The sequence below is a fragment of the Acinonyx jubatus genome, chromosome B3 (assembly GCF_027475565.1).
Source record: "Acinonyx jubatus isolate Ajub_Pintada_27869175 chromosome B3, VMU_Ajub_asm_v1.0, whole genome shotgun sequence".
Lineage (NCBI taxonomy): Eukaryota > Metazoa > Chordata > Mammalia > Carnivora > Felidae > Acinonyx > Acinonyx jubatus.
This window is the reverse complement of record NC_069386.1, coordinates 135,205,533-135,437,821: the sequence shown is the minus strand read 5'-3', so window position 1 is coordinate 135,437,821 and position 232,289 is coordinate 135,205,533. Positions and strand designations below refer to the sequence as shown.

At 49.9% G+C, this 232,289-nt stretch overlaps 2 protein-coding genes and 1 long non-coding RNA gene across 16 annotated transcripts; 2 read left to right on the top strand and 1 right to left on the bottom strand.

The window, feature by feature from the left end:
- Positions 1 to 4,620: 4,620 nt before the first annotated feature.
- Positions 4,621 to 8,266, bottom strand: LOC113601585 (uncharacterized). 3 transcript variants are annotated; one of them, XR_008299813.1, is made up of 5 exons: positions 8,117 to 8,266; positions 7,395 to 8,011; positions 7,000 to 7,097; positions 6,691 to 6,916; positions 4,621 to 5,331 (listed from the first exon to the last, which is right to left on the bottom strand). It is a non-coding gene; the product is annotated as an uncharacterized LOC113601585 (long non-coding RNA). The 3 variants fall into 3 exon arrangements; XR_008299812.1 differs by having other exon boundaries at positions 7,395 to 8,266; XR_003422879.2 differs by having other exon boundaries at positions 7,861 to 8,266.
- A 406-nt stretch (positions 8,267 to 8,672) lies between these two features.
- CLMN (calmin) lies at positions 8,673 to 122,217 on the top strand. Of its 4 annotated transcripts, none has more exons than XM_027066545.2 (14): positions 8,673 to 8,830; positions 83,675 to 83,736; positions 88,833 to 88,928; positions 91,909 to 91,992; positions 97,040 to 97,132; positions 98,975 to 99,165; positions 101,078 to 101,271; positions 102,915 to 102,997; positions 107,728 to 109,389; positions 112,623 to 112,819; positions 117,071 to 117,131; positions 117,763 to 117,833; positions 118,215 to 118,311; positions 119,748 to 122,217. In XM_027066545.2, exons 1-14 carry the CDS (start codon positions 8,749 to 8,751, stop codon positions 119,910 to 119,912), a joined length of 3,138 nt encoding a protein of 1,045 aa, XP_026922346.1. In that variant the 5' UTR covers positions 8,673 to 8,748; the 3' UTR covers positions 119,913 to 122,217. The 4 variants fall into 4 exon arrangements, with proteins under 4 accessions (XP_026922346.1, XP_053080879.1, XP_026922348.1 ...); XM_053224904.1 differs by having other exon boundaries at positions 119,744 to 122,217; XM_027066547.2 differs by lacking the exon at positions 118,215 to 118,311 and having other exon boundaries at positions 119,744 to 122,217.
- A 36,504-nt stretch (positions 122,218 to 158,721) lies between these two features.
- Positions 158,722 to 227,159, top strand: DICER1 (dicer 1, ribonuclease III). 9 transcript variants are annotated; one of them, XM_027066542.2, is made up of 29 exons: positions 158,722 to 158,797; positions 179,464 to 179,527; positions 180,444 to 180,544; positions 183,914 to 184,100; positions 184,739 to 184,901; positions 186,095 to 186,225; positions 187,205 to 187,339; positions 187,785 to 187,945; positions 190,183 to 190,351; positions 191,816 to 192,288; positions 199,386 to 199,518; positions 200,842 to 201,084; positions 201,677 to 201,831; positions 204,680 to 204,812; positions 205,792 to 205,867; positions 206,675 to 206,814; positions 208,797 to 208,976; positions 209,181 to 209,394; positions 209,597 to 209,750; positions 211,164 to 211,346; positions 211,628 to 211,733; positions 212,141 to 212,316; positions 213,276 to 214,059; positions 217,470 to 217,625; positions 220,703 to 221,591; positions 223,437 to 223,705; positions 226,115 to 226,277; positions 226,370 to 226,445; positions 226,821 to 227,159. In XM_027066542.2, the coding sequence occupies exons 4-29, from the start codon at positions 183,954 to 183,956 to the stop codon at positions 226,984 to 226,986; spliced, it is 5,775 nt and encodes a 1,924-aa protein (XP_026922343.1). In that variant the 5' UTR covers positions 158,722 to 158,797; positions 179,464 to 179,527; positions 180,444 to 180,544; positions 183,914 to 183,953; the 3' UTR covers positions 226,987 to 227,159. The 9 variants fall into 9 exon arrangements, with proteins under 9 accessions (XP_026922343.1, XP_053080873.1, XP_026922342.1 ...); XM_053224898.1 differs by lacking the exon at positions 158,722 to 158,797 and adding an exon at positions 158,832 to 158,952 and having other exon boundaries at positions 180,449 to 180,544; XM_027066541.2 differs by lacking the exon at positions 158,722 to 158,797 and adding an exon at positions 158,832 to 158,952.
- Positions 227,160 to 232,289: the final 5,130 nt, after the last annotated feature.

Genomic DNA, 232,289 nt, shown 5'->3' with positions numbered 1-232,289 from the left:
TTCGTGGTACCCATCACATCCCGGCCACCGTTCTGGGCATGAGCTGCACGTGAGTCGCAGGAAAGCGAGGGACGAAGATAATGAACATCCCGCTCCGCAGATAGATAGCGGGTTACAGGGGGTGGGGGGTGCCATACAGGGAAGTGTCTGGGGGTGCTAACAGGGAAGCAGTTCTCTGGGAGGGGTGGAGGAGGGCAGCACTGGTGGATCGTTTGGAAGCCATACCCATAATAATGCCCCCTATCCAGAGGTGGAGTTTATTTCTTTCACTCCTGAATCTGAGCTTGGCTCTGTACTTGCTTTGGCCAGTGGACAGTAGCAAGTGTGACACAAGCAGAGGCTTAAGAGGAACTTATGCATCGGGGTGGCCCTTGGAATCCTGAGACCGTGATGTGACAAGCCCAGCCAGCCTGCTGGAGAGGCCACACTGAGGAGGACTGAGGCGCCCCCACCAAGAGTGTGCCAGCTGCCACACACGTGAGCCCATCCCAGAGCTTCCCGCCCAGCCAAGGTGCAGATACAGGAGTCCAGGTGAGACCAGCACCAGACCCACCCCGACTGGCGACCATAGAGTCACGAGCTAATTCGTGACTATTGCTAGAAGTCGCTACATTTTCGAGTGGTTTGTTACGCAGCCAAGACTGACTGATACAACCGGAAAAGGATTCCCCAGTGAAGGAAGATCTGAGCTACATCTGAACAACAGGCAGGAATTCACCAGGGAGAGGCGAAGGGAGGGTAGAGAATTCCAGGTGGAGCCAAGAGGGTGTGCTGTTTGGCAGGAGGCAGAGCTGCACGTTTATTTTTTAACAGTTTGTTGAACATACGCAGGAAAATGCACCAGTTGGTAAAGTATCACGTAATGCATAAACACAGGGTAACCAGACCCATATAAGAAACAAAACATGCCCTGCACCCCAGAGGGCCCCCTTACGCCCTTTGCCCGCACCACCTCCCTCCCAGCTGACCACTACCCTGACTTCTATCAACGGAGAGGGAAGTGGTTTTGAACTTCTTACTGGGTTCTTAACTTTTTTTTTCTTTAATTTTGTAGTGTTATATTTTTGAGAGAGAGAGACACAGGCAGAGCACGAGCAGGGGAGGGGCAGAGAGAGGGAGACAGAATCCAAAGCAGGCTCCAGGCTCCAAGCTGTCAGCACAGAGCCCGACACGGGGCTCGGGCTCACGGACCGTGAGATCATGACCTGAGCCGAAGTCGGCCACTTAATTGACTGAGCCACCCAGGCACCCTCTGTTTTTTAACTCTTGACCAGTGGTATCCTACAGCGGTGCCTTCTTCTGTGCCCGGCTTCTGCTCCACATCACGATTTTCGAGACTCATCTGTGTTGCTCTCTCATCTTCGTTGATGAATTCCATTATCCATCTACTCTTCTCCTGGTGGACATTTGGGTTATTGCAGCTAGTAAGAGTAAAGGTGCTGTGAATATTTTGAACACACATTTTGAGGAATATGTATGCATTTGTGCTCGGTATAGAACAGCAATGGAATGGCTTGCCTAGTAGAGCAATTCTTTTGAGTAACTGAAGGGAGCAGGTGGACTGAACGGGGCTCGGGGTGTTTTAGGGGAAAAGTGAGACCCTGCAGAGCGCCGTGGACATAGGAAAGTTAACATTTGACGCTAGCTACCAAGGATGGACTTGGGGAGATCGCATGAACTTGACAGGACTTGCTGCTGGCTTGGATACAGACTTTTGCCCCTTCTCCTTGGACTCTGCGTGTAAAAATCCATTTGCACAGCACGAAATACATGTTTTTCTAGCAGAGCCATGCTGAGGGTTCTTTACAAAGAGAAGTTGCCATTTGAGATGTACAGGGGTCAGCCGTGGAAATGCCTGCCAGCATTTCACATAAACCTAAGAAATGTCCCCACAGAGGGCAATGGAGCGAGTATTTTTGTTCCTGACCTATTAGGGGACAGGTGCCTCCGGTCATCTTGTTTCCATAAGGCTAACAGTTGGCTGGATTTATTTTCCAGTGACTCCCTAATATGAATGGTTCCACTTAGTTGCCTGGGCAGGTTCCAAAAGGGTACAGAGCAGAAAGATCAGACTCGGTTTCTGCATAATATTTGAGGTCAAGTCTCGTCTCTGTTAACCTACGACCTGTGTGACCTTGGGGATGCTACCGAACTTCTTTTGGTCCTTAGTTTCCATCAATAAAATCAAGACGGCAATAGTACCTCCTTCAAAGGATTAAATGAGATAATGCAAAGCACTGGACTCAATGTTTGGCAAATAGTGAGCTCTTAGTAGCTGTTAGCTGCACAGCAGACAAGAGATACACAGTAACTTTGTTGAAATGGGCTTGCCTGTGCTGGCGGCGACGGCCGGAGGGGCTGGCCCAGGGATTCTATTCGCACCAAGTTTGGGCTTTTAAAATCACCCTTCTTGGGATTATCATCAACAAAGTTTGCTTTAGATTCCAACATGTTAAAAAATTATATATATATATATATTTCTGCAATGTTGTTGCAAACAACAATAGAGGGTGTTTTTGCTGGGTCCACAGCATCCTGTCTCTCCCCACCTCTCGATATTGCCAACATCTCCCACATCGCCGGTGAAAAGGTTTTCATCATTTGCTTTACTGGAAAATATACTCTCCTTAAATAGTGTTCTAATGTCTGCAAAAAAAAAGAAAAAAAAATTAGCAGCACTGTCTCTAGGGAAGCAGCCTTTGACTATTCAAACCTGGAAGAAATGAAGGGTTTTATTTGTGGAAATTGGGACATCCGGTGCTGTCTACTTAGGGAAGCAGATTTTTTTTTTAAACCACCCATCAACACCTACACATACCAGAAAAAAATTAATAAAATCCCAGAGAACACATTAATATTTTACATTATAGGTAATCTTCCAAGTTGAGGGACAATTTTTCTTCTGAGTGTGGTTCATTTTATGCCATAGAAATGATCTGAATCTTGCTGAAGTCTCACTGGAGAATCTCTTCTCTATATATGTGTCTTTGATCTCACAGCCACCCTGCCAGGCAGGAACTCTTTTATCTTACAGATAAAAGCACAGAGGCCCAGAGAGGTTAAGAACGTGCCTGAGGTCACACAGCTCAGACCATTACCATCTGCCCACTGTCCACCACACCACGTATCTTCCGTCCTTTCTGCTCCAGCCTGATTCCTTCTGCTTCTCAGCATCTCTCTCTGTCACCAGCCTTTGCATCATGTCCTATGGGATTCTTGGAGGCAGACAGAAAACATTGGGAAACAGTCAGCAGGAAAAAAAAATTGGCAGAGAGCTGGCGCTCCTAAGGCATGGAGGAGACCCTGACTCTTCTGAGGAGCCCGGGGCTCAAAGAGTTTTAATAATTACTGGTTGGTGGGGCGCTTGGGTGGCTCTGTCGGTTGAGCATCCGACTTGGGCTCAGGTCACGATCTCATGGTTTGTGAGTTCAAGCCCCGCGTCGGGCTCTGTGCTAACAGCTCAGAGCTTGGAGCTTGTTTTGGATTCTGTGTCTCCCCCTCTCTCTGCCCCTCCCCTACTTGTGCTCTCTCTCTCTCAAAAATAAATAAATGTAAAAAAAAATTTTTTTTAAATAATAAAAAAAATAATTACTGGTGGGTGAAGTTTAAATAGAACATGTTGAGTCACACACACCACTAATACTGAGGACCGTCCAGCACCATGTTGGGCCCTGGAAACACAAAGATGAACTGGGCGGCCCTGCTTACAAGGCCTTCCTGAGGAATTTGCACAATGTAGGTGTAACAGACATGCGCAAATACTAGAAGCAGATGCCACAATATTCCTAAGCCAGCCACAGGTACGGTCAACTCCACCGTCTTGAACAGCGGAGAATCTGTCTCTACAGCCACTGCACCCCTGTGGGTTACTGCCATCTTACCCCCGTGTCCCTGAGACCAACAGGGTCCCGAGCTCCTAGCCTCCACCTCCGACTCTTCCTCCACACCACAACTAAAGGGCCAATCTGACCCAGTTTTGTCCTCCAAAGGCTCCTCTCTGCCCTGACGACAAAGTCCAAACCCCTGAGCAGGGATTCACAGGCAGATTCTGGGGTTTGTCCACTGTTGGGTCCTAGTATGGGGCCAGGGCATGGGTAGTCATTCAACCAGTGTTTGTTCAATGAATAAATGAGGCTGCGGGGGCCGGGGCGGGGGGGGGGCCGGGGGGGGCCGGGGGCGGTCTTCATGCTACAGGGAAGCCTTGTGACATCATAATGCAGACCCTCTGCCCAGGAAGTATTCTTGGGCTTTTTGAAGAATCACCATTGGTTAATCTATCTAGGACCCACTATAGCCTCTTAACTGGACTTACTTGAAATTAACTTGAAATTCCCAACAGGTTTCCTACGACGGCGAAATCTTTTCAAAAATGTCACGTAAACACGACAATACCTAAGTATACATGACTAATACCAAATTGCTAAGTGTTCGTCTGGTCCACAGCCCAAGTCCAGTCGCATGTGGGTGATGTGGGCAGGCCGTGAGAAGTATAGTTCAAAGTGTGCTTTTGCCCTACCCTGTGACCTTGGGATGGCATCTGGGCCACTTTAAGTACCACCTAAAAATGACCCTGCTCGGTTGGCCTCAGGAGGTCACTGTGGAGACCAGCTGAGCCCTGGCCGCAGAGGGGCCATCCAAACCCACAGTGCTGTGCACGTGTAACGGGTCACGACCATGACCAGAGAAGGCAGCTTCCCACCGGCTGGAGCCCCATCACACTCCTCTCCTGCAAGTGGCTGGGGGTGGGGGGGTACACTGCGGTTATCTTTGTCGTTCTTAATCCTTCCCAAAGGGGGTGTGAGATGTGGATGCGCAAACCCTCTGTCCAGATTATCTGCCAGAAGTTATCCATCGCCATTAACAGAAGCAGGAAGATCCCTGGGCCAGATGTTTTAGAGGTCCTGGGGGCGCCTGGGCGGCTCAGTCGGCTAAGCATCCAACTTAGCTCAGGTCATGATCTCACAGTTTGTGAGTTTGAGCTCCTCGTCGGGCTCTGTGCTGACAGCTCAGAGCCTGGAGCCTGCTTGGGATTCTGTGTCTCCCTCTCTCTGCCCCTCCCCCACTCACGTTCTGCCTCTCTCTCTCTCCCCCCCAAAAATAAATAATTACAAAAATAAAAAATAAAAAAAAGTCCTTACAGAGGGAGGGAGGTTGGACTTGATCTCTGAGGTCCTATCCAGGGATTCTTTGCGATTCTCTGACTCCACGTCCTTTCCCTTGGCAGAAGTCAGTTTTAAACAATGGCATAGATTCTAGCAGCATTGGGCAATTTCTAGAAAATCAGTTTCTGGAAACTCCCGGGAAGCCAGGCCTTCAGGCAGAGTACTTTTCCTTCCCCAAAATAAAAAGGCGAAAGAAAAATAGAACTGTTAATTCAGGTAAGAGGCAAATAACGTCAATGCCCATGGATGTCACATGACCTTCTCTCCCAGCTGGTGCTCCAGATACAGGAAGTTGTACACACCCAAGGAAGGTACAGTGTGGTATTTGCCTGGGGCCCGAGAATGTGTGCTTTACCAACTGACGGTATGTGAATATTTTTTTTTTACTGCCTCTGCAGAAGTTGACTTGAGCCCAGGACATGGGGATCAACTATTTGTCATTTGGTCCTTGCTTTGTGACTTCAGGCCTATACTGGATCATCCATCCATCCATCCACTCAACATGAGACCTCATTTGGTGCCAGGCAGTGTGCTAAGTGCTCAGACAGAGAAATTAATGAGACTGAGCCCCTGCTCTCAACGACACAGCTTACGTGGGGAAACCACCAAGTAAACATAATCATGATGTGACATCTTAAGATAGGGGTTCATAGGATATTATGAGATTGTGCTGAATATTATGGGAATTGTAGGAGGTGGGCACTCAGCTGGGCTTTGGGGGTTTGGAGGAGGTTCTCTTGAGATGAACATGAGTTAGCAGCGGTGTGCTAGGTAAAGCAGGAGTACAGAGCAGGGGAGGGCAAGGGCATTTCAAAGGGAACAGAGTGAGCCAACGCCTGCAGGTGACTGGGGTGTGGCCAGACCCTGCAATCCCACCTCCTGGGTAGAAAAGTGCAAAACCAGGATTGATGGGCACGAAGGCGGCACAGGGACCCATCAGGGAGGGCCAGGGTCCAGAGAGAATGAAGGAAAGAGGGGTGATATTGACACACAAGCTCAGTGAATATTCAAGCACCTGTTGGGGGCCAGCCCCGAGCTTAGTGCCGGTTAGTGCGCTTAGACGGGTCCTAGTCCGTCTTGAAAACCACCTAAAATTCTCTGCACCTTGGTACAAAGAATTTCTCTGCACCGACATCTAGTACACAGTTGGTGCTCAATCAGTGGCGATCACGGCCCCTCCCTGCCAGGGAGTTGTTATTGCCTGCACAGTGTGCCTCACACAAATGCTCCTCGACGATGCATACTTCCATTCACATCTTTGTGTCGTGACAAGTGGCCCATCCCTGCAGCTAAAGGTCCCCACCTCGTTGTTTAAAGCCTTCTGTTCCCTGAGACCCGCCTCTGGATGGAGAGAGTCTGATTCCCTTGGCTCTTTGCTTTGTAAAGAAAACGATTTTCAGCCGAACTCCCCCCTCCATAGCAATTATGGAAAATAAATTGAAGTGTAAAAACGGGAGGTAGCTAGCAGATGGGGCAAAATTAAGTGCCTGGCTACTAGCACCCAGCTCCGGAGGACACAGAAGCAGACCTTGCTCCCTGGAGTGTGAAATGAACACAGGCTCTCAAACCCGGTCGGGGAGAAGGCAGCTCCAGCCTCGAATCCGGGAGGCATGCGCCCAGGCACCCGTGAGTGTCCATTGGCTCCGTGGGCCTCCACTGGGCTTCCAGAGCCGCAGATGAGGAGAGCTGGGACAGGCTGGGGACTCTTGGAAAGGGTCTTGAGAGGTTAAAAAAAGAATTTGCTGGTCTTCTGCCTGATGATAAAAAATATGTGCTCATGGTGAGAAACTTGGCAGATAGAACAAGAAGAAAGAAAAATCATTCTAGAGCTTCTCACCTTGACATTGCATTTTGGTGCATCCTCTGGTTAAACATCCCCCCTGTCTGGTCAGCTCATCTGGCTTTGACGTTGGGTCCTCGATGGGGCCCTGGCACCTGAAGAGGGCAGCACACAGGAAGCCACTGGGGCCTGTGCCCACTGGCTCTGCCCAAGTTGCTTGCCCAGTGGTGGCTCCCCTCATCCTTCTGGTCTAGCTGTAAAGTCAGCCCCACCCAGAGATCTCTCCAGACCATTCCCTATCCCAACTACTCCCTCCAGTGGATTTTCTCCCTTCTGGAAGTTACCTCCATCTGTATTTTTGTTTCTTGGTTGTTGGCTGTCCACTCCACTGCCTACCCCCCACCCACCCCAACCCCACTCAGGAGTCTGAGTCAGAGAGTGGATTCACTCACCTTAAGGCCCTGCCTCAAGGACACAGGGTCTGTGTACCAGTGGGGGCTGCATAGTTATTTGTTAATTAGGAAATAGCCCAACCATCTGGGTTCCTAGTAGTTCAGTAGCATGAACTTGGCAATGATGAACACAACCTATGTTTATGCCCATTTTTTTTCTCTTATAATACCCCATATATAAGCCATTCTCTGTCTCTGTGTGTGCGCCCACGTGCCTTCCACAGGTCTCAGGAGAGGGTCCAAGTAGTGAGCTAGGAGCTTGGACCTCATACCCCTAGATCATTCTTCAGCCTCGGGTAAATTCCAAGACTCCGGGACCTCACTTTTTCCATGTTTGTGAAAGCAGCTAGGAACTCTGCCTGAAAGTATGGGTTGTGAGCCCCAAACAAGATAAGATCCTGGAACTCTCAAGAGGTAAAAGAAACGGTAACAAACACTCCCCCACCTCCACCCGGAAGGCCCTTACTCATTTTCAGTAAAGCCCCAGAGAGGGTGCCCCCCCCCCCCCCGGCTGCACGGGGTGGTGGCGATGGGGGTGTCTGGCTTCTCCCTGCTTCCCAGAATCTGGGGTCATCTCTGGACGGGATCCGCAGGGAGAAGGTTTCCAATAGCCAAACCTAAGAAAGAAGTCCTTCTCGCTGCGGCTCCCCAATCTGGAGGCGGAGGAGAGGCTCCCCCTTAACTCCATCTCTGCATTCGTTCGCCCCTACCCGGGTTCTCACCGTTCCCCCCAGGTGCCCGCGGGGGCGCACGGCCTCGCACGGCCCTCCCCTCCGCAGAGGTGGCCTCTGAATTGTGCGGAGGCCGGGGACCTGGGGTGGAGGGCTGTCTGCCTGGCCATCCCCGGGACAGGCGTGCGCGGAGGGGCCGGGGCCGGGTGGCAGAGGGCGGACCCTCCCGCGGACCAGGCGCTGGGACCCGCGGGCTCACCCCGCCCCCCCGCTTCGCGGCGTCGCCCCGCCCCCTGAGACATCACAATCTGGGGGCCGGGACCCCGTATCTCATCACCGCCCGTTTGCGACCAAACAATCCAAGCAACAAACACCCCCGGGGTGGGGGGGGAAAGAAACCGGCCCGAGCCCAGCCTCCCTCCCCCGCCCCGCCCCGCCCCTCGCCCCCCCCCCGGGGCCCCCGCCCCCGGACCGGGGAGTGAGCGCCAGCCGGGCGCCCCGCACCCGCCGCCCCGCGCCCGCCCGCTGCCCGCCCGCGGCGGGGGCGGCCCGACCGCGCGCCCGCCCCGCCCGCCGCCCGCCGCCCGCCGCCGCTGCTCCGGCTCCGCGGCGCCCTCGCCCGCCAGGCTCTCCGCCCGCCGCCCGCGCCCGGCCCCGGCGCCCCGGCCCGCCGCCCGCGCTTCATGGCTGCGCACGAATGGGACTGGTTCCAGCGCGAGGAGCTCATCGGGCAGATCAGCGACATCCGCGTCCAGAACCTGCAAGGTAAGGCGCCCCGGGCCCCCCCCACCCCCGCCCCGACTCCCGCCCCCCACCCCCGGGGAGCGACGCCGGGTCGGGTGGCCCCTCGCCCGGCCGACCCCGCTCGTGTCACTTGCTGGGGGAGGGGGCCGAGACAGCCGCCCCGGAGCCCCCGCGGGGCCGCCCCGGCTAGATTTGCTGTCGCCCAGGGGGTGGGGCGGCACACGTGCGTGTGTGTGTGTGTGTGTGTGTGTGTTGGGGGTCCCGCTTTCTTTGGGGGGACGTCACGGCTCCCCTGAAGCCCCTGCTGCGAGTTTGGCCAAGTTTGAACCTGTGGGCTCTTGGGGGCGGTGGCCCAGGTCAGGGAGGGAGGAGAAAGTGCGACTGACTGTGTGTGTGTGTGCGTGTGTGTGTGTGTGCGCGCGCGCGCGCGGGCGCGTGCGTGTGTGTGTGTGTGTGTGTGTGTGTGTGAGCTTGCACACCTCCCAAGTACCTCTGAGGCTCAGGGAACGGGCTGGGGGGCGGCGCTTGAGGGGGTGGGCCGGGGACCCGGGGCCAGGGGCACGGATGGGTGGGGGGGGGGTCGGCAGGCTCCCAGCCCATTCGGGCCACTTTGCGGCAGGGAGCGGCCCCTCCCTGGGCCGAGGCTCCACTGGGGAGTGGGCGACAGGCCCCGCCCGCCGGCCCGGGACGCTGGGACCCGCGGCTACCTTGTCACAAGGTGAAAGAGAAACTTGGGAGGTCACGGAGTCCCAAGGGCTAGGGGTGGCTCCCGCCACACGTGAAGTGTATTAAGAGTTTATTCATTGTGGAAACTTCGAAAGCACGACAATAGTTAAAGGGAAAAAGTCACCCACAGTCGCCCGGTAACCCGTTCACCCACCCACCCGCCCAAAGAAAGCGGCTTTTCCTGGAGGTGTGGTTCCAGCCTCTCTCTCTTTTCATACGTGGGCTTTGCTGAACTAGAGTTCCACTTCCGGCCTCTCTTCAGACACATAGACCTGGCTGGGCCGGGGAACTTTCTTTAGCAGTTTCCTGGGCTGACCTGGGCTTCTAGAGATTCCAAGGTTGGGGGCGCTGCAGAGAGAAGCTGGGAAACCTGGACAGAGAGATGATAGGACTGTGGGTGTCGTCCTTCCCCGCCCCCGCCAGCAGGTGCCTGCCTTTACTGCTGGAGGGTAGGGAGCCCCAGCAGGCAGGGTGCAGTCGGGGGGTGGCGGGGTAGTCAGTCGAGTTTAAACATTACACCTGATGGAATGTTCCCTGGGAGTCCATTTAGACCGGCTCCACCCCTAGGCTGTGCAAGGACAGTGCAAGCAAAGGTGACCCGAAATAGGGTGGTGGGGGGGGGGAGCTAGTACAGTAGACACTGGACCCTGAGTTTGCTCTGGGTTCCCCTGATCTCTTCTGGCTGTGATTTGTGTGAAAGAAGGAGGATCAGGCTGGATCCCTTTAGATAATAAGCCTCACATCTGGATCCTGTTGCCCCAGAACTGACATCCTATTTGGGCGTGGGAATTAGTGTCTTTTGCTAAAATGGCATGTGGTTTGGGCCGTCGTGGTGTGTTTATGCGTGTGTCTGCGTGCATTAAGCAGTCCGTGGGTGTTTCATAAACACATGCTAACCAATTCTTAATGCAACAACTTCCTGCGTTGCTCTAAGATCAGCTCCCAGCATGCAGGGGATCGGGGATCGACTTTTGTGAAGGGATGCTCAGCAGTTTGAGCAGTTATACCTAGAATGATGAGAGAAGGCTTCACTGAATGGGGACAATTTGAGATGGGTTCTGAAGGTTAGGTAGGAGTTCACTGAATGGCCTCTTCTCTCAGCTCCCAGGGAACTGTCCTCACTTTTAGGCAATGCCAGTTATAATTTGAGCATCCAAATGGCTTTGCTATTTTAAAAGGTAAACTGTTAAATGTGTGTACATGTATTATGTATACATCTTCTACGTGGCTATGTGTGTGTATAAAATGTGCATTAATCTTTAGTGCGAGCCCAGCAAATTTTTGCCTCCGGATAACCTGTGGTAACCACCATCCAGATCAAGATGTTAATGATTTCCAGTACCCTGGATGGGTGCCTCATCGCTCTTCCCAGTAGGTGACACACGCACACAGGGCTACTACTATTCTGATCTTTATTAGTATAGTTTTGCCTCTAGAACGTCACGTAAAACAGAAGAGTACAATCCATACTCTTTTGAACTGGCCCTTTTTACTCCACGGGATGTTGGTGCAATTCATCCACGTCCTGGCCTGTATTTCTTCAGTTTTTGTAGACTATTAAGGTACGATTCACATATCATAAAATTCACCTGTTTTAAGTTTACCATTCAGTAGTTTTTTGTAAGTCTCTAGAGTTGGGCAGACATCCCAACAATCCAGTCTTGGAACATTGTCACGGCTTGAAACAGCTCCCTGGTTGTCCGCGTGTGCATCTGTTAGCTCCCAGCCCCGGACCCAGGCAACACGTAGTTCCTTGTCATTGGACTCTTCTGTCACCTGGAAGCACCCCACTTTGTTGGTCTGCTCACCGCCGAGGGACATTTGGGTTGTTTGCGGTGTGGGGCTCTTGTGAAACTGTTCGTCCCCTGGGGGGATGCTTGCGCTGTGGAGGCGCTGGCCTGCTGGCCCGTGGCTTTGCTGCTGTGGGACAGGAGGTGGGGCCCGGGGTGCATCCTCTCTCTCCAATGTTCCCTTGGCTCCCCTGTCTTTTGACTGGATGCTTAGCAGATAGTTTCTCTCCTTGTCTCCGTGGTACTCAAGAAGTCTCGACCAAAGGGCCACGTCCAGAAGGCCCCGCTCGCTGTGCTTCGAGCCTCTGCCCAAAGCAGCTGGTGGGTGTCGCCGGGCCCGGATATGTCTGGCTCACCAGCTATGCGGGCCATGGGCGGGGTGGGGGTGGGGGGGCTCATTCATCTGAACGCCGTGTGGGTGGCAGTCAAGGGAGGGCAGGAGGAGCCCAGGCAGAAGGGTGGTTTGCTTAAAGCTGTGCGTTCACTTACAGCACAGGTAGTCAAGAGCTGTTGTGGCGATGGCCGTGGGCATTTCACGAGTCTGTAATCGGAGGGACCAAGGAGGATGTCCAGCCTCCTTTCGCCCATGGCAGCTGTTGTATGGTCAGGCAGTCCTATTCTTCGTACAAAGCTTTGACGCCTGTGGTCCTGGGGCCAGGTGCATTCCTCCAAAATGTCAGTCTTGAGGATGCTGCATTTCAGGGAGGATTGGTTCCCTAGGACAGCCCTGCGTGTACATCTCTCTATGGATCTACATAGTGAAATTGACTCAGAGGCATCTCGACCTCTGCGCGTTTGCTCCTCGAACCCTTCGTCTATGTCCCTGAACTGGAGATCAGGTGTCCAAGCAGGGAGGATTGTGATGTCACCAGATCATCTCCCACAGAGCCCTGGAACGAACACTTCCTGACCTGTCTTTGGAGGTCAGGGTGAGCTGGATAGAGAGCATGGTCTCTCCCAAGAGGCCTGTCACTCAACTTGCTGTCCCTGACACAGGGGCAGATGAAGCCCTCGTTGACGGCGATGGCTCATAATAAGTGTTTGCAGATCAAGGACTCGGTGGTGGAGAGCACAGGGGGGTGTCCCTCTGGGCAAAGGCTGCCTGTGACCCCCTCACAGGGTCCCTTTCAAGGAAACGGAGGTGGCCCAAGCCGTTGACCTTTCCAGGGAGGAGAAAATAGACTTGTAGGATGCTAGCAGCTTCCTCCTGGTGGCCCCACTTCCTTGGGGCCTTGAGGGGTAGAACTGAGGTTAGAGGTGGCCGGTTAACCATCCTGTGCCTTAGCTCGTGGCCTGGCCGTGGGTGGTGAGGGTTCTGGTGCTCTCGTAATGACAAGGCGACTCTGGCTGCCCCCTTTCCCCCTTTGACCCGACCTCAGGGTCCAGCTGATGTCCCACCAGGTCTGACCATTGCTCAAAGATGGGGGGGGGGGTGTTGGGCCAAGATTCGGAGGATGCTCCTGTTCCGGTAGGAAGCCTCTGCCACCCTCAGAATTCCCAGCACGTTTCTGTTCTGTTCAGCAAACGTGTGCCCAGCACTGAGCAGTGTGCAGGCAGCGAGAAATTCAGTTGGTTCTCGTCCCTGCCTTTGAGGAGCCTGAAGCCAGACGGGGTCCCACCTGTCCTGCTTCCGGCTGTCTCCCGTTGCTCTGGCGCCTGTTGGGTCTGATGCTTTGAACCTTGACCCCGGCAATGCAGAACAGCTTGGTTAAGACCTGTTACCCGGAGCTGGGGGGTGCATGGAGTCAGGTGGGCCTGGGCGGACAGAAGTCTCTCCCCACTGCTGCTCTGGGGGAACGTAGGGGCGATGCCTCCCCCTCCCCCCCACCCCCCTGCCAGCTGGGCCCTGCTGGCTAGTAGCCCCGGAGCAGTGTCCCCACCCCTGCCTCCGTGTCTCCCTCAGTCCCAATCGGTCGGGAAGCCGTCCCGCCCGGGCTTGGCAAACAGGACCTGCGATTTGGGGCACTTGGAACTGACCGCCAGACAGAAGTGGTAGCAGTCTGACGGTTCGGTCCCTTGACAGAGCCGCCTGGGTGCCAGGCACGGTCCTAACTGCCACCTGTAATGTCTTCCGCCGGCCTTTGAGGTGGGTGCTGGTTTTCGGAAGTGGAGAGGTCAAATGACGTGCCTGAGGTCGCAGGCTTGTAAGTGGGGCTGGGATGTGAACCCAGGTCAGACGGAGCCCGCGCACGTCCTGTGGCACCAGCTCTGTGAGTCATGTGCACTGGGCACCCAGGGAGGAGCTGGTAGCCTCAGGGCGGGGAGCTGGGAAGGCCCGTCCGAGGAGGGGCGTTGGCAGTCAGGCCTTGAGTGCCGAGCAGGAGGAAGCCTGACTGCACAGAGTCTCCGGGGCACAGTGCAGGAAGGAAAGTCGGAAGAGCCTGAAGGCAGGCTCTGGGCAGGACGGTGCCTGTGTGGTGAGAAAGATCGGCCCCTCCCGGGTCGTCCACCCCCGGCCTGTGATTGCGATGGCTCCGGCCCAGGAGCAGGCCCTCCCCATGCTTGCCTCTTTACGGTGACCTCTTTATGGCTCTGGGCCCTGTGTCACCTCCTCCAGCCTACCCAGCACCCAGCCACCCGGCGCACGTCCCCGCTAATCCCTTCGGCGGGTCTCCAGGGCCAAACTGTGGGCCGAGGGCAGCACCCCGGTCCATCCCAGGATAATAGCATCAGTTTCCGTGGACACGGTGATGTGAAAAATGCTGGGCCACACTGGCTCACGCGGTCAAGTCCAAGCCCCTTAGCCTGGCACGCGGGACCCTCTGTGGTCTGGGGTGGGATGCCAACCAGTCTCCTCTCCCTCGGCCACCCACTGGCTCCGAGCCCCCTGGCATCCTGCCCTCCTGGCTCTTCTCTCCATACCTGTAGACCTCCTGTGCCTACCGCAGGGGGATCAGGGATGTCACTCGGGTCAGAGTTACCCAGCACCCAGGGAAGAGAAGGCACCGAGGAGGAATCGTTCCTGCCCCCGCCTCCCCCCAGCTCTTGGAGGACGCAGCAAATATGCCAGAGGTTTCTGTATGAGTACAAAATCAAATGCACAACCCGCTGCCTATAAGGACCCCAGTCCTGATCTGTGTGCTTTCTTCTAAAGAATAAATCCTCATGTAGAACATTTTGGCGGGGGTGGGAGGGTGCTCCCTGCTGGAGTCAGGCCACAGGCTTTGAGTTAACTGTGGATTTTGCCTCCCAAAGACCACGTTCCAGACCTGGCTCCACCCCTAACTCGGGGTGTGGACTCTTCTCCAGGGGGGCCTTTCCAGGCGAAGCGTGCTGTGCAGCTCTGGGAAGCCCTAGCCAGGAGCTGGAGGCTGAAGGCCTGGCTCTGGGTCCTGGCACATGTCTTCCCATGGCTGTGCCTCAGTTTCCTCATTGCAAGACGAGAGGGCTGGGCTTGGACGGGCCCCTTGGAAGGTGGTTTGAGGAGTGACGCGGCCTGAATGGAGCATGTGCCCGCGTAAAGGCACCCAAGTTCCAGCCCCTGGCACAGGTGGGCAGCCGGCATGTGATGGTGGGCGAAGCTGAGCACGGCCGGTCGCACCGCTGGGTTCTTTTCACTGTCAGGTGCTAGGGACTCCCCTCCCCCGTTCCCCGCCACCAAGGGTCCGCCGGAGAAAAGGTTGCAGTTGATAAGTTTGTTATAGAAGCACCCCTCAGTAAATGACGTGCCTTCTTGGTTTAGTCTTGGCTGCTCAATTACGGCTCCTGTGACAAGCCCGGGGAAGGGCTGGGACACCTCTGAACGAGCGGGGCAGAGTGCCCAGGAGGGTGTGGTGACCCGCCCACGGTCAGGGCAAAGTAGGGACCCCCGCCGTCCCCCACGTTTGTACTGAGGAACAAGAGCGTTCAGGAGCCATCCTGTAAAAGGTTTGTCGGTAGCGAGAGGGGGCCTCGGTCAGTTGGCAGCGGGCCTGGGAAGAGGTTTTGCCGCAGGGACGCTTATTAGTGGCCGTGGCCTTGACGCCATTGGGGCCCCCCAGAGCTGCCTGGGGTGGGCAGCCTCGTGAGAGAGGCCGAGCTCCTGCCTCGATTCAGCGCCCTGGGGACGCGGCCCCTTGCCCAAGAGGCCCAGATTACATTAACGGCCCTCCCTGACCCATGGAACACTCTGGCATTTAACTTTTGACTGGAACAGCTGAGGCACTGGGCACGGTCCTGCCCGAGCAGCCTGAGGTCACGCCTGCCCTCTTCAGAGGGGAAGTGAGAAAAAGAAAGTAATTGTCTTTTTAGTGATGGAACCGTTCAAAGTGAACTCCCTGTTCCCATAGAAACCTTTTCTTACTTCTCCCACCCCCTCCCTGCACATCTTTTTTTTTTTTTTTTTTTACAGTGGTAGACTGTGTCACAGAAGCAATTAGAGGCGGCATCGCAAATCACAAATGTGGCTTTAAAGAATCTTTGGTGGGTTTTTTTCCCCCCTCACCGGACTGCCTCCTTTTCTCTCATGAATTGTATCCGAGCAGGGGGCGTGGCACTCTATGGTTTGCAGGCCGAATCTGGCCCTCGGGCTGCTTTGGTGAATAAAGCTTTATTGGAACACAGCTGTGCTCGTTTGTTTGCATACTGTCCAGGGCTGCTTTTGCACTACGACGCTCACTACATCGTCGTGACGGGGAAGCACCCACAAGACCGAAAAGGCTGGGGCGCCTGGGTGGCTCAGTTGGTTGAACGTCCGTCTCTCGGTCGCGGGTCAGGTCGTGATCTCACGGTTTGTGGGTTTGAGCCCCGCGCCGGGCGAGCCTGCTTGGGACTCTCTGTCTCCCTCTCTCTCGGCCCCTCCCCTGCTCGTGCTCCCTTTCTCTCTCTCAAAATAAATAAACTTTAAAAGAGAACCAAAAACATTTACGATTTGGTTATTTAATCTTTGGACCGTGGGAAACCAGAGAGCTTCCAGTGGGATGGCAGGGACCTTTCTTCTAAACCCAGACTTGGCACAGGACAGGTAGGGGATGCTTGGGATGACATCAGCAGGGGATGCCTGTTGCCTGTACAACGGCCCAGGCTTGTTTCCTGGAGGGTAGGTTCGTGCCTGGGGCGGGTTCTGGCCCTGCCTTAGTAAAGGACTTGCCCTTGAAGCCTGGCCATTCAGCCAAAGAGCAGTTACTGAGTCCTCCCGAAATCCGGGGAGCTGGCACAGAGGGGTGAAGGGGCCACTGCAGGAGTCCCCAGTGCACATCACGAGGCTGAGATAAGCGAGTTAGGACTGAGGGTGCTTAAGGGGGTTGCTGCAGGCGTCTGGGGGTGAGGCGAGGCCCAATCCAGGGGGGACGCTGGGGGCGGGGAAACTCTGTAATTGCAAATCTGCAGAGAGCAACCAGGGAGCAGGGGGGTGTATGCCGGTGGGTGGGGTGTCGGCTCTTCATTAGGATCGTGGCCGGGGTGGGGGTCGGGGGGAGCACAGGGAAGCGGTCTCGGAGGTAGCCCGTGCAGCTGACCTTTTCCTCTTCTTCTTCCCCTTCCCGAGCCCTCTGAGACACTGCTTCCGGGAGATTATAGTCCAAAGTCCCCCGAGGACGAGGACAGGCCCGGGAGGGTCTGGGGGACCTACAGAAGCCCTGCAGTCATGTTGCTGTGCAGACCTGGGGGGCCCGATTGGAAGGACCTTTAGGGCTCTGACGACGTCATGCCCCACTCCTGCTTCTCTCTCCTGGGGGGCTCTCCATGTAGGCAGGAACCTCAGCGATATTTATATCCCTCTCCTCTTTTAAACTATTTTTAATCCTCGATGGTATGACATACTTAAAAAGCAGGGTTCTGAGGCCTTGTAGCTGGGAACTGGGGCGGGGGGTGGGGAGGGGCCCGGAGATGACCCTGCCGGTTGGGTGGTGAAGTCACTGAGCCCTCACATTTGCATCCTCCGCTCGCCCTCCCCTCCCGCGTCAGCCCTGGTCCTCTCGCCTTTCCCTTCACACCTGCCTTTGCCAACATCCTCCTCCTCAACTGCCAGGACCACTGCCCAGCTGCCTCCAGCACCTCTAATCCCAGTTCATCCGGGCGGCCCGAGATCCTTCCCTGGTTCAGTCTTCTTTGCCCTCAGGAAGGAGCCCTGCTGTGTGCTCTCCCCCCCACCCCCCACCCTTCTCCCGTCCTTCCTGGAATGAACCAGACCCCGCTGCACTCCCCCCCACCCCCACCCCAGGCCCGCCCGTCCTTGTCCCTGTACGTTTGTCCGCATGACTCCTGCAGAGAATGACCACGACCTGGCCTAGAGCAGCCTCCCGGAACCTCGCCTGCACCTGCCTGGGCAGAAATCACAGCCTCTTCCTCTGGACACGGGAGAGCCCCCTGAGTGGGTTCCTGAGTGGCTCATCCTGTGAGCCCCTACTATGGATTAGGTCTTTGGAACTGTTTGCTGTGTTGCTGTAGGCTGAGCCCCGTGCCCTCAAAGACAGTCACATCCTAATCTCCGGAACCTGGGGTTACGTTACCTCACTTGGTAAAGCGACTCTGCAGATGCGATTAAGTGAATGTCGATGTTGAGATGGGGAGATTATCCTGGATTATCCAGCTGGGCCCAGTGAATCCCAAGCATCCTTAGGGAGGCAGGAGGGCCAGAGGGGAAGAGAAAGAGAGGGGGAGGGGGGCAGATGACTGGAAGCAGGTCATAGTGATGCCATTGTAGGAAGGGGCCGTGAGCTGAAGCAGCAGCTTCTAGAAGCTGGAAGAGAGAAGAAATGGAGTCCTCCCTAAGAGTTCCCCAGAAGGAGTGCAGTTCCGCTGAGAACTTTGATTTTAGTCCGTCAAACCCATCGCGGGCTTCTGACCTACAAAAATGTTAGATAATAAATTGGTGTCGTTTGAAGCCACTCAGCATGTGGTAATTTGTCACAGCAACAACAGGAAACTAACGCGCGAATGAATTGCAAATGGCGGCTATCAAGCCTGGCCGACACCCAGGCGGTGGCATCGAGCCGAGCTGGGAGTGTAGAGACCGGGGCTCTGGCCACAGGGCTGCCACCAGCTGACTGTGGGACTTGGGGAGGCTGCCTGGCCGAGGGCAGGAGAACAGGGTTTGAGGGGACAGGAGAGGGGGCTGGCCTGAGCCTGCAGACTATCCAGGCGTCCACAGGCAGTGCAATCTCCGCGTGATCTGAGATACACGCAGGGCTGTGCACAACCAGGGGACGATGTCACGGAGCCCATCCTCTGCTCTGTGGCCCCGGGCGGTGTGGATGGCTGTGGCAGTGAGAGGGTGACATCCCGGCAACTTCTAGGCACGAACCCTGTTCCTGGGATTCAACACACTCTGGCAGCTGTAGTCTCCGTTCTAATCTCCATGTTCCGGTCGGGTTGAGACACACGAGCGAGCGCAGTCCAGGCCATTTGAAACGGTCTTCTACTTCGCGTGACATATCGACGCCTGCTGAGAACCCGAGAGCACAGCATTCGGGAACCGGCTGGTTGGCAGTTCCCAACTTTGGGTAACATTCCGTCAGGGGTTAAAAGCCGCAGGCTGGACTCACGTTGACCTGGCACCCGGGAAGGAAGCTGGACCAGGCTCAAGGATGTTGGGCAGGAATCGGCCAGCTTTGGGGATTGAGCCTTCCCCGAGGGGACTCAGCGACTCAGCCGTCTATGGTCACGTACCTACCAGGTTCTTCACACTGTGACACAATCGAGTCCAAATTCCTAACTGACGGTTCCTGATTAGTGATTCCCGGGAGCAGAGCTGAGAAGAGCGGGTGCAGGGGTCCCCTTGTGAGAGGCTGACAGAATGAAATCCTTGTAACCTTGAATTATGGCAGGACTGACTGGAGGCAGCCACGGGAAACCAGCCTGTTATCTTCGTCATGGGTTGTGATAAGGGCAGTGGCAGATTATAAAGCAAGGTCACCTTCACCATAGCCTTTAATTCCACCATAACCCCTGAGGTTGTATCCCCTCTACAGAGGCAGACGCCGAGGCCCAGAGGAGGTCAGAAACTTGACCCTGTCCTACAGCCAGACAGCAGCATGTCTGGGGTTTCATTTCACATTGTGCCATCTGAGACCGACCGTGGCCCTCCACCCTCCACCCCCACCGGCACTTGCTGGGGGCCAGTCTGTCCGAGGTATTCACTTCCCTTTCAGGCCCACAAGGGACTGTGGAACTCTTCCTTGGAGAGCTGGTCTGGCCTTTGAGCTTGACTCTGATCTAAAACAAAACAAAACAGTGATACCTTGAAAATCAAAGCTTGGAAGCCTTGGGCCCCAGTAGCAAAGGTGTTGGCAGGCCCGATGATGGCCTGTCCAGTTCCCAGAATTGCTGTGGGCAAGTGCCATGAAATGGCATGTGATGGCTTACCTGTAGGGGGATGGGGGGGGGCGTAGGGACCAGGTGCCATGATGCCTCGGACTGATGATGGGCTAGCAGAGGGGGAGGCCGGGAATCAGTCAAGTGTTACCCTTGATAGACTCTGCTTGCCCAGGGTGGGCACTGCTGTACTGGGATTTGTTATTAGTGACGGCTCGTTGACTGCTGGTTAGCCCTGGTAGACCAGAAAACTCATTGGGTTGGGCACTGGGGCCCATCCTGCCCACCACTGTGTCCCAGGGTCTGTCTTCCTGTTCCAGGCTCAGCGTGTGCTCAGCTCGGTTTACGTTTGTTGAATATGTGAATGCAGACTCAAAGGGAAAGTGTAGGCTCCAGGGTCTGGCAGAGCAGGGTTTTTAGTTTCAGACTCTCTAGTAATGACTAGCTGTGGATGTCAGAGGCTTACAGCATCTTTTTGGTGACAAAGAATATTCGGTGGCATCACGCCTCCTTCAACGTGTTTCCCTGTACCTTGCCTTTTCTAAATCACACATGACTCTAGTTTTCCAAGGTTTGCATAAAAAGTAGTGGTTCCCCCATGTTGTGCCTTTTCCCAGAGGCAATCAACTTCCAGAGTTTTTAGCTGATGATTTTGGTATTTTCCTCTTGGTCTCTGAATAACATACCTGTATTCCTTTGTCTTGAGTTTTTGTTTGTTTGTTTTGGTTTGGTTCAGGGCTCTGATTTCTGACCGTGGAAGGTAAGGATACAGATCTCCTCTTTACCTCTTTCAACTTCCGATCTTTCCTGTCCTCCCAGCTGCCTGGTATGTTTTCATCGTAATTTTGGTAAGATTAGTGACTGGAGTTTACAGTGCGACTACTAGGCGGGCACTATTCGGAGCTGAGGCACGTAGTAACTTACGATCGCTCTCCCTTTCCTGTTCTACTTTTGGTTTCCTTGGAGTTCAAAACTGTTAGAATTGGCATATGTGCTCATTGATTCATCCCCCCAACTCTGTTGGTGTTCTGGATATCCCCTCAAGTTGTTTGGCTGCATCAGGAAAATTCTCTCGGTTTCCTCTTCTTGAGCACATCAGGGTCCTTTGGTCTCCTCCAGTAGATCTGGAGTCTGGCTGTCACCTGGGTGCTCTATCACTGTCACCTGTGGCCCCCTTACCTCTCTCCTGGGTTAGCTCTCCCATTTCCTGCCTTCCTCTTCTGGCTTAGTCTGTTGAATCCAGGGGCATATCCTTCTTGAGAATGGGCGCCTGAGTGGTCAGTTTCCTGAGAACTTGCACATGGGAAAATGAATTTATTCTCCTCTGATTCTTGATTGCTAGTTTAGCTGGGCATCAAATTCATGGTTGGAAATCATTTTCCCTTGGAGCATAAAAGCCTTGTTCCACTGTCTTCTAGCCTGCGGGGTTGCAGTTGAGAAGGGTGAAGTCATTCCCTATCTTTTCTGTGACCTGTTTCATTCTCTCTTTTTGTCCCCAGCACCTCGAAACTCCAGGGTGACCTGCCTGGGTGTGGTCTCTTTTCATGCATTGTACTGATCACTGAGTGTAACATTTCCATCTGGAACTGTGTCCTTCTGTCTGGGAAATTGTCTTGGATTTTCTTTTTTTGGGGGGGGGGTGGGTCATGATTTCTGCTCTTTGTTTTTCTCTAATCTTCTAGAACTCCTTTTATTTGGACATTGGTCCTTTTGGACTAATCCTCTAATTTTCTTATCTTTTCTATTTTCCATCCCCTTTGGTTTTTGCTCTACTTTCTGGGAGATTTCATCAGTTTTTATATTCCATATTTTAACCTACCACGTTTTTACTTTGCAAGAGCTCTTTCTTATTCTTTAGAGAAGCCTTATTTCAGGAATGCAATACCTGCTCTCACACACTGGGAATAGTCACGATGGACCGTGATGGCCGAGGCCTGGAGCCAAATAGCCTGGTTCGAATCCCAGCACTGCCACTCCCTTGCTTTGTGACCTGGGGCAAGTTATTTAACCTCGTTCTGCTCCAAGCCCCTCATCTGTGAAATGAAAGTAATAATATTGAGCTCTGCCTCAAAGGTCGTGCTGATGACACGAGTGGTTGGAGGCAAAGGGCATAGAGCCGTGCTGGTGCCCTTCGGATGTGCTGCATGTGAATGTTACATCTACCCTTCTCTTTGCTTATGTGGGTTTGTTTGGTCTGGAGATTTCATGTTAAAGGCTTCTTTGTTTAGCTGGCTCACAGCCCTTGATTGTTTTCTCATATTTAAGAGTTGGGGACTGGGGCACCTGGGTGGCTCAGTCAGTTAAGCGGCCAACTCTTGATTTCCGTTCAGGTTATGATCTCACAGTCGTGGGACTGAGTCCCGCATCAGGCTCCACAAGGAGCCTCCTTGGGATTCTCTCTGGCCCCCTCTCTCTGCCCCTCCCCTACTGCGCTTTCTCTCTCTCCAAATAAATAAACGTTAAAAGAAATAGAGCTGGGGACTGAAAAGCGAGAGCTCAGTGCCCAGGGGGTGGGGTTTCTTGGTCAGAGCCTCTCTCAAGGGTGCCCCGCTGGGTTGTGTCATGGGGAGCCCCTATGTCCGTATCTTTAGAGCTTCCCTCCTGGCTGGTCAGACTGAGTCTTGCAGTCTTCCGTCCGGAGGGTCCAGGCCAGGGTGCTGGGGTGGGGGGTGGGGGGTCTGGGAGCTGGGAGAAGAAAGAGGGCGGGGGGCAGGGGGCTCCTCTGCTTCCAGTGTGCAGAAGTCACTCACCGTGCCGTCCTCAGCTCAAGTCATACTCAGAATTTCTGTTTTATCCTCTTTGAAGAACAGACTTCCAGTCTTGTGCCTGATGGAGGATGGGACTGACACCTGCCAGGAGGACATGGGGGAGGGGATGAAGGGACCCGTCTTCTTATTGCATTCCCCCCCCCCCGCCCCAACCCCATTTCCAAAGGTACCTGTCACCGCTAATTCCCGAAACTTCGAGACCTCTGGGTTGTAAACTGGGCTGTTTTTGTCCTTGCTGGGTGCCACATTAAAGTGTGGACGTCTTGAGATGCTAATCGGTCACCACGGGTCTCCCTTCTCTCCACCCTTTGGGATTTTGTTGTTGTCCCTCCTTCCCTTCTCCCCGTCCTTGCGGGTTTACACTCTAAATACATAGTGCATGTAACAGACTCCTCCTCCGTGTGGAGTGGAGGCCCGAGTCCTCTGCAGGAAGGCGCCCCCTCGCCTCTCCAAGCATCTCAGAACGGCCGGGGAGGAAACTGGAAGGTGCGGCATTCACCCCAGCCTTGAAGGCTTGAAGGGTGAGGATACTTGCTTGGCTCCGTTCCCTTCCATTTTGACTGTTCCCCAGAGACTGCTGCTGAGCCCTGTTTACCGGGAGAGATCAGGGAAATTCCAGAGGGGTCTGGTCATACCTGGTGGCTGTTTTCCCAGCCGCACACTCTGGTTACCTAGAGTTTCGAGGCCTGGGGGGTTCTGGGGTCCAGGGGGGGTGCCGCTGTAGGGATGGAGGGATCTCTTCCAACCAACTTGCCGCGGACCTCCTCCCGGGTCTCAAATCCCCAGCCAGCAGGCTAAATCCCCTCTCAGCCTCGCAGGTGGGGTTTTAACTGGACCCCCCCCCCAACCCCCCGGGAATCATCATGCTCTTGCTGTTGTACAGATTTCAGAACCGGAGCCTGTGCTTGCCCACGGGGTGTACTGGCTCCTCGGGAGAGAGAAACCAGCAACGGGTTGTTTGGTCTCTACATCGTTCGATGTTGGAGCCCTGCCTGCTTTTATAAAACATCCCGAGCCCACGGCCACAGGCTACCTGGGGGAGAACTGGCGGGTGGCAAGCTTTGAAAGTTAAGCCATTCTTCGTGGCGAGATTAAAGATTATCCTGCCTGAGCCTCCATCAGACACTGCTAGACCGACTACCTTTGACCTTGTAGAGTTCGGAGTGGGTTGGATTACCCAGGAGGAGGGGCACTGTGGAAGCACCTTGGAGATACCGGGAAAGACGGAGTCAATACGTGACCCTCCAGGCCCCGTGAAATGATGCCTTTTTTTTTGTTGTTTTGTTTTAATCCTGCAGCTCTTATCGAGTAAACATAGTTGTTGAATAAGAACAAAACCAGAGAAAGGAGAGCTTGCCTGGTCTCCAGTGGAAAGAGGTGTTTGAAGCCAGGTGTGAACTTGAATTTTAGCTCCTTCGCTTTGTGGCTGCGAAACTTTAGCCACATCGTGTGTCCCTGTGGAGTTTCGACCTTTTCTACCTGTGCTGTGACTTTAAGGATAGTAGTGCCCTCCCAGGGTTTTTTTTTGGAGGATTCAGTGAAGTCATGAATGCTGAGTGCCCAACCCTCATCAGGACTTTTTATTTTTATTTTTATTTAAAATAATTTTTTTTTAACGTTTATTTATTTTTGAGACAGAGAGAGACAGAGCATGAACAGGGGAGGGGCAGAGAGAGAGGGAGACACAGAATCGGAAGCAGGCTCCGGGCTCTGAGCTGTCAGCACAGAGCCCGACGCGGGGCTCGAACCCACAGACCGCGAGATCGTGACCTGAGTTGAAGTCGGACGCTTAACCGACTGAGCCACCCAGGTGCCCCTCATCAGGACTTTTTAAAGAAATGTGTTCTTTCTTTTACAGAGCAATTTGGCGGGGTGGGGGGGGGGGTGTGCTGGCGGATATTTTGCTACGGGGTTCCACTGAATGATGGGAATGGATTGATCACTTAGTCCACATTTCAAGCTCGGATTTGGTGTCTATACTTGGGATCGGTGAAGAGCCACAGGGCAGTGGTTGACAGGCACTCAGTGAGTTTTCTAGTTGGAGGCCTGGGATCTTTTGGAGATGGGAGACGTGATCGGGGCTGAGCCATTCAGCAAGGTGCCTAGGGCAGCCTCTTGTGTTGGGAAGGGATTTAGAGGTCAGTGGAGATGAGCAGAGATGACCTCTGGGTGGGTGAGGAAGTTGGTATGAGCCGAGGTGCAGAGGCAGGAACGTGCCAGAGCGTTCAGAAGGTGACTGGTCCGGCCTGGGTAAGAAAAGGGCCGAGTGGGGCAGTGCTCGTGGGTGCTCATTAGTAATCAAGCGACCTTTCTGACTCATTTCCCTCGCTTACTGTTTCTCCCGGGGGACATGGCCACCTAGGGTGGCTTGGGACCAGCATTCCTCAGTGAGTGAGTACCGGGGGGACACTATTGGCTTTTGGCTGGGATGCTCTATATGTTGCAGGTGGTTTCACGTCCTTGACTGAGCCCACGAAACGCTGCTCATGGGACCGGCAAAATCTTCCTCCACGTTTCTACCCGGGAGTGGTAACCACCCATCTGAGACTAACAGGGTGACGTGTCTGCAAATGACAGGGGGAAGCCGTGCTTCCCCCGAGCTGTCTCCACTTGTGGACACAGAAGAGTCGCGGTGACGACCCGTGCCCCTCACTCAAAAGACTCTTTGATGTGAGGCTCCAGCTTTGAGGCTCTCGGAAAATCAATAGTTGACGTAACAGTCGTTCCGTGAATCATGTCCATTCTGACCCGAGCTCTCTCCAGCTGTTGGAAGAATCCAGCAAAGTGATCCAATACCCCATGACCCTTTTGGATAATTCCGTGGAAAATTACGTATGGCATCGGGCACCGGTGCTGCGACTTGTATTTCTGTTTTCTAAAATACTGCCCATCTTCTCTCCGCGTCAAACCAACTGGCGCTCTACTGGTTCCTGAGTTAACTTCATGCCAGGAGAGCGCCCAGAAGATATTCATTGAGTGTCTGCTCGATGTGAGGCACTCTCCTGGGCACCAGGGAGGTACAGACTTACCCCTGTCCCGTGGCAGGGAGTCGATTCCCATGGTCCCATTGGGGTATGACGACGGGAGATTATTCTAAGCGTCAACAAGGGAACCCCGTAGAGATGCCATGAGGGACTTTCAGACGAAGTGACATTTTAAGTTGAAATGGGAATTAGCCAGATGGAAGCGGGGAGAGGAACATTCTGTGCGGAGGGGACAAGTAATCCAGAGGCTGGGGTGGTGGGAGCATGGCTCACAGACACAGCTCTGCCGATGAGACAGAGATGGCCTTAGGTGCTGTGTTGGCCCTGGGGCTTCTGGATCTTTTCCATTCGGCACAGCTGATGGGGCTTTGGGCCGTCATCTGAGGGATCAAAAGGTCTTCGATTCACTTCCTTTCAAGCAGGCTCAGCTCCAAAGACCAGCTCCCCACTACTGATGGTACACAGATCGGTCCTGGTGCCGGGCCATGGAGCTGGGGTGGCCTTTGTCTTACTCTTCTGTGTGCTTTGGGGCGCAGCAAGCACTGAGACTCTGGTGCCTTGTGGGGTGTGTTCTCTCCTCTCCCCTTGTCCATCTCGTTTCCTTCTCCTGCCCCTGTCCCAGGCCAGGCAGAGCCACCAGGAGGGGCTGCTCCGTTCAAGCGCCGTTTTTCTGCGTCGGGAGGGATTACGGCGTAGATGACGAGGCCGAGGGTGGTGGTAATATATTCACCACCTGCATCCCCGTTGTGTCCCCGGATTAATTACCTAACACGTGCCAAGAACTCCGTTGGGTATTTTATGTTTCATTCACACGTAAGCCGGACGAGGAGGAGAACCACTCATTTTCCGTATAGGGCGCCGAGGCTCGGAGAGGTCGAGTGCCAGGCTCGTGGTCACGCAGCTCGTTATGGTGGCAGGATATTTCTTGCTCCCAAACCTGTGCCCCTCCCACTAAGCCACACCAGTCGCCTGCCAAAGTTGGGTTCGGCGATGCGGTTCACAAGCATGGTGGCTCTGGCCCCGTTTGGTCTCTTCTTTTGACCTCAGTATCCGCGCGGTGTCCCCCGAGGGCCTGGATATGTGCCGTCCCCCGTGGTAGCCACCAGTCCTGTGACTACCGGGGACTTATGTCTGGTCCAGATGGACGTGTGTAACATGCACAAAGTGTGAAGGCCCACTATGAGAAAAGGGATGTAAAACGTCTCATTAACGGTTTTCAAATATACGTCACACGTCGGAAATACTTTGGCTACAGTAGGTTAAATGAAGCACACCGTTAAAATGAATTTTACCTGCGTTGTCTGACTTTCTGTAACACGGCTGCTCGAGGTGACAACGTAATTTGTGTGGCCTGCATTCTATTTTGACTCGGCAGGACGAAGGCAGACTGTGATTTCTAAGGACCTTTTAATGCTTCAGTTTGCAATCTTGGTGCCTCCGTTTTTCCCTCCCTGCGCCGTGTCGCGGAGCCCCAGGCCCCCTTCTGAATCACCTGCCCCACGTTTGTCCCTGAGACCCTCGGGTGGAACTCCTACCCTGCCTGACCTCTGACCCCATCACAGGAAGTGCCGTCCCAGCATCGCCTGCCACCCGGACAAGTTATTCCACTGTTCTGAGTCTCAAATGCCTCATCTATAGAAGGGAAGGGAATCTTGCCCCCCCCCCCCCCACCTCGTGGGGTTGTTCAGGTAAGAGGATATCTATCTGTAAAGCCTCCACACCTGGCAGGGGCTTTCGGTTGCTGACGTTTGTCACCCTCGTGACGGACGGCAGTTGTTATTGGCGTTGTCCCTGCTGTTGGCGGTGGTCATTTCTTTAGCAAAGTTTGTCGGTGATGGAATGCTGCAAGTCAAATGAGCCACCCGAGTCCGCTGGGGTGGAGCTGTCCCAGGACGTGGGGGGGGGGGGGAGGGGGGGCTAGATTTGACTTTGTACACCTGGCTCAGGGAAATCAGAGCCCTCTGAGCAAATGGGTCAAGTCCGCAGCCGCAACCCTGTCTCCAGTGGCCCCAGATGGCTCACTGGGGATCTGTTTCCTCGGATCTAGAGACCCTGGGGTCAAAGCGTGAAAATGGCGGTTGAAGGTACTGGTGGGGCCGTTGTGGCTGGTGGTGGTGGTGAGGGGACAGGTGTAGAGCAGAAGGCAGGGCAGGAGAGAGGGAAGTTGTCAGCGCTGTCCTGAGAGTATTCTGTCTGAAAACAGAGCCTTCCTAGGCCATGAAAGGTGTGGATTCCAGGGCGAGCCCACTGACCCCCCACCCCCCACCCCACCCCGCCGTCCCGTGTCCTCATCTGTACTCGGAAGAAATCCGTTCCTGCCCTGTAGACAAGGTTTGTGAAGGCCTTGACACAACACGGCGGTGTGGTCCGCAGCGGGCACCCCTGGGGTAATCAGTCATCTGTGGTAACTGCCTTTTTGTGTCCACGTGGTTATGGAAGTTACAGAACCACTTTTTGGGGCCCCCACCCTCTTCTTCTGCCACTGTGACTTCCGTGTCATGCCTGTGGTCTTTTCCACGAATTCGTATTTTCCACGCTTGTGCTCATTACCCGTTTGAGCCCTGCTTTCCACTCTTTCGCATCCTGTCTCATCCAGTGCCTTCTTCCACGCTGTTGGGCGGCCGTCCTGGAGCCCCGCGCTGCGTGAAGCCCCTCTCTGTCCTTGTTGTTGTGTCTCAGTTCTTGTCACTTCAGTGTCACACTGCTGTGATTTGTGACGTGAGCCCTTTGCAGGAGGGTCTGGTCTGGGCCCCCTCGGTGGGCCTGGCCTAGAGATGGCCCAGAGGTGCCCATAGAATGGACATGCCACGACCCACTCAGTGCCCTGGCTGGACTTTTCTAAACCAGCTCCCCACGCCCGACCCACCCCCAGAGAGCTTCCCACAAAACACGCCTCCTGGAGCATCTCACTCTGCACAACCATCTTGACTTTGGGGTGATGTTTCCCGAGTCCCTGAAAAATGGTGACCAGGTCAAACCTTTTAGGACTCTCGATCACCATTTGTGGTGAGATTTTTAAACTTGGGGCTGCCCCCCGCCCTTCTTTTTGGGAGTGGGGCTCCGGGTCCCCTCATACTCCCTTTGCCGGACACTCACGCAGAAAAAATGAATTGTTAAGCCGATTCTAATGGGAGCAGGTGGGAGCCAAGAATAAAGGGGAAACAGAACAGTCTAACTTGGGCTCTCCCCTTGGGCCCTCCCCAGCTGGCACAGGTCAAGGGGAGACCATTTATGGTGGCCCCGGGAGAGCCAGGCATGAAAGCAAGTCCCCCAGGGTGGTCCAAGTGAACAGAGCCTCATGGGTCAGCTTTCCAAGGAAGGGGACTGTACCGAGAGGTGTAGCTGGGGAGGGAAGGAAGGGAGACAGCCGGGAGGGGCAGGCAGGGCTGTGGGATAAGGGTCACAGAGCCTGAGGGCCTGGGCTGAACCCCGGCTCTGCCTCTTAGGAGCCAGATGTCTTTGAACCTTGAAGCCCCTGTTTCCTTGTCACTAAAACAGTGCCTTGCTCCCTTAGGAGCATCTAGCTGGTAACTCCAGCCCTGCAGGTTACTGTCATTAAACACAGTTCCCCTGTAAGATCCTCGAGGGAGGGAGTCGGCTTCGTGCCCCGTAGAGCGGTGGTTCTCAAAGTTTGGGTCAGTTTTCCTCAACGCAGGGTGATTTTGCCCCCCCGCCCGCCGGGGACATCTGACAAGGTGTGGAGCCATTTCTGGTGGTCACAGCTGCGAGGATGCTCCTGGCTTCTGGTGGGCGTCGCCCAAGGATGCTGTCCACCTCCTACAATGCACAGGTCGGCCCCCACCCCAGGGAATGGTCCAGCCCCGAGTGTCCGCCCTGCTGAGGCTGTGGGACCCTTGCCGTGGATGGGTCGGAATCGCCTGCGGGGCTTGCTGGACCCCGACCGGCAGACCCCACCCCAGTAGGTCCGGTTGGGGCCGAGATTTCGCATGTCTAACCGGTCCCCGGGTGCCCCAGGTCCCTTGAGATTGACCCCTGACCCTGGCACACATTCACCACCCTGCTCCTGGCTAACTAAGGCTCTCTTGAGCACTTATGAGAGCTTGCCAGGCGCTTTGTGAACGGATTACCTGTGTTTCACAGCCATCCTCTGAGACAGCAACTTCTGTCAACTCCCCCATTTTCCAGAGGAGGAAACCGAGGCTCACAAAATGCGATCCACACTGAATACCTGCATGCCCCAACCCCCGGCAGAGGGGTGAGCTCTCGCTCTGGAAGGACCTGCCCAGAGTGGGTGGTCCAGCAGCTGCCAGGAGACGGGGTCTGCCTGCTTCTCCTCCTTCTTCCCTTCCAAGTTCAAGTTCTGCTCATCAGCTTCAAGGGGTGGGAGGGAAGGGTCCCTGCACGTTGGTCCTGTGTCCTGGAGAAGAGTGGGCAAGGGGAAGCCGCGCGTGACCACCAGCTCTGGCGACCTGTCTTCCGTCCAGAAGTGGCCAGGCAAGACCCTGGGACTCAGGTGGGGGCGTTCAGCCCCTTCAAGCCCCCTTGTGCCTGTGGGATTCGGTGTTGGGAGCTGCAGCCTGACGGGCCATCCCAAAGAGGGCAGGGGGACAGGTATAGGGGGTGGCCGTGCTGGGCACTGGGCCGCAACACTCATGCAGCTGGGACTTAACACCTTGGTTCCTCCTCTGACTTTGCACAAGGCACTTTTTCACGACAAACGGGGGGAAATTCTCATAGCCCCCCCAGAACGGTGGTGCGGATTAGCTGATGCTCCCCACGTGTGTAATACAGCAGCCCCTCCAGAACCAGCAGCCACTGATTCTTGGCTAGAGCCACGGGACCCTACCTGGCCGCGTGGTCCCAATCTCCTCACCCAAGAAGGTGGTTTGAAATGGCCGGCCTGTCTTCCTCACAGAGTGGCCCAGAGGGGTCCGACGAAGCCCGGGTGAGGCATGCCCCTCCCTCCATTCCCCATCTGTTGATCTTGCCGTTCACCACCTCCAGGCAGCCCTCCTTGATTCCCCAACCCCTATTTCCATACCCCGGCACTCAAGCCACTTCCCCCCCCAGGGAGCGTTGACAGCTGTCCTCTGTGAGTTGTGAGTCCTCCTGGGCACGGGCTCTGCTGTGGTCCCTTGGGTCCTCCCCAGCGCCTGGTGCAGAGTGGGTGGTCAGCAAACACCGGAACTAACGCATGGGATGGCTGTGTGCTCGTGGAGCACTCTCGTGCCTGCTTGCAGAGCATCTCCTCTTGTGATGTGGCTCTCAGTGGGGGCTGGGCAGCAAGGAACCCAGAATATTCTCTGTGGGCTCTGGCTTTCCCTGGCTGCTCACTCCTGACTTGGGCAAGCCTCTTTGGGCTGGGGGAGGGCCTGGGGGAACCACGGGGAGGACCCCGGGCAGCCCAAGCCTGGTCCATTCATGGATGTGTCCCAAAGGTCTGGAATGGTGTCTGACACATAGAGGGCACTCAGTAAGCATTTGCATGAACGAACGAATGAATTCTAAAAGTTTCTGGAAGGCTTTCTGTGAGGCGTTAAGATAGCTGGAACCCGTGGTTTAACATAGGAGCTTTAAAAAGACTTTTTTTAATGTTTGTTTACTTTTGAAGGAGAGAGAAACAGAGGGTGAGTGGGGGCAGGGCAGAGACAGAGGGAGACACAGAATCGGAAGCAGGCTCCAGGCTTCGAGCCGTCAGCCCAGAGCCCGACGCGGGGCTCGAACCCACGAACCGTGAGATCATAGCCTGAGCCGAAGTCGGACGCTTCACCGACTGAGCCACCCAGGCGCCCTGGTAGTTTCTTATAAAATGACACCTACACTACCATTCGCCTCAGTAATTTCCCCCCCGGATATTTCCCAAGAGAAATGGAAACATGTCCATGCACACAACTCTCTCTCTCTCTACCTCTCTCTCTATGTAGTCCCACGTCATTGTGTGTCCTGTCTTCACAGAAGCCAAAAAGTGGGAACAATCCAAATGTCCCTGAGCTGGTGAATGGATACCCGGAGCATAGTGCCTCTTACAGAGCTGCCTTGCTCAGTGGTGAGAAGGGAAGAAAGACCTTGCACGTGACCCAGGTGGATTGCCCACGCATGCAAAGCGAGGGAAACCAGATGCTGTAGGCTCCCCGCGTGGTTCCTTTATATGACGTTCTGGAAAAGCCGGAATCCTAGAACAGGAAAATGGGTCCGTGGTTGTCAGGGGCCGAGGATTGAGCGCAGTGAGGCCCAAAGGAACTTGTTGGGGGTGATAGAATATTCTGTATGGCGGTTACACAACTTGACTCATCAGGGCTCGTGGAACTGTATGCACGAAAGGGTGCATTTTGCTATGTGTAAGCTATGTCTTAATAAACCTGACTTGTAATGGGGGGGAGGGAGAGAGAGAGAGACCATTAACAAGCTGAGAGTCTCCTTATCGTAGGTGTTTTCATGATGCTGGCGTGTCCGTTTAAACGGGACGCTGCACAAAAGTGGCCTTTCTTGGTTCTGTGACCATTGATGTAGGTAAGCGCTTTCTAAACTGATCTTTGAAATCTCTTCCTCATAAAAGCCACAGGAACCCCGTGGAGCCCCAGGCATAGATTTACCTTGTAAATGAGACTTTACAGAGTTCTTTCAAGCCTAGGAAAGTGAGACCTGCAGAGAGAGGCACAGGTAGGAATCTGGCAGCCTCCCTTTCACTCTGGCCCCCAGCAGGCACCAAGCCCAGAGCCCTCCCTGGAAGCACACTGGCTGGCCTGCTTTTGTCTTCTCCACCCCCGAGAGAGATGGACTTAGGGGTGATTCTGGAACAGTCGTGATTAGGTTTGGCCGTGGGTTACAGAAAGCCCCAAGTAACGGTGTCGCAAACAGGTGCGCATGTCTGCAGGGACGGTCCAAAGCTGGTATGGCAGCTGTGCGCCACAAAATCTGAGGGACCCGGGCTTCCTCTAGCTCATCGCACTGCCTTCTCCTGGTATGGCTCTTGACCTCATGATCCGATATGGCTGCTAGAGCTCCAGCCATTACCATTAGTGTCTCAGGCAGCGGGATGGAAGAAGGGACAATAAATCAGGGTCAAGCAAGGGATGAATGCTGTTTGGGGTGACCCCTCTGAGCTCTGCCACGGTTTTGCTGTGGGGCCCGGGACCAGCGTCTGACCTCTTTAGGTCTTAGTTTTTCTGTCCGTAAAGTGCGCACAGTAACTCCTTCTGTTCTTGCTTGTTACGGGAATTAAATAAGATGATGTGTATATCATCCCTGGGGCACTCCGTTTCCCCATGGTAACCATTATTACTCCTGCGTTTTCTCGAAGTGGCCTCTGGTCCTTAAGGGGGCACTTCAGGGAATGCCATAAAAAGAACGCGCACTTTGAAGATACCCAGGATCCAGCCCTCCAGCCGTGTTTACGCAGCAGTTAACTCTGATAGACCCACAGGATCAAGCGGCTAGCTTCCTGGTATCGCCCTGGTATCGCCCCGAGCTTGCTCTATGGCAGGCACGGAGCTCGGTGCCTCTCTGCGCCCTGAAGTGATGCTGTTGTCATCCCTGTTTGGCCTGAGGCACCGAGGGGATCAGAGACTTGCCCAAGGTTGGCATGATCAGCGAGAGGCGGGCTGGGGTTTGAGCCCAGGGAGCGTGGGGCAGGGTGTGGGCTCCCTCGGTGTACCGCAGGTGCCCACGGCCTGGTGCAGGGACAGACAGTGCGCACGGCAGGGCAGGGCAAGGGGACACAGGTGGAGGCCGAGGCCCGTGCCAGGCGGAGGGAGATGATGGCGAAGGTGGAGAGCGGGCCGTGCCCCCCGGGAATGACCTAGATGAGGTCATGGCAGTTTATTCCGTTTGCCATTGAACTGTTGGTTTTCTGAATAAGTAGCACAGCTGCAGGGAGGGCGCCGGGCGGTCGCTGACACTGACTTTGCAGGGTGATGCAAACCCCAGCCCTGCCACTCGCCAGCCGTGAGACCTCTCTGAGCTTCTGCTTTGTTTTTCCTCCCGTCGTGGGCCTGATGCCAGGCCTGGTTGAGAAGACTGGACATACCCACTCCAGAAAGCGCCTGGCACCTATTAGTGGCCGGACCCATCGTGACCGTGGCCCTCACAGGCTCTGTGACCTCCGCGCACCCAGGCTGAGGGTCTGCTCTGCAGACCGGCCTCCTTCAATGTCAGGACCCCCTGTGTTCTTTGCTTTGGGAGTAGAGCAAGACCTCTGTCCTCCCTCTGAACCAGGCTGCCATGTTTGAGTGGTCAGCACCCAGGTGGGTGGTCAGCGCCCAGGTGCTCAGGGTGGGAGGAGGGGCTGAGCCCCTCACTGTCACATCTGATTGCCACGGGCACCTTTTGTCGGTGATTCCTGCCCTCAGGAGAGGGGAGGGGAGCAGGTCCCTGCATTTAAAAGCCCCCTGGATGGACCCCAGGCTGCTGGCAGTGGCTCTCTCCCGGTGGTAGAGACACCAGTGGGCGCCTGCTGTTTTCCTCTTTCCGCTTCGTGTGTTCCCTAATTTTTCTATAAACAGTATGTTGAGTTTTACTAATAAGAAAAAATGGTTTTCCAAGAATGAGCTTCCAGCATTCTGCCGGTGCAGGGGCGGCTCTCAGACGTTCTTTCCAGCCCTGCCCCCAGCCCTGCCTTCCCCGCAGACACATCCACCCAACTAGAGTTGTCTTTGTCTCCGTTTCAACCTACTAGATGCAAATGCAGCTTCTTAAAACTCATGAATAATTCACATTACAAAAAGAGTGTTGGCTTGATGGCGATCTGCTTTTGGAGTTCGAGGTCCTTGTTTGACAGAGGCTGCCTGAGAAACCTAAAAAGTTAGCCAGCCAGAGGCTGGAGCCGCCCGCTCTGTGGGTCTTCAGCAGGTGTCCCTGGAGACCTTCCCTGGAGAAGTGGAGGGTTGGATTTTGCTGCTGACTCCCATCTACGGGTTGTGACTGCCTAGGTAAGGGGCGGGGCCCTCTGGGCTCAGTGGGATGGTGTGCGGGGTTTGATTAGCAATGTCTGCCATGGTGCTGGATGGGGAGTATTTCACACAGAGTGGAGGAGTTACTGTGCCAGGGCTAGATCATCTCAGTCATCTCTGTGACAGTCTATCTATGACCCGTACCCGGGGCTGGCCACCTAACTGGTAGAGTCCGGTGCAGAATGATAATTGTGTCCTGGCTGAGAGTCGGAAGTGAGTCTCTCCTTCCCGGGAGCTCCCTGCCCCAAGCCCTCAGACAGGAGCTCCCTGAAGCCCAGGAGAGGACTGGCCCTGGGCCCTGCTTCCTGCTTGCTTAGGGTCATCCCTTGGGTGCCTACAGATGCCTGGGCCCCAGCCTTGTAATGCCCTCTCCCCCCACTCTCCTTCTGCCATCTTGCCCTTGGTGCCCATCCATTGTGTCTGGGTCGAGCTGTTTTTCACCCAGCTGGCTCCTTGTCTGCTGGCTCTCAGCTGGGCTGGCTCCTCCCTCTGTCTAATGATCCCTGACTGTGAACCCTCCTCCCTCGGCCCAGAGCCTGACTGTTCTAGGATGCCAACTTTGGTAACTTTAGGAGGAGGTTGGATTCAGTGACAATGGCCCACCTGAGGCAAGACCCAGGTGACGTTCAGGCTTTTCAGAACTGCTACTTCCCAGGACAGAAAGGAGGGTGTGGGGGGAGGGGGAGGTGGCGGGGGGGTGGGGGGGGACCTTGCCAAGGCTTGACTGGCGGCTCTCGTTTGCCTGCCCTCCATCCCTTCCAGCGCCCCTTTATTGAGCATATACTACGTACCAGATGGCGTTCTAGGTGCTGGGAACACAAGGTGGGCAAGACCGATAAGACCCCCCCCCCCCCCCCCCCCCCCCCCCCCCCGTCTGGAGCTTTGTGTCCTCGTGGGCGAGATAAGCCATCAACGAGTGCATGAGTAATCCGAACCTGGGTGTTCAAAGTGCTTGGAGGAAAATCAGGGGCGGGGGGAAGGGAAGAGAAAGTGGTGGGCGAGGGTAAGGGGAGTGTGGTAGTCGGTGGAGCGGCCCTCCAAACATGTCCACATTCTCAGGCCTAGAAGCTGCAAGGGTGGCTTTCCCGGGCACAGAGGCCTCTGCAGACGCGATTAAGTTAAGAACCTTAAATGGGGAGATTAGCCTGTATCATCCGGGTGGGCCGATGAGGCCCCGAGGGTGCTTCCAAGTGAAGGAGGCCAGAGCCGGGGACATAGCCTGAGAAAGCCTCAACCCACTGTTGCCGGCTTTACAGCTGGAAGGAGCCCGTGAGCCGAAGGATGTGGGTGGCCCCTACGAGCCGGAAAAGGGAAATGCATTTTTCCCAGAACATCCAAAAAAGAATAGAGCCCTTGGTTTTGGCCCAGTAGGACTCGTTTCAGACTTCTGACCTCTGGAACTGGGAGAACTTGTGTTGCCGTCAGCCACGACGCTTGGTGCTTTGTTACCGCAGCAACAGGAAACTCATCCAGGGAGCTATTCACCATCAGGGGAAGCCTCTGAGGTGGACAACGAGCAGGAGCCACTGTACAAAGGTTTTCAGAGAAAAGTGCTTTGGAAAGAGGAAACGGCAAGTGCAAAGGTCCTGAGGCAAGGGTATGTTCGTGGGTTGCTCTTCGGTTGTGGCCAGCCGTCGCTTTAAATGACGCGGTCCTTTGGACGGCATGAGAAGGCTGACTTTTGCCCCACCAGGCCTCTCCCCTCCTTGTCTGTGCTCATGTTTGTCCCTCTGCCCTGAGCGCTCTTTAGCCCAGCAAACTCTCCTACGCGTTCGGAGAGGCTCTTCTTCGGAGAAGCCTCTCCTGACCACCACCGCTATGCGGACTAACAGCTTCCGCCCCCCTTGCAGTTCCGGGCTCTTATCGCACTGAGCCCATCGTGCAACAGTTACTGGTTTACAGGCTTGTGTCGCCTCTGCAGGGCTGTTTCTCAGGAGTAGAGGCTCTTAGCCACCCACCCGGTGCAGTGCCTGGCCTACAGGACGTACGGGGTTTGCGGAGATCGCTCTGACCTCAGGACCGATTGTGGCCTCCGTTTACCCTTTCTAGCTAGCAACTCCTTAGATTAGACTGAACTATCCAGCTTGGAAGCGTTGCAGCCCGAACACGTTTTCCCTGGGGGGGGGGGGGGGATGGATGTCCTCCACCCTGCCATCATGACCCAAAGGATTGAGCTTGTCACAGGGGCTTGATCAGTCAAGAACCCAGCAGGGGACTCAGGGAGGTGAGTGCAGGGTGGGAGGAGGGCTGTTCCAGAGGCGGGGGCAGGAGAAAGGCCCCCCCAGCAGGGAATGTGCAGCACTCAGGGGGCTCACATCAGTGGGGGGGCTGTTGTGGGCACGGAGAAGGCGGGGAGCTGGAGGAACCCCAGAAAGCCATTGCCTGGTGAGGGGTCCCCCCAGCAGGAGCCGTGGGCCGAGGTGGATGAATGCAGCCCTGGGCAAAACCAATGGGATCAATCATCTGACCCCGTCCCCCAGTGGTCCTGCCGGTATCTCCCATCGGAAGAACCTAGCAGGTGGCCAGAGGACAAGGATGCCCAGGGATGCAGCCTGTGGAGCGATCAGCCTCCTGCACCGAGGATGAATTGGTGGGAGGGGAGGTACAAGTGGAGACGGAGCCATGCAGGGACTTACATTCTACTCCTCGACAGGGCACTTTGAAATAAGTGTTCTTTCTGCATGTTTTTATAGACCATGGAGTAACTTACAAGCTCACACGGCTTAGAAGGCGAGGGAGAGGGAGAGGGAGCTGGGGTGTGGACACGGGTCTGCCTCCAAGGTCAGACCCTTCCACCCAAAAGCTGGTGGCCTTGGGTCAACTTCCCGTAGGTCCCTGAGCACCGGCTGTGTGCAAGGCCTGCCCCATGCGTGCCAGACAAGCACCTCGGCCCTTCTCCTTCCAGAGGTATCCTGGGGTTTGATCTCCAAGAGCCAAGCTTTCTTCTCCTTTATTGCAGCCATCACAGTTGGTAATTCTGTGGTTGTTTCTTTTTTTTTTTTTTTTTTTTTTAGAGAAAGACAGAGTACAAGTGGGGGAGGGGCAGACACACACACACACACACAGAAACCAAAGCAGGCTCCGGGCTCTGAGCTGTCAGCACAGAGCCTGACGCGGGGCTCGAACTCACGAACCACGAGATCGTGACCTGAGCCGAAGTCGGACGCTTAACCGACCGAGCCACCCGGGCGCCCCTACGGTTGTGTTTCTTGATTAACACCTGCTTCCCCATGGCAAGCAGGGGCCATGCATCTGGCCTGTCATTGTAGCCTCCTCCAGTGCCTGGAACATAGCAAGTGCTTGGCAAATACCTCTAGAAATAGGGAGGTGTTTATGGACTCCCACCTGTTCATTTTAGATTCCTCAGCAGGCAGGCTGCTACTCTCCTGGAGGTTTGGGGAGGGGGTTGCCTGGGGAGTTACCCACCCCCCCCCCCCCAGCATCTCATGGATCTATTCCCAAGGAGGCTATGGACAGCACCTGCTCCCTCTGTGTGCAGCCCATGCCCACCCTCCAGCCAGGCTGGGTCGGGCTCCCTCCCTGCTGGCGTTCTGCAAGCCTTTAGCTGCAGCGTTAGATGAGAGACCGAGGAAGGAGTGGGCTTTTTCTTTCCTTTCTTTGTGCTGCCTCCTTTCTTACCGTTTCGAACACCAGGCCCGGTTTCAGGAGAGAACGGTACGTTTGTCTGATGGCCCCAAGGAGGGAGGGAGGCACCTGGAGCCCACTCTCAGCCTCACCGGAAAAGCTCAGCCACGGGATTTGTTGCTGCCACAGATTCAGTTTTTCATTTCACGAACCAGACGGGGCCACGTCGAGGGCCGTGCACCTGCTTGGCTCTGCCCCTTCGGCGCTGGCTTACTCCTGCCTGTGAGGTCAGGCACTCCGAGTCAGCTGGAAACCGCTCCTGGCCTTGGGTCCAGAAAGGACAGAGAAGAGACCGGAGCCTGGCAGACTTCCCATGCAAACATGTATGTTTGTCTGATTTGATTTCAAAACAATTGAGAGCAAACTTGGGAGTAGAGAAAGAAAGGTGTTTTCAAGCCCATTCCTTCTGACATAATCATTGCTGTCTTATGTATTTTAATGATCTCTCAGATACATTTATGTTTGTTCTCACAGCCACGAAAGGCTACGTGCAAAACTGCCTTCTCCTCAGTGTCACCTGCCTACCTCTTTTTCCTGCTGCCTGCTTGCCTCTGATCACGTTCGATGGCTGGTTGGGGGCGCTGGGTTGAATTAGCCATGTCCTTGGAGGTGCACAGACTCGGGGCCTCCTGTCCCCACGCCCCCACCAGCATCCCGTGTGTCCTCCCGAGCTTGTTTGGGTTAATCCTTGATGATGTGTCTCTAGCTCCCAGCAAATCCTGGCTCCCGGGAGAGCTGGTGTTTTTAGTAGGGGGCCAAGCTCAGTGACCGCCCCCCTGCCCCCCCTCCCGCCGCTGCCCTGCCGCCAGCCTGGGAATCCAGGGAGCAGGTGCAGAGGGTGCCGCCTGCCCCCTGAGAGCGCGGAAGGGGAGAGCTGTTCTCAGGCTTCTTGACCTGAAGCTATTTAAAGTCAAGGGCATGGTCTCCCAGGAAGGAAAATCAATGTGTAAGACAGTACAGCTTTTGCTCACACCGCCCGGGCTGTGGGGTCGGGGGAGTCCTGGGAGGGCAGATCTCCTCACATTACTGGTCTTTGTTTGTGGTGTTGTTATTTAAACCATCTAGGGAAGGTTATGAAATCTCTGGAGCCTTTTAAAAATAGCCTGGTTTCTGGCTTTAAAATAGCCCATGTCCACTGGATAAAATATGGAAAATACCCAAAATATAAAGAAGAAAATAAAAATCATCCCCCCCCCCCCCCCACGGCACCGCCGGGAAATGACTCCTATTAACGTTTTGATACATTTGCTCTTTCGGCTTTTGTTTCCTGAAAGGTGCTGATGGTTTTAACCTAAATGGCTTCACACGCTGTATTCTGGACCTGCATTCCGGTCCCAATGTCACGGCTTAGTGATCTTGGCGCCTAGCCATGTGGAGCTAATGACTTAGTCTCTCTGTGCCTCGACCCCTTCATCTGTGAAATGGGCCTGAAGTCGGGCCTTCCTCACAGGCTCGCTGCAAGGCTGAATGAGGTCATGTGAATACACGTCCAGCCTAGCCCAGGCACCCAGTGAGCTCGTGATAAACTCTCGTAGTCACCATTAGTGATTTCGGTCCATCAGATAATACAGTTTGGGGCCCTACTCGTACTCATTTCGTATTATGCTCCCAGAATTTTCCCGGGTCTGAAATGTGGGGTCAACATCACTCTGTAGCCATGTGAGAATTCTTGTGCTGTCTTTAGCCTCCGTTTACAGTTCATCTCTCTGCGTTTTCACCCTTTTCCGTACCCCCTGTGATGGTGGATTCCCTTGCACGCTGATTCCCATCCCCGGTTCCGATGATCTTTTAGGACAGACCCCGAGAGGCAGACGTATCGGGTCACAGGCTAGGGGAATTTATTTCGGAGGCTCAGGACAGAGACCAGATTGCTTTTCCGAAGGACGACGACACTTCGCGTCCCCCAGCCGGAGCTGCTGGGGCCACCTCCCCCTCCCTCTCCCCCCCTCACCGGCGTTCTGGTTGGGTCGATGTTTATTTGCCAGAGTGATCAATCCCGGCCATGCCTGTAACCAGGAGCCTCTGGGGATGAGAGGCGGCTACTCTGGCCAGTGACATTTCCATAGAGGGTGTGGGTGGCCGGGTTTTGTGTTTTTGGCGTGGGCAGCACCCAGTCCCGGTTGTCAGGCAGCTCTGAGAAGGGCAGGAGCCGGAGGACGCAGATTGGCGTGGGCGGGAGGAGGAATCTGTTTACAGAGCCATCGCTAGGCTGCCGGGCACCCAGTTAGCAGGGGCGCGGCAGCAGGTGGTTTCCTGGACGGCGAGCTGAGCCCCCGACAGACAGGAAGCGCTCGCCTCCCGCTCAACTTGGGACTGTTTCATCGGTAACCAGGGACACCAGCTCCTGGGCTCTGCAGCCCGCTAAAGCCTGTTGCAAGGCGGTGTCTCTTTTAATTACTCTCATTCTTTGGGGGAGGATGAAATGCGCATCTGGACGCAAGAGCTTGGTCAGGTTGGAGCCTAGCAGGTGGCTGGGAGGACGTTAAGCCCGGCTGGGGACTACAGCCTCGGTAGCTGGGGGTTCAGAGGTAGTTTGCCGCACCCAGCCGCTGTCCCCGCCTTGTTTCTGGGCACCGCTGTTCCTGAGTTTTTCTTTATTTGGAAAAGGAGAGGGGCGCCTGGGTGGCTCAGTCGGTTGCGCATCCAACTTCAGCTCAGGTCACGATCTCACGGTCCGTGAGTTCGAGCCCCGCGTCGGGCTCTGGGCTGATGGCTCAGAGCCTGGAGCCTGCTTCTGATTCTGTGTCTCCCTCTCTCTCTTCCCCTCCCCCATTCATGCTCTGTCTCTGTCTCAAAAATAAATAAACGTTAAAAAAAATTTTTAAAAAGAAAAGGAGCATGGCGGGTGGGGCGGGGAGCCTTGTTTTCATGAATTGCATAAAATCAGCCACTTTAAAGTGTACAAGCCAGGGGCGTTTAACACACTGATGGTGTGTCCAGCCATCACCTAGTTCCAAAACGTTTTCATCACCCTAAGAGGAGAGCCCCACGCCCCTTAGCAGTTCCTCCCTGTGACTCCCCCCCACCCCAATCCTCGTGACCCCTAAAATCTGTTCTCCGTCTCTAGGGAATTACCTGCTCTGGATGTTAAATATAAATGGAATCGTATGATACGTGGCCTCAGTGTCTGGCTGTTTTCGTTTTGCACGATGTGGTCTGGGTTCATCCATGCTGTAGTATGGGTCAGGGCTTCATTCCTCTTTTATGGACAAATAATGTTCTGCGGTATGGCTATTACATTCCCCCTCCCCCATTCTCCTGCCTCACTATCTGGGACTTAGTATTTTAAAGTAAATGTCAGGGGCTAAGCATCTGACTCTTGATTTCAGCTCAGGTCATGAGCCTGAGGGGCTCAGGGTCGTAGGACGGAGCCCTGCGTCGGGATCCACGCCGAGCATGGTGATTCTCTCTCTTTCTCTTTCCCTTTGCCCCTCTCCCCGGCTCATGCTCTCTCTCTCTCTCTAAAATAAAAATAAATACATTTCAGACATTGCACCCATCCATCCACAGATATTTTAGTATGTTTCTTTAAAAGATAAGGACTCTTTAGAAAGCGTGGCCGCACGTAAACCAATGAATGATGGGTTCAGAATATCACCAAATGGCCAAAGGTTTTTGCAGCCTGGCACTTGACACTCAAGCCTTCTTCATCCTCTCTCCTCCTCCTCCTCCCACAGATGGGAGATCTTGTGTAGACTTTATCACGTGGTCCCCTGTGGCTCGATTGTCAGTGGCTGTCTGGAGTGCTCCACACAAAAGGATCTTGAAGTCAAGCCTGGGATCAGTGGGAAAGAGTGCTGTGGTTGATTAGCGATGCCTGCCATGGGCATGGGTGGAGCCTGCCCCTTGGCCACAGATCCCAGAGACTGTCTGCCTTTATTCAGGAGTCCAGTCACCTGTACACTTTCTGTGACATTCCACCTGCTCCCCCCCTTACCCCCCTGCCCCAGATCTTTCCCTGTTTAATACCCAACTCAGATGTATGCTCTTCTAAAAGGACCTGATAAGTTCAACCACTCATCGTTAATCTTTTCTTCTGTTGGACTTCGTGGGTCTTGTCATTGGTCTCCAGAGGAGAAAGACATGGTCTACAAGTCACACAGTGTTTACCAAGCACGGTGTCAACAGAACAGAAGAAGCTGCGTTGTTTCCCAGAAGCCCCAGCATCCAGACGTGGGCCCTGCCTTCCTGGGCTGATTCATTCTGTCTCTGTCTCTGTCTCTCTGTGTCTCTGTGCCTCTCTGTCTCTCTGTCTCTGTCTCTCTCTGTCTCTGTCTCTCTCTCTCTCTCTCTCTCTCTCTCTCTCACACACACACACACACACACACACACACCTGAATTTTATGCTCTCGTTTCCTGGAGAGAATTCAGTGACCCAAAGGAATGAGTCTAATGGGTATAATTTTAGGCACCACTTAAGGACTGGTGGTTTAGGGTTTAAGTTTCCATCCAGTTCAAAATCAAACTCTGAGGCTATAGCATCCTGTGACAGAAAACAGCCCTGGAACTGAAGCCTCGAGGATGGGTCCCCCTCAGCTCCCCTCTGTGACCTCAGATGGGTCACTTTCCCTCCCCCAGTCCTGTGCTGCCCTGTGTACAAAAAGGGCGTGGGCTCCGTGCGACGCGATCCCTCTGCCAGCTCAGCCTCTGATGGCTCTGCTCCTGCTCCAGCAACGCACAGGCTGGGCCTGCTGAAGAGAGGACTTTAATAAGCAAAGAGAAAGCAGGGGGGTGGTTAGAAATGGCCACTGTTGTTCCTTTCAGGGCCCCCGTCTGGTCTTCTTGGTGGCTGGCTGTCCTCGATTGGGAGGAATGTAAAATTTCCAATGCCAAGGCGGGAAATGCCTTGGAAATTGGGTCTCTTCACTCTGCCCTGGGGTGGGATTCCCGCCCGGTGCCTGCCTGCATCCTGGACACAGCTACCCGTTTAAGCCTGCAACACCTCACCCCGCGCTGCCTCACGGTCAACCCTGAACGAATCATTGGTCTTTCCTCAGATCTGACCCTTCCCGCCTCACCCCCAGCCCCTGCTCTTTCAAGACCCCATCAGTCGTGTCTCGTTTCACGTTGATTCCTAAACGGCTACTCGTTGCCCGTGTTCCAGTCTCCTCTCCATATGCCACCAGGGTAATGTTCATGAGAATGAAGTCTTGGCCATTCCCCATGGGGGAATTCCCCATGGGGGGGGAGGGGCGAGGGGTGGAGCACCTACCTGCCCGCTTCTCTCTCCCCCTTCATCTGCCATTGTTGGAGTAGCTCACCTCCGTGCAAGGACAGCACACTGTCACACAGGCTCATGGGAGGTGGCAAGTCAGAACTCCTCCAACTTGTCTTCCAAGGTCTCATGCGTAGAAAGATCTGTAACTAAGAATGCAATCGAATGGGACTACCTTCATCTCAAGGCAAGAACTGTGGCCTTAGCAGATGACAAGGAGTGTCAGAACCGTTTCCCACACTTGACTCTGGTCCCGTGTCCTGGTGGATTGCACCTGTGGAGCATGAAATACCTGTCACCTTATTTCCCCCCACCCCCCCCCCCACCCCCAGGGCCCCTCTGAGTAGGGAGAACACTTTGCCTTTGCTTGGCTGAGGGATTCCTGTGTCCACGGCTCTCCTACTGATGTCACACTGCCCCCGAGCACTGCCCTGGGGAGCATGTATGCGTCCCCAGCTCCGCCAGGCATCACCTCCTCAGGGAACCTTCCCTGATACCCCCAATCAAGGGGGTGAGGAGCTTCCTGCCACCAGAGTTGGTAGCTGGAGCTTATCCGCCTCCAGTCCGTGAACCTCCTGGAGTGTGGGGAGGGTGTGTTTGCATCCATTCTTTCCCGTGTCTAACACACTGCTGGGCACAGAGCTAGAGCTCGGAGTTTGTTTACTGACCGATCATCCTGGACTAAGGGGAAATCGCCTCGCTGTCCCCTCCCACCCCCCTCCCCCAGCCCACCCCTGTTTCGCTGGGTTTTGCCCTCATTTCCCTATTTCCGGGGTTAACTTCCGGTTCCTTCTCTTCGTGAGCCTCACCTTCTCTCAGCACAGCCCTGAGCTGTTGCACCGGAGTGACGGCCACTTTAAACCGGAAACATCAGAAGGGAACTAAGCGTGTTTACAAAGGTTGCCATCAGAAGAAGTTTGTTTGGATCACTAGGAGATGCAGCCTTGGTTATCTTGAACCTTCTCTGTCCCAGTGGCCGCCTACATGAAGTGCCGTTTCCTCGAGATGATTCAGAGGCGGCGCAGGTAGGACGTGAACTTGCACCTAAGCGTCCTGACGCCCTCGCGTTGCCAGAATGTCAGTCAATCGAGAGTCTGACTTCTAGGCTTGGTTGTTCTTCTTCGGCCAGGCCTGGGTCCCCGGTCTGTGAGATGCTCACCGTGGCAGGGGACCGGGAGAGCTTCCTGGGTGCTTGGCGAAGCATCCCGGCACAAACTCTATTTTATTGTGGGGCCACCTTGAGATGGCCTGCCCAAAAGGCCAGCCTCCGGCTAAGGCTTTGCTCAGCCGGGAAGGCAACAGAGTTGTCCCAGCAACAGGGGCCTCAGCGCTGAGACGAGCCACTCCCTCCCGTGTCCCTGTAGTTCTGGCACCAGAAGGACCGGTTTGGGACCCCAGAGGAGAGATCCCCCCCGCTTCTGCCTGCCGGGAGGGGATGAGAAAATTGACCCCCAAGAACTTTTCTTAGAGCTCCTGCATAGCTTAATCCCTATTAATTCTAGAAACACGATTCTGGAATATCTCAAGTATTCCCCAACATAGAACAGGACAGTGACGTCCCTGCGTCCTTCACGCTTGAGCGGTAACGGAGCTGTGACCACTCCTGTGCCGCCGGTGACCCTCCTGCCTGCCCTGGTTATGTGGAAGCTGATCTCAGACATTATATCATTTTATCCACAGACCTTTGAGCGCAAAGTCTAAAGGAGGAACGCTTTTGAAACTTAACTGCCACAACATCATTACACCTGAAAACCAAACAGAAACCCTTTAATATCACCCAAACCCAGCAGCATTTCGATTCACCCCCCTCTGCCTCAGGATTGGGTTTTGGTTTTGTTTCTTGCCTTTGTTGTTTACGTGGGGATCCAGATAAGGGCTGCACATTGTACTTGGTTCCTCGGTCTCCCAGGTCGTAAGTTAGAAGTGCTTCGGGGGGCAGGGAGGGGCTTGGAAATTCTCAGAGGGTCTAGAGGGACGGGGTCCCTGCCCTGCCCCGCCCAAGCTCCTGGACCTCCTGCTTCTGTGTCCTTCTGCCTTACATGACAAGCGCCTCCTTACTCCTGTGTTTGCTCTATTGCATACTTTTTTATTAAATAATTTTTTTTAATGTTTATTTATTTTTGAGAGCGAGATCGTGGGAGCGGGAGAGGGGCAGAGAGAGAGGGAGACACAGAATCCGAAGCTGGCTCCAGGCTCTGAGCGGTCAGCCCAGAGCCCGACGCGGGGCTCGAACCCACGACCTGTGAGATCTTGACCTGAGATGAAGTCGGACGCTTAACCGGCAGAGCCACCCACACGCCCCGATTTTATTGTATCCTGACTGTGCCCCCAGCATGTGTGGTCTGAGCTAGACACAAAGATGTAGAACTGAGTCTCACAAAAAACACATAGGTGAGGTGCCTGATGCCTGTCAGAATCTGTTCACCTGTATGTACGTGTGTGAGCTTACACACGAGTGTGTGCGCGTGTGTGATCATGAAAATCTGGTACGTGCTCCTTGTTTCCCTTGAGTCTTTACCCAAATGCCACCTTTTCAGTAAAGCCCTCCCTAGCTGCTGTATGTGTGTATTATATATGTAGTTTCTGAGAGAGAGAGAGAGAGAAAGACAGAGAGGGAGAGAGAGCACGCAAGGGAGGGGCAGAAGGAGAGAGAATCCCGAGCAGGCTCTACACCCGGTGCAGAGCCCAACTCGGGGCTCGATCTCAGCACCGTGAGATCACGACCTGAGTCAAAATCAAGAATGGGATGCTTACATGCCTGAGCCACCCAGGCACCTCAATAGCCACCGTATTTAAATCAGGGTTTCTTGACCTCAGTGCTGTGGTCATGTTTGCTGGATAATTCCACGTCATTGGGGGGGGGAGGGCGGGGCTGCCCTGTGCAATGTGGGATGTTTAGCAACAACTAGAGGCCAGTAACGACCCTCCCCTCAATTGTGACAATCAGCAACAGGTCTAGGACTTGCCAAATGTTCCCTGCGGGCAAAATCGGCTCAGATTGAGAACCAATTTAAATACGAATTGGGGAAAAGAAAAATCACCACTTTCCACCCATTGCCGGCTCCATACTTAATCTCTGTCCCCTTTCCTTTTTGTTTAAAATTGTTCTCTTTAGCCCTTATCCCCGGCTAACAGAGTAGACGTTTTACATCCTTATGCAATGGATCATTGGCTTCTCCATCCTAGACCGTAAGTGCCATGCATCTGGGACTTTTGTCCGTGTCGTCTGTCCGATACTCATCTTTGCGTCTCCCCCGTCACCGGCTGGGCCATAGGAGGGATCGTAAGGGCTGAATGAACAAGGGACTGTTCAGTGGCACTGCAGGACACATGTGGAAGGAAGAAGGTCAGAGTCTCCCCTGTGAGGAGGCTTGGAGACTTCCTTCCGAGGCCACGCGCTGAATGGGACCGGCTCCCTGGGGGCTCTGGACGGTGGCCGCGGCCATGTGCCCAGGTAGGAAGCGGACAGGAAATGCACCCGGGAGCCACCCCTGGGGAGGGGTGAGTGTGCCACTGACCACATGGTGACACGATGACGGCTAATCTCGAGGCCATGATAACAAGGTTTGGGCAGGGGTGGCAGTTAAAGTGTCGCCTGACTTCGTGGTCCTGGGTGCCACGTAGCCCTGGAAAGTTGACGAGGTCGCTGAGTTCAGAGCGAGCCGGTGTCGTGAGACTCTGAGTGCAGACGTGGGTCTGGTGGCAGGTCTTTGAGAGGTTCGGGAGGGTCACTCACATGGTCCTTTCATCGTAGGACGGGCTGTGGCAAATAGTGAGGACTCGAGCGATCGTAGCTGTTATCACTGCCGTTGACCTAAGGTGCGTAGTCAGAGTGGAGATGAGGTAGGTGAGGGCAGAGGAGGTACGTGCAGAATCACAGATCAAATGCACATGCACATACACCTGCCCTCCCTTCTCCACCTCCCCCAGCGGCAGGCTGAGACCTTCAAGGTTATGACCTTCCCGAGATGCAGCCAGGGGCGTGGGGAGTGCAGGACGAGGGTGATTGTTATTGATCTGTCGCAAAGACCACTGAGCCTTTCGGGGCTGTTCCTGAACGCGCCTCATTGCATTGGGAGTATTATTTATTTAGGGGTGAGCCAACCTCAGGTTGACAGAGTGGGCCACGGGCAGCTCCTGGTTATAAGTGAACTATAGTGTCATAAATGCCGCCTCCTTCTCCTCGCTGATAAGCACACAGCCCAATCAATACCAGATGATGAACCCTCCCAAGCAGGGGTGAGTAACGGATAAGCTCACCCAGACGTCCGCAGGGTCTGAATGTCCTCTGGGGCTTTCCACCCGCTGGTCCCTCTTTCTGGAATGTTCTTCCCACTGCCCTCTGCAGGAATGATTCCTCCTCCCCCTTCAGGGTCGAGTCCTTCCTTTAGAGTATGCTAAATTGAGGGGTAGGGAGGGTGGGTGTGTGTATATATGCATTTGTTTATAAAAGCCAAAAATATTTCTGGAAGAGATCATACAAACCACAGCGAAACGGTTTGCTTTGGGGAAAGGAAATTGGCTGGAGAGAGGGAGCTCGCTTTTATTGTTTTATTATTATTTATTATTTTTTTATTCACTGTGGTTATGCATTTTGGATTTTGAACCGTGTGAATGTTTATTCAGATTTACATTAACATCAATGACGGAAGATTTTCGATAATTTGGCCCCAGAGGGTTTTACCTCTGGAGCCATATGAACAACTTACAATTATTTTATTGTTCAACTTGAGTTTGGCTTTTCATCTGTCCCTCTAGAATATGAACCCCACACAGGCAGGGCTGTGTCAACCTGGTTCTTTAGAATCAGCCACAGGGCTGGGCACACAGCCTGACTTAACTGTTTGGTAAACTAAGAAAGAGTGAACTGGAGCTTCTGGGTGGCTTAGTCGGTTCAGCACTGACTTTTTTTTCTTTTTAATGTTTATTTATTTTTGAGAGGGAGAGAGACAGACACAGAGTATGAGCAGGGGAGGGACAGAGAGAGAGAAGGAGACACAGAATCCGAAGCAGGCTCCAGGCTCCAAGCTGTCAGCCCAGAGCCCGATGCGGGGCTCGAACCCACGAACCGTGGGATCGTGACCTGAGGAGATCATGACCGAAGTCGGACGCTCAACTGACGGAGCCACCCAGGTGTCCCTCGACTCTTGATTTCAGCTCAGGTCATGACCTCACGGACTGTGAGATCGAGCCCCACGTTGGACTGTGCACCAACACCACGGAGGCTGCTTGGGATTCTCGGTCTCTGTCTCTGTGCTGCTCCCCTGCTTGCTCTCTCTCTCTCTCTCTCAAAATCTCAAAATAAATAAACATAAAAAACTTAAAAAAGGAAGGAAGAATGAACTGACTCAGGACATAGGGCTGATGATCGTAGTAGTGAACTTGAATTTGTGCTCACCAAACTCCACACTCTGAATGCTGCCCCAGGTGTGGAGGAACACGCGGAGTCTGATGAGTTTACTCCTGCCTGGCACGTAGTAGGTGGGCAGGAGAGATCTGTTGGGTGGTGCACGGATGGCTGACTGCTGTCCCCGGGCCCCACTGAGGCTGGGGCTTCTGTGTTACAGCAGCTAGCGATACTTTAATGACTCCCCCTCTTCCGGGGCGCCTGGGTGGCTCAGTCGGTTAAGCGTCCTGCTCGCGGTTTCGGCTCAGGTCATGATCTCACAGTTTGTGGGTTCGAGCCCCAAGTCGGGCTCTGCGCTGAGAGTGAGAGCCCGCTTGGGATTCTCTCTCTCCCTCTCTCTCTGCCCCTCCTCCACTTTCTCTCTCTCTCTCTCTCTCTCTCTCTCTTGAAATAAATAAACATTAAAAAAAATACCTCCCCCTCTGCCTAGGGTGCCCTCCCCCTCCCCTGCCACCAGCCACCTGTCACCTGGCAGACCCTCCCCCGTCACAGCCCATGCTTCCTCCTTCCTGCCATGCCACTATCCACGAAAATATTCATATTTTTCTTTAAAAGAAGGCAGGATTAGTGTCTATCCCCAGGAGAACGGATAAACACATTGGGCAATAGTTATACGACGGAAGGATGTACAGCAATAATAATTTTTAAAAGACCACAGTATCGGTTCACGTAATAACCTGGATGACTGTAGAAAACATTCACGGAACAACAACAACAAAAGAGATAGAGATCATATACTGTGCGATTCTATGTACACGAAGTTGGAGAATAAGCAAATTTAATCCAGGGTGATAAACGTCCAAAGAATCCATACCTTTGGCCTGGGCCAGGTGCAGAGGGACTGGGAAGGGACACAGGAGATCTTACTGGGTAATGAAAATATTGTGTATTCTTGATCTGGGTCACGGTTGCACAGATACATACGTGTGTGAAATTTCGTGCGCTATCTACACGTAACTTTTGCATGTGTTATTATACCAAGTTACACCTCCGTTGGGGGAAATCAAGAAGAGCCTGTGTTTTACAGCCGCTCTGCTCCCTGATGCTTGCACTGCATTTTTGGAACGTTCTGCCATGCTGTAGACCTGCATCGCGATTCTTGTGGCTGCGTAGCATTCCATTACGTGCGTGTCATTTGTACCCTCAGACCACCTTTGTTCCCAGTAGAACATCCATTTTGAAATGATGTAAGAGGAGAGGGGGCGCCCAATATCCGGGAGGTCGTCTTTGTGCTTTTAGAGGATGTGGCCTCGGCAGACAGGGCAGGACTGTCCCTTATTGTTTGGGGATTGAATTGTTCCGAAGAATTTAGTTCATCAGGAATAACGTATGAAATGAAACGGGCACCGGGGGGGTGGGCGGCTCAGTTGGTTCAGCGTCTGACCCTGGATTTCGGCTCAGGTTGTGATCTCGCGGTTCGAGGGTTCGAGCCCTGTGTCGGCTCTGCGCCGACGGCATGAAGACCATTGGGATTCTCTGTCTCCCTCTCTTTGCCCTTTCCCACCCCCCCGCCCCGCCTTGAAAATAAGTAAACATATTTTTAAAAATGAAACAGGTGTCATCAAAATTAAACACTTTTGTGCTCCAAGGGACACTATCAAGAGAGTGAAAACGACTCAGAATGGAGAAGATATTTGCAAATCATATATCTGAAAAGGGACTTGCATCCAGAATGTATAAAGAACTCTTGGGGCGCCTGGGTGGCGCAGTCGGTTACGCGTCCGACTTCAGCCAGGTCACGATCTCGCGGTCCGTGAGTTCGAGCCCTGCGTCAGGCTCTGGGCTGATGGCTCAGAGCCTGGAGCCTGTTTCCGATTCTGTGTCTCCCTCTCTCTCTGCCCCTTCCCCGTTCATGCTCTGTCTCTCTCTGTCCCAAAAATAAATAAACGTTGAAAAAAAAATTAAAAAAAAAAAAAAAAAAGAACTCTTGTAACTCAATAGTAAAAAAAAAACCCAAACAACACAATTTCACAAATGGGGAAAAGTTTTATCTGAATAGATATTTCTCTAAAGGAGGTGTACAAATAGCCAATAAGCACGTGAAAAGATGCTCACTATCATTAGTTATTAGGGAAATGAAATAGAAACCACAGTGAAATACCACATCACACCCACTAGACGGCTAAAATCAAAAAGACAAAATAACAAGTTTTGGCAAGAATGCGGAGAAAATGGAGCCCTCATGCACTGCTGGTGGGAACGTGGGGTGGTGTGGCTGCTTTAGAAAACCATCTAGCCGGGGCTCCTGGGTGGTTCAGTGGGTTGACTGAGCATCTGACCCTTGATCTCGGCTCAGGTCGCTATCTCACAGTTCGTGAGTTTGAGCCCCACCTCGGGCTCCGTGTTCATGGAGTGGAGCCTGCTTGGGATTCCGTCTCTCCTTCTCTCTTCCCCTCACGCACTTGTGCGCGTGCTTGTGTGCTCTCTCTCTCTCTCAAAATAAACTTAAAAAAAAGGACTGAAGCACTGATTTATGCTACAACGGGGATGCATCTTGAAAACGTTACGCTGAATGAAAAAGCAAGTCACAAAAGGCCACATATCATGACTCCATTTAAATGAAACGTCCTAAATCAAGGGAGAGAGTATAATAGTGTCTCACTGGGGCTGGGGAGGGGATGGGGATTGGGGAATGACTGCTAATGGGCATGAGAGTTCTTTTGTTGAGTATTCTAAAATTAGATTGTAGTCATGTTTGTAGGACTCCATGTATATACTAAAGACCACTGAGCTGTGTTTTCGATAGGGAATCGCATGTGAATTATATTTTTAAAAAATGAATAAGGCACTTTGCAGACATAACGGGAACTAATTATTTTTCATCAAAAACACTGAATTAGGTGATGAGGGGGGTCAATAAAGATAGTGCTCACTGGACCATGTGGCTTGCCAAAGAGATGTGGCATGTCACGTAGGTGGGGGTCCCACGGATGACCTACGTCCGGGGCTTCCCTCCCCCTCGCTGGCTGTTTGACCCTGGCCCAGCCATCCTACCTCCTTGGGTTTTGTCTACTTATTCGCCAAATGGGAACCTGTGTTAGGGGAACGGTAGCTGCCGTAACCGAGAAACCTACACATCACGGTGGTTTAATACAGCAAAAGTTAACACTTAGGGTTTTTATTATTATTATTATTATTATTATTGAAGTATAATCGACGTTCAATGTGAAATTAGTTTCGGGTGTACAACATAGCGTGGTCCGACAGTTCTGGGCACCACTCAGGGCTCACCGTGGCAGGTGCAGCTACCGCCTGTCCCCGCACGACATTATCACGTTATCGACAATCTTCCCTGTGCTGTACTTTTCATCCCCATGACTTATTTACTTTATAACTGGAAAGCTGTCAATCTTAATCCCTTTTGTCTGTTTCTCCCATCCCCCCCATCCACTTCCCCTGGGGGCAACCACCCGTCTTCTGAATGGAAGACTCTGTTTCTGTTTGCTTCGTGTTTTAGCTTCCACACATGAGTGAAATCATACGGTGTTTGTCTTTCTCTGTCTGACTTACGTCACTTAGCCTAATACTCTCTAGGTCCATCCATGTTGTTACAAATGGCAGATCCCATGTTTTTTTTATGGCTGATTAATATTCCACTGGGTATATATACCATATCCTCTTTATCCATTTACGTATGGATGGACACGGGTTGCTTCCGTATCTTGGCTATTTATTGTAAATACTGCCTCAGTAAACATAGGAGCCCATTTGTCTTTTCGAATTAGTATTTTTGTTTTCTTTGGGTAAACACCGGCAGTGGAATTACTAGATCATGTGGTGGTTCTATTTTTAACTTTTTGAGGAACCTCCCTCCTGTCTTCCACAGTGGCTGCACCAGTTTGCATTCCCACCAACAGTGTGCGAGGCTTCCTTTTTTCCCACCTCCCTGCCCACACCGGTTATTCCTTGGCTTTTTGATATTGGCCATTGTGACAAGTGTGGTATCTCACGGTGGTTTTGAGTTGCATCTCCCTGATGATTAGTGATGCGGAATGTCTTTTCGTGTGTCTGCTGGCCATCTGGACGTCTTTGGACAAACGTCTGTTCAGGTCTTCTGCCCACCGTTAATCAGATTATCTATTTTGTTTGGCGCTTAGTTCTTTACGTATTTTGGATACTAATCCCTGGTCAGCCACGTCATTTGCGAACATCGTCTTCCGTTCAGCAGTCTGCCTTGGCAGAAGTTCATTTCTTACTCATGCAAAGTCCACCTTCCAGCCAGGATATGAGATGGGAGAGCACACGGTAGGGGGTGTCATGGCCGGGCTGGGAGTGACACACATCCTTCCATCCCATTCCATTGATCAGAACTGTGTCACGTGACCCAGCTAGCTAGAGCGGCCAGGGATATACTTGCCTCCTGCGGATGTCTCCACGCTTTGGAGGGGAAGCGTGAACTTTTATGGGCAGGCAGCCAGGTTTATGGATCCAGGTGGGGAGGCTGGCAGGGGGTCAGGTCCACAGAGCCTTTGGGCCAGTCAGGAGGCCACGTTACTGTCCAGCTGGACCATGGGAATAAGCCCTTTGATGAATTGGAAAGCAAGATAAGAACACAAAGCACTGTAACCTTAACCGTGGGTCGTGAGCTAGGATAACGTCTTTTGGGTTCTGACTTGGGTCAGACCGTCTGTCCACCTTTCAGGTCTGCCAATCAGAGGGGAAGCATGTTTTTACATGAACACCTATCAGGTGCCTAACCCAAGGCTTGTGGAAGCTGGCCTGTCCCCCCTCCGTGCTGGTCTACAGCTGAGACCTGGATGTGGCCGTCCCGTTCCGGGGTCTGGTGTCTCAGGTGCTGGTGGCAGCTTCTCTTGTGGCCTGCGTGTGATGTGTTTCACCAGGAGATGGCCGCTTGTTGCTTGCGGCCCCCGGAAGGCTTGTGTTCTGGGGCTGTTGCTATAGAGAAAATCTGATTATATTCAAAGTCAAATTCATTAAATCAGCATGTTCTTTTTCCTCGGGGCTGGAGAATATCACAGGGAGGCCCTTCCTCCTTCCTGCCTCCCCCAGGCTATTGGAAGGTGTAGGTTCAACAGAGCTGTGTCGGAGCTTGGAAAGAATGCTCTGTTCCTTCTGATCCCAGCTAGCCGCTTGAAATACGATTCACCGAGACGTGGAAATGAGACATGAGGGTTGCAAACTATTGCAGATAGGAGGTCTGAAACCCAGGTAGTGCCTTTCCCCACCCCTTTCCTGCCACTCATACGTGCCATAGTTCCTACCTGGGTGCGTTAGGGTTCTCCAGAGCAAAAGAACCAATTAGGCATATATAGAGAGAGAGATTTATTTTAAGGAATTGGCTCATACAATTATGGAGGCAGGTGAATCCAAACTCTGCAGAGCCATCTGGCAGCCTGGGGACCCGGAAAGAGCTGCAGGTCAAGTCCAGAGGCCGTCAGCTGGCACGGGCCCTTCTTGCTCAGATGAGTGCAGTGTTTGTTCCGTTGAGGCCTTCAGCTGATTGGGCGAGGCCCACCCGCATCGTGAAGAGTAATCTGCCTTCCTCAGAGCCTGCGAATTTAAATGTTAATCTCATTCAGAAAGCACCTTCGCAGAAAAGAATCCAGAATAACCTTTGACTAGATACCAGGGGGCATGGTCTGGTCGAGTCAGGGCATGAAATTAACCATCACACTGTGCTTAATCCACCCGTGTTCACAGAAGCAGCAAACTGACTTGCAAAGTGCACGGATGATGGGAAGCCGGGCTGTGAACCTCTCCGCTTGAATTTTCTTTCTAGGGACGTGACTTTGACCTCTCTGATCCTCGGCGGCTTTGTGAACATGCTGGCCGTGGGTGGAGCCCGAGTGTGGCGGATTTGTGATTCTTCCCCGGTTTAAAGGCAGAGGGCATCTTAAGGGACCGTCCCGGCCGTTGTATTGCTCAGAGTGGAAGAGTGGGGTGTGGAAGCCAGGTCTGGCCCAGAGGTCACCGTCTTCCCGCCGATACGCACCAGGCTGGGTGAGGATTAGTTCAATCAGATGCGAGTGTGTGCCTAGACTACCAAGCACAAGGCTGGCACCTGCCTGGCGCTATCAGGAATAGGTTTCTTTTCCAAAAGGCCCCATCGGGAATGGTGGACTTGAAAGGCCACGTGATGATGGTGACGATGACAACGGCGACCAACGTTCCCCGGGCGTTTGTCGTGGTGGCCGTTTGTGCAAGGTCTCACAGGCACTGACCCAAGTGGTTTTCCTGGCAGCCCCACGAGGTGGGTGCAGCGATGACCCTCATCTTCCAGGGAATTGAGGCTCAGCTTATGTGACTTACTTGAAGTCTCCGTCTTCGCCCGGCACGGCCACCTCCTCACCTGTGGCCGTGCCGGGCTCTGCAAAGCCTGCCTGTCTCGGGCTGTAACGCAGTGCCACGGATGGGGTGGCTTGCAAACAACAGAAATGCATGTCTCATAGTCCTAGAGGCTGGAAGTCTGTGATCCAAGTGGCTGGTGAGGGCTCACTCGTGGCTCCTAGATGGCGTCTTGTCACCGTGTCCTCACAAGGAAGCTCTCCGAGGTCCCTTTTATAAGGGCATTACTCCCATTCGTGAGGGCTCCACCCGCACGTGACCTACTCACCCCCCAAAGGCCCCGCCTCCTAACACCATCCCACTAGGGGGAAGGTTTCAACGTGTGAATTCTGGGACATTCAGTCCTTAACTTTGCCGCCCCCCCCCCCCCCCCCCCCCCCCGCCATCCAACTCTAATATGCAATTATTCTAAACGTGTGATCACCTCGCAAGTAAAAAATGTTACGGCTTCATCACTGAAATTCTGCACTTGGGGTGAAGTGAGCAGACCTTCCATCCACACCAGAGCCCTTGTTCTGGATGTGTGTGGCTGCACCGTTCTCCCGTCGGTATCCGGGTCACTCGGGCCTGCAGGGTGCCTGGCTCCAACGAGCCACGTGTCCACAGGGCTGCTGATTTAGCCACCACAAGCCGAGCGGGAGTGGCACCCACTGCATGATTGTTAAGGGCCGGACTCGGGGACCCAGCCCTGGCTTTGCATCCCTTGTCCCAGAAGAGCAAGCTGTGTGGCCTGGGGCCCGTCCCCAGACTCTCTAGGCCCAAACTCCCCATCCAGAAAAGGAAGAAAAGAGGATCACCCACCTCGAACTTAGCAAGGTCAGACAAAGTAATGTCCCTAAAGCACGTAGGACAGCGCCTGCGTGCACGCAGCAAGCCCTCAAGAAATGGTATCTATTTTTATTAGGCATTTAATACATACCTCTTGGCCGACCCTCTGCTTGTTCTAGATTATTTTTCAGGCCATAGCTTGCTGAGCTGTCCTCTGGTCACTGGAATGTATTGTTTGTCTTTTGCGGAGGGAGGTGGGGCTGGCCTTCTGGGGAGCTGAACAGCTGGAGAAAAGCTACATGTTCACTAGCCAGGCCAAAAACTGGGTTAACCGCGGGCCAGGTACAGGGCCCCGACCAATGTCGACTTCCGGAGAGTCCCCCAGAGCCCGACTCTGAGAACAGGCGATGACACTTGATCGTGGACGCCCCGCGCGTCTCAGGGAACACGTGGAGAGTTCACTGTGATCCTCTGGGGTGTTTGGGAATGCAGACACTGACCCGGATTCGGCACCTGTCACCCAGGGTTTGGATGCTAGCCCTCCTGAGCCACGGGCTGACCTGTTGCCCGGAGGAGAAAGTCCCAGAAAAGGCATCCGGGACAGGGAGTTACCTGCAGGTGGTCAGGATTCGTTCCTTCTCAGAATGAAGCTGATGTTTGCCTTCCTTCGGAGGCCAGGGCAGAGGGGGTGGGGGGACGGCTTCCAGGTCCTGGCGGTAGGTGGACAGGCCTTGGTGGGGGGGGGTGGGGAGGGGTGTGGGAGGAGCCAGCACACCTGTGGGCGGCCACGGACAGCCACTGTGTGCTTCGCTGGGTCCCGGTGCAGAGACGTGGGTCTCTGAGACCTTGGTGACCAAGGTCAGGGGGATGCCGTTAATTCCGGGAGACGCTCATTATTCGCTCATTCCATGTTTGCCGTTCGCTCCCTCGCTAACATTATTGGTAACCCTAAGATCAATAGTCGTGGTGCTGTCTTGGCCATTCACAGGCGGGCACGGTGGCAAAACGTTTGAGTCATCTAACGCACGTGGCCCCAGCCGAGTCAGAACAAAGCGACAATCCGTCTTTTGTTTCAGCCCTCAGCCCGTAAACAAGTGTCTCTTTCGAGGTCTAGTTAGTGTCACATTTTTAGCATTTTTGTGCTTTTTGTTGGCGATTTTGCTGTTGACAACGTCCCTCCCACCCCGCACACAGCGCTAAAGTGCAAGAAGGCAATGACATACCTTATGGAAAAAATACTTGCGTTATGTAAGCTTCGTTCAGGCTGCGGTTATAACACTGTTGGCCACGGGTTCAATGTTAATAAGTGAACAATATACAGTTCACCCTCGAACAACACAGGAGTCGAGGGGCTGGCGCCTCGCGCAGTCAGAATTTACGTATGAGTTTCGACCACCCCCCAACTTAACTGCTAATAGCCCACTGTTGACCGGAAGTCTTACCCAATAACATAAACAGTTACTTAACACATGTTTTGTATGTTATGTGTATTATATACCGTAATCTTTTAAAAAAATTTTTTTTAACGTTTATTTATTTTTGAGACAGAGACAGAGCATGAACGGGGGAGGGGCAGAGAGAGAGGGAGACACAGAATCGGAAACAGGCTCCAGGCTCTGAGCGGTCAGCACAGAGCCCGACGCGGGGCTCGAACTCACAGACCGCGAGATCGTGACCTGAGCCGAAGCCGGCCGCTCAACCGACTGAGCCCCCCGGGCGCCCCTATACCGTAATCTTAAAATAAAGTAAACTAGAGAAAAGAAATTTGTAACTAAGAAAATTGTAAGGAAGAGAAACTACGTTTTCAGTGCTCTGCTGGATTTATTGGCAAAAAATCTGTGTACAAATGGATCCCTGCGGTTCAAACCCATGTTACATATTGATCGGTTGGCAAAAATGTTGTGACTAGATGTTTGCAGGAGCCCAACGCTGTATTTCTCCCGGAGCAAGCGTTCGGTATTTGCTAATTCAGTGTTCGGGGCGGCTTTCTGGAGCATCACTACTGTGAATAATGAGACTCAACTGTATTATCTTTAGTCAAAAGGGATAAACTGGGTCACGTAGTCACTCAAGACCTGACGGAAAGCCACCTCCTCCGGGAAGCCTCCCATGGTCTCTCCAGCCTCCAAAGATCTTTCCCCAAACCTGTCTCACCCCACCACATGTTTATCATTGATTCAGCACATGACATAGACTGCATGATATTAGTCATTATCCCCATACATTTATTTCTCCTATTGTGTGACAGTAGCATGCCTTCCCTGAAGGAGAATGTGGAACGTGGCCTTTATAATTCTTTGGACCCTACTCGTAGCAGGCACTAGAATCATTTGATTCTTTCTGCGAATATTGGATTCATCAGTTTGAGTTGCAAGTTCAATTCCTCTTAACGAAGGACTACATGCGGGACCGACTGAACGAAGGAGGGAAGGAATGATGTGCTCCCTGAATGCCTGGTACCCATTATACCCAGAATCTTGGGTGCTGCCGGGAGTGGAGAGCAGAGAGGAGGCGCTCTCCCACCTAAGGACGGGCACAGAAGGCATCCTGGGAAATCGGACTGGCGGGTGGAGAAGTGTGGGGAGCGCGTGCCAAGCAGCATGAGCAAGCACGTGCAAAGGCCCAGAGGCATGACCGGCAGATGGTGAGGGGCCCTCAGAGGTGCGCAGCAGCAAAGGGGATGAGGTCCGGGGGTGGGAGTGGGGAGGGGAAAGGGTGACGCAGTTGCACAAGCAGCGGGGCCGGGCCCCAGGGGCCGAGTGTTTGCACGGGAGTGTGTCCTGAGTTAGCAAGAGCCTTTGAGGGGTTTAAGCGCTCAGTGGTTTGCGGTTGGACACGGTACTTTTATCCTTAATTAGCTCAGCAGCACATGTGCGCAATGCGGAGCAGGTATCTGTGCCGTGCTGGCCGGTGGGAGGGCCCACGGGCACACGGCATCCTGGTCCTCCTCCCGGACCCCCTCCCGGAGCTCACACCCAGGAGAGGGCCAGCCGCAAACTTCCCTCCCAGCCCAGCCAGCAAGGCCTAAAAACAGGATCCCCGAACAGATCAACATCTTGTTTTTCCGGCCCTTTCCCAGCGGCTCTGTGGGAACCGCCGCCATCTCGCTTCCTCTCAAATGTTCCTTGAAACCCCAGGAGGGCCCTGGCCGGGGGAGGGGGGGGGGGTGTCTTTCCGTGTCCTTGTGAAGCACTCCGTTCTGGCACCTGCTGGGCTTTTCCATGCAGCACTTACCCCCTGCGCCGTGCCTGGGAACAGGCCTGGGGTGGGGGGAGCCGGTGGATGACGGGGGGGGGGGGGGGGCCCAGCCAGACGTTGAGCTCTCCAGATTTGGCCTGTGTCACAGCCAAGGGGACACGCATCATGTCCAGCCCTCATTGTTCCCGTGTCTGGCCCATAACAGCCCCTGAACGCGCGTGCGCAAACACACACACACACACACACACACACACACACACACACACGAGATGCAGTGTTACCCGAGGCCACAGTGCCAACGCCCACCTGCTCCCTATTTCCTCAGAGATATTTCCTGTCAGCGCTTTCTTTCCCCACTCTCTTTAGAGGGGGCGCCTAAAGATTCTGGCCGGTACCTGTTGCTGTCCGCCACGTGGATGCCCCCCTTGGGTTTGAGGTCACCCCTCCCCTCCACGCCAGGCTCTTTGGGGGCAGCCAGTGAACCACGCACCCTTCCGTTCCCTCTTCTCTTGGGATGAGCCAACACCTGGCAGCGTTTCCGTCCCTCGTACGCAGAGACCCAGGTGGCTCTACCAAGAGCCCTTCGGACCCGAGCAGTCTCTTCAGGAGAGAGGGACCGGTGTCACCTCCTGAGACCTTGCTACCAAGGAAGCAACGGGATTCCTAGAAGGACTAGCAAAGGGCAGAGAAACGTCTGCGGCCCATTGGGCAGCGTCGTTAGAACGTAAACAGCCACCGCCGACGGCACGCCGATGCTACCGTTGCCTTGACGTCTGCTTTTTAATTCTTCCCACGACACCCCCTGCACCACGGGGCCACACGTATTGCTTTTGTGATCCCGCGGGTAGAAAGGATGGCATCTCCGAGAGCCTAGTAGTCACAGAGCGCCTCGTGCTTTCACAGGAGACATTTATTTTCTCACGGATCTGGAGGTCCCGTCGGGGTTGGTTCCTTCTGAGGGTCGGGAGGCCTGAATCCGTTCCAGGCCTCTCTCCTTGGATTGTAGACGGCTGTCTTCTCCCTGTGTCTCCACAGGCTCTTCCTTGTGTGCGTGTTTAAGGACACCAGTCATCTTGGATGAGGGCCCCCCGTAAGTGACCTCATTTTAAACCTAATTCCCGCTGGAAAGACCATATCTCCAGGGCGGTCAGTTCTGAGGTGCTAGGGGTTAAGACTTCAGCATATGAATTTTTGAGGGGACGTAATTCAGCCTGTCGTAGAGAGTTTGCCCTTGACCACAGAGCTGGGCAGCGGGGCTGGGAGAAGACGAGCTTCTGCCAGACCTCAAAGGCCGTGTAGGGCCAGAGCAACACTCAACAGCGGCCATCTCGGCAAGGGCTTTGGGGGAGTGGTTGGGGTTGGGGGCACTTTTTAAAAATGTTTATTTGTGAGGGAGAGAATGCAAGCAGGGGAGAGGCGGAGAGAGAAGGGGACAGAGAATCTGAAGAGGGCTCCATGGTGACAGCAGAAAGCCCGACGCGGGGCTCCAACCCATGAACCGTGAGATCGTGGCCTGAGCTGAAGTCGGACACTTAACCGGCTGAGCCACCCAGGCTCCCCGGGTGGTTGGGGGGGGGGGGACTTGATGGGAAAGGATGGAGCTGAAGCCTCCCATCCCCGCCTTTAGTTCCTTGACTCCGGGGATCCCCCCCTTCCAACCAGAATGACCCCTGGTGTCAGTCATGGAGACTATTCTCACTGTTGGATGTAACCAAAGGTATGTTGAAAAATGAAAGAGATTCAGGGTCAGATTCCGGTTCTGAAACTTTCTAGCAGCAAGGGCTTGGGCAAGCATCCCAAGCCTCGTTTCTTCCCTGGTGAGATGGTGATAATTAATGATACCTGCCCGTTAGGATTCTTGATGTGAAGTGACAGAAACCTAACCGGAATTCACCTAAGCACAGAAGGGAGTAAGTCTGGTTATGGATTTCAAGGAGGAGATACTGAATGGGCCACTAGCAAGCCAGGGATGTAGCTGGGCCCCAGGGGTAAAGGAAACCAGGACTCCGACATCGACAGCTGTTCCCTCCTCGCCGCATTTGGTCAAATTCCCTCTTATTCTCCAGACTGGCTTTTGCCACCAAGTGGGAAATATGGCCGCCATTAAGCCCCAAGTTCACATCACAGCCCCAGTCATGGGAGACATCTCTCGTGGTCTCCGTAGTCCCAAGTCCTAAGCTCCCAGGACAGTAGTTGGTTGGCTCAGCTGGGGTCCTGTGTCCTCCAAGGCACTCTGTGACCAAGAGGGACTGGGTTCTGACATAGGGCAGGGTCATGGCCTAGGATGTGAGGTCCCCTTAAAACATGGAAGCTCCTTGGGGCGCCTGGGTGGCTCAGTTGGTTAAGCGTCCGATGTTTGCCCAGGTCACGATCCTGCGCTTTGTGGGTTCGAGCCCCGTGTCGGGCTCTGTGCTGACAGCTCAGAGCCTGGAGCCCGCTTCGGATTCTGTGTCTCTCAGCCTCTCTGCCCCTCCCCCGCTTGCACTCTGTCTCCCCAAAATAAATAAATGTTCAGAAAAAATTCAAACATGGTAGCTCCGTATTCCTCAGAGCCACACGGAGGTGGCCTGAAAGAGGGAGCTCGCTCACCCAGCACTGCAAGAATGAAATGAATGGTGTTCAGGGGCACCCTTAGCCCCCTGCCTGCCTCTGGAAATGTCGGCTCCTTTCTCCCCTACCCACCCCTAATGGAATGCGAGTGAATTGAAGGAGATTAATTTGAATTAATGAGGTGCCGTTGAAATCATTTCGACATCAAAACATATAGCTATTCTATTAACACAATATTTTCAATGGCCGGTGCTGGGTCTCTGTCGGTGAATAGACACCTTCATGTACGGGTGGCGTCCTTCACATCCCAGAGAATGACTTAACACCCATTCTTGGTAGAGGATGGAGACAGAAAATGAATAAAACCAGGAGCAAATCGCTCCTCGTCTAGACGCAGCTGGCAGCGGGTACTCGACAATTGTTTAATTGGATGAACGATGTATAAATCGTCTAATTGACTCTTGCCTCTTTTGCCTTTGGCGTACTTCTCAAATTCTAACTAGCGTGATCTGCAACCCAGAATGAAAGGTCACACATTCTGATTTAAGGAACCCAGATAAAGAATGGCCTCATTGTATATTTGGTCCGAAGGAACCCCTTGGGTGGCATTCAAGGCTCTCCCCCAGCGTCCCTCCTCCCCTACCTGCCACGGAGCTGGGCTTAGTGAGTCTCAGAACCCATCGTTCAGTGTTTATGTCATTACTGTTACCCCACTTCCCCATCTGCTGAGGGCCCCCAGCACCTCCAAGTCCATGCTCCAAATTCACTTTCCACCTGGGACGTTCCTGAGGCCGGTGGCCCCATCCCCCGGCGGAGCCCTTCTTCTGCTGTCCACAGTTTACCAGTGTCCCTGCCCTGAAGGGTGGGGACTGGGACCCAGCATGTGGCAATTATTCTCCCGGACCAGCAAACAATGCATGTTTGGGTCCAGGCCCTTGTCCAGTTTCATCTTTAAGTAAATAAACTAAGGGACATCTAGCCCCAAGCCACCCGCTGTTCTCTGGTCATTTAAGAGTCTTGAGTGAGTGTTTAAGAGATGGTTGAGGAGAGAGGTGTGGAGCCCTCGGGGAGCACAGGGCAAACGCCCTCCCCTGGCCACAGCAGGTGCGGCGTGCTCCCCATGGTGGCCTCTTCTCAGGGAGCAAAACTGTGTTCATAAAGACAGTGCTTTCTACGGGGTAAACCCTGCCATTGGCCTGCAGGTCGCCGCCTTCTCGCTGTGTCCTCACACGGTCTTACATTCACCTGCCCTGGTGTCTGTGTGGCCGGATTGCCTCTTCGTATAAGGACACCAGGGCCCATCCTAACGGCCCCATTTTAATTAAACCGCTTCTTTTAAAGACTCCTATCTCCAAGGCGCCCGGGTAGCTCAGTCGGTTAAGCATCCAACTCTCGATTTCGGCTCAGGTCATGATCTCACAGTTCGTGAGTTCGAGCCCCGCGGCAGGCTTTGCACTGACAGGGCGGAGCCTGCCTGGGATTCTCTCTCCTCCTCTCTCTCTCTCTGCCCCTTCCCCACCCCCACTCTCAAAATAAATAAATAAACTTAAAGAAAAAAAAAGACTCCCGTTTCCAAATACAGCCACACGCCGAGGGCCTGGGGGTGAGGACTCCAGCAGAGGAATTTGGGGAGGACACTAGGCAGCCCGTAGCAACTTGTAACATTAGATGTGGATGTGTGCGGCTCATAGCACAGGCAGTGAAAAAGGTAGCTGGTAGATGTTTGAGGTGTGCACACATGAGCGCGCGCGCGCGCGCGCGTGTGTGTGTTGTGTATTCCCACGTGGCTCTATTTAACCGATCGGAGCTAAATAGAGCCACATAGGAACGCAGAACACACACACGTTTGCATCAGCAAATGCAAAATTCGTGTCATCCTTAAACTGTTCCCTAACATACCCATCGCGCTGGCAGGAATTCGCCTTTTTAGCGAGCGTCATATGGCGACTGGCCATGCCCCCTGTCCTGCACGGCAAGTGCTATGTGCTGCTGCTGTTTGGGACTGACCGTGGCTCCTGGCCACGGTGCTGGCCGGGCCCGAGCGTCTCATCCTCGCTGCTGTAGGACAAGGGAGAACGAGCAGCCATAACTCCCACCCCCATTTGCGTAGAGGGGGAAACAGAGGCCCAGGACCTGAGGCCTGCCCAACAGTTGTGCTGTCGGGGGTTTGCGGGGGACCCAGGCCCCTCTGATCGTGACAGCACTTCTTAAATCTGCCCCTGCAAGAGACCCAGCCCACAGGGGATATTAAACCTGCAGATTTCCCAGGCTCCTCTGTTGCCGTTTGGCTCCTGTCAGGGCCTGGGCCTGGGAAGCCCCCAGGTGACTGTCAGGACACGACCAGGCAGTGTTAGGGGACGCTGTCCTACGTCTCCCAGCGTGGAGGTGACTCTTGGCCCATACTCGCAATCGTGATGATTCAGGTGTACGAGCCGAGCCGGCATTTTCCATGCGAGTGAGACCTGCTCCTGAGGGTGGGCCTGTCTCGCCCCCGAGCTGACCTCAGCCAGCAGAGGTGATTAAAGCTAAGTGCTCCGGCCGTCGAGGTGAATCATGTGCTTTGCCCCCTAGCTGTGGGCCCTCAGGCCTGGAGACGTGAGCAGCCTGGAGAGGTGGGCGCGGTGGGTCCCGTGTTACAGATGCGTAGACTGAGGCACCCATGAGTTGGCCTCTGGAGAGCGCTTCACTTAGCGCCGGCATGAGCTCCTTCGGCAACCCCCCCCAGCCCCATCCTTCCCAGTTTGGGTGGTTGGGAGTGACAGCGGGCATGGAACTCAGGAGGCTTGTGTTGTAGAAGATTCCCGGGGTCGGCGGACTGCTGAGGTTGAGGGAGCGGTCTCCCCATAAGACTGCCCTCATTCCCGACACCAATCGCAAGTTCAAGGGGTTCCGAGAACCAGCCTCCGCTGTTAGAACAGCACTCGCTGAAAGCTCCCGCATTCACGTTACCCTCTGACACCGATGTGTGACCGACACGCGGAGCATTGCCCGTTAGGGAAGCTCGCCGAGCTGTGGTGCCCAGGCTCTTGATCGAGGCACGACTGATTGATTGATTGATTGATTGACTGACTGATCGCCCTCATTGGTGAACTCAGTGTCCAGGCCAGCCGATACCGTGTGACCCCCCTCTGTCCCACGGTTGGTCTTTCTGGCACGGCCAGCCCCACACTGGGATCCGGTGTGGTCAGCCCCTGCCCTAGCCAGACACACTCCTGTCACACACACCTCCCAGAAGCCCAGGGTGCACGCCAGACCTCTCTTTGGCCAAGGCCAAATCCTGTGCTGTTCAGCAGCGTCCTGGTGGGAACCGGCTTTGGCTGGTTTGCTGAATGTAAGTGCGGAGGGCTGGGGCCAAACCGTCCGTGGTCACTGCCATGTGGCAGTTCTCGGCCCTCGGCAATCATTTCATCCTCCACGCCAGCGGCACGGGGCCGTAGACGAGTCCCCTCCACACACACCCGCTACAGATGGGGTCAGCGAGGGGAGGGAGGCGCCTTGCCCCCCATCGCAGAACTAGCCAGAATGCTTTGACCCCTTCCAGTTGGCTATTAGTTTTAAAACTTTAAAAAACATTAATAAGCTGCTGGCCTCCTTCAGATGGCCTGTTCAGCACCCCCTGGCGTTCCTTGGGTAATTTCCGGCCCCTTGGAGAGGGAAGGACCACCCTGAGTCCTCCAGTCTTGGGGCCAGACTCAGCGAGAGCTGGAAGAGGTGCAAAGCCATAAAGCAGCCTGGAGGGAAGTTATTTTTCAATCAAGTTGGGCTTTGCTGCGCTAATCCTTCCCTTCTGCGGGGGCCAAGGGCAGAAAACTCTTCTCTGCGTGAAGAGACCCCAGGCCTGGCTCGGGCCCTCGGACCCGCGTGTGGAACAAGGGCCTGCAGCTCTGAGAACAGCGGCAGTGCAGGAATGCATCTCAGAAGACCACCAGGCCGGAGGAGCCCCAGCTGCTCCTTCTGGAAGAAAAGATTGAATGCGGGAGGAGGGGCTGTTTTCCCACGAAGGCCCCACCAACCACTCTCCGCGATTCCACTGCTGTGGAATCAGAGCGAATTTGCTCCCCACATTGAGAATTTCCCTTCCTCCCTCTGTGACCCTGAGCCCTACCTTCCCTGACCTGGCTAAGCCTCGGTTTCCTCCTCTGCAAAATGGAGAAAACAACACCCACCTGACGAGTACCCAGCACAGTGCATGCACCTTAATAAACTGAGGTTTCTGGTTTCCACGACGGAGGGGAACAGATGATGCTTGTGATCTCGACGCCAGGCCCTCCTCGTTCTGTGGCACATCAGTTGTGTTTCTAAAACTGAAGACGTTCAGAATGGCGCAGGTAGGGAAGCGAGGCGGCTGAAAGACGCAAAGACCCCTCGACTGGGAGATGAGTCCCTGGTTTTATGGGGTCAGTTCCTGAGGATACGGGGTGCACCTTCCAGCCAGGGTGACTGGATCGCGTTCGCAAAACGAACATCAGCTGCACCAGGATGCAAGACGGCGGGTGGCGGTCCTGTGGTCACCGTCGAAGAACCAAGAAGGTGGACGTTGCCTCTGGCTCTTCAACACCCCCCCCCACCACCGGTCCCCTTCCCCCCACACACGTGGGATCACTTCGTGCAGACGCCGAGCGCATATACCACATGGGAAATAAAAAGTGCACGCGGGAAACCCAGAGGTTAGAGGGGGTGATGTTTGGTTCCAGGTGGTCCCCCGACCAGATTTCCTGTATTGTCGTTAAAAGCCTAATGCCTTTTCAAGATCTCGCGGTCTTTGCCACCTTCTCTAATACTTGTCCTTCCCAATTTCCCCCCTACTCCGCCCGCTCACCCCTCAACACGCAGAACCAATTGGCTCATCAGCTCCGAGGCTTTTGTCCAGGCCCCCCACCCCACCCCCCACCCTGCCCCGTGTTGTGCAGAGGCCCGAGGCAATATACAGTCCTTTTGAATCCTTCCTTATGTCTCAAGCTCTTGCATTCATTCATTCGTTCTTTGCACCCTGTGGAGAGACACAGGCTTCCTGGCTTCTCGGGCCGACCTCTCGTAGGGCCAATCCACAGGGGTTCAAACCTAGACGACGCGTCCCCAGCTCTTCACCGTCTGTAACTGTTTCTCGTGTCTCGCGTGGACGCGTGGAAGTTGGATGGGTTTTTGAGCACAACTCGGATGTGCGGGGGGCGGAGGGGGGGCGACATCAAGGAGAGAAAAGACATCGTGGGGAACCCGCTGCCTGTCATCTGGTCGCTGAGCCATTCTGTCCTGAATCATCTTCCCCTGGCTTCCCCACCGAGGACGGGGTACGTGTGTAAGAGTTTTGCAGGCCCGTAGAAGCGTGTAAGGGCCCACGAGTGCTTATTCCTGAGGGTTAGTTTTTAGCAGCCCAAGACAGTGCGACTGGCCTCCCTGCCAACGAGAGGGGCGCGGGTGAGTCAGCCCTGATGGGTTTCCGATGGGCTCGCGAAAGCGAGAGAACGCGTATTGCGCCAGTTCGGGCCGTGTTGGGCCACAAGTGGCAAAAACCCAACGTGCGGCGACTTCATCCAAGAGGATCTGTCTATCTTGTGCAAGAGGAAGCCCAGAGACACCAGCCTACCACCCAGCAGGTCCACGTCTGGCCGCTGCTTCACCAAGAGCTCTGGCTCTTGTGTTTCTAGCTCCGTGGCTCTGTGACGGGAAGCCAGAGGGTTAGGAAAGAGGCAAAGAGGGCACACTCCAGTGTCCTGCGCTGACCTTCTGTCGGGCACTCCTGGAAACCCCAGCCTAACCTCCACTTCCGCTTTGTTGGCCAGGCCTTGTCCCAGGACGACCCCTGACCAGGGAGGTGGGGAAATGATCGTTTTTAAACTAGGCAGGGACAGGTGCCTGGGCGGCTCAGTCGGTTGAGCGTCCGGCTTCGGCTCAGGTTCGTGGGTTCGAGCCCCGCGTCGGGCTCTGTGCTGACGGCTCGGAGCCCGGAGCCTGCTTTGGATTCTGTGTCTCCCTCTCTCTCTGGCCCTCCCCTGCTCATGCTCTGTCCCTCTCTGTCTCTCAAAAAATAAAATAAAATGTTAACAAAATTTTTTTAAACTAGGCAGACTGCTGGCTCAGAGTTAGGATCCTGTTGGTTGAGAAGAGAAAATGGTTACTGGGGAGGCACCTAATAGTGTTTGCTGTAGCCCTCCCTAAGCTGCCCATCATCCGTACACAGCTTCTCGCCCCGTCAGAACTCATTCACCTTCCTCCAAGGGGAGAGCCACAAAGTTTCATCCTGCTGTTGCAGTCAGGGGTCAAGATCCAGGATCGGGAAGAGCTGTGGCAATTTCCACGCCAGGTTTGAACGCATCTGGTTCCTTGTGCCTATAAGCGAAAAGACAGGTTATCGGTCTGCTTCCCCTAACGCAGCCAGTGGACAGTGATGGAGAGAAGGAGCAGGATAAATAATAGCGGCAACAATGAGTACCATTCAGGGAAGGTGAGAAGAGATACTGGCGAGGCCACACACAATACCACGCTGCAGGCGTGATATGGACGAAATTATGTTCAAACAAGCAAGCGAAAATAAAAACCCCGTAGAAGGAAAAATGGAAGGATACAAGCGGTCTCGGAATAATTCATGTTATTGACTTTTCCGGTTTTTGTCTGTTACGGGTATTTATGTTATGAACAGAAAATCCTTCTGTCGAATATCACATCCGTAAACGTTTCACCCCGGTGGTATTGAGAACAGAAGACTAGGACGTCGTGCTACGCACGGAGTTGAGTACATAGCAGTTTTTTTAAAGTAAAACATAACATTTCTGTATTCTTTTTTTATTGTGTTTATTCTCAGAGAGAGAGAGAGAGAGCAGGGGAGGGGCAGAGAGAGGGAGAGAAGAATCCCAAGCAGGGACTGTGACATCATGACTTGAGCCGAAATCGAGAGTCAGGCAGATGCTTAACTGCCTAAGCCACCCAGGCGCCCCAAACTTAAAATTTCCACCAGACGGAGGCATGTGGTTAAAAAGCTGAAATATACAGATGAGCTTATAATGACGGGAAGCCCTTTTACAGCTCTTAGACTTTTAAGATAGGGTTTGGGGCGCCTGGGTGGCTCAGTCGGCGAAGTGTCTGACTTTGGCTCAGGTCACGATCTCGCGGTCCGTGAGTTCGAGCCCCGCATCCGGCTCTGTGCTGACAGCTCGGAGCCTGGAGCCTGCTTTGGATTCTGTGTCGCCCTCTCTGCCCCTCCCCCGCTCATGCTGTGTCTCTGTCTCAAAAATAAACAAACATTAAAAATATGGGGCGCCTCGGTGGCTCACTCGGTTGGGCGGCCAACTTCGGCTCAGGTCATGATCTCGCGGTCCGTGGGTTCGAGCCCCGCGTCGGGCTCTGTGCTGACAGCTCGGAGCCTGGAGCCTGCTTCGGGTTCTGTGTCTCCCCCTCTCTCCGCCCTTCCCCCACTCACGCTCATGCTCTCTCTCCCTCCCTCTCTCTCTCTCTCTCTCTCTCTCGAAAACAAACGTGTTTAAAAAATTTGAGATAGGGTTCTTCTCTTGCCCAGGTTGTGGTTCTGTGTGGAAGAACTGAGTAAAATATGTGAACTTGCTCATAGCAACACCCCGCCCCCCCGCAAATACGCATCCATCCGCAGAGGGACCTGCCAAGGTGGCGGGCAGTGTGACAGGAGGCGGTGACCTAAATTGCAAGGACTTGGAATAGTTTCGTTAATGATTTCTGTCCCGGTTTACGGGGAAGTCTGAGTCGGTCATGGGCAAGGTCAGGAGGCAGTGTCATAGTTAGGACCACAGGCTTTGGGGCCAGGCCTGGGTGTGAAACCTGGCTCCATATTTTTTTTTTTTTTTTTTTTTTTTTTACCAGATGGGGTGACCCAACCTGTCTCTGCCTTGGTTCGTGCATCTGTCAAATGGGAATCAGGGATGTTCACAGCTAAGACTCTTTGTTGTGGTTGTTGTTTCAGCATCTGTTGATTTAGGTAAATTCCCTATGTCTTCTTGCCCTCATTTTGACATTCTGTGTTTTTCCAGGAATTTATTTTAGTTATGTTTTTGAACTTTGAAAACACAATTATTTTGTTTTGTTTTTAAACGTTTGTTTGAATCGGGATCCACATAAGGGGCCAAACATTGCATTTGGCTGGTGTCTCTTAAGCCTTTAAGCCTTTCTTAATCCATAGGTGTTCCCTCATCTCTTCTTTGTAGTTTGCTTGTTGAAGAAATGAGTGAGGATGCTTTTAACTGTAGCCAACGGAAACCCATGAGAGCATGAGAGCTAAGAAAAATTGCCTTTAAGAGAAAGGCAGAGGTCCACCGAATCCAAAGGCCAGGATGTAGCAGAGCCTGAGGAAGAAGCCAGAACAGAACCGTCCTTTGCACACTTTGCCCCACTCTCTCTTTCTCCTGACTGTTCTTTTTGCCCTCCAGTCTGTGTGGCAGCAAATGGCTTCCATACCCCTGGTCCATTCAGGGGACCAGCCAGACAGAGGCTGGCTTCAACCCCAGTCTGGATTCCCAAGAAGGTGCTTTGATCCAGTGGCCGTGTCATTGGCCTCCAACCTTCCACTGCCCTTAGCCCCTGAATCGACGGCAGAGCACTCAGGGTCTACACAGCACAATGATCGTACCTGTCTCGTGGGGCCACTGGGTCAGAGAAAAGAGACGAGACATGCACGGTGTGGGGCACTTAGTGAGCCCAGAATACACGGCACCGTTAGCCATGAAAAACCAGACCACCAAAACCTCTCAAGAGTCATGAAGTTCACTTCAAGGGCAAGGGTGCTACGTGGCCCGGCGCCCTACTTCCTGAGAGCCAGTCAGACGCAGCTTCTTAATTGGCCATTCAGTTAAGCCAAGTGCCCAGCGCTAACGTGGGCCAGTCGTGGCCCTTGGCCGCTGTGCGGGTGGGTGTTAGGCAGTCAGGCTCATCCTCTTGGTTCTTGAATGGGTGTGCAAAACATGCCGGCCTGGGAGAAGTCCCTTCGTGGCAGCTCGGTGTCTCCAACAACCCCGTGGACTTAGACTCCAGCTCAGGCTCCCATTGGTAGAGCCTTAGTGACCTACCCTTCCAGGGCCAGCACACCGCAGGGCTGGCCTCCTCACTGATTCCTGGGTATCCTCACCCGGGCTTTCTTGGTTCCGGCCCGTTGGGTCCACCTGAGGCTCTGGCTCACAGGAATGGCCTGAACAGTGCTGGGAGCTGGGAGCTGCAGGGAGCAGGTGCAAACAGGGCGAAGACCCAGATTTTGTTCCTAGAGCCACGCAGGTGAGGGTAGATGGACAGATTTGAGGTCAAGGTTGCAGCTGGAACGTGAGTGATCCAAGCTGTATCAGAACGGGTGTGGTGGTTTTGGAGGCCAAGTGCAATGAGCAGACTGGTAGATGGGTTTTCCACTCATTGAACAACATCTATACTCATGTGCCAGGCACTGGGGCGTGGCGGAGTAGGGGGCAGGGGCAACAGTAATGTACGAGAATCTTTCTATTAACGGATTTACTCATTCACGTGTTCATTCATTGAGTGTACCCTACCTTCTTTTTTAAAAAAATTTTTTAACGTTTACTTATTATTGAGAGACAGAGCATAAGCAGGGGAGGGGCAGAGAGAGAGGGAGACACAGAATCGGAAGCAGGCTCCAGGCTACGAGCTGTCCGCACAGAGCCTGACGCGGGGCTCGAACCCACAAACCGCGAGATCATGACCTGAGCCGAAGTAGGACGCTTAACCGACTGAGCCACCCAGGCACCCCGACCCTACCTTCTTGAACAAAAACATGTAAGGTGGCTTACCTGATCCATAAAACGAAAGGAAAATCGACAAGGGGCGCGTGGTTGGCTCAGTCAGTTAAGGGTCCGACTCTTGGTTTGGGTTCAGGTCGTGATCTCGTGGTTTTGTGAGTTCGAGCCCTACGTTGGGCTCTGCGCTGACAATGCAGAGCCTGCTTGGGATTCTCTGTCTCCCTCTCTCTCTCTGCCCCTCCTCCATTTGCATTCGCTCACGCTCTCTCAAAATAAATAAAATTAAAAAAAAAAAAAAAAGAATCTCTTAACAGCAAAGCAAATAAAAGGAAATAAACCTGGCTGTGAGATTTTGGTTGCCCCCAACGAGGAAAACCTGAATATTTGCAGCAACCTCTGCACCTTGGATGAGAAGCTGTTCCAGGAGCCGTTGGCGATAGGACCTGTCCCTTCTTTTGGTGGATTCCTGTGTTTTCGTCTGCTGCGAAAATGCACAGCTTCACTTTCAAAGAAAAATTTGCCCCTGAGAATCCGGTGGCAAGAAACCTGCGACCAACCTGTGCCCCCTAAGAAATCCTCCCTGTCTGGATGGAGGAATCGTAATCGTTTTCAGAAGCAGCAAAACCTTGTCAACCTCGTCGCTCACTAGGTGTTTCAGCAGCCTGAAAACCATCTACCAGGCTTTCTATCCAATCAGCTGCTATAGAGTATCTGTGAGTTTTTAGTTTCTTTCTAAAATGCTAAGATTTGAAAGACTGGAGGGGCACCTGGGTGGCTCGGTAGGTTGGGCATCTGACTTCAGCTCAGCTGGGAGCCCTTGGAGTTCGTGAGTTCGTGAGTTCGTGAGTTCGAGCCCCGCAACAGGCTCACCGCTGTCAGCCTGTCAGCACAGAGCCCTTCGGATGCTCTGTCCCCCTCCCCCCTCTCCATCCCTCCCCGGCTTGTGCCCTCCCCAAAATAAATAAATAATAGTAATAAAAGAAAGCCTGGAAACGTTTGGCCTCTGCTGGTGGTCCTTGCACTGTTGGTCACCTCCGATGGCCTGCCTTCCTGATGTCAAACTGAAGGCTGTCTATTTTGTTCTCTGTTTCCTCACTGTTGTACCTGCTGGATTTGCCCCTTTTCCAAAAGATAGCTTTGAGCTCGTGGAAGCCTGCTTTTGGAGAGGTGCTGAGCACCTCGTCCTGAGAGGCATTCCAGTACACTCTGGATGACAGCCTTAACGACAGGGTTGGATGAGAGGCAACCTTCAGTAAGCTTATTTAAGGACCTCTCCAACCGGAACACTAGACTGCCCTGAGGAACGGAGTAACCCTGGATTCCTCGTGGTGCTCAGAACATGGGAGAGGAGATTACGGTCCTTGAACAAAACTTTATCTACTGAGAAACTTTACCTACAAGGTGGAGGTAGCCTATTTGATTAACTTCTTTTTTGTTTGTTTTTACCTGTTTCCATTTAAACTTTACAGAAGAGAAGGGGAAAAAAATCAGCAATGATTTTTTGGGGCCGTTTTTCTTCTTGCTTCCTTGGGTTCCTCAGACAAAGGAGGCCTTCAGTAGGGGTGAGGGAAGGGAGGAGCAGCCGCTATGATGGTCTTGGAGGAGGCTGGTTGTTGAAGAAGGAAAGCAAAGGCAAGAGGCACGTCCAAGTCTGGTTGCCCAAATGTTCTTTTTCTTTTTTCTTTTTTCTTTTTTTTAACTTTTTAACGTTTCTTTATTTTTGAGAGACAGAGCGTGAGCAGGGGAGGGGCAGAGGGAGAGGGAGACACGGAATCCGAAGCAGGCTCCAGGCTCTGAGCTGTCAGCACAGAGCCCGACACGGGGCTCGAACTCACGAACCATGAGAACATGACCTGAGCCAAAGTTGATGCTTAACACACTCAACTTGTCTGCTTCTTTCATTTCCCACATGCCTGCCACCCCCCACCCCCACCCCACCACGGCTCTGGAAGCCCCAAAGTGAATTTTAAAAGTTGGGCTGTGAGGTCCGGCCACCAGGAAGTCGTAGGACGGCCGCTTAAATCGGGCGGTGGAGCCTGTGCAGTCTAGAGCAGGGCTTGGCCGACCGCAGCCCACTGCCTGTTCATATAAATAAAGTTTTATTGGAACACAGCCATGCCCATTTACGTATTGTCTTGGCTGCTTTCCCACCAGGAGCGCAGAGTTGACAAGTCGCTGGAGACCATGTGGCCTGCGAAGTCTAAAACGTTTACCGTCTGGCTCTTGATGGGAAAAATTGCCAATTCCTGGTCAAGAGCGGTGACTCTCGGCCCTGGCTCAGTGTCAGCATCACCTGGGGAGCTTTAAAAAATGCAGATGCCTGGGCCCCGCCCCCAGGGGTTTGGATTCAATTAGTCTGGAGTGGAGCCCAGGCATCCCTACATTTTAGTTTCCCCAGGTGACTGTCCTTTGCAGCCAAAGTTGAGAATCACGTGTTTAGTCTCAGTGGGTTTTTGTTTTTTGTTTTTTTGTTTTTTTTGTTTTTAAGATTATAGAACTGGAATTTGCCATTCTCCAGGATTTCTACCCAAGGACAATGATCCAACCTTGACCTCGATGTCAGAGTGCAGCCCTTACTTAGGTCTGAGCCACCTGTCTATTGCCTGAGGGAGACCTCTGATGATAAAATCCCTACAGTGACCCCGGGGACTAAATGTGCCTGAAGAGGGTTGGAGGTGAGCCGCGTTACCGTGAGGGGCCGAGTCTGTCCACATGCACGCCTGCACGCACACGGGGACACGCATCAGGGTGGCTCGTGTAGGTAGGTAACTGTTGTCCGTTTTCGAACGAACGCGTCTCGAGAAGGAACCCGTGTTGGGGCGCCTGGCTGGCTCGGTACGCTAAGCGTTTGACTCCTGGTTTCGGCTCAGGTCACGATCTCATGGTTGGTAGGTTTGAGCCCTGCGTCGGGCGCTTACGCTGACAGTGCGGAACCTGCTTGGGATTCTCTCTCTCTCCCTCCCTCTCTCTTCTACCCCTTCCTCACTTGCTCTCTCTCTCTCTCTCTTTCCAAAATAAATAAGTAAACTTTAAAAAAATAAAAGGAACCAGCGTTTCGTGACAGCGTTCATAATTGTCACCTCGGCACAGCTCCGTCCCAGGGCCCCAGCCCAGGCAGCTGGTCCTCTCTCCTGCTAATTAACGTGAAATGTTGGTGACACTTCCAGCTGGAGGAGAACCTGACACCTCTTGCCTTCCCCCATCGCAGGTTTCCAGCCCTACGTCTCTTGCTCAGGGTAGGAATTTAAAGTCGCACTGGTGTCACTTTTTGTTGGCAGGCGAGAGTTGTAAATGGGAATTTCACAGTTTGCTTTATCCCTCGCATTTAAAGCAAATATTAACCACCTTGCCTTCCACAGTCTGTGTCTCCCATGTGGAGCCCAGTGCCTTCTGCCCTCCCGGCCGCTGTCCCCTTGGGGCCTGCTCTTTCTGGAGGCAGAACCGTGTCCACCAGCCAGAATAACCAACTCGTCCCGGTTTGCCAGGGCCTTTCCCTAGTTTTTAGCACTGAACGCACCGCGTCCCAGGACCCCCTCAGTCTCCGTCGGCGAAACGGGACAGCTGGTCACCCTGATACTTGGGATTCTCGCAATGGGTTTGCCTTTGTTCGTACTTGAAAACGTTGGTATGTCAGGTCAGGTGTGGGGTTTGTTGAAGACAGATGTGCTTAAAAATGCAAATTAAGGGACACCCGAGTGGCTCAGTCCGCTGAGGGTCCGACTTCTGCTTAGGCCGTGATCTCACGGTCTGTGGGTTCGATCCTCATGTAGGGCTCTGTGCTGACAGCTCAGAGCCGGGAGCCTGCTTCGGATTCTGTGTTTGCCCCTCCCTCACTCTCTCTCTGGCTTAAAAATATATAAACGTTAAAAAATATTTTAAAAATGCAAATTAAAATCATTTGTGTGAAGTTTTTTTAAGAATACGTAGCTGAACCCAGAGGTTGAGCTGATTCTTATGAGGCCTGTTTTGTGGCTAAAACACCAGGTCAGCCTTTATCCTTCAGTTGGACAACCTGGGCATGAAACAGAATCTTCATGAAGGTCCTTCAGTAAGATGTTAGCTCTGAAGGGGTTCGACCAGCCCGGTGCCACGGGGAGAGTTTTGGCTTACGGTGACCGGGCTAGGGTCTTCTCCCAGCTGTACCGCCAAGGCTGGGGCAAGTCACGTGTCCTGGCTGAGGCTCGGCGCCCTCGGCCACCTCCGCAGGTGGCCGGGAGAATTCAACGGCGGACATCTGGTGATTCTCACTGTGTCAGGAAGAAGGGACTTCTTCCCTTCCTTCCTGGGGAGCCTGGTTCTCACTCAAGACAGACGTTAGGGGCACCTGGGTGACTCAGTCGGTTAAGCATCCACCTCTCGGTTTCGGCTCATGTCATGACCTCATGGTGTGTGGGTTCGAGCCCCACATCGGGCTCTGCGCTGACAGTGCAGAGGCTGCTTGGGTTTCTCTCTCTCCCTGTCTCTCTGCCTCTCCCCCACTCACACCGTCTCCATCTGTCTCAAAATAAATAGATAGAACATAAAAAAATGTCAAAAAGGCAAGCATCCACTAGGGTAGGCAGCTGCCCCAGCAACAACCCCAAGATGCCTGTGTCTTCACTCAGTGACCACGTATTTCTGACTCACTGGGGTCCAACAGTGATATTCATCATCGGGCGCCGCTGCTGGGTGATCCTTGCCCAAAGGGGAGGCTCAGGAGTCCAGTCTCCTTCCCTCTTGTGACTCCGTCATCCTCTGTGTCCTTGGAACTGTCCCCGTGGGGGGTGGGCACAAAGCACCGAGGATCGTACAGGCCTCGTCTGAAAGTGGCGTACCTCAGACCCACTTACCTTCCGTCGGCCGGGACTCCGTGGTGAGGCCCCCACCACCTGCCAGGGGGGCTGGGAAATGTAGTTTGGCTGTGTGCCCAAGAGGAGAAGGAAACAGGGTTTGGCAAACACATGATAGCCTCTGTCACAGGACGTGTAGCCGCCTAATTCATTGGCCATCAGGACCCGGTGGAGACATCCCCCGTTAATGAACATCTCTGTGTTTCCAAAGTAGGCTCCTACAGGAAGTCGTGGTTAATTTTACACAGGAAAGGGGTCTGGCTTCCAGTGATCTTCAAAATAAAGGAATCTCTTTATTGCAGGACTTATCAGGGCTTTTACTATACCGCTATTTCTCAGACTTATTGGACTCCTCTTTGGAGAGAGGCCTTTGAGAACTAGCAGTCTACAGAATGTGCTCCAGAAAACACTGCTTTAGAAGTTACTCAGAATTCAGAAGGCAGAACACTTTCACGAAAACACTGGTGTAAAAAAACATCCCCAACATTTGTGGTCCGTGATGGAGAGTTCAGTCCCGCAAGGATCTCGGTGTCAAGGGTCCATGCGGTGAGCCTCCGCGGTAGGTGAAGAGAATGCTTTTCGGCCTTTCCTTCCTTCTTCTTTTCTTCCCTCCCTCCTCCTCTCCCTCTCTCCATCCTTCCTTGTGGGACCTGTCAGGACAGGGGTCCACGTCTTATTATCCGTGGCTGAGCATCGTCATCATTATCGCCTCCCTGGATGGGTATGGGAATGATCTGTCCCGTGCCACTTAAATCCCCATCTCGATTTCAGCTGGACACGTCGGGGCAGCCGACCCGGTCTTCCCATCTGGGTGGATGTTAAAAATCCCTTTTCCTAAGCTTGGGTTTTTATGGCCGGCTGGCGTCATCCGTCATCATAAAAGTGGACTGAGATTTAGCACTGAGGTTAGACAGAATCACACAGAAAAAACTACAGCGGGTTTATTTTTTTTTTATTTCTGTTACAGGCACCAGCCTAAATATATATATATATATATATGTATATATATAGCTTAAAACGTAATTTGCTGTGTAATTGGGACTAGCTCTTTGGAGCCCTGGGTTATGGGTTTTGGAGCAGCCGAGAAGCAAGGGCACGGCGGGGCAGGACGTGCTATGTTAATTGGTGGCCTCTGGGACCCGTGAGAGAATTGGATTTAAGTCCCCAGTTAGAATGCACTTGGCAGCTTTCTTGGAGTCTCCCTGGGTACATACTGGGGAGACCACCAGTCTGCACCGGCGGCTCAAGCAGGTACCCGGGCTCCATCCCGATGCCCCCGGGCGCATCTGCGACGTGCACGAGGGACGGAGGAGAGCAGGCGGCACGGGAGTGACAGAGAGGGTGACAGAGCTCTGGTGGCTCTGGCCTGCCGCTTCTCTGTACGCTTGTCTGTAGTAAGTCTCGCGCCGCTCGGCCTCCGGTCCCGGCGAGGGTTTTGCATTTTATTACCAGAGTCTTGATAAAAGGGACGCAGGTCAGAGCAAACATGCGGGGAGGAAAAACAGAGGAAATTAAACGCAGAATCGCTGCTGGTGCAAACCACATGGAGGCCTTGGCTTTAATACCACCAGAGCCGGTGGGGGGAAGTGGCCCCCAGGAGTCGGAACCAAAGGGACGTTGGCCTGGTATTCCTGAAGCCTGGCCCCTCTCCTGTTTAAAAAGAAATTGCCGTTTAATTTGTTTCTGAGTTTTATGTCTCAAGTGAACCAGCATGGGGCCACGTAATGAGGTTGTGTTTCTGGGAGGTGTTGAAAGACGGGAAAAAAGCAAACACGGCGTCCAGACGGGGTGGCCGAGGGCTCCCGGGGGGGTCCAGCAGCCCCGGGGCCGGAGGGGCCGGTGGGGGCTTCCCCGGGCGCTGGCCTCCCTGGGTGCCGGCTTCTGTGGGGCCAGAGGTGCCCTCGCGTGGTCTGGTGGCCGTCCACCTGGCGACCAGCCGGAGGGAGCGGCCTCTCCATCTCTGTCTAGAGACCCCCGGGGCCAGCCCCAGCCGATGCAGGAGGGTGGCCTGGCTGAAGGGGGCCGAGGAGGACTCGTCGAATGAGAGAGAGTCTGAGCCACGGAGAAGAAGAGCGTTTGGCAAGAGTGGGAGAGTCTCTGTGAGCATCTCAGGGGGCCGCTGACGTAAGGTTGGGCAAGAGCTTGCCAGAGGAGGAACCCCTTAGAGATCGGCACAGGCGGGGGCTGTGGCTGTCCCCCGGGGTGAGATGGCCTCCGTATAGTGCCACGCTTCACGGCAAACAGTGCCTGGGGGCTGGGAGCGGGTGCAGGCCGGGGCCTTGCCCCTGCACAAAACAGAAGCAGAGGTGGGAAGGTGTCCGGCCTCCCACCACCCTGCCTGCCCCCACCCTCCCTCCTAGACGGAGGCGGGTGGGTGGAGCCTTGGCCCTCAGCGCCCCTCCCACTGGGGACGGGCAGAACCCACCAGCCGTAGCCCCTGCCCCAGATGACCTCGCCGTCCCAGTCCTGTGTGCGTGACCCCCGCCCCCCTTTCCTTGCTGCTGCCTCCCGAGCACCGACCCGCCCGAAAGGAGCCCGGCCCCGTGAGGAGTTAAGGAAAGCCATCTGCAGGGCCATGCCTGTGCCCGTGACAGGCCACGCACTGTGAGGACAGGTAGGTCTGGCTCCTGAGCCGCGACACACACCTGTCGCGCTGCCGGGTGACCTGCCGGATAACTTTAGCGCATGGTGCCCTCCCCGCACCGCGGGGAGGCCCTTCGGTGGCGGGGTCAGGCCAGCTCAGGTGCATCTGACCCTCACGACCCCATGATGCGGGGACTATGACCCACTGTGTAGATGGGTAAACGGAGGCACTCGGGGACGATACTGGCAGACCTCTCGTTTGCTGAAGCTTTTCCCCGTATTCTGCGGCAGGGAAGGCTGACACTGGAGCAGCCTGGGTGGTCCCTTAGGCCCTCCAGGGCTTCTCACCCTTGGTGCCGCTGACACCCTGGGCCGGAAAAGTCTGTTTTGTGGTAGGGGGCCGTTCAACAGCATCCCTGGCCTCAACCCACCTAGATGCCGGTCCGAACCCTCCCGCTTGGTCGTGACAGTCAAAAATTCTCCAGATGCCACCAGATGTCCCCAGGGGCCGAGGCACCTCTGCTTGAGCACCGCTGGGGACACTCCAGCCTTTCCAGGGCGCTCCCAACATGGCGAGTGGGGCGAGGGCAGCTGGAAAGCCGGAGGACTTCCTGGAGGTGGCTTTGGGGCACTGAGACCACCAGCCTGGCCGAGGAGGAGAGCGGTGAGGCCACAGCCCGTCCATCTGCCTCCCGCCTCTCGCCAGGCTGGGTGACTGAAGCTGGAAAGAGCTGCTCCCAGCTGGCCTGCCTGAATGGACGTCCCAGAATGAGCGTCCCCTGCGGGAATTCTGGTCTGCAGTCCTCCTCGTCAGTTCTGGTTCATCTCGCAGGGGAGTCAGAGACCCCCCCCCCCCAAACTGTATGAATTCAGTGACTAAAGGCCACTATCGGGAAGAGCCCTTTGGACGACGAAGGAAAAAGAAATGACGTTTGTCTTGCCCGTTGCCGGTAGGCAAGCCCGGGAGACATATGTGTGTCCCCCTTTTTTCGTCTGCGGTGGGGCTTATGTACCTGGCTCCAGGCCGCCTGCTCCTTCCACGCCAGGTGGCACGCCAGTCGCATCCTCCACCCTGCCTGAAGATGGCCAAGAAATTGTGCCACTTGTCTCTTCCCAGTAAGACCAGGTTTTCAAAGTGTGCAGTATCTCGCCCACAAGCTGGTTGAATGCAGGTTCTCAGGCCTTGGGGCCAGAGAGCGTGAGTCAGCAGGTCTTGGATAGGGTCCAGGGATTAGCATTTTAACTGTCACCCCAGAACCTCTTGATGTTAGCGATCCGTGGACCAGACTTTGAAAAATGCCGCGGCATTAGCTGATCACACTGAATTGTGTACATGAATATCTTGGTGCTTTAGCTGTGTGTGTGTGTGTGTGTGTGTGTGTGTTTCTGAAAGGAATCAATAAAATATCAATAGTGGTGATCTGTGAGTGTAATGTGATTTCAACAGATTTTAGATACATCTCTCTATCCTGTCTTGTTTTAATTTTTTATCATGAGCATATGTTTATAAACAGATAAGCCATCAAGCCTTTCTCGTGGGTGGGGAAGGGCAGAAATATTATAAAGGAAATATTACCTAGGAAAGAGGTTTAGCAGAAATGTGGACATAGGGAAAAAAAGGTCACAGTGTCAATGAATCTGTTTTAACTCCCAAGTCAGCGTCTCCCACTCCGTGGCTCCCAAGTCCTGAGCTGGCCACCAGTGGTGGCCTGGAGAATGGAGGAAGGTCACATTTTGAAATTATCTGTTCTTGGTAAAGCAGGGGCCCGAGTCACACGAGGGGATTTGGGACGGTGGCCTTGAGCCAGAAGGCTGTGCCTCCCTCTCTGTCTCTGTCTCTCGGGGCCCCTGTCCAGCCAGCTCCTCCCGTTCCACGCTGCCCGGGCACTTGGACGCGCCCCGGCCAGCCAGGCAGACCCGGTGATGGCGATTTTACAACCCTGTTACTGCCCCGCCGTTGCCCAGCAAACCCGCACCGGGCCCCACAAACACTCCGTGAGAAGGCCAGACCCTTCCAGAAAAATGGTTCCCTACACCTTTACAACGTGATAGGTGCGGCGGAAAGAAAGGGGCCACTGGATTTATGGAAACTATATAAAGTTTACGGAGTCTTGGCAGGCCAGAAGTAGAAAGAGCCTGCAGGATGGGGGTGGGCATTTCGAAATGGAGAAGGTCACGATCAGACCTTTGTGGTGAGACACCGAACAAAATACTGTGATTCCAGGGCTTGCTGTGTGGCTGTGAGGTCAACCACCGGGGCTGCCTTTTGGGGTTATGCCCTGGAATCTTCACCGCATGCCCGTGAGGAAGGCACAGCTTTCCCCCTTCGGTAGAGGGGAGACTGAGGCAAAGGGATTTTGAAAGTCAGGAACTTGCCCAAGGTCGCACAGCTAGTGGTGTGTGTGGCTCTCAGCTGGGTGTTCTGAGGCAACCCAAATTCTCACCGTCTCTCTCTCCTCTGTGTATTGAGCGATGTGTCCCAGTTTCAGGTTCAGAAATTATGGTCTCCATTCCCTATTTCAGTTTGGGACTCATCTGTTATTTGTGATTTAGTTTCACGGTCCCCTGGTATCTTCAGTCATCACGTTCCCCTCCCGTGGGTCAGCTTTGCTGTCGAAGCTAATCTGTGCTCAGATTCCCGCTCCCCCGCCCCCCAGGCCGTGGCTGGAATGGAAATGAGGCCTCCCACAGGTTGACTGTGGACTAGGGTGGGGCTGGGACACTGCCCTTGCCTACAGGAGCCCCTCTGTGTCCCACTTCTACTGTGAGATCCTCATAGGGCCCCCGGAGGAGTACCCCCTGGGGTCTGAAATCACCTCCCCTCCTCCCCATCAGCCCTGGAAATTTCTTATTTCTCCTTGCATATGTGCCCTGTAGCATCCATGTTTTCTCTCCTACTTGGCTGTGAATTCTTGGAGTATAGATTCCAAGCATTTTTTTTTTTTTTATTCTCTGATTTTGCCCACAGGGTCTGGTGTAGTTCCTGGCATGTAATGGTTATGGACTAAGTATCAGCTGGGAGAATGGAAGGAAGGAAGGATGGATGGATGGATGGATGGATGGGTTGAAGGAAGGAAGGAAGGAAGGAAGGAAGGAAGGAAGGGAGGAAGGATACATGGTTGGATGGATAGATGGATGGATGGATGGATGGATGAATGGATTGAAGGAAGGAAGAAAAAGAAGGAAGGAAGGAAGGAAGGAAGGAAGGAAGGAAGGAAGGAAGAAAAGAAAGAAGGAACGTTGGATGGGTACATGGTTGGCTGGCTGGCTGGATGGATACATGGAAGGAAGGAAGGAAGGAAGGAAGGAAGGAAGGAAGGATACATGGTTGGATGGATGATGGATGGATGGATGGATGGATGGATGAATGGACTGAAGGAAGGAAGAAAAAGAAGGAAGGAAGGAAGGAAGGAAGGAAGGAAGGAAGGAAGGAAAGAAAGAAAGAAGGAATGTTGGATGGGTACATGGTTGGCTGGATGGATGGATGGATACATGGAAGGAAGGAAGGAAGGAAGGAAGGAAGGAAGGAAGGAAGGATGGAAGGAAGGAAGGAAGGAAGGAAGGATACATGGTTGGATGGATGGATGGACAGACAGATGGGGTGGGTCTTCCACACAGTTCCACACTTCCTTCCACACAGTTAAACCAGCCGTCCAAACGAGGTTCTCTCAGGCTTTCACTGAATGCACTTCTGTTTCAGGGGACGTCCTTCACTCTCCCTGAAGCCATATGGAGAAACCAGCCTGAGTGTTTGAATGTGTGTGTAAATACTTTACAATCCCATAAACTTGTTTAAAGACAGGTGGGGGTGAAAGTATACACCGGGGCAGCCTTTGGGGAGGGCAATTTGGAAGTAGCTATTAAAATTGTAAATGTGCCCACCACTAAGACCCTGCAGCCCCGCTTCTAGCTGTCAGGCCTGAGACAGATTCGTCTGCTTGTGCACAAAGAACCAGGCAGCAGGGCACTCGTGCAATCGTGCTGGCTGCAACACGGCCCGTAACAGTGAGAAAGTGGGAAGAGCTAAGTGCCATCAACCGAGGGACGGCGGCTAAGCTCTGGAACACCCACGCCATAGCCAATGATACACAGGCAGAAAGGTCTCAAGTGGGGCTGGGGGCAGGGCACTCTCCAGTCTTCTGGAAAGTTCCGAGACTCTGTAGCTCATGGCCCTCAGCAAATGCTCCCCCCCCCCCCCGCAACCCCGTTTCTACCCACCTCTTTTCCCTTCTTCCTCTTCTACCTACAAAACACAGTTTACTGGGATTAGCTCTTGAGTTCTTACACCGACTTGCTAAGTGACCTTTTCTTACAGCAAAGGAGGAAAAACGAGAGAAAAGCAGTTACGTGCCTAAGTACTGTCTGCCGGATCTTCAATTAAAAAGATTGAAAGCCACAATATTAAAATTTGATTTATGGGTACCGCTATCTACCTAATAATGAGGCCGAGAGGAAAAAAGAACCATAGCCATTACAGAAAACCGTAGCCCCTTTTCTCCCCTGGGAGATAAATTGCCTCCCATTTTCTTATTGCTAAAGAAACGTGAAATGGTTTTAAGCACGTGCGACGCGTTCTTCCAAAATGTTGAAATCCAGAGCTGAGTGATTCAGGAGTCATCTGGCTCAGACATTTCAAGGAAGCTTCCAGAGCGGCCTAGCAGCCTGGGCTGCGGAGGCTGCTTCTGTGTCCGGCCGAGCACCCAGACCTAGGCGCTAGCCCCCTTACCCAGGGTCCGGGTCCTGGGCAGCCAGCCGGCCAATGCCACACACAGGATCCAGGTCCAGGTCCCAACTTGGCTGTATTTAAGCTATTTAATCCTCCGTTTCTTAATCTGTAAAATGCGAGTAACCTTACTAATTGTGTGACAGTTTTGTTCCGCGTGCCTGAATTCATGGCTATTTAAAAACCATTGTTTGAATGTTTATTTTTGAGAGACAGACAGACAGAACAGACGGAATGTGAGCAGGGAAGGGGCAGAGAGAGAGAGAGAGAGAGGGAGCCACAGAATCCGAAGAAGCAGGCTCCAGGCTCTGAGCCATCAGCACAGAGCCCAAGGCGGGGCTCGAACTCACAAACCGTGAGATCGAGACCTGAGCCGAAGTCAGATGATTGACTGAGCCACCCAGGTGCCCCTGAATTCATGGTTATTTATTCTAGTGAAGATGCTGTGGGCTTGGGCTGGGGATGAGCAGGGTTTCAAGCGTTTTGCACACAGTTCTTTATACCCAGCTAATGGCTTTTCTTTGTTTTCAGTTGAGAGGGAAAATGTGCAGAAGAGAACCTTTACTCGATGGGTAAATCTCCATCTAGAGAAGGTAAGCGGGGCGCGTGGGTTTTTGTTAAGTGACAGATTCATCCGCGACCGAGCTCACAGCCCCGTAGTGCGGGGAGGGGGGGGAAAGGGTGGCTCTGTATTTCCCGCTGTCGTTTTCTGCGCCCGTTCGTTGAACCATCTGCTTGAGTACCTTTAACCACCAAGTGTCAAGCTCAGTGCTGGGAACGTGGTTCTGCCATCATGGGGTTGTCAGTCCAGTTGGAGACGGAGAGGGTCTCTCTTTAAATAGGAATCAATGAACAAATGTTAGAAGACATTTATTACTGAACACCCCAAGGGCTTTCCTGGACACAGGGACTGGGGTGGGGACAGGGCTGGGCTTCCCGTACTGGGAGGATGGCAGGGGATTCTCAGCCAGAGCCATTTGTAGGTATCCGGATTGATGTATGCAAGGACTCGACACCTTGTAACAAAGCCAGATCCCCTGGTTAATCACATAATGTTGCTTTCGATCAACAGTGTGACCTGCCCCGTTTGGTGCATCAGGCACCCTGCTTAGTGCAGCACACATCTCCTTCTATCCCCATGACAACCCTCATCCCCCGGCTGGGGAAGGAGAGATTCTTTTTCTCTTCGTAAGACAGCTGATTTATCAGGATTCATTTCACTCCTGTCATTTCTTCTTAAATTCCACGATCTGCTTCTCCAAATAGACGCAGCCCCGTCGCCTCATCTCCTTGTAGAGCTGGTAGCGTTCTCAGTGAGGTTAGGCATATGGATTTTCTTCTCTCCACCCGAAAGGTACGAGAGCAAGTATTGACTGCCCGTGAAGTTAACCCCAAAGAAAAGTTCATGGAGGAAATCGCTGAAATGATTAGATCCCCGAGAAAAGAACGGTGGTTTTTCGGAAGCGCGGCGCTTGACCAAAATTCTAATTCGTGTAGTTTACCTTTAGACCTGTAATATTTCCCGAGCAGCCCTTGACCACCCACACCTCTACTCGGCACCTAGACGATGGGTTCCCCTTGACCCAGGAGGACTCCCGACCTCCTTGGGATGAAGCACCGTAAATCATTTGCCAGTTGTTTTGACTATTGGTACATTTTCGGCAGTGCTCATAAAGCGAAATGTTATTTTTGGAAAAAAAGGAAAACCGTTCCCCCGATCTGAGTTTGCCGAACTCCTAAATTAATGCCTGATGTGCGTCAGGATAGCTGGAAATTCCTCCTGGCGGGTGGGGTGTGGCTATGGCATATTTCTTTTTCTTTCTCTCTTTCTTTCTTTCTTTCTTCCTTTCTTTCTTTCTCTTTTTCTTTCTTTCTTTCTTTCTCTTTTTCTTTCTTTCTTTTTTCTTTCTTTCTCTCTTTCTTTTTCTTTCTTTCTCTTTTTCTTTTTTTCTTTCTTTCTTTCTTTTTCTTTCTTTCTCTCTTTCTTTCTTTCTTTTTCTCTTTCTTTCTTTCTTTCCTTCTCTTTTTCTTTCTCTCTTTCTTTCTTTTTTTCTCTCTTTCTTTCTTTCTTATTGAAAAATAAATACAGAAAAGGACAGCGGGTAAGGCCCCAAATACCCACGCACTCACTCACCGCCCTCGGCGAGCCTCTGTGAGCATCCTCCTATTGGGGATTGCCTCCGTGGCCACGCTCCTGTCCCTTTTCCGGGGCAGGTGGGTAGCCCCGCTCTGAGGATAAATCAGATAGCACCTGAAACCGATGCCTAATAAACAGGGCAAAATTAACAGCCATGTTTCCAACCTTGAGACTTTCAAGGCCAACCTTTCATGTAAAGGAAACCCGGGAACCCCTCGGGGACTTGGGTTTCACTGCAATTTGAAGGCCGTTAGAAATATTTACTGAGTCTCGGGCTTCTGGAAAAATTCCTTAATTTACCGAAGGAGTTAGATCATGAAGAAAGCCCTGGGGGTGCTGTTTACTCGGCCATACCGATCTCATGAAGCCTGTGGAACGTTTGGGGCCCGAGCAGTGTTTTCGCTGGAACAGATTCAATTTCTCCTTCTGCCATCTCGCAGGATGGACTCTGGCCAAGGCCCCATTTGCTGCCGCCGAGGCTCTTACAGACACTGTCAGTGGAAATTACCCTCCAGATTCAACTCAAAAGCAAGGCTTGGCCACGGCCGGGGCTGGTAACTGGAAATTCTGTTAGTCCATCTATCAGGGGGTGTTCTGTTCGGGCGTCACGTTTTCTGCCTTGCATTAGCAGGAATAACATTTCTGTGAGAGTCTCCGTAACCCGACGCCGTCATGTTCCGTGTGGAATGTGCCCCAGGACCTGTGGGAGTTTGCAAAGAAAATAATTTGCCTCTTGGTTCAAAGTCGCTGTTGCCCTTGAAGCAAATCCCTCTTCTGTGCACCTGTGGGAGGAATCGCCCTGTATTTGGACAAACTGGGGGGTCAAGGGGCTCATATAAGGGGTAAGGAAATGCCACCTTCCTTAATAAAAAATTTTTTTTAATTTAAAATAAAAAAACAAAAAACAAAAAACAAAAACAGGAATTCGCCAAAGCTGTCACGGGAAGGAGGCCTTCCCGGAGGGAAAAGGTGCCCAGACCAAAACTCCTCCATGTTTCTGAGACTTCCCTCACCCCTGGGTCTCTGGCCGGTTACAGAGATCGTGTCTCCTGTGTGAACACCTCATTCATGTACCCAGGAGCGCAGAGAGCGCCCTGCCCAGCTGTTCTAATGTTGCCAAAAACCCCACTACCAAAAGGGAAACAGAGAATCATGCTGGGGGTGGGGCTTATTAAAAATACACATTTCTGGGGCGCCTGGGTGGCTCAGTCGGTTGAGCGTCCGACTTCGGCTCAGGTCATGATCTCGTGGTTCGTGAGTTCGAGCCCTGTGTCGGGCTCTGTGCTGGCAGCTCAGAGCCTGGAGCCTGCTTCGGATTCTGGGTCTCCCTCTCTCTCTTCCCCTCTCCTGCTCTCGCTCTCTCTCTCTCTCTCTCTCAAAAATTAAATAAACATTAAAAAAATACACATTTCTGGAACCCCCGTTCCCTGAGATTCTGTACAGTAAGTTCTAATCATACTGCCTTAAAGGAAGTATTATCAAGCTGGTTCAGTCAACAGAAACCTTTCTTCAAGCAAAGTGTTACTCGGAACCCTAAAGAAAGGCCAGTAAGAATGGGGCCTCTCTGATCGAAGGGGGTGCAGCGGGTCAGACTCTTTCTCGGCACCCCTCGGTCCCCACAGGGGACCCTGAAGCTGCTCCAGTAAAGTCTAGGGTTCCAGGAAACACATTTGCAAATCCCGGTGCTGGAGCATCTGACCGGCAAGTTCCAGACAGCCCCGGGAGCTCCAGGCCACACGTCCAGCCAGACTCTTGGTGGACACAGCATGGTGCCAGTTCCCCTAGACAGTGGACCTCTCCGGCTTTTCCCACCCAGGCCCCCTTCACGCTCCAGTTCATGTGAGCACAGTTGCCTCTGCCCCCAGCGAGAGGCCGGAACTTGGGCGAACCCGGTAAACCCAGAAAGAGAAGCCAGTGGGGCGGAGAGAGGGAGATTCAGGGCCATTCCCTGTGGAGAGGTTCCAGCCAAGGATCATCTCCTTTTTCCCACTTATAGCCATGAGACATGCACCCCCTGGATGAAATGCCTCACTGCAGAGAACACCCCGAGCCTCTGCGGGAAAGAAGCCACTTAACAAGCTGGTTCTCCTGACTCGTTCATCTGGGAAGGCAGGAGTTGTGCCAGGCACTGTCCCTACAGGATCTCGTTTCGTTTTAGCCCCTGTGCTCTGAGATCTTGCAGAACAGGCCTCTAAGGCCCAGGGAGGGTCAGGAAGATGCCCGAGTCCCTGTTGAGGGTAGATCCTGGACTTGAACTCAGGTGTGTCTGACTCCCTTGCTTCTCAGTGGAGCAGGTAAGAAGTTCGTCCTGAGATAACATTGGTTTATTTAAGAAGCCAGTTTTGTGGAGGAACAGAGACAGTGGCATTCAGAATGCTGATGAACTTTTTAAGGGGCTCCTGGGTGGCTCAGTCGATTGAGCGTCCCACTCTTGATTTCAGCTCAGGTCATGATCCCAGGGTCATGGGCTCGAGCCCCAAGTCTGGCTCCATGCTGACTGTGGAGCCTGCTTAAGATTCTCTCTCTCTCTCTCTCTCTCTCTCTCTCTCTCTCTCTCTTCTGACCCTCTCCCCCCACCTCTATCTCTAAAATTTAAAAAAAAATGCTGATTAACTTTTTAGTATGATTTTAGTTAGTTTGATCGGTAAGAATGTATTTTTTTGTATCTAAACATATAAAGAGACAAGAACATCTACAGATAAATCAGCCTCCCAACCTTTGACTTCTGAACAGGCCTACACATTTGGTGGGGACGAAGGGTCCCCCCCCCCCAACCGTCCAGCCACTCGGGAGACCAGCAGTCTGTCAACCCGGCCCCCACTGCCCCCAGCTGAGTCACACACGCTAGCGACCTTCCTGGCTTCCTCTGCCGAGGGTCCCACCACCTCTGGAGTTAGACTGAATCTTGACGCGTCAGCTGGCACCTCAGGAAGATGCACATACAGAGACGAAGCAGTATCGGAGATGGGGGGGGGGCGTGGGAGGGGGAGCCCTGCTGATGTCTGTACCGAGGCCCAGAGGGTCACTGACCCAGGGTCATGCCATCGTGGTGGGGATCTGGGCACCGCCTGTCCGCAGCCAGTGAGTCCCGATGAAGAAACAGGACTGACTGTACAAAGAGCCGATTTGACCAAACACTGGGCATGTCACCTAGCCTCTTTGAGCCTCAGTGTCCCCAAATCTAAAGCGAAGGGCTTACACCAGGTAATTTCACGCGAGTCTTACTGGCATTATTTTATTCTTTGGAGGCCTGTCATCAAGACATGCCATTTCTTTCTCCCCTTAAAGAGAAGCGTGGATACAATGGCCCTTGCGGGGGGGTCTCAGATCTCAGGGTCCCAACGCCCTCCAGGTCACTTGTTTGAGCTGCGCGCTGGTGCTGAGTCTCCTCCTTGATTTGCCGGCACCCTCTCGCCCCCAGGCAGAGGGGGCGCTGCCCGCAGACAGATCTGGAGGTCTGGATGTCTTCCCTTGGGGGAGAATTAAAGCTTGGGAACAGTTTTGGGGATTATACGGGTCACTAATCAGCTTCCTCCCCCCCTTCTTCCACAGTGCGACCCACCCCTAGAAGTTAAAGATTTATTCATTGATATCCAAGATGGCAAAATCCTAATGGCTTTGTTAGAAGTCCTGTCTGGGCGGAATCTGGTACGTATGTCACGAAAGGGTCAGGGAGAAATAAAAGGTGAAGGCAAACACTGATCAAGGTTTCTTTAAAGCACAGAACTGTACGTAGGTGCACCCACCTGGCCATGCGTGGTCCTGTGACAAGAAACTTAGGAAGGGTGACATTCCTTTCCCAGTGACCAAGAGTGATACAATCATGTGTAACGAAGCAGTGTCCTCCTTTTTTTTTTTAAGTAAATATACTTTAGTAAGTAAATAAATAAATGCCCAGTGTTTTTTGTAAGTCTTTGAAGGGTAAAGATTGGAACTAGATCTTAGTTAAACTTTAGCTCTTCAGCCATTGTATTAACATGAAGGATAGGAAGGATCCGGAAGATTGAGGAGAAAGTCGTCGTACCAACTGAATTCCATTACAACTGCTGGCTTCTAGAACCTTCTCAGTAGTATAATCATTCCCCCCTTATCTGCGGAAGATACATTCCACAACCCCCAGTGGATGCCTGAAACTGCGGACAGTACTAAGCCCCATATGTACTGTTTTTTCCTATACATACATCCCTCTGATTAAGTTCAATTTATAAATTAGGCACATTAAGAAGCACCTGGGGGACTCAGTTGGTTAAGTGGCAGACTTCGGCTCAGGTCATGATCTCGCGGTCCGTGGGTTCGAGCCCTGCGTCGGGCTCTGTGCTGACAGCTCGGAGCCTGGAGCCTGCTTCAGATTCTGTGTCTGCCTCTCTCTCTGCCCCTCCCCTGCTTACACTGTCTCTCTCTCTCTCTCAAAAATAAATAAGCATTGAAAAAAATTAAATTAGGCACATGAAGAGATTAACAATAATAAATTAGAAGAATTACACCAATTCACTGTAATAAAAGCTATCTGAATATGGTCTCTCTCAACATACTGTACTCGCCCTTCTTGTGACAATGGGAGGTGATAAAAGGCCCATGTGATGAGGTAAAGTGAGGTGAGTGACGTGGGCTCTGTGACGTAGCATGAAGCCACTGTTGTCCCTCTGACCACTCGTCGGAAGGAGGATCATCTGCTTCCGGGCCGCAGTTGACCGCGGGTGACAGACTGGTGAAAGTGAAAGCACGAGTAAGGAGGGGCCGCTGTATAAGCCACATTGAATTGAACCAGCCCGTCTTGAGGTTCATTGCACTTGGGACCCTCACCATACATGTCCGTGTCGCTTATGTCTGCTGTGTGTGGGTTGGTTATCTCTCTCCCATTCCCCGAGTGGGGGTGCTCAGCCTCAATGCTGTGACATTTTGGGTCCGACATTTGCAGTCCTGGGCACTGCATTCATGGTCTCTACCCCCTGGGTGCCAGGAGCACCCCCAGGTGTGACAGCCAAAAATGTCACTAGATACTACTGCCAGATGTCCACGGAGAAGGCACGATGACCCGGCCCAAATGCCAGTGGTGGTGACGTCGAGAAACCCTTCTGTAGAGTCTCGCGTTTGACGTGGCATCCGTGAGCTAATTGTGGCTAATGCGGGTCCCAACTCTACCAGCCCGCTGCCCAGATCCAGTTCCAGCTACAGGCTTGAAGTCAAGAGCCCCTCCTGTTTTCAGATCTAATGTAGCTAGACTCTCATCCCACCCCTTAACTCTTCCTGTCTTCACCCTCCCAAAAGCAAAACGGGAGACACCTGTTAGCAGCTCCGGGGCGCTGTGCAGAGTCACGTCGTGAACTCTCACGAAGGGCAGACTCATGGAGGTAAAAACAGTGTTGGTGTCTCAGCAGGTCCCGCAATGAGCCAACAGCACAGTCCCCACAGAGCTCCCTGAGAAAGCGTATCCAGTTCCTTGCTCTGTGTTCCCAGCAACACAAGCTCCCATTTTGCTGCCGGGCCACTGGCTGATAGATGCCATGTCCTTGCTGGGCCTGTGTTGGGGGCCTTCGGTTCTGGAGCCTGGCTGAGAATAGGCCTCTGCTTACCCATGAGCTTGGCTGGCAGCTCACGGCTGGTGCAGCTGGTCCCCGCTGGTTTGCCTTGTAATGTCGGCCGCCGGTCTGGAGGTGCTTCGGTGAGCTTCAGGGTGGGAGAGTTCCCTTGGGATATTCAGCTGCTGTTGTTAAAATTTTAGCTTCTGCAAACGCCTCTCTTCCTCTTTGTATTTGCCTCCTAGCTCTCTGTCTCTTTCTGTCTTTCTGTTTCTGTCTATAGTTCTCTCTCCTCTATCTCTCTCTGCCTGCCTGTCTCTCTCTCTGTCTCTCTTGTCTGTCTCTCTCTCTCTCCACCCCTCTGTTTCTGTCTGCATTTCTCTCTCCTCTCTCTCTGCCTGTCTGTCTCTCTCTGTCTCATCTGTCTCTCTCTCCACCTGTTGCTGTATTTCTCTCTCTTCTCTCTGTCTCTGCCTGCCTGGCTTTCTGTCTCTGTGTGTGTCTGCCTCTTGTCTCTCTCCATCTCTCTGTTTCTGTCTGCATTTTTCCCCTCTCTCTGTCTCTCTCTCTCTCTGCGTCTCCATCTCTGTTTCTCTGTCTCAGTATCTCTGCCTGTCTGTCTGTCTCTGCCTGGCTGTCTCTGTCTGTCTGTTTCTCTCTCTGACCTGGGATAAGTGTCCACAAAGCTCTCGGCCGGAAAACTGAAACATCTGCCACCTCTAGTAGGGACCTGCCGAGTGATTTAGCAGCTGCGGGGACGCCCCGGCCGATGCTCCCTGCCTGACAAAACCGTCAGAGCAGCGAGGAGAACACATCCCTGGAGGTCTCCGGAGAAGGAGGAATGTCAAAGCCAGGAGCCGGGTCAGAGAGAAAAATTTGACAAATGTGTCCCCTGTTTAACCTGCCTGGGCACCCCCTTCCCGCACAGACTCAAGTGAGTTAAGTCCCCAGAACCATAAATAAGCTGGATTTCAGCTGCGAGCCCTGTATCTTGAGATTAATGCGAACACGGTAAAGACAAAGAAAGGCACACCGCCACCCCCCCAGCACCACCGGGCATCGAGAGTCTCATTGGGCTCACTTCTCCTTTGCTCTGTTCTGTGTTGCAGCTGCATGAGTACAAGTCCTCATCCCACCGTATTTTCCGGTTGAACAACATAGCGAAAGCACTTAAGTTTTTGGAAGATAGCAATGTAAGTATTTGAAACACACGTGCTTTTCTTGGGACGAAAGGGACATAATTTGAAGTTCAGTGCTGGTCGCGGGAGAAAGCGTGAAAGGGGGACCCTGCGAAAATGGCAGAATGAAACTAAGTTGCAACCTGATGGGACTCACTCAGGTAATCCTTCAGCTGGAGAGATGGGCCCGGGCTCCCTGCCCGCCCCTCTCTGATCACCTAGACGCCGACTCTCACGGACGCCCAGCCTGGAAAGGGCGGCCCAGGGCACTGACTGGCTCACTGGCCCTTAGCAGCCGACGTTTGCTTCTTTATCCCTTTGAATAGTAGGACCGTGGGCACGCCACCTTGGGCGACTCTCTCTTAGAACACAGACTATCTGAGAAGCAGGAGCAAAGCGGGGCTAAAGGAAATGGGGGGGAGAATCCCAACATTTCTTCTCTCTTGGATAGAACTCTCTAGATTTAAATTGGTTCTCTCTGTGCTTTCGGCTCTGTTTCGTGTCCTTCACAAACGAGCAGGGATGGTCTAGAGGGGAGAAATTTCCAGAACTCCTCTTTCGTTAAGTTTCACCTGTTAACCCGGGTAAAAGGCCCTCTCGGCTTGCCCGATGCATCGGCACGTGCAGTAAGACTTCAGCAGGCGTGATCCACTTGGGGTTCCTGATGGTGAGCAACAGCAGCTGACCTTGGCTGACGTCAGCAGAAAAGGAATTTGTTAAAAAGCTGCCCAGTAGTGCACAGAATGCCCTAGTAGACTGCGGAGTCGGGGAGGGGGCCCAGGAATTCACGGTGCCAGGGCCACTGCAGACCCGCCTCCCCCCAGCGCACAGCCACCGCCGTTGTCCCCGCTGCCTCTGGGAGAAGAACGTCACTGCCCCCGCCCGGGAAGGAGCTCTCAGCGTCACACATTCAGATTCGAAGGCCTGGGCTGCCGTGCCTGGATCCCACGCACGCCCCCGCTGCTGCCATGGGGGAGAGGAAGCACTTCCGGCTTTTGAAGAAGGAGGTGGGCACCGTCTCCCGTACTGTGGGGAAAGCCCCAGACACAGGAGGGCGTTCCGATGGTGGCAGCCAAAGAGCATAGTGCCGTTCGTAGCAGCGTCGTTCACGGTAGCCAAAAGGTGGAGGCAACCCAGGGGTCCATCGGTGGATGAGTGGGTGAACCATATGGCATCTGTCCACGCCGTGGAATATTACTCAGCCGTGAAAAAGGATGGGGTACTGACACGGGCTCCTGCATGGCTGAATCTTGAAAATGTTACGTCGAGTGAAGGAAGCCAGACACAAAAGACCACTTATTCTTTGATTCCATTCCTGTGAGGAGTCCGACACTGGGAAATCTGGACTCAGAAAATAGAGTTGTGCCTGCTTAGGGACTGGAGGGGTGATAGTTAAAGGTAGGGGGTCTCTTATGGAGGTGATGATGAAGATTTCTGAAATTGTGGCAGTGGGCGCGTACCTCTGTGAATATGCTGAAAACTATTGACTGCTGTATCTTAAATGCGTGAAGGGAACGTGAGTTACAGCTCAATAAAGCTGTTGCAAAGAAAAAAAAAAAAAAAGCACGTCACATATTTGTGAAAACGGCTGGCCTGTCTGTGGAATTGGCCTCACCTTGGCCTCCTCCGAGCTCATGGGGCTGCTACTTCCAACCTGGGAGAATTCGGCAGACTCCCCGAGCCTTGGTTCCCTCATTTGTAAAATGGAAGTGAGAAACCACAGCGCGCCTCCGAGCGTCGTTGAGGGTTGAGGGTGTCCGGCCGGGTCGCCTCCAGCCAAGCGCCTCGGCCCGGGACGAGGGCTCTGTTAGCACCTGCTCTGACCGCCTCCCTGCCCCCTGCACCTCTGCTGTGGGGAGGGGGCTCTGGGCATAGCTCTTCTAAGCAGCGCCTCCCCTCCATCCCAAGGAGCTTTGTTTCTGTGACAACGTAGGGCCTTGGAACAGCTGCCGGGGGTGGTCCTCGCTCTTCCGGCTGGTCAACCCCTAAGGGCTTCCCTGCCCTATCAGCCGCCTCGTCTTGATGGGCCTAGAATGTAGGCAGCACTCTCCCACTGCGTCTGTCAGAACCACCCGTGTAGATGGTGGGCTTGCTTCCAACGGCCCTTCAGGACACATTGAGCAAGTGTCTTCTGCGGGGCCAGGGGTGTGCTCCGTGTTGGGGACACATAACTGCGTTAGAAGCACATCTGCACATTTAAGGAGCTTTGAGCCTGGTGGAAGAGGCCTCCCGTGGACAGGATGCTGCGTGTGCTGTCACACCAGGGGCACACAGGGCAGCAGTGAGCCCTTAGGGGTGGAAACCGGTGGCCGGCAGGTGAGGACGGCGGGCAGCGGGGGCAGGACTGGCCCCCGCCCGGGTGTGGCCCTGGGGAAGCCCACAGCTAGCTCAGGAAAGCCTGGCCTCTGCCACCCGCCGGGGGCTGGCCCACCGTCCTACTCAGTGCCTCCCTACACGGCACCTCTGTCATTTCCTCACTTCGGAACGTTTCCCCCGAAGCTCAGCTCCGAGGGCCACGCGTGGCTTCCTCCCGGTAGGAGCGAAGTCCGGGACGATCACGTCGAGCGCTTTGATCGCCCCGCATTGGAAGAGTGCAGTGAGCCACCGAATGGAGGGCGCTGTCAGAGCCTGGGGGTCAGGAGACAGCAGGCCGCGTATGAGTCATCACATGGGACAGTGACCTTCACGTGGGACACCTCTGACGTGTGCGGAGGAAACGCTGGACCTGAATTTGATCAGCCGTGTTATTCGCGATATTGACAACTCGCCCTGGCCTGCCGGTGATGAATTCCCGCTGCCTGAGTTATAAACTCTCTGCGAGACAGACCTCAGCCAGGGAGCTCGGGAGTCTCTCCCCACTGCCTAGGAAAGCCCAGCCCTGCTGATCACGGTTGTCAGAAGTCCCTGGCGAGCTGATAGGTTCTGAGAGCGGTGTGGAACGTTTGTAAAAGGCCCGAGGGAAAGGGAGAAAGGAGTGTTTGTGCGAGACGCTGTCCCCGTGCTTGCTTCCCGGAGTCTGCTGGCAGAATTTCGCAGGGTGGGTTTGAGAGCAAACCCTGACTTACTCTGAATTCTCCTCTCTCCCCACCAAAGAATGGTTTCTCGCTTTTGTGAAGGACTTGTGCAGGAAGAAGCAGCGAGCGTGATAAAGGCTGCGGTGGCCCGCGAGCTCTTAAGTGTGTGTTCCCCAGCCCTTTACAGAAGAAGTGTGCACACGCCTGATCTGTGTACTCAGATTCTGTTTGCAGGAGAAAATGATGACGTGGCCAGAGGCCCTTGAACCTGAGTGTGCATATCAGAATCAGGGTCTTTTGTGGTTCCATACAAACTTTAGGATTGCTTGTTCTAGCTTCGAGAAGAATGCTGGTGCAATTTTGATTGGGATTGCATTGAATGTGTAGATAGCTTTGGGTAGCATTGCCATTTTAACAATATTTATTCTTCCGATCCACAAGCACGGCATGTTTTTCCATTTCTTTGTGTCTTCTTCAATTTCCTTCATAAGCTTTCTATTGTTTTCAGCATATAGATCTTTTACATCTTTGGTTAGGTTTATTCCTAGGTATTTTATGATTCTTGGTGCAATGGTGAATGCAATAAATTATGGGAAGAGCCTAAATGTCCATCCACGGATGAATGGATAAGGAATGTGGTTTATATATACAATGGAATACTACTTGGCAACGAGGAAGACTGAAATATGGCCTCTTGTAGCAACATGGATGGAAGTGGAGAGCGTGATGCTGAGTGAAATAAGTCATACAGAGAACGACAGACACCATATGTTTTCACTCTTATGCAGATCCTGAGAAACTTAACAGAAGATCATGGGGGAGGGGAAGGAAAAAAAAAAAAGGTTAGAGAGGGAGGGAGCCAAACCATAAGAGACTCTTAAAAACTGAGAATAAACTGAGGGTGGATGGGGGGTGGGAGGGAGGGGAGGGTGGGTGATGGGCATGGAGGAGGGCACCTGTTGGGATGAGCACGGAGTGTCGTATGGAAACAAATTGGACAATAAATTTCATACTAAAAAAAAAAAATCAAATGCAGGTTCAAATGCAGGTGCCTGGGCCCTACTCTGGGACTTCCTGATTCAGTAGGACTAGGAGAGAATTTGCCGTCTAACCAAATCCCAGGCAGTGCTGTTACCCCTGGCCCAGGGAGCATAGTTTGAGAACCAGCGCCTTCGGGATTCACCAAAGCATCATCCCATGGTCAGGACGTAGTTAAATAAATAGGTAATCCCCTGAGGGTTTCTATAATAGATGCATTTTTTTTAAATGTTTTTATTTATTTTTGAAGGAGAGAGAGACCGAGCGTGAGCAGGGGAGGAGCGGAGAGAGAGGGAGACATAGAATTTGAAGCAGGCTCCAGGCTCCGAGCTGTCAGCCCGGAGCCCGACGCGGGGCTCGAACTCACGAACTGGGAGATCATGACCTGAGCCGAAGTCGGACGCTCAGCTGACTGAGCCACCCAGGCGCCCCTATAATAGATGCATTTTAACCGGGATATTTTGGAATGATGCAGAAGTTCGGGGTAGAAGCCTTATCCCAATACGCTATTTGTAATGAGCAATGGAGAATTATCCATCGCGGTCCACGATTGCTGATGTTGGTGTTGTGCGTTTGTCCAAAAATGCATTGAATGTGGAGGTTTGGTGTTGTTAGGGTAGCATACAGACAGACCCGGTGGACACGTGCCCAGCCCTCCCTGAAAAGAGTGACTCAGACCTTTCCTGGCTGTGTGTCCCAGCCATATTACACGTGGCCTCTGTGAAACTTCCTCCCCTGAGATGGAAGGATAATAGAAGCACCTGCGTTGTGGGCTTCTTGTGGGTCGAACCGGGTTCATCCTTACAAGGAGCTGAGGCTAGGGTCTGCGCGTGGTAAACGCAATACACGTGTTTATTAAATACAATCACGTTCGCTTTGCACGCTGGGGTCCCAGAGGTGGCCTCGGGCAGCACTGAACGATACAGAGGAGAAGGAGAAACAGGTCCACGAGGGCATCAGAAAACAACAGGTTACACCCCGTGTTAAGCTCATAAATTGCTTCTCCCCAGGTCAAACTGGTTAGCATCGACGCAGCGGAGATAGCAGACGGCAACCCCTCTTTGGTTCTTGGGCTGATATGGAACATAATTCTCTTCTTCCAGGTAAAGTAATTTCCTCTCCGTAACGCGCGGTAATGATCTCCTTGAGCCCGCTTAGTGCCAACAGAACAGAGCGGGGCCAGATCGAGGGAGACTGGGAGATCCTGCTTCTGATATATTTTGACTTCTCCGTTTCTTGAGAAAGAACCAGAGAAACCCAGCTGCCAGAGTCCCTGTGATTTTAATAGTGATGCGAGCTCTGTTCTCCAGAAGAGTCTAGCCATCCTCTTGGGACTTAAAGAGTTAAATATTTGCTTCAGAAAATAATTTTGTTCTGAAGTGTCACAAAAACTGGGAAATGCTTGTGATCAAAAATCGAACTTGGAGTTACTTTCCTAAAACGACGCGTGCGCGACAGATGTAATTAAAGAGCCGGAGTGAAAGCAGGAGGAAGAGGCGTCTGTGGTGTGCTCTCTGTCCTTGGCCAACTCCAGCCTCTGTTTGGAGACGCAGACTCTATAGGGAAGCACAGGATCTGTGGCTGGAGTTTGAAGGTGGCGTTTAAAACTGCTCAAGTCTCAGGGCGCCTGGGTGGCTCAGTCAGTTGAGGGTCAGACTTTGGCTCAGGTCGTGATCTTGCGGTCTGTGAGTCCGAGCCCCGCGTCGGGCTCTGTGCTGACGAGTTTTTATCCCGGAATAGGAGAGAGTAAGCTGATGTTTCAGCTTCTAAAATGCCCTCTTCTGAAATAGAAAATCATGGCTCCTTATTTAGCTGCCCTCCTAAGAGTAAAAATGACCTGCGGGAAGGTGATTTGCTTGAGCTTTGGTCTCCTTGCTTGTGTTGCTGAGGGGAATGTGTGCAAACAAGGTTCAGGGACAACAGACTCAGTTCTATGGGAGCCTTGAACTTAACACGCCAAAGGCTGTCTCTCCGAGCCTCAGTTTCCATATCTGTGAAATGGGAGCAGTGGTCAGCTCTGTGGGAAAGCCCTCCGTCAACCGTACCGTGTTATACACAGGCTTCAGCGACCAATGTTTGTTATTAAACTCTTGTATAGATTCTGGAAACATGCTGTGTGAAAAGGCAAGGCCTTAAATCCGGCCCAGATATCCATCCATCCATGCATTCGGTAAATGTCTGTTGAGTTTCTCCTATGTGTCAGGCTCTGCACACACAAAGTCCTGCCCTCCTGACTCTCTGGGATCACAGAGGGCAGTCCCATAGCATAGAACCCTGTGGTGCAGGTTGTGATCAAGCTATGAGCAGAGTGCTGTAAGAATGTTCAGCGGGGGCAACTGCCCCAGAGTAGGGAGGGGAGTGAGGAGGACTTCCTGGAGGAAGTGACATCAGAGCCGGGTTTTGAAGGATGAGTAGGAGTGCGTTAGACCTGTTCGCGGACTTTGCTGTGCATACGGATTCCTTGGGAGTAGTGCTGAAATGCAGCTTCTGATGCTGTGGGGCAGGGGCAGGGCCTGGGACTCCGCATTTCTCACAAGAGCCACATGTTAGGAGCTACGTTTTGAGTAGCCGGGGATTTGGTGATGGAGGGAAGGGACATCCAGACAGCGGGACCAGGATGCACATAGGCATGGGCCTTGAAGCAGCACCATGCATTCTGAGACCGATAGGCAGGAGAGGAAAGGGGTAGGTGGAATCTGGTCAGGAAGACTGGCGTGTGTGCGTGGCCAAAGCACCAAAGAGAGAGATTCCAGAAAGAGGTGAGCTTTCCTATGAGGTGTCGGTAGGCACCACGAGTCACATAAAACCGGAAGCATCTTCTGCCCACGCGGAGACCCAGCTGCACGTGCGCTGGTCCCTCCAGCCAGGCTCCCCGTGGCCCGGGGTCAGACGAGGATTTGCGCTAAGTCTGTCTCGGGGGGTCTGAAATGCCATTTTCTTTCCAGATTAAGGAGCTCACGGGCAATCTCAGCAGAGACTCGCCGTCTTCCAGCCTGTCACCTGGCTCGGGGGGCACAGACTCAGACTCTTCCTTCCCACCCACGCCCACCGCGGAGAGGAGTGTGGCCATATCTGTGAAAGATCAGAGGAAGGCTATCAGGACCCTGCTGGCGTGGGTGCAGAGGAAGACGAGGAAGTAAGCCGTCACTCCCTCCCCCCTCCATGCTGTTGTCAGGCAGAGGGAGGGGGGTCCCCCTGGGAGAGGGCAGAGGTTGGGGGCACTAGCATGTATTAGGTTATGTGCCTGTCACTTCATACAGACTCCGAGAGCCGGGAGCGCTGTGCATTTTCAGTTTCTGCACGCCCAGAGCTGTCTTCGCAGAACGTTTGGTTTGCAGAAAAGTGACAGGGGGATTTGAACACGAGATCGAAAGGGCTTTGCCCCCATTTAATCCCAAAGTGGGAAGGGCTCTTGGATCCTTATAACACGTACATATTCGTTGTTAAGCTTCGGGGTGACTTTCAGAGACTGTACCTACTAAACTCTAATAACAGTGAAGGCTGTGACGTGCTGTGACCCCCGCACCAGCAGGCCAGGGCTCTCAGCAGTGCTGTATCAGGGTCTTATGCAGCCAGTCGACAGCCCCTGGGACCCTGGGACCCTGGGCCGTGGCGGGGACAGCTGGAAAGCTAGGCCACGCGCGGGGAGAGCCACACCCGACCTGGGGCCACCCGGCTCTGCCACGCACAGACCGGGGGCCTTCCTGGTGCATCACAGCCACGTCTGCAAGATGGTCACTCATCACTGCCTGCCTTGCAGGACAGTTAGGACGACGCGGAGGCAGCTCGCGAAAGCGCCTTGCGCTTTACCAGCACTTAATAAGCACTCCCTCACGCGTCGGGTCCTCTCTCCCGGGTGTATACGGAAATAAACCATGAAAGAAAAAAGAAAAAGAAGAGAGTTGGATCCCTGGGTTTTGACTGAGGGGTCAAGCATGGAAGGGTTGATTAACGTAAACATCTGTTAGATGTGGCTTAAAAATAAATCAACCCGAAGAGGGCTCGTTGCCAGGAGGTAGGGTGACCGTCAAGGAGAGGACGTGTTCCGTGGGGGTGATGGAGCAGTCCTGGATCTCCGTCGTGGCGGTGGCGGCCACAGGGTCTGTCCTTGACAAAGTGGCCTGGGTTATATACCACCCCCGTGGGAGTGACGCTGGACCGATCCAGACAAGGCCTGTGGCTCAGTGGCTCGTGGCACCGTCAGCGTCCCACCTTTGATGTTGCACTTGGTGATGTGAGGTGCCCCGAGGGAGGCCAGATGGACGGTAGAGGAGAGCTCTGTACCGCTCTTACAGCTTCTTAGGAATCCCAGATGATTGCTAAATACACATATTTTTTCTAAGAGAGTTCAGTGGCCACCGTTGGAAGACGGACGGGGTCTCAGGATAGATTCAAAGGAAGTTGGCGCCCGGCAGGATTGTCTCTCTTTGTCCCTCACTTTTAAGTTGTTGACGTTATTTCTGTGAAATGGGATCGTTGGCGGCTTCCGTGTGCTACCCCGCGTCACACGTGAGGTTGGCCTCGTGCCATGGCCGTTCTGACGGGTAAGATCTAACGCTTTGCCACAACAGCTGCCAAGCGGTCGCAGCCAGACGGGGTCCCCGTGTTACAACGGAGGAGGAGTCTGAGGGCCAGAGCGATGTGACTGGCCCGAGGCCATCGCGCTGGGAACACGCGGGGCGGGGGCGGGACGGCCGGGAGGTGAACTTGGGCCTTTCCGGCTCCAATTTTATCGCACACCCTTATTTGCTGGTTTGCCTGCCACCGAAGAGTGAGCAGCGTGTGGAATTGCTCCTTACGTGTCTGGGAATCTGGGAACACAAGGTCCCGTTTTGCTGGTGTGGGTAACGTACACCTTTCTGTTCTGTGTCTCCGGGAACGGAGGGGGAGTGCTGTGTACAGCTGTCCCGGGACTCAGGGCCTGAGGCGCCCCTGGCGAGCCCGCAGCTCCTGGCCCCGCTCGGAGGACCCTCGAGGCTGCCACGTGTGACTCTCAGGGGATTCACCTCCTGACCTGTGTCGCGGCCACCGCGGCCCCTCTCCTTCAGGTATGGCGTGGCGGTGCAGGACTTCGCGGGCAGCTGGAGAAGCGGGATGGCTTTCCTGGCCGTGATCAAGGCCATCGACCCCAGCCTGGTTGACATGAAGCAGGCTCTGGAAGACTCCATGCGGGAAAACCTGGAGAAGGCCTTCCGCGTGGCGCACGAGGCCCTTCACATTCCCAGGCTCCTGGAGCCAGAAGGTGACTCTGGTTCCCTCCCTTTCTCTTTCTGTCTTTTGAATTACTTGTATTACAGCTGCAACACACGCCGTCCGCGGAGAAAAACTGGGAAAAGACAGGAAAATCGAATGAAGACATTGTTATGTTTCCTGTACTTCCACCCCTTAGTATTTTTCGATGCATCTCGTTATAGTCTTTTTTACAGAATTAAGATCGTTCAGTATATGTATATAGTTGACCCTTAAACGACACGGGTGTTAGGGGTGCTGACTGCCCCCTGCCCACAGTTTAACATGCATGTATAGGGGACTTGGGTAGTTCAGTCGATGGAGCCTCTGACTCCAGCTCAGGTCATGATCTCGCAGATCGTGAGTTCAAGCCCCCCGTCAGCCTCGCTGCTGTCAGCACAGAGCCCGCCTCGAATCCTCTGTCTCTGTCTCTCTTCCCCTCCCCCACTCACACGTGCTCTCTCTCTCTCTCTCAAAAATAAATAAACATTAAAAAAAAGAAAATCCACGTATAACATCTGGCCCCCCAGAAATTTAGTTTCTAATAGCCTACTGTTGACTGGAAGGAGTACCAATAGCATGAACAGTTAACTAACACATGTTCTGTATGTGATACGTGTTATACACATAAGCTAGAGAAAAGGAAACGTTACTAAGAAAATCATAAGGAGGAGAAAATACATTTACGGGACTGTACTGAACTGATCCCAAAAAATGCACGTAAGCGGACCCACACAATTCAAACCCGTGCTGCTCAAGAGTCAGCTGTAGTTGTGCATCTACGACTTTTTATTAAATTTTTAAAATTTTAATTCCAGTAGAGTTAACACACGGTGTTATATTAGTTTTAGGAGTGCCGTATAGGGGTTCCACAACTCTATACCTTGCTCCGTGGTCACCATGATAAGTGTACTCGTCATCCCCATCACGTATTTGTAGCTTACTTGTTTCTACTCACCATTGAGTAAATTGATTAATTAATGAATGAAGTCGTTAATGATGACATAAGCCCTTTGCCCGTTGCTATCGTGTCTTTGTTATGTATTTTTAATGGCTGCACAACGGTCCATCTAGTGGGCGTCCCCAAATTTACTTAGGTCTACCACTGGTAGACATTGAGGTTGTTTCGAAAAGAGTCACGTTTCTATACAACATGCGGCAGACCTCTTACTGAATAGAGCTCAGTGTGCATCTCAAGATTATTTCCTTCGGGCCCAGATCCCATCCGCGGAATACCAGAGTTGGAAAGTACATGCCTTTTCAAGGCGCTTGGGTGTCTGTCAGATTGGTTTCCACATGAGTTGGGCTGATTTGGGACTCCCTGCAGCAGTGAGTAAGGGTCATGGCTCACCAGACTCGCTGATGGGGCCAGCTGAGAGTTGGCTGCTCCCGCTGGGGGAATTCAGCCCGCAGGGAATAATGGACAGCCTTGGGAATGAGGAATCCTGGGTTCCACATCCCGCCCCTTCTCTTCATCAGCCGGATGTGAGACTTTAGCCAAATGATTCACCCTCCCTGGGCGTAAATTTCTCAAGCATAAAATAAAGAGGAAAAAACCTCAATGGTCTGCAGGACTCTTCAGCGACAAGTGGCCCTCGATCCTGTTTAAAAATCACGTGTTGATCGTCCTACTAACTCCTGCGTCTCTCTTAACAGACATCATGGTTGACACGCCAGACGAGCAGTCCATCGTGACTTACGTGGCACAGTTTCTGGAACATTTCCCGGAGCTGGAAGCTGTATGTTTGTTTCCTTACCTTTAATTCAGAAACAATTCCCACCCGCCGGCCGTCAGACAAAGCGCTGATGAAATGAGCAGTAATAATCAAAACTGGGTCTCAAGTCCCTCAAGTGTTGCCTTGGCACATTTTAATTTCAGAATCATGGATAAGATGCTTTACATTTATTTTTTTTATTAGTTTTAAAGGTTTATTTTATTTTTGAGAGAGAGAGAGAGAGCACATGTGAGCAGGGGAGGGGCAGAGAGAGAGGGAGACAGAGAATCCCAAGCAGGTTCCACACCGCACACCATCAGCACAGAGTCCAACTCGGGGCTTGAACCCACAAACCGTGAGATCGCGACCTGAGCTGAAATCCGGAGTCAGCTGCTTACCTGACTACAAATCACTGTGTAAATGATTTACATTTAGAAGCAGGATGGGAAGTTGGGCAGCCATCCCTCTTGCCAACGTCTTCCCAAACCAAACTTTGCTAAGACTGTAAAAGATGTTCCCTTGTGATGTGGGTTGGCCACCTGATACTTTAGCCATCAGATGGAACATTCTAGCAGTTTACCAGATTTCATCCGAGTGTGAAAAAATATGGAGGACGATGACATTTCAAAAGCATGTCTTCTTTAAAAAAAAAAAAAAAAAGCATGCCTTCTTATTTTCAGAATCCCAGACTGTACTTGGAACAGAATCAGACCTTTCAGAAGTTATCGTGGCTCCATTGAACCTCCACCCACCCCGTGCCCAACCTTGAGATGGTAATAGTGACAGCAACAATGTGTTGATAGACCTTTATTGAAATCCTTGGTAATTTACTGGGCTCGCTCAGGGTGACTCAGCAGTAAGCTGGATGGATGAGGTCCCTGACCTCGTATGGCTTCGCTCTCAGAGCCCAAAGAGTCGACAAGTGAGCAAACACAGAATTTTGGGTAATGGGAGGTACTAGCCAGAACCAAATTAGCATGAAGAGCCAATCCAGGCGGGGACAGGGCTGCACTTTGAGCTGGAGGCTGGTCAGGTAAGCGCCCTGCATGTATCTGGGCTGACTGCCCCCTACGTCCAGACGTGGCTTTGTGTCACGATCCTCGTGTTGTAGATGAGAATACAGATGGTCGAAGAAGCCTACGGGCCTCCCCAGGATCACGGCTACCAAGTAGAAAGCTGGGGTCAAACCACAGCTCTCTGTGACTCCACGCTTCTGGCTCTTGGGTCCCTTACAACCACTGGCTGGAACCGAGGCCCCATTTTGTGCAGCTCCAAAGAGCTGGTCCGAGGCCACGCCTTTGGTTCCATTCCCTTTCTGTGTGCGTATGTCCTGTCTGTCCCTGCACCACAGATCACTTCCCAGGGTGCTTTAGAAGCAGGAATTCCATGGGCTGGAAACGGCAGTTCTGCCTCTTGAAGCTGTGTGACCTTAAGCTGCTTACTCAATGTCTCTGATACACGTCTGTGAGAGGTGTCCGCAGTGAAATGAAAATCTTACCCACACTTCAGAGTTGTGTCAAGAGTAAATAGACGATGTGGAGTATGAAGTCTTCTGCCTGCGACAACAGTCAACGCTCAGCAAATGGTGGTGACTGTCACCGTTTTTGTAATTCAGTTTTCCTAGGCCCTCGCGAAATTTGGAAATACTAGACGCCGGGGCTTTTATTAGCCCCGAGCTCTTAAGCTGTAGGCAGAGTTTGGAACCGGCTGAAACTTACCATGTCTGTGTGAGTTAAGGTCACCGCCAGGCTTCAGCAAATCTAACCCTTGGATCTCCCCCAGTGCTGGGGTCAGAGGCTGGGGCTGGGACGAGAGAGACTGGAGGAAATATGACCCCTGGAGAAAGCGGTCCCGATTCACAAAACACCGTGTACCACTGCGGCACTGGCTATGTCCTTGCCCCCAAGGGAATCCAGATGGGCCGTCCCAGCTAATCTAGACACCCACTGAACTCTTCCTTAACAACTCAGCTGAGTTTAGCTCATTTTATTTACTTATTTTAAGCATTTATTTGTTTATTTTGAGAGACAGGACGCAGAGGAGGGGCAGAGGGAGAGAGAGAATCCCAAGCGGGCTGTGCAGTCAACGCAGAGCCTGATGTAGGGCTCGATCTCGTGAACCGCTAGATCGTGACCTGAACTGAAGTCAAGAGTCGGATGCTTAACTGACTGAGTCACCCAGGTGCCCCAAGTTTAGTTCGTTTTAATAAATCTCTGCTAAGCCCTGGTCAGCCATGTAACCAGACCCTGCACCTAGCTTTATGGCCCAACGTACGGTTTATTTGGGTAAATATATCGTATGTGCTTCGAAAGAATGTGTCTTAGGTAGTGACACATTCTGTCTCTCTCTCTCAAATAAATAAATAAAAGGAAAAAAAGAATTGACATTCTTTAAATACCAATTAGATTGAGTTGGTTAATATGCTCTTCTAATATTCTGCACACATATGGATGTTTTTCCTACATTTCCTATCAATTAGTGTGAGGGAAAAAGGTTAAAAATCTCCAACTTGTGGTTGTGGAATTGTTTCTCGGTTGTTCGTTTTTGCCTTATGGTGTCGATGCTATGCTACCATGCACATTTAAGACTGTTGTATCTTCCTGATGGCTCGATCATTGTATTTTCCCGCAATTTCGATCTTTGCCTGGAAGTCTGCTTTGTCTGATAGGAAGATAGCCATACCAGCTTTTTTACAATTAGTATACACGTGGCATATCTCTTTCTCTTTTCCTTACAGTGTATGTGTGCTTATAGTTAAAGCATATCTCTTGGGGCGCCTGGGTGGCTCAGTCGGTTGAGCGTCCGACTTCAGCTCAGGTCACGATCTCACGGTCCCTGAGTTCAAGCCCCGCGTCAGGCTCTGGGCTGATGGCTCAGAGCCTGGAGCCTGCTTCCCATTCTGTGTCTCCCTCTCTCTCTGCCCCTCCCCCATTCATGCTCTGTCTCTTTCTGTCTCAAAAATAAATAAACGTTAAAAAAAAATTTTAAAAAAAAGCATATCTCTTGTAAATAGTATACAGTTAGGTCTTATTTCTTAACTCTTCTGACAAAAATTAGTGTGTCACCTTATTAGTGAATTTCTCAACTATTTACATAGATTTAACCTACCATCCTGATTATTGATTTCATTGGTCCTGTCCGTGCTATGCTCTTTTGTCCTTCCTAACTTTTTTTGGATTATTTGATTATTTTTTGGTTTCTATTTTATCTCCTCTGTTGGCTTTTTGGCCACATCTTCTCGTTTTATCTTTGCAGTAGTTTCTCCAGGGATTATAAAACTCATCTTGAACCTACTTTAGTCTACCTTGAATTACTATTATACCACTTAAGGTAAAACATGTATTTTATGCATTTTTACGTAACAATGTAATTCCCTTCACTTCCCTATTCCCTTGTGCTGTTATTGTCGTTTACTTTACTTCTGCATATGTTTTAATGGCCAGTGCTTTGTTATTACTGCTTTCAACAGTCAGGAGACTTTTTAAGAAAAGTGTTTAAATGGTCTTTGGTATTGACCACATAGTTTCCATATTAGGTACTTTTCATTCCCTCCTTCAGACCCAAGCTTCCATCTGTGGTCACTTCCCTTCAGCCTGCAGAACCACTTTCCTTTGTATTTCTTGCCGTCTTCAAATCATGACCTTTGGACTCCCTCCTTTACTAACGCTGGGTCATATTTGAGTCTACTTCTAATGATGGTTGTTTCTCTTGATTGTGGGTCTCATTCTCCTGCTTCTCCATGTCTTAAAACGTCTTGTTTTATGCCAGGCTTGGTCTATGAGAGTAGAGATTGAGATGGGGGCGCCTGGGTGGCTCAGTCGGTTGAGCGGCCGACTTCGGCTCAGGTCACGATCTCGCGGTCCGTGAGTTCGAGCCCCGCGTCAGGCTCTGGGCTGATGGCTCAGAGCCTGGAGCCTGCTTCCCATTCTGTGTCTCCCTCTCCGCCCCTCCCCCGTTCATGCTCTGTCTCTCTCTGTCTCAAAAGTAAATAAATGTTAAAAAAAAATTGTTAAAAAGAGTAGAGATTGAGGACCTGCCGTCTTTTTCCCCCAGAGAAGGTAGCCTGTTCCCAAACAAGGACCTGACTGAGGAGCTGACTGTTTTGACCTTCTCAGGAGTCAGTAACAGCGACACTGCAGTTTCATGTCAGCTCTCTGGTTTCAAATGATTTGAGGATGGGGTCAGCCAATTCTCCACCAGCACGCTGGGAGCCAAGCACTACAATACCACCAAGACTGCTCTGGGCTCTCCAGCCCTGCTCTCACTCTCAGCTGTTTCTTACTTAACAAAAGTCCCCGTGTGTCGAGAATTTGTGTATGACGAGAATTGGTTTTGCATTTGGGGCCCTTCTGTGTTTGATCTCTCACACTGGCCCATGCAGTCAGTAAAGATTTGGCTAATCTTTCCTTATCTTGGGTCAGTTCACTCTCCTGTCCCTGCTCAGACTAGGCAGGAGCCCACCAGTCTGAAGGAGCTGACACTTAGGAAGGGCTCATCCTTCCCTAGAGTTCCATTCATTGAGATTTCTTTGCATCCATAGCTTTTAAAAACACAGTATTATTTTTTTTGACATATCTGGTGTTTTCACATTTCAGCAGGAGCAACCAGCCCCATCTCTTAATTAGAGCACTTCTCGCGTTAGTTCTGAAATGGCTTTGTCCACACTGGTTTCTGTTTTATGGGGGGGGGGGGGGTGGATAGACGTTGCACTCAAACACTCCTCTGATTTCATGTTGCCCTGTGTTCCTTCACAGGAGGATCTCGTGGATTCGGATAAAGAAGCCCCTATTGAATCCACCTTTGTCCACATCAAAGAAACCCCTTCTGAACAGGAGAGCACCTTCTTCCTTCTGACGGAGAATGGGGAGCGAGCTTACACCGTCAACCACGAAGCCAGCCACCCGCCGCCCTCCAAAGTCTTTGTCTGTGACAAGTCCGAGAGCACGAAAGAATGCTACCTGAGTGTCATGCCCAGCCAGGCGCTCTCAGACAGCTCCACTGACTTCATGCACCAGATCATTGACCAGGCCCTCCAAGAGGTCCCGGGGAAGGCCAGCAGCACTGGTGAGCCATCTCCGGAATCTTCCATTTTATCCTCCAGAAAGGACAACCGGAGGTCCAACTCTTTGCCAATCAAGAAGACCGTGCACTTTGAGGCTGACACCTACAAGGAGGCTTCCTGCAGTAAAGACCCTTTCTACAGTCAAGACCTTCGCTTTGAGGGGAGCCCGAGAGGGACAAAGGACTCGCTGAAGCAGGATGGGGACGTCCTGGCAGCTGAGATTGCCGAGGAAAAGCCGAAGCAGGAAGCCCTGAAGATTCCGGAAGCGGCCTCTGATGAGTCACCGGGGGTCGAGTCTTTGGTGGACAGGAAGATCAATCATTCGCAGACTTCGGAGAGTTGTCCCTCCTGGAACGGGGCGCCAGAGGGTGCAGCCGGTGGGGGGAAGGAGACCCGTCCCCTTTCACCCCTCGGGGACAACGCGGTTATGGCCGATTCCTTGGAGATCAAGGTCCAGCTGCTGACCGTAGAAGCTATGGCTGAGGAAGACTATTTTGAAAGCACACCTTTAAAAGCCTCTAAGTTCAACAGCGACCTAACAGATTTTGCCTCAACCAGCCAGGCCTTCAATGAGGTTCCTCCGCCTCGTGAGAAAAGACCTGTCGAGGAAGAGGTTCCAGAGGATCACGCTGAGAAATTGGGAAAGAGGAGAAGCAAATCTGCGCACCAGCGCAAAGACTCGGATGAGTCCCCAGAGAGGCCGGACAAGCAGGAACCCCACAAGGACCCTGGGCAAGAGGACCCAGGCTATTCTTTGGCCCCTGAGGAGGCACCGGTGGAAAAAAAGCCAGAGGCGTACGAGAAGCCCAAGCGCAAGTCCGCGCGGCGCCGTCGGGGCGAGGGCGAGGACGAGGGGGAGGCCGCGGGGCCGCAGGGCCCGGACGGCGAGCTGCCCTCTGACCCTCCGAGTGGCAGCCTCAGCCTGGAGACCCTGCACAGCCGCAGCCAGGAAGGCCTGGACTTCAAGCCCTCCCCGCCGCTGTCCAAGGTCTCCGTCATTCCCCACGACCTTTTCTACTACCCGCACTACGAGGTGCCCCTGGCTGCGGTTCTGGAGGCTTATGCGGAAGGCTCAGAGGACCTGAAACACCAAGATCTGGATCTGGAGGAGCCGGAGGACTATCTGCATGACCTGGGGGCCGGGGCCGAGGAGGCCAAGGAGGCCGAGGTCTCTTGGAACAGCTGTAGCTTCTCGGGGCCGGACGAGGAGGGCCTTGAGGCCAGCATCCCGGCCCCGAGTACCGACAGGGGTGCAGAGGGCACCAGACCAGCCTCGGAGCCCGCACCCCCAGCCCCTCCAGAAGGCCACCAGCCAGGGGAGGCCGAAGAGAGCGGCCCTGTGGAGAGCCATCAGGTAGGTGGTCGCCGATGCGGGGACCCTGGGCCCTGCACAGGGATTCTGCTGTTGTCGCAGCTTCAGCCTCCACAAAACGGGGAAGCGGACGCGTCCATCGCAGGCGGTTCGGCCAGTTTAAGGAGGTGCTCACTCACTCAGGCTCGGGCACGGGCAGGGCTGGCCCCCGAGAGGAGCTCTCCTGAGATTTTGAGCCTGGGGGGCCTCCAGGAGCCCTGCCCCTGCCCACGAGGCCGCCAAGAGGATATAGAAAGAGGCTGTGTGGGAGGGCCTAGCATCGTAGTGGTAATACTTGGAAACAGCGATCAAAGCACTTAGCAAACCTTAGCCCCCACCTCCTGCAGCCTGAGAAAACCAAGTGGGACCTCATATCTGACTCCGGCCTTGATTTTTGGTGGCACAATTATCCTGGGCTTAGAAGTGGGGGGCATGCACTTCTGAGTTTTAGCGGCTGGGCACAAGCCATTTGGTATTCCCGTTTCAGCTGGCCCAGCAGCTCGAGGGGCCACCGGAGGGGGCAGTGAGAGGGTGCAGGGGACCCTGACCTGCTCCTCCTCTTGGTCCGCTCCCTTCCCTCCCCTCCAGCCAAGCCAGCCTCCCCCCTACCTCCCGGGCACGCCACACTCTGCTCTGCCCCTCCCCCCATGTTACACTTGGCAAGTACTCATTCCTCTTCAAAGCCCAATGCTAATGACACCTCTTCCTAGGAGCCTTCCCAGCTTCTCCCCCGGAGGCCCTTGCTTGTCGTCTATAGCCAGTGACACGGGACAGCTCTCTGCCACTAGTCTGGTTGTGATTTTCCCTCCCAGGAGAGAGTGAGCATTGAGGTATTAATGTTCGGATTCTGGAGAGAGCCTGGCAGGGCTTGCAGTGGAAAGGAAACAAAGGTGGATTGCAGGCTGGTTTGGGGGCGTAAGGTGGACACAGGGTAAATTAAACACCAAGATAAATGGTGATGCTCTGGCTAACGGCAGGGGAGAGTCTAGGCTGAGTGAGGGGCGGAAAGATGCTCAGAGGAATGAGAAATCCTTGCACCTGGAGGGCTGCAAGAGAAAGGGACAGTATCAGTGGCCTTAAAAGACATTTAGGGTCTAGATGGACCGGAAGCGGTGGCTTGGTCTTGTTCGCCCAACCCAGACGATGCACTGGGCAGAGCAGAATTCTCAGTGACGAACAGCCTAGAAGCAAGCGTAGCAGGGCCACCCGTGCTGGGTCTGCCTTTGGATGGAGAAGAGAGGGGGGCGTCCCACAGGTGCCAGGACCCACCTGCCAGCTGCCGCTTCTGCCCCCAGGGAGAGGAACCCAGTCCCCGGCCCCCACCCCCTCCCACCTGCTGTCTTCTTGGAAGCCAGCCCAGCCGAGCAGGCCCTTCCAGCGGGGGACCCCAAGATTCAGCGGGGTGGATATGGCCCTCAGTGACATCACGTCTTAGAGTCGCCAGGTTGGGGGACCATGACAGCAACTGTGGCGATTTTCTGGGCAGCAGATCTTTCAGGACGAAAGAAAGGGGACCAAGTGGGTGGCAGGAAGATAAGCTTAAGTGGCATCTCTGCCCCTCCGTGCTATTTAAAATGGCTTATTAGCAGCTCAGTTCCTCTCCCCGGACCCACTGAGTGCGGCCTGCACACAGGCCGCTTCATTCTCTCCTGCTTTGCAAAGAGGAAGGTCATTTGCCAAGAGCAGGTCGTGCAAGGTGTGTGTGCCCAGCATGCAGACAGGTGATTTGGGGTGGGGCTGAAGGGGTCCTGGGCTGGGAATGATACCGGGAGATGTAGATTTCAATCCACCTTACGCTGAACTAAGCGTGAGCCCTGGGGAGAGCTTCCGTTCCTGGCTACAGTTTGCCACCGTCTGCCTCTCTGGGCTCTGAGCTGCCTCCTCTGGCTGCCCCCCATCCAGTGAGCAGGCCCCCACTTGTCCCAAGTGAGACCAAGGAGTGCACCCAAGTGAGTGCAAGGAGGGCTTGTCGCCCGGGATGACAGGTGAGGTCTGTCTGGCAGACAAGACAACACAGAAGCATTTCTCTGATACCTGGCCCTTCTTTTAAAAAGGAAAAAAAAAAACCAAAAACAAAAAACGGGGCGCCTGGGTGGCTCCGTCGGTCAAGCGTCCGACTTCGGCTCAGGTCATGATCTCCCAGTTTGTGGATTTGAGCCCCACATCGGGCTCTGCTGACAACTCAGAGGCTGGACCCTGCTTCGGATTCTGTGTCTCCCTCTCTGCCCCCACTCCACTCACGCTTCTCTCTCTCTCTCAAAAATAACTAAACATTAAAAAAATTTTTTTAAAAAAGGAAAAAAAAACCTGCCAATGAGACGAGAAAATGGAAAATTTCTTCTTCTTCTAGTCTTTAAAAAAAGTCTTTTCAGTTCGCCTTTCGGAGAAGGTAGCATTGGCCCATGGATGACGGAGGGGGGATGGGCATTCACACTGCTGGGAGCAGATTTAATTCCTGCACGGAGCGTTGTTCTCCCGGGGTGCACGGGACAGGCCACTCTCATCCTCATAGTCTGACACCTGCAGAGCAGTGTCTTACGGCCCCCGAAGGGATTCTTGAGAGGTGGCTCCGACCACCCCCACGCTTCTCGATTTCACTCGGGAACGTTGCCGCGGGGTTTCAGAGTGCCTGGTGTGGACGGTGGTCAAAGCCACTTCCTTGTCAGATAAATGCCAGAGATGTCGCACTATGATCCAGCAAAGGCACGGGGAAGATGTCATCCCACAAGCTGTTTGCCAGTGTGTCCACCTCTCCCAGCCCAGGGGTCGCCTTTGCACCTGTTGGCCCACTGGCTTCCAGGATCCGCTCCTCTCTTTAAGTGGGTGATGGTTGTGTGAAGGGCCCAAGCATCGCCCAACTGTATGGCATATCCTTCATGAGAAACACGGTGTGGTATCGTGAGAAGAGATCGATAATTATTATACCCATTTGACAGATGAGGCAAGTGAGGGAGAGAGAGAAAGAAAGCCGGTTGCTTAAGGTAACTAACACAGCCAGATCTCAGTGACTCCGAAACCCATGCTGTTTTTTACAGTCTGTGGCCTTGGCACTCTAACCAGGGGTGGGCTTCTCTTCCACGGTGGGCTGTGCTGGAAGGAATCCCCGGGAGGGGGCGCCCTAGCTTCCTAGAATTCAGGTGGAGCCGAGCGCCGCTGGGTGGGGGAGGGGGGGGGTCTCATGCACTCAGCACTCAGCCTCAAATGCTGACTTGTGTTTGGTTGTCTTTGTCCTTAAGTCCCAGGAATCTGAAAACTCGGGAAACTTAGCAAACTCTTTAGAAGAAAAGGTAACGGGAGAGTCAATCAGCAGTAAAAAAAAGGAAAAAAGGAAGCACGTGGACCACGTAGAAAGTTCAATATTTATAGCACCCGGCACCGTCCGATCCTCAGAGGACCTAGAAGGAGACACGGGTGACCACAAAGTCCTTTCCAGGTATTTTATCACTGTCTTCTCCCCCCAGAGACCGAGCTAGAGAGTTACTCCCTGAGTTCATGTCATTCTTGGTTTCTGATTTGGGGGGAGGGGGAGCGGGTGGGGGGAACACAGGGACGGGACCGGACGGCAAGGGAAACACAGGTTCGTACAAAAATTCATCCAGCCAGTTGGTCATTTATTTGCCAGAATCAGAAATGGATCGGTCCTCCTTATCTACACCCTGCTCCCCGGCCCTGCCCGGCCTCCCCGTTACCAGGCCCGCTCATACGCGGCAGGGCCCGGCGGACACGAAGCCCGCCTTCTCCCCTCTCCGAGTACCTTTGGGTGGAAACTGGCAGTGGGCGGCAAGATGGCAGAACCGGGGTAGGTGTGGGGTGTGAGACGGTGCGGTGTTCGAGGCTCTGCGGACGCCCCGGCCCCCGGATGCCCCCTGGCTGGGCTAGGGAGAGAGCCAGCCTAGCCATTTATAAGCATCTCACAGAATTCAAAGCAATGTGCTCCATAGGCACGGGGGCGGGGGGGGGGGGGGTGGACCTTTCATGGCTGTCACATGGAAGCCGGACGTGAATGATGTGGCTTCACCTGTGAGTTTGGGTCCCAGGAAGTGAGGCCCGTTGACTCGTCTCTGGGGGAGGAGGAAGCTCGGAGCGCCCATCTGCTCGGTCACTCCAAGGGCACCGGGTGAGCCGGACTGGCCCCAGGGAGAACACTTAGCTGCTGAAAGGTCAGAAGATCCCGGTTTCTCCCCGCCGTCCCTCGTCGCCACCGTGGCCACTGTTGAACCTGCCCTAATGTGTTCCAGCATTTCGCATACGGTCCCTCATCAGTTCTCACTGTAGCGCCTTAGGCGGGTAGGAGGGACCATGCTTCATCACCGTGGGCGCAGGGGGGTCTGGGGACACCTCCCAGCCCAGGAGATGACAGAGCTGGGGTCTTGGACTCAGACCCGTCAGGCTCCATGACCCACATTCTTTCCGTGACCCCTCATTGCCGGCGGTGGGGGAGGCACACTGGCTGCGAAAGGGAAGTTGTTGAGATCAGCATTTGGGGAGGAAGTGGGGAGAAGCCAGGGCAGACAGAACCAGAAGGAAGAGTTGGCGGATGTCCTGCCTTCCATCTCCCCTCCGCTTTGCTTCTGCTCCTGGGTGGGCTACAGGGGACAAAAGGAAAATAGGTGGGGGGGCCCAGGTGAGGAGGGGCAAGGCACAGCGGAACCCTGCGTTCCCACTTTACCCATGACCCCCGGAGTCCCTCTCCCTGCAGAGACCTGGTCATGACCGTCCGGCAGACATCCTTGTCTTGGCGTGCAGCCCGGACCCGGCTCTAAGTGCAGATGGCCCGCATGGGCAGGTGGCCCAGGCGACCATCTTCTCCAGCACAGCTCGCTCGAGGAGGGGCCACGGGTCATTTCCAGACGGCTGTCCCTCTTCACTAGGGGAAGATGCAGGCATGGCTCCAGCCCCCCGGGGGCTCAGGCAAGCAGGAGGGAAGGCGCGCCCCCTCTTCTGTGCTGGAACCGAGGGGAGCACCTTAGGTGCCAAGAGGCATGCGCGGATTTCACCTTGTGGACCTCAGAGGCAGGTGGAGAGAGGGTCGGGGGCACCTGCGGGCTGAGATGTCCTTCGAGCTCAGTACAGAAGGATAGTGGGATCTGGACTTGGGAGAGGGACAGAAGGCGTCCGGGTGGGAGAAAGAGCCTGAGCAACCAGCTGGCACACAGCAGCCACCCCAGGACGTGCAGGTCGGATGTGAGGGGGTCAGGGAGAAGCAGGGGAAGGAACACTGGGGGATCGATCATCTGGGACACCTGCTGCAGCCAGGCATCAAGCAAAACCCGTCCCAGAGGAGATGAGACAGAGGGGGCGGATGTTCAAAAGGCAACGTTCTGTCGGTGTGCGTGGGAGTGAGGCCCGGTTGACTTTTCCCGGCGAAGGTTTGAGCGACGTGCACGTCCTTCTGTGTAGAGCAGACAACAGTCCCCTCGGCGGCGGCTTCCCATCCCACTCGGGCAAAGCTGTAATTATTACGTCGCATTTCAGCCGCGGGGAAGGCTGCGTGCCAACGCACGCAGAGGGCGCAGGGGTGTGCTCGTGGAGAGAACGAGTGAGGCCCCCTGCGCCCCTCCCCTGTGCCAAGCCGTTTCACCTGCAGTCCGGCAGGTACCACCACCCCCCTTTCGTGACCGAGAAAGTGAGTTCAGAGAAGTCAGTTCCTCGCCCAAAGTTCTCGAACTGGACGGAGCCCCCGGGCACCTCCCTGCCAGGCACACACAGCATGTTTTCCTGGCTGTACCTTGACTGGGGCTTCCCATTGTTCTGGGCAGAAAGGGCCATTGTTCCCGAGCCTTCCCGACCCGTCTCCCCCGGCTCTCATCTGTGTCCCTTCTTGGTCACCTCTGTCGTCCTCCCCAGCCCGCCAAGCACCTTGGCTTTAGTTGAGATCCTTGAATGGCCCCTCGAGCTCTTTTGCCTTTGAGGACCCTATGTCCCCAGCCTGTTCCGTGTCTTGCTCCTGGGTTTCAGCTCCTGAAACCACTTCCTCCAAGCAGCCTTCTTAGATTCCTCCAGGCTACTTTTAATCCCCCTTTATAGACTCTCATGGTCTCTACTCTTTTTCTTCACCGCATGAACCCAAACAGGAATGTCTCCAATTATTTGTGTAAGGATGTATTTGTCATCTGCTCTCACCTTAGACGGTGAGGCAGCTCCCTGGAGGCTGGGGAGGGCACCCAGCAGAGGTCCAGAGCTTAGCACCGCACTGGGCCTGCAGCTGGCCTTTAATAAACATTCTCGGGGGCGAATGTGAATAAATAAATGCATTGCTCTCTTATTAGTCTGTGGAGGGCGGGCTCCTGAGGAGCCGGGCCCTCAGCCGCCCGGCCCAGTGCCTGGCACACAGTAGGCGCTTGATAATGCTTGCTGGGAGGAGGGAGTTCGGGATACAAAGCTGAATCGGCCTCCTGTGGATGGTACCAGAACACAGAAACCACCCGCAAGAAGGTACGCGGAAAGCTAGCGGGAGAAGAAAGAGCAGGAGCCCTTCTTGATGTTGACCCGCCTTTTACTAGAAAATAGGATCCGCAGGTGGGAGTTACCTGTGTCTCCAGGTACTCCCGTGAGTTGAGTCAACACTTATGGGACATTGCTGGGGCCCAGGCACCTGACGGTCTCTTCTCTTTGTGGTGCGTTTTGTGTCGTGTCCGTGCCGTGATACTCGCTCGCCTAGGCTGGCCCAGTGCCTGGCACGTAGTAGGTGCTTCATACCTATTAGCTGGAAACATGCCCGATGCAGGGGAAGAGGTTGGTGAGGGTCCAGTGGGCGGGAATAGCCAGGCTGCCGATATGAATTCCCTGGCAATAAGCTCGTGGGTCAGATGCCTTTTTCTTGGACCCCCGGATGGCCACATAGTAGGTCCGCCTTGAGGAAACGGAAGTGATTGTCTCTGATCCCCAACACCTCGTTCTCCTGTTGAGTGGCAAGACAGGGCCACCGGGACCTGGCGTGTATACTGTACTTCCCACCAAATACCGCAGCCCCGTGACGTAGTCGGGGTGGGGATGATGATCCATTTTACAGATGAGCGAAACTGATCCGAGACATAAAACACGTGGCTAAGGTTGCCAGTTAATCGACCAGGAGCCGGGATACAGCCCAGGCCACTGGCTGGGCATCTTCGGCCGCCGCCCTGGGTGAACCAACTTCAGCAGATGATCAGAGATACGTTCCCCATCAGCCTCAAAGATATGGTCAGAAAATCGGCCTCCTCGTGCATGAGAGAAAAAGAGGTACAGACCCCCGAGAGCTGGACAGAGAGCAGCCTTGTGCCTAGAAAGCACTAGAAAGGGAGTCTGGATAGCAGGTCTCAGCCCATGCGTGACATGAACGTTCAGAGGACCTTTGGCAATTCCCAGATCTTGGGATGCTCAGAGAAGGCCCTCTGTTTCTTCCCGGAAACCCTATGACTTTTAAAAATACGTGGTCTGCTTTCTATTTAAAATTCTCAGTTGCTTTTTTCTTTTTTTCTTGTGGATGAGGCCACAATGTGTCTCTCTCTTATCCATCCTACTGTTTGTAAGCACACTCCAACCCAAGTGGGCGTGTTGGATACAGTTGCTCCTTTCCGTGGCTGGGCCTGAAGTCATAGCTGGCCTAAACCCACGTGTGGAAGACTTGGGGCACGGGTGGCCGTACAGGGGGACCCGAAGAGCTCCTGGTGGCACCAATTCAAAACGTGTGTTTATTTTTCAGGACTAGTCACAGTGACTCCAGCATTTACATTCGACGACATACTAACAGGTCTTTGGAATCGGTTAGTATGGGAATTTCTTCTTCTTCTGCGTGGCCCCTGCTAAACCAATCCCTTCCCGTCCTTCCTCCTCCCGGCCCAGAGCTTTGAAATTACTGACCTGCAACAAATGTACTTTTGGATAGAAGACAAGCAAATTCACACCTTGAGGTTGAGCACAGTCCCACCGGATGTCCAATTGGGGTTCTAGGGGATGTAAATAAAGTGCTGACTGTACACCTCGAAGTCCTCTTTGTTGTAAAAAATGCATCCAAGAGCTGCCACCCAGCCCCGCACACGCCCCCAGAAAGACCACCCTCAAAGACAGAGCGCAATGTAGGTGGAGGTTCCAGTCTACCTTTGCAGCTACTTAGCCCTGGATGTGTTGGGGCCCAAAGCACGGGGGGGGGGGGGGGTGTGCCGCAGCCCGATTCGGGTTGTGGGCGGTGGGGCACCAGCCGGGGGCTGGGGGAGAGGGTAGAACACCAGTAGAATATCAGTTAGCAGTTTGATTTTGGAACTTAAATGCTTGCGATATTGAGAAAAAGCGTGGCATGCTCGGCTTTGTATGTTTAAAATCGTTTTATTTTCTGTTTCAGAGATTTCATCTTTACTAATTGGGTTGCGGGGGTTTTGTTTATAAATTTCACTGTAGGACCACTTTAGCTATGTTCAGTTGAGGAACGCGGCAGATCAGGATAACAGAAGAAACCGAATGTTAACCAGGTTGGTGGCTTCAGTCCGAGTTTTGCGGGGTTTAAGATTTTTTTTCCTTTCCTGTTTTAATTGTGCAGCCTCCCTTGGGGGCGTGGCTACGACTAGGCTTTGTTGATGGCGATAGTCGTAGTCGGAGGTCATGCAGGAAACCACCTGCTGCAGAGCAAGCGAATGTAAACCGAACATACGTAGGAGGGCAAGTGGGAACGGATGAACGTCGATGGGCGGGGAATGGCTCAGAAAACGGGCTGCCGTGTAAAGCCGGGTGTGGGTCACGAGCCCCGCAGCTGCGTAGATGCGGGGGTAGAGCCAGGCAGTAGTGATGTGATGCTGGGTGTGTTCCCCACGTGTAGCACCTGACCACCTGTTCCTTCTGTGTCGCCCCTGCAGGTACAATACTCAGAAGCTCACTGAGCTGATATTACAGTTTTATGGCATCAGAGCAGATATGAAGAAGGAATGCAAACATACCAGGATGTCTATGAAAGTATTTCTTGCTGTTCGAGAACTAGCTGGCCTTGTCCGATATTGCCGAATTGGCATAAAACCGCCCACTTAGGACCTAGGAAACCCAAGCAATCTCGAAAACTCTGACAATTCTGAGATGCTCCTATCCCTCTTAAAGATATCGAATCACTTAATTTCATTGATTTGCTTTTTTTTAAATACTTGCCACGGATTTCAATGGGCGGGGAAGGCCTTAGATTATTGAAATGGAAAGCCTCTCTGAATCCAACACCCACGAGTGTAATCCTCAGAAGCTAACCCCGTCTGGCTTTTGAAAAAGAGACAAGACATGTTTCCCTCCCCTGCCGTAAGATGGGAATTTTAACTCACGTCCCTCCAGGCGTGACGTACTCCGAGGAGCGGAGTGCGCTTCGCTTTTAGGAGATAGAGACCTGGAAAATGTGAACTAGAAGGTTGAGAAATGCAGTCACGCTTTCCGTGTTTCTGGAGCGTTATTACCTTTGTAATAAAAAATGGAGTTTAAATTTTTTCTAGAAACGGTTCTAAGAAAGAGAAATTCTGTCCGTTGTCCATTGTCACGAGTGAATCCGTTTCGAGGCCAAAAGGCAAACGTTTAACCCACTGTTGGCCTCGCTTTTCTGTATCAGGAGATCGTTCCAGGAGGAGCTGGTTTCCACGGCTCACAGTCTCCACCGCACGCCCCAAATGACCACCCTAAGAAGCTTATGCTCTAGGCTTCTATAAGCAGAGACCCCCAACCCCTTTCCAACCGCATGATGGCCCCAGCCCTTGCCTTAGGGAGAACTGAGCTTTAGCCGCCAGGGAAAAGCAAAATGTCACTTTCACTCCACCTTCTGTAAATGAAAAGAGGGAAGACAAGTCTGACCAGACGCAAATCTAGAGATTATTTTGGAGGTTCTGTTCCAAAGCCAAAATCAAAAACTTGGTGGGGGCGGGGCGGGGGGGGCGGAGAAGGGGGGAGGGCGTGCCTTTGTTTCTGAAGGCTGTTTTTAAATGATCTATAATCAGGGAACTCTATTTATTCCTTTAGATTACGAAAGACATCCCCTCTGTCACACACTAATGGCGCAGTGCCATCAGCCCCCAGCTTTGCGTTAAGGGCACTGTGGTATAAAGGAAGGTGTCCCGGATGGGGGAGTGGTAGTTGTGTGGCCCCGAGCAAGCCCCCGAGCCCCCTGAGTCTTAACCTGCCCGCCTTCGCAATGGGGCCGACCGCTTTACCCCCTTAGGGTCGTGCACATGAACGGAGGCCCCGTGAAAGCGCCACCTCTTGGGTCTCTGCACGTGCCCCTCGGGGCCACTTGACTGGCCCACTGGGATGCCCTCCACTCTCCGGTTGGGCAGTGAGGTTGCAGGCTGGGGAGGCAGGGGAGGCCCATCCCCCCGGGGACCCGCTTGTGACTGCCTTGCCTGTGTCTTCCCTTCTGCAGGAAGGCCAACGACTCTGGCGAAGCCGTGTTCCAGGAGAGCCAGAGCTCACAGAGCGACTCTCTGACCCAGTTTGTCCAGCAGCCGGATATGATGTATTTTATTCTCTTCCTCTGGCTCCTGGTTTACTGCCTACTGCTGTTCCCACAGCTGGACGTCACCAGACTCTGATGCGTGTGTCTGCATAATAAAAAAAGGCTCCTGAGCGGGGGGCAGGAGTCTTGTCACTTCCCTTTTATTGGGGTTTGGATGGGCCACTCTGCAGACAGCCGAGGGCCTCCAAGGAAACAGCGTCCCTCTCCCTGCTGTCTCCGTGGGTTCCCTTCTCTCCTGCAAGTCCTAAGCACGCTTTTCTCGTCCGCCGTGTCCTCACAACTCAGGTGTCTGGCTGGAGTCCCTAAGCGGAGCGTGTTCCTGCGTGCCCTGCTTTGGCAGGTATGAAGCGTCCTTGCTAATATTTAGCCATAGCCCGGGTCATAGCTCGTCCTGCGTGCAGGTTTTTAAGGCCTGGGATGGCTTTGAGTTACTTGCCTCTGAGAGGAGGGTCATCCTGATGGGAGGCAGCGGGGGGCGGGGTGCCCCACACGCAGAGCCTCCATTGGAAGGAAAACTGACCCGTGTTCCTCCCAGAGGTGGGCTTCGAGTGAAGGTGCTGGGTGTCCGTGCACCTGTCGGGGTCTGGCCGTCTCTGGGACCGTCCATCTGGGAGCGGCAAACCCAAGGAGGAGAGTGAGGGCTGGTGGTAGGCTGGTCTTTTTTTTTTTTTTTTTTTTTTTTTTGGCGGGGGGACAGAGATGTAAATTCAGTTTTGTATTGATTGAATTAAGGTTAAAGCTGTGATTTTCAAAGAGTTTCCGCCAACAGCACCCTCTTTCAGATGAATTCCTAGCAGGGGAGAGTCTAGCTGGTACATTAAAAGCCGAGCTCAGCCGACACAGGGCCGGGCCTGGGATCCCTCCCGCTTTGCCTGGGCAGCGTCCCCAGCATCCACGACAGCTCCTGAGGCCTCCGGGCCGATCTCCAAGGCCCCACAGGGCACTGCAGAGAGCTCTTTAAAAGCCCCAGGAGGAGTACAGGAACGGCTGGGCTCAGAGTCAGTCCCGGCTGATGTCAGAGCTACAAGGGGTCCGGCAGGCTCCTGCCCCTTGTGCACACCAGTCTCGGCACAGGCATCCTTACTGGTCGGTCATAATGGGATTCTCGAAAAGACTTTCCGGAAGGTACCCCAACAAGTAGACCGGAACAGGCAGTTTGTGAGGAGACCTCCCCCCACCCTCCCGTCTTCCTTCAGCCCTGCACCACCCTCCACCCCCGTTTCCTGCCAAGATGTAGGTCCTGGTGACTCGGTTTTGCGTCCTCCCCCGCCCCGTGGTCCTCCCCTCTCCAAGCAGGACTCATAAAAATCACAGACTCTTAGGTCAGGAGAAGCCCTCAGACAGCCTGTTGTCTGCTGAACCCAGAGAGGCAGAGCGGGTGGACCGAGGTCACACAGCAGCCAGGAGCAGACTTGTAAGCACACTTGTGCCCCCTGATGCCGGGTCCAGAGCTGTCCCCTCTTTGGCAAACCTTGTATCTGGCCCAGGAGTATCCTGGAAAGAAGATGAAATGATTAGATAAAAAGGTCCTCGTTTAGACAAAACCAAAATGTGGGGCCAGCCACAACCTTTGCCTTGTTCTCGTGTTTTTCCCGGGAGGAAGCTGCATTCACTTTCACGCTCGTCCCCCGTGACTTCTGGAGTGCCCTTGATAGCTCGGATAGCTTGATAGGTGACAAGCCAGCCGTTGTTCCTCCTGCAGAGATCACGGTTCTGTCTTGGCAAGCCCAGAGGCTTGCTCACTTCAGGGAATGGGTTTCAAGTTTACAGAATCCCAGCACGGCCAAAAGAATTTACAGAGCATGTTTTGGTCAATGACATTCCAAGATCCCATTCTGGTGACAGCCTGCCTTGTCTCCTCCTTAGTTCTTAGAACGAATCCGAGCCTTCCGAGCCGAAAGCTGCCGGGAGCTTGGAGTGGTGCCATCGTGAAGGCCAAATGTGCCATGGAAAATGAGCTAATTAACGAGCTCTTTGGCATCTCTGAAAGCTAGGATACAGATAGTAAAGAATACGTGTGTGGTGTTTTATAACCCTGGACGCCACGCGGTCCTTGCCTAAACTAGATGCTGGAAAAGCCGGGGAGGAGCCCATCCAAACACAAATCTTACGGGTTGAGACCTCGTTCAGAAAAAAAAATCTCTGCAGGCTTCTTCTCTCACCCATTACAACGTGTAATATTGTTCAAAACCAGCCACTGGGGATGGGGTGCCTGGGTGGCTCAGTCGGTCGAGCGTCCGACTTCGGCTCGGGTCATGATCTCACCGTTCGTGGTTCAAGCCCCGCGTCTGGCTCTGTGCTGACAGCTCGGAGCCCAGAGCCGGCTTCGGATTCCGTGTCTCCCTCTCTCTCTGCCCCTCCCTTGCTCGTGCTCTCTCTCTGTCTCAAAAATAAAAACATTAAAGAAACATTTTTTTTAAACCACCCACTGGTGAGATGCCTAAAAATCGTTTGATTCAGGTTGGCTGTAAACAGATTTTTTTCTTTAAAGGCAAAAAAAAAAAAAAAAAAAAAATTCTCCATTTGAGTATAGGCTTATACGGAAGAGAAAGTTGGATATAAAAGGTGAATACCGAAGCCCGCAAGACAAACCACCCATGGCTTTTCTTTTCTAAGAGTCAATTTTTAATTCTTACCCGAGTAATACATATTCATAGTTTTTTAGCCAGCGTAGGTGCATAAAGACCATTTGCTCCTGGGCCAGGTGGTGCATAACCGTGGGTACACGGCCTTTCTTGCCCAAATTCTCCCCCTCCGGTTTGATCATCTTTTTGTGTGTCTTTGTGTTTGCTTGTGTGTTGCTTTGGGTGTGGCACATTCTTTAGTAACTTCCTGAGAAATGTAACCTGGGAAGTCAACATTTAACTACCTTGAGGTTGTGCATACCTTAACACGTCTTGATTCTGCCTGTACCCAAGTATAACTGGGTGCAGGATTTCTGGTGGAGAATAACTCTCTCTTACCTGCCTCCCTCAGGGCAGTGGTTGACATTTCTGGCCCCATCTGGATGCCCAAGCCTCTACGTGCGACTTGGGCTTCTCCCCACGTCCCAGGAAGCATTCAAGTTTCCTTCTTTCTTAGTGTTCCGAGCTGTCCTGATGGTGGTGTGTCCTCTATAGTGTGAACCTCATGCTGGGTTCTCTTGGGAAGTTTCTTAAATCTTCTCATAGTGGTTCACATCCTTTCTTTCTGGACCACCTGTTATTCCAACGTGGGACCTTCTGCGCCATAATCCTTTAATATTTTTTTTTTTTCTTTTCCACTTGTAGTCTTTTTATTTGGGGGGATCTGGCTTCAGGGCAAGGTACTCAGCTCATCTTCTCACACGCCTGATGAATGGTGAATGCTTAATTTCCAGAACATTTTGTTGCTGTTCTCTTGTTTCTGTTTTATAGTGTCCTGTTCTTGGTTCGTGGCTGCAGATCTTCGCCGTCTGGGGATGTTCATGATAGCGGGTCTGGGGAAGTTCTTTCCTGCTCCCTGTATTGGCTCTGTTTTCTCGAAGTCCCCTTTCTCTTGGTTAGTCTCGGGCTCCGTCTTTCACATCACGGGCTTTCTTCAAATATCTGGTGGTTCTGTGGATCCATTCGTACTGGAGAGTGACACATCCGAAAACAGGCTGGAAGACCTTTGTCAACCGGCGGGCTTTTCTGTAGGGGCACCCAGTTGGCACCTGACGTCTTCATGAGAAGGCCCCCATATCGACTGTAGGTCTTTTCTCTGGGGCTAATTGTTCCTTTACAGATATTTTCACTTCTCTCCTGCCTGGGAAAGAGGAACATACTAGAGCTGCTATGAAGTGTCCTCTTACACTTTCTAAAAAAGGCATTCCCTCCGGGTGAACGGCTTCAAGAAAGATGCCTCCGCTGGGCAGAAGCCACCCATAGGCACTTGGCCTGGCTGGCAGATGGCATCTTTGGCCCCTTTCTCTAACGAGATGTAGACCTGAGCGAGGGCAGGGCTTTAGGAGCAGAGCAAGGACTAGATTTGTACGGCCCAGTCGTTCCCTCAGCCAAGCGCCTTTGTGCAGTGCTCAGACTGTACGGCCGCACCCGGAGACCCTAACGCACGCCCGCGTGCTCGCGTCCTGACCTGAGCGGGCAGTCTCTTCACAGTCCGTACTTGGACTCATTGAACTGCTCCTGCCTCGCTGTGCCTGGTGTCCGTGGGTCGCAGCTCCTCCGATCCCCCTGTGGAGTAGGACCACAGCTGTGACAGCTCAGTGGCACGTCTCCGCCCGTGTGCGGTGGTCGGGTCCTCTGCCCTGCCCTCCTCTCCAGCAGCGCTGCCCCTGCCACCAACGGGGTGGCATCTTTCACCCCCTCTCATCCCCTGTCCATCCCATCGTCTTCACGAGCGCAGAACCTCTGTTCCTTTGCTCTTATTCTCGCGGGGGTCTCACGAGGGATGAAAGGAACCCACGTGTTCAACACCCCACCTTGAAGCTTCCCGTCTGAGTTTCGGAGCTTCCCGTCCTGTCCTGGCCAGACCTGGCCTCTGTGGGGAGAGGGGCTCCCGCCAGGACCTGGGACCAGGGAGTTTACTGTCACCGCCCAGGACAGCCACCTGGGCACGCACTGTGTGCCTGCTCCTTGTAAGGCGAGCGCACTTTAGAAGGCTGCCTCTTTGGTCAGTCTTTAGAAGTCAGAGGATATTCGACAGCCTTAGGCATCTTGTAAGGGTCTAGCACTTTATCTAAGCAATCAGAACACTGAAGGCCAGGAAGGGGACGTGACTAGTCCCACTGCTAGTTAGTGACCCCAGTATGGTCATCGTGATTCCCAATTACTTTTTTTTTTAGTTTATTTTGAGAGAGAGAGCGCACACGCATACGGGCGCAGGGGAGAGGCAGAGAAAGAGGAGAGAGAATCCCAAGCAGGCTCCATGTTGTCAGCACAGAGCCCGACACGGGGCTTGATCTCACAAACCGTGAGATCATGACCCCAGCTGAAACCCAGAGTCAGGTGCTTAACCGACTGAGCCACCCACCCCCCCACCCCCCGCCCCTGCCGGTCACATTTTCTGCAAAACTACATCCTGCAGCCACTGAAGGTGCCCTGCCCCTCCCTCCTTGCCAAGGACTCAGAACATCGCGACGCCAGTCTCTCAAACACACATCCGAGTAAACAAGAATGTGTCTTACCGAATATCGGAAATCACCAAAGCTTCTTTGGTAAGAACTATTCTCCTTCCGTGGTTATGTCTCTTTCCGAGTGCAGTCACGCAACGGGACTCGAGGGCCCGCCGGAGCTTTGACATGTGGCCTCTCTGCCTCTCTGCTTAGAGACCTTCCTCCGGGGTCTCTGCCGAATTACCCAGCTGTACTCAGCTTCACGTCCTGAACCCCCCCAAGTGGGCTGCGTGGGAATCCCAAGCCGGCGTGGCTTCTCAGAACCTTCTTGACGATGCTCTTGCCGGGAAGCAAACACATAGAGCCCTCCAGGTCCAGATGTACTCTTTCTCTCTCGCTGACGTTGCATAATCTCGGCTAAAACGGCCTTTGGGGGAAGAGTTAACATGTTGGGCCCGCAGCTGTCCCAGGGACCCCTCCCCCCCGCCACCCCCTGAATAGCAGGTTACACCTCTGGCCCTTGCAGCTGGTGAGCGGGGCTGCTCCCAGGACACAGTCCAGGACCCGGGGCGAGACGCTGAAGGCTGAGAGCCGGCATGAATGAGATCATGCTTCTTTGCCGAAAATTGCCACAGAGTTTGCCTGAACAGTTAGCCAGGGTGAGGGAGCCACGAGAGGAGACATAGCTTCTTCTGCTGAATGGGGAGTCCACAGATCTTTCGACCCCACCTCTCATCAGGCATTTCCTTGCAGAAGGACGGCAGTTTAGGGAAGTTTAGGGAGCCTGGTGCCCGAGAAGCATGGCTTTGGGGTGAATTGTGCCCCGGATCTAACATTTCTGTCATGTGTAGACCCCGCGTGTTTAGGCTCAGGCTTGGGGTGAGTTTGGCCGAGTAATTGGGCGATTCCCGGGTACTTGGGATCTCCGGCTTCTCCGAGAGCCAGCGGAGGACCACGGGGGTTCCTGTGCACCCCGGCCTGTCCTAGAATCTGCAGGACCACCTCCCTTCCCCCCGCCTTCCTGCCCCGCTCCGCAGAGCCTGGAGACTGACTTGTCTGTGTTTACAATGTGTTCGGAGAACCTTGAGGAAAACACATCAAGCAAGCAGTTCTTGCTGGCCGAGGGCCGTCCCATCAACAAGCCAGAAAGACAACTATTTATCTTGTGCCGTTTGACCACGATGTTCTTAAATGCGAGCACAACTCAACCCTCCGTGGGCCGATCCCGCGCCTAACCTTTTAAATTGCCGGCGCCCTGGGTTTCATCCTGCAGGGGTCTGTCCAGCTGAAACCATTTTCCTTAAATCATCACTCCCTTCGTCCTCTTCCTCTGGGAGGTACTGTGGGATGGGGAAAGCGCAGGTTTGGGAATCAGCCAGATCTAGGCTGGAGGCCCCGCTCGGTCACCTGGTATCGGCATGACCATTAAGCCCTCTGGGCGTCTTCTGTGAGGAGTGGCCCCCACGTACACACTGGTTGAATGAAGAGTGCTTCCCTGCAAATCTGCCGCGAGGCTGGGAAGTGTCCAATAGCTCCTTGCTGTGCATCGCCTTCCTCTCCAAGCTTTGCAGACGCCCTCTTTCCTTAACGTTCCATTGACCGGAGCTGCTTTGCAGCCTCTCCCATCTGCCTTGCTCCCGCCTGCTGCTCTGTCTCCACTCTAACCGGAGCCTTTTAAAGAGGAAGTTGCAACCACTGTATACCCATTACTCCCTGGACCCTCAGCACAACCACGGGAGGTCAGTTCAGAGATGAAGCTAACACCTAGGGAGGGGAAAAACAAAAAAACAACAAAAAAAAACAAGGTCACAGAACCAGGAACATAGGACTCTTGTTTGCAAACCCTGATTTTCGCCCTGGGCTTCACTGCTTAGAAAATAAAGTTCTACCCTGACGAGGTTCTGATTCTTGATGACTTTGGCCTAGTTGGCAACTGGGGGTGGAGGTTCCCAGAGTCGGGAAGGTGGGGAACTGGGTTAGCCCCATTGTCATTCCCCACCGTGCGTCCTTCTTCCCCCTCTCAAGTCGCTGCACTTACTCCCAAGCCCATATCAGAACTGCTGAAGTGTCCCCTTCGTGCTTGCATAAAAATGACTGGAGATGCCCCAAGTTCATGTTTTAGCCTGGGGTGGCAAATTTGCAGCCAAACTCATGGCCTCTAAAGAACCTCTAGCAGTAAAATCTCAGCGTCTAACCTCACAAACTTCAGCGACCCATTACCTCTGCATCCTGCCCCAGCTAATCACCTCTCCACCTGCCAACACATGCTTTTCAGAGCCGGAAATTAGGCTCTCTCCTTCCAAAAACAAATACATTTCACGGTGCTGGGCAGAGCACAATTAAAGTGGGGTTGGAGGAGTCAGAGAACTTGGACGAAGTCTTAATTCGTGGGTCCGTGACCTAGAAATACTTATTTTTCCTTGAAGTTTAAAAGTTGTGATTTTTGTATTATTGCAAAAACGGAAATATCTTTTTGGTTTATTCCACGCACGTCAGTGACCGCTTCCCTTAGCCCCACCTGAAGTCAATAGAATGTTCTCCGCAAGACGGTGCTACAAATGCCTGTGTTTCTAAATGCCCCGCAAGGATTGAAACGCTTCCTTAAAGGAAACTCTCTGTAACCTAGAGAGTTGACATGGTTCCAAAGTAGGACGACAGTGGTCTGAGCATCAGGAACCCACATCCAGGCTGTGGCTCACCTGCTGTGACACCTTGAGTAATTCACTTACCTCTCTGGGTCAGAAGTTGGAAGATCTGTTAGAAAGTCCTGCCTAGGTTTAAACATCCAAAGGTTAGCAAGTTCGATGGGGTTTTTTTGTTTTGTTTTGTTTTTTAGGTTCAGTAAGTGACCTCTTTGCTTAAAATAAATGCATCTCTGTATTTTGTAAGTGAAATCCAAAGCTTAGAACATTGCTTCCGGCTTTAGTATCTGATAAAGGTGCCTTCAGGAAGGGTTTGGTAAAACAAAGCGTAGTCTGTTAGAGGTGTGGGGATGAAAGTTGGGAGGAGGGTGGGGGAGACCTGCTTCCTAGGGCTCCCGGACCTGAACTGGTCTCCTTAACTTAGGTCCGCATAGAAGGCAGTTTCCCGGGGAAATCTGTTCCAAATGTCAAAGTTCAGCAGTGGGAGCAAAGAGCTGTAAACTGGACCTTTCTTTCTGCACTCCGCAGCTTGCCCCCTTTCCCTAGCAGACTCCAAACAGGTAGAGAAATCTCAGTGGACTCCAGCTGTGTGCATTCTAACATGGGACCCCTGGAGCCAACGAGGGACACCTCCGGGTCGAATGTCCCTGAGCGGGTGCTGTACCTGTGGGGTGGGGGTGGAGGGATTTTGTGCTTGAAATTGCACCGTAAGACAGTGCCTGCATCACCTGCGTCGGAGCCAAAGACAAGTTGGAAAAAATAGTTTTTCGCTACCATAGGACATCGTTGGGGCAAATTACTAAGCCTGGCCGTGGTATCTTCAGAGCCTGTTCTATTGGATGGTGACAGGAGTTTATTTCAAGATCTGTAATACGTTTAACGGATTCAATGCTACCATTTCTTTCAATGTCACGGCAGAGCTTCCTGGACAAATGTCTGAACCTTTTTACTGAGGGCGCTAAGAGAATTATTGAAAAAAAGTGAAATGTTATTTTGTAGAACAAGGATTATTTTGTCTATTTAGTACATACATATAGCCGTAGCTTTGTAAAAAGGGGTCTTTGTAAAAAGAAATGGTATGAATGTGCACTCTTATTTATTGATTATTGTAAATGAAGATATAAATGACTATTTGCATAATTTATACCTGTGGGAAATTCACTGGAGTATTTGCTATTTGACCGTTTTCTATTAAGGAACAGCATAGGCCCGGTGCTATGACGAGTGGTCTCGGAAAATCACGTGTATTCTTAAGAAAATTTTTAAGTGTAAACTCTCCGTCTCATTGATAACTCTTATTTCCATGCGTGTCTGTGTCTGTGCGAGTCGGGAAGGTGCCTTTTCTGACGATTAACTGGCCTCGAGCCTGTGCGCGTGAGGCTCCAAGAAGAAATAGTAGAAAAAGAACAGTGGTGAAGCAGCTGACTGCCCGCCCTGGGTTTGAACCCGGATCTGTCTCCCACCAGCCACGTGGCCTACCGTGAGGGATTCTAGGAGTCCGGGCTCCCCGGAAAACAGAGCCCCAGTAAAGCTTATGTGCTCATGCACCATCGGGGGGATCAGTGCAATCCTAGGGAAGCAAAAGTGAGACAAGGAAGGAGAGAAGAAAGCAAACCAAAGGCAAGACGGCATATTCATGGCCCATCTGCTGGGGATCAGGCACCGCTCTGGCTGCTGAGTATCAATAGTAAATGGAACCAAAGCCTTTGTTGGTAAGCTCCTTGGAGCTTACGTTCTAAGTTGGGGGAGATAGACATGAACCCCCAAATAGGCAAAATATATAGCATGTCACATACGTATAGGTGAGTGCCGGCAGAAAGGCCGGGAAGGGGAATCAGGTTGGGAGCGGAGGGGAAGTGAGATATTAACAGTCAAGAAGGCCTCTTTGAGGGACAGACGTTTGACTAAAGACCCAAAGGAGACGCAGGGACAAGTCCCTGGAAGGTGTGGGGGACGAGCTTTCCAAACAGAGGAAGCAGCAGGTGCGAAGGCACTGAGACGGGACCACGGCTGGTGTTTTTAAGGGACACGAAGGGTCCCGTGTGGCTAAAGCAGTGGTTGGGGGCGGGGCGGAGAGGTAGGAATTCACTGGACCAGGTCAGGGAGGGCCGGCCCCGTAGGATGTCGTAAGGGCTTTGACTTTTCCTCTGAGAGAGCTGGGATCCACCGGGGGGGTTGGAGCACGTGCTGACTCACCTGTCAGCAGGCTGGCCGTGGCTGTCCCGAGGAGGCTAGACTGGGGGACAAGGGCGGAGCTAGGAGGCCATTGCAGCCATGTGGGGAGAGAGGACACTGCTAAAGACCAAGGTGGCGAGCAGTGACTGAATGTGGATGCCTTTGGGAAGCTGACCCTCGGGAGTTGCTAATGGGTTGGGCCCGGGGTGTGGGGGTCAAGAAAGGCTCCAGGTTTGGTGGGAACGATGCCAGTGCCGGGCGCTGTGCGAGGGGCAGGGATGTGGGAGGGGCGGGTCTGGAGTCTGAATCTGAGCAGGGGAAGCTGGGATGCCTGTTGGATGTCTCCTTCATCTCTCCTTGGCCAAGGGTCTTCCGCCCACGGTGCGGGGAATGCCGTGGGGTGACCTGTCCGTCCAGCCCCCCTGATCCCTTCGCTGCTCTGCTGCTGTGCTACTCTGGGGCTTGGGAACCTCTGGCGTGTTCCGGGTCCCGGGTCCCCAGGGCACCACGCAGCCATCCCCGATGGCATCCTGCGGGGCCCCCACCTCCGCCTCTGCGCCCCCCTGCCCCCCGCGGTTAGCATTCTCTCCTCTCACCTGGCTGTCTCTGCGTTTCTAATCTTCTGAACACCGACACCAGGAAGCCCTCCGCAAACCTGCTCCCTGCTCGAACGGACACGAGGAGAAAGCACGGGGTGAAAACACATCAAACTGTCCGGGGGTGGGGGACACGAGAGGAAGATCCGTCCTGCGTTTGGGTCGCCAAAGCCTGGAACCAGCTGCGCGCGATCTTGTTTCGCCTCGGTGGCCCCTTCTCGTTTCGGGCACGGTGACTGTGCCGTGAAAAGGTCAGATGTGAGGATGTGCCATTTAGGACCAATGTCAGCCGCCTCTGGCAGAAAACCCACCAAAGCACTGGCTCCCAGCGTTCTTCTAGCTGCATCGTCCCTAGGCTGTCATCCTCGTCCCCTGCTCCAAAGTGGTGTCCATCCCCCCAAACGGCACGTGTGTTGGTGATAAGGGCAGGAGTAAGGTCAGTGAGTAGCTGGAGAAGAAAGCGGTGTCTATGGCTGCCATCAGCTGCCCTTTCGTGAGCATTGTCCCAGGGCTCCAGACACCCCTCACACCATCATAAAACTCACACCATCCCGGGAAGTGGGCATCCTGCCCATGAGAAGGCTGATGTTGGGTACAAGAGACTCATTCACATGCCGCCCGGCAGAGTTAGAATAAGAACTTGGGGCGCCCCCACCCCCACCCCGGGGGCCTGGGTGGCTCCGTCGGATGAGCATCCGACTTCGGCTCAGGTCATGATCTCTAGGCTTGTGTGTTCGGGCCCCGCGTCGGGCTCTGTGCTGACAGCTCGGAGCCTGGAGCCTGCTTCGGATCTGCGTCTCCCTCTCTCTCTGCCCCTCCCTCACTAATGCTCTGTCTTCTGTCTCTCAAAAATAAATAAACGTTAAAAAAAATTTTTTTTAATCACTTAAAGAGACAGCCAGGGGAGGAAGGACACTCAGATCTCCCTCCATCATCTTGAAAGCAGGAAATAAATCTTCCATACAAAAGATCCCCTCCCTGCACCAGGAGGTAAAGAGACCGTTATCACCAGAGATGGAGAATTTAGAGCTTGGAAGGCTGTATAGACAACCTTGTTACTCTTTACTAATTTACTACCCCAGCCCAAAAGCTGTTTGGAATTCCTTTACCGACTGAACTTGCCAAGTTAGGTTTTGTTTGTCCTGTCAATTCCTCACAGATGTATTGTCTTTGCCTCAAAAGCGTACGGGGCACCTGGGTGGCTCAGTCGGTTACGCGTCCCACTTTGGCTCAGGTCATGATCTCGCAGTTCATGAGTTCGAGCCCCATGTGGGGCTCTGTGCTGACAGCTCACAGCCTGGAGCCTGCTTCAGATTCTGTGTCTCCCTCACTACCCCTTGCCCACTCACACTCTCTGTCTCGAAAGTAAAAAAAACATTTAAAAATAAATAAATAGTATAAAAACTGCCCACCTTGGTCATTTCTTTAGGTCTCGATTCCACTATCAGGACTCTGTGTACAAGTCATTACACTTAGAGGGTTTTTTTCCCTCCTTTTAATCTGTTTCACGTAAGAATCCATGGGGCGCCTGGGTGGCGCAGTCGGTTAAGCGTCCGACTTCAGCCAGGTCACGATCTCGCTGTCTGTGAGTTCGAGCCCCGCGTCGGGCTCTGGGCTGATGGCTCAGAGCCTGGAGCCTGCTTCCGATTCTGTGTCTCCCTCTCTCTCTGCCCCTCCCCTGTTCATGCTCTGTCTCTCTCTGTCCCCAAAATAAATAAACGTTGAAAAAAAAAATTAAAAAAAAAAAAAAAAAAAAGAATCCTGAAGGGTAGCGGGAAATTTCCCCTCCCCTACAGGATCATAGGAGCTTTCTCCCAAATGGCCTTGACCAGTTGAGCTTCGAACCTCCTTCACTGACCACAGCCCTGGCAAGTACGCCTGTCTCCCGCTAGAAGAATCCTCCGGCCATGACAAGACACAGTCTAGGGCCAAGGACGCGGGACGTCCTGCCCAGCCGTCATTGTGTGGACGCAGGTAAGTTCCTGGCTTTAGTACGCCTGCATCCTCCAGCATCGTCAAAACGCCAGACGGGACTGAGCCAAATCATCGTTCTCCCCTTCTTTCAAACACTCAAGCCCTAGATACCAACTGATGGGGGGGGGGGGTGGTGAATCTCTAAACGTCCTCCCACGTACAGCATGTGACACGGTGGCCAGCACTGCACTCCGGGGACCAACGCGACCTCCAGCCAGAGGGAGACACCCCACCGCGTAGGTGCTACGGCAAACGTTCAGCCTTTTTAAATCTATCAGAAAATAATAGCTTTCGCTTTTACCGTCTGTTCCGTAAATGGGATAAAAGTCTAGGCTGCCCTTCCTCCCCGGCACATTTATCTCTCCTATTTTAAGTTTTTTGAGTTTACTTATTTTTGAGACAGATGGAGAACGAGTCGGGGAAAGGTAGGGGGGGGGGGGGGAGAGAGAATCCCAAGCAGAGGTCCGTGTTGTCGGAGCAGAGCCCAAAGTCACCAAACCAGGAGATCGTGACCTGAGCCAAACTCAAGAGTCGGACTCTTAACCGACTGAACCACCCAGGCACCCCTCTATCACTCTTGTTTTAAAGTCATTACTAAAAAATAAATAAATAAAAATAAAGTCAATTCACCCCTGGATCTGTGAGCCAGTAGGTGGGGTCCCCACGTCAGAGAATACATACATTCGGCTGCATGCTCTGGAAACCTGGCCTCGCCACACAGGCTTTAATTTCTCCCACCCCTGGATCTGTGGGACCAGTAGGTGGGGTCCCCACGTCAGAGAATACATACATTCGGCTGCATGCTCTGGAAACCTGGCCTCGCCACACAGGCTTTAATTTCTCCCACAGTCCATTGAAGTGGGTGGTCCTGAGGTGTTGTGGCTCCGTGATGTCACCCATGTGTCGGGTTTCTTATGTTCTGTCATCCTTAGTGTGTGACTTTCACCCTCATGGTCTCTTCCGGTCAAACAATGTTCTCTACAGCCCCAGCCTCGCATCTCTGTGTCAGGACAGTAGAAGGAAGCCCCAGGGAGAAAATAAAACAGCCCTGGTAGACGTCCATGTATGTCCCATTGGCTGACACTGTGAGACACAACCAGCCCTGGGCAGCAAGGGAGGTTGGGAAACGTAGTAGCTGCCCGTAAGAAAGAAGAACCTGTCTGTTGATGAAGAAGGAGAGAATGAACACAGTGGAGGCAGCTGGTTGTGTCCGCTCCAGACTCCTCTTGCCCATTTTGGGGAGTGGGGTTACCTCATTCTTTTCCAATGGGACACCTAACCATAATGACCACTTATTAAACATCTGTCATGAACTAGGAAGTTTGCCTGAGCCTCGATGTTCTCTTTCAATCTTTGCAATAATCCTGAAGGCAGATTATTATCATCCCCATTTTATAGATGAAGAAATGGAGACTGAGAAATGTCATGGGGCACCGGGGTGGCTCAGTCGGTTAAGAGACCGACTCTTGATTTCAGCTCAGGTCACGATCTCATGGTTCGTGAGTTCAAGCCTCGCATCAGGCTCGGCACTGACAGCACAGAGCCTGCTTGGGTTTCTCTCTCTCTCTCTCTCTCTCTCTCTCTCAATAAATAAATAAACTTAAAAAAAAGAAAGAAATGTCAAAGGTCCCATCCAAGGCATCACCCAGGCAACTGATGAGAAGATCCATGCTTCAACTCTGAGGTCTCCTTAAAGTCTAACTTTCCGCTATAGCCCAATATATATCTTGATCATTGCCTCAGAATAAGGGCTGGTGCTGAGAGATTGTCACACTGCAGATTATTCTTCTAAATTCAGCATCGTTCATTTCCCGGCTATTCCTCTGCTGCCTGTCCCATGGGGTAACTCACTGATATAAACAATCTGGTATCCAGTCTCAGATGGCCATCTGTGCTATTTTGGTCCCCGCAAATATTTTTGTAGCAAACCTCCTATAAACACAAGTGCTTGAAAGTTCACCTCTGTTTCTCAGGGTCCAAGGGAGCCTGAGTCTTAAGGAAACTGATCAGTCAACATGCCTAGTTCCAAGCAAAAGAAATCGACTCTGGATGATGAAGCAGAAAGAAGTAAATGAAAGGGATGGGGAGTTAATAATGCTGGGGGTTTTGTTTATTGTTTGTGTAATCAAAGGCTCTGACTTTCTCTTCAACGAGATAAGTAAATAAAAGGATATGGGCAATAAAAGAATTGTTGGCAGAGGTAGAGAACCAAATTTGGGGTAAAGCATGGAGATCAGTCCCCGAGTCAGAAGAGAAATTCCCTGCACCTTTCCTGCCCCTTGGAGCCCTGGGGAGAGGCACCAGGGGTACCCCTCTGATGCCCTTTCACCACCAGGAGGCTCAACTTTGCAAACTTCCACTAACGCTGCCTCCCCCAAAGCCAGGTGCCCGCCACCACCCCATCTTATATTGGGAGGCAGGACTCCACAGGCAGGAAATTTCTCTACGTGTAGAAGACTATTTAGACGATGAGGGACAAGCATGGGGCACCTGGGTGGCTCAGTTGGGTAAGCGTCCGACTCTGAAAAGACATCTGATAAAGGACTTGTATCCAAAATATACCAAAAAAAAACCCAAAAAACAAAAAAACAAAAAAAAAAAAACAAACCCCAAACTCTTAAAACTCGGTAGGAAAACAACCCAATTAAAAAAGTAAGAAAGCAATCTGAACAGACACCCCACCAACAAAAATCTACAGATGGCAAGAAAGTATTTAATAGGATGCTCAACATCATAGGTCATCAGGGAATTGCAAATTAAGTCAAGGAGGTACCGCCTCACATCTATTGGAATATGGCCAACATCCAGAACACAGCCAACATCACATGCCAGTATGATACAGAGCAACAGAAACTCATTCGTCACTGTTGGGAATGCAAAAGAGGTTATAGCCACTTTGGAAGACAGTTCAGCAGTCTCCCACAAAGCTAAACAGAGTGTTTCGAAAAACAAACACACAAACCAAAAACGACGACGGCGGCAAAAACAACAACTGAGTGTATTTGGAGGTCTCGTTGGTTTTATTAAGCGACTCAAGAACCGGGCAGCAGCCCGTCCAGCAAGTAGAGAGATGCTCGGAGGAGTTATATAAAATGGCAGATTTACATAGGAAGGGGGGTGACGCGGGAAGTCATCAGCAAAAGAAAAGAAAGGATTGTTTCAGCCAAAACGTCGTCTTTTGGGGGTGAGCGGAAGCGTTTGTATCACGCAGGCGACCCTCACTCGTGCTTGATCTGGAAATGGCAGGTGGACTCTTAAAAGATCACATTCTCGGAAGAGGTTGAAACTGTAGTTAAATCTTCGTTGTAGGGGGCAAAGGACTCCAAACTGGGCTTGTGTTTTTCTTTTTTAACAACTGTCTTCCCATCTGATCTGGCAGTCACGCTCTTTGGTATTTAACCACATGAGTTGAGACTTGGGTGCACACAGAAACCCATACGCAGATGTTGATAGCTGCTTTCTTCATAATTGCCAAAACTCGCAAGCAACTAAGATGTCCTTCAACAGGTGAACGGATAAACAAACTGTGACGCATGTAGACAATGAGCCGTTATTCAACAACACAAAGAAATGAGCTATCAAGTCATGAAAATACACGGAGGAACCTTAAATGCGAATTGCTACGTGAAGGAAGCCACTGTTAAAAGGCTATATACACCTTGCGATTCCAACCACAATACATGACATTCTGAAAAACACCAAACTATGGAGACGGTAAAAAGATCAGTTGACTGCCTAGGGTCACAGGGGAGAGTGGGAGGGATGAATTGCCAGAGCTGGGGATCTTTAGGCAGTGAAACTATTCTGTATGATACTGTCATCGTGGGTACCTGTCAATATGCACTTGTTAAAACCCACAGAACTACCCAACACAAAGAGTGAGCCCTAACATAAAGTGTGGACTAAGCTGAAAAGGTTGCGGCTTGGAGCGCACAGTCAGGAAAAAATTCTTGAGACATCGCCGGTGCAAAAAGATGGTTTTATGAAAGGACCGGGACGGGACGGGACCCGTGAGCAGAGAGACATGCGTTGGGGTTGTGAGGGGTGACTGATTATATACTTTCAAGTTGGGATGGGATCAGGGATAGACTAAGTCTCTAAGGAATTTGGAAGCAGGGGTTCCAGGACCCCGGGGGGGGGGGGGCTAGCTGTTATTAGGAAAATGTCATTCGTTACCGTCTAAGAAGACCTCAGTCATGAGACCCTTCAGATGTATGTCAGTGGGCCGTATGCTTGGAGTATGATTGCTAACGTGTCTTAGGGGGTGGAGATAATGGAAGTTTCCAAAGGGACGGTCATATGTTAAAGGACACTTCCAGGAGGTCACGATAATGTTAAGCCAAGATTGCCCCTTGCCCTTAGCCAAGTATTAACCTCGAGGCAGCTGAGTTCCTAGAGGAAGGTCACTCTGCCTGTCTCATGAACTTGTCAATGGGCTGTAAGTAGTAAGGAGATTGAATTTTTTCCTTTCGCCTTTGTTGCCCGCATTGTGGTCCTTGGGTGATGATGAGGTGTCCGTGCAGGTTCATCGATTGTAACAAATGTACCACGGTAATGCAAGATGTTAAGGAGGGAGACTGTAGAATCGGGAAGTAGGTTGCTTTCTGCTCCATTTTTCCTTAACCCTAAAACTGCTCAACAAAAAGACGTCTATTAAATTTTTTTAAAGTTTCATGAAAAAAAAAAAAGAGGTATGCGACAGCCATGATTATCATAGGAAGTTACTACCGAGTAATTAACCAGAGGGGTTACAAGGTACTCTTTTTGCCCAGGGAGAGGATCTGAATAGTCCAGTCACAGAAGACAAAGAACACATCTTACATGAACCCATGGGTGCAAATGGGAACTAAAGAAACGTAAGCTGAAACTACCACTTTCCCCATTTTAAATTAACAAAATGTACATTGCGGCACTGTTTTACACATGCGAAAACAGCGTATAATTTCAGATGCCACCTGCTGTTCACCAGAGCTGTGAGGCGTGTGTTAGGATAATTCCCGACTGGTGGGAGTCTACTCGATAAACACTTGGGCTTGCTGGTGTGGGGAGCAAGATGCTCCTGCCTTTTGACCAGAAAAGTCTAGAAATTTATTCTAAGGAAGGTTTCCTGAGAACTGAATTCTACAGAAGTTAAAAACCAATCATGGAATATTATTGTTCAGGAAGAATGCCCTGGTGTCTCCAATACATTGATGACATCTTAAAAAGTGTAAGATGTTACAGGATAAAGGAGGCTCCGAAAAGATAACAACCAAATGCAACAGATGAACTTCGTCTGGACTCTGATTTGAAAGAACCATAAAAAGATGTTTTTTTGGGGGGGGGGGTGGCGCCTGGTTGGCTCAGTCGTTTAAGCATCTGGCTTCGGCTCATGATCTCATGGTCCGTGAGTTTGAGACCCGTGTCGGGCTCTGTGCTGACAGCTCAGATTCTGTGTCTCCCTGTCTCTGCCCCTCCCCTGTTCACGCTCTGTCTCTCTCTGTCAAAAATAAATAAATGTTAAAAAAAAAGTGTTTTTTTGGCATATGGGGAAATTTTAATAGGGACTGGAAATGAGGTGATATTGACAAATTATTGTTAATTTTGTTATGCAAAAAGTGGCAGGGGATTATGTTTTAAAAAGTCATATTAGAGAGGCAAGTTGAAATATTTATAGATAAATTGTCATGCTACAAATAATCCAAATTCATGTTATGTATATTTTACCACAATTTTTTGACATCCATAAAAAAATATGTAGTGGTGAGGAAGAAGGGTGTGGGAAATGAAATAAGATAGGTAAATGTTGACGGTGGCTGAAGATTTATTATGAGCACGTTGCAATTTATTATACATGTTTTATATGCTTAAAATTTTCCACAATAAATGCTTTAAACCATCCCCTTACTACAAACAAACCTTACTACTTTTTCTAGACGTTAAGCTGGGCACCCAGCTGCCTGGTAAAGACTCCATTTCCCAGCCTTCCTTGTGGCTAGGTGTGGCCATGTGACACGTTCTGACCAATAAGAGTTAAGAGGAAGTGACCCCTGACAAGTGCTACTGATGGTTCTTGCCCTTAAAATAACTCCCTCTGTGTGGGTTTCCCTGGTCTTTGCCATTTCCCCACATGTATCCTAGGGGACAGGGTCAGAAATATTGGGAAAGGAACCAAGGAATCCCAACCTTTTTTTTGCCCCCTAATCTAAGAAATTCATTCTTTATTACATAAAGATAGGACTGAAGGATACTCTGTCTCCCTGGATCGATTTCAGGACCAATTTCTATGACTACATCAAGCGAGCCTTCACTCGAGAGTCACTCCTGGAACACCCCATGCTCGCTCTCTCTGGCTTAGTTTAGGTGCAGTGAATCAGAAGAGAACCCATGAACTTCATAGCCACGAGCTGGGACCTTGTCGTGTCAAGCTTGTTTAGGAATTTTCTTAGCCATTTGCTCAGTTAATACAGATGATGAAAAATTTGTACGCCCCGTCTATTATGTTTCAAGCACCGGGCCAGGTCTGAAGAAGACAGATTAATAAGGTACTATTTCTCCCTCTTTTAAAGATCGTGTCGCCTGGTGATTTAATTTATACAAGACTGTAGACAGAATTTTGTGCGCTGTGGTTGGAAAACAGATCTTTCCAAGACCACGCACAGTGCTATCATTTCTGATTAGATATAAAATCCTGACTCTAAACAAATCTCTGCTGGCTTCGATCTAGCAATAAAAGAATAGAGCTGCTATTCAGAGGTTTTTTTTTTTTTTAACTGCAAAAACATTATAACAACAAAAAATATTTTAAAAGAGACAATTCCACTAGTAATCAATACATATACCATTTGAATGTTTCCATTTACTACAGTCCTTGTTTATGTTTATGTACAACTTTTATAAAGCTTAACTAGGAGCATATATTTAAGATTATACTCTGGGGGCGCCTGGGTGGCTCAGTCGGTTAAGCGTCAATTTCAGCTCAGGTCATGATCTCGCGGTCCGTGGGTTCGAGCCCTGCATCGGTCTCTGGGCTGAGAGGCCTGCTTGCTCTCTCTCTCTCTCTCTCTCTCTCTCTCAAAAATAAATAAACATTTAAAAAAAGAGAGATTATATTCTGGAACATTTGGTCCCCCCCTCCCTTCATTCACACATTTTTCATATGGACTGCCTACATATCTTAATGGTTGCAGGATATTCTATCATTCTAATAGCATATTTTACTTAGTTACTATCTAAAGGTTTGTTTTTAGGTTGTTTTGAATATTTCACCATCATAAAAAAAATGCTATAATACACAACTTCATGAATTTAACTTTTTCCTGTCGGAGTATTTCTTAGCAAAAGTTCCCAGGAGTATAAACGCTAATTCAAGGAGTGATTATTTTTGTGTTCCCTGCCAAGCTGATTTCCGGAAGAATTGAGCCAATTATGATTACTAAGAATACAGCAGTTTGAACAGAACATCACCACGTTTGAGCATTTTCATGTACATTTTGGTTAACTTAGAAAATATATTTTAGAAATTTATTTATAAAAGAATACCTTTCTTGAGTTTTTAAGATTGCAAGTGGGGTTGACCTCTTTATTTGAAATTGACTGCCCTTGTATGAAATACGAATGTCCTTGCACAGGATATCTATCGGGGCCTTCAAGATATCATTGTATCCCTGGCTTTTATTTTTCAGGCTTGACTTTTTGGGGAACAGTTTTAGGTTCACAGCAAAATCAAAAGGAAAGTACAGAGATTTCCCATACGCCCCCTCCCCCCTCCCACAGTTAGCCTCCCCCATTATCAATGTCCCCCACCAGAGGGGGACATTTGTTACAACTGCTGTCCCCACAGTGACACATCATAATCACCCAAAGTTCACAGTTCACGTTAGGGTGTATCTCTGGCTTTGGATAATATCGATTACTTGTACCAATTGCTTTCAATCACAGTACAATTTTTCAGGAACCTCGTTAATAACATTTTCTGACAATATCTTGCTAACAAGGATGTCCGGGGCAAGTGGGTCCCATGGCGTTTTAATATATTTAAGCAAAGAGTTTCAACTGATTAATAGATGCCAAAATGGTAATAATTTCACATGATATATGAAATACAGAATAGACCACAGGGAAATACATAGCTCCATCTACTGTAAATACTTTGAATTGGATATCTCTGGGTTTGTACTTTATGCCCCTCAGTTTGTTTTCATCATGCATTTAATTAAGAGTTTTGTAAGTGATGTCGGGCTCATAGCATTTTGCTAGACTCTTAAGGGACATAACTATAATTAACATGAGTATCCTGCCCTCGGATCTGCTCGCTGAACAGTTTTAAGGCAGCCCCTAGCCCAGGCTTGAGAGCCGGTCACCTGCTGACCCTGTACTGCCTTGGAAGGACTGAAGTTTTAGGGTCTAAGAGGAGTTTGCTCTGCTCTACCTAAAGCTCCAATCACTGAAAGGGGGTGAGGTTAAATGACGAGAGGGCAAAGGACTTCTGGAAAGGGTTGGAGAGGTGAGTAGGGAAGCGGAGGGAGAGGGGCCAGGGCAAGGAGGTTGCCAATGGTGTTCCTACTCCCAGGTGACCAGCATTTCGAGACAATGAAAGGACGCGGTCAGAGGTGACGGTTCTGTGACGGACCAGGTCATCCGTTCGTAGCAGGAATGCGTGGCACAGGCCAGACGGCATGTTTTGAACTGGAAGAAACTGCAAGCGACTGCAGTCCAGTAGATGAAAAAGGTTCTCAAGTAAAAACCATACCCTGTGGTAAGTGCTGAAATAAAAGCCCGTGTGTGCTATGTGCCTTGAAAGTAGAGAGAAGGAAGACACTCACTTTGCTGCAGGGAGGTCAGGGGCAGGAGCAGCGGGGCATCAGGTCTCAGACGGGTGACCTCACAAAGGAGGAGACTGGTGAGATAAATCCTGAACGGTAGGATTTCTGAGGGCACAGAAAGACAGGAAGGGTATTTTGGGCAAGGGGAACAGCATGAACAGCTGCACAGAGGCGTGAAATGTCATCATGTGTTTGGGAAACAGGGAGCCTGGTGCAGCTGCAGCTTGGTAAGGTGGCAGGGCGAGAAGTTACATAAGCAGCTTCTGCAGGACCTTGAACTTCAGGGTGGGAAGCCTGCAGACACTGGGGAGCACTGAGAGCCCTGAAGCAGGGCAGAGACGAGAGAACAATCGTCTGGAAGCGAAGCAGAGGGTGGACTGTAGTGAGTGAAGAGTTGGAGAGGCTGGGTAGGAAGCTATTGCAATGAGTTCAGAGGAGAAATGGAAGAGATCAGAAGCAGGGCAGTGGCAGTATAAAGAGGAGGAAACAGAATCACAAGGGGAAGTTCAAATTCACCTGTGGGACGGACAGTATTGGGCCACTAACTTGACTTGGGTGGCATTTCTAAGCAAGACGGGACATTGAGAGAAGGAGTGATCAGGCATTTCATTAATATGCAGCCGTCGACGCACTAAATGGCACACAAAAAGCATTCCATACTTATTATCTATTATTATTACTATTACGCATGTTAACAACTGAGTCATCATTTGCTGGCTTTTTTTTTTTCAGATACTCATTTTCATGGATAATTTTTAGAAAACTTAAATAATTGAATTTCTTTGGATCAAGCAAAATATCAGAAATTACTAGAAAAACCTTTATTGCATTTAAGATTCTTTTTTTAAGTGTTTATTTATTTTTGAGACAATGTGAGAGAGAGTGCAAGCAGCAGAGGGAGACACAGAATCTGAAGCGGGCTCCAGACTCCGAGCTGTCAGCCCAGAGCTGGACGCAGGGCTCAAACTCACGAACCATGAGATCATGACCTGAGCTGAAGTCGGACGCTTAACCAACTGAGCCATTCAGGTGCCCCACATTTAAGATCTTGAACCCTTAAGTCAGAACCTTGGTAACTTAGTCTATTCAAGAGTGCCCATAAAGCAGGTGCAAAGCATTAAGGTATTACCACACCTAGTTTTTACCTCTGTCACCTGCCTTTGCACTGGGCTGAGAGCTTCCGCAAATCAGACACCGACTTCTTAGCCATCATGTCCCCAGTCTTTAGGGGACTCTGAGAACAAGGTCACGGCCAGTGTTCCAAAACCCTTTGTTGAAGAACGAAGCAATAAATAAATGAATGGATGGATGAGGCAACAAAAGAATGAAATCCTTCTTTTGGACTAAATATAATGTGCATCGTACTTGGAAATTGCCCAAATGACCCAGGCAAGGGATGAGTAGAATGAACGCCTGACAGACACACTTAGACACGCTGGAATCCACAGCGAATAGGAGCCAATTAGCTTCCCATCCAGAGGCAGCCGAAGTCCCGCTACCCACATCCTCCCTCTCCCTAGTAGTTTCCTCGCTAAATCGATGTGTCAAAGAGGTTTTAGCCCAAACAATTTGGATTTGGTTTCTAATACTGCTCAGATTTTTCTGCACACTTCACAGACTTTTTGTATAAGGATACTGATTCAGGTACAAACCCCCAAATACCAGTGATGTAAACAAAGTCATGTTCCTCACCTAAGAGTTTAGGCTGTTGGGGCACCTGGGTGGCTCAGTCAGTAAGCGTAGGACTCTTGATCTCAGCTCAGGTCTCACGGTTTGTGGGTTCGAGCCCTGCATCAATCGTGCTCAGTGCTGACAGCGCGGAACTTGCTTGGGATTCTCTCTCTCTCTCTCTCTCTCTCTCTCCCTCTCTCTCTGCCTTCTCTCTCTCTTAAAACAAATAAATAGGGGCGCCTGGGTGGCTCAGTCAGTTGAGCATCCGACTTCGGCTCAGGTCACGATCTTGCGGTCCGTGAGTTCGAGCCCCGCGTCAGGCTCTGGGCTGATGGCCCAGAGCCTGGCGCCTGCTTCCGATTCTGTGTCTCCCTCTCTCTCTGCCCCTCCCCCGTTCATGCTCTGTCTCTCTCTGTCTCAAAAATAAAATTAAAAAATGTTCAAAACAAATTTGAAAAAAACAAATAAATAAACTTAAAAAAAAAAGAGTTGAGTCTCTGATGGTGGCTCTAAGATGTTGGGATTCCAGTTTCTTTCTATCTTGTAGCTCTTACATCCTCAATATGCAGCTTCTGTTACCTCATCTGACAAGACAGATCCACGCCCCACCACTGTGTCCTTATTCCAGCCCCAGGAAAGAAAGAAAAGAAGGGAGGAAGACATTTTAACTTTAATGGAATGACACAGAAGTTGCCTGCATTACTTCGGTTCACGTCTTGTTAGCCAAAGTTGGTCACGCGGTCACATTAGCTCCAAGGGATGCTGGGAAATTAAGCATTCAGCTGGCTCACCGTGCACCTGCCGGAAACTCCCATTGCTCACAGAACGAGGTCCTTAACCTTTCTTAGGCCGTGGATCCCCTTGGCAATGTGTTGAAACTGCTTCTCAGAATTCTCGAAGTTTTTAAGAAAATAAAAACTTCAAAAATATTTACATGACAGGTAATTGTGAAATATTTACATCTGTGCTTCTTCCCGCATTAACCACAAATATGGCAGCCGGTCTAATAAGTGTTGTAACTACCGTGGCTGCTGCCTCCATTACATTCGTCATTGAAGGAAATACTAAACTTCAGTTAGAGGTTAGTCAAAACAGAGATGTATTTTTTTTCTTTATCCTGGTTCATGAACACCCTGAATTCTATTCAAAGGCTTCTGGGGGTCTGTGAACCTACATTATGGGCCCCCCACTAATATCATAAGATGAAGGGAGACTCATTTCAATCCATGCCCGGGCTCTGTGGTTAGTGCTCTCTGCGGGAGTCAGAGTTCAGTGAGGAGACAGCAACCACAGGGGCATTTGAAAGGGGAAAGTTTAATATAATTATTAACTATAACAATGATTGGTATCACAAGGAATTGACTGGTAGGAAGTAGAGGGAATTCTAAAGAATGTCGGAATTGCAGATGTAAAGAGAGCTCGGGACTGACATCCAGGAATTGTTAGAGGGCATGGCATGGCTTATTGGATGGCAGAGCAGTTGGTGTGGAACCTTCTGGAAATCCATCCATGCTGCAGAAAGCCATTCGTGGAGAGGGATCTCGCTGCACATACTATGAAACAACCTGTGGCGGTTGCTGGGTGCTAGGTGCTGGGTGCTGAGTGCTGGGTGCTGCTGACTGTATACTGCAGAAGTCAGGCTCTGGGGAAGCTACATTGCAGGACTGGGCACTGGGGAAGCCGTTGGCACAGTGGGAGCCAGGTGCTGGGGGACCTGCCTGCACTGATGTAATTGGTGATGCTCTAAACCTGATGGCTGGTCAATCGCTGTTGTTTGACCACCAATTTGCAATTTCCCTCTTTACTCCAGCCTTGTCTTCCCAATCGATGGTCCTGGGCTTCTGCCCAAGTTCTTGGTTATCTCCTAGTTCTCTCTAAGCAAAGCTTCAAGAATGGACTTGAATCTCACCAACTGGTCTAGAACTTGGATACTTTGCTCAGCGTTTTCTAGTTCGTTCCTTGGAACCACAAATTATTATCCAAGTATCTTCGCTTACCAGGTGGAATCTTATCACACACTGGAAACTTAAGTGAAGTCCCGATGGTTTCTGAGAACCACGTTTGTTACGGCGCCCTACCCAACAGACTGAGTCTTCTTGGACCAAGCCCAGACCTACCAACATCTTTTGGATCCTGGGAACCTTGTTGATTCCAGTTTCCAGACACACTCCTCTTCCAAACCCCCATCCGGTTCCTAGTGTCTGCCCTTTCCTGCTGACCCACCGCTGAAATCCATGATGACTTGGGGTCAAGGCCCTTAGACAGTCAACAGCAAAAGGGGAAAGACCCAAGACTAGCCTTAGGGGCACACAGAAGTGGTTCCTACTGATGTGAAGTTTTTTGTGGAAAGTTCTAGAAACTCGTCCACCTAAAATATTCTTCTTTCCTTCTTCTATTCCCTGCTCCCTCATTCTCCCCGCCCCACATACATATCTTACCTCCAGACTCTCTCAATACTGGAAACAGTACCATTTGTGGGTTTGTTTTTTTTCCTTTTGGAGTTAAAATCATCGTGATTTACTGAAATCTCTTTCAGCTACTCATACAGACCCCTGAGAGAGATAATAAGCCATTATTACCTACAAACGCTTTATGATGTCTTATTTACTCCTTGCTTTTAATAAGCTGTCTGCAAATGGGGCCCCGAGGAGGTAAGTCACAACACATGTCAGTGTGGATCGACTACACATCCAGCTTGCCAAGGACAGTTCCAGTTTACATGTGTTGTCCCAGGATGATTTTTAATCGCGTCCCATTTCCCTCTTGCCTAGGTGTAGACAATAAATCAGTCACTTAACTAAGTTGGATGGGTCTGGACCGTGTCATTTCATTTGGGGAAGGGAAATCTGGAGGACGGATTGAATTTGCTGGGAAGCAGTACGGCATGTTGAGGAAAAGTTGTCAGAGAAGAGAAAATGCCATAGAGACGGCTGCAGACAAGCTTTGCTGACTTTAGAATTTGCCATAACCAACCTCCCAGGGTGAATTGGGTTCCCATCTGTCAATGCACCTGGGAATGGTACACGTTGGCTTTTGAGGAACATAGCCCAGCAATAAAAGCCTAGTGACACAGGCTTGAAGTCAGTCAGTCTTGAATTTAAATCTCAAATCCGGGGCGCCTGGGTGGCTCAGTTGGTTGGGTGTCTGACTTTGGCTCAGGTCTTGACCTAGTGGTCCTTGAGTTCAAGCCCCGCATTGGGCTCTGTGTCGGACAACTCAGAGCCTGGAAGCGACTTTGGATTCTGTGTCTCCCTCTCTCTCTGCCCCTCCCCTGCTCACGCTCGCTCTGTCTCTCTCTCTCTCAAAAATAAATAAACATTAAATAAATAAATAAATATTTAAAAAATCCCAAATTCACTCCTAACTGGTATGTGACCAGGTCCCTTCTCTACTCAGTCTTCTACTGATAATCTGTGTCCCTTGTCTCTTTGAGTCTTAATTCCTTTCTTTGTCAAATTGACATGATAGTAACACCCACTCTTGAAGCAGCACTAAAGATGAAATGAATCAACGTGGGTAAGGTATTCAGCATAATGCTTGGGGCGTAGCAATCACTCAGTTTCATCAGTCGATATCAGTAGTGGAATGTTTGTCCACCTGTCCTCTGAAAACCTCCTACCCCACTGTAGTAGGCTGAATAAAGATGGCCCCCGAAGATATCCGTATCCTGATCCTTGGAACCTCTGAATGTTACCTTGGGTGGCAAAAGGGACTTTGCAGGTGAGATTAAGGTAAGGATCCTGAGATGGAAGAACTATCCTGGATCATCTAGGTAGATGCTAAGGGTACTTACAAGTGTCCTCATGAGAGGGAGGTAGAGAGAGATCTGACTACAGAAGCATAGAAAGGTGATTTAATGCTGGAAGCCGAAGGTCGTGCTTTGCAGATAGAGGAAGAGACCTCAAGCCAAAGAACACAGGCAGCCACCAGAAGCGGAAAGAGGCGAGGAGATGGATTCTCCCCTCCCAGCCTCCAGAAGGAACCAGCCTGCCAATACCTTGGCTTCAAGCCCAATGGGATAGAGTTTAGACTTCTGAACTCCAGAATTGTAACAGAATACATTAAAAATTTTTTTATGTTTGTTTGTTTACTTATTTAGACAGAAAGAGAGACAGAGTGTGAGCTGGGGAGGGAAGACAGAATCAGAAGAGAGGAAGAGAGGAAGACAGAATCGGAAGCAGGCTCCAGGCTCTGAGCTGTCAGCACAGAGCCCCACGCGGGGTTCGAACCCACAAACCTTGAGATCATGACATGAGCAGAAGTCGGACTCTTAACCCACTGAGCCACCCAAGTGCCCCATAACAGAATACATTTCTGTTGTTTGAAACCACTGAGTTTGTGGTAATTTATTACAGAAACAACAGGAAACTAAGACACCCACCCATAGGGGGAGCCTCTCCATAGTCATATTTCTTTCTTTCTTTTTTTTTTTTATTGAGGTGTAATTGACACATAGCGTTACATTAGTTTCAAGGATACAACATGATGATTTGATACTCGTATATATTGCAAAATGATCACCACAATAGATTGTCCCCTTCCATCCCCGTCCATAGGTACAGAAGCCTTTTTCTCGTAATGAGAACTTGTAAGATCTATTCTCTCAGCAACTGTCAAAAATAGAATAGCGTTATTATTAACTATAGTCACCACGCTGTACGTTACATCCCTGTGACTTATTTCAACAGCCTTGTTACTTTCCCTTGGTCTAAGAGCGGACACATGACCTAAGCGGGGACAATTAGATTCTTCCTCCCAGGCGTTTGGAATTTTGACCTAGGCATGTGGGTGTTGAAACACATCCATGGCAGCATGCCAGAGACATGGTTCATGACCTTCTGTTGCTGGGTTTCTCACACCCGTCATGCTTCCTGCCTGCCCCTTAGATTAGTCAGCTCTCCCTCAGATATAACAGGGATCTCCTGTGGGATTTAACGGTATCCTTTCAACAAAAATCCCTTTGTCAATTAAGGTAGCTAGCCTTAAATGTCGGTTGACGGTCACCCCAAGAAACCGATCGATACAGACAAGCTGCAACGAACAATCATCGGAGAAAACCACTTGTCTGCAACAAGCCGCCGGACTACAGCCTGGCTAACGGCCCCAAGTCAGGCTTCTGTGGCTTTAAAGCAGTTACAGTACCTGAGAAGCTCCACAGCACAGTTGAACAGGGAGCAGACGAAACACCAGGGCTGCTGAGAAAACGGTTCTTTCTCCCTGGCCCAGCACAGTCAAAGGTGAGGCAGCTCATTTTGACGGGGAACCTTAAGGAAATGTCATTCTTTTTTTTTTTTTTTTTTAAGGCTTATTTATTTTTTAGAGAGAGAGCATGAGCGAGGGAGGGAGAGAGAGAGAGGATCCGAAGCAGGCTCTGAGCTGTCAACACAGAGCCCGAAGCAGGGCTCGATCTCACGAACCATGAGATCATGACCTGAGCTGACGTCGGATGCTCAACCGGCCAAGCCACCCAGGCACCCCAGGAAATGTCATTCTGAGAAGATCGGCGTGTTCTTGACACACGACTGGATTTTCCCTAAGAGACTGTAGTTGAGAGCGGATAGGGGTGGGGGCGGGGGAGGAACTGAAGAAATGTTCCCACCGTCCAGTCACCAAACTGCCGGGGAGAATACAAAAGATGCATAGTTCAATCTAAAAGAACTCACGTTTACTCAGGCATGTGGCGAAGCTCTGTGAAGTGTGTTGTTCACTTTCAGAGAGAACACTGCAGCCAAACCCGGGGCCTCACGAGACGCCACCCCGGAAGAGCGCACAGAAGCATGGGAGTGAGTTTGCTTCTGTCACTAGCCTCCTGTATATCCTCTGCTGACCATTCAAGAGCCAGTTCGGTGACAGCGGCTTCCGAAGAACAGCTGTCTTTTCCCTAAGGCTTCATTCATCCAGCAGGCTTTTATTGAACTACTGCTTTGTGCCTGGGACGGTGCGAAGGACATGTGACCCAAAGAGGATCTGACATCTTTTCTGCTCCTGGTGCGGGCTGATCGCTGAAGTGGGAGACACAGGGAAAGGCTCTGCTTTGATACGGAGCACCTCAGAATCCTGCCATCAGGATTGTCGACGTCTGGAGGGCACAGACCATATGCGATTCTCTCATTTCCCGGGGTGCCCAGCACAGGAGTATGAGGGTAGAGAACCCTCATACTCAAATATGTGCTGCTACTTTTATTGAGTTGATTTCAGCGATTCTTGCTATATGTCTCTAATAGTCACGATGACTGCAACTCATGGAACGCCGATTAGGTGCTAATACATTATTCACTGAATTCTCTCAACCTCAAACCGCGGGTACTCATATTATTTACACTTTATGAAGGACAGAAATGACGCTCTGTAAGGTGGTCTTGTAAGAGACAGGGCTGGATTCCAGTCTCGACTGTCTGGAGACGGAGGCCGACCTCTCTCCTGCCGTACGTGGTCCTGTGACCACATTTTATGGAAAATTTGCTAAGGGTCAAAGAAACTTCAAGCTTTCTATTTTTCATAATCATTTGACTTGCAAGGATGGAGATGCAATTCAAATGGTTTTAAAAATATTGGGGGCTGGGTGCCTGGCAGGGCTCAGTCGGTCGAGCGTCCGACTTCGGCTCAGGTCATGATCTCACGGTTTGTGAGTTCGAGCCCCGCATCGGGCTCTGGGCTGACAGCTCGGAGCCTGGAGCCTGCTTCGGATTCTGTGTCTCCCTCTCTCTCTCTCTGTCCCTTTCCTCTCACACTCTGTCTCTCTCAAAAATAAATAAACACCAAAAACAAACTAAAAAAAAAAAATGAAGCTGACTTTAAGGCTATCTTACAATGTCTTGGTCTCTGTCTTTCTGTCTGTCTCTCCTTCCTCCTCCACACCCTGTCTCCATCTCTCATCTCAGTCTTTTCTATTTTTTGGTGTCCTTGGCTTCCCCTGAAATGGGCCCTCTCCGCACGAGGGGAACACGGCTGCCAGGACCACACGCTTACGCCCACTGACCAGTGAGGCACCGGGATTCCTCTTCACCGATTCCAGGCACAAAAATCTTAGGGAAGGTTTTGATTGGCCGGGAGGGGGTCACGCGGCCAGGAGAAAAGTGAATTGTTCCAGCCTTCACATGGCCAGCTTTGAGATTAGGGGTGGGGTCTGTGCCTGGCAGTCCGTGGAATGACGCGGTCAGAGGTGGGATCGTGGGAAAGAGAATTTCTACTTAAGAAAACATGGGCTGCCCCAGGACAGACAAAGCAATGTGTGTGCATTGCTGCATAAGACATGGGCCGTTGCCTCCTGCGGTAGCTAATGTAGGTGTAACTTGCATTGAAACTGCGGAAGAAGGTACGTTTCGCTCAACTTTAAACAGAGGAGGGGACCTTCATACCAGTGGTGTGATAAGTCAATGTGGGCTGCATAGGGAATCACGCAGTCTTGGGTTTTGTTCTCTCCCTCTCTCCCTCCCTGCTCCTCCTCTCTCCTTCCTTTTTCCTTTTGCTCCGTGTACACCGTGGAGACATAGAAATACGCACGGATGACACAGACAGCACCACTTGTGTCCCCGAGAAGCTCTGCCTGGTGGGGCCCTGGCCTGGGCGTGGGGGCAGGGAGAAGAGAGAACACAACGTGGGCGGGGCCAGACTCAGGGGGGGTGTTGCTGTGAAAAAAACAAGGGTGGGTGTTAACTCCAGTTGGGGGGCCGGGGTCAGGGGTGGCCACCTGACGAGGTGGCATTTGACTAAAGTGTGAAGGACAAGGGGCATTTGCAGGCACGGAGCAGGGGAGGCTTTCCGGCCAGTAGCTGTAGAACAACTGTTACAAACGCCAAGTCAAAACGTAGGGACCCAAACACCCTGCCTCTGGAAAGGAGAGTGTTTTCATGGTGGTACCAGGAGGTCAGTGTCCCCAGAGCATATGGAGCAAGCCGATCGGGGGAGCATGACCTGAGGCCAGAAACCCCGGTAGATGCTGGGTTCCTGGGGGACTTGAGTCCCAGCTAAGAAGTCATGGAAGGTTTGGAGCACTGGAAAGATCCAAGCGAAGGGATTCACACCCAATAGCCTCTCTTTTTCCTCTGATTTATTAGGTAAGAGAGAAAGAAGGTCATTACTGGTCATTACAGTGGCTCCCACCGGTATCCAGCTTGGGATGCCACTCCAGGGGTCACTTGCACCCATCCTGAGACCCCAGGGACGGCAGCAGCATTGTGGGGTGCTATGGGCTGTGTTGCGGCCCCACAGAATTCATACGTTCAAGCCCTAATCACCACCCTGAGAATGTGACTATAGGTGGAGACAGGGTCTTTACATTGGTGATTAAGGTAAAAAGAGGTCAGATGGGTGCGCCCTGGTCCAGTCTGGCCTTGGAAGAAGAGGAAACGGGGCTGCCCCAAAAGACACCAGGGATATGAGCGTGAAAGCAAGTTTTCTGGGGGCCCTTTTACGAGGGCACGAATCCCAGGCCCTCGTAGATCATGGGGGCTCCACCTCATGACCTAATCACCTCCCACAGGCCCCACCTCCTCCACCGTCATCTTGGGGGTTAGGGTTTCCACGTGTGAATTTGGGGGACACACATCTGCAGGACACAGCACACAGCTGCATCTGCAGTGGCCTTGTTCCGATTGGCTTGGCTCGCGTCACATGGGGAAGGTGTCAGAGAACCGCGTGGAACTAGCTCTGGAGTGTGAGAACTCAAAGCAAAGACTGATAGGTTTTGTTGGTCTAGAAAAACAGGGAGGTGAAGGGTAGCATAAAGAAGAAAGGAAGGATAAATCTACCTAAACTCAATATTAAAGTCGATAGTTCTGTTGAACTGCATTAAAAGAAAATCTGGGGATACCTGATTTTATAATTCTAAGCTCCTTGAAAAATGGCCTCCGTGCAAGTACTAATCCCCTGTGAATGTTGTTTACCAAGTAACAATTCAATGCAAATTCAGAGTATACTATGTCTTTCTTCCCCCAATTACAAAAAGCTAATGCCAAGATATGGGAAAGTTGCTATAGTCCGATGTGAGGGAGGGGCAGGGAAAGTCAATCAAATACTGTGACACCGATAAGGTTACCACGGGGCTATAATGTTTCTGTTGTTTTATTTTCCCCTGTCAGAGTGAAAAGATACTGAAACTCTATAGGGGAGCTATGCAGGGCGCTGGGAAAAGTGGCAAGGACTTTGGGGTAACATTCCCTGGTAAAATACCGAATTGTCTGAAGGTCAGGCTTCTTTCCTTCCAAATTAAACAAGCCTCAGGGATTCAGTACTGATGTGAGTGCAAAAGACACAATCGAATCAAAAGTCATCCCCCAAAACCAAGAGACGCCAAGATGCCAGGAGGCCAGGAGATGACTTGATTTTTACTCAAGTTTAAAGAGAGGCGTGGGGCGCCTGGGCGGCTCAGTCGGTTAAGCGTCCAAATTCAGCTCAGGTCACGATCTCGCAATCTGTGAGTTCGCGCCCCGCGCCGGGCTCTGTGCTGACAGCTCAGAACCTGGAGCCTGCTTGGGATTCTGTATCTCCCTTTCTCTGCCCTCCCCTGCTCACGCTTCTGTCTCTCTGTCTCGAAAGTAAATAAACATTAAAAAAAAAATTTTTTAATAAAAGATTAAAAAAATAAAGAGAGGCGTAATATAATTGTGATCTGGGACAGTGAAAAAGGTATGGAATGTGTCTGACTGGTGTATTTTTCTCTACATTTTATTCCAACTCAAAATGTTACTTGAATAGATTAAGGTTCACGTTTAGCTGTTTTATTTTGTTAAAAACAAAGCAAAATAACCTCTCTTTTCCTCTCTCTCTGACCCTCCCCTGCTCATGCATCGCACACCCACTCTCAAAATAAATAAGTAAACTTAAAAAAAAAAAAGCAACATAACAACAAAAGTTGAACCATGTGGTAAAGACCGATAACCTTTTTTTTAAATAATTTTTTTAAGTTTATTTATTTTGAGAGAGAGAGCATGTGCGCTTAAGTGGGGGAAGGAGTAGAGAGAGGGGTAGAGGGAGAAGCCCAAGCAGGCTCTGTGTTGTCAGCACGGAGGCCAACGTGGGGCTCGAACTCACCAACCGTGAGATCATGACCTGAGCTGAAATCAAGTCAGACACTGAGCGGACTGAGCCGCTCAGGTGCCCCAGGGCTGCTGATCTCGATCACAGTTCACAAGGCGCTTTGGTCACATGGCAGAGCTCCGATGCCCAGCAGGGCTCTGTCGGACTTACATCTTCTGCTTCCCGGAAGACAGACTCTGGGTGAACTTGAAACCACCGCCATTCGAGGGGAGAGCAAAGCACACACATTTTCACCCTCCAAATATCCCCAATTCAGCTCCATGTCTCTCCCATTAGGACCATCCTGGTCAAAGCCATCACTTCCTTACACTTTCGCAAATGAATCCTTTGATTTTGCGCTTCTCTGTTGTCTACACTGGCTGGAGTTAACATTAAAGAATGTGTATCTGGGGGCGCCTGCGTGGGTCCGTCAGTCAAGCATCCGACTTTGGCTCAGGTCATGATCTCGCCGTTCCCAAGTTCAAGCCCCACATTGGGCTCTATGCCAACAGCTCAGAGCCTGGCGCCTGCTTCGGATTCTGTGTCTCCCTCTCTCTCTGCCCCTCCCCCTCTCAAGCTCTGTCTCTCTCTCTCTCTCTCTCAAAAATAAACATTAAAAAAATTTTTTAATGTATATCTGATGTCATCACCGTTGGCTGAAAAACCTTTCTATGGCTTCCCCATCTGTGAAATGAAACAGTAAGTCCTTAACATGATACACAAGTTCCTTTGTATTCTGGTACCACTGCTCCTGGTTCTCGGGCCTTTGGACTCTGGGAGTTTCACCGATGGCCCCCTGGCCAGGCCTTTGGACTTGGACTGAATTACAACCCCAGCTCTCCTGGTTCTCCAACTTGCAGATAGCAGACTGTGGGACTTTTTGGCCTCTATGATGGGGTCAGCCAATTCCTATTACAAATCTCTTCTATTTCTCTCTCTATATATCCTATTGGTTCTGTTTCTCTGCAGAACCCTGACTAATACAGAAGTGTGAAGAACTCCCATATTTCCTTTACCCTGAAACTCCATTCACTTTTCACCAATCATACCGATGATATCTTTTAGGGCCAAAAGATCCAAACCCAGCAAGGATTACACGTTGCACTTACTCATCATATACCTTCAGTTTCCTTTGTTCTGGAAGTGTTTTTTAGTCCTTCTTCGATCTTCATGATCTTAAAATCTTTCAGTATTACAGGCCAGTCGTTTATGTAGGCTATCCCTCAACCTGGGTTTGTCTGGTGTTTCCTCATAAGATTCAAGATGCTCAGGGGCGCCTGGGTGGCTCCGTTGGTTAAGCATCCGACTTCAGGCTCAGGTCATGATCTCACAGCTCGTGGGTTCGAGTCCCACATCGGGCTCTGCGCTGACAGCTCAGAGCCTGGAGCCTGCTTCGGATTCTGTGTCTCCCTCTCTCTGCCCCTCCCTGGCACTCTCTCTCTCTCAAAAAATAACGTTAAAAAAATTTTTTTTTAAATGCATGTAATGCAGTGTGGGGTGGGGCCCACTTTCTGTCTTGGACTGCAGGTCCAGCTGTCGTGTCCCTGGCTGCTGGCCGAAGCAGACCTTGTCCGGTAGGACCCTTGACACGGTCCACGCACAATAGCTGTGCTTGGCCTGTGCTGTGTCACAACGGCAGTTCGCGGGATAGCGTGAGGACATGCTGCTGCTTCTCTGCGGTTAAGTTTCCCCCAATAAAGCCCATATTATAGCTGCGCCGTGTAGCACGCTTCGGGTGTATCTGTGACCTGTTGCCTGAAAGTTAACATTGAATACTTGAGTAAGGTGACGTCTGCTAGATTCTCTTTTGTAAAGTTCTTGTTTTTCAACTAAGAGTTATAGGGGAGATGCTTTGAACCTATGTTACTATCCCATTCTTTGTCCAACTTTCACCCAGGAGATTTAGCAAACACTGATATTTCTTGTCTGATGATTGCCAAATGGTGATTTTCTAATTCCATCATTCCTTCTAAGTTTTTTTTTTTTTTAAGAGAGTGATAGAGCATGCACACTCGAGAGGGGGGCAGGGAGAAGGGATAGAGGGGGAGGGAGGGAGAGAGAGAGAGAGAGACAGAGAGAGAAAGAGAGAGAGGGAGAGAGTCTTAAGTAGGTCCCGCACCCAGCACGGGGTCAGCGAGACCCTGACGTGGGTCCCGATCCCACAGCCCTGGGATCATGACCTGAGCTGAAATCAAGAGTTGATGCTCAATTCACTGAGCCACCCAGGAGCCCCTATTTCTTCCAAATTTCTAGTTGCATTCTATCCTAAGGAAGACCTGTCTCTTTTCTCCTCACTTATTCATTCATTAAACACACACACACACACACACACACACACACACACACACACACATCAGCGTGGACTCATGGATTCTATTTTACTCCATGGGACATAATCTCCTACTATCATCATTTATTTTGATGTTCCAATTTCCCAGATTTGGCCAGCGGGAGTCCCTTCAAACAGACTACGTTGTTGTTTTGAAATGTCTCCTTCACTCTGAGCATTTTCATGTTTTCTGGCACGACAAGAAGGTCCAGGCTCACTTACGCTTTCTCTGTCCCAACCGTGAAATCAGGTATTTCTTCAAGGATTCCCGGTTCCTTTTAGCAGAAGATGGTGTTTCAAGCTGGGTGTTAGGTGTTCTCCTGGATATAGGGCTGCTGCTCCAGGGTTCTTTCAGCGGACAGAGCTAGGGAGTATATATACATAGATATACTTTTATGTATATTGAAAGCCCTAGGTTCACATCAGTATCTCCAATTCCAACCTGACCACTCAAGCCTTCTTCTTTTCTCCTTTCTATATTTGTAACCCCATTCTCCAACAGTGAGGAATGTGGCTTCCGTGGTCCTCAATATAGTTTTTCATTTGCAGAGTCCCCTTGTATATACAATTGGCTGCCTGACTTTGCAGGACTGCACCCACCTTCCTTGTTTTGGCTCTGATCTCCACGCTCGGCTGACTTCCTAGCTGAATAGTGGGACGACTGTATTCTCCTGGGTAGATGGAAAAGCAGAGAGAACCAGTCACTAGAGAAAGATACACAGATAAGCAGACACAGAGGGGAAAAAAAAATCACAGAAGGATATAGAGAGTACCTTTGAGTTCCTGAAAGCTTTCCAACTCCTGGGTCTACTCCTTTGCTGTAGCTGTATTCCTGCTCCCGGCTTCTGTGAGAAGCGTCTGCAACCTTATGATACAGTTCTTCCCTTTTGGTTAAGCTACTTCAGGTTGGTTTCTGTTACTTGCAAACAAAGAGTCTTAAGCAAAGGTATATTTGTATCCTGACTTGTCCTACAAAAAAGAAAACAAATTATGGAAATAATCAGGGCAGAGGGAAAATAAAAAAATTTGCCCACCGAAAATGCATACCACATGGCACTATACCGTTGCTTAACATGGGCTGAAATATTAGCTCCAAGATTTCTAGTGATCCAAACAAAGTGTGAAACACTATCCCTGACAAGAGTTTATGTCTCTGGATTTAAAAACAAGCCAGCAACTAGAGCATGAATAGATAGATCATTGGAACAAAATGCAGAGTCTACAAGTGAACCCTTCAACAAATGGCCAATAAGTGGCAAACCGTGTAGCCATCTGGAAGAAAAAGAATTTGGATCCATCACTCATCCCATATACTCAGTCACTGCCAAATGGATCGATGTTTAATTGCAAAAGACTGGAAGTCTAAGTGCCCACCAATAGAGAATTAGTTAAATAAATCAAGGCACATCCCAGCAATAAAGTGTTATGAGGATTGAAAAAAATAGCAAGGGGATGCCTGGGTGGCTCAGTCCGTTAAGCGTCAGACTTCAGCTCAGGTCATGATCTCACGGTTTGTGAGTTCGAGCCCTGCATCGGTCTCTGTGCTGACAGCTCAGAGCCTGGAGCCTGCTTTGCATTCTGTGTCTCCCTCTCTCTCTGCACCGCCCCCCCCCCCCACTGTCTCTCTCTCAAAAATAAGTAAACATTAAAAAATTTTTTAAAAATAGCACGGACCTCTGTATATATTGCTGCAAAATACCTTCAGGATATATTATGTAAAGAAGGCAAGGTAAAGTAGGCGTGTAGAGCATGCTACCATTTTTGTAAATGAGGAAGTCTTGGCTTGTATGCACATGAAAAAATTCTTCTGATGAATGAGGAAGAAATATCTGCTTGGGGACAGGTGTGAGAAAGAGATTCTTTCTACTATATATATTGTTATGCTCTCTGACGGATGAACCATATGTATGTACCACTCTTTTTCTTTATTTAAAAAAAAAAAACTGGTGAAAATTAGACAAATCCGCTGATGGAGAAGACCAGCTAGTCTTGACAGATTGAACGGACAGCAGGAGGGGCTAAAAGTTTTACCTGCCCCCAAATTCCCACCGCTAGTGCCTATTTTCACCCTGAGAAGCCATCCTTTTCACAAAGGATTATCTCCCTAAAGCCTTTATGTGTGTTATCGGGGAGGTCTGTTGCCCACAGTGCGGTACGTGTAAGAAACGTTTTTATGGAGGTCTGCCCAAAGCATTCTATTTCCTAATTTTGCCCATGAACATTCTATGTTAAGGCGAAACTCCAAGCCAATCTATGGTAGATGTATGATCAAAATTTGAGCACAGTAGTGACTGACAGCACGCCAGTCCGGAAGCCAGACTACCTGGGGCTCTAATCTCAGTTCACTTATTAGCTGCTGGAGGCTAGTCAGTTTCTCCATCTGTTAAAATGGGGCCAGTTACAATGCCCATCTCCAATTTATATCACGAGCATGTGCACCTTAGGGCAGCCAGTCCAATAGCAACAAAATGTGGCCCACGTAAGACATCACGATTCCTCTAGCACAGCAAAAAAAAAAAAAAAAAGAAAGAAAAAACAAGTGAAACTACTGTTTATCCCGCTGTGTAAAACACATGATCACTTCATGTCATCAGCAAGATTATTAGTGCGATGTCTTACAGTCTTTTTTTTGGTAAAGCACACATACATCTATGAGTTCCAACCAGCACATCCCACTTGGGACTGGCCAATTATTAAGTGCTCAAGAGCCACACGAGGCTGGTGGCGGCTGTAGAACACCGGCTATCTAGCACGGAGTAGGTGCTGAGTGCTAACGCTTAAGATTGGAAGCATCCCCTGCAGTGCACCAGCCTACCCCAGGAGTCCTCCGGAAGAGATGCCTACATTTGGGGGTAAATTAATAGGATTCTCTTTAAGCCCATGACTTACTGGACCTCCATCCACTCTTTAATTCACAGACACGAGGTGTGGCAGAGCGTTGCAACCTATGCAAAGGGACAATTTACATAAGCGCCCCCCCCCCCCCCCGTCTCCGTCCCATTATCCGGTTATTCCTATTCCGGGGCGGGGGTGGGGTCTGTTGTCTCCCCAAATGCAGAGGGCCCGGCACCACCACCGCGGGGGAGAAGCAGGCGAGTGGGAAGGCCCTTTAAAAAGGGGAGGCGGTGGTAAGAGGAGGGCTGAGCCTCCGGAGAACAATCACGGCCGTGGGGAAGGGCCACGTTTAGGGGGCGGTGGGTGTCAGAGGGGCAACGATGGAGGCGGACGAGTTCCGAGAGCCGGGAGGTTCTGCCGAGCCCGGCGAGCGCTAGCGGCCCCGGCGCGCGGGCCCAGGAGCGCGGCGAAGGCGCCGGGCCGCAGGCGGTGGATCGCCCCGGTCCACTCCCGGCGCTGGGCCGCAAACGCCTCCTGGCTTCCGCCTCCCGCGTCCGCTGTCTCCCGGCTCCTGAATGGCTGCGGGGCCGGGATTAACCTTTCACCGCCGCGCTCTGTCCAATCACAGGCTCGCTCTCATGCCGGCGCGGGGCGAGCGCGGCCGAGCGGAGCGTGGGGGCGCGGAGGAGGCGGCGCGGGCGCCGGTGGGATTCTTCAAGCGGCTGTGCGCCGTTGCCGCGGGCCGTGCGCGGGCTGCGGGCGAGCCGGGCTCTGCGCAGTCTCCGCAGGCGCGGGCGGGAGGGGTCGAGGCGGAGGCGCGGCGCGGCGCAGGCTGCTCCAGGCCCAGGTGAATGGAGTAACCTGACAGCGGGGACGAGGCGACGGCGAGCGGGAGGAAATGGCGGCGGCGGCGCCAGGCGGCACCGGGAGGCCTGGGCTGTGACGCGCGCGCCGGAGCGGGGTCCGATGGTTCTCGAAGGCCCGCGGCGCCCCGTGCTGCAGGTGAGGCGGGCTCCCGCGGAGCCGCTTTGTGTGCGGGGCGGGGAGCGGCTGCGCCCGCCTCGGCGCGGAGGCCCGCGTGGGCGCCCGGGCCCGGACCCGCCGGGGAGGGCAGCCGGCGCGGGCAGATGGCGCGCGGCCTCGCCCGGTCCCGGGCGGCGCGGCCTGCGAGCCGGGCGTCCACCGGGCCGGGCTCCGCGCCGCCCGGCCCCTGGCACCCCTCCGGAGTCGGCGCCGTGGAGGGCCGCGGTGCGGTCGCGTTGGCGGCGGCCGGGGCCGCGGAGCCCGCGCTGCCGCCCGCCGGGCCCGCGGAGAGCAGGCTTTGACAGGTCCGGTTACGCACGCGGGAGCGGTGCGGGACCCGCGGCGGGGTCCGGGGAGCATCCTCGGGACCGCGCCGGGCCTGCCCGGAGGGCAGGGAGGCCGGCTGTCGTTGCTGGCGGGGAAGCGCGAGCCTTGGGGTCCCGCCCGGCGAGGATTGTTCGCGTTTATTGGCAGGTGACCAGATCTGGGTCCCCCGGGGCGGGTGGCCGGGGCCATCTTTTCGCCCCTCCTCTCCGATGTTTTTGTTGCCAGAACGCCTGAACCCTGCAGAGGAGCAGCCTTTCTGGAGGGTTTTTCATCCCCGGGAAGTCGGTGTATGTTTTAGGTTAGCGCATCAGATTCATGGGGATGGTCTAGAAAAACCGAGCTGCCCCGAAGGCTTTGCCCGCTGCAGAGCTAACACACCCCGTAATGTGTCTTTAATAGCCCGGAGATTTGTAAAAGCAAGGATGCGTGAGGAGTCCTTTGCTCTTCAGGGTTCAGTCTGTGCGTTTGTGAAGAAAAGTCCTTCTTCCGGGGACCCGCTGCTGATCCACATGGAAAGTCTGAGCATTCTTAGGATTATCACGAGATAAGCATTCATCTTATTAAAGAGTAATTAACTTTGAAGCCTGTGCCGCTGGGAGGTGCTTCTGGCTTTGAATTTTCTGAATCTTTACCATCCCGATTTTCAGTTGTCTTTCAAGTGCAGCACACTCAGTGAATGGAAAAGGACAGGAGTTAGGAGTTAAATTACTTGGAAAGTACATATTTGTTAATGTGCTCTCGTAAGAGGTTCACTAAATTGAAAATGTATGGATGTGAACATGTCGTTTTCTCAGTAAGAACCCATCTGAATCGAGAGCTCCAACAAGTTATTGGACGATGGGTGATGGTGCAGGATTCTGAATGAGACTGCGAGGGAGTAGCGATTTTAGGACTGTTAGTATTTGAGGGAGTGTCATTAATAGCTAGGCTCTGGAATAATCAGTTTCTTTCGCAGTGTTGTCTTTGGAGCCAGTTAGCTACCTGTGGCATGTGTACATTACATGGAATATGTGGTCTACACACACACATATATGGACACGTGCATATAATTATTTCAGAACTTCATTTTAGGTCACATAAAACTTGCTCTATAGATTAGAAATACTGTAAACATTGCTTGTAATATGATTACTATAAACATTTAAATAGCAACATGGGTTAATGGATTTATCCATGGTATACACGTGCTGTTTTAAGAAAAGATGTATTCACCAATTTAATTCGGGGAGAAAAGATCTTCTTTTCCTGCAGTTTAACGCTATCAGCTCACCATCAGAGGTTAAGTTCCGTCGACTGTATTATGCCTGCGACTCTTCTGTATGAGTTGGTATAGCAGGGTTTTGCCATTGCCAAGTTTTCTTGTCCTAGGTTTAGAAGACGTTTTATTTTGATGTGGCTCGTGATTCTTACCTGATAGTGATTTGGGGGGTGGTACATAGGTGGCAGTTCGTTTGGTGTAGTGCTGCCTTCTAGGAATGACGTTTATGACCCTGGGACTCTCCCCTGCCACCATCCCACGTGCGGGATGCTTGTTTCATTTGAGAAAGTAGGTATTTCGGAGAGGTTCCCTCACTTGTGACCCGGTTAACATCCTGTGGTCATTACTTGTGGCAAAGGAAAGAAAGGAAACGTTTATTAATAAAAAGTGCCTCCTTCTTCTGTGCCAGGATGTTTCGGTTGCTTTTCTGTACCTGCTCCTTCAGACCTCCCTGAGACAAACGCAGTATCGTCCTTCTTTTACATGCAAGGATATGAAGACTCCGATTATTGACCTGAGTTGTGAACCCAGAAGTAGCAGTCAGGAGTCAGTCATGGTTTGATTTCAGAGTCCTTGCGTGTGGGCTCTTTGCAGTGCACTCCGTTACTGCAAGTGGATTTTAGGAGAAAACCTGTGTCAGACGCGGGTGAGTCCTGGGGCGCCTGGGTTGCTCAGTTGGCTGAGCATCAGACTTCTACAGCTTAGGGCATGATCTCATGGCTCGTGAGTTCGAGCCCCACGTCAGGCTCTGTGCTGACAGCTTAGAGCCTGGAGCCTGCTTAGGATTCTGTATCTCTGTCTCTCTCTGCCCCGCCCCTGCTCAAGCTCTGTCTGTCTCTATCTCAAAAATAAAAGTGAAAACACTAAAAAAAAAAGAAAGAAAAAAAAAAGACAGGTAAGTCCTTAGTTAATATTTGTTGATGGGGCGCCAGAATGGCTCAGTCGGTTAAGCATCTGACTGGCTCAGGTCATGATCTCAAGGTCAATGAGTTTGAGCCCCGCGTCGGGCTCTGTGCCGACAGCTCAGAGCCTGGAGCCTGCTTCAGATTCTGTGTCTCCCTCTCTCCGCCCCTACCCTGCTTGTGCTCTGTCTCTTGCTGTCTCTCAAAAATGAATAAATGTTAAAAAAAAATTTTTTTTGTTTTAATTGCTGAATGAATGGAACTTTTTCTAACCTTAAATATTCTGGTGACCCCTGATTATCGGAATCATTCATATTTTTTTCTTTTTTCGTGGTAAAATCGGCATAACAGAATTTACCTTTTTAACCAATTTTAAATGAGGAGTTTGGTGGCATTAAGCATATGTCTGTTGTGTTGCAACCATCACCACCATCCATCTTCAAAACTTTTTCATCATCTTCACCTGGAACTCTGTCCCCATTGAACATTACCTCCCCATTCCTCCCTCCTCCCAGACCTAGGCACCCCCATTCTTCCATCTCTGTGAATCTGACTGCTCCAGAAACCTAGTATATGTGGAATCATACAATATCTGCCCTTTTGTGACTGGCTTGTTTCAGCTGGCATAGTCTTCAGGGCTCATTCATGTTGTAGCATGGGTCAGACTCTCCTTTTTTTTTTTTTAATGTTTATTTATTTTTGAGAGAGAGAGAGAGAGAGAGCGAGCGCAAGTCGGGAGGGGCAGAAAGAGAGGGAGACACAGAATCCGAAGCAGGCTCCAGGCTCCGAGCTGTCAGCCCAGAGCCCGACGCGGGGCTCGAACTCACAAACCGTGAGATCATGACCTGAGCCGAAGTTCAACGCTTGCTTAACTGACTGAGCTACCCAGGTGCCTGTCCGACTCTCCATTTTTAAGGCTGAATAATATTCCTTGTATATGTGTATACATGCCACATTTTTTTTATGTGGTTTTTCATGGATGGACGCGTAGGTTGCTTCTGCCTTCTAGCCTTGTGACTAATGCTGCTGGGAGCATAGATGTACAAGTATTTGTTTGAGTCCCTGCTTTCACTTCTTCTGGGTATATACTCAGAGGCGGTCAGGCTGTTTCTTGATCATCAAAACGCTAGAGTCGGAAGTTACTGTAGTATGAGTTTTCTGAGGGTTGCTCTAGGCGGTTACGCTATCCTACAAATAATTCCCCTCTGTTCAGAGATGAGTTTAGTCTCCTTGAGTCCCAGGATTTACTCATTTTTATGATCTTGCTTCCTATCACTGCTTGGCGAGTAGATGTGCAGGGAAGTGAATTCATTCAGTTGATTCATCGTGGGGCTTTGGAGTGCTCTGATGCTGCTAGAGGACGAAACTGGGAAGGTCTGTGTTCAACTTGTGTAAACAGTAAGTTGAAGCCAAGTGATTTATCTTGTTTACCTTGTTGTGCTCTCCCTTTTGGACATTCAAGAGTTTACTTCGTTCAGAAACCCCAGTGGATGTATGTGTGTTACACTGAGTCTTATTCACAAGTTTCTTTGGAATATTTTTTCCTATCGTTACGCACTTACGACTTGCCGAAGTAGGTGATGATCTTACGAAGCAGCACCCTGCCTTTTGTAGTCTACCTCCTGAGCCTGTGAGGTGGATCTTTTCTTTATTTTCTGATTCTTTGATGTTCATCAAATCCTTTGCATGTTACAGGCTCATTTTTTTTTAGTTACAGCTGATTTCCGCTAAGGCGATTCTCGTGGTATTACAGTCTGTGTAGACATAGCCATTTACTACTTTATTTGTCTACTTTGAGAAAGGATTTGAGATTGTCTTACACTGATGGACTGATTTGAGAAGACCGAAAACAGTGGCCTAAGTGGAGGGGTAGAGTGTGGAAGTTGCTGGAAGGAATTATCGGTGAGAGGCTGAGGGCAAGGACAGCCTCGGCATCTGCATGTAACCGAAGAGGTTTTTTTTTGTTGTTGTTTTGTTTTGCTTTTTTGTTTTTAATTTTTATTAGTCAAAGCAAAAGAGGAAACAACTAATTATATAGTCGGCATTGACTAATGAGAGGAAGTAAACCAGAGAAGCCGACTTCTCTCTCGTATGAAGAAGAATCATTTGGATTCTTGCCTAAAATGACATTAACGATAGATGGAGAAAATGTGTTGCATTTTACAGATAGGGAAACATTTTGCACCTGCCATTTTAGAGAAAGCGGAGGAAAGCCTCAGGCTTCGGTAGTACAGGTGTGCCTCGTACTGGTAATTTGATTCGTCAGAGTTTAGTTAATTTATCTTTCAGGTGATGTCCCCGCAATATCAATGGTCTCATTCAGGCTTTTGACCAATGCTGAATCACGATCCAGTCACAAATGAACCCTTTTCTGGATAGCGTAGGCAGTCAGGATCTTCCAGATTCTCTCTGCCCGTCTTTAGGAACGCGTGTCAGTTGCCTTTCTTACATGGTGGTGTATACTCAGTGAATGAATACAGAGAGAAATGCATTATTTTTGAGGTCAAGTCAAGCTGATGAAATTGAAATCTTCAGTCATAGAAAAAGGCCTTTGTTAAAACAGATCCCCGAGTACAGAGTGGCTTTCTCGTTCATCTGAAATTGTCAATGAATTGTTAGGACTCTTTTTCATACACAAAGTTGCTTTACATTTTCAATAAGTGACTAAGAAGATGCCACAAGAAAACATTGTCAGAGGAGGTCCCTAAGCCTGTTACTGGAAAGAAGACAAAACAATTAAGTTTTGGCCCTAGCGTTCTCATCTTTGAGGCTCATGGTAATAGTAAGTGTTGGCTGCGTTAAGGTTGATAAGATATTAAGGATGGAAGAGTGCCTGGCCTAGAAGGTGCTCAGATTTGCCTAATGAACTGATTAATTTATATTTAATTTTTTTTGGAGTCGTCCTTAGAAGCCAAGATAGGTTTACGGAGCATGATATTGCTTGTATATTAAGGCTTTTAGAAAGATCATCGTTCTTCTTATTTTGGACAGATCATGCTGTCTGATTCGTGATTCTCCTCCATTTGTGATGTACATATGGTTAAGTGCATAGAAACATTGTGGACCAAGAGAAGTGTTAAGAAACTCATAGAAGAAACTTGCTGTAAAAATCGGGAGTGGTACCGGTATCGAAAGCATTCTCATTGAGGCAGCCTGACTGTGGCTGTTGTGATGTTGGTTCTGTTTTTGCCGACAGCCCGATGTACGCAATGAGGTAGTAGCGATTTAAAAAAACACGTTTGGAAAATTCCTCTGGGAATTAGGTGTCTACAAACCCATTCAGAATTTTAAAAATAATGTATTGAACTCAAGTAATGAGAGGAGGATCTCAATGTAAAACTCGATCTTTGAAATGATGTAGAAAGGTTCTTTGACCAAGGAGTTAGGTCAGCAAGACTATTGGAAGGGGAAAAGAAAGGCGGCAGCAGATTTATCTAATACTTTGAGATTCCAGGACTTGTGTCTTTCTGTCGGTTGCAGCCTAGGAGGGCAATTAACCTGTCAAACCCAAAGATTTGAAGGCCTCTGATCAGTGGTATTTTAAGCTTTTTCCACCTTGGAGAATTAAAGATTAATATTTTATTATAGCATCATAGGGATGTCTGCAGTGTATCAAATAGTGCAGCTATCTATCTGACTTGGGTCTCTGTAATAGAGATACCAAGTGTAATAATGCCTTTATATTGCTAACTCTCCCTAAGTAACCATTATCCTCCTATTATGCATGAATAAAACATCATCCTTGAGTCTGTATTTCACACCATCATGAACCGTTTATATATCTGTCACACATCCTTGGTGTAGGCCACTGGTTCTTACTCTGTAGACAGAGACTACGGATTTGATGAAAGATGTGAATCTTATTTCCAGAAAAACGTACATACTCGTAATTTCACATGAAATTATACGAGGTGCAGGGATCCCTCCTGAATGCTATCTGTACGTGCTTGCTTAGGCCATGTCTACACAAAGACAACTAATAGGTTAACTAAGGAGCAGTGACAAAATTCTGGATGGTTGACGCACAAGTTCCACACGATTGATGGAATCGAACGAACAGTGCAGAATAACGTGTGGTCAAGAAACCTCTGTTCTAGTTGGCTTTACTTCTAAATAACTAGCCGTATGGTAAGCACAAGTCACCTTGGCCTTTCTAGATTTTAACTTTCTCACTGAACATTTGCAAGCCTCTAAATATCTTCTAGTCAGTAGTCTTTAAGGCACCCCTAGAACTCCGGGACCTCTCCATTTCAAGCTGAGGGTTTCGACTGAACATGAGGCATGGAAAAGAGAGGCTGCATTTTTCTTGAGTATTAAGGTTTGTATACAGGGACCACGGGAAAGGAGACCACGGAATTGTGGGCGGGTCCGAGCAGGGAATGTAAAATGCAAACGTGGAGAAATTGTCTTGAAAAGTATAGAGAGAGCCAGATTTTGCCTTGACCGGATGGCAGAATCTTTCAGACACAGTTGAGACTTTTCATCGTCTGTCTCTGCTTCCAGTACAGCTCAGTAAATGTTGGTGAATGAGGAGAAAATTTCACAGAAGCGGTTTGAAGCCTTCTACCTGACCAGTATGGTGAGGAGCCAGTAACCCATCAGGAGGCCCTGGGTACTATTAATGAGAAGAGGGTCTACTGGGAACCCTGGTACTTTAATTTTAAAAGCTTTTATTTTGTGTTGAACACTGTACTGAGAGCACCTAGCTTTTTTCCCAGTCTTGTATAGCTAAACATTAAAAAGGGAAACTCCCAAACTTCTAAATCTTTAGATGTACCTGCTGCATATACTAAACTCAAGTGATTTATTGATCTTAGGCCAAACATAATTTGGGGTGTGTTTATTCTTTTATTTTTTTATTTTTGATAGAGACAGAGCGTGAGCAGGGGAGGGGCAGAGAGAGAAGGAGACACAGAACCCGAAGAAGGCTCCAGACTCCGGGCTGTCAGTACAGAGCCTGACGCGGGGCTTGAACTCACAAATTTCAAGATCATGACCTGAGCCGAAGTCGGACGCTCAACCGACTGAGCGACCCAGGCGCCCCAATAATTTGGGGTGTTTTAAGGAAAAGGCAGAATTTTGTTGCTAAGAATATGTGAACAAATGATTAAACAAACCAAACCAAACAAAAATCACGTAAGGCATTTGAGTGCAGTAGGCAAATTGAGCCGGAGGTAAGGCAAAAGCTGTAATTTCTTGTCTAAATGCAGTTAGCGCCTTCAAAGGAATGATTCTTTTTTTGCTTATCTGATATATGCCTTTAGTGTTCAGCCCTTCTTCGCTAAAATATGGGAAATAGTCACTGCCAAATAGTGCTTCCCTTTGGGGATATAAGACATTTCCATCGACATATGATGCAGTTCTGAAGGAGAATGTTGTTTTGACACTCAGTCTTTGTAAACACCTAGCTTTTGTGTTGGTGAACATTAGGAAAAGAGAATTCTGGGAAGTTTGTTTTACTTGTGAGCTGGGTCTGTACTTTCGCCAAGAATGGGGAAAGAAGTAATTGTTTTTAAAGCCTTTCTTTAAAGCACGTGCACAAATTTGCACACGCATAGCACACGTACATATACATGTATAATACACGTATACATGTATGAAGCCTGTATTATCTAGGTCTCTGCAGCAGACGCTCGGTTAAAGTGCTTACTTGTGTTTTCTGTATCGAGTGAAGACAAAAATCACACAGTGCATGGTAGTTTCGGGAATATTAATTTCTCTAGTTTATTTCACCATGTCTGAACCCCCTTTATGATAGCAGTCTCGTTTCAGGTAGTACTTTTCATTTTACTAGAGAAGTTCGCTTCGTAGTATTTGTATCAGGTAGTCAGTTGTGTTTAGTCATCAGTTGAATGGAATAAAGATACTAGAAGAAATGACGGGATATATGGTCAGTTATTGTGTGTTTATCTAGCACCTGTGTTCCTAGACTAGAAAGGCCGAGAGGAATGTCAGTGGCCAGGGCTGATTTCAGCTGCCAGCGGCTTTAAAATTAAAGCAGTATTTTTACTTAAATGTGTTTATGCAGATTCAGCTGAAAATGAAGCATTCAGTTTGCTTCTGTTATTTTTAAATTGCATTTTACTCTTTTTCAATCCCCTGGGGAGATCAAAGGGACCATATCCAGGAGCACCTTATTTTGACTAGCAAATCGGTGTTAATCGACTCCTCCTTTGAGATTATCGAGTTTTGTGTGTTGTGGAAATAAGTTGGGAGTCAGAATTCAGGTAGAATTCCACCTCTCCCATTTATTGGTCAGTTGGCCTTGGGTAGGTTATTTCAAATCCCTGTACAATGGAAATGACACTTGCTTCAGGGCTGTTTTGAGGATTCAATGAGATAATAGATAATTTAATGCTCCATTAAGGTAAATCTTCTCCCTTCCCTCTTTCTGTGGGAACTTCCGGTATTTCATATGTACCATGGTAAATGAAGAATTTTTGCATATTGTATTAAGGATTTTTACTTCTCTTTTATAATAAACTTTAAGTGAAATCAGTTTCAGCTGATAAACAGGAAAGTACCTAAATCACAAGGATGTACAAAGTGAACACGCCCAGATCAAGAGCAGATACGACCAGTATTTTACAAGCTCCTCTCAGTGCCCCTCCCAGGCAATTACACCCCCGCCTGCCCCGGTCCCCTGCCCCCCCCCAAAAAAAAAAAAAGCAAACACCGTACTGACTTTTCCTTATTTCTAACTTTATGGTAGTAGAAGTTATATGGTATGATTTTGTGTTGGGTCCCTTCACTTAACATCTGAAGTGTGTGAGATTCACAGTATTCTGTTGTATGAATATGTCCACGTTTACTTGTCTGTTGTGTTGTTATTGGACACTTGTCTTGCTTTCAGTTTCAGCTGTTAGGAATAGCGCAGTTCTTTTGCATGTTTTTCGGTGAATATGTGTCTATTTCAGTCGGTGTTCACTTAGAATGGAATTATTTGGGTTATGGGACATGCGTGTATTCAGAGCAGACACTTCCAATTTGCAGCTCTACTGGCCTTGTATGAAAGTTCTCTAAGCGTCACATCCTTTCCCACACCGGATACCCTGTGTCTTCCCTTCGGCCGTTCTGATGGGTGTGGTAGTAGCTCATTGTGGCGTAATTTGCATCCTTCTAATTGCTTATGAAGGTTATTGGCCATTTGATACCCTGTGCTGGGAAGTCCTTTGCCTACGCTCCATTTGCGTCTCTGCCTGCTCCTTACTAATCGGTAGAAATTGTTTCCGTATCTCCTACCCTGGCTTGCCTTTTCACTCTTAATCAGATCATGTCATAAACAGACATTTTTAGTTTCGACGTAGTCCACTTTGTCCATTTTTTTCCCTGTATGATTAGTACTTTTAGCGTCTCATCTAAGAAATTTTTGCTTACTCCAAGGACATGAAGGTATTCTCTTAAGTTGTTTTCTGAAGACTTTATTGTTTTACGTTGCACGTTTAGAACTACAATCCAGCTGGCACTGATTTTTGTGTATGACTTGAGGAAGGAGTCAAGACTCACTTTTACATCTGGATACACAATTAACCCAGTTGTTATTTGAAAAGACCGTCCTTTTTGTACTACACTGCAGTGTTGTTTTTGCCATTAATTAAATAACTTGTATGTTTGGGTCTGAGTCCATGGCCTGTTCTGTTGCATTGTTTTGTGCCATTACCCACACTGTCTTATGTATTGTAGCTTTATATTAAATATTAATAAATCAGTTGACCTTTTTTTTTTTTTTTAGAGAGAGTGCACGTGCACTTATGCTCATGTGTGAGCGGGGGAGGGGCGGGAGAGAGAGAGAGAGAGAGAGAGAGAGAGAGAGAGAGAGAGAGAGAGAGAATCTTAAGCAAGCGCCATGCTCAGTGCAGTGTCTGATGTGCATCTTGATCCCACTACCCTGGGATCATGACCTGAGCCAAAATCAAGGGTCAGATGCTCAACCGACTGAGCCACCCAGGCGCCCCTAAATCAGTTGATTCTTGAGTGTTAAACCATCCTTGCATTCCTGTGATAAACTGTAACTGGTTGTGATGCATTATCCTTTTTATACATTCCTGGATTCAGTTTGCTAACATTTTGATGAGTATTTTTACACTTTTGGTTTGAGAGATAGGTCTGTAATTTTACTTTGACCATGATGTCCTTGTTGGATTTTGTTGTCAAGCTTATGCAGGTCTCACAGAAAGAGTTGGAAAGGATTCCTTTTCATTTCCGTCCTCCCAAAGGGTTTGTTGTTAACATTGTAGTTGTTTCTTTAAATGTTTAGAAGAATTCACTCTAGTGAAGCCATCTGGGCTTGGGAGTTTTTAATAATCTTTTTTTTTTTTTTTTTAAAGCTATAGGCCTCTTCAAATTTTTTGTTTCTTTAGATGTTAATTTTGGTCGGTTTTATTTTTCAGGGAATTTGCCCCCTTCTGAAGTACTTTCTTTAGTGGCTACTAAGATGTAACTGATACTAAAAATAGAAATAACCAGATAAAACTTCGCTCCATTTGGAAAAATTGCAACTTTTTAAAGAGATTGTTAAGTGATTTAACATAAAGAATACTCTTCATTGTGGTTCGTGGAAGAATAAGCAGTGGTTAATGCCACTCGAATTAAGTTTTTTAAATACTCTTCCAGTTTAGGCACAAGTGTGATTTATGTGGACAAAGTTAGCTCCCTGAAAACAAATTATATTCAAAAGCTATTGTTATGTGGAATCTGTAATTAGATTCGGAGCTAAATTTTTAATCTTTGACCACATTGCATTTTGGATTAATTTGACTAGTGAATTATAATTTAACATGTTCTTGGTTCTTTGCAGGATTGTTTCTAAGCGATAGTAAAAATAAAAATAAGTCGTTAAAGTAGGAAGTAATGGCACCTTAAAAACATTTTGGGAGTGGGGCAGTCCATATTGAAATAACCTCTAGGATTGGTTCTTAGTGGTAAGAATTGTCAGCATTTATTCATTCAAAAAGATCCTGCTTGTGCCTGGCACCCCAGTTGGTTCTGGATATATAGATTTACTGTCTTTAACTGAAACTGTTGACTTTCTGAAAAAGTGGCACTCGATGAGACCTACAGTTGAGGCTGAGGGGTGGGGGGGTGGTGGTATATGCAAAGGCTCTGGGGCAGAAAGGCCCTTGGTGGATGTGTCTGCAGGGAGGAGGTAGAATTACACAAGTCCCAGTTAGAGATAGATGCAGGGCCGTGTGCAGTAAGGATTTTCGATTTTATCCTCTAAGTGCAGAGGGAATGCATTGAACTTTTGAGCCATCTTGCTATACTGGTTTGACTCATGTTTTCCCTATACCTAGTTACATGGTATATTCTTCTCTTGTTTTTAATCGCTTTCTTTTCTTCCCCCTACCTAGGACTGATGGTTTTTGATAGTCCTTGGCGGGAGGTTGGGTCTGGCAAATAACAAAGATTTACTCATGCTTTTGGTGTTGAGTGCATTCAGACAGTTCACTTACTGCCTCGGTCCCTTACAGACCTCAGGCTTTATCCATACAATAAGGCGGAAGCAGATGTAGAAAATTCTAAAACACATTTGGGGTGTCCTAGTGGCTTTGCTGGGTTCTGGTAGTATAGGAGGTTAACAACACATTGCCTTTGCAGGGTTTGGTAGCTGCCGGTTTTTTGCCCTTTGGTCTAGTGTGGATTCTTTCCTATGTTTGTTTTTTTTTTTTCTTTCTTTCTTTTAAGAGGGTTATAAATATTCTGAAAGATGTGAGCCTGCACTTGTAGTTTTGGTTCCTGCTTCTTTCCCATCCTTTGTAGTCCCCAAATATGTCAATAATGTCACATGCTCTTAATTGTGCCTCACGCAGCGTGTTCTTTAGTGAGGCTCTTGCAGTGTTTCACCTCCTCCCCCCAGTACCCAAGTTCTCTTTTTCACGCCTAACATTGTATCTATTTTTTTAGTGATTTGCCTATGTGATGTAGCCACTGAATTAAATGTAGGTGTTGTGGGATGATGTAGGAGAGAGAGAGGAGCCAGAGGCTGACAGCTCCACAGACAGTTCCCGATGTAGACCCGAGGGGCTCCCGGGTGGCTCAGTTGGTTAAGTGTCTGACTTCGGCTCACACCATGATCTTGCCATTCGTGGGTTCAAGCCCCCTGGCGGGCTCTTTGCTGACAGCTTGGAGCCTGGAGCCTGCTTCAGATTCTGTGTTTCTCCCTCTCTCTCTGCCCCTCCCCAGCTCGTGCTCTCGCTCTCTCTCTCTCTCTCTCAAAAATAAATAAACATTAAAAAAAAAAAAAAAGAAAAGAAATAAGGCAGAGGCTGAAAGGCAGATGAGGTCGTGTGCCCAAGATCTCATAGCTTACAAATGGATCCCGTCACCACTCTGACTTTGGAGCCCACTTCTTTTCCCCTCTCATCTGGATTCTTTCTGTAATGTGTGTGTTCTGGGTTTAATTGTAACTGAGTGAAATAAGGGTGAAATGCAGGAGGCTGCATTTGTTCTGATGCTGCTTCTCTTCTCTTTTTTGAAGCATCTCTCGAATTTCCGTAATGGACATATATTTTTTTAAATTGTATTTAGCAGTAATGAACCTCCATCTTTCTTATTAGGTCAGGTTTTGGAACAGCCTGAAGTTCTCTTGATCACCCAGTGTGGATCTCCAAGTAGAGATGTGCAAACAGGTAGCCAAGGATAGAGAGTCATCCCTAGAGAGAGAGTGACCAGCCATCCTGCCTCCTCCACGGTTGGGATAAGTGGGTGCCTAGTGCCTGGCACAGGGGACTTGCAGTGTGCAAATAGAGAAAGTTCCTGTATGAGTAGAGGCAGTGATTACAACGGGGAAAAGGAAGGTCCTTTCTAAAGGAAAGAGTAAACTTCAGAAGTTCCTTGTTTTGTCCGTCACCGCTCCTGCCTCTGGGCCTTGGAGGGCCTCATACACAGAGCCCTTGGCCGAGATGAACTAGGTGGGAGCCCTTGGCGTGTGCTGAGACTAGACGAGCAGAGGCCCAGATCTTGTTGGAGCCCGCGGGTTCTCGGCCCTGGTGGGGCTGCGCAGGAAGCCCTTTAGGCTGTGGCTCCTGCTTATCCTAACCTATCCTGCTGTTTGAACACTTGTGTGGGGCAGATGCCACGGCACAGGGCTTATGATGTCCTCAGCGTGACTTGCCTGGTTTCTTTTTAGTGCATCTTCACATGCTGGCTCCTCCCCCGCATGAGGCCCTGTTACTGTCCCCTCCCGGACTGAGTCCCTCCAGGACTGAGCTCCCGCCCGGCGCTCACCTTCCCCAGAATACAAGCCGGCGGTACGGATGTCTCGCTCAGTAAATATTTGTTGAATGAATGAATAATTCAAAGGGCAGGAGGCAAAACAAAGGTCTTTTAAGTGGGGAAAATCACCCTAAGCGCCCCCCTTTTTTCTTCCCCCTGTGTTTTGATAGTCAAACATCTATATCAGTGTTTACTAGGGTTCCGTTTTTCACTTTGTTTTAAAAATATTTTCAAACTCATGAGCTGTAGGAATAGTCTAAAGAATTCCCACACCATTACCTCCATGTACCAATACTTAACATTTTGCCACATTTGCCTTCTCTCTCTGCATTCCGTTGTTACTTTTCCGAACCTTTTTAGATCAAGTGGCAGGCCTTATACTCTTCACGACTGAATACTCGAGGTAGATTTTCTAAGAACAAGAGCAGATTCTCTTACATAATCACAGTGTAGTCACCGAATTCGGAGACGTTAGCATTGATGATGACAGTTACATTTCACCAGTGTCTCTATGGGGGGAGGAAAAAACCTTTTCCTCTGGGCTCTTCGCGGATGGAGCCTGTGAATTAAATTGACAAAGGCCAGATGAACCAGACAGAAGATTTGTTTGGCATATGCACGCTGGAGATTCACCCGGGAGGAGTGAAAACCCAAGGAAGCAGTTAGGCTTGAGAGTGTATGTACCATTTTAATAAAAGGCAATGTATTTTGGACGCGTGACAAGACAAAGGAATGAGAGTTGGGGCTTCTGGGGATGGTCAGTCGTGGGAAGGGAAATAGATGAGGGAAAGTAACAGGGGCTATGGTAGTAAGGTTTGTTTATGCAGATTCACATCCTCCGGGTCTTTGGGATAATTAACGTCTCTTCCTGGTACTGGAGTGGGGAGGAGGGACACTTTCACAAAGTGACATTTATGTCCTGCGTTGAGGCAGAGAGGGAAAGGGCAGAGAATTCCTCCCGCAGCTGCTATTTCTCCGTTGCCTTCAGCCCAGAATACTCTCTACGCCAAAGTGGCCTGTTTTCGGGTGGCCTGTGCTGCTTCAGCCCAGTAATGTCCTTTATGGCCGTTGTCCTTCTATTGTACGGGATTCAGTCCAGGAACCGCACCGTGTGTGTTGCATGCAGTTGACACGTTTGTTTCCACTTGGAATCTGGAATCTTTTCTCAGACTGTATCTTCTGTGATACTGACCTCTTTGAAGAGCAGGAGCCAGTTGTTTTGTGAAACGAACCTCAAATTTCGTTTCCATGTTTCCTCATGATTAGATTCAGGCTTTGCAACTTTGGGCAGGAAAATCTACATAAATGACGTTTCTTTCTCAGTTCATCACATTTAGAAGTTACATGTCCGTTTGTCCCAGTCCCAGTTTGTCCCAGATGTCACTGTGGTTAAGGGTGTCATCTCTTGGGTGTTCCAGGGGCAACGTTACCAGTTTTCATTAGGGTTCGTAGGTAATCTGTGCAGAGATACCTTAAGATGACGTAAATATTCTTTTGTAAACTTCACCCAGCGTCTTTAGCATCCGTTAATGACTCTTGCCTCAATTAGTAACGTGATGGTTAAAAATGATTTTTTTTCTGTCTTTCCCCTACGTTTATTAGTTGACGTTAAATAGAACTTTATCTAGATTTCACACCTAATAAAACAACGTTTCTAAAGCGTGTCTTTGGGTTTTCCCAGTTAGTTATGTTGCAACTTTAGAACTGTACATTATTGCTGAAACATCTTCAAGGTTTCTATCCAATCAGGTTGCGTTAACGTGCAAGACGATTTTGCCGAGGTTCGGAGCTCTGGGAGGACGAGGCTGGTGGGATAGGATAGCTGGATGCTGGCAGGATTATCATTGTGCAGATGGGTGCCTCTGTACCTTTGATGGCTTCTGATCAGCCCTGAATTTTCTTTGTTGGGGGACGGGGCAAGGATGGGGTGTTACACTTGTGAAAATAATGTAGGTGGTTTAAAGTCTTTTAAAAGTAAGAAGTATCCAAATTGAATTTGTTATTTGGCCTGCAAAAAGATACATATTAATTTAAGGTTAGATCAGTAAGGCTTTTTTCTCTACCTGGAATTAGTTGATGAAAACCAAATTTATTGATATTTCCAGCTTTGCTTTAATTCTGTGCAAGTCAAGTATGAGATGATCTTTCCTTTGAAAAGTCTTACAGTTTTGGGGGGAAAATCACTATAGCAATAGTATCTAATGTGGAGCAGAAGATACAAATTAAGCCATGATTTGGGTGGTTGGGTGGGCTCCTGTGTGCTGCATGAGAGGGGAGTCCAGTGATAGGTTTCAGGTTCTTTGGGGTGAGTGAGTGGCAGGTGGGGGCCCGGAAGCGGAAGCTCATGTGAAGGCTGGGATACACGAGTCCTAGGCTTCTGGGGAAGGCAGAGAACATGAGTGGGTGCACGTCTTGCGCTCCAGTGCTTGGTGCTTCCCCCCTTGCCCGGAGCTTTTAATATGTTTGCTTTCCTGACTCAAGTTGACTGAGCTGAACGGCCATCATAGTCCGCGGTCTCTCAGACTCATTTTGTCTCAGGACTAACCTCTCTTTAAATTTGTTTTTCTTTTTAATGTTTATTCGTTTTTGAGAGACAGAGAGAGACAGAGTGTGAGCGGGGAGGGGCAGAGAGAGTGGGAGACGCAGAATCCGAAGCAGGCTTCAGGCCCCCAGCTGTCAACACAGAGCCCGACGCGGGGCTCGAACCCACGAACCGCAAGATCATGACCTGAACCGAAGCCGGACGCTTAACCGACTGAACCACCCGGGCGCCCCAGGACTAACCTTTCTTTAGTATTAAAATGTTCATTGTTGTATTGTGTTAAAACAGCTTAACATAGAAAATGGTGGCCTTTTTTTTCTCTCATGGATGTTCTTATGTGATACATAAAAGATAGACAAGAAGAGGGTCACGAATTGAGTAAATTCTAGCACTTGTTGAACAATGTTTTTATTGAATAAAGGACAGACTCTTGAAATCAAACAGTAGCCTTAGAATTCACCTTGAAAGTTAGCGGTGTATTAAGTATTTACCTCTTGAAACAAACTGAAGGGTAAATGTCCTTGTAGGTAACCTGAAGGGGAGGGACAGTTCCAAGTGCCATTTTGGTGTGTAGGAATGTTGTCTTTTTAAGAAATATTCCAAGTACGTGGGCCACTGGCCGGCAGCCTAGAGATACTTTTTATGTGGAGATTTTGATGGATGATATTTGTTAAAATGGTGTTTGACCTGTATTCAGTTTCTGTTTTAGACAGATCTAATTTTAGGCTTCATGACATTGAAATGTAAACATAATATGTTTGTTACAGATTTACAGAAACCCAGAAATTTGGTTCATAGAGTAGTGCGAGAGAAGAAAGCTAGTGAATTTGTGGTTTAAGTCCTAGAAGCTAGGGTAAGTTTTACCACATTTAATGGCTTAAGAAGGGAGAAGTTAAAAAAAAAAAAAACTTTTTGTTTTCTTTCTTTTTGTTGGTTTTAATCTAAAGTCTAAATTATTTCTCTCTAGATTTATTTAAGTAACCTCTACACCCAACATGGGACTCGAACCCATGACCCGAGGTCAAGAGTCACATGTGCTACCGACTGAGCCAGGCAGGTGCCCCCGGAATCATTTCTCTCTAAACTGTGGTCTCACTACAAATCATCCTCCACGTGAAAGCTTGTTTTCCAGTTCTAAAAGCAATAAATTGTTCGAATTGCAGGAAATTTTAGAATGCAGAAAAGTTTTAAGGAAAAAGATGGCTTATGGTCATAATCCCATCCTCAATTTTTGGATGAATATTCTCTCTCCATTCTTTCCTTCCACCTTCTTCTTTTGTTTAGTTTGTAATTTGACTTTGTCGTGATCTTCCTCTAAATAAAAGTGCTTTGCTGTTTTCCATTGTATTCCATACTGTAAGCAGTTTTGTTCATTACAAATTTTAAATTTGTAAGTAAAATTTTTTGTTAACATTTATTTATTTTTGAGAGACAGGGCACGAGCAGGGGAGGGGCAGAGAGAGAGAGGGAGACACAGAATCTGAAGCAGGCTCCAGGCCCCGAGCTGTCAGCACAGAGCCTGACTCGGGGCTCGAACTCATGGACTGCAAGATCATGACCCGAGCCGAAGTCGGACGCTCAACCAACTGAACCACCCTGGTGCCCCCAAACTGAAATCATTTTTTAGATGTTCATTTTTGAGAGAGAGAGAGAGAGAGAGTGAGTGTGCGTGTGTGCAGGGGAGGAGCAGAGAGAGAAGAGGACTAGATAGGACGGGAGTGTGGTTGTATAAATCCTGCCATACACGGAGCATTTTCTGTGTCACAAGAACGTTTTTTCTACCAAGCTTCATATACGTGATCTTAACCAGATTCTCAGTAATAGCTTAGTATATTTTACAGGCAAGGAAACCACGTTAGAGGGAGCCTGATAAACCGGGGTCTTCTTGAGACTGGACCCCTTGTTGGCTTTCAGATGGTTTTTAAATGATAGATACTTTAAAAAAAAAAAAAACCAGTTTGCTTTCCGGCTGCCCAGGTGACCTTACCCCGTGCCCCTCCCACGTGGTGGGCCTCGGAGAGGAGTGACTGTAAGTGAGAAAGTATTAAGGGGTGAGGGCATCACCTCGGCTTCCGAAGGTCAAACGGCTGAGACTGCTCATGCCCCGACTCTAACTTAGAAAAGGAAGGTCGGTGGGAGTGGTTTTGAAACAACTTGGGTCCTTGCCGTGCACGGAATCCTCTTTGAAGGAGCCAAGCTTTGGTGCGCTTAGCTCTGTCATCGTTTTAAAAGCTCCTCCCCCTAACGTACTTGGATGGCAAACTCTAAGATTTCTCTAGTACTCAAGTTCCAAGAAATGGAAGTTTGTTATTTGGCATGGATATTGTTTGAGAATATATTTTATGGGTTTGTTTTGTTTTAAAGATGAGTGTTGAGGAAATATAATTGAAAACAGAACCTCCTCTTTCACCCAGAAAAATCTGTCCACACAGGTAGAGGGAAGAAAACAGTTTTCTTACTGGGTAAGCATTAAACCAGAGGGCCACGGGCCTCACAGGCTGTCCACTAAGCAGGCTCCAGAGACCAAGAGATGTCACTCTTCTGTACCGTCAAGTGGTTACGACACTTGACATCCATGGTTTCAAGATAAAATTGCTCATTTCCTCACATCTTCATGACCAGAGGTGGGTTTTGCAGTTTGGAGTTCGGTGGCAAATGAGGCCCATCTCTACCTAGGAGACTGGGAGACGTCGGGCCTTGTCTTTCTTGAGGATTAGGTTTCAGGGATACCTTTCAGGTGCTAGGAAAACGTTCCTGAGATGGGAGACCGGCTACGGGCTCTTTGGCTTTTAAAGAGATTCACTTACGTTTGGAAAGTGTTGAGAAAGAAATTGTGAACAAAGGGAGGGAGGGAGAATCTCTTCCCTTTATGATCAACTGGGAGAGGGAAGCCTCTTACTTGTAACTTGCCTTTAGGCCAGTAATTGTCTAGACCCATCACTTTGCATCTATAACCACGGACTCCCTTGCTGATTTCAGGCTTGGTGGGTAAAATGCCCCGGATCTCCGACATCGTGTTTGTTGCCGGGATCCAAAGGCTCTTCAAACAGTCCTTAGTTTTATCTGTTTTCGCTTACAGAAGTACTTTGACAGCATTTTATGGTCACGGTGTTAACGCGTGGTTTTCTTTGCTTCACTATGGGACTTTTAGTAGTTGGCACCTGTTGGGCTTCATGAGCGTAGGAAGGAAATCCGGACAGCGATACCTGTAGAGTTAAGAGTGTCGGCACCTGTGACACGTTGCGATGAAATGACTGAGTTGTAAGTTGTGTTCCGGTCTTGAAAATGTGTACCGGCAAGCCCTAGATGCTTCTGGACCTTAGACCAGAATGGTTAAGCTGCCTGTTGTCACAAGCCTTTGTCTGAAGGGGTATGGCTGGAGTTAGATGCTAGTTAATGTGGGTGAAGTTTGTTGGTTCGGACTAAACCCTGACCGAATGTCTGATACCTGGCATGTCTTTTTCCGAGCTATCTGAAAGGGGCTTCTCCAACAGGAGTTTGCATGTTTGTAGTCGAAGTTCTGATCATCAATTAAAATGAGAAAACTTGACCTGTTGGCTCTGTATTTATGAACACGAAATAAGTTTTCATTGTACTTGGTGCGTTAACTCTCTGACGTCTGTACCGAAATGCCTAAGGAAATAATTTGGGTGACAGTAATCTTGTAAGAGTGGAGTTGAATTTTAAAGCATTGTCAGCTTTATTATTTTAGTTAACGGTGTTTTGAGAAAAGGTGTGAGTGTGAATTACAGCGGGGTGGAGTGTGACAGATGAGGCCTTGATGGTGGACGGAGTCTGTATCCTCCCAGGTGGTGGGACAGAATGGAATTAAGCGTCACAGGAGGAGGTAGCTTTAGAAACCCACACAGACGCCAGGAGAGGGGAGATCTGCTCCTGGGAAGCATGGTTACCGACCCACATGGTGTTCCTGCAGTTTCAAAGTCAGATTTTACGGGGCGGGGCAGGGGGGGATGGAATTTACTGCCAAGAATTCTCCCTTCTATCTAACTGGATTGTGCCAACAACCTGCACACGTTCTCAGTTGTACTAGAACATAACAAAGGCTAATTTTGAAGGCAGCTCTTTCAGGTGTGTACTGCTTTCTTGACTCTGAGTAGAAAAATAAGTTACCAGGAATCTTACTCTGATAAGTGAAGTATGCAAAGTTTGTCAAATAGGAATTTTCTTAAAGTTGGTTTTTAACAATGACTTTAATGTTCTAAAATATTCTCTCTGATTGCTTTTAGGTTACCTAGGGTGTGAATTAATACAGACTTGGAAACTGAAAGAACTTAGAATCAGCATTTTGAGGTAAATATGTACGTACTACAGCAGTGCTAAGACCTGCTTTGTTAACTGACTAGCAAAACGAACTTGTCTGTGAGATGAGAAAGCGTCACCTGTGCTCGAATGGCCTTCGCCCGACTAGACCAGACACGGATGAGTTTCACGGTTTCTTTTCCCGAGCCTCTGGGAGTGGAGACACTGCAGTCATTAGCGTAATGAGCACAAGCAAGGTTTGGTGTCAAAGCCGACAAAGTCAACATTTGTTCCTTAAATTAAGCTTCCCGTGTTAACACACTGCCTTAGTTTTTGATCTGTGATCTTTTACCAGAACCGCACTGAATTTATAGTTCTTTAGAACAGTATCGTTGGGGTGTGTTCTGAATTCTTTTATTCGTGAATGAATTCTGTAAGAGAGTTTATAGTGTGGATTGAACTGTTGTGTTTTTAATTCCATTCTGAGAAATTGAAATCGCTGACAGATTTCATGCACGTATCGCGGTGATTGGGATTTCTCAGCCAAGTGCCTCTTTCGGGGATCTTCGTTTCTTTGGTGTGTGTGAATTTAGGAAATGACGTATACGTGGCATTGTCATTTTTACCCCCCGTTATTCTAGCTGCTATCTTTAGATTTTGTTTACTGTGTTTGATTTTCTTGTATTCCTTTTGCAGCCTTTTCTTGAACTTTCCTCTAACTTTTTCTCTTCCCCAGATCTCTGGGAATTAGGCATGCTATTGTTGCCAGCCCCCACTCTCTTGTTCTTTGTTTTGGAATAAGACTTCATATCCTAAAATAACCCAAATGTCTTTTGTTTAAAATGTAATACAAAATAATGGTCTTTTATTTAACTCTTCTTATCAATGGGGCTTTCTTGTAGATGTGTTTATATTCAGTTTTAAGTACAGGAACCTTAAACTTGGCTATTTTTGCATTTATTTTTAGAGCAGAAGCTTGGGCATGCTGTGATTTTCCAATAAACTGCTATCACAATGTCAAAATGCAGCTCGGACAACAGCAGCACAGAGATCTCAAACATTAAAACGGTAAATCTGTGATTTATCTATCATACGTGGAAAGAGGAAGAGAGTTTGTTCGTGTGTTTTACTAAATTATTTCTGAGAAAATACTACGTAGAAGCTACACAATGGCCTCACCAATTTCGTGGATGTAAATTGTTTGTCCAGAAACTTAAACCCTGTCCTCGAGGAGCCATCACAAGGCGTTGTCTGTTGGCTCTGCGGAAGCAGTTAATCAATAATCAGTTCATCTGTGAAACTACAGAACGTTTACTTCCCAGCAGGGATTCAGAGCTTTTTGTTAAGACCAGCCTAAGGGGAAAAAAAAAATCTACTTAAACACACCAAAGAAAGTAAAAATTGGCAAAATTACAGATTGTTCTGTTTTCACATTATTGGATTACCTGTTGAGGTTTTTCATCTTGGATTCGCTTTCCCTAAATAGAAAGTATCTCTGGGGCCAGCCACTGTACATTCAGTCGGTGAAGATGAACTTAACTATTGTGACCTTACGGAAAAGCAGGTTGAGAGGGTTAAATCGCGGTCCCCTGTCTCCTTGCAGACCCTCTCCCGCACCCGCCCTCCCAGGAGAGGGTGTGGATTTCCAAAACCTACACAAATACCTTTGGAACTGTGACGATTCTGTTCTGTACGTTATTGTGCGACAGTTGTGACTCTCTTGTTGAGTTTATCAAATACTCGTTTGAACTTGATTCTTCTGCACGCGTGCTCCTACACACGTGTGCCGGTAGAAGAATCAGGGTGTACATGCATCCCTGTGCAAATGCGTGCCAGGTGACCTGATGTCTGCAAGGCACACAGAAGCCGTTTGAAGGTGTTTATCGTCACTCACGTGGGCACGGTTTTCATTCTACAAACTGCCACGTTCTGGGGGTGGCTTGGTGTGGCGGGCGAACCGAGTGTGCAAGGGAGTCCCAGTCTCACCACTCATACATATTTACTTTTCGAGAGTCTTTTTTTGGAAACAGTTTCAAACGTACAGCGAAGTCACAAGGTTAAGAGTGGGGCAGAGAATCCGCGCTTTGCCCCATTTGCTTAACGTGTTGCACACGTTTGCTGTACGTGTATGTGGTTTCTTTGTCTGAACTATTCGAGGAGAAGTTGCGTACATCTCATGGCCCTTTACCCCTGGACACCGTGGGGTCTGCTTCTTAGGAATAAGGCTGCTTTCTTAAACAGCCTTAGTGCCGTGACCAGCCTCGGTGACTTTGACAGTTCTATCAGGGGCTCTGTAATGCCCTCTGTGGCATCATTCTGCAGTACAGGATCCAGTCTGAGATCACTCACTCCAGTTAGCTGTCATGTCTTTATAGTCTTTCATCTGGAACGTTTTTAGAGTTTTTCTTCGTATTTTACACATTTTTAAAGGATACAGTCTCCCTTTGGAAAAATAGAACATTCTTCTCATTTATTTTTTTAGACTCTTTCTCGGGACTTATTAGTTACAGTTCTGCCACTGTTATCTCTGTGAGAAAGAATGGTGGCAGCGGTGACAGCAGCAGGAAGGGGTGTCGCGGGTTCCTGGCTCCACGTGGTGTTGGCAGGTGAAGGAAGAACTCTTTGGGGACTGGCATTGCCACCTTCCTCCTTTTTTATTCTCTTCAGCGGTCAGGATTTATGCTGATTTCCTGACCCCTTTTGCCATAGTTTTGATCGGTCTTGGATTGGTATTTGAGTTGGGTGGAGGCCGAGGGAGGGGGTCAGGCTTTCGGCATAAGTCGTCCCAGACAGTGAGCAGCCCACGGTAAGGAAAATGCAGAATGGTTTGACCGGGTGGTAGTCGGTGGGAGGGGCCTGTGGTCTGGGCCGTGGGCCTGCAGAGTGGCCCAGTGGACCTCAGGAGATGAGGTGCCATGGCTTTAGCTTTGGGTTCTTGGCAGCCGTGTTTGGTTAACCCACGGGCGTGCAAGCAGCGGGCCTGAGGAGTTGAGAACAGTGAACGCTGCACGGGGGGTAAAAAGAATGGTTGGTGGGGCTTTGGTTCGGTAGACAATGAGCGGATTATTTCTAGGAAGAACACAGTTGGTAACGTTCAGACCGTGCTCCGCAGTCCTTTGCTCGCCGTCCTCCTCCCAGAGGGATGATGAGAACGATCGTAGGTCATCCTGGCTGGTCTGTGCCGTCTGACCTGGCCGCACCTGCATTGCTGCTGTCCTCGGCGCCCGCAGCCCTGTGTCCCCCACTACTTACAGGAGATCACACCGGCACTGGCCAGATGTTGAGTTGTGGTCCCCTGAACTGACCTCTGAAATCAAGGGAGACTGGAGACTTCTCGTTGGATTTGATAGAACAGCTTCAGTCGCTGTCCTGTATCGTGGTCGTCCATTTCACGCGTCAGGAGATTCAAAGGTTCTCGTCAAGGACGAAGAGTGGGCTTCTTTCCGGTTTCATAGTGATAACAGTGAAAACTCCCAAGCAGTGTGGGGGGCAGAGATTTCCTTTGGGGGCAAATAAATGCTGCTGACAGTCAGAAAGCCGATGGTGGACTGCCACGTTGAGGTCTGAGACCCTGACCCTCTGTGTGCAGGTTAGGAGTTTGAAAAAGACTCGGGTTTAGTTTGTCATTTTACATCATTCAATTCCTCTTTGGGAAAGAATACGTGAAACACAGAAGAGCCCTTACCTACCGTGAAAAACTCAGAATGGTTGCCCTTTGTCTTGATTCATCTAGGATGTGTGTAATTTTAAAGGTAAATATTTAAATCGTTGGTCAGCTGTGCAGTTGAGCTAGGTTGTCAGTCGAGGAAAAGACCTTGTGTGTTTATAGTCTTTAGATACAATGACAAAGTGTTGGCAGGTATCTGAAACTTCAGTGCCTTCCAAACATTATCTCGCAAGTTTATCGATAGTGGCATCGATAGAATTGATAATGCTTGAAAATGTTTGTTTATGCACCCACATGCCTCGCATGTACATGTGTATTTAAAGAGGCATCATATTCATATTTTCTTTTAAAGGTATATGACGGGCATGGTTCTCTATCAGTCAATACAGATCCGGATTTTCTTCGTGAGTTCAAAGTATTGTATGATAGAACTATACCATCATTTACTTGCTCACTTCTTATCAGTGCGTTTGAAAGGTATTGCTTGTTCCCAGGTACTAAGGCATCAGTACGTATCCGTGTCCTTGTTTCTTCGTGTAGTTGCCTAATTATTTCAGACAAGTTTCTAGGTGTAGAATTGCCCGGTCGGAAAGTACAGAAAGCTTGACTTTTTAAAACGATCCTCTTAGATCGAGAAAAAGCTAAAACAATGACAGGGGAAGTTTGAAAGGGTCCAGGGGAGTGATACTCTGATGTTTCTCTTGTTTCTTGGCTTTCTTTCGTCCTTAACCCTGCATGGTGGTGTAACGGTCTTCTTTCTCCCTTTGTAGTAAGCTGCGCTAGAGCAAAATGCAGTGAGAGAAGCACTGGATGAATGAAAGCCCTGCTTTGCAGCCCCTCAGCATGGCGGGCCTGCAGCTCGTGACCCCTGCCTCCTCACCAATGGGCCCTTTCTTTGGACTGCCATGGCAACAAGAAGCAATCCATGATAACATTTATACGCCAAGAAAATACCAGGTACTAATGAGAACACTAATACTGGAGCGTTTCCGCTGAAATGGAGTCAATTAGCACGTAGTTGACATGTCTTATGTAAAACCCGTTTACCTTTTCAAGCTCTCCTCTTCTGAGTAATTTTCTCCTTCCAGATACTTTTGTTCCTAATGGCCCTTTTCTTTTCTAACATCTGCCGGCCGATTGACGTAATCATTTTGTTTGTGAAGTTCCTTATTGTTTCCCCTCTGAAAACCTCTCCCCTCGCAATACCCAATACCCGCTTGGGTGTGTCTGTCCTCAAGAGCTCGGAGGGAATGGAGACGGTTCGAACCACCACCAACGGGCAGGACCACGGTTACTGTAAACTCAGTTCTTCGTGTTATTCTTGGGGAGTTTTCTGTCCCCCCTGCAAAAATATTTCCCAAACAGATTGTAAACGTTCCCCCACGCGTGTTTCTACAACACAGCTGGCCATACGTCACAGGCATTTTCGCGCCTGTGATCTCCTTCTGGAAAGATGCAGAGGGTCTGTGTTGGCAGACTTAGCAGAGGGAGATCTCAGGAAGCAGTGAAGTTTCCTGAATTAAGACAGGACCCAGTTTTCCCAGTGTTGTGCCCAGATAAGAAGTGTGGCGTCTTCTTCCCCACTGTATTTCTAGGTGGAACTGCTCGAAGCAGCTCTGGATCATAACACCATAGTCTGTTTAAACACTGGCTCAGGGAAGACGTTTATTGCCGTACTACTCACTAAAGAGCTGTCCTATCAGATCAGGGGAGACTTCAACAGAAGCGGAAAAAGGACGGTGTTCTTGGTCAACTCTGGTAACGCAGAAATTGTTTTATCATACTGTGTGGAGGACATCGCATGAGATTTTACGGTTGAGCACATTTTTAAAACCAGTTTATTTATCTTGAGAGAGAGAGAGAGAATGGGGGAGGGGCAGAGAGGGAGGGAACAGGGAACCCCAAGCGGGCCCTGAGCTGTGAGCACAGAGCCCGACGTGGGGCTTAATCTCACAGACTGTGAGATATGACCTAAGACCAAACCAAGAGTCGGACGCTTTACCGACTAAGCCACCCAGGGGTGTCCCGGAAGCACTTTTTCTCTGTGGCTATTAAGTTAGATGATGGAACATATAGAGGGTTTGAAGAATAATATATTTGTTGAGATTCTGAGAGCAGAAATAGCATTTAGTCTTATCTCTTAACTTTATAGTACATCTCTTTTAAGCGTCAGCCGTCTTATTTCACAGATGTCAAACTTCAGCTTTTTCCTTAAACGTATTTAATTCTGATGCTACGGTTTTTGCATGGGCTACCTTTCGGAACATAAGCTAATCTGTGTCGTCACAGTTATTTCTGGTTATATTTGTTTTAGCTTTGCAAAGTCCGTCAAAAAGTGCTTGATTTATGAGACTGGTAGCATTGTGATTTGTGATTTTACTATGCCAATTACAGAAGGGGAGGGAGGTGCTTCTTAAAAGTTAGATATTCAGTTAGAGTCTGTGATCCTGGATTTGTGTTTGGCTTTACATATTAAAACAAAAAGTATAAAATGTGAACCTGAGCTGCTGGGGCAGTAGTCTCCTTTTTTGTTTTCAGATGGTCTCAACATGTGATGTTCTCCTGTACTTTAAATATATATGAGACCGTCTTATTTCTTGGCAAAACGATCTGATTTTACTGAAGAAGACAGGAGTGGGGGGTGGATCTGGAGTAGTTCCCATTCCAGCCTAGAAGTTCTGTTCTTAGGTTGGGAAAACCGGCTGTAAAGAAGGAGGGTGGCATAGGGTTCTCTGAAGTGAATGACGGAGGACCAGGTCTTAAGTCTAGTAAAAGCATTTTGGAGGATCACCTTGGAAATACGGTTTTCAATTGGCTATCTAAAAAATCAGGGGTTAGGTAATGATATATAATAATAAGGATTTCCTTAGCTGTCTTAATCATTAGTAGTCCAGAGAGCCAGCTATGTAAGATTTGTCCTATTTACAAGGAGTATTTGTATCTGTAATCAGCAAACCAGGTTGCTCCACAAGTGTCAGCTGTCAGAACTCATTCAGATCTCAAGGTTGGGGAATACTCAAGCCTGGAAGTAAATGCAGCTTGGACAAAAGAGAAATGGAACCAAGAGTTTACTAAGCACCAGGTAAGACTTGGAAAGAAATTTCCCTTTGTAAATCCCTACGAGTCCTCGACTTCGTCTATAAGATGACCTTTAGTCTTGGTTGTCTTTGTTTAGTTTGAAAACTCGTTCCTGTACTTTGTCAGCCCAGGAACTAGCCCTTCCGTACTCTTTCTCACGGTCTAAAACCAAATGAATAGGAACGTATAATGTTGCTCTTACTGCACAGGAGAGAAACAGCTTTGCAGTGTGATTTACTGGCTGGAAAAACACAAATTCTGATGACGTACTTCCCGCTTGTGGATAACCTGCTTTTCAGAAAATTTATGCTTGAGTGAAGTGTCTTGAGACTGGAGATGCTTCTCGGTTGAGACCTTTGGGTCTTTGACCAGAGACTTCCTCTGACTTACACGTTTGTGTGGAGCCAGCGTGCGTAGAGGGTCTTTTTGGTGTTGGTGTGTCTGAAGCGGTTAGGAGGTGCTCCGTAGCTCAGCTGGAGCAGTGCACACGGACTAGCGTGTCTCGCACACGGGGTTGAGTCCTCATCAATAAAACATTGAGATGTCCGCACAGAGATAGTGCCCTGAAAAGAACATTTGGTCGGTGTCTTCTTCCAGAAAACCTTGTCAGTTCAACGGGAAAAAAGAGGAAAACACAGGGTGAATTGTGTTGTCGTTTGATTAAATCAGTAGGTCTCATCAGTCAAAATGGGGCTAATAGGAACCTGAAAACCTGAAGTAGTTTTAGGAGACTTATCATAAAAGCATGGTCCCTGTTATCAAGAATTTTTTCCCCTAATCTGTTTCCGTATTTGCCCATCTCTGCTTCTTGGTTCCAAAGTATTAGCTTGCGTACGTTTAGAACGTCTGTTTTGATTTTGACTAATGAGTTCCTCACTTCTCGCCTACAGAATGGTGGCTCCGTAATCTGATTTAATAGAAGTGAATCCAGGCAGGTAGGCAGGTGAACGCACGTTCGTACACTGATGTCAGCTTTCTTTTAGGTTCTTGTTATGACCTGCTATGTCGCCTTGAATGTTTTGAAAAATGGTTACTTATCGCTGTCGGACATTAACCTTTTGGTGTTTGATGAGTGTCATCTTGCGATCCTAGACCACCCCTACCGAGAAATTATGAAGGTAAGTTTTTAGGTTTTTATCAGTCTTAATGCAAGTCAAATTCCTGAGAATAAGCGGTGTTTTTATATATCAAAAGCAGTAATATCCGTTACCAGTTTTGGGAGCTTCATTCCCTGTATGAACGAATGAATGTGAAATTAATTTTCACTGAGATCTATAACAATGAACTGTCATGCGTAACCTATAGTAAATCTAGTCCTGGGATAAACTTTTAAGCATAAGTAAATGAAGTACGTAATGCGTGATACATCCATTATATCATCTGTCGTAGCACATTGACATACGCTTCTTGGATACAGGGATCTTTGAAACAGGCTCCAGTCATTCCATAAGTGATACTTTTAGTGTCTGCCCATCTTCCTGATTTGTGTCAGTCTGGCAGTGTCTCTGTCGTCCTGGCCTCGCAGAATGAATGCCTCACTGTCAGCATCTCTTATCGTGTCAGCTCTGTGAAAACTGTCCATCGTGTCCTCGTATCTTGGGACTGACTGCTTCCATTTTAAATGGGAAATGCGACCCCGAGGAATTGGAAGAAAAGATTCAGAAGCTGGAGAAAATCCTCAAGAGTAATGCTGAGACCGCAACTGACCTGGTGGTCTTGGACAGGTAGGCGCTCGGCTGGGGTTTCCCCTTCCGTCCCTTTCCTGGGGCCTCCCGGGCAGCGCCTGTACAAGTGGACGGGTGCCTGAGGCAGGGAACGAGCGAGTCTGAGAATCCTTAGGGCAGGGACCTCCCCTTGTCTCCACAGAGAACAGCAGATGGAGGGGCTCCGTCTCTCAGAAGATGGCATGAGCGTGGGCCCCTCCTGTTTGCTGATGTGGACGAGGACCGGGAGCCAGGACAGGAAGCTTGTTTCTGCCCACGTGTGTTCATGGTCGTTCCAACCTAAGTGTCCGCGTGATACTTTGCAAGAACACGACTTTATGGACAGAATTCAGTGTTTTGCGCTACGTTTAAAAAAATTTTTTTTTTTTAATGTTTATGTTTGAGAGGGGGAGAGACAGACAGAGCACGAGCAGGGGAGGGGCAGAGAGAGAGTGGGAGCCAGAATCTGAAGCAGGCTCTGCGCTGTCAGCACAGAGCCCGACGTGGGGCTCGAAGGCACGAACTGCGGGGTCGTGACCTGAGCTGACGTCGGATGCTTAACCGACTGAGCCACCCGGGCGCCCCTACGCTACGTTTTAAACTGATTGGAAAAACCCCAGTGTTTTGCAAATGGGTGTGACTGTGTGAGAACAATGTTGTTTATGCTTTCTGGGTTTGTGTCTTTGGAAAGGTAGCTGCTTTGAGTTTCAGTAAAACATGTACACATACACGCTTTTTGATTTGAGTTGGTGGATGGGAGCTTATACCAATTAGGTTTATAATTAAGTTGATTCAACTCACATTAAAGCATCCTTATAGGCGATAGTTCTTGGAACAGTTATAATGACTAGAGAAGCCGATTTCTCAGGGAGTTAAATCAGACAGGTTTTGAAATCCTGGCTTCCACTGACTGGGAGTTGTATGACTTCAGGCGAGTCCTTTATTGTCCCGGAACCGGTAAAATGATGTTGACCGTGGTTTCGGGGGATTCCTTGATGATCAGTCACGTTGATGCATGGAAAACATCTTGCAGTGTACCTGCCATTTAATAGGAACTTGGGGAAAGATCTCTTTGTAGAACGAGAAGAAAAGGTAATGTTTCGGATCCGTGGGGTGTAAGGATTCAAAATACATGAAATACACGCATGAGATACAAATCTCGCGACCTTTTGGACGTGGTGTTTTTGACTTTCTCGAGCCAGAATGAGCTGATGTGGCAGTGAAAGGCTGTACTTTTGTTCCGAATTAGATTGGGAAGCCTGCAGTGCTTGAAGTTTGCAGAAGTAGAGGTATTAGGGCACTTAAGTAAAACTGATAAGCGGTCTATTGAATCTGGTACTTCCCAGTTCTCTAAGCGTGACTCTCTGGTTAAGTATAAATTCTGATGGAGAATAATGAAAAACGTAGTATTTACACATGTCTCTAGTGTATTTCATTTCCTTAATCGTTGTTAGTGCTTTCATTTAAAAATTTTTTTCAATGTTTATTTTAGAGAGAGAGAGAGCAAGTGCGACCATGAGCGGGGGGGGGGGGGGGGGGGGGGGGGGGCGGGGGAGGGGCAGAGGGAAAGAGAGCCAGAATCGGAAGCAGGCTCCAGGCTCCGAGCTGTCAGCACAGAGCCTGATGGAGAGCTAGAACCCACGAGCCACGAGATCATGACCTGGGCCGAAGTCGGACGCTTAAGCGACTGAGCCACCCAGGCGCCCCAGTCATTGTTAGTGTTTTCGAGTATTATGTGCTGTTCTCGTTGTCCTAGTTCATGAAAGGCATAAGAGATCCAAGGATGATACCATAATCGGTTCAAAGTTAGGTGAGTTTTCCTTACAAGGATACGGTAAAAACACATTAAAATAAAGTTGAATTTGCAGATGCTAAGAGTTTCGAGTAGTGTGGAGGTGGATAGATTCAATGATAGCATTTTCCCTCTATGATCCGCCCCCGTCCCTATTTCTGTGTCTGAGAAGTAATCATTGAGTTGTTTGAGTATCTCGATGCCCAAAGAGGCAAAAGCTGAAAGTCTAAACCTATAAACCCTGGGGTAATAAGGTCATGATAAGACTCACAGAATTCTTGGAACGTGGGCTCTAGACAGTCCCTCCTAGAGCCCTCCTGAGCAAGCGTAGCACATCTGAAAGTGAGTGCCCTGGGAGGAAGACCACTGCGAGCCTGCCTGTGATCCCAGGATGTAGACACATATTCGGGGATCGTAGTGCGGGAGTGAGTTCACTGTGGCAGTGACACCCGTTGTTTTGTTACAGATACACTTCTCAACCGTGTGAGATTGTGGTGGACTGTGGGCCGTTCACGGACCGAAGTGGCCTCTATGGCAGGCTGCTGCTGGAGCTGGAGGAGGCGCTGAACTTTATCAACGACTGTAACATATCTGTGCGTTCGAAAGAGAGAGATTCGACTTCAATTTCTAAGCAGGTAAGCGTGTACAAGTAAGTAGAGAAAGCAGAAGTTGAGTTTTCCTGTCGAAACGACAGTGTGCTCCTCGTGAGGCTGTTGGTATGTTTTAGTTCAAGGACTTGTCTTCTTATTCCTGGACTTTTTTCATGGAACAGATCATACCGGGTTGAGTTCATGGTCACCTGACATTATTAAATGTCGACCTCCTTGGTTTCAGGAAATAGGTTGGAAAAAGGAAAACAAGGAGATGGGTTGGGGTCCGTTGTTGTTGTTGGGTCAGATGAGTTAGTCAAACCCTCGGGCTGAACGAATTCTTCTGCTGTTACCCGTGTGTAACTGGGTCTGAGCCCATCGCTCCTGAGTGGCACAGCTTTGGGAGGAGATCCTTTTTGATCAGTGGTTCCCAGAGTGTGGACTCCAGATCGGCAGTGTCAGCGTCCCCCTAGGACTTGTTAAAACAGATTAGGGACTCATCCTTTACCTGCTGAAGCTGAAGCTCAAGGGCGGGGTTCAGCTGGCTGAGACGTGACAAGTTCTCCAGGTATCCCGATGCATTGAAGTTTGAGAATCATCATCCTAGGACTTTGCAAACCATTTTTTTTTTTTAATTTTTTTGTTTAACGTTTATTTATTATTGAGAGAGAGAAAGAGACACACAGAACATGAGCAGGGGAGGGCCAGAGAGACGGGGAGACACAGAATCCGAAGCAGGCTCCCGGCTCCATGCTGTCCGCACAGAGCCCGATGCGGGGCTCGAACTCACAAACTGCGAGATCATGACCTGAGCCGAAGTCGGTCGCTCAACCACCTGAGCCACCCAGGCGCCCCACAAACCATTTGTGAAATAACGCTGTTACATAGGAGTCCAGATTTCTCTCCTGATGACTTTTTTCTGGAGCAGCTGTGCTTAGACTCTTCTCAGCCCTTGATTTCTCATTAAGTCTGCATTCAACCCAGTTTGCCTTTTACTGGCCTGCAGACCCGGCAGTCCCTCAGTTACAGCCTCGTTAGGGATTTACATTCTGCTCTGAGCTAAGAGCGGAAGATGCGGCTCTCTGGGCGTAAAGTGCAAGGAAAATTCTCTTGCTCTTGTCTGACGCCTCAAAGAAAATTGCTCTGCTACATAATTCACCTTGCATGTCTACCTGGAAGTCAGTGATTCCGTTTTACTTGTAACAACAGACCTGAAATTAAATTTTATTAACCTTATACGGGTGCATCTTTTATATTCTGTTAATGATTACCTTTTCTGGGGAAGACAAAAGGATGGTTCTGGGCATACATGTATATGAAAAAGTAGAGATTGAAAAGCCCACCGGCCGCCCCCCTCAACCTTGGGGCACTGGCCTCAGTGTCTGGATGAGTGGGGTGAATGTATTTTGAAGGGGCCGATTGGAGACAGCTTCAGTCCCACTTGAACCGTGCGTGAAAACGCTGCGTGATGTTACCGCTCAGCATTTGGCTCTTTCTGTTGTCCTGTAGATACTGTCAGACTGTCGTGCCGTGTTGGTGGTCCTGGGCCCCTGGTGTGCAGATAAGGTCGCTGGGATGATGGTCCGGGAGCTGCAGAAGTACATCAAACACGAGCAAGAGGAGCTGCACAGGAAATTCCTATTGTTTACAGACACCTTCCTAAGGAAAATCCATGCACTATGTGAAGAGCACTTCTCTCCTGCCTCACTTGACCTGAAATTTGTAACTCCTAAAGTAATAAAACTGCTCGAAATCTTGCGCAAGTACAAACCGTATGAGCGGCAGCAGTTCGAGAGCGTCGAGTGGTATAATAACAGGAATCAGGATAATTACGTGTCCTGGAGTGATTCTGAGGATGATGACGAGGACGAAGAGATCGAAGAAAAAGAGAAGCCGGAGACCAACTTCCCGTCTCCGTTCACCAACATCTTATGCGGGATCATTTTTGTGGAAAGAAGATACACAGCAGTTGTCTTAAACAGGTAAATAAACGTCCAAGATTAGCGGCTCTTCCCGTAGTGGAGCGAGGCAGCTTTGGGCTTGGTGAAGGGATGCTCTGTAATCGCTCTGAGACTGGCGGAAGGCCCGGGTGGGTGGCCTTCACTCGATACCGTCATGGGTCGTGTGCGATGCTGTACCGGCATCGACGGGGGGGACGTGCGTGTGACTGTCGCGTTCCCGAAAGGCTAGGTCTGACGTGACCTGAGGCTTTTTTTCTCTTGAAGGATGTCCATCGGTCGTGACCCGTTTGACACAGAGAGCGAGTATGGAAAACTTCCGTGACGTTACAGTGAAACACTTTTTGTCTCCCGTTTAGTTGTCAGATGCAGTTCAGATAGTTCACCCGTGACTGTGTGTCAGGCTTTGTGTTGAGCATTTCACACCAGGCTTTCCCCTTCACGTAGCTGGAGGATAAATTTTACCGGGGAATCATCGTGGTTATTTTGTTGCCGCTGCTGCTGTTAGCTTTTTCCTCCTGACAAATGTCGATTCAGGGTTGCAGATCCGCGGTCGAAAAAGTTGAGAACAACTGGGTTTGCAGTTTGGCTTGGTTCATAGACTATATGTTAAAACTTTCTGACTCAGAAGAAAATAAAAATGTTGGGGAAGCATTCCGAGAATATTGGCAAAGGATGACCCTGCATCCAGACTAGGCCGTGGATGCCCATCTCCCCCCTCCTCTTTGGCAGAAGTTGATTCTTCCTGAACGTCGGCCCAGCCAGGGAGCGGTACTCCAGACCTGTGTCAGACGGTCTGGTAACGTGTGGTTCTTTCTGGTTTGTGTACAGATGCTGTGGTATCAAAGGGCCAGAAAGGGGCCTTATTTTGTGCTTCAGACAATCAGACGACGATCTGTTTCTCTCTGAGATCCATTAACTGGCCAGAGCTGATCTCTAAGAGCCAGTTCCGCAAGTAGTGATCTCTGAGGAGGAATTCGGCTTTGGTTCCTGTGGTAATTTGGGATTTCCCCCCCCCCCCCCCCCAAACTGCTTCTCACTGTTTTGGGGCTTTGAAAACTTACTTGAGTAATGAGAAATTGGACTCTGGGGTAGTCATCTGGCGGTTTTTAGTCTGGTAATTTTCATAGTCATTGGGCCTGATCCTTATGATGAATACAAAGTAAAATAATGTTAGGTAGTGAATTACATTGGAATCCAAAGTTTAAGGTTGGAAAGGGACTCGTTGACTATCTAATCCAGCCTACTTATTTTTATAAAAAAGAAAGGGCCTCAGGAGGAAAAGTGATTGGCTCTGAGTGAAATTGCTAGGCAGTGGCAGAGACAGTTCTAGAATCCTGATATCCTCCCTCCTAGTTTCCAGTTCCTTCTACAGTCATGATGCCCTTGGGCATCACAGAACACTAAAAACCAGCGCTTTATAGTGGGCAGACCATCCGGGACGCAGACCAGGGAGCACATGACCGTCAGGATTGTTTCTTAGAATGGGGGAGAGGCATTTCAAGGGTCAGCTCCAAGCTTCATTATAGCCCTGCCCCCAGACAGGATGGTTTACGAATTAAATACACTTTAGGGGACTTGGAAGAAATGGGGTACATTTTCTTCTTCTCCCTCTTCTCTACGTGAATTCTTAAATGTAGAGCTGTGCCAGTTTTCACTGCAGGAATACTAGCCTGAAACCGTGTATCAAAAACCAATCAGTTATTTCCTATTGACTTTGAGGATCAGATTAATTGTGATCAGCTTTCATGAAAAGTGCCTGGAATTTAGTGTTGGATGATGAATCAAGAGCGGTTTGAGAGTCAACTTTATGGGCAGCTAATGAAATATACAATAGAGGTCTTGTTCCAGTAAGCTTTTTAATAAGCTTAGAAAAACTTCCTGAAATCCACATTCTTTCCTTCCATCAGTTTAATGGGAGGAAAACCCTTCCTCAGTGAATGGTTTCATGGGAGTCTAAGCTATTGTGATACATGGGCAGTTTTGTCCTCTCCTAATTAAAAAAAAAGAATCATAGCTACTTCTGTGTGTAATGTAGCCACGTGTATAGTCTTAGGATTACACTTTTCCTTTTGCCTTATGTATGGGCTTTATGGTTTATAACTTACCTTTAATTTTGTTTTGTTTTTTTAGTTTATTTTTTGAGACAGGGAGCGAGAGCAAGGGAGGGGCAGAAAGAGAGGGAGAGAGAGAATCCCAGGCAGGCTCCGCACTGTCAGCACAGAACCCAGTGCAGAGCTTGAACCCATGAACTGCGAGATCATGACCTGAGCCGAAACCAAGAGTCGGACGCTTACCTGACTGAGCCACCCAGATACCTTGGTTTCTAACTTACCTTTTAGATATATATTTAAAATTTTTTTCTTCTAACGTTTATTTTTGGGAGAGAGAGATACAGTGTGAGTGGGGGAGGGGCAGAGAGAGAGGGAGACGCAGAATCCGAAGCAGGCTCCAGGCTCTGAGCTGTCAGCACAGGGCCCGATGTGGGGCTCGAACTCACAGACCACGAGATCATGACCTGAGCCGGTTGGACGCTCAACCGACTGAGCCACCCAGGAGACCCGCTTTTAGATCTATTTTTAAATTTTCCAACACTCCATGAGAAAGGAAGGTGCATGTATTAACTGTATCCTAGATGAGGAAGTGAAGACTCCGTTTGTGATCCTCCCAAAATAAGGCAGATATGGCCCTTTTCACTGTGTCATTTATTAGTCTTGTATGACAGTCGAATCTGACATGCCTGGGTTTACATCCTCTCTCTACCCCTCTCCCTCTGTCTCCCTAGTAACTTAAATGTTTACAGAAAAGTTGTAAAGAGATTACAGAACTCCCTTGTCCCCCTTAGTTGGCTTCCCCCATCCATTGTTAACATCTTACATTATCGTGTACATTTGGCCCAACCAGGAAACTAACATTGGTGCGCTACTGTTAACCAAACTTCAGACTTCAGTTTCATTTACCAGTTTTCCCGTTAGTGTCATCGTCTTAATCCCAGGTACCATGTTGCATCTAGTTGTGTGTCCCTGATCTCCACTGGTCTCTTGTATTTTCTCTTTTCCCGTGGTTCTGATGACCTTGACAGTCTTGAGGAGTACTGGCCAGGTAGTTCGTAGACTAGCTCTCAACTTGAATTTGTCTGATGTTTTTCTCAGGATTAAAATAGGGATTTAGGATATGGAAGAATACTGTAGAGATGAAGTGCCCTTCTCATCACATCGCATCAGGGGGACTCATGGTTATCGACGTGAGACATCACTAGTGACATGAAACCTCGTCACATGGTTATGGTAGTGTTTGCCAGGTTTCTCCTGGAAGGTGTTCTTTTTCTCCTTACTTTATTCTGTGGAAGCAAATCACTAAGCCAATTCATTTATTATTGGAATTCTTCTGTGAGGAAAACTTCTTCTTTCTTTGATTCTATTTGTTATTTATATTCATTGACTTAGGTTCTTTTCTCACTGTGGACTCATCTTTATTTTTTTAAATATTTTCTTTTAACATTTATTCATTTTTGAGAGATAGTGCACGAGCAGGGGAGGGACAGAGAGAGAGGGAGAAGCGGAATCCGAAGCAGGCTCCAGGCTCCAAGCCGTCAGCACAGCCCGACACGGGGCTCGAACCCACAAACCCACGCGCGATCATGACCCAAGCCCAAGTCGGACGCTCAACGGACTGAGCCACCCGGGCGCCCCTCACGTTTGTGTGTTTCGCACTTCAGGCTTTAACCTGACGTTAGGTCATTTACCTTGTTGCTCTCGTTGTTCCGCTCTGAGCCGTTGGGGCTCCTTGAGGTCAGCTCCTGTGTCCCTTAGACATGCCCTCATCCTTTCTGTTGTTGATCAGCCATTTCGTCAACGAGCCCCGGTTCCTTTTATTTCTACTCACTTTTTTAGATGTGTATTTTGTGGAAGCTATTTAACTTTTACAAAAAGTGTTTATTATTTTGAGAGAGAGAGAGAGAGAAAACATGCGTGGGGGGAGGGGCAGAGAGAGAGTGGGGGAGAGAGAGAGAATCCCAAGCAGATTCCACACTGATAGTGCGAAGCCTAACATGGGCTTGGACCCACGAACTGCGAGGCCATGACCTGAGCTGAAATCAAGGGTTGGACGCTCAACTGACTGAGCCGCCCGAGCAACCCGAAAGTTATTTAACACTTTAAAGCCTCAGCATCTTCATTTGTAAGATAGAAATTACTTCTCTGTCTCTTAACGTATGTAAAAATGGCTGTTTTCTCACCTGATACAGTAGGTGCTGTTTTCTCACATGCTCTACGCACACGTTTGGGGCGCGTAGTGTCTGTATACTAGGACTATCGGTGATGGTTCTTTTGGTGGAATCACAGAGGAATTACATTTGATTTGTTCATGTTGTTAAAAAAACGTAAGGCGTAAGGAGACTATTAAAAGCTATTGTTCACATATTTTAGTACTTGGCAGACATTTCAAATGATGTGTTTGTTTCTTTGAATTTTTTTCCCCATACGGTTGTCTGCACAAATTTGCAAGCTTAGTGAAATCACAGTTCTACTAGTTTTCTGAATCTAGCGCACATATTTCCTATTTCTGACCATGCTGCTTCATTTTTTGTTTGTTTGTTTGTTTTTTAACATCTATTATTTTATCTTGAGAGAGAGAGTGAGAGACGATATCCCAAGCAAGCTCTGCACTGTCAGCACAGAGCCTGACGCGGGGCTCCATCTCACAGACTGAGATCAGGACCCGAGCCAAAATCCAGAGTCAGCCACCCAGCCCACTGAGCCACCCAGGCGCCCCTGCCCATGCTGTTTCTGATGTAACTGGGAGGCGATGCGTGTAACACAATGCATTGTGTGGGCTGGTGCCAACTGAGTGAGCTAGGTACAGAGATTGAGGGCAAACATCTAAAAACTCTCAGTTTTGACAGCGGTGTCTGCTGCATATAAGACCGTTGGCTCTTGAATATTTGTTTCATTTTCTTAGTAAATTTTCACGGAAGTTGACAAAAAATACCGCTCTCTGATGGATTTGATACTAGAAAAAAATAAATAACTCGTTCTTAGCTGCAGATAGTTTGAGAAGCTCTGTGCACTAGAGAGCAGCAGGGCTTATTGAACCGCTTGCTTGTGCGACAGCTGACAGAAACTCAGTGTGAAACTCAAAAGAAACAAGTAAGACTTCGTGGCCTCTGTTCATGGTACTGTGAAGTCTCTCAGCAGTTTGCGTAACTCACTTGTGAGCTCCCTGACCATCCTCGTTTCTCTGGAAGCCTATAGCTTTGTCTGAGGAGTGTGATTAGGCATCCCCTCATTTATCTGATAAAGTTTCCTCTCTAAACACCATCATCATAAGTATATAGCATTTAACTACCGCTTACAAGAGATTGGGTTTGTTAATGTGCATATCGTCTCTTCTGTCCTCTACAGTATTGATGTGAGTTTCAGTAGGAGAAATACGTTTACTCTTAGTGCCTTCTGCTTCTCAGCTCGTTGAAATCTGCTAACGTGATCATTTTGGCAAAGTAAAACACATCCTTTGCCTGACTGAATTAATTATTTTGCCTACTGCCTGACATGAAGTGCATTTTTTAACCTCTTGATGCTTATTTGCATACATGATCCTTTGGAAGTACCTATTTCTACGATAATAAATTTTGTATTTCAGGCATGCGATTTCTTGGCCTGTAACGCTTCTTTCTGTTACTGACATCGTAAGCTTATTATAATAACTAAACAAAGCTTGGAACGTAGTAAGGAGGTTTCTGATTCTGAACATTTTAAGTATTTGAATGTAGAACAGACATGTAAACTAACCTAGACATGCATGTGTTTGGCTGATTTGGAGGCAGGGAGATACTCTAGATGGCCACTCAAGGTTTCTTCCAGCTCTTTGATATTAGTCTGTTTCATGTATTTAAAAAAAAAAAAAAAAAGAATGGTTTGACTTAAAAATGCAATTTTCTATTAGGAATTTATACTATGCGTATGACTTCAGAAGAACCATCTGGAATCACTTACGTCAGGTGTGGAACCATTTATCCCGTGTGCTGAGTTTTTGAATGTGGATATTTCCAAAATAGCTGTAATGGCAACACTAACTGTTAACCTCTGTCCCCGAGTAACGTGACCCCCCTCCTGTAGCTTTCTTCCATCTCTCAACCAGAAGGCCCGCTTTAGGTTACTGGCGTTCTGGATTAATACAGAGCAACAGGCAGGAGGAGGGACGAGTTGGGGAGCCTGTCTTCCGTGACAGGATGGGATGGGGACTCTGGCACCGACTGCCGTGCCGAAGTCTGGCGTGTTCTGTTGTGCAGAACTGGGGTGGGGGGGGGGGTGTCAGCGGCCTGGGGGCAGGAAAGTGTTGGGCCTGGAGGCGCGCCTCAGCAGACAGGCATCCGTTGCCCTGGAGCTCTGCTTCCAGTGGTACAGGGCGTTGTGGTGAGATTAAAATAACCATGCTGTTTCGCACACAGCAGGAGCTCTCTTAGTGCATGTAGCTGGAGAATGAGGTTTCCCTCGCCTCCGCCTCTGAATCCCCTCTTGGCCTCAGGGTGTTGGTACGCATTCTGCATAAGTTTGGCCTTCTGCATAAGCTTGGCCGTAGAGACAGGGGCTTGACTGCAGCCGCAAGTTGTGTGTGTGTGTGTGTGTGTGTGTGTGTGTGTGTGTGTGTGTGTGTGTGTGGAGAAGAACATTGAGCTTTCAGAGAAGTGTGTGCGGCTTTTTCATGATAGGTCCTGGCCTGAGGCCAAGATGTTTGAGGATTCCATGTTTCTCCCTGCCTAGCTCTGTCCCCTACTGGGCTACATTCCTAGTAAGTCCTCACTGCCAAGTTAGAAAGTTGGACGTACTGTGGCCATTTTGTTCGGCAGGCTAAATCAGCCCTGTATTTGGCGTTACCAGTGAGTGTTTGGTCCACAGATCGATGCGGTGAAGAGTGGCAGTGATTTCTGTTTAAGCTCGTTGAAAACAAAACGTAACAAAACAAAACAAAAAACAAAAACCACCAAGACCCATTGTGTTAGGTATGTTGGCAAAAAATACACGTAATTTCCATTTTAAGGGAGACCTCACAAACAAAAAAGTTTAAATTTTTTTTTTCTCCTTCAGCAATGCTTAACTTCCAAATGTATGTAATTTTCTTAGATTGATAAAGGAAGCTGGCAAACAAGATCCAGAGCTGGCTTACATCAGCAGCAATTTTATAACTGGACATGGCATTGGAAAGAATCAGCCTCGTAACAAACAGATGGAAGCAGAATTCAGAAAACAGGAAGAGGTAACTTAAGTTGAAATAATTGTACAGTAACAATTTTCAGAATATATGTGTATACATATATATACATACATATGTATATATATGTACACACACACACACACACACACACACGAACTCTGCTCCTAGGAGCTCCCTTTCTTCATAGTTGCTTGGCGGCATTTTCGGTCGCATAGAATACTTGCTCATAGATAGACTAGCCGTCTCCTATGAGGTAGCTGTTTGGTGATTCATATGTTCAGAATTAGAATAGCCGTCTAGGAAATCAATTTGGTCTTAATTACCATCAACCATTTCATTTTCCTTTATTGGACTGATGGCATTTCCTAGAAAAACAAAGCATGTGTAACCGTAACTCCTGTTGACTGCATATGACTGAGCTACAAAATGAATTTGTTCTCCTATAAAGTGTTTTGTTTTCTGTTTAAAGTTCTGCCTTGAATACTTCAAAAATAACGCTATATTTTAAAGATTTGGGCTTAAAGTTTTTCATACATTCTAAGATTTTAATATAGGAGACAGCATTGTAAAGATGGGAAACCTAATATAGTGCTCTGGCTGGCAAACAAAAAGTTTTTATTTGAAGTTTGTTATTTAACTTCAAGGTAGACTAATTCACGTTGGCGTTCGTTTTCTATGTCGTAGCTATTTGATAATATTCCAAGTTTGGAGAGTCTGACAGCCAGTATGATAGATCTGTTTAAAAGGCAGCTTACTTTATAATTTAACTTCTCCTAGATTGGGAAATGGTGTTATTTTAAATCTAACATAGAAAATTTTTCACTTACCTTTTTTAATGAGTAGTTCTGATTCTTTAAATCGAAAATGTCCCAAGATGCCAAAAAGTAAGTAATGCCTTACTTGTAATTTTGAATTACAAGTGTTTTAGGGATTCTAGTGAAAGAGTCTTGACATCTTTGGGAGGCCGTTGGCACAGTGTCACGGCCGGAAGATACCCTATGTGAGGTCAGAGTATCAGCAGGACTCCAGAAGCAGATTCGTTTGGTCACTGTTGGCTGCATTCTGTGGTGGCCATTGAAGAAGCCAGCCTCTCCGCCCGGAAGGCTTTCTGTGGCTCGTGCATACTTGTGTACAGCAGAAGGGCACTTTGATTTTTCAAGTCGTGCTCAGGTGAAAATAAACCAGAGTCTCTCTGCACACGTGCTCATGCGTCTTGTTGTTTGTGTGCTGCTGTCATCTTTAGCCTGGACTTGAAGATCGAGTGCGCCTAGAGTACGTGTCAGAAACGGCAGTTTTCACTTACTGGTACTGCACCGTTCCTTTGGAAATTTCTTAGAATTGCTTCTCTTGTTGGACTTTTTTCAGGTACTTAGGAAATTTCGAGCACATGAGACCAACCTGCTTATTGCGACAAGCATTGTGGAAGAGGGTGTTGACATACCAAAATGCAACTTGGTGGTTCGTTTTGATTTACCCACAGAGTATCGATCCTATGTTCAATCTAAGGGACGAGCAAGGGCACCGATCTCTAATTACATAATGTTAGCAGATACAGACAAAATAAAAAGTTTTGAAGAAGACCTTAAAACATACAAAGCTATTGAAAAGGTAAGTTCCGAGAGTCAGTAGGGTGTCTTTAAGTTGTTTTTTTTTTTTATGTGCAAAGAAATGGGTAGAAGCAGTTTTACCTGCAGAGCGTAGTCTCAGCAAGGGTGTGCAGTGTGTACATTGTGAGAAAAGTCAAGGAGCCACAGAGCCAGCACTATTTTACGAACTGTTTGAGAGCCCACAGTGAAAATGGTCCTGTGGATTGTGGGGGGAAGATGCCTGGAAAGTGTGTCCTGTTGGTGTGGGCGCTGCAGTCCCAGTTGAGGGGCTGAGTTGCGGAGCCGTCACAGGGTGATGACACAGCCCCTGTGCGTGTGTGTGTGTGTGTGTGTGTGTGTGTGTGTGTGTATAGATACGGTACCGTGCAAACCTTGTGCACGTGCGGTGAGTGTCTCCACGGTTAGAGCTGGGGTGGGGGGAGTGCTCTGGGAGGGAGTGTCCGCATCAGGTGACTTTGGAATTCTGAAGCATGTTTAGGAGAGAGCGGTGTTGCACGTCAAGAGGGCTTTTTCCATAGGTGCAGAGGCAGACAACTGACATAGGGCAACACGGCATTTGTTCCCCTCGTAAAGTCTGTTTTTACAACGTCCAGATCTTGAGAAACAAGTGTTCCAAGTCCGTTGATGCGGGTGAGACTGACGTTGATCCTGTCGTGGATGATGACGATGTGTTCCCGCCATATGTGTTGAGGCCCGATGACGGTGGTCCGCGAGTCACGATCAACACGGCCATTGGACACATCAACAGGTATGATATGAAGTCACTTGCGTGGAAAACCTAGGAGTGTTACAAGGCTTAAGTCTAAACCTGTGAGTATTGTAGTGTTTACCTGTTGCAGACGATCACCAGTCTTTGCATTTGTGGCTTGTAATATTTTGGTGAGAGAAAGAAAAGAAGTTGCTTTTTTCCACTCATGCTCCTTTTTGGTCAGAAGGTAAAAACTGTATTGCACGGTGATAAATGTTTAGGTTTTGTTGGAAGGCTGACTTAATGAAGGCATGATTTTTTTTTTTTAAGTTTATTTATTTATTTTGAGAGCGAGAGAAAGCACAAGTTGGAGAGGGGCAGAGAGAGATGAGAGAGAGAGAATCCCAAGCAGGCCCCGAACTGTCAGCGTGGGGCCTGACGCAGGGCTCGAACTCATGAACTATGAGATCACGACCTGAGCTCAAGTAGGACGCTCAACTGCCTGAGCCACCCAGGTGCCCCAAGGGATGCTTCTTTTAATTAGATTTAATTTAATTTTACCTTGCTCACTGAATTTTTTTTTTTTTATCCTGAAAAATCTCGTGCCATGAACGTTGAGGGATGTTGAATTTTCCATTAGCCGCGATATTACAAGATGATGATACGTTAACTTGTATTTCTGATCATGGGCTAATTTACTTTGTCCAGAATTGGTAATAACCTTTCCAAGAACTAAGAAAAGCAGCTACATGCCTAGATTATGTATCAGGATAAGTTTCTGTGCAGAGGCAAAATAAAGCAGCAACCGACATAAGATTTTTTTTTTTTTTAACTCTTTAATTTGAAACCATTTCACACTTTAAAATGTTGCAAGGATACTGCAGAGAACTCTCATACGCCCCCCACCCAGAGAGACCCATTCAGGTTTCGCGAGAATGTTTTGGTAGGGAGAGGATCCAATCCAGGATCAGGAGTTGTGTTTTTCTCATCTCTCCAGTCTCCCTCAGCCTGGAATTATTCTTCAGTTTCCTTGACTTTAATGACCTTGAAACGTTTGAAGCTTATAGGCCAGCCATTTTGTAGGCCGTCTCTCAGCGTGGCTTTATCTGCTCTTTCCGACGTTGAGCCCCAGGTTATGCACTGGAGCCGGCACATCACAGAAGGGATGCTCTGTTCCCATCCCGTCCCGCCGGGCGCACTCAGTGTCAATTTGTGCTCTTACTGGTGGTGGTGGCTCCTGATCACTTCCAGAAGGTCTGCAGCTTCCTCTGTCGTAAAGTTGCCTTTTCTCCCTCCATAGTGAGTGTGTAGTTCATGGGGAAGTGGTTTAAGACCATGTAAAATTTATTCCTCTTCCTGGTTTCACCCACTAGTTTAAGTATCCATTGATATTTCTGGCCTGAATTGAGCATTGCTGTGGCATCTGCAAAATTGTGATTTTCTGATTCCGTTGTTCTGTTTGCTGGCATTCTGCCGTGACGAAGAGCTTTCTCTTTTCTCCACTCATTTATTCTTTTTATTTATCAATGTTTTTATCTCATACAAACTGAGGGACTTATGTTTTATTGAGTGGGTTATATTCTGCTCACTATCATTTATTATTTGTTTTGATGTTACAGTTATCTCAGATTTGGCCGTGGAAGCCCCTTCAAGCTAGTCTTTTTTACATCACCATTGTTCTTTGGTCACTTCCTTATTTTATGGCACACTAAGATGTTCTAGATTTAAGTCCTATTTTCCTTGCCCCAGCCTAGATATTGGCTGTTTCTCCAAAAGCTTCTGGTTTTTTTTAGTGGCAGATGAGTGGTGTTTAGAAACCAAAGTCTGAGCACTAAGTGTGTTCATTGCCTCTGGAGTATTGCTACTCTCAGTCTCCTTAGTCGGCAGAGCTAGAAACTACGTGTGTGTGTGTGTGTGTGTGTGTGTGTGTGTGTGTGTGTGTGTATTCACATGCACATTTATAGCTGTATTTATTTGCATACCTGACTACCTTTATGTTGTTACGTCCACTTTTACCATGACACCACAGGGTTCATTCTAGCTTTCCTCTTTTCCATCTTTGTTTCTGGCTTCTTCCATAGTGAGAGATAGGACTCCCATTGTCCTCAAAATAGTTACTTTTATGTTTAGTATCCCTGAACGTAGGCAGTCTCCTACTTCGCAGGGCTGCCGCCGTGTTTGGGTGTCCCGAATGCACGGGTCATGACCTTGCAGGGCAGCTGCTCATTCTGCTGCCCTCCTTGTGTGAGTCCTGCCCCCACCGGATTACCTTCCTGTCCCAGCCAGCGCCCTGCTTGCTCAGTCTCAGCGCCCTTGAAGCTAGCTTCCTGTTCCGTATCCCTCTCCTTGTACTGCTGTGGGGTGTGGTGGGAGGGCAGGGGCAGGGGTCTTCTTGTTCTGATGCTTTGCGATATGTCAGTACCGGGCTGTCCTTCCGGCCTCTTCTGACGCCCTCCTTGGGCGGGGCCTGGTAGTTTGCCAGGGCACATAAGACAGTAAGGACCAAACCCTGGCGGTGTGTTCTCCTTACGGACTCCGCACAATATTTTTCTGTGCGGTATGGTAGCCCTGGGCGTGCCTTTTTAAATTCGAGTTTTAGCTTTAATCAAAATTAAATAAAATTCGAAGTGAGTTTCCTAGCTGTCCTCACCGCATTCCAAGTGCTCCGTGGCTGCTCTGTTGGACAGTGTTGACACCGACTGTCACGGCAGACGATTCTTTTGGACGGCACTGTTCCATCTTACTGAAAGTTGGAAGCAGTGAACTCACACTTCCCGTGTCAGTACCAATCCAATAGAGGGGAAGAGGGACATAAAAACTTAAACTTTAGGATATGACTACCAAAACGGGTTTTTTTCCCCTATTTCTCAGTTGTGGATTTAGCATCAGAATTTCTTTTTCTTCACAGATACTGTGCTAGATTACCAAGTGATCCGTTTACTCATCTAGCTCCTAAATGTAGAACTCGAGAGTTGCCTGATGGTACATTTTATTCAACTCTTTATCTGCCAATTAACTCACCTCTTCGAGCCTCCATTGTTGTAAGTTTAGAAAAAGAAATGATTGTGCCTTGAAAATATGTCACTAATGGATTTTTTTTTTTCAGCTTCTGTGCGCCAATGCAAGTTATAGGTAACTTAGGTTTAGATCTTTTTTTTTTTCTTAATTTTATTTAATCATTTATTTTAGAGAGTGTGTGGGGGATGGGGGCAGAGAGAGGGAGATGGGACCTGACGTGGGCTCTGCACTGACAGCAGAGAGCCTGACACGGGGCTCGAATCCACAAACCATGAGATCGTGACCCAAGCCAAAGTCTGATGCTTACCTGGCTGAGCCACCCAGGCGCCCCACTTTAAATCTGTTCTCCAGGGAAGGTTTATAAGTCTCTTTTGTGGTCAACTGCACGTTCAGATCCTCAACAGACTGTATAGCTAGATGACCCCTAAAGTTTCCTCTGAGATCTTACTAGTGTCAGCGTTTCTGACCGAATCCCTCAGCTGTGGCTTAAGATACTTCCAGGAGCAGAATTTATTAAATATGTTTGGGCTTTTGTAGTTGTTTGGTTGTTCACCCGAAAATCTGCCTCTGTGTAACTGCTGTGCTTGGTCCCAGTACTGATTTCCAGATATTCCGGGATGACTAATTTCTCTTACATATGAAAATTTGTGCTGTTAATTTGTATGTTATAGTCACATTTTGATAGATCTTTAGTTTGTTTCCTCTTCATAGATTAGTCGAACTAAGATACATTAAAATCTTACTGAAATCTGTATTCATTAAAATTGTCAGATCTCCATCATAGCTGATCTAGGTTTTACTGGGCAGGACTTTTAAAAATGGCCGTTTCAACTGTGGAAATCAGGGTTTTAACAAACTTGTTGGTATTTTTCAAAATGAAGAACTTTACTCTGGTAAAGTTCAGCTTTAAAGATGCTGGGGCAGAGGCTTCCTAGAAGTCGTATGTGCTAATGATCGATAGCTACGCTCATGTACAGTGGAAATGTTTTTTGTTACTTTCAGGGTCCGCCAATGAGCTGTATACGATTGGCCGAAAGAGTTGTAGCTCTCATTTGCTGTGAAAAACTGCACAAAATTGGTAAGAGTGATTGAAAAGCACATGCAGATAAAACTAAGGTTGAAACCCTTGTAAAACAAAAGCACATCAAGGACCTCTGAACTCGCTGCTCTCCTTGTGCTCTGGTGAAGGCGGACGTACGTACGTAAATACGGTGTAACGTGAGGGTCCTGTGACATGTACCAGCTTTGAGGCCATAGCTTCCCTGCGAATACCTGTAATGTATTTGCTCCCTTTACTGACCCCTTTTCAACACATAAAGGTCTTCTTGTAACTGTTGAGTCGTGAGCGTTTGTGTTTTAATGGGTCGTTTTCTCAGATCGGTTTAGTTTACAAATTAACCCACTTAAAAAAAAAGGGAAGTCTTGTTGTCCATAGACTTTGTAAAACAGAGTGCTGTTTCTCTGTTCAGACGTCATTTAGAAACACTTTTCTTTTTTTTAATTGAAGTGTAGTTAACACACGATGTTACATCAGTTTCTGGCGTAGGACATGGTGGCTCCCCAAGTCTGGACGTTATGCTGTGCCCCCCGCAAGCGTAGCTGCCATCTGTCACCATACAATGCTATTCCAGCACGTTGTGCTATACTCCCTGTGCTGTGCCTCGTTTAGACGTTATTTCTGCACCTTGGAGCAGAGTTTGTAATCCTCGCGTTGACTATATGAGCGCCAAAATAGCCTCCCTGAAGCATCACGTCCGATTACGCTGTGCTATTAAAGCAAAGCTGCTTTAGTTTTCACCCCCCTTCCCGTTGTCGCTCCGGATTATTCACTTATTAGAGAGGCAAAATCCGGATTGTTTATGTTAATTCTCGGTACATTTCCTAGGTGAACTGGATGACCATTTGATGCCAGTTGGGAAAGAGACGGTTAAATATGAAGAAGAGCTCGATTTACATGACGAAGAAGAGACCAGCGTTCCAGGAAGACCAGGTTCCACAAAGCGAAGACAGTGCTACCCAAAGGCAGTTAGTATCGGTTAGAACTGCATATGAATCTAACCTTTCTGACTTTTTATTTCCTGCTACCTCAAATCTGCATTCCCCTGCTTGGCTTCCCAGGCCTTGTAATTTGGCCCGCTTGGGATCTCAGCTCGCTTCCTCCCATCACAGCTTCTGCCAGATCAGCCAGCCCCTCCTCGTTCCCGTGTGCGCTCTGTGCTCTTTCCCACTTAGGACATTGCTTTTGTATTTCTCCTCAAAAGGAGTTTGGCCTCATTTGTCAAATTCTATCCAGAATGAGTTCATTCCCTTTAGAGAGGTGTTTTTTGTTTCATTCCCTTTAGCGGGAAGACGTTGGCCTCATTTGCGTTCGGGACTAAGACGAGAGGATTTGCACGGTAAGATAGGCAGATGGAAGGGTGCCCGCTCAAGGTGCGGGCGCACAAGGATTTGTCGGGAGCCAGGATGTGGCCCGCCTGCGGTCAAAGCCAGTTCCGCCAGCGTGCCGCGTCTGGCTAACTCTATGGCATCCTGGCAGGATTCATGTGCTAAGACGTCCCTGAGTCTGACTTCCAGGCAGAGCCGTGCTGGACTGAAGGTCTTATTGAAAAAATACTTGCTAAGATTTTTCCCCCCTAAGAATTACAAACAGGGGCGCCTGGGTGGCTCAGTCAGTTGAGCGTCCGACTTCGGCTCAGGTCATGATCTCACGGTTTGTGGGTTCGAGCCCCGTGTCGGGCTCTGTGCTGACAGCTCGGAGCCTGGAGCCTGCTTGGGATTCTGTTGTCTCCCTCTCTGTCTGCCCCTCCCCCGCTCACGCTCTGTCTCTTTCACTCACAGAAATAAACAAAAAAAAAAAAAAAAAAAAAGAATTGCAAACAAAAGCAAAATTTTGCTGTGTATTTTTCATCCTAGCCTAGAAGTATGGTTCTTCTGTTTTATTTTTGCAGCGCTGTTGAGCATTTTACTTTTTAGACGGTTTTCACTCAGCCGAGCATTTTCAAGATTCAAAATCATGTCAGTTGTTTAAAAATTATGAATATTAACCCGTCCCCTGAAATGCTTGTTTCCCTCAGTTTTCCTCAAGGGCTTGCTTCTCTGTCTTCCTACTCGACATTTACCCCGGAGACCACTGGGCTTGTTTCCTGTGACAAAGGTCGTCAGTCATAATAAGTTTTAATCAATAGATACGTTCTGGATTATCTGGCATTCTGATAACCCTGTCTCCTCACCAGTATTTCTGTGCCTTTTAACTACAGATGCAATTTATGCCCCTGAGCCTCAGAAACTTCACCACTCTGTTGCGTAGGGTCGTGTGACTATTGAGAGCTTGGAAACAGTCTCAGGCCCGTTAAACTGCAGTTTACTCCTATAACTACATAGCCATTAAAAATGATACAGATTTGTATTGACCAAGAAAGATGTTCTCATTGTAGGAATTGGAGATAAAAGAAATAAGGTGACGACAGTCTTTGTTGTGTCATTCCGTGGGTGATGAAGCACACGTGTGTGTGTATGTTGATCCACATTTGCACACAGGAAAACATCTGGAAGACGATGCAGTCTGTCAAAAAGTTAATAGTAGAGGCGATATCTGAGCAATACAGTTACATGGGACTTGTAAAATTTTGCATGTTTTCTGCTATTCTGCAGTGAGTAAAGACTAAAAGCCCCAAGGAAGAGTTCTCTGATCAAAAGAAAGAGCTGAAATGAAGAGCGTTTCTAAGAAAATGCCTACAGGGTTTGGTCGTTTTTATAAAGTTTTGGTGTTAGAGTCGGCAGTGCGTTATGAGGGAGGTGACCATGGGCCACCAGAGCCCAGGCCTGAGCAGCGCTGGCTGTCCCCCAGAGTTAAGGAATGAGGCCTCCTGCCCTGGGTGTTTGCTTCCCTTTTTCTCATCAGCTTTTAGGAAAGCTGCAAGTAAGTTTGTTTGTTTGTTTGTTTGTTGGCCAGTGTCTGGACAAGAGGCTGTCTGTCACACTTGCTTAAGTTTTCTTTCTAATTTTAGATTCCGGAATGTTTGAGGGATAGCTATCCCAAACCCGATCAGCCCTGTTACCTGTATGTGATAGGAATGGTTCTGACGACACCCTTACCTGATGAACTCAACTTCAGAAGGCGGAAGCTCTATCCCCCTGAGGATACCACCAGATGCTTTGGAATACTGACGGCCAAACCCATACCTCAGGTAGACAGTTCTTTAGGACTGCTATCGATAAGAGGGAACGGCTAAAGCCATCTCTCGTTACCTCAGGATGTTTGCTACTTAAGAGTCAAGGTGTCCCTTCTGTTCCCCGGATTGACAGCGTCGTTCCCCCTCTGAAATGAAATATTTGTGATGGAATAAAATACCTGTTAACTCTGGGGATGCTTGATTTTTCTTTTTGCTAAGATCCCGCACTTTCCTGTGTACACGCGCTCCGGAGAGGTCACCATATCCATTGAGTTGAAGAAGTCTGGTTTCACGTTGTCTCTCCAAATGCTTGAGTTGATCACAAGACTTCACCAGTATATATTCTCTCATATTCTTCGGCTTGAAAAACCTGCACTAGAATTTAAACCCACAGACGCTGATTCAGCATACTGTGTTCTACCTCTTAACGTTGGTAAGAAGGGCCCAGACTCTGACGTGTTGGCTGATACTAGCTGGAAAAGGGAAGCTTGCGTAACGTTAGTTTATGGTGGCCGCTAGAGAAATCTCTTACTAGAGACCACTCCAAATTAGACACCTGCTCGAATACGTAGCTTAAGTAAGAATCCCACCCGTATTCTATTTTAACGAGCTAAAGAGTCTTTTCCTTCCCTAAGTGAATGACTCCAGCACTTTGGACATTGACTTTAAATTCATGGAAGATATTGAGAAATCTGAAGCTCGCATAGGCATTCCCAGCACAAAGTATTCAAAAGAAACACCCTTTGTTTTTAAATTAGAAGATTACCAGGACGCAGTCATCATTCCGAGGTGAGTATCTAAGCGGAGCGCCACGCGGGGGTGGCACTTTGTTTCGGGAGAGTCGCTCCCTCGGGTGGAAACCCAGGGGTCCGTGGCGTTGATGCATCTCCTGGGAAGCGTACGTGTCTCTTCCTGGTGGGGCCTGTTCTCCCTAGCTGACTTCCTGTTGTGAGAAACCACACCTCGAACGCTGTGGGTGGAGGGGTTTGATTTTGTGAAGTTCAGATCATCTACACGCTGTTGAAAGGCTTTCTTAAAATCGTCTTTTTTTTTTTTTTCCAGCTTATTTCTTAGAGAACGAGGGGAAGGAGAGAGCGAGGGGAGGGAGAGAGGGAGGAAGGGAGGGAGAATCCCAAGCAGGCTCTGAGCTGTCGGCGCGGAGTCCAACCCAGAGCTCAAGACCCGCGAACCGTGAGATCATGACCTGAGCTGAAGTCGGATGCTTACTGACTGAGCCACCCGGGCACCCCAAAATCTTCCTTGTTTTAATCCCCAAAGTCTTAAAGAATTTGATTGTAAACAATAGCTTCTTAAACTTCTCATAGGGAATAATGGTATTAAGTGCAATGAAGTAGTAAATCAGGATGCTTTTTTTCTTATTTTGTAAGAATTCAGGGGATAGTTTCTGAGCAATAAATTTAAATATAGGAACCCTTCATAAAATTAGAGTACTGGCTGTAACTCGGTCTTTCCTGATTTCTGTTTTTTCTTCTTTGCAACTTAAAATCATATTTAAAAACTTTTTTGACTTGATTATTATTCATTTTTGAGAGACAGAGACAGAGTGCTAGCTAGCAGGGGAGGGGCAGAGAGAGAGGGAGACACAGAACCCGAAGCAGGCTCCAGGCTCCAGGCTCCGAGCCGCCAGCACAGAGCCCGACGCGGGGCTCGAACCCACGAACCGGGAGCTCATGACCGGAGCCGAAGTCCGACGCTTCACCGGCTGAGCCACCCGGGCCCCCCCTAAAGTCCTGTTTTAAATGTCAGCTGTCACCAGACTGTTAATACATGAGTGGTGCCTTCATGCATGTATGTGGCAGGCACCTTTCATGTGTAGCCTGTTTGTAATGCAGAGTGTTTGCTCACTCGGCTGGTAGGGTATTGGAAGTGCTCTGCCCCGTATATATTAGCGACACTAAGGGAGATTGAAAGGTGCCATGTAGCTTTCATGTGTTAATCAGCGTGATCGGAGATCTTTAGAATGAGGTTAACCGTAACGTAGGGTGGAATGGAGAAGCGATTTTTACTTAATAGAAACATAATTTTCATCTTACACCCACTTGAAATATATTATTTGGAATTGAACTGCTCATCAACGCTATTTGTTTTTAACCTTTGAACTTGAAAATCATAATTTGCATTTTCATATTAAAAACACGCGTTGAGAATAGTTGCGTCAAATGTATTGCTTTTCTTTTTTAGATACCGTAATTTTGATCAGCCTCATCGATTTTATGTAGCTGATGTATACACTGATCTTACCCCACTGAGTAAATTTCCTTCCCCTGAGTATGAAACCTTTGCAGAATATTATAAAACAAAGTATAACCTTGATCTGACCAATCTCAACCAGCCACTGCTGGATGTGGACCACACATCTTCGAGGTAAGGGGTTTCAGAGATGGCATTTGACTGTCACCTGAGGCACTATTTGCAGAGGTCGGCAGACGACCATAGGGGGTCACTGTCCCGCTGCCTGCCTGTCAACTCTGAAACCGGGAGATTCTTTGCACAGAGAACTGCCCAGGGTGGGGTCCAGGAGTCCTCAGTTTAAATGAGCTCTTCAGGTGACTTGTAGGCACACTGAGCTAGAGAACCCCTGTGAAGGGTCAGGGTGGGGGGGATACTTCTTTTTGTTTGATAAAAATATTTCGAAATTCTTACAGACTTAATCTTTTGACACCTCGCCATTTGAATCAGAAGGGGAAAGCCCTTCCTCTAAGCAGTGCTGAGAAGAGAAAAGCCAAGTGGGAAAGTCTGCAGAATAAACAGGTAATGTGTTCACTATTACTCTAGCATCATTTACTATTTTGAAACGTTAGGTTTGACTTCTTTATCAGCAGGTTGAACTGAGTGACTTAGGAAGTTTTTGGAAGATCCCCAACACTTGGGCTTTGTCATGTTTTAGCTAATACCGTGTGTGAACCTGTATTTGAATGGCTTTTTGGAAATATGACGGGTTTCCTTTGATACTTGGTCCACTGGCAAAATTCGATTCATCCTTATAAATCCTAGATTAAATCCCATGCAGCCTTAAGCCTTAAAAGGGATTGCTTTTAGAAGAAAGACTTTATTAATATTCGTGATTTTTGTCTTTATCCATTAGTGAAATTGGTCTTTAATTTTTTATTCTTTTGTGTGTTTGCTTTATATTTGTCCACATTTTTGCTTATTCAAAGATCCTGGTTCCAGAGCTCTGTGCTATACATCCGATTCCAGCATCACTGTGGAGAAAAGCAGTCTGTCTCCCTAGCATACTCTACCGCCTTCACTGCCTTCTGACCGCAGAGGAGCTAAGAGCCCAAACGGCCAGCGATGCTGGCGTGGGAGTCCGATCACTTCCCGTGGATTTTAGGTATGCCTGTGCTGTCAGCCAGAAGGAGCGCGGGGTTATGGAAGCCTGTTTGCAAAAGAACTGAATTAAGTTCCGATTTTAATTTTATATAAAACAGTTCTTAAAAGCTTAAAAAGAAAGCACGGATGTCTCATACATGAAATAAATGCATCCTTTGATTCCTACATTCTTGTGACGTTGCACAGGGAGAAGGGGGTCGTTCCTCCGTCAGTGATGGCGGTCAGAGCGAAAACGGAAACAGTTCTTGGTTGCCCTGCTGACATTGGAAGACCACTTCCTCTTCTGTAAAATCAAGTCTATATTAAATGGCAATTGCCTCAAGATGTTCTTTGTCTTTTTCTCTTCCCGCTAGGAAAGTTTCCGCGTTCTAAGGAAATTATTGGCTTAACCACTCAGATTAATTTCGGTTACCCAATTGTGGAGACCACAGTGGTTCCAGGGATTAAGGAATCTTAAAACAGGACAGTAGTAGTCACAGCTGCATTTGCTGAGTACTTACCTCGGTGTCAAACACTGGCTCGGATGCCGTGGCCTGTCTTGGGTCATTTAATCACTAGGACGGCCCTATGGGGTAGGAGTGGTTGGCCCTCTTCCGAGTGTGGGAAGCCGGGGCGCAGAGAGGTTCCGTAAATCACAAACTCGTTAGCCGGAGGGCCTGGGATCCCGGCCCAGACGGTGGCTCCGGGTCCCGTTGCCAACCCCACGCGTCGGTCGCTCCCACCCTGCGCTTGCTGTCGAGCGGCGGATTAAAGCGGTGCAGGGAGCCACGTCCCGCTGCCTGACGTACTCGGGGCAGAATTCCGATATGGTGATTTCTGCCTCGGGGACTTGTTTCTCCTCCAAAGTGGGAGCTCGTTTGGAGGGATCGTTATTTTACTTATTTATGTCGTTGACGTTGTTCTTGCTCTGAACCTCGCCCTTTTGAAGGGTCTGACGAAGTCATAAAAATGTCTTTGCAGATACCCCAACCTAGACTTCGGGTGGAAGAAATCTATCGACAGCAAGTCCTTCATCTCAATTGCTAGCTCCTCTTGGGCTGAAAACGATAATTACTGTAAGCACAGCACAATTGTAGTCCCTGAAAATGCTGCACGTCAAGGTGCTACTAGAACCTCCTCTCTAGAAAATCACGACCAAATGTCTGTGAACTGCAGAACGCTCTTCGGTGAGTCACCCGGTAAGCTCCAGATCGAAGCTTCGACAGATCTCACGGCGACCAACGGTCTTTCGTACGATAAAAACCTTGCCAATGGCAGTTGCGATTTAGCGAACAGAGACTTTTGCCAAGGAAATCAGCTGAGTTACTACAAGCAGGAAATACCTGTACAACCAACTACCTCATATCCCATTCAGAATTTATACAGTTACGAGAACCAGCCCAAGCCCAGCGATGAATGTACTCTCCTGAGTAACAAATACCTTGATGGAAATGCTAACACATCTACCTCAGATGGAAGTCCCGCAGCGGCCACGACGCCCGGTACTAACGAAGCTGTTCCCGCGCCCCGGGACGGGAGGGCTTCTGCGCAGAGCCCTTGTCCCGGCTACTCCTCGAGGACTCTTGGCCCGAACCCTGGACTCATTCTGCAGGCTTTGACCCTTTCAAATGCTAGCGATGGGTTTAACCTGGAGCGGCTTGAAATGCTTGGTGACTCCTTTCTAAAGCATGCCATCACCACGTACCTGTTTTGCACTTACCCCGACGCGCACGAGGGCCGCCTTTCCTATATGAGAAGCAAAAAGGTAAGAAATACCGTGTTTCTCACTCAGAGTAAGTGTTCGGCGTGCCTAGGACGTGGGGTCACGCGCCCGCTGGTTTCAGAGGACGAGGGATCGCTCAGACGGGAGGCTGCCTTTCCCTGATGAAGCCCCCAAGGTTTGGGGCGTCAGCTGATCTGTGTGTGCCTTGTGGACGGATGGAAATTCAGCTCTGATGGGACCGTTTGCGAGAATACGTGTGCTCGCTGGGTTCCCAGGGGGTGTGAAGAGGTACGAGGCGTGGTTGTTTGGGGGGGAGGGTGCTCGTGCTTTAATTTCAGTGGAGAGAAAAGTTTATCTGGGAGAATGCCGTCTTGGCACACAAGGCATCCGGACCTGGAGAAAACACAGGTCTTGTGCGGAGGAGCTTGTCTTCAGGGTTCTTGGAGAGTGAGGAAGGGAGGGGAGCTCGGTGACTCCCCAGCATGAAGGGGGTGACGCCTGAGCTCCGAGCACGCAGGGGACCGAGAGCCTAGAGGAAGGGTGTGACCCCACGCCAGCGGGAATTAAGATTTCAGGAAGGGAAGCGGCGAAGGTAAAATGTTTAAACGATGATAAAAGAGGTGTCACAGGGCAACACGTCCGCGCTTGACGTGTAACTTACAAAGCTGCTCGTTGCCCCGGACGCTCAGAGAGAAGGACCGTCGCTGGGAGGAGAAGGCGTTCGTGGAGGAGGTGCACTGGCACCTAGTGTGTAAACAGTGAACAGACGGCAGGGCGCGTCGGCAGCACTCAGTGACCCAACCGTGGCAGCAGGCAGAGGAAAGGGTAAAAGGGCAGGTGTGGGCAGCTCTGTCGTGGAAGATGTTCAAGGCTGGGCCCAGGAGTTTGCGCGTGTTTGGGATGTCGGGGGCACTTTTCACGTCAGGAACTCTTACCGTTCTGGAAGCGCTGCTTGTACGTGATCGCTCTGGTAGCAGAGTGCGGCCTGAGTCCAAGCGCAAAGCCAGACCGAGCGGGGCGATCGGCTGGGCTTTTGCAGAGTGTAAGCAGGCAGAGTAGGGGATAGTTCTCGAGTTCCAGCAGTGAGGACAGGACCGAGGCGAGTAGTAGTTCGGGGGGAATGAGAGTTGAAGCTCACACTTCCTAAGCGTTTCCTCCAGCCAGACGCTACTTTTGCAGCCTTATGTGTTATATCAGTGGCCTAATTAAATTCTGCATACTTTTATTACATTTAAAAAAAAAATGTTTAATGTTTATTTATTATTGAGAAACAGAGATAGAGCACGAGCAGGGGAGGGGCAGACAGAAGGGGAGACACAGAATCCGAAGCAGGCTCCGGGCTCCGACCTGTCGGCACAGAGCCCGACGCGGGGCTCGAACCCACAAACTGCGAGATCATGACCTGAGCCAAAGTCGGACGCTCGACCGACGGAGCCACCCAGGCGCCCCACTTTTATTACATTTTTTAGATTTTATGTATAATTGTATACACTTTTATTATCCCTCTTCTGTAGACGAGGATCCTGAGGCAGGAGGTGTTAGCTTGCCCCAGGGTCATGTGGCAAGTACGTGGCGGAGCCCAGACAGTGCGGCTTCAGAGACCGTGCTCTTCACCGTCACACTCCCCTACCTCCGATGTCACTCTGTAACACCGGACACTACACTGAGCGTTTTACAGACCTCGTTTACTCTTCTCACTGAGCCCCTGGGGGCTGGATAACACACCTTCATTTTGCAGGTGGGGAGACTCCTGCCTGGAGAAGTTGCTTTTGGTTGGCGTAAGGTTACTTAACTTACCAGTCGGGAGGGCGTCGGAAGCAAGAACCCGTTCCTTCCACCGCCCTTCTCACTGCCCCTCCGTGTGATTGGGGGGCAGAGAGAGCCGTGATGCCGGGGTGCCCTTGTGTAGGCTGGGGCCATGGCGGCGCTCTTGGTGGGAGGAGCACAAATGGAGGAATCGGGGTGAGGATTAGGGTTTTCGGACCTCGTGGAAAATGAAGTGAAACGTTGGGATCGTTGAGAATTTAGGACTGAACTATGGCTTGGGCGAATAGTCTTCATGAGAGTGATAATCAAAGCTGTCAGAACAAATGGGGTCACCAAGAAGGTGGTTGTAGGAACAAAACATCAGAGGCTGAGAATCGGTATAAAGCGATAGCACACGGACTCTGTTAGGTAAGGAAGAAATCAGCGTACGTTTCCGAAATAGCATCTCCGCGTCTGCCGGACAGCTTTGGCTCCTTGCTTCCAGTAGAGATCATCGTTATTCCCTCAGCTCGGTCTGGTGTCCTGGCCAGGCCTGAGCCCCTCGCTGGTCTTCGCGCGGACTCCACGCACGCACCCCCGCTGTCGTTCCTCTCTCACGGCCCTCCCCCCGCTTGTCGAATGGCCTCTAGGTCTCTCTTCCCGTTCCGTCCCGCCACCCGTGCCATCTGAGTGGGTGGGATCGCCGTCTCTGTCCTCCTGTTGCCGGCTGTGATGCTGGGATTCTCTGGCTCTGGAAGAGGATGCTAGCGTTTATCAGAGCCCTTACGTTTCTGACAGCGTGCCTCACGTAGTGTCACCTGCGGACACCGGTCCCCCCCCCCCCCCCCAGCTGTGTCGCCTGCAGGGACTAGCAGACCCTCAGTTTTCTGACTGTTCTCTCAGGGATGTGGGTACCTGTTCAGTGGTCCCGAGTTCCCCAGAGAAAGGGCTCGTGAAGTACTTAGTAGAAAGGAACCTGGTTTGTAGAAAATGCATATGGCGTGGACCATTCTAGATCCTTGTTTCCAGGTTTTTACTAGACGTTTCTAGGTAGAAATGTTAACGAGTAAGTGAGTTAGGGAGGACATGGGGTCTGTAGGAAAAACACAGCACAGGGCAAACAATGAAGCTGTTTTATTGATGTGAATAAACACGGAGTTATTACCTTTTGCTGTGTTTTAAAATGATTGAACAAAAATGTCATTTGTGGCTTAGGAGTATAAAATGATTTTAGCTCCATTTACTCAGTGCCAGTTTCCACTTACATAGCTAGAGTCTGTGGCATTTCCCCCCATTTATTTCATTACGAATATTGTGACACCTTAGATGCTTTACAGGGATTCTTTTCTATTCTGATAGTTCCAGTTGGCAGTTTGCATTTGATATCATCAGGTTGTGTTTTTTTTTTTTAAAGTTTGAAATTGTGTGAATTGTTTGTTCTGACTTTATAGGGAATTTGCGTATTAGTTTTTTCTGATCTGCGTTTTTATATCCAGAAGTATTCATCTAACGACACTAAAGGTTGTAGAATACACGGGCACGTAAAATTTCTTACCGTGAATAGGCAGAAAACCTGTACGTTCTTTATAATTGATGACCAGTTGTGGTGATACGAACATGTAACTAAAACTGTGTTTATTTGCCTGGTGTGAACTCCAGCAGTGGGCATTTATGGATAAGTGTCTTACACGTTTTTTCTGCTAAAGGTCAGCAACTGTAATCTGTATCGGCTTGGAAAAAAGAAGGGACTGCCCAGCCGCATGGTGGTGTCCATATTTGATCCCCCCGTGAATTGGCTTCCTCCTGGTTATGTAGTAAACCAAGACAAAAGTAATACAGATAAATGGGAAAAAGATGAAATGGTAAGTTTTTGGTAACTGGAAGGACTTCTACTTTGGTGAACGGGGAGAATTTTGTTCTCTTAATTTTCTGTTTCTTTTCCGTGGCATATTTGTAATAGAGTAGGAATTTGATGTGTTAATTTCTCTAAGGAGACTGTCTCTTCATTGAATTCAGAAACAGTGTTAGATATTTTTTGGGGGGGGGGACAATTCTATCATCTTCCTTTTCCAGAGGTATATGATGTTGTGACTCTGAAAAAGAAGAAAACAAAACTCCGTAATATTTCACTTTGTTACCCTGTATTACAATTGAGGACAGACCCTTAGCTCTGTTCAATAAAATGACTCTTCAGTGGTCTGTGATCTCCTATCTATGAAGTCATTAATTTCAGTAAAGCCTTGCTTTGTAGTTCAGGGATTTCTCAGTGAGGACTAGGCCTTCTCTAGTGAACTAAAAAAAAAAAAAAAAAAAAAAAAAAAAAGATCCTAAAGGTTGTAGTTTTTTGGAAACAGTTTAAATTTTGCCAGGGACTTGAGACGACCAAGTATTAGCTGCAGCGGCTTCATTTTGTCTCGTGTTGAAGGCCACCAGAGGGCACCTCGGAGGGCTCGTGAGCCGGCAGAGCGGTCGGTCCCTCCCCGTGGTGGGCGGCTGGGGAACGAGAGCGCCTCTTCCAAACTCAAAGGCGATCTCTCTGGCACTTTGCTTTCTCGGACATTTATTTTGCATTAGTGAGAAACTAGATCGTTGTTACTTCATTTTTCCTCCAGGCCAACGCTGAGAATACTGTTTCTTTCACAGATTATGCCTCCTAAATATGTGCTCTTCACATCTTCTTTCTGACACGCGCGTCCCGGTTCCTGGGCTCAAATATTTCCAGGCCTGATGCTCTGCGACCCTGTTTTGATTTTTATCTCTTCATTGAGTATATTTTTAACTCGTGCAGTATTTGAGATGATTTCAGTGTCTTACAGAAATTGACCTCCTCTGGAGAAAAGCATCAGAATATTTTAATGCAAGTTGGGTTAGAAAAATTATATTCGTTCCTGATTTAGAAATGAGTGGAACCTTAGAGGAAAATATGTAGATTTTGAGAACTTTAGAGAAAATATTGCATATCTATGAAAAACATTCCAGTGATAATTATTCTGCCTTGTAAGTAGGTTCATAATATAATCGGTTCTTTAAAAAAAAATTAGCATCAAGGTGACATTGACAAGTCCCTTTGATTAAAAAAAATTTTGTTTTAAGTTAGAACAGACATTTCTTATTTTCCTTAACATTTCTGATGACCTGGCACCGTGACTTTTGGAATATATTAAAGATCCTGTTCGTATTTTCACTTAGTAATTTATGCTTACTGAAACAGACACAGGAGAGCGTGTGCATTCCTGCTTCACCCGCCTCGCTCCTCCCCACGTAGGTTTAAGAGAAACCTTTGCATGCGAGTGCAGAAGGTAATAACTCAGAAGGTTGACTTGAACTGGAAGCGAAAAGAGTTTTATGCTGGCATTTTTCTGAAGAGCCTGAAGTGTTCTTATTTAGGGAGGTCGGACCCCGCTATTTCGCAGATGGAGAAACTGAAACCCAGGGGCATTAAAGAACTTTGCTTTATTTGTGATAAAACCCAGTCTTTGGGGTTGGTGTGTGTATATTGCCAATTTCAGACTATAGGAGCATCTTACCGAAGATATACGAAGATTCTATTTAACGAAACGTTTTTTCACTCTGATTTTTTCTTTTAATGGCAGTTTGCCTTTTTTTAGTGCAAGGACCAAACAGTAGTCAAAACAGCTCATGTTACCTCGAAGAGTACAGGGCTTTTTGCAGGAAGTAGTTCCTAGAGGTCTGCCACTATAGTTTTTTCTCATATTCTTCCGTAATCTTGAAAACGTTTTATAAACTTTTTTTATTAAAAAAAAAAAAAATTCAGGCATGTTGTTGTAGATACATACACGTCTACATTGGCTCACTACTCGTCTTTATTTTCAAACAACTACACTGTTCCTTTTGAGTCCGACTTAAAATGAAATATTTGTAGTATTTAAAAAATACTTGACAAGGTTTGAAAACTTTTGTCAGGAGATCTCTGGAAAGTTGTTGCTATCAAAATTGAAGCAAACTCTCCTGCCTTTCGCCCCAAAGGAAAGGAAAGTCTTTTTATTTTATTTTTTTTATTTCTTGCGCAACAGAAATTTGGCATCTCCTAGCATTGCAAAAAAGTTACATCATTACTGAATCCTAGCCCATTATTAAGGTTGTCATTCACAAATAAGCTTTTGCCAAAGAAATTGGAATTAGCAAAGATCTTCTGACAGAAATTGGATTGTTGTGTTTCATGTTAGTCTAAATTTTCTTCTGTTTTTGTCAGTTATGCTATAATCTGTTCCTCTGATTACTGTAGCACGGTGGAGGGGAAAAGCATAATTTCCCAAATTCGTAGCTTAGTTCAGTGATCACTTTTAGTTTTCAAGCAGAGCAATCCAGTTTTACATTATAGCAAATGTACTTTGATTTGCAGTGGAAAGCGGGGACAGAACTTTCCCATGAACCCCTATTGCCCATTTTTAATATTCTACAGATTTTTAAAGCAGTTGATCTTTTTTCATGTATTTATACTCTTCGTTGCACAGATAATGCTTTCTCTGCATCTGGACTTTGATTTTATTAATTTGAAAATCTTTTCGAAACATTTTAAAACTTTGTCAGCAAAATTGAAGACCTCTGTGATCGGCATGTGAGTGCTTTTATTGTGTGTCTGCTGGAGTAAGCCTCCTTAGCTGCAGTTGTGCCTCGCGGACATTAATTTTAACTTTATATCCATGTACAGAAATCCTTAACTTAAAGCTTCATACTGGCTAAAGGTCATTTTATAACTTAGAAAATGAACATTCAAAGAACATGTTTTACTTTGTTTATATGATTAAATAACTTATTTTATGTTAATTGAAAACAAATGGCCGTGATTTTAAAGTTGCCTTTTAGTATTTGTGGTTGTCATTTGAAATTATCCACAACCCTTGCTTTTATTGAGTTTCAAACCCTTTTAAAAACAGCAGCTATGTCTCCCCTCCTTCCCCATTCCCCGTCGTTTCAGACAAAAGACTGCATGTTGGCTAATGGCAAACTGGACCAGGACTTTGAGGAGGACGACGAGGAGGGGGAGGATCTGACGTGGAAGGTTCCAAAGGAGGACGCCGACGACGAAGATGATTTCCTGGAGTATGATCAGGAACATATCAAATTCATAGATAACATGCTAATGGGATCAGGAGCTTTCGTAAAGAAAATTTCTCTTTCTCCTCTCTCAGCCACTGATTCTGCATACGAATGGAAAATGCCCAAAAAATCCTCCTTGGGTAGCATGCCATTCTCCTCAGATTTCGAGGACTTCGACTATAGCTCTTGGGATGCCATGTGCTACCTGGATCCCAGCAAAGCCGTCGAAGAGGATGACTTTGTGGTGGGGTTCTGGAATCCGTCGGAAGAGAACTGTGGTGTCGACACAGGGAAACAGTCCATCTCTTACGACTTGCACACCGAGCAGTGCATCGCGGACAAAAGCATAGCCGACTGTGTGGAGGCCCTGCTGGGCTGCTATTTGACCAGCTGCGGGGAGAGGGCTGCCCAGCTGTTCCTCTGCTCCTTGGGGCTCAAGGTGCTCCCGGTAATTAAAAGGACTGATCGGGAAAAGGCCATGTGCCCCGCCAGGGAGAATTTCAACAGCCAACAAAAGGCCCTTTCAGGGAGCCGGGCCGCCGCCTCGGTGGCCGGCCCGCGCTCCTCCGTCCTGAAAGACTTGGAGTACGGTTGTTTGAAGATTCCACCACGATGCATGTTTGATCATCCGGACGCAGATAAAACACTGAATCACCTGATATCGGGTTTTGAGAATTTTGAGAAGAAAATCAACTACAGGTTCAAGAACAAGGCTTACCTTCTGCAAGCTTTTACACATGCCTCCTACCACTACAATACTATCACTGGTAAGAAGCCCCAGCCCGCACTCCGTTTCTCTGAAACGGCCACCTTGCGCTAACTGCGTTACTTGGGCCCCGTTAGAGAAAAGCATCCTACGCATGTACAGGCTTGGTGCTTAACGTGCACGGTGGAGGGAGGGAGCAAGAGAAAAACGAAGGCGGCTTTATTTTCCTCTGCTTTCCGGGAGCCCTGCGCCTTATCCTTGGCAGCTGGCGGCCTGGCCCTCCTTACGCGCTCGCGTAGACGTGCCGCACGGGGGAGTTTGAGCGCTCGTATTCTGTTGTGTTTTTCCCATTTGAATCTTCCCCCGGTGGCTCTCTGCTGCCTGTTCAGTGCCGGTTTGGGTTCTTGATTCATTCATACATTCTGGATGAACTGTCACATCTTTTTACGGTTCTTCCTGAACGGAAAGGCCCCTCCCTTTCTTAGGGTCCCTCTGGATCTGAAGATGAGCCGGTGAAAAGGAACTTCTTCGGGGAGGGCGTCATTGCCCTCGCTCTCGCTCTCGCTGCCGTCTCCCACTCGGCACTGCGCCCCAGGCTTTCCTCTTCTGTTTAGTAGGCGCCCGGGCCATCAGATTAGAAGGGAGATGAGGTGCCCGGAACTGCTGCCAGCTTCAGCTTGTGAAAAGCCCGTGTACTTTTTTCTGTATTCGAGTAGTAAGTGCTTGAATCTGGAATCCCAGAGCAGAGTAGAGGGTCTGTATTCAGGAAGACAATAAAGGTTAAGATGATCAGAAAAGCGCAAAGCCAAAAAGTAAAAACCCATCTGGCCCTGAACCGGTAGGACCCACAGCACGGAGGGCTGTTTCTCTTTGTGCAGAAGCCGATGGTCCCTCCTGGCCTCTGCGGAGCGAGGGGCCCTGCCTCGGAGCTCCAGGTGTCCGGGACGCGCCGCCCCATCTGTCCCTGCCCCAGCCTCCTGGCTTGCGCGGGTCCTGCTGGGCATGGTGAGGAGATAGGGGTGCCGGCCCCAGGCTGGGGGCCTTCTCCGGTGTGGGCAGCCGACCCGTGGTGCCTCGGGTCTTTGCGCACGGCCTCAACTCTCCTTTCTCCGGCCCCTTGTTCGGGTCAAACTCGGCAGTTCTTGCGCAGGCAGAGAAGGGGGTTTTCTAGTATACTGGCTGGCCTCCCGGGTGGCTGTTGTGACCCAGGAGTGGAGAGGCAGGGTGGCCGAGTACACACTCCGGAGTGGGGCCAGAGCGCGGGGTGCGCGGGCAAAGAGCACACTGTGTGAGCGTTACACGGGGGCAGAGCTTGGGGAACATGGGGTGCACAGGGGCAGAGCGCAGGGTTCGGGGTTGCACGGGCTCAGAGCATGGGGAACACAGGGTGCGCGGGGATCAGCGCCGGGAGCACGAAGTGCGCGGGGGGGCGGGGGGGGGGGGGAGCAGGCGGGGCAGAGGGGTGCGTGGGGCAGGGCACGACTGGCCCCAGACTGCCGGTGCAGGAGCGAGGCTGCCGCCGCTTCAGTGGCACTCAGCACCCGCCTGGTCAGCCCTGCGCCCCCGGGGTGGGGGGTGGGGGGTGGAGGGCCGCCCTGCTGGGGCCCCCTGGCCAGTGTGGGTCCCCTCGCGCAGCGCTCTTTGGGCCACCGTAGGCTTTTATAGGACCCCCAGTTTATAGATACGAAATACGCTTTCTTGGCCAGATTGAATTGCCAGAGGCTTTAGTAAGTGTGGCACGTCACACGGCTTGTCACTGGAGCGGATGCGTGAACTTCGCCCGAAGCCCGCCAGGCCTGGCTGCGGTGGGTCTGGGGCCCCGCGCGCGCGCGCGCGCTGCGGGTTACCGTGCGGGTTACCGTGCGGGAAGGCGCGAGCTGACGGCTGCGCCCTGGGCCGCCCGCAGATTGTTACCAGCGCCTGGAGTTCCTGGGAGATGCGATTCTGGACTACCTCATAACCAAGCACCTTTACGAAGACCCGCGGCAGCACTCCCCGGGCGTCCTGACCGACCTGCGGTCCGCGCTGGTCAACAACACCATCTTCGCGTCGCTGGCGGTCAAGTACGACTACCACAAGTACTTCAAAGCCGTCTCCCCCGAGCTCTTCCACGTCATCGACGACTTCGTGCAGTTCCAGCTGGAGAAGAACGAGATGCAGGGCATGGACTCGGAGGTGAGTGAGGCGCCGCCGGCAGCCAGCCCGCCGCGGGCGCTCCCGTCTCCGGACGGACGGAGGGGACAGCCGCGCGTGCTCCCGTGGGCCCTTTACCCTTGACCGCGCCCACGGGGCCGCGCGTGGACCTTCGGGGGAGGGAAGCGGCCGGGGCCTGGGGCCGGGTCGGATCGGGCCGCCCCGGCTTCCCCTGCCCGAAGCCAGCGTGAACCTTAGGGCTCCTGCGGTTTATTCTGCCTTTGGTTGTTCGAAGGGGTCAGAAAGGTTCGCTGATGCTTTGTCAGGTAAGCGTCACAAACGTGTGTCTGTTCTGCTGCTGCTGCTTGAAAATAGGAGAACTCACTTAAAAACCAGCCTTCTGAGATTCTAGCCGGTGGCATTTGGGAGGCTTCTGGCCTGAGTTCAGCCCGAGGTTCTTCCGTGATGGAGCTCATTTTAATGTGTTCCGGGCTGTTTTGAAGTTTTGTAGCAAAGGATCTCACTTCCATCTTTCCCCTCTCTGACCCTTCGCTGCCATCCTTCTGCAGGCCTGTGTGTACCCAGGAGAGCACTCTCGGGTCCTGTTCTGCACGTCCTGATTCCTTTGTTTCTCTTACTTTTGTAGATTTCTTGTAAGGAGGCAGGAAATGTGTGCGGCATTCTGGTGGCCGTTTTCATTGTTCCTTCGGTGATCTGCACCTTCCCTTCTTTTAATTGCCCCAAACCGTGGCTGGGGAGCAGTGCATTTGCTTTGACTTGCTGTGAAAGGAATTGGAGGTGTGGCCGCAAGGGAAGTGTCAGAGCGCGTGCCGGAGGGGAATCCACGTTCCCCGGCGGGTACTCGTCCAGGGTGAATGGTCCGAGTTGGAGCACAGCTAGCAGTGGGACCAGGACTTAGGACCAGCCCCTGTGTTCTCAGTAGGACTTCTGGTCTCGTTCTTCAGAAGCCCTTAAGCTTAGAATTTGAGGCACTAGCCAAACTTCGACTTCAGCCGTTTTTGATGACAGCGGGCCACGCCGGTTCTGTTGGGTCCCCTCTTTTCCTGACCTTTGTTTACAGAAACGTATGTATCAGGAGTCATAAAAAGTGATTAGAAATGTCAGTGGTCTGGCTTTTCTGACTTCCTGTTGGATCTTAAAGTCTCTCCACCTCTCCGGGCCTCGGTTTCTTTTTTTGTGAAAGGAGAGAATTAAACTCAGTAAGTTTTAAAATTCCTTTCTACCTCAAAACCATGATGTACCAACAGTAAGTATCTTGTTTTCCCAAGAGTCAGCATTACAAGTGGTTTATATAGAGCTCTGTGTGGCTAAACAGTCCATCTAGAAATTTTAAAAAAACCTCACCTCTTTTTTTGTTTCTCACAAGTAAGTTGTGTTTATTTTATAAAATACAGATAAGCAAAAGGAAGATTAAAGTTACGCAAATATGCTGCCTTAGAAATAACCAGACTTAACGGTCTGTGATGTTTTATTGCTAATACGTATAAACATAAACATACATGAAATATGAAGTGCCGTTATATTATGCATAGTATACCACAGTGTGTTTTTTTCACTTAATGTATTGAGGACACCTTTCCACGTATCCAGCGGCATTACAACTTTCAGTAGCTGCACAGTTGTCAATATAGCTCTAATGGAATGTATTTAAACAGTCCGTTGTGCCTAGACATTTAAGTTGTTTTTACTTAGGGCTTTTAATAAACATACGTGTGGCAAATATATCCAGTACCTTTTTCAGATAAATTCCTAGAGATGGGATTCCTGTTCAAAGAATTTTGAACTTTTAAAAGGCATTAGTATATTCATAATTTTTCATTACATTAATTTGAATACGTGTCAGGTACTCTTAATAGGCAGGGTGTGCTAAGGGGTTTAATAAAAAGGGAGCTTGGAGAAATCTGTCTTCTAGTAGAATTTCCCTGGCAAAAAGTGATAACTTCTACTCCCCAAAGTAACTTACACAACCCTTGCCCGTGCTGTACGGATTAGTATTCTGCCTAATCCTTGCCAAGCCGCTAGGGGGTAGAAATGTTTTAAGATGAAGTTCTTTGATGAAGAGTGGATTTGAAAATTTTTTTCATACATTCATTAACTATTTCTAATTTTGTGTTAAAGTTGATTTTGTTTTCATTTAGAAGTACTCTTTTTTCCCTTTGCTGAGTATAGAATAATACTGAATGGGGAAGGGAGTTGTTTTTGTTTTTTTTTTTTTCTTTGAGAAGTTGGAAAAATCTTTTTTTTAGGTAAGATAATGTTTATGAAGAACCTGTTACAGTGTAGTAGGTGGTTGCCCCAAATGGTTGGTGGTGTTACCCTTGTTAAAGATACAGTAAGAGTCCTTGCTGAGAAAAGAAACGCACTTCTGTGGAACGCCTTTAAAGATGGTCTTTTTGCTTACACATCACTTTTCTCTGTATTTGTAAATAGCTCAGGAGGTCTGAGGAGGACGAAGAGAAAGAAGAGGATATTGAAGTTCCAAAGGCCATGGGGGACATTTTCGAGTCACTTGCTGGTGCCATTTACATGGATAGTGGGATGTCCTTGGAGATGGTCTGGCAGGTGTACTATCCTATGATGCGGCCGCTGATAGGTACCGTTCGCTCCCCTTGGAAAGAAACAAAATCATCCTTAAAAAAGAATGACAAGGATATCACGCACGCTGTTCTTTCGTTTTGATTACAGAAAAATTTTCGGCAAATGTGCCCCGCTCCCCTGTGCGAGAATTGCTTGAAATGGAACCAGAAACTGCCAAATTTAGGTAAGGCAGAACGTGCATGGAAAAAATTAAGTTGCTTGAAAACGAGGGTCGGGGGGAGGGGGGTTGGGGAGTTGTCAGAGATGTCATAAACTAATGATTCTGAAAAATGTTTACACTGGGGCATGCGCTCTGCACTTTATATTTGTAGTCTGATTGACTTTCCCTTTTGCTTTCATAGAGTAACGCCGCGTTAAAAGCGAGACGCAGCCCCGTCTGTCGGGGTACGCGCCCCCGTGCGCTGCACGTTTCCTTGTGTGCTGTCGGCTTGCACACCCCACCCCACCCCCCCCCCCCCCCGAGTGCGTGCTCAGTGCTGATTGACAATCATAATAAATAGTTCTGACTTCTGATACAAGCTGTTTGGTTTCTTCGCAGCCCGGCTGAGAGAACGTACGACGGCAAGGTCAGAGTCACGGTGGAAGTGGTGGGGAAGGGGAAATTTAAAGGCGTCGGCCGAAGCTACAGGATTGCCAAGTCCGCGGCAGCAAGAAGAGCCCTCCGCAGCCTCAAAGCCAATCAACCTCAGGTTCCCAACAGCTGAAGCCCCTTTTTAAAGTGAAAAACACAAAAAAAGCAGGATTAAGGGGAAAACCATTGAAATTGACAAGGGTGATTTCAAGTCGGTAGTGAGCGGAATGAATCGAAGGCAGAATTTAAAGGTTGTTTGATAACAAGCTAGATTACAGAATAAAACATTTAACATATGTATAAAAATTTTGGAGCTAACTGTAGTTTTAGTTTTTTGCGCAAACACAATCTCGTCTTCTTTCCTCACTTCCGCTTTGTTCAGATCACAAGAGTGCTTTAATGATGACATTTGGCAAGTGTTCAAAATAATTATCGGCCGTTCTCTTTTTGTGTGGGGTTTTTGTTTTTGTTTTTGTGTTAACCTAGTTTCATTTCTGTCAGCTTCGCTTAGTGGTAGGAGGCCAAGGAGCTTTACAGCTGAGACGGCCCCTGGATTCCGTGGGGCGTCCTCCCCTCCTCAGCGTGGGCACCGGCACGGGTCCCCCGGTGGCCCATGCGCCCAGGAGAATGGTGCGGTTTGCCAGAGGAGAAGAGTGCCCGCACCGTCCTTTCTTTCCATGCCCTGTCATGTAAGACGATGTCTCCCGGTCGCCGTTGCACTTAATATATAGTAAGGGACAGGTTTTTCATTAACGTTGGCTGGCACGTTGGTGAATCAGATTTTCGTTTTCTCATGCCACGTAGTCTTGAATAGAAAAAGGTTCTCGCCTTAAAAGTAAAGCCCTCATGGATGTCCTTTTGATTTCCGATCCTTTTGGAACAAACTATTTTACATTCCCTTCATTTTATTACGCATTTAAGATGTTGAGACCGTGTGATACTTGCAACTCACTAGTGTGGTTGTGACTTATTACAGGATTATATTAGCGTTTCTGTCGTATGTGTCCCGAAGGCATCTTGAAAACCAGAATAGATACGTAGTCTCTGGATTTTTTCTAAGCACCATAATAAAAAGGATCTTTGGCTAAATACCCAGTTTTACTAAAAACCTCCTGCTAGGTAGCTTCACTGATGGAAATTGTGGCAAACAGTTTTGCCCTGTAGGCTGTTGCTCTAACAAGATAACCTTTAGACATATCACACCTAAAATATGCTGCAGATTTTATAAGTGATCGGTTACTTATTTAAAGAAGCAAAACAAAGCACCTTTACCGTTAGTCTCTTCTCACGTCAATGTCTTACTGTACTTTTCACAGTGTTGCATGCAGATCTCACCTACCAAAGCCGTGCTGTTAATGCCATGGAAATGTAACGTTTGTGATAAACTGCCGTAATTTTGATACATCTGTGATTTAGGTCATTAATTTAGATAAACTCATTCTTTCGATCTTTGGAAAAGGAAAAAAAAAGAAAAAAAAACGTTTTTAGGCATTTGCCGAAGTTTCTTTAATTAGACCTGTAGGCACTCTTCACTTAAATACCTCAGTTTTTCTTTTCTTTTGCATGCATTTTTCCCGTGTTTGGTGCTATGTTTATGTATTATGCTTGAAAGTTTAATTTTTTTTTTTTTTTTTTTTTTTTTGCACTGTAACTATAATACCTCTTAATTTACCTTTTGAAAAGCTGCAGGTCAGTCCTGCACTCCCACCGACACACCAGTAGAGGTTTGCTGCAATTTGCTCTGTTAATTATGCTTGAAGTTTAAGAAAGCCGAGCAGAGGTGTCTAATGTTTTCCAGCACATCATCCTGAACTTGATGCTTCATGTAATGCTGCGTTTTTGTTTTTAAATACACTCAGATACTGTATTTCTTGCTTTATCTGCACCACCCCCCCCCCCCCCCCCCCAGAGAAACACCTCTCTCTGCACGCGTGCGCAGGGAAAACGGTCAGCTCCACTTTCTAAGGAGACCTGAGTTGGACGGGGATGTGAAGCTTCTCCAATGTTATTCGTTGTCTCCGGTCTTAAATTTCAATTGCGATCTAAATTATTCAGTGTGTCTTTGAGCAAATTGATTTGGGTAGACTCCTTTTGAAAATACTTCTTTCCGATTTGGAACCTTCGCTTTCTATTCGGGTTTTTAAAACAAAACCTCAGTGTCAGATCTCCTAGCAAGTGAAAACCAAGCAACTCTTGAATTATATTAACTGTAAACGTGTATAATTGACAAGTAAGGCTGGATGTGAATTGTACTTGTGAGGGTGATTTTGTGATAACGTTATATCACAAATCTCTTCTTAATTTATAAACTACCTGATGCCGGGAGCCCAGGGCTTCGCATTGCGTCTAATGCACTAATCCCAGCGTTAAGGGATTCTCTCGCCTCCTGGCACCAAAACCAGATTGTTTCACAGTTACAATTCCCGTTGGGAGAAAAATGCCTCAATATATTTTGTAACCTTAAGAAGAGTATTTTTTGTTAAAACTAAAAAGTTCAGACTCGGATATGATTAGGTCATACATTCTCAGGGGTTCAAATTTCCTGCTACCATTCAAAATGTTTTCTCAACAGCAACCTTTCGCTATTCCATTTTTCTGTTGTTGGAGACAGATAGCTAATTTTGATCTGTGACTCACACTCGGACGGATTCTGTGATCCCCTGGTTTACGAAGTCAAAAAATAAAAACTCGAGTTAGACAAATGAGATGGGTTACGAACGCTTTCGTGCTGCTGATTTTTAATGCTGTAAAGTCCACCCCCCCGACCCCCAGTTTAGCTTGTTGAAATGTTTTGCATCCATCGATTAAGGAGGAAAATCACTCTCTGTCGCCCCACTTGCCACCCGCGTGTGTCATCCCTTTGTTCCTGTGATTGCACTGTGAGAGCGAATGTAACGGAAGCCCCGTGAGCCGAGGGCACTGGGGGGCGGGGGGGGGGGGGGCGCCACGGGCACGTGTGTGCAGGGCAGGGCGGGGGGTCGGGGGGTGTCCTGAAGAAGCAGCTGCAGAAGCTCCTTCCGATGATTGTGTGGAGGTTAGTGGGGACGAACCTTCGTTGTACAGATTCTTCCTTTCTCTCGTGATCTCCTTTCCACGGTCCTAACTATGCTGCGTTTTGTAATAGCTTTGTCCCCCCTCCGTTCTGTTCGTGTAGCACAGAGAAGCCTTGCACTTGGTACCATGCTTTACCTCATTTCAAGGAAAATCTGCTTCACGGAGAGGAAAAAAAAAAAAATGTGGTTTGGCCTCGCTGCTGTTTTGATTTGCCGGATTTGAAAAAGATGATTATAATGCCTGCAATGTGTCATATACTCGCACAACTTAAATAGGTCTTTTTTTTTTTTTTTTTTTGTCTGTGGCATTTCTTACTGTTTGTGTATGACAAAGATCTGTTCACTGAACTCTTAAGTATGTTTTAAACGTATTTGTTACTCTTTTTTTTTTTTTTCGGTTTTCCTTTAATGTCATGTGAAGTGATGAAATCTAGAATGACCTCTAACACTCCTGTAATTATCTCTTAAAAATACTAATATTTTAACATTCTTAATAATAGCTGGCCCTCAGAGAGATTCAGACTGCCCTGCCTAAAGAGCAAGAGACTTGAGGCCGCTTTGCTTCTGTGGGTTCAGTTCCCAGATGCGACCGCTCACCCAGCAGTGGGCTCTTTGCCATCCTTCTTCCCCGGGGTGCAGAGAAGAGTCGAAACCCAGACCGACCACGGTTCGTTCCGTCTTCAGGCCCGGTTGATTTCAAACCTTCTACCTTCCTCTGCTAGGGTACCGAATCCTTTCACACAAAAGTTAAGCCACCAAGCTGAAACCCTGGATACCTTTATTTAAACTGCATCTGAAATTAATGTCGGAGCCCTCAGCCCAGCCCGTGCTCTCTGCGGAAGAGAGACTCGTGTCGCGTCCATCAACTTGTACGGTCGTTTTGATTGCGTTTGAATAGGTCTATTTTTTCAGCCACTGATTACTTTTCGGGAATTCAGTTCTTTCCAAATAAATTTCTTTATTTTATATTGTACATGAGAAGTTTCTAAGATAATGTTTAAGACCAAGAATATTAAAGTGATCTTTTAACAGTTGTTGGAGACCCTGGTAGCAATATCACGGGAATTTACATCGAGACTGTTGTATTCTCCACTCGCAGTGAAAATGGTCTTTCAGAACTAACTTGTAAATATATTTTAGCCATTGATTGATTGGTCTTTTTTTTTTCTTCCCCCTAGTCCATTTTCATTTGGACGTCAACCACAGACACTTTAAATCCTACAGAGGCACTCAGAATTCACTGCATCAGCAGGGTTACATAGCAAAAATGCAAAGGTGAACCCCAAGTAGAATCTCTGGCTTTTTCTGCTGTAAATAGAGTGAAGGAAAATGACTAAAATCGAGAAAAACTAACATGATTTGATTGACAATAACATATTCACCATCACATGCTGCAGCTGTTTTTAAGGAACATGATGTAATTCATTCATACGGTCACCATGCTGCAGAAATAACGCAGTGCACCTTATGGGTCCCAGTTCCCTTTAGTTGTTTCCTTTTGTAATAATTGTAGCAGAGTCAATCTCCAATAAAGTTATGGTCTGTTCATTTTGTGTCCTCCTTTCTTTTTCTTTTCTCGTTTTGATTCGTTTTGATTCGGTTCAAGCGGGTGATAGCACTTAAAATAGTTGTAGCAAAAAGGACCCGTGAAGTGTGTTAATTCCCTGGTCCTATGAAAATGCACATTTTCATAAGATGAAAGGCCTGTCTCCCGAGCTCTGCTTCACGCTGACTTGTGGGGTGGCATAGTAACAGTTGTCTTTTTCTTTTCGAGATTTAAATCCTAACCAGTGTGTTTTTCTGAAATTCTGCCACATTGAATGTGTTCCGAGTCCTGGGTTACCATGTGATACATTTGCCACGTTCCTTAAGTGAATTTGATTATTCTGAAACCAAGTGGTTCAGCTTCTCTGTCTTTAGAACGTACTCCTGATGTTTATTGTTGGCTGTGCAAGAATTCTGTGATTCCAAGATTTGACCCGATCTTTTTGTAACTCGGTAAACTAAGGACTACTAGAAATGATTTGGCTATAGGAACAAGACGGTAAGTATAAGTTTCTCAGAACGAGAAAAAAAAAATCTTAGTTTTCCTTTGTGAAAAGTTTAATCCCTAACTTTTCCCTTCCTTCCACCTTCTCTAAACGAAAGGAGAAAAAGCCTGTGTATTTTCATTCTGAGGAGTTTGGTTAAGGGCCACGTGCGTGTGCGTGCCAGTGTCACGGCCCAGAAATCACTGGCTAGTTCAGGCCGAGCACTGGTCCGGTCCCACCGCCCCTTCCTGCCACCGTGACCCTGCCCTCCCCTGGCGTACAACAGAGAACACAGCCGGGCCGAGCATATCGGTTTGCAGGTCGTGACGTGCATGAAGAGAATCCAGATGGAA

Bases quoted from the DNA above. Each gene is read 5' to 3' on its own strand.
- DICER1 (XM_027066542.2), top strand. From the start codon at position 183,954: ATGAATGAAAGCCCTGCTTTGCAGCCCCTCAGCATGGCGGGCCTGCAG. The intron at 209,395-209,596 runs GTAAGAAGGGCC...TCCTTCCCTAAG, and splicing joins TGTTCTACCTCTTAACGTTG to TGAATGACTCCAGCACTTTG. The intron at 211,734-212,140 runs GTAATGTGTTCA...GCTTATTCAAAG, and splicing joins AAAGTCTGCAGAATAAACAG to ATCCTGGTTCCAGAGCTCTG.
- CLMN (XM_053224904.1), top strand. From the start codon at position 8,749: ATGGCTGCGCACGAATGGGACTGGTTCCAGCGCGAGGAGCTCATCGGG. The intron at 101,272-102,914 runs GTGACTCTGGTT...CTCTCTTAACAG, and splicing joins CAGGCTCCTGGAGCCAGAAG to ACATCATGGTTGACACGCCA. The intron at 118,312-119,743 runs GTATTTCTTGCT...TCCCTTCTGCAG, and splicing joins ATACCAGGATGTCTATGAAA to GAAGGCCAACGACTCTGGCG.